Source organism: Archocentrus centrarchus, chromosome 3, assembly GCF_007364275.1.
Source record: "Archocentrus centrarchus isolate MPI-CPG fArcCen1 chromosome 3, fArcCen1, whole genome shotgun sequence".
Classification (NCBI taxonomy): Eukaryota; Metazoa; Chordata; class Actinopteri; order Cichliformes; family Cichlidae; genus Archocentrus; species Archocentrus centrarchus.
Window position 1 is genome coordinate 9,193,404 of NC_044348.1, and position 243,793 is coordinate 9,437,196.

The 243,793-nt window shown below is 42.1% G+C and overlaps 9 protein-coding genes across 15 annotated transcripts; 6 read left to right on the top strand and 3 right to left on the bottom strand.

Annotated features, from left to right (window-relative positions):
• Positions 1-8,645: 8,645 nt before the first annotated feature.
• Positions 8,646-12,709, top strand: mnx2b (motor neuron and pancreas homeobox 2b). Its single transcript, XM_030726312.1, has 3 exons — positions 8,646-9,471; positions 10,643-10,803; positions 11,886-12,709. The coding sequence occupies exons 1-3, from the start codon at positions 9,039-9,041 to the stop codon at positions 12,300-12,302; spliced, it is 1,011 nt and encodes a 336-aa protein (XP_030582172.1). The 5' UTR covers positions 8,646-9,038; the 3' UTR covers positions 12,303-12,709.
• A 7,389-nt stretch (positions 12,710-20,098) lies between these two features.
• Positions 20,099-27,096, top strand: atic (5-aminoimidazole-4-carboxamide ribonucleotide formyltransferase/IMP cyclohydrolase). The gene is made up of 15 exons (XM_030723548.1): positions 20,099-20,284; positions 20,484-20,610; positions 20,723-20,866; positions 21,891-21,979; positions 22,133-22,284; positions 23,430-23,586; positions 24,030-24,155; positions 24,264-24,371; positions 24,444-24,529; positions 24,620-24,709; positions 25,474-25,599; positions 25,701-25,793; positions 25,871-26,053; positions 26,404-26,559; positions 26,731-27,096. Exons 1-15 carry the CDS (start codon positions 20,266-20,268, stop codon positions 26,848-26,850), a joined length of 1,776 nt encoding a protein of 591 aa, XP_030579408.1. The 5' UTR covers positions 20,099-20,265; the 3' UTR covers positions 26,851-27,096.
• A 1,942-nt stretch (positions 27,097-29,038) lies between these two features.
• Positions 29,039-47,601, bottom strand: fn1b (fibronectin 1b). 4 transcript variants are annotated; one of them, XM_030718248.1, is made up of 46 exons: positions 47,290-47,601; positions 46,952-47,074; positions 46,618-46,749; positions 46,244-46,375; positions 45,594-45,731; positions 45,364-45,510; positions 45,075-45,254; positions 44,652-44,834; positions 44,299-44,475; positions 43,717-43,872; positions 43,470-43,598; positions 43,192-43,335; positions 41,924-42,045; positions 40,940-41,108; positions 40,673-40,849; positions 40,433-40,561; positions 40,247-40,336; positions 39,951-40,145; positions 38,865-39,143; positions 38,509-38,772; positions 38,318-38,412; positions 37,740-37,908; positions 37,404-37,490; positions 37,059-37,250; positions 35,751-36,029; positions 35,351-35,542; positions 35,163-35,252; positions 34,675-34,941; positions 34,452-34,568; positions 34,202-34,363; positions 33,956-34,111; positions 33,728-33,844; positions 33,285-33,554; positions 33,003-33,190; positions 32,830-32,917; positions 32,558-32,737; positions 32,383-32,472; positions 32,018-32,206; positions 31,795-31,884; positions 30,978-31,417; positions 30,749-30,887; positions 30,486-30,647; positions 30,273-30,398; positions 30,070-30,176; positions 29,878-29,970; positions 29,039-29,725 (listed from the first exon to the last, which is right to left on the bottom strand). In XM_030718248.1, exons 1-46 carry the CDS (start codon positions 47,429-47,431, stop codon positions 29,648-29,650), a joined length of 7,371 nt encoding a protein of 2,456 aa, XP_030574108.1. In that variant the 5' UTR covers positions 47,432-47,601; the 3' UTR covers positions 29,039-29,647. The 4 variants fall into 4 exon arrangements, with proteins under 4 accessions (XP_030574108.1, XP_030574116.1, XP_030574123.1 ...); XM_030718256.1 differs by lacking the exon at positions 46,952-47,074; XM_030718263.1 differs by lacking the exon at positions 35,751-36,029 and having other exon boundaries at positions 47,290-47,600.
• A 58,861-nt stretch (positions 47,602-106,462) lies between these two features.
• psmd14 (proteasome 26S subunit, non-ATPase 14) lies at positions 106,463-110,215 on the bottom strand. Its single transcript, XM_030723394.1, has 11 exons — positions 110,087-110,215; positions 109,321-109,383; positions 109,038-109,109; positions 108,825-108,944; positions 108,582-108,652; positions 108,214-108,364; positions 107,943-108,050; positions 107,322-107,396; positions 107,107-107,232; positions 106,922-106,984; positions 106,463-106,639 (listed from the first exon to the last, which is right to left on the bottom strand). The coding sequence occupies exons 2-11, from the start codon at positions 109,366-109,368 to the stop codon at positions 106,541-106,543; spliced, it is 933 nt and encodes a 310-aa protein (XP_030579254.1). The 5' UTR covers positions 109,369-109,383; positions 110,087-110,215; the 3' UTR covers positions 106,463-106,540.
• A 7,059-nt stretch (positions 110,216-117,274) lies between these two features.
• On the top strand, positions 117,275-133,784 carry rbms1a (RNA binding motif, single stranded interacting protein 1a). Its single transcript, XM_030726444.1, has 14 exons — positions 117,275-117,325; positions 119,312-119,451; positions 121,963-122,021; positions 123,072-123,163; positions 124,189-124,346; positions 125,056-125,135; positions 125,280-125,380; positions 125,680-125,729; positions 125,826-125,916; positions 127,463-127,513; positions 128,306-128,407; positions 128,885-128,953; positions 129,214-129,288; positions 131,791-133,784. Exons 1-13 carry the CDS (start codon positions 117,275-117,277, stop codon positions 129,280-129,282), a joined length of 1,113 nt encoding a protein of 370 aa, XP_030582304.1. The 3' UTR covers positions 129,283-129,288; positions 131,791-133,784.
• A 3,523-nt stretch (positions 133,785-137,307) lies between these two features.
• itgb6 (integrin, beta 6) lies at positions 137,308-152,924 on the top strand. Of its 2 annotated transcripts, none has more exons than XM_030721559.1 (16): positions 137,308-137,469; positions 139,544-139,613; positions 139,950-140,020; positions 140,241-140,439; positions 140,537-140,783; positions 140,921-141,086; positions 141,191-141,352; positions 141,466-141,561; positions 141,852-141,941; positions 143,082-143,216; positions 148,084-148,501; positions 148,586-148,808; positions 149,266-149,360; positions 151,144-151,260; positions 151,339-151,505; positions 152,826-152,924. In XM_030721559.1, exons 2-16 carry the CDS (start codon positions 139,559-139,561, stop codon positions 152,922-152,924), a joined length of 2,340 nt encoding a protein of 779 aa, XP_030577419.1. In that variant the 5' UTR covers positions 137,308-137,469; positions 139,544-139,558. The 2 variants fall into 2 exon arrangements, with proteins under 2 accessions (XP_030577419.1, XP_030577409.1); XM_030721549.1 differs by lacking the exon at positions 137,308-137,469 and adding an exon at positions 139,363-139,459.
• Positions 152,925-155,569: 2,645 nt separating this feature from the next.
• pla2r1 (phospholipase A2 receptor 1) lies at positions 155,570-189,559 on the top strand. The gene is given in 34 exon segments (XM_030726356.1): positions 155,570-155,922; positions 157,402-157,782; positions 157,886-158,059; positions 158,203-158,226; positions 158,229-158,366; positions 159,065-159,178; positions 159,394-159,540; positions 160,015-160,209; positions 160,302-160,465; positions 160,881-160,991; positions 163,868-163,980; positions 164,079-164,248; positions 164,368-164,576; positions 165,971-166,116; positions 167,371-167,455; positions 167,537-167,573; positions 167,576-167,671; positions 167,786-167,821; positions 168,712-168,723; positions 168,726-168,871; positions 169,766-169,830; positions 170,884-170,987; positions 171,066-171,202; positions 176,051-176,168; positions 176,306-176,445; positions 178,968-179,109; positions 179,384-179,619; positions 181,989-182,169; positions 182,292-182,426; positions 185,789-185,911; positions 185,989-186,030; positions 186,033-186,164; positions 187,158-187,193; positions 187,442-189,559. Coding segments are annotated over 34 exon segments (4,452 nt in total). The 5' UTR covers positions 155,570-155,777; the 3' UTR covers positions 187,660-189,559.
• A 579-nt stretch (positions 189,560-190,138) lies between these two features.
• Positions 190,139-222,027, top strand: ly75 (lymphocyte antigen 75). The gene is given in 39 exon segments (XM_030723255.1): positions 190,139-190,351; positions 191,663-192,034; positions 193,372-193,545; positions 194,215-194,376; positions 197,199-197,318; positions 197,999-198,139; positions 199,547-199,738; positions 199,981-200,141; positions 200,238-200,345; positions 200,962-201,050; positions 201,214-201,383; positions 202,931-203,037; positions 203,040-203,132; positions 203,535-203,677; positions 205,293-205,371; positions 205,490-205,561; positions 205,728-205,851; positions 206,070-206,105; positions 206,277-206,294; positions 206,297-206,336; positions 206,338-206,443; positions 207,696-207,766; positions 207,855-207,931; positions 208,910-209,046; positions 209,416-209,524; positions 209,735-209,895; positions 210,147-210,168; positions 210,171-210,275; positions 210,679-210,899; positions 210,986-211,148; positions 211,608-211,772; positions 211,869-211,991; positions 213,211-213,396; positions 213,515-213,738; positions 213,889-214,096; positions 214,339-214,500; positions 214,813-214,929; positions 216,645-216,818; positions 221,470-222,027. Coding segments are annotated over 39 exon segments (5,202 nt in total). The 5' UTR covers positions 190,139-190,254; the 3' UTR covers positions 221,643-222,027.
• A 3,266-nt stretch (positions 222,028-225,293) lies between these two features.
• Positions 225,294-233,659, bottom strand: marchf7 (membrane-associated ring finger (C3HC4) 7). Of its 3 annotated transcripts, XM_030725579.1 has the most exons (11): positions 233,390-233,658; positions 231,391-231,605; positions 229,843-229,986; positions 229,514-229,685; positions 229,103-229,291; positions 227,854-228,997; positions 227,456-227,625; positions 227,257-227,360; positions 226,721-226,825; positions 225,949-225,997; positions 225,294-225,792 (listed from the first exon to the last, which is right to left on the bottom strand). In XM_030725579.1, the coding sequence occupies exons 2-11, from the start codon at positions 231,580-231,582 to the stop codon at positions 225,701-225,703; spliced, it is 2,361 nt and encodes a 786-aa protein (XP_030581439.1). In that variant the 5' UTR covers positions 231,583-231,605; positions 233,390-233,658; the 3' UTR covers positions 225,294-225,700. The 3 variants fall into 3 exon arrangements, with proteins under 3 accessions (XP_030581439.1, XP_030581456.1, XP_030581446.1); XM_030725596.1 differs by lacking the exon at positions 229,103-229,291 and having other exon boundaries at positions 233,390-233,659; XM_030725586.1 differs by lacking the exon at positions 225,949-225,997.
• Positions 233,660-243,793: the final 10,134 nt, after the last annotated feature.

The window sequence follows — 243,793 nt, forward strand, 5'->3', positions numbered from 1 at the left end:
TCATCAAGGTCAACTTTTCTCGGATGTCACTTCATAACCCACTCATAAACACCGAACCGAATCACTGAGGATTGCAACAGTTAGTCCTTTAAAATATCAAGTTATCTAAAATTTAACCAGCAAACGCTGGGAGGAGGAGGCACAAATACAGTTAGGTCCAAAATCTGTTGGCTAAAAACATTATTATTTCTCTCTACACCACTGTAAGTGGATTTTAAATCAAAGTGCAGACATTCATCTTTAATTCAAGGGGTTTTTTTGGGGTTTTTTTTAATGCTTTAACAGTTTTAGGGAAAACAGCCATTTTTATACACAATTCTCTATTTTCAGAGGCTCAGAAGTAATTGGACATTTGACTGACAAGCAGTTTCATGGCCAGGTGAGGCCTGTTCCCTTGTTATTTCATGACAAATGAAGCAGAAGTTAATCCAAAGTGTTAAAATTGTATTTCGTAGCTATTCACTGTCATTTTAAATATAAGCCCCAAAAGAGATAATGGTGCAAGTGAAAAGGCTGAAAAACAAAGCACTAGCAAAAACTTCAGGAGTGGCCACACAACCTAGAATAAAAGAGAAGACAGCTGTGGTGCATTATGAAAGAATTATTTGAATGTTTAAGAAAATACTTTTAACCAAGTAAAGAACACCACAGAGGAGGTAGTTGCATCATTATCAAATTCTACAATCAAACTAAAATACACCGTCATGAATGGAAATGCAGAAGGTTTACAATGAGGTGCAAAATACCACACAAGAACAAAAAAGATTAAATTTTCCAAGAAAATATCTAAAATAGCCAGCACAGATCTGGAAAATACTCTTTGGACAGATGAAACTTGATCTAGAAAGACAGGACGAGAAAAATATGGAGAAGGAGAGAAACAGCTCGTGATCTAAACCACATCATCTGCATGGGTATGTATGGCTACCTGTGGAACCAGGTCACTAGTGTTTACTGATAATAGAAGCAGCAGGATTAATTCTGGAGTATACAAATCTATACCTTCTATACCAGATTCAGCCACTGCTGCAAAAGTGAGTTGCAGTAAAGGCCTAGCAGAGCATCTCAAGGGAGAAAACACAGCATGTGATGGTGTTCGTGGGTTCTAGACTTTCGGCAGCCTTTGACTGCAAAGGATTTCCAGCCAAGTATTAAAAACAGTTCTTACATCTTAAATTATGTTACTTGTCCAGATACTTTTGAGCCTCTGAAAAGAGGGACTATGCATAAAAATGGCTGTAATTCATAAACAGTTAACACAAAACCTTTGTTAAACCCCTTTAAAATCCACTGTGGATGGGTACAGAGACACAACTACAAAAATTGTATCTTTGTCCAACAAATTAATTAGGGACATAAAGTATGTTTATACACCTTTTAACCTTCAACAAGTACTTCTACTGGAGGTTAAAGCTCACCCAGAAAAACAAAAAAAACAATAATAGCTCATGCTAACTCAAGCTAGGTTAGCACTGACTGCAAAACAGCAGTATTAGCCAGTGTCCTGGTGTTGTTAACTAATATCATGAAATTCACAAAGTGGCCCACGTCACATGAATTTTGTTTTGGCGTGGGTTCGAGTCCTGGCCTGTCGCCAATTTGCCCGTGTGTCTTCCCCCATTTCCTGTCTCTCTCCACTGCTAACAAAAGCCGCTGTGGCCAAAAATGCAAAAAAAATAAATAAAAAAATTCCTACATGTTGTCTCAACACAGATTGCCCAGTTATTTGTGACAGGCTGGCTAAAAGTGATTTAGCCTACCTTAAATATTGAGCATGTGTAACTTAGAGGGAGGCGGGTCCACCTGTTCAAACCAATTATCTCACTGACAGATGGGGATGAGTCCTCTGACCTCTCTAACCTTGGGGCTGGAAATACATCAAATATAATGTACAAAGAGTGAAGTAAAGCTGAGTGAATGAGACGCACACAGAGAGATATTTATATCTAAACCACTTTATTTGCACTTTATAAGATTAACTATGAAGGTTTGGTTTGAATGAGAACTTGTATTTGGATTAGACGCTGCTGCTTTGATAGGCAAAAGGTTACTGAAAGTCAAAAACAGCTAAAACTAATGTATATTTCTGATTTCATTGTTAAAGATCTGTCAGCTGGGAATCTGTCAGAGTATTTTGACTGTTTGTCACTTTATCAGACTTGTGTTGCCAGAGGAACTGATCATTCTTTGTCTAATAACAATTTGATCAATTCAGAGCTGTTAAAATACATCCTGACACTGTGATTTACATCTGCCCCTGTTTCAAAGATTGACATATCTCAATAGTGATCCACTGGTCTATTGACAAAGTCAAGTGACTGATCAATTCATTTCAGTTTTTGAAATATTGTCTCCTTGTGATGGGATTAGGAGGTGGCTCTACTAGTATTACTAGACAGAGATTCATTTGCTTAAAAGATTACCCTCATGCAGGATCGGATCTGTTTTCCAGTTTACACAGTGCAATCAAAAACACTGGTCATAAAATAGCAAAAATGTCACCAGTTGAAATCTGACCTCTATCCCCTTCAAGGTCATCTCTGCGTGGACCTCTGCACCACTCATACTTTATTTTGATTGCTCCATGGTACACACCATTCTGACCACTTTCACATTTAAATAAACTACAATCTGCTTATAGGGTGATGCAGTGGTTAGCACTGCTGCCTCACAGCAAGACGGTCCTGGGTTTAAATCCAGCCTGGGGCTTTGCCTTAAGCCTTTTTATGTGGAGTCTGCATGAGCTCTCCATATCTGTGGGGTTCTCTCTAGGTTTTCCAACTTCCTCTCATAATCCAAAGACATGCATGTGGTTAGGTGATTCTAGGTTGAACGTAGGTGGGAATGTGAGTGTGAATCATTGTCTGTCTCTATGTGTTAGCCCTGCAACAGACTGGTGACCTGTCCTTGAGCGTACCTTGCCTCTCGCCCTATGACTGCTTGGATAGACTCCAGCCTTCTTTTGAAACAATCCTCTCATATATATATATAAAACCTCTTTCCACGATGTTTTACTGTCAGGATGGAGTTCTAATGTAATGTCCAGTGGCATCTGATGGAGAACTTTCAATACAATTACTGACACCACCAACACAACTGCTCAGCACCTGAGCTTTTCCTTTCTTTTCTTCTCTTGCTCTGTTTTAGTGAGCATGCAGAGTCTGTGCTGGTGTGTATAGTCCAAACTGTAAATACTTGGCAACCTGGACACTGTATGTCTCTCTGCCTTGCACCAATCAATATGAAATGAATTGATGGGTACTATATTAAAACACCAAATCTCACATATATATATATATATATATATATATATATACCAGTATTGAAACGGCTGTTAGAGACGGTGATGGTACACTTAACAATGGCCAGCCAGTTTTGCCTGTGCAAAGACAAGTCAAGTCAGGACAGCTTAAAAAAGAGATATTATGTTGTACTTCACCAAAACATATAAGAATAAATGAGTAGTTCAGTAAAGCAAAGTAATATTTTCTAGTATTTTTCTAATACATTTTCTGCAAATGAAAGAATCTTCAGCCTTCTTGTATGTTGCTCTCCTATCTTCCACTGCTGCACCATTCTTCTCCCTCAATAACCTTTGGTTACTGTTAACATGTAAATTGGGCAATAAGAAGCTATTACCTGATTGTTAATGGCAACAGGCGGTTTCCTCACAGCGGAAAGAACGGCAGAAGCCTTGCTATTACGAGCAATGAGCTGCATCTCTAAAGCAGCGTTTAGATGTAGATTTATATGTCATTTTAGACAGCAAAGTATGGCGCATGGTGGTAGGAAAGACACTAAATTTATAGCATAGTTGAAAGTGAGTTGATATGTAGAAGCAAAAAACAGAAAGCGCAAACAGCCAACTGGCGGAGATCTTCAAAGCTGAATATCCTCATAAGTGGTCCGATAATGCATGGCAGAGAGGGCCGGTGAGATAGCAGGGTGAAAGTAATGATGTCTTGTTGTGGCTGATAAGGTGACTTTATCTCCTATCTCCCATATCTGTGCACAATGGGGCCCTTGTATGGGTGATAGTAAAACATGGGGCTGTTACATGGAACGACCCATTAAATGGCCATAAAAGTCACACTGGACTGGATAATGTGAAAGGAAGCTTTGTTTTCCATTGTAGAATAATGAAACAGGTGAGCTGGGAAACAGACTGGAATTCCCCAATTCAGACTTTATTCATGAATAAAGGCCCTAAACCTTTCATCTATTATTGTTTTATCAGATATCTCTACATTATTAAGCCATTAATCAGCTAAGATCAAACTGTAAAGATGCAAAGAAGCTCAGGTTATTATCTATTTTTAGATATCTTTATATGACCTGTTTTATACACATTTTGCATAAGTGGCACATGAAACAAACCTTGGCATCCAGTTTTTGATGACCTATCCACCCAACCTAGCCTCCTGCGTATGCAGACTTTGTTGCTCCTTTGCATATTTTACAACTTTGTCTCTTCAGCGTGAGCTAAGCAGCAACCTCTGAGCCTGACAATTTTAAGCCAACGTGAAAGTGCCAGAAACTACAGTTCTGCTAATGGCTAAAACCAGGCCAAGCCCCACTGACTGTGTTAAAATGCACAAATTTACAGTGTAAAGGTTTACAGCTGTAGAATTCCCTGGTATGCATTTTATTAGGGCTTAACATCACCATTTAAACCACTAGTTGTCTGCTATTCCCTCAGCTAATATAAGTCTCTGAACTGTAGCACCAGAACGTGTTTGTGGTGTTGGTACCTTCTGAAGCATTTATAATGTACTTATGAGAATATGGCCGTCTGGTTAATTTTCCTAACATGTAATTCAGGATATCTGGACTCCAGTTTTGACATACTCATACTGCCTATGAATGCACCTTTTTAACAAAGTGTGCTAGAGTTAGCTGATAATGCTACATGATTGCACCACAAAACAGCTAAACCGCTGAGTGCTGTCTATGAAATCTTTTGGGCCACTTTGTGTGATGAGCGATATCGTAGTTTTTCTTGGGTGGATGGTCTCAGTTAGTTTCATTTAGAAAGTTTTAGGTTAGCGTTACACACCTCCAGTTTCATTCCTGGTTTTCTGAGTGCGAATTACTCAACACACACACACACTGCTAGCTTTATAGTCAGCTGAACAAGCCTAATTACATTGCTGTGATATGTGTGTTGTAGTAACTGCTTCAACTTAATTAATTCCATTACTGTTAATATTGGATTTTATTCTAATATGGTGGCTTTGCAGCTTTGTTACCCGTAACCTTTTTTCATTTGGCTGTTTGTACCTGTGTCATAATGATAGCATATGACGTGCACACCAGGTTTTGATATAATCTCAAATGTTTACATTAAAATAAAAATACTTTCACACAGAAACATCCAAAAGTTCAAAGTTTTTTCTTTTCATTGCAATACAATCTGGGTTCAGCAAACACCTACGTTATCTCTCTGCAAGAAGCTCATAAACGTGCTAATGCACGCCTGATGAAAGGGAGAGAGAGGAGCGGGAAGGGGCCAAAGTAGTAAAGACAGACAACAGGAGATTCACATCCAGTGGGCTTGATGTCATATGGCAAAGCTCAATATTGGTTAATAAATGAAGGGGGACGTGATACAGAGACTGGGAGGAGAAGTAAAAGTAATAAATTACTTTTATCTCCTTAATGAGACAACATTAATTTTGGTCTCAAGGTCTGGCAGAAAAGTGAGCTGATTTATCATCTGCCTTTAACGCTGTGGGAATTAGTCTAATTACCAGGGCTTCACAGTAAGCCTATTGTCCACCTTAATCATTTATCACAACTGTGGTCCGGCCGTTGTACTTCAAGCCTGGTGGGAAAGGTGGTGTTGGTCGGCAGCGTCCCTGAAAGTTTTGTGTGTCCCAACATGACTGAATAGAGAGCAGATACAAGAATGTGCACACACAAGTAATACACACACCATCAAAGCAAGAACTGGGATCAATCACCATGTTTGGATATTGTATCAATGACAGCAAATTAAAGAAAATATATCGTTCAGTGTCCAGTGCATTGCTTTGCCATGTTTTCATATGTTCTGTGTTCCACTGACAAGCTGTGGAAGCTCCCGAACTTTCTTCAGTCTGCTCTATCAGCAGCAGGTAGGATCTGATCAATAGCTTAAATCACCAAGAATCAGCAACCCAGTGAGAGTGAATAATGTAATGACTGGGCCAGCATGCAGATAGAACAAGAGCACACCTGAATTGGTTTAAGGACAGGGCAAGCTGTCTCAGAGCTGTGGTAATGATTGAAAAATATGCCTGTAATTGCTGATAAGCTCTTTAATGTTTCAATAAACTCCTGTTAGCCGCTAAGTTTACTGACACATAACTCGTCGATAAACTCTGGCTTTGTAGTCTAGGGCCCGCGGCTTCTTTGAACCAATTGTCCTCTCACAGAGTGAAGGGTGTGCATTTGGAGAGTTCTGCTAAAGGTTCAAGGGGGCATGTGCATGTGAGGACATGTGAGCTAGAGGAAGGAAGAAGGGAAAGGAAATCATGAGAGTTTAGATCAGAAAATATTCAGTATTAAGCTTTTCACCACATTAAAAAAAAACAACAAAAAAACTTTCAGCTACACCTGATAAACTACAACCTGGAGTAACTTTTGCTGTTCTTGACTCCATTTTGAACATCAACAACAGTGTAAATCATACCACTCCTATTGTTTGTCAACTCCTGAACTCTGAGAGTTTTCCCATAATTAATCAAAAGAATAAGAATCAGTCATCAGCTGTGCAAGAAGCTCTACTTCTGCACACTAGGCTAAATGCTAGCATCTGTGTGTTGCTTACCAGTCTTCATTTTAGTTTAAACAGAGGAAGAGTCATGTGGAAAAAGAAAGTTTTCACAGGACTGCAGAGTCCTGTGAAAATCGTGTATGGCTTCCACAGGAGTTAGGAGGTTAAGTGATAATCAAATGCACTTGATTGTTTGACAACATACAACTGTCAAGCATGGTAGTGGAGGGATGATGATTTGGGCTTGTTTTGAACCTACAAGGCCTGGAAACTCTGTAGTCTCTGAGTCAACTCTTATTCTAGAGTATTCTAGAGTAAAAATGTGGGGCCATCTGCCTGACAGCTGAAGCTTGGCTAAAAATGTGTCATGCAGCAAGATGATGATTCCAAACAAAGCTTTTAAACAAATTATAATTTTTTTTTAGATTACCAGGGCTTATGCACATATAGACTACAGCAACATTTGATCTTTTCAAGGGGAAAACAAGACGTTCATCAGGAGAAGGCAGCAGATACTGGAAGCAGGTTCTGACTCAATTTAACTCATGAAGCTCTGCTGGCAGACCCAAGTGACAGATTTAATGTGGCCTGGCTATTTAAATTACTTTCAAATCATAAAGGCAAAGGAAGGAGGCTTTCGTAGAGGGCAGAGGTTGAGAGAAACAGGCAGAAGGCGGCGCTGATTACCCAGGAGGTAATTTGCTCCTATAGAGGTATTTGAGACCGACAGCAATCTGCCTGATAGAGAGAGAGCTGAGGATGAAAGACATAGCAGCAATACTGGTAGAGGAGAAAGAGAGAGTGAGGAGTGGGCGGACCCGCAATTTTCTGGAGGTCAAATACATGCACATACACACGTGCACACACGCTCAATTTACAAATTTGATAAGAGGGTGTCCTCAAAAGAGGTGGTGTTTATTCACATCAGCAGAATGAAACACATAAAGACCCACATATGCTTTTGGGTGGAAAATGTAATATTGTGACATAGAGAAAAAATGGCTGCACCGCTGTTTATTATTGACGGTGTTAGAGCCTGAAAATGATAAGCCAGATGTGTTCACAGAAACCCATAAACTATTAGTATTTCAGATGCTGCAATCATGCTTAAACAAAATACGTGTATATAAATAAAGAACGCTAAGAAATAATATTTGCCGTTATATATATTAAGTTTAATAATTTCCTTGTAATGCCAAAACATGCAAACATCAGTGTCATCAGTGTAAGTCTCAGGTAAGCTTAATTCTGCTTATTTTTTCCTATTATTTTGACAGATCTTTACCTCTATCGACGTTGTCGTGCCATGTCTAAGAGACGGAATGAGACGAATGCACCCCGGCTTTCTCCAACCTTAAAACTACATTAGTTCACATTACGCAGAGGGCCAATTAACTTACAGCCTTTTCTGCCAAGTCATTACACTTTAATACGGTTTCTGTGCAATTCCTGGTCGTAAACTTTAATGGCATTGGTATGGCCTTAGTATAGGAATGAAACAAACCATTAATACTAATGATTTAAATACCGTACACAATGTCTCCAACGTCACACCAATCAGAGGTAACCAATAACATTAGTGTTGAAAACCAGCCAGTATTTGGCTCTAAGGTGTGGAGGATATTAGCAGCACTAATAATTAGTCTGGACAATGAAAGCAGCGTATAATTCTTTGTTTATGGCAGCCAGGTAACCGCAATCTGCGGTGAGTACGATGAGCTGGCAGTAAGATAGATACTGAAAACACAATTGCTCAATCTTCTAATGTACTTCGGCGCTTTGATGCAGTTGAAGGTGTTTGCAGGCGGGACAAGGGTTGGACATTACCTCACTCTGAATGCTTTCTGGGGGGAGAAACGAGCGAGTAATTAGCTGATTAGAGGCCCGTCAGAGCAGCTCAACCTCCAGCCAATCCCAGCTGGCAGCGGCCTTCAGGGGTGGAGAAGGACGGCGGATGTAGAGAGAAGCATACCTCTGTGGGCTACTTTTGTAAGAGACTCGGTGATGCAGACTGACATATAGACATAATTTAAAGAAACCAATGCACGCACGCACATGTAGATGTCAGTCGTTTAGGGTGGCGTAAAGTCAAAACAGGTCAAACGAGAAGAAAATGCTGTTTTGTTTTTGTTTTTTAATGAAGTAAAGATAAGGAGAGCATATGATTTTGTGATTGAAGAGGCTCCGCTTTTTGCGCGCCGACGCACGCACAGGTGTGCACCTGCAAAACGTTTTTTTTTTTCTGTTTTAAGACTCTTCACTCTCTCCTGCTGAAGCCACCATGGAGAAATCGAAAAACTTTAGAATTGACGCCCTTCTCGCCGATGACACCAATCGGGGTGTTCGAGATCTCTCGCCCGGTCTGAGCAGCGACAGCCCAGCGGGCAGCCCGGTCTCCTGCCGCCGCGCGGATACTCCTCCTCCGCGCGCCGCGCAACTTCAGACCGGAATAATCCCCAAGCAGAGTATACTAAATCTCCCTCATCCAGGACTTGCATCGCTGCCTCAGGGAGCGATTCCCGGCATGTATCCTGCACCCATGTACCCATTATCGGCGTTGGGTGGACAGCACCCCACGTTCGCATACACCGGTTTCACGCAGCTATCGCAGACCTACCCAGAACATCTGAAGGCGGCTGCCATGGCTGGATCTCTGCCCCTAGAGCACTGGATCCGCGCTGGGATCATGATGCCACGACTGCCAGACTACAGCTGTAAGTGTGATGAAATAAGCTAAACAGAGGTCCAGAATGGGAAAAATTAAAAATTGCGCTACTAGACAGGGCAAAATTAGTGTTTTTGTTTTTTTTTTTTAATTCGTTTTAAATATCTTAAAAGGTGGCTGTGTTAAGGGAGAGGATTTAAGCAGAATTCCACCGCACAGTTGCTGTAAAATGAAACTAAGTTAATCTAACACGATTTCTCGACTTATTTTTCATTATTATTATTATTATTAAGCAGAATTAATCAATAAACTGTTCTTTTTTTATCGTTTTTGATTTTTTTTGTTTGTTTTGTTTGGGGTTTTTTTTGTTTGTTTTTTGTATTTCTGTGTTATTTTTTTCATGATAATAAATACACAACACTGATTTACCTGACTGGCCAATCTGATAATGATTTTTCTATTTTTCAGAGTTGTATTAAATTTGAAAAAAACAAAAAAACATATTTATGATAATCTGACAATGAAAGAGGCAGTATTTTAGGATTTGTTTATTTATTCTTTCTTTTGTCTCATAAATAAACTCCATCGGTAGCATAATTTATAACCTTATTCAAGGCTTGCTTTGGATGCCTTTTTATCCAAGTAGCTAAATCTTGTATGTTGCGTTAATGACAGTCATACATCGTCCCTCGCGGTACAGTGGCCCCAGTTTTACTGCTTATCTGCCATATTTTAATTTTACCCCATTTATTTCTCTATAAACGCCAACCCGATGAAAACTGTCTTTGTGTGACGAAGAAACAATAAACAAACACCTAAAACGTTCTGTAGTTCATCAATAAAACCCCAAAAGCCTTCATTGAATTTTCATTAAGTTAATGGCATGCCTGTGTTTTTATGGCCTCTACGCCCGCTTCTGCCTTGTCCCCCCGTCAACAATAAACTGGAGTAAAGCTATTATAGTTAATGATGGCCAGAGAGTGCCGGCATATGTGTGCCTGTCCCCACCCACAACATTACAATGAACTTCTTATGTCCTTGATAGCAAGCAGATATTCTTGGATGGGTCCTTAAATAAATCAAAATATTGCAAAATAACTTTATAATATTAATATTCATCCATCCTGTGTTAAACTGAAAACAGTTTTTTTGTTTTGTTTTGTTTTTTTAAATAACAGTCAACCACACAAAAACTGATAACTTAACTGTTCCTCTTCCAGCAGGCCCTCAGTCAGGCCTGTTGGGGAAATGCAGGAGGCCCCGCACTGCCTTCACCAGCCAGCAGCTCCTGGAGCTGGAGAACCAGTTCAAGCTTAACAAATACCTGTCCAGGCCCAAACGCTTCGAAGTGGCCACGTCGCTCATGCTGACTGAAACACAGGTAAGCCAGCCCAGAGATTGCAGGGCTCCTTTTTGCATCTCTAAAACAAGTTTATTTGACCTGATGGACATTATTTCCAACTACAGACCAGCCACAGCATTCGGCTGATACCAGCTCGCTGTGTGTGTGTGTGTGTGTGTGTGTGTGTGTGTGTGTGTGTGTGTGTGTGTGTGTGTGTGTGTGTGTGTGTGTGTGTGTGTGTGTGTGTGGTTACAGTTACAGACTTCATATTACATTTTTATTTCCTTTATTTAACCAAGAAAGCCTTGCGGTGATTAATAAGCATAATTTGGCTAAGTTATAGAGATATGTTTTTTAGATGCTGTAAAAAAGGCACCTAAGAAGCAGCATCAGACAAATAACACCAAATATACCACCGAATCAGAATGAAACAAAATTTGCAAGCAGTCATGCAAAAGATTTAATCTCATTAATTTTTATTGGAACCTTAAATAAGACAAACAGGGAGCTGTCTGTAACCATGAAAACAACCAGCGGCACCCCATTAAATAACCTTAAATGTTACATTAAAGTTTCTTCATTCAGCAATTTTATCTTGTTTCAAATAACAGTCAGCTGATCAACAAACTGTGTCTCATGTCCAAAGGCGCTGGACGTCTTCACATATTCATATATGTGAAACTCAAATGTTTCATGTTTCTGTTTTCATTTATTTGTTGGTGACTGTAGCAGCATTGTCAATTATAATATCTTTGGTAGAAGGAGGGGATATTTATGATAATAAATGGTGATGTTTTTAATGATGTCCACAACAAAAACCCCAAAACAACACTTATTGATTTGACGTGGGTGTGCACTTTTATATTCCCCACCCTGAATCACCTTAAAAATAAATGTGAAACAAAAGAAACATTTATTAAGCAGCATTAATTTAACAAAAATAATAATAATAATAAACTAGGACAAAGGGATGTCTGTTTTATAAAAAGTGACAGAGTTCTTATTAGATTTTCTTTTCTGGAACTGTGACCAAATAAATCTTTGTTTCTGTTCACATAAACTCTGGACTACATTTCCTTTTTCAAACCTGTTTTATTCTTCTTTCTACAAACACTTCGCAGGTCAAGATCTGGTTCCAAAATCGGAGGATGAAGTGGAAGCGCAGCCGGAAGGCAAAGGAGCAGGCCACTGCCTCCACCCAGTCTGAGACAGAGAGACTACGCGGCTCAGGAAAGACAGGCTCCAACAAATCTGATGAGAGCAGACGGGCTGTGAACCCTGACGACCGAAGGCTGGATCTTGAGCTGGAGGATGGGGAAGAGGAAGAAGAGGGAGAAGAAGAGGAGGAAGAAGAAGTGGAGGCTCACCAGCGGGGTTTTCCTCTTTCTGTGGGTAACAGAGTTGGAATGCCACAAACCACGGACTTATTGCAGCGTAGTAATGAAGTTGGCTACAGTTCCCACAGCCCTTTCTCTGATGACGAGCTGGACGGGATGCAAGTAGGTGGAAGTGACAGGAAAACTGGGGCAGGACTGTGAAAACACACCCAAAAAAAAAAAAAAAAAAAACACATGAATACCTGAGTGTTACAAACATGACACCAGGAAACGTGTGTGTTTGTGAGCGAGTACAATTCTAAAGATCTTTGCCTCGTATGCTCTGAGAAAGTTTTTCCAATCAGGACCTTTGTCGGGATCATTCTCACACGCAAACAAATGTTGATGTGATTATGACACATGTATACTATTGAAACTATTTGTGAATAAAATCATCACTATGTAATCTACATTGCTGCAGCATGCTGAAAAAAAAAAGTTCATTTCCTCCCTTAATTTTGCTGTTGTCACCTGCCAGGCATCCTCTGTGGCAGCCTTGTGTTTCCTCCACCCACTGGCAGCAAGTTTTAAAGAACCAGCAAACGCTCCAAAACATCTACTGTTCCAGATGTTTTTCCTCCCATACTTTGCACAACATCCCACGCAGCGCATTTACATTATATTTGCGCATTTAATGTGAATTTTCTTTTTTTTTCTTTTTTTTTTTTGGGTGTCTTGATAATATTTATGAATTGGTTTTTGCCACTTACATGTAAATAAATGAACTTAATTTATTTGAATGATTGCAAGGATAAATCATACATGTATTTATCTCAAACTCGTGTGGTGTAACTGTAAAATAAAGGAAATGGCATCAAAAAGGCTGTGTTAATGTCTCCTTTTATGTAAATTTACACACACAATTTTCACTGGAACATTTTAAAGAAATTGTAGTTAAAGAAAAATGTGGAAGTGAAAGCTGTCTGCTGGCACAAAGTAAGGAAGCCATATATCTGCAGGAGGAGCTGCATTGAGCTTGAGCTCACGCAGGAATGCTGGTGTGTGTTACCTGCAACCCCATTGTAAAATTAACAGCTGAAGTCTGCAAAGCAACATCTGAATAAGCCAGAGTCGTTCTGCTAACAAGTGTTGTGGATGGATAGGGCATACTTTTTTTTTTTTTTCTGATTACATCAAATTTAAATGTAAAATATGCTTTGAGGCAGCAGCATCCAGATTAATATGAACCATATGTTGCACTTTAGTTCACCCAAAAGTGCTTTCCAGCCAAGGCAGATACAGTAAAGCCTCATTTTTTTCACTCAGTGTCATCTTCTTGGTAGTTATCATCCAGCCATCCATTTTCTTCTGCTTACTCAGCTCAGGGGGATGGTGACAGTGGGGCTGGAGCCTACCCCAGCTGTCATAGGGCAAGAGGAGGAGGTGGGCTAACAGAGAGACAGAGGACTAATTATGTTCACACTCACACCTTAGGCTGATTAATCACCAGTTAACAGGTATGTCTGGACTGTGGGAGGAAACTGGAGCACCTGGAGAGAACTCATGGAAGTGTGTGGAGAGCAGGCTCCACGCTTTGTCGCTGTTTATTTATAAATTAGATTTTTATTTCCCCTGAAAAATCATTGAATCATTAACAAAACTACAATTAATCCAGAAAGCAGGAAGAATGTAAATTTTATCTGTTTAATAGCTGTTAAGATGTTTCAATCTGGACCAAAGTAGATCACCAGGCCTTGTGAGAATTACCAGAAAGATCTTAATCTCAGTCTTTAGAAAATGCTCCTTGGCCACATCAGCAATCCCAACTGGAAGACTAAACTTTTCATGTTTACGTCTCTTTCAGCTCCTGCCCATTAGCTCATAGCCCCGCTGTCTCTGGTAGTAAAACAAAGCACAAGTACTTCTCAATTCCCAGTTTTAATTTACTGCAAAGGCTCTCAGATATTAATTACTCGGCGAGGTTTACTGATGGCCAAATAATTAAGCTAATGAATAGGAAGTAAAGCGATCAAAAGCCTGATGGCGAGTGGTCACACAGGCCCACTTTAATTTCCAAGAGCAACAGCATGATGAGTGTGTGCAACTGCAGGGTTGTTTTTTATTTTTTTATTGGGCCCCTGTGTAAGGGCTGTGATTAAGGAGCAGATTGGAGGACATGCAGTGCGGTGTCACTTAGCACCCTCTCAGACCACGGTCACATATTTATATATTGATTAAATGCATTCTTAGCTGGTCAGGAAGAGCTGCACGGTGATCAGCGGTGCCTTTAGCGCACTTATGGGGCTCTTGGCAGCTGGATCTTATATATAAGAAACTGAAGAGGTCCTCAGGTTTATCATGTGTTAAGAATGACATTTCAATATAAAATTCGTGCACATTTTTGTGCAGGATAAATAAAGTCCTGCGGTATGGCAGCTGACAGCAGATGCAATGAATCCCACTAACATTAAACTTGATTTGAACAAATCTAATAACATATTCTTAAAAGTAAATTATGAAGCCTCTGCTGAGGAGGGTTCATAATTAAACGATATGCAAATGTGCATATCGTTTAAATTTCACATTATCAAAATAAAATATTGCGGCTATTTGCAACCCTGAGATTAAAATCAGACTTTTCTTCAATGCAACTCTTGGTGTATTTTATATATCTATTACATCCATACAATGCAAAGTAACTCAACATGTTAGTTTGATTCTCTATAGTCTGAAATTATAGATGCTTAGCCTTTTCAGGGTCGGGTGTCATAGGGCGAGAGGCAGGGTACACTCTGTGCAGGTCGCCAGCCTGTCGCAGGGCTAACACAGAGAGACAGACAACCATTCACACCTATGGGCAATTTAGAATCACCAGTTAACATTTATGCGTCATAATCAAACGCAGAGGCATCAAGTATCTGTTTATACAAGGTAACAATTTAGGATAACCACTGCAGACACGATTTTTTGTGACAGTGGAGGATCGACTTTCTGAAAAAGATCTCCAGAGCTTGTCAGGCGAGGCATGCACTAAACTATGGCAGCAACTTTTCAGCGGCAATACGGCTGAAATTCCTGTTCAGAGAGGGATCACAGAAAGATCATCAACAAAGAAAGAAAGAAAGAAACACAAGGGTACACTAACTTTGATGTCAGCTTTAACAGGTAAACATGTGGTCTCTGTGATAGCAGAGCTTTAACAAACCTAGTTAAGACCTTATGATTCATCTGAAGCAGCGTTAAATCGATTTTTTTTTTTTTTACCTCACCAGTGTTTAACTCCAAAGGAGTTTTCGTTTAACTTTGACTTGATTTAATAGGAGTGAACGTAACACGCCTGCAGAGTGAACCTCTATCAAACTGCAGCTTTTAATTTGGCTGATGAAAAATCTCGCAAATCAATAGCAGCTCATTTAGTTGTGTGACTTGTCAGCTGCATGACAAATGCCATTTGGCCCGTTTTATGACAAAGGCCCCTCTGACACGGTACAAAAATCACAGCTAATTGATAAGGCAGCGGAGGAATATATGGAGGTCATTGATTCTGTTTCTCCTCTAATTTAATCTGAATACGCTGTTCGTGTTGATTAAAAATTCCCCGCGTAAATTACAGTCACCGCTGATAATGCTGTCAGTTTTCTCAACAGTGGCTGGGACAAAAGTGCTGACGGGCCCTGTGCCTCTTTCTGGTTTTAACCAATAATGCACAGAGAGGCTGCGTCTTCCTATAAAAATCTTTCACTGTCTATTGAATCACTCAAGTCAGCCCTGAGATGTCAGAGCGGTTTACCAGAAAGCCCTCATTTTCATAGTTAGACAAATAAATCGGCCTCTTTTTTTTTCTTTTTTCTTTTTTCCTTTGTTGGATTATAAATCAGCGTGCCCTTAAAATATTTACACCCTGTAGTTTAATCAATCAGCAAAATGCCGGGCTCATTACGTAAATATGAACAGATTGTGCGATCTTTTAACGTAATCACACGTATTGCTGCAGGTTTCCCAGGGCCCTGTCCTGTCACTTAACTAATGGACAAGTAAGGCTGCAGTGAGCGACGGGGCCCCGTAAATCCACATCTGTCCGACTTAAAACGCTCTTCTAAAGCACGAAAAAGGCACCTTTTTTTGCCAGTAAAGTTTATTGAATTGTTTTAGGGGTGAATGTATTCATGAGCGTCATTTATTATTGCGGGAAATGTAGGATGAATTAAGGGTGATTGGGACAGTTTTTGAATTTCCGTCTTGTGTAAATGTTCGTGTCATAAATTTAAAAAAAAATCAGCCAAGAGCGTGATGTATTTCTGCAACAATGAAGATGCTGTCCATCTGTTTGAGGAGGAATGAAGGTTATATCACTTTTCAAGGAGACGTGATCTGACCACAGACCCTGTGTGCGTGTGTGTGTGTGTGTGTGTGTGTGTAGGCTCTACGGATGACTGAATTAGACAATTTTATTCATGTACTGTATTTTAATCTCATTTTTCATGCACATTTTTGCTCTCTTGTTCATTACTGTGAATTAAGAATCCAGCCGTCTGCTTATCCGGGCCGGGTCACGGAGGCAGCAGTCTAAGCAGAGGAGCCCTTACCTTTTTCTCCCCAGCCACTTCCTCCAGCTCATCTGGGGGGACACCGAGGCGTTCCCAGGCCAGAGATATAATCTCTCCAGCACCTCCTGGGTCTTCCCCGGGACCTCCTCCTGGTGGGACATACCCAGAACACCACAAGAGGCACCCAGGAGGCATCTTAGTCAGATACCCAAACCACCCCAACTGGCTCCTTTCGATGTGAAGGAGTAGAGGCTCTACTCTGAGCCTCTCCCGAATGAATGCACTCCTCACCCTATGTCTGAGGGAGAAACAGGGTGTTATGTTAATTTCTGTAGTAGTATTAAAGCAAAGTAGTATAAAGTAGTATAAAGCTGCTTTCCCACACTGTCACAAGAGCTCCCTTACCAATGAAAGCTGGACACTTTGATACCAAGGCTGCCAGCCTCTCTGTGCAAGGCAGTCTTCAGAGTGCTCATCTTTTACGAGTGGGTCGTGTCATGATGCAGAATGGGCACTACATTACTTGGAAGAGGTCCAGTATGAACTGTTGAAGCACATCAAGAGTTTAATGGGTCACGTATCTTGTTTGCAAAATTCAGCTGTTCAGTGAATATTTTTGTGGTTGGTTAGTAGTCTGCAGACAAATAAGGCCAGGAGCATCAGAGGTGGATTCAAACTTCTACTATATAAGAAGTGAAATGCAGTGGGGGGGGGGGGGGGGGGGGGGGGGGTAATCTTGCAGAGTTCAGATTTACACTGGGAGTGACCATAATGGACCAGATTAGAAATGATTCCTCACCTATCGTGGGGGTTACGTTCCAGAGACCCCTGCAATAGGTGAAAAGTAGCGACGTTATATTTATTTTATTATTTATATATATTTTAAGGCTTTATAAACCCTTCCCACACTCCTGTAAACCTCACTCTCTTACTACAACTTGAATGATGAAGTTGATGAATGATGTAGCTGTGCAGTACTGATGACGATGAAGGTGGTGCAGCATCTTCCCCCTCGGCCGTTACTTCTATTTCTGCTAAAGGTGTAGGAGTACCTTATCTCTTCGTCCAAGTGATGAACATAGTTATGGGATGTTACACAAATACCTATATACCGCACAATCCCACAATATAGTGAAAACTCCACAAAACAGAATTAGCACTATTTTATTTAAAAATCTGCAATACAGTGAAGCTGCAATAAGTGAACCACGATATAGTGAGGGACAACTGTATGTCAGAGTTGCACCGCTCAGGTTGTGCAGTTTGGAGACAAAGTTAGGCCAAGTTAGAGAAGCAAGACTGAGATGGTTTGGACATGTGCAGAGGAGGGATCCTGGATATACTGGACAAATTGAACAAAGGATGTTGAAGATAGAGGTGCGTGGCAGGAGGAAAAGAGGGAGAGCTCAAACCACAGTTTGGGCTATGCAATTCATGAATGTAGTGAATGATTCAATTCAATTTTATATATATAGTGCCAAATCACAACAAACAGTCAGCTCAAGGCACTTTATATTCTAAGGAAAAGACCCTACAATCATACAGACAACCCCCCTGGGCAAGCACTTGGCAACAGTGGGAAGGAAAAACTCCCTTTTATCAGGAAGAAACCTCTGGAAGAATCAGGCTCAGAGAGGGGCGGTCATCTGCCATAGCCGGTTAGGGGTGGGGGTTGGGGGGCAGGACAAAAGACAAAAGACGGGCCAGAGATTAATAATAACTAATGATTAAATGCAGAGGGATGTATAAGCAGAGTTAAAAAAAGAGGTGAGTGAAAAAGAAACACTCAGTGCATCATAGGAACCCCCCAGCAGCCCAGGCCTATTGCAGCATAAGGGCGGCTGGATTATAGTTACTATAATCCAACTATAATTTAAAGCTTTATCAAAGAGGAACGTTTTAAGCCTTGTCTTAAAAATAGAGAGGGTGTCTGTTTCCTGAATCCAAACTGGGAGCTGGTTCCACAGAAGAGGGGCCTGAAAGCTGAAGGCTCATCCTCCCATTTTAATCTTAAGTAATCTAGACACCACAAGCAAGCCTGCATTCTGAGAGCAAAGTGCTCTATTGGGGTGATACGGTACTGTGAGGTCTTTAATATAAGATGGGCCTGATTATGCAAGACCTTATATATGAGAAGAAGCATTTTAAATTCAATTCTGGATTTAACAGGGAGCCAATGAAGAGAAGCAAATATGAGAGAAATATGCTCTCTCTTTCTAGTCCCTGTCAGAAGGAGGACATGGAGAGGGTTGGTGTGACAGAGGAGGAGGCAGGGACAGGGTGAGATGGAGGCAGATGATCTGCTATGGCGACCCCTAAAAGGAGCAGTCAAAAGAAGAAGATTAGTAGTCTGCACATATGAAGAGCACTAATGTAGAGTATACAGAATACATGTATAGTTTATGTTGCCAGTGGCCTCACATGAAATTCATAACATTCAGCAAAAATATTAAATGGTCATCAAAGAAAAAAACACTGTATTATTATTATTATATTATTATTATGATTATGATGATGATGATGTCACTAGAAAAATTATTTTCAAATCAATGAATCAAAAAAATAATGAGCGTATTAATTAGGAGTAAAGTGTTGGTCAGTGATGGGAAATTTCAGACACATCTGTGCAGATAAATTTCACCTGGTGTATGATGTCAGTGAAGCTTGCTAAGCTTCGGGTTGTAAATCTGTAACGTAAAAACCGGAACATGCTGGATTAAAAAAAAAAGAAAGAAAAAAAAAAGGCATTTACTGACCAAACATGTGGACGGGAAAGGCCCGCGTCTGCCCTCTTGTGGCAAAATCAAGAAAGAAACCTCATCTGGACTTTTTAGGGCTGTAGGTGGACTCTGCAGGTAAACGGACAAGACGAATTTGGACGAATTTGGTCCAAGTAGGACTGCAGCAATCGTGTCCCCTTGTATTCTGGACAGGATTTTCATGTAGCTTTGAGCAGTAGTCAAGTTTGCGTGAAGCCTCCTCGAATGCAGAAATCGCCAAAAGCAAACTTTTTCATTGAATGGACAACAAATTAGTGTAGCTACTGCAGAGGGGGCAGCCGAAAATATGCGATCTGTAATTTTATTGAGTTGTACTTTTGCCAGTAAGTCTCTACGTAGCCGTTTTTTCACAATTCATAAACACACTTTTACAAATCCAGTATGGCACTTTGATGTCATATAAGCAACAGTGATTTTTAAATGTGGTGAATTAAAGGGAGCATAGCCCGTTACTGTTATACTATGGATATGAATTTGAAGGTCACAATTTATGCTGAATTCACCTTTCAAGATATAAACCCAAAGGTAATAATTAGAAACCCAGCTGTCTATCAGTTAATGTTTCTAGTCATTATTAGCAGCAGTAGTATTGTGTGCTTGCTTTGCCTTTTCCTCTGGCATAAATGCGCATTTTCCGCGCCATATCGCTCTTTTAGGTGCGCTTGTGTGTGAGGGGCGGGCCGACTGTAGGAAGGCGGGTGTTCGTAGTTTTAAAGCACATGAAGAAGCCGTGGGAGACTTACGGGTTTGTCGCATCCTCTTTGCATCGTTTACTAATTGTGAAACTGGGAGAACCGTGAGGAGAGAGCAAACTGACGTTCAGACTGACTGCGCACTGTAAACACCGTGACCGTAAACATGGCCTCCTCGGAGCTCGGTGAGAGTTTTTCTGCGCATTATTGTAACTTTCTGAGGCCGCTGCAAAGTTTGGTCATTGCGACATGCAGGCTGCTAGCTGACTGGCTAACATTAGCCAACGTGGTCAGCGTCACCTCACTGAAACACGCAGTTACTCCTCGTTTGCGTTTGTAAAAATGACAGTCATGGCTTAAATCTATGCTCGTCTGTCTTCGCAGCACTTTTGAGTGTGTCTGACAAAACTGGACTGCTGCACTTTGCTAAAAGGCTTGTGGATGTGGGGCTGTCTCTGGTCGCCTCAGGAGGTACAGCCAAAGCCCTGCGGGATGCCGGGCTGGCCGTCAGGTGGGTGCTTAAATAGCCATTAAAGTCAAAGTTAAATCCACGGGCGTCCACGTGTAGGTACCTGCAGTATGTGAGGCCTTCTCTAAAGTCGTCAGTCTCTGCTCTGTGTTAGGGATGTGTCTGAGCTGACTGGACATCCAGAGATGCTGGGTGGCAGAGTGAAGACCCTGCATCCTGCTGTGCATGGAGGGATCTTGGCCAGAAAAACACCCACTGACGCAGCTGACATGGAGAAACTGGGCTACAGCCTGGTCAGGTGAGAGAAAAACAGCAAGCAATAATCTGAAAAAATTCTGTTACATGTAAAATACTGTCAAAAAGCTGAATTAATATCAAACACACAAAAAAAAGCCCTTTTTTTTTTTTCTCTTCTTTTTCTCAAAGAGCATGTGTGACCTGCAACTCGCTCCAGTGTAGGCACGTGCTTTTTAATTAGGAGGCACATCTAGTTGATTTAGCAGCTGGATAATTGGAAAAATGCTGCTCATCTTGTGACTCCCATTCAATTGGAAGAATCTGATTAGATTTCACTGTCCTCAGTGGAAAATTAAACGCCACACGTGGTCGAGGTTGATGGTTGCTTGCTTAACACTTATTGGTTTAAAAAATAAATGGTTTCTGGGTTTCACTGAGCAAAAGTTGCTTTTATTTGGTTGTCAGTTTTGTCTGAATATTAAAAGGTTTGAATGCAGCACCTGATTACTCAAACTGCTGCCAGTTTAAAGGATTAACTGCTTTTACTTATTGACCGTTTACACAGGTAGTCATAAGTAGAGCAAAGTGTGTTTCATTTGCTTTGTTCTTTTGATACATGCGGTGGGTGTTGCGTGGCTGTAGGGTACCTTCAGTTTGTAACACTGTGCTGTTAAACCTGATTTTGATCATTCCAAATTAAAAGTTGGGGTTTTTCAAACAGAAGGTGGTCCTCCTTACTAACATGCCAGGGTTTTTCCTGCAAAGAAAAATGGTTGGTGCCCATCAAGGAGCCACAGGGAAATCACCAGCACTTTGATAAAATGATCTATTTAATCATTTTTAATTGAGTGAGCATTAGTGTGCCTCCAAAGCTGGAACAGGTTAGTGTTGCATCCATTTATGACAGCAGGGGCTTTACATAGTATGCTGATGCAGGATTTCAGCTCTTAATTTGAAGCTGTACCACTACACCTAAACTATATCATTTGAACAGATTCTGCATGTTTTAAAGAAATGCATATATTTTTGTGTGTGTTTTGAAAGCTTTAAGTATGAAATACATTTTGTTGTTTGCCCTCTTCCAGAGTGGTGGTGTGCAACCTCTACCCGTTTGTAAAGACAGTCTCCAACCCAGATGTCACAGTGGAGGGTGCTGTAGAGCAGATCGACATCGGTAAGTCGAGCTGATGATCTGGCATGCAGAGTAAATTTTGGGCATTTTTTAAAAAAAAAAAATTAATACATAAATAATACATAAAAGTACAAGCCTTAATTGTCCAGTTATTTATCTCTGTGTATTAATAAAAAATGTGTTATTTCTCTTCAGGTGGTGTAACTCTGCTCAGAGCAGCAGCCAAGAACCACGCTCGGGTCACCATTGTGTGCGATCCTGCTGACTATTCGCTGGTTGCCAAGGAGATGGAGAATTCAGCGGACAAAGACACGACCCTGGAAACGCGAAGGACTCTGGCCCTCAAAGTGAGTCCGTCTCCCTGCAAGTCTGTGACCTGAATTTTGCAGGAAGGGTTTTTTTTGTTTTTTCCAGATATAAACTCGTGTGGACTTTTTAAGGTGGTAATTTAGATTTAAGGGCTTCTAAGAGTTTAAATGTTCCAATATAACCCCCCCCACACACACACACACACACCCACACACACAATCCCCCACCCCCCCACCCCCAGCTGTCATAGGGTGAGAGACTGGGTCCACTGTGTTTTCTGTTGGTCTGCTTTTTAAATCTCTTTCATACCTCAGGAATCCACTGCTAAAGATGGGCAGCAGCAAAAGGAGATCTAAGCAATTAAAACAAATATCACTTAAGTTTATCTTTTATAAATTGATAGCATTTTTTAGTGATGGCTTCTATTGATGCCTTATAATGTATTGACGAAGCCCTGCGTTACAGGTAGTTGCCTTCAAAATGGCCTTGCTGATACCCGAATATAACAGTGATAACCAGTTTGACGAGGCAAAAACTGTTTCCTGATTTGCTTAGTCATAATCCTGAACGGAGAATTTGGAACGTGCCATTCCAGAGTTAATCACATCTGCCTCAAACATCCATTCACCACATCTGTCACTGTTCAGACTTGTTCCACTTTAATTTCAATGTTGAAAAGAGACTGTTGTGTTTGGAGGGAGAGAGGCAATCATACCTACGGCTGTTTTTTAATAAGGTATGAGCAGTCCCGGCATTATGTTATGGTTGCCAAAATAACTGCTGCTGCCATTAGACTGTCAGAAATGTATGGTTATGAGTGTTTAGTTGTCTTTCCTAGTACTATTTTATGCTGGCTTATGATTAAACCAAAAAAAAAGAAAAAGCTTGAGATTGATCATCAGGGAATTTCTGCTCGTGTGTCCATTTGCTCTGTTTTTGTTTGCTCAGAGGTGAGGGTCAGTGAGTCAAAGTCCGGGCTGTTTATCACAAGTGTTGAAACATGTTTAAGTTACAGAGTTTAACATTTAAGGCGCAGTGAACTCTGCCCTCGCTGTCTGACTGCACTGATTGAGTGAAATCCTGCTGCTTTGCCTGCAGTTCTTATTTCTGATGGTTGCTTTGCTGAACATCAGAAGATGATGTAAGTCTTTCACTGCTTCTGCTCATTCTGCTTCCCGTGCAGGCCTTCACGCACACAGCACAGTATGATGAGGCTATATCGGACTACTTTCGTGGACAGTATGGCCGCGGCGTGTCCCAGCTGCCTCTGCGTTATGGCATGAACCCCCACCAAGCACCCGCCCAAATCTACACCCTGCGCCCAGCTCTGCCGCTCAGAGGTACCCTTAAACCTCGTATAACTGCCTCAACTGATGTAAATGCTTCAGTCTTTTCAAAGATGGCAAAGTTTGAGTGATTTATCTTCAAAATAATAACTCAAACATGTATGCATGTGACAGCTGACAAGGGGACAATCACATTTATTTCCTCCTGGATCCACTATTTTTACTAGCTAACCAGCTCATGACTGAAACCTCATCAATAAGTGCCCTTTTTATTTATTTATTTATTTTGCTTGAACATCCAGTCTGCTCTGCATTTTAAATGATCATCTATCAGACTAATGAATAGCTCTACAACTTAAAAAGGTCAAAGTGCTCTTGTAATAAAGTGTGCGATGAAAGGGGGTATGTGCTAAAAACTTACTAAATGAACTTCATTTTCATACAAATAATCTGTCCTTGAATGTCACTCATCTTCCTTTTAACGGTCCGTCTCTTAGTGGTCAACGGGTCTCCCGGGTTTATCAACCTGTGTGATGCTCTGAATGCTTGGCAGCTGGTCAGAGAGCTAAAAAGCGCCCTCGGCATGGCTGCAGCAACTTCCTTCAAACACGTCAGCCCTGCAGGTAAGGCAGAAAGAGCCATTCAAACACGCTCTTACAGTAAACAGTATCTGTGTGGACTCTGTTGATACCTTGGATTGGAAAATGACAGTTTTTGCTTTGTTTCTGAAGGAGCCGCAGTAGGAGTTCCTCTGACCGAAGAGGAGGCCAAAGTGTGCATGGTGCACGACATGCTGAAGGATCTCACTCCTCTGGCCACCGCCTACGCAAGGGCAAGAGGTTAAAAAGTCACTTGTATAGCCAATGAGCTTTTTTTTTTTTTTTATTATAATTTACTTTTTCTGTCTCCAGGTTCAGACAGGATGTCTTCTTTTGGAGATTTCATTGCTCTGTCAGATGTGTGTGACTTTCCCACTGCTAAGATCATATCACGAGAGGTAAAAAAAAAACCTCTGCAAAATGGGGAATGAGATTTTTGTTTAAATATAATATGATGCTTAAATATGAGTAAATATGATTGTTGTTAGGTCTCAGATGGTATCATTGCTCCTGGTTATGATGAGGAGGCGCTCAAAATCCTTTCCAAAAAGAAGAATGGAAACTACTGTGTGCTTCAGGTGAGAGCTGTGTTGCTCCTGTGTTTATCTAGATTTTTGAAAGCACATCTTTGGATATACTGACAGCTATCACTGAAAGCTGATTAACTTAAAATCCTCATAATTCTCAGACAAATTATGCCGATAAAAGGTGTGTATATATGTGCAGATAATATTGTATTGGGAAATCTGAGGCGATGGTAGTTGTAAGCCATACTGAGTTATTGAGACTAGTTGAAAGTGCTCTGAGTGCTCAAATTGAATAGAAAAGTGCAGTTTAAGTACCAGTCCATTTAGCATTTGATGTGCTGCTCACATGTATTAACAGCTGCCCAAGTGTATTTATCAGCTCATTTTAGCATTTTTGGTTAATGTTCTTACCCGTGACCAGCTGCAGTTTATCACCCGGATTAAGGGCTCACTGGAGAGGCTTTTTAAATTGCTCTGTTGTTTATTTGTACTAAATTAGTACTAAATGAATATTTGCAAAGGAGAATTTTCTGAACTGTTGTTGAGTAATGCATTTAAGAAAGTGTGTACGCATCCTTTTGTAGTGCATTTCTTTTTATATACATGATTCAAGCTTCCAGTTAAAAGAAGTGAGGTTTTATGGGCAAGGTGGATGACTAAGGGTTTAAGGGTATTTAAAAAAAAAAAAAAAAATCGTCACGTCTGAAGCCTGAAACATAATATACAGTTCTAGACCATTTTTATTATACTAGGTGCTTTAAACCCATTTTATTTGCTCAGTAGAAGAACTGCTTTTGTCTGTGCTTGTGTCCCAGATGGATCCCGACTACGAACCTGATGACTCTGAGGTGAGAGTATTGTTTGGTCTCTACCTCAAACAAAAGAGGAACGGAGCACGTATTGATAAGGAATTCTTCAGCAATGTTGTTTCCAAAGGCTCGGTGAGACGCTACAGTGTGTTTACTTTTTAAATGTTTATCTTGTGCTTTTCATTACTGACGCAATCCAAATTTTCACACTCTTTATCGTTTGCATCCACAAGCTCTCTGAGGAAGCTGTGCGTGACCTCACCGTGGCCACCATCGCTGTCAAGTACACTCAGTCTAACTCTGTCTGCTATGCTAAAGACGGGCAGGTAAGAGCAGGCAGATAAATGAGGAGGGAATCCAGCTGAGCCTCAGTCTTTAATGTTCCTTCGCCTGTAATTCACAGGTTATTGGTATTGGTGCAGGGCAGCAGTCTCGTATCCACTGCACTCGGCTGGCGGGTGACAAAGCTGATAACTGGTGGCTCAGGCACCACCCTCGTGTCCTAAACATGAAGTTTCGCAGTGGCCTGAAAAGAGCAGAGATGGCCAACGCAGTCGACCAGTATGTGAGCGACACCATCGGAGAGGTGAGGGAGTGACATTTGGCGCTGTGCACTGTTAAAGCAGTTAGTAGCTCAGCTGTAGTTGGTTGTACTTTTTCTCACTGGCAATTTTTTTTTTTTATTAAAGAATTGAATATTCACATACACATAAATGGAGTCTTGGGAAATGTATACATGTAACCCATTTTGTGAGTCCCAGCTCCCGGCATAGACACAGAACATCAGACGAATACTCATTTTCTAAGATACATGCAGTACTTTGTGAGCCTAGTGAGATGTGTGACGTTCTACATCATGTCTTATCACACCGTATACCAAGTTTGAGACGGTGTGAGTAAATGAGAGGTCCTGTCCTGTTTGTTTTGTGCTGCCAGGGCCCAGACTTGGAAGTTTGGAAGTCGATGTATGAAGAGGTCCCTGAGCGTCTGTCAGAGGCTGAAAAGAAGAACTGGATCAGCTCCCTGCAGGCCGTGGCTGTCAGCTCTGACGCCTTCTTCCCCTTCAGAGATAACATAGATCGGGCCAAAAGGGTAAAAGCCTTGCGCAAATCATCTGTTCATGCTGCACACACTTTGTCGATAAACTGCAGAGGAAGCTAGCCAACAAACAGTTGCTGTAATCTCATGCATGCGGGAATGTCACTGCAGTTTGCAAACTCTGGTCTTTGTCACAACTCACATTTCCTCCCTGTCTGTCCTCAGAGCGGGGTCCAGTACATCGCAGCTCCGGCGGGCTCTGCTGCTGATGAGGTTGTGATCAATGCCTGTAATGAGCAAGGCATTACTCTAGTGCACACCAACCTGCGACTCTTCCACCACTGAGTAAACTAAGTTTTCAGTTTGTTCACAGTTTTGTATCTTTACAAAAGCAAAAATGTTTCTAACATTGCTGATCCTCAAACATTCCTACCCTCATCATGCTGAACTGTAGACAGACGCACAATTTTGTAACACTAAATACATTCCTGACTTGTGATCGTGATGTTCAAGAGCGTGATACTGTAACTGTCAATGTTCCTTTTAGGTCAGTCTCGAAACACTGTGAAATAAACTGTTAGTTTGTCTGTCTGTCTTGTCTCGTCTCTTTGATTGTGCCGACTAGGTGCCAGTGTTGGTCCACAGTTTTAATCCAGTCAGTGCTGAGTTGGGATTGCTGTGAAACCTTTCTATAAAGTTATTCAGCCTCTTTCTTTGTCCTCTAGCACTGCCATGACATTTTTAAAATTTGGTGAAATGACAATATAAAAATGAAGTAATATTTTTAAATTATTACCATCCATTCAGGATGGATTCCATTACATTTAAGTTATTGGTGAATAATTAATTTTTTGGTTTATAATACCAGCAACTAAAACTGTACTTTGTGTTGAACTAATGGTGAGCGTGACAAACATGCAAATGATTGAAAGTATCGTGCTAAAGTGCAGTGTCACAAATCTCTGGTTGTAGACATGATGTACACCAAGGCCCGCAAACAAGGCTTGTACTGAATGATGATGACAGAACGACATATCTCCTCAAACATCCCTGTGAAAAAGGATGCATACTAGGACATCTTGTCTCTAAGTGACTGGAGACTATAGTAAGAGATAATACTTCTTTAAAATATGACCTCAAATTGACTCGCTCTTTAACTTTTCACAGTACCACCTACTGGTACTTTAACTAATTGGGAATATCACAGGTTGAATCCTCATAAGGAGGGAATCCCTCTGTATTTGTGGAGTTGTGAAAAAGTATCCCCCCCCCCCTCCCCCCTTTATTTTTTTGCGTATTTGTCACACTTAGATATTTCAGATCATTAAACAAATTTTAATATTAGACAAAAACCCAAGTAAATTCAAAATGCAGTTTTTAAATGATTTCATTTATTAAGGATAAAAGGTTATCCAAACCTTCCTGCCCTCTGAAAAAGTAATTGCCCCTAAACCTAATAACTGTTTTATTCCACCCTTGGCAGCAAGAACTGCAATCATGTATTTGCGTTAACTAGCAATGAGTCTTTCAGATCGCTGTAGAGGGGTTTTGTTCCACTCTTTGCAGAATTGCTTTAATTCAGCCACATGGGAGGAGTTTTTGAGCATGAACAGACTGAGATGATTTACCTTCAACAAATGGATTTAAATCCGGACTTTGACCAGGCCACTCCAAAACCTTCATTTTGTCTTTTTTTTTTTCTTTTTTCAAGCCATGCAGAGGTGGACCTGCTGACATGTTTTGGATCATAACTCAAGTGTGCTTGAGCTTCAGGGCACAGATTGATATCCGGACATTCTTCTTCAGGAATTTCTGGTTGGGAGCAGAATTCACGGTTCCGTCAATGACAGGAAATTGTCCAGGTCCCAAAGCAGCCCCAGACCATTATACTGCCACCACCATGTTTGACTGTGGGTGTGATGTTTTATGAAATGCTAGGCCGTGTAGTTATATTTCTTGAGAGGTGGACATGAGGTTACGACCTGTGTGTACTGGGGACCCAAGCGTCCAAGATGTGGAGGGTGGCTTGGGCACAACCAAGATTCACACAGGGGTGGGTGGGTGAAAAATCAATGTTTTTCTTTGCTTTACAATTACACTGAATTGAGAGAGCCAACTAGCTTCTTTCAGCTGCCCCTTTCACCATCCGCCTCTACCACACCCTATCCTTTGCATCCTCTTCTGTAGCACCAGCTCTCTGTATATCAATCTTCCGAACACGCTTTCCCCCTCGCCACCTCCTCTTTGGCAAACACCTTCACCTCCACTGGTCAACAATATCAGTGGCATTGTTATTAACCCCAGCCTCAACCAGTCAAGTATGGAAATCTCATTCTTGATGATGGAACCCTTCTCATTTACACAGATTTGGAACTGACACCGGGTGTACACTGGTTTGTTCCTCCCTGTGACCGGTTTAATCTTCATTCGTGATTAATTTATATTTGTGGAGGTTGCTCTGGCCAGTTTTGATTATTTATGGTTGTCAACGTAACCCTCCCCCCAACCCTAATAAAAAACCATAACACTGTGGTAATGTTTGAGGATCTCTCCATCTTTATTCAAATAAGGGACTTCTATTTGTCATAGGTAGAAACAACTTTGGCACAAAGTACAAAAATAGAACAGTTCACATTCTCACATCCTTGTTCAACACATTCACACGATGAGATCAGAGGGATAAATTAGTAAAACTTAAGAATGTGATGTGTCAGTCACACGCAGTGCGACCCCTCAGTAATGGAAGAGGGGCTACAGAAAAAAAAAAGCACATTTTTGAGGATAATTTCAGCTACATTAGTAATAACTACATCACCATTCTTTAAGACAGTGCTTTCTTTCTGACAGTTTCTGGGTTTTGGTTAGAATCTGACTGCAATTTGACTGATATATATATATAAATCTGATTGGACATGCTCTAAAGATGTAAGGGTTTTCTTTTTCCAATACATCACAAATTTAGAGACCCGGCAGTCGACAGTGAATAGACTCAGTGAAGATAAATGATCAGGGAGCAGGGCAGTGTGTCAGCAATGTGATAAGGCAGTTAGTTCATTTCAGTTCATGACAGACAGCGTGGCTTCTACAAGGCGAGACAGTGCAGCAACTGGACGGTGAGGGAGAAAAGCAGATGGCAAGCTCATTATTCCCGAGGATTGTGAGGAACGTGTGCATCTGCCAGCAGGTCTGGTCGAAGGCACTCGATGGGGCAGTGAATGTTCTGGAGGATGAACAATGGTAGAGTTTAAAAGGATATGAACACAATATTACAACAGATTACTATAATTTGTAAAGTGATAAAGAGGCACAGGAGGACATCTGAAACAAGACAAACTATAACATTTCTCGTGATTTTAAATACATTTCCCTCACCTTGCGCAATGTATTGTCTCCATATCTTACAGGCTGCAGCAAACCGGCATCGATATCAGCACCTGGTTTGTGGCAGTTCTCACATCGCCAGCCCTGAAAAGATAAAACAAGCACGCATTTAATCATGCTTCTGTACCTCTGTGTGATCACATATGATACAAAGAGAACACCTTGAAGGCTCATATGTCTTACCTGTTGTCCTCCAAAGCATGTGCAGGTACAGATAGCACCCAGGTACTCCTTTTGCCACTGGTTGCCTACCTGGTAGGTTTTGCCATCATCATAGCACATGGATTCATCTGTACAGGCAGGCGTACATGTTAAAAATGACATGCAGCTCATTCACTTTGTAACACAGTCACAGAACATCTCTTCAGGTATTAAAGAGGCCTTACGTGGTTCACACTTGAACTCTCCTTTGCCATTTCCCAAACAAGTGCAGCTCAATAAGTGTCCGTTCTCTCCGCGACGGTCCCATTTCTCTCCGATGCGGTAGTTATTGCCATTGTCGTGGCACCACTCTAATAACAGATGATACAGAAACCAAGTGAAATTTACTCAAATTCCATATATGTCTATGTATTCTGGAAAAATATCCCAAAACTTACTAGATGAATCACATCTGAAGTGGCCACTGCCCAGGCCCAGACATCTGCACCACAGCTTGAAGCCTGTCTCAGACATCCGTTCCCATTCAGCACCAACATCATGATAGGTGGCAGTAAAGGCATCGTAGCACATGTCTTTAGTGGAGGGAACTCCCTCTGAAACTGAAGGAAGACAGATGGGGGATAAAAATGGACTTGATACAGTTCTCATTAATAATATATTTTTCTCAGTTCTGATACAGCACTTGCTGCTGGAAGCTTACTTGTGTTTCCAGCAGTGACGGTCTGCTCCAGAATCTTGTGTTTGAGGGCCCCCAGCAGTGCCTCCACAATAACATTATAGTCCGCTCCAGGAGTAAGTCCTATCAGGGTAGCAGTAGTGGCTGTGCCTGGTAGGCGGGCCTGGGTAGATAGGAAAAGATTTTGAATGGACACACTTCTTCTAACATAGCTGTTAAATTAGTATAATGGAATAACGGACTGGTCTCTTACCTGGAACATCTTCTCATTTAGCCGTGTGATGGGATGGCAGGACACCAGGTAGGCGTTGCTCTGGCTGTAAGGCTTCCAGGAGATGGTGGTCTGAGTTTGGGCCTCCAGTGGCACATTTGTCTCGTTAAAGAGTATGGGTCCAATAGGCATGTTTAGCTTCACAATGGGATGTCTGCGGCCCTCTGCATCAGGAAGGGGCACAAACACCAGGGGCTCACGAACTTGCCCATAGCGAAACAGTGGATTCTGATTATATCTGTTGTCTCCATAGTTGTTGTACTCTGTGTACTCCACATGCTGGCTCTGATCACCAAACCCATCCTGGCTATTGGGGCCCACTAACTGGACTCTGTTGTCCAGATCAGATTCAGGCACATCCAGCCTGTCACCTCCAGGGCGGTGAGGCTGAGGCAGAGGCAAGGGAAGCAAGGGATCTGGTTCTGCCGGGAAAGACGGGGTTATGGAAGCAAGCAGGTTAGATGACGGGGAGGTAAAGCACAGCCGCTCTAACACATCTCAGCCAGTAGGGATGACAGATATGCAGCAATGCAACTCACTGCAAAGTGTGTCATAATGCAGTATTACAAACACACAAGATATTTTGAATGACATTTGCGAGGACATTCAAAATAAAGAGGGAATATTATCGTTTTAGATTTTGGCAGCACAATTTATCTAAAGCTACATTCAGCTGAGCAGATGGAAGCTGCCACTCCACGCCTTGTGTTTACCAGTAACTGACTTGAACTTTGAGTGTACTGTATCAATTAACTTTCACATTTATCATTGTACAGAGCAAAAGTATAAAAATACTCACGAGTCCTGACCCTGCCCACCAGAGGTGTGCTCCTCTGAGTATTTTGGATAGCGATGATCTTGATAATGTACTCTGTGGCTGGTATCAGGTCTGAGCAGAGGAAACAAAACAGGTTTTTTGTGAAAATAACAGCCTGCACCTGATTGATGTGGCAGGAGAATCCTGTGTGAAGCTCTGAAAGTAAAAATAAAATGCGCAAATGGAACTGCTGAAAAATATATACCATTTATGGTGGCGTAGTTTTGGCCAGCATGGGGTCTTGGGATGAGCTCCTGTGGGTTTTCTCCTGACTCTCCATAGGTGACGTAGTATCCTGTGATGTGTGTGGCAGGTGGCTGCCAGGTGAAGGAGATAGACGTGGGGGTCACAGACGTAAACTGCAGTCTGGTGGGAGCTTGGACCACTGGGGCAGCTATAAGGAGGAATACAGTTGTTACACTGGCTTAATGCTTGTTTTCTCTGCACTGCAAGGCTGTGATTTGTGCAAGGTTGTAGCTGCATTTGTTGTGACTTAAAAAAAAAAATGCAAACTTAAATCCAGCACCAATTATAACATGACAAAATCATATTCCCAGATTTGTGCAGTACCTGTTCGAACTGTGAGAGGATATGGGATGCTCCTTGTGTTGCCATTTAGAGTGTACAGGTTAACAGTGTACATGGTGCTGGGCTGCAAACCTAAAAAGCACACACACATTTTAAAGCAAGACTGAAGCTCCAAAATCACTGTTTGAGAACTTCAAATAGTGAAAGTGTAGCGTACCGGTGAGAGTGTAGGTGAATGCTTCTCCTGAGATGGTTCTGGTGATGGTGGGATATGATCTACTGTTGGGATTGGCTTCAATAAAGTAACCAGTGATAGGTTCAGACTTGGAACGCCAGGACAGTGTGAAAGAAGTATCTGTTACATCTGAGATACGCACACGGCGAGGAGGACTCACAGCTGCATTCGGGGGAAAAAGAAGCAAGCTTAAAAAGATCAGTACACCATAAGTGACGTCTGCAAATGTGCCAGTTCTTGGCGCAGCTGGTTACCTTGCTGTGTGGTGGTTTCTGCCACAGCTGGTCTGCTTGTGACAGAGTTCTTCAGGGCATAAACCTGCACCTGGTATGTGGTTGCTACCTACAGTACACAGACACACAAGCTCATATTTACTCACTGACTTATTATGAATTCATAGAAATATTCACACATGAACTCTGCCTACCATGAGCCCTGGCACGACAACACGGGTGGTGTCCGGAGCAACATTCATTTCTTTGTGGGGGCTGTTGATGTTCTTGGGGCTCACAACCACGCGATAGCCGGTCAGGCGCGCATTTGGAGCTTGCCATGATGCAGTGAAAGAAGTAGGACTGACCTCTGAGATCGCTAGGTTGGTCGGAGCAGGGATTACTGAAGCACAGAGATGCAAGTCACAAGGCCAAAATATTAAAACGTGGATATTAAACGGAGGCAAATGCATTGATGTATTTTTCTTTAGCACTACCTGTGGCTTGAGTTCCCACCAATGGTGAGCTGGGTGTTCGGTCATGCAAGGCAATGACCTTAACAGTGTACTCTGTTCCGGGGCGCAGGTTTCTCAGCACCACACTGTCCTGGTCACCTCTGGGTGCTGGATGCAGCTCTCTCTCACCTTCCTCTGTACTGGTGTACAAGACGCGGTATGATGTTACTGCACCGTCTGGGCCGTCCCAAGAGATGCGCATAGAGGTGGAGTCGATGTCTGAGAAGGTAAGTTCCTTCGGACGGTCCATAGCTGCAGAAAAAGAGGAAGGCAAAGAAACTTCAGCTGTAAGTTGTTCTTTCCCTTTGGCTCAGGAGGAAATTTAACTGAATTTCCTGTAGCAGAACTGTCTTAACTGCCAAGTCTATCTTTAACAAAGTGCAAGTTAATTATGAATAAGTGTAAGTTAATTAAGTGAGACCAACCAGTGATTGCATTCTCCACCACAGGGGAAGATGGCTGTCCATCACTGCCCAGGGCATAAACACTCACAAGATACTCAGCAGTAGGCATCAGACCCGTGAATGTCACCTCGGTCTGATCTGCAACAGAGGAGCAGAAAAGGAGCCAATGAGTAGGTGATACTGTGTTGGAAAAATAAAACCAACATGAAACTTGGGTTCTGAGCAGCTGGCATTTCCAGCATGTCTTACCAGGAGCCAACACCTCAGAGTAGGAGGGTCCCAAGCCATTTTTGGGAGTACTTGTGACTCTGTAGCCTCTGACAGGTCCCCGAGCAGGAGACCAGCGTACTGTGATGGCATTGTCACTTATATCAGTCAGTCTCATGTCAGTGGGGGCCTCGATATCTAAAGAAGCAACAGATAAATGAAAAGTATTAGATTTACCATAAACACCAAACATTATTTCTCAGGAACATCTTTTTTATAGTTCTGTACCAGTCTTGTGTGTTATGTAGATGGGGATACTGGAGGCGGGGTTATCTCCTCGTCCATTAATGGCATAGACTGTGATGGTGTAGTCAGTGCCGGGATTCAGTCCAGTGATGGTGGCAGTGGTCTGAGTGCCTGGCACTGTAAACTCCTGAGGAGTTTCACCACCTAAGAGGAGAGTAAAGAAGGGCCAAGTGTTAAACTTGTGTGGATGAGGTTCAGATGAAACCATGAATTAAGAAATAAATGTACACACTTGTTCCTCCATAGGTGATCCTGTAGTTCCTCACTGAGACAGAGGGAGCATCCCAGCGTATACTGATGCTGGTTGGGGAAGATGATACTACCTCTAGGTCAGTGGGCGCATCAGAGACTAGAAAGCATTAAATAGCCAAGTGGAGAAAATGAAAGAGGATAAATATGGAAAAAAAAAATCTATTAACACCCACTAACAATAAAAAAGGAGATGTGACACTCACTTGTTGCTTGTGTGCCAGTCAGAGGCTGACTTTCCTGATTGTTGCTCACAGCATACACATATACCATGTACTCTGTTTCAGGTGACAATCCAGTCAGAGTGTAGTGGGTTCTGGTTGGGGGAAGCCTCTCATCCTTGGCATGCCCACCGCTTGTCTTCTGATAGCGGATTCGGTAGCCGGTAATTCTTGCCACTGGAGCTAGCCAGTGAATTGTGAAGGAGTCAGTCCGAATGTCGGAGAAGTCCAAGCCAGTTGGAGAATCCAGAGCTGGAAGAAAAGATATTGAAAAAAGTGAGATACATTTTAAGTTACATGCAGAGATGATGGCAATGACATTCTTTATCATCCTTTTTAGGATGGTCAATAGAAAAATGCAGATTGAAGGCAGTTCCACTTTTGCTTCATTTTTCAGACTTAGGGGCTACGTCAGCCTTTTATATGGAGCACCCTTGGTTCTTCCTTGAGGCACCAGCTGCAGAAATACTCACTTGTTTTTTGAGTTCCTGTGGCTGGTTTACTTTCTCGTTCACCATACACACACACCACACTGATTCGGTAGTTGGTGCTGGGTAGGAGGTCTAGGAAAAAGGTGGTATGTACAATTAGTATCACTTGACATGGAGCAGTGTAAATGACAAGTCATTCTGTCTTTTAAAGCCTTTGAGGCCCATCTTACTCTGCAGCAAATAGGTGTTTGTGGCTCCTCCAACATTAACCTCCTTGATGTCATCATCAGTAGCTACAGGGTGGTAACGGATAACAAACCGAGAGATGTCGTTTGGTGTGGCAACTCTGGGGACTGTCCATGTCACCCTGATGTGGTCAGGGCCCACTCCTCCAAACTGTAGGTTGGTGGGAGCTGGAATGGCTGGAAAAATGAGGGGTTATAAGCTACAGCTATCAATGACAAATCGATGAGGTTAAGCAAATAAAGAAGGAGTTACAGTGGCATGAAGAATTTATCACTGAAGATTCAGATATTTACTCCAGTACGATGCAGTTAAAGAAAGGACTATTATGATGCCTCAGATCAAAACCCAACCCCTCCCTAGTGATGGAGTGAAAGATTAAATCACCAGCATGCGTTTGCTTTGTGTGTGTGGCCGGTTCGCTGTCTCCCTCTTCTGTAACAGTGAAGATACTGATGTCATAGTCCACGCCTGGCTCCAAACCACGAATCGTGTAATAACCAGCAGATGCTTCCACCATATCTTGAAAAATTGGCAAGCTCTCGCCTGAAGTTACTACCACTATCCGGTAACCAGTAATGGTAGTATAGTTCAGAGGGATCCAGCGCAGGCCAATGGTGGTGTCAGTAATGTCGACAAAGTCAATGTGACTTGGGGTGGGGATTTCTGAAAGGGTTAGGCATGTTGCAAAGCGCAAGCAAAATTAGACAGATAGAAAAGCCCCAATAATTTCATTGGTTATATCAAGAACATGAATTCAATTCTCAGTAAAGCATTCAGAGAACCGGAGTAAAACAGTAACCATGCGAGACAATTATACATTACTACGTAGATTGAAAAACATTCAGAATTAAAATTATAATTAAAAGTAAATATCAGGCAGTAATACTGTTGGCCATGCTAAAAAAATAATAATAATTTACCCTACTAGGTAATAAACATGATTTCCATGCAAATCGTAGGTTAGCCATTGATCATGCTAGCAGTAGATTATGAAAAAGCTGCACTGGACATTGGTACCTAATGTATAATGAGGACTTGTAGTAATAACATCACAGCAATTCAGGCCCAGCGCTGTGGTTGCACTAAGCTTTAGAACCTGTGTAAATTAATTAATTTTAATCCACAAATGTTTTAGTAGCCTGCTCTGTAGAAAACAGCTTGGAGATATATCATTTCTTCTGCCCCTTCCCACCCATCGCCTCTGGTGTTGTTGGGACATACCATTTAAACATGTGAATAAAGAAACAAATAAAGAAAATAAAAGAAAGAAACTAACAAGAGTAGCTCTATTACAAGCTCCTCTTGGCACAGCAAAGGTATTTGGCACAGAACATGCAACAATAATTTTGCTTGCTTAAGCTGCCGGACTGGTCAGGTTTAGAAAAAAAAAAAAAGACAAAGTTCCATGTCTGCCCCATGTCTGCCAAATGTGCAAGTGGGCAGTTTTCTGCTGACTTATAAGCCACAAAAAGGTAGTACATAATGGCAATATTTTTCTTTCCAATGGGAAAAATTGAACTAATGCAGCTTTAGTTTATTTTAAAATTATGTCAAGCGCTATAGGGGTGGGAACTGAGCTGGTTCCAGTTTCATATAGTGGAAAAAATTATGTCATTTGTTCCTCACTCCGAACCAGACACACTGATCTTTGAGGCCTTTCACCATGTGTAAATTTCTTCCTGTGGCTCCTACCTGTGGTGACAATAGTGGACACAGGAACACTTTCCACTTGGCCCTTGGTAGCAAACACACTTATGTTGTACTCCATACCCAGACTCAAGTGCTCTAGGGTGACTGAGTGCTGAGTAACGGAAACAATCTCTTCAAGAGAGTATCCTCTCTGGCCGTTGGTTGGTACGCTTGTTACTCTGTAGCCTGTAATGCCTGCAAAGAATATAACAATCCACTATGAGAAATGGAAAGGAAATACTGGGAAGACATTTTTGTTCTGTTGAAAAAAAAAATTTGAAAGTCAAAATCTAGACTCTCTGTGATCCGATGGGCTGTCAGTGCGTGGGGAGCAATGTTAATATTTACCTGGTGTTTTGGAGGCTACCCAGTAGGCTGTGAGATCTCCTGTGTTCGGGTTGGACTCAACTCTGAGGTCAGTGGGAGGAGACAGAGCTGCAGCGAGAGAAAATTAGACCATGACACACACACACAAAAAAAACTTGACTTGGTGCAGCAGCAGCAAAAAAAGAAAAAAAAAATGTCCAGCATAAACTCATCCCAAATAATTTAACAGTGCTCTGTCAGCTCAAAGAAGAATTAAATCAACCAAGCAATCAGTAATACAACTGATTTTATAGTTGGTTTCATTTAGCGGTCACCACCATGTCTGTCTTTTTCTCTGTGAAATTAAGAGATACGCACAAGTGACAACATTGCGGGTGATGGGGTTTCCGCGGCTGTGTCCATTGTAGATGGGCTGAACGCTGTAGGTGTACTGGGTTCCTGGAATCAGATTATCAATGTAAACACGTCCAGAGGATGAGGTCTCTTCTCTAGGAGACTCCCCTTCCTCGCTGGGGAGTACGGACAGCTGGGGAAATGAGATGGGCATGAGAAACCTGGAGAAACCATCGCAAAGACCTAAAATCTGCCTACATCTGAGGGTACATATCAGACTCTTTGGCACTTAAATGCTCCACCAGCTAATTTCTAATTTCAGCTGCTGCTTGGAGATAAGCAGGTAGTCAACACAGGATCTACTGGCTGTAGGCAGAGTGAACCATTACAGTGAATACAAAGATCTGAAAAGCATTCAAGCTTTTCCATGATGCTCAGGGGACCCACAGAGGCAAGTTATAATTCTCTGAGGCTTTGTCACTAAGAGTAACCATAAGAGTGATTTTACCTGTTTGATAGTATAAGAATACTAGACTCTTTATTATTTGAGCACAAACGCATCTTTATATGATGAACTGATTCTTTTGATGTAATGCACTAACCTTGTAGCTGAACCTGCGGACAGGTATCCAGGTGACAATGATTGAGGTATCAGTAACTTCAGTGCTGAAAGCAGGAGCATTTCCCATCTGGGGAGCTGTAAGAAGGCAGGAAAGGGGAAACAATATTTTTAAATGACTGCAGCAATTTATTCCACTCTTTGATGGTGCGTTTGGCTTCTCCAAATACCAACCGGTGGTAAAATATGTAGTGACACCCTCGCTGAGCTCGTTGTCAAGCTCAGAGTGCAGGATGGCAGTGTACTCTGTGTCTGGACGTAAATTCCTCAAAGGGTACTGGGTGACCCTACTTGGGATCCTCTTCTCAATGGGGCTCGAGCCTTCGATGCTCAGGAAAAGGCGGAAGCCACTGACAACAGCACGGGGAGCCTCCCAGATTACAACTGCGCTCTCAGGACCGATGTCAGTAAAGCGCACATTGGTGGGCGCATCAGGTTCTAGAGGAGGCAGAAAACATAACACATGTAAGACAAAAAAACAAAACAAAAAAAAAAAGACGTATTATGTTTGTGTCCAAAGTGGCACTTACTGGTAGCTTTTTCTCCCGTAAGTGGCTCACTCTCCACTTCACCACTGATGGCATAGACGTAGAAGCGGTAGAGTGTGCCTGGCTGTAAGTGGGTGATGTCAGCGTATGCACTGGTTGAGACAGGCAGCGCCAGGAGCCTCAGGTCAGAACCATCCGAGCCAACTGGGGAGAAGGCGACTCTGTATCCTGACACCTCGTTGGGTGGACCAGTCCAGGTGATTGTGACCTTCGTATCTGAAACCTCATAGAACTGCAGTTCTGTGGGGGCTTTGACCTCCTCTGTGGACATGAGAGTGCACGAATGACTAAAAAGTGTCACAGCCAGACCTTGAGATTCCCTTAGGACTTTTTGACTATGAGTATTGTTGTCATAGGTTTTGTTTAGAGATAGAAAAGTGCACTTAACATTTATTTTCCATTTATTAGCCTTCAGAGTTAAAACATAACCTTTTACAAAAACAAACACTGTATTTAACTTAGCTGTTGAAGAACCACACAAAGCTAAATATGCAAATTATTATATGCAAATATTACTTTTGGCTGCATTTTTAAAAAATCTTTAATTTAATTGTGCTATAAAAACAGTTTGCAGTTTGTTTTTCAAGCATTAAGGAACTGTGAATTTGCCACCTGCAAAAGAATTGAGTCAGAAATGGAAATCCATTTAAAATATTTATGAATGATTCGTGAATGCATTTGTGTTTTTAACTATGTTTAAAGAGGTGAGTGTTTCACAGCCAACTATGATTTCAGAGGTCATTCAAGAAGACAAGAAGACAAAAATATTACAATGGTGTGGCTTTATCCATAAAAGCACATTTTGGCAAAGTCATGTTTTGACAAGTTCTCTAAGCAGTAAAAAGCCATTTCTAGAGCCCTATAAGGAATCTCCGGCTGCAAGTATAAAGATAATTGCTCAGCTTTCACGGACAGCTCAAAGGCAAAGAAAAAGAATACTCTAGCATCTAAGGAACAGAATATACTGTGAATGTTTCACTAAAAGAAAACTTAAGTTTTGAAGCACTAATTAATGAAGCAGTTTTATTTTATTCTAGCATTGCTATTAAAAAGACAATCTATGTGTACCTTGCTGAGGAGATCCAGCAGTGTTAACCTGTATAAAAACAGGCTCACTCTCCTGGTCCTCCTCCACTGCGTAGATGCTGATGTTGTAAAGCAGACCGGGGCGAAGGTCAACCAGGGTCACTGACGTATCTGACTCAGGCAGGGTCAGCTCTGTGCTGCTGCCTTCCACTGATGGTGTGTAGACCACACGGTAGCCTGTAGGCACAAGCATACAGTTATACACACAGCCAGGATAATGACAAGGATTCATATCTCATACAAAAATATAAAATAAATGGGGCTTTTTTATTTTTTACCAGTAATAGGAGCCTGAGGTCTTGACCAGCTGATTTGGATGGAGGTTTCTCCCACTTCACTGACAGCATGTCTAGTAGGTGCATCAGGAGCTGGAAAAGTATGAGAGTATGAGAAGTATTCTTTAAAAATATTGCATGATTATGAGTGTAAAGTCATGACAAAGTGGAGAAGGGCACTCCTCCTACCTGTAGTCTGTGAGGTAGTGAGGATGATGTTTGGCTGCCCCTCATTTGAGACTTCAAAGACACTGACGTTGTATCTGCGTCCTGGCAGGAGATTACTGATGGTGACAGAGGTGGATGTGCGAGGAACATCTGGAGAAGCACACAAAAGGTCAGTCAAAACTCAATATAATAAAAGCAGAATTGATCCACAGGCACTATGGAGGCATTATGGAGATTTCAACAGTGGTCAAAGGCTCTCACCCAGAACTTTTGGCTTGGACCCTTCCTCACTGAGTTCATACTCCACCCTGAAGCCAGAGATGGTTGTAGAAGCTGATGTCCAGGACACAACAAAGCTGTTTGAGGTGATTTCTGTCACAGACTCAGAGGTGTCCACCACAGGAGGAGGTGCGGTTGTCTCTCCCTCATATGTTTCCACTTTTGAAATAAATGGATATTCTTCTGAATATTTCTTTAATTTTGCCACCTTGATGCAGCTTTATTGTTGTATAGCTGTGGCTTACTCACAGGAGCCAAGGTTAGTAGTGAAATCGAAGCGCGTGACCTCGCGGTGTCCGTAGTTCTGAATGCTGATGAGCTGACCCTCATAGGTGATGCCTGGACGCAGTCCACTAATGGTATAGGAGCTGATGTGGCCGGGGATGGTGACCTCCTTCCAGGGAGCACGAGAATTTTTCTGCAGATTAATGATGACGAAAGGTTAATGGGTTTAAACATTTCATAAGTGAAGATTAACAAGAGTTGTTCAACAAGAACTTTTTTAAGTGCTCAGAAAAAAAATGGAAATTTAAACATCTATATTTACTTTATGAGACAAAATCCACCTGTGGTCAAACACCATGTTATGGCTGAATGCTTCACACAAACTGCTGAATGGAAATTGATGAAAAGCACGAATCTAAAGATTTTTAGATTTTGTTATATAAATTTTATTCATGTCTTTATAAAAGGGTGCACAGCTCTGGAAAATAAGCCTGTGCTCTGTATATATTGGACACTGGGCACCCCTTTACTGTCACCTCTTCCATTACGTGTACGTCAACTGGCTTTGAACTGTTGGAAAAATATCAACTTTTCAAGCAGAATTTGGGCTTTGAGTGTCTTTGCTATCCAAAACACACAGTCCAAACCCCTTAAGCGGAAGCAAATTCGACTTCAGTTGAAGTTCATTAACATCTCAACCAGCCTCAAGACCTCTTTGAGGAGAAAAAAATATCACAGCAAGGTTGGATGTTTACCTTGGAATCTGCTAAAAAGAAAACCTGTGTCTGTGTGTACAGACTGTAAAGGCAAGTACATTTACCCTCTAATCACTTTGTTTGTTCAAATTTCAGACTTCACCAGCGGCACTTGCCATCAATCAGAAATGCATCCGCCTTTACTAAATGCTAGCATTCAGCAAAATTAAAGCCCAATTTTGAGGAAAGAAATACAACCTGCTTGCATTTTTGGAAGCAGTTTGTAACCAAAAGAACCAAAAGTGAGACTCACAACTCTCCATTTGAGGATGTACTGGGTGATGTGAACAGATGATGGGGCGTTCCACTGAATAGGGCGAGAGTTTGGTTGTTTTCCAGCCTCTGTGATGATCACCTGGAGAGGCCTGTGGCCATCTGAGCAGCAGACCATGAAAAAAAGATTTAGGAGAAGACATCAGGTGAGAAGAAGAGCACAGCAGTGAGAAGGCATTTTTTTTAAACGTAATATAACAGCGTTGTGCGTAGGGAGTGTGGGTGAAAACTGGCTACTTTTTTCATCATTTGAGGACAAAACCAAACCACCAGACGATGCTAAACCAGCTCAAACACCCACTGACATTTTACAGTCTGATATAACACCCAAGTGCTATATTCATCACAGTTTATCTAGCCTCTATTCCCTAGAGAACATACACACACACACACACACAGCTTCACACTCAGGGCCCTTCACACAAATAAATGTTGCAACTTTTTAGGTCAGTGTTTGATTCAAGGCTCACAATGCAGTTTAAAGTCCCCCCAGTAAACAACCAAACAAAGGCAGGAAGTGACTGCCTCCCTAGCCCCTCACTCAGCAGTTCACCTTTTTCCACCTTAGCAGCTCAACAAAACATCATTCAACAGGAGACAGATGGGGGTGATGATATTAGCCAAGATTTCAATATTTGCCACACTTCAAAGTAAAGAAAGAAAAAACCCAAATCCCTGCTGCTTCCTTCCAACAATTTGGAAAGGTTAGAAGTGGGATGTAGTCAGTAATGAAGGGGAGTTGGTTTAGTACAGCAAACGTGAACTGAGCACCGAGATCCATCATGCTCAGTGGAAAAGCTAAAGGACAGGACTATTGGAGAGAACTTAACAAAATTTAGAATACACCTATGATGGCTGACCAGCAAGCACATGTTACCTCAGACAAATGGTTACAGATAAACAAAGCTTAGGTTTAGGGGTTTTTGTTGTTGTTGTTGGTGGTGGTGGTGGTGGTTTTTTAACCACAGAAGTCACTTTTATTATGAAGAAACAATCCACATTTTGAATATATTATACTGACTTGTTCGATGTTGGTCACACTAATCTAAAAGTGGCAGCCTCTGGATCTGAATATGACCATGTTTGCTTTCAAAAACCAAGATGGTGCAGCCAAAATACCCAAACTGAGTATTCAAAATGGTAGTCCAAAAACCAACGGGCAATGTGACAGTGGACTACACCTGTCTTTCATATGCTGTCTATGATTCAGGACATGTGGACTACAAAAACCGATCTGTACTTGTTTACCTTGGGAAGTCTGCTGAGGCTCACATCTCATTTCTCCAATCCCATTGCCGTAACAATAACAGCGGTAGCGGATGCCATGGATGGCTTTGTCCCATGTCTCTCCAATCTGATAGAAGGTCCTGGTTTGTGGTTCTTGACACTGATCTATTGCAGAAAACACAAGGAAACAAAAGAGTCAAGCAGATGGGACAGAGGACATCTGCGTTGTCTTTCTCAGCAGCAGCAGCGCCGAGAATTGAACCCCCAAACAGCCAATCAGTAATGAGCCATCAACGTACCGATAGCGTCACACTTCCAGTATCCACGTCCATGTCCGAAGCAGGTGCAGTTCATCATGTAGCCTTGATCGTGGCGCTTGGAGAATTCCTGGTTTACTTCATAGGTCACACCATCAACGATACACTGATCTGAACATGCAGGAGAGGAAGAAGAATACACCTTTTATGCTCTAATGTCACATTATATAACTTCCGAGATTATTTCAAGACATCTTCTAAAAATATTTATTAGATTTAGCTCTCTGACCTCGCAGCCGTGAGTAAGCAATACAGTTCCACTCCCCACGGCCATTTCCCTGGCATGTGCACTGCATCATGTGACCCAAAACATCATGGCGTTTGTCCCACTTGTCACCTACACGGTGCATCACTCCATCATTGGTGGTACATACCTCTTCATGAGCTAATTAAAGAAAGAAATGGGCAAAAGCTATTAGTACTTTTTTTCTGTGTGCTTCCAGTGTGTGTGTGTGTTGGTACATCTGTACATTCACACACTACTGTGTATATCCACAAATGAAGATTTTCTTGGTCCACTTCAGCCAAGCCCTTATATGTTACTATTATGTAACAGCCTTTATAGTCATTATTCTCCTATGACCACTTTAAGCACCAATTATTTATTCCCCAACCAAAAGGTCATTGCAATCTGTGAGAGACAACTCAATGAGAAAAAGACAAAAAGCATTTTGTGCAATGGTGTATGAAAATGGAAAGCTCAAGTTAGGATCATTTTAAACCACCATTTGTTGTCATCTCTTCACACAGCTGGGCATCAAAATAACAGCCTTCACCAAGAAAAACAGCACACACACACACACCCACTCACCAGCCATGGGGCAAAAGCCAAAACGTTGTTCTGAATCATAGTCGTAGGTGGTACCACACCACCTCATGCCATCACGGCGCCCATCAGTGGTGCAGTCGGTGTAGTTACGACCACTGTAGAGGAAGGGGAAGTGACACAGGGCGCCGTTGGAGTTCCCACCCCGTGTTGCCACAATTGCTGGATTCAGCATAGACACATAATAGTTAATGCACAGCTCTTATCTGACCCTAACCACGCAATCGTTTGTACAGTTATTATTTTATGAGTGGAAAAACTAAAATGGCTGGACCATGGTAACTGCACATCAGTTTTTTAGCAAAGTCCTAGTTTACACCCATGTTCCTGAGTCTCACCATTCTTTTCAGTACAGAAAGAGTACTGCTGGTCTCTTTGATAGTCTGAGGATGTAGAGCACCACAGCTGCCCATCTGTACGTCCATCTGAGGTGCAAGAATAGTAGGTCTTCCCCATGAAGACAAAAGGGAATGCACAGGGCTGGCCGTCAGAGTTACCACCGTACACCTGGTTCCTGGCCTCTGCAAAAACATGGGAGAGAGAGAAGAATGACTACAGTATACCAAGCAAGGGGTAACGTCCAGAGCTGAAACTAAAGCCAACGGGGCCAACAGAGAAATGCCAAAAACTGCAGTTCCTCTGGGATTGACTCCAGGAGCCACTTGAGCCAGCCTCAAGTGGCCCCTGGTGTCAATACCCATAGAGTCCCACATTAAAATACCCAATTTTATTTGATTTTTCTCCCTCCCTCCGGTCCTCACCCCATTCCTGACAGCTGACGCCATTGCCCAAACAGGTACAGAGCATCTGTTTGCTGCCCTGGTTTCTGATCCAGCGTTGTCCATCGTAGTAAAAAGCTCCAGAATCTGTGCGACAGGTTCTCTCAGCAGGGAGCTCATCAGGGAGTTCAAGCTCCCGGACTGGGGTCAAAACAACTCTAGCTGTAAACACATTAAAAGAACAACCACAGCCAGGTCTGTTAAGAACAAAAAGATCAGAGTAAAATCTTTGAGAGCTTGTTGAGTGCTGGTTTAGATTTTTAAGTCTCACTTCTTCCTGAGCTGTGTCTTTCACACTTTGATTCACCACGGCCGTTTCCTAAGCACACACACTGCAGGATATGTCCACTTGTGTCAGTCCTTGTCCACGTATCTCCGATACGGTAGGACCTCCTAGTGTCCTTGTCGTTGCAGCGGTCTGGTTGGTGTACAACAGTGGTTAGTAGCTGCCCCTAGAGAAATGTTTAAGTTTGTGCTTCTGAATGTTTATATTCTGCCTACTTCTTGAGCTGCACATGATGCGTCCATTCCCCTGTCCCATACAGGTGCAGTCCAGCATCATCCAGCCTTGGTATGGCTTCTCCCAGGTGTCTCCCACAGCATACGCTGCAGCTGCGCCACTGTCATAACAATGTTCACCTGCAGAAAAAAGCACAGCAGAATCTTGATTTACTGACTCCGCAGTTTCTTACTAATGTGGTAAGATGAGACATAAAATCACAGAATCTGAATCACAATGGCCAATTTTCCAGTAGATGTTAACCAAATGAAAATCAATAGCTGGAGTGAAAGATGGACAAATCAAAGAGGACATGCTGTCTCACTCTCTTATCTTGTTTGTCTGGACTAACGTCAAATATTTGTAGTGGTATCAAATGGTCACGCTTCTGGGAACTGACCCTGTCCCTGTGTGGGCAGGGTCAGTTCCTAGAAGAATTCGACCCTTTACAGTACCAGTCAAAAGTTTAGACATGGTGAGTGTGTCCAAAAGTTTGACTGGTACGCTACATCCATCATGCACACAAATATGTGTATGATGGATATATAAGCTCGATTTTTTTTTTTTTCAATATTTCACATTTGTCTGCTTTTCAGAGTTCATATGTGAAGTGTGGACATCTTTGCTGACCTGCAGGTGTAATTACACTCACCCAAAGGTTTGCATGTCCACTCTCCTTTACCATTTCCAAGACACACACACTCCAGCATGTAGGCACCAGTGTCATGAGGCCTCTGCCAAGTGTCCCCGATTTTATAAGACCTCCCACCATCATGGCATCGATCTGCGAATGACAAAATGTGGAGCTGTTGGTTTAAAAGAATTATTTTCTATGCAACATGGGACACAAGTGAAAATTTAGGTTTAATTATTAAAATGTAATTTAAAAAATTTATTAAAACATGAAAAGGTACTGCCATGTGTTTCCTGTGCTTTAAATAAACAAAGGTTGCCATGCTAATAGATAGCACTCGAGCAAATAATGCTATTTTACCACGGTTAGTATTTCTTAGTCTAGTAACTCACGTGCTATTGTGCAGCTGATCTTGCCGGAACTAATGCAGGTGCAGTCCCAAATCATTCTCTCGTGTAATTTCTCATAGGTTTCCCCGACCTCATAGGTCCGGTCATTGTGCTTGTCATGACAGGCCTCCTCCACTGCGGGAAAAGTAGAAAAAAACAGCAAAAGGTTAAAGAGGCTGTTACTGAGGAGGAGTTGTGGATTTTTCTCTTGCTGCGTAAAAACGCACTACTGACTGAACATTTGTGGCATTTTTTTTTCCCCTGTGTATTCGTTTGTTTTCACTTGTTGAGATTAACACATGAAACAAGTGATAGTGCACTATAAAGGAGCGCTGACCTTCAGGCTTAGTTTTACACTTCACGTCTCCTCCCGTGCAGGTGCACACCAATGTGCTACCGCGGTAAGGTTTCTCCCACTGTTCGTTCGGTCTGTAAGAGCGACCGTTTTCCTCACAGCCGACTACAAATAATACATTATTAAACATTTTAATAGTAGAATGTACATCAAAGGTTTTTTTTTTATTATTTGGTTCACATCGAAAGAAATATAACTAAATTAAAATTTTAGGTAAGACCTGAATTAACATTAACACAAAACGCACTAGAAATCTCTTTCTCGTGCGTGAAGTTAAATAATTAGGGCCACAGAATTTAAGAATGAGTCGTTGTACCGACCTGGATTAATAGCCGCTGTGTCATGAAGCTCAGGATACACCTGATACTGGCCAGTTTGTCTTTTGGTCTTCTTTGGCAAGCCGTGAACTACGCTGCTTACGCACAGCGCAAGCAGTAACCCTGCGAGTGGGCTACCCTTCATTTTGCGCAACGGAGATTTCAGTGTAAAAGTAGAAAGTAATTAGTTAACAAAAAAAAAGTAATAACAAGAAATAAAAGAACTAAGTGCAGGGCTAAAAGGCTTGGAGAGATCTGGTCCCTGCCCCTTATTCTCTGCTCCCGTGGCTGCTTCTTCCCGGCGGTTAACTGTGCCGCCTCGCAGCTGGTGCACCAGACCTAAGAAAGGGCAGTGCGCTGGTTTTATACTTGGACCACTGCAGCTGCCTGTTCAAGGGGAGGGATTTAACTGGATACTTGATGACCCGCCCGCCAAAGAGTGGGCAATACTTTGATTCCTCATTTCACTTTTGAGAAATGAAAGAAAAAACAAACAATTTTTTTAAATGAGCTAATGTAATCTGTTCATCTGAGAAATAAAAAAAAAAGAAGAAGAAGGAGCTCAGGATACTCGCCTCTGTTGGATTGGGAAGTCATGCTGAGGTCCAATAAATCAGTGCAAATCTTATATAACAGCAGAAAAAGTAATATAATTGTTGCTTATGTAGTTAAAGACCTAACAGACAAATAACAGCTCCAAAATATTCTGATTTCAGAATCATAGAGAAATGACTGCATGCTATAGCCTCCCAACTTCCAGACTATTCTCCTTTCTCAGGACTGGATTTGTGCCGCTATTGGGAACTTTGGATCAGGGAGAATATCTACACATTTTACATTAAATTATAATAATAATTAAAAAAAAAAACTATAGTGTCTGAATTTTGCTGAGCCCAGCTCAGCACAGAGCCAGAAAAAGCGGAACTAAGGACAATGTCAATAGTTCATAGACGTATATTTTTGTCCATGCTGAAAAGTCTGGTACAGTCATCATTTCTCTTTAAGTGCCTGTTGCATTAATAAGGAAATATTTTGATACCGTGGTGATATGCGATTTTCAGGCAAAGGTCTAAGTGTAACTTTACCTACAGTACGTCCCCTTCTCCTGCCACACATTTAGCATGACTTCTTTTTGTTACCTGTCCGGTTTCTGTATTCACCTTCTGTCCGCATAACTTTTTACGTGACTTTTAACTGTAATCTTCTGTGAGAAAGTACCACTAAAATATATTCAATTTGAAAACTGATGCTTCTTTTCCAAAACACTGTAAGGATGGAATAAATACTAATTAAAAAAATGTTTCCATAAATATTAAGGGGCAGATTTATCTTTAGAATACATCCGGTGTTTTATAACCACATTTTGCTACCTAATGAAATCATTTTAACCCAAAAGCTTCCAAATGTTGTGTGACCGTGAACACAGAGGAATCTAAACCCACTTATATCTGTGCATACTGTTTAATTAAAAAAAAAAAAAAGTATTACACAACTTTCTTTCTTTCTTTCTTGCTTTCTTTCTTTGGTGGTAATTTCTCTGCCTGGAAATGCAGTGTTTTCAGGGAGGGCGTAATCCAGACCACAGCGTGCTGTTTTGGTCGTGTCATGGTGCAGGAGCTGCTGCTGGTTCGGCTAAACTTACTCATTGTTCTTGTCAGGAGAGCAGCTACTGAGTGCGCGATTGCGGTCCATAATAATTCCTGTCTCAGGTTCAAGGAACAAATTGTGCCAGAGGACTGAAAAATAAAGCAGAAAGCAGACGTTTTTTGGGAAACAGAGGGGGGGGGGGGGGGGGGGGGGGGGTGACAGCAAAAACATCGCATGTGCCTTCAGTGTGTGTGTAAACTGAGTCACCAATCTCCCCCGTTTGGAAAAAGCTTCCAAATTCTTTCCACATGTGAAACAGCGCCAAGGTGTGGAGGTTCAAAACACAGGAGAGTTTCAAGCCGCAAGCCTTGAAGTGTTAACTTAACTGTAACTTCCATATTCACTGCTGTGTAGCAGGTTTCCTGAATGTGCACTCATGCATTTTCAGGAGGGTGATACTGGTGTAAAAGAACGCATAAATATTTGAACGAAAGAGACATTCAGTTCCTAGAACGGTGCATTTTGAGTATGACTTAATTTCCTGGGTTGTTAAGGTCTCTCTGATTTATGAGCTGTCTCTGTCAAAGCCCCTGGAAGGCTGCCTGGCTTATATCATCTCTTCTTTGCTCCCTGTCTCTGTTTTCCATACATAAGATCCATATTTCAGCAAAGATTTATCTCTCACTCTGTTTGGTTTCACAGTGATTTCTTTGTTGGCCAGAATGACTTGTATTTGAAAGCTCATTGGATACCTCATAATCTCTGAAAGCTGGAACTGGAGGGACTGCAGAGCATTAAAGTATGATGGATTTAATTTAGTCACTTTTTAGTCTGTCACCATTTTCCACTGATATTAAAACAACATTTAGTATAAAAAGGTAAATAGTTGCAAGCTAAACTGATTGATACGGAACATCTTCAGTGCTTTTAAAGTAACAAAACTTTATTTGACAAAATACAATTCTGCAGATTTAGATCAACAAGCAACTAGTATGTGCACCCCCCCCCCCCCCCCCCCCCCCCAATGCAACATATGAAATACTGAGATTTCATGTGCAGTGTTTGCAGTTTTATTTTTATTGCCAAGAGTTTCACTCCAGGAGACAATCCCTGTTGGAATGATATTTTTCATTCATACAGCCATATTTACAGACAGTTAATTAATATGTAGAATCTTTGGGATTACAATACTTTTCAGCTTTAGTCAAGTCAAGTCAACATTTCTTCACTATGAGTCTGAGGTCTCTTTTTTTCATCAGTGAATGTTTCCTCCAGCTAACTGGACTTTGCCAGTTCCTTTCTAACATTACATTCTATTGATTTATTAACTTACACATATACAACATGAATGTACTACTAAATATAATTTTAATGCATGCATATGTTTTCCTTGTCAAAGCCTGGCACCTACATTCACTGTCCGCTTGTTGGGTATCTATTCAACAAGGTGCTGGAAATATTCATCAGAGATTTTGATCCGTATTGACATGATAGCGTCACACAGCTGCTGCAGATTTCTCCACTGCACATCCATGATGTGAATCTCCCATTCAGCCACATCCCTAAGGTGCTCTGTTGGACTGAGATCTGGTAACTGTGGAGGCCATTTGAGTGCAGTGAACTCATTGTCATGTTCTGGAAACCAGCTTGAGATTATCTGAGCTTTGTGACATAGAGTGTTTTATTGCTGGAAGTAAACATCAGAAGATGGATAGACTGTGCCCACAAGGGGATGGACTTGGTCAACAATACTCAGGTAGGCTGTGGTGCTTACACAATGCTCAGTTGGTACTAAGGGGCCAAAAGTGCACCAAGAAGATATCTCCCACACCATTTCACCACCACCCTGAACCACTGATACAAGGTGGGACAGTTCAGTATTTCATCTTTATGCCAAATTCTGACTCTGCCATCTGAATGTTGCAGCAGAAATCAAGATTCATCAGACTAGGCAACGTCTTCTTTTGTCCATTTTTGATGAGCCCATGTGTATTGTAGCCTCAATTTCCTGCTCGTAGCTGACAGGAGTGGCACTCGATGGGGTCTTCTGCTTTTGCAGCCCATCTGTTTTGAAATGTTGTGCATTCAAAGGCACTTCTCTTCTGCATATCTTGATAGTAAAGAGCGGGTATTTGAGTTACAGTAGAAGTCAAGAGAGTGCAGTAGAAATCAAGATTCATCAGACCAGGCAATGTTTTTCCAATTTTCTGTTGTTCAATTGTGGTGAGCCCAATTTAATTGTAATTGCAGTTTCCTGCTCTTAGCTGACAGGAGTGGCACCAAGTGTGATCTTCTGCTGCTGTAGACCATCTGCTTCAAGGTTCGACATGTTGTACATTCCAAAATGCTCTTCTGCATACCTCAGCTGTAACAAGGTATGTTGTAAAGACAACTATTTCCCAGCCAAAGTGGCAATCCATTGTTGAAACTCCCCAACTTTGTGTGCAACAAACACAGAATATCAAATATTTACTGCAGCTGTAGCCTGATGATGCAGGCACACTTTCCAACCCTGTTAGGGGAAATGTCACTAACTGTGTACCTTTCCTTAAGTATCACCATTAGTCACTCTCCTGTCTAGACAGCATGGACATGCCAGCTCACCTGGGGCCATATGAGAACGAGTGGGCTTACCTGCTTCCTTCATGATATAACATGCAGCACCATGGCTCAGGTGATAGCATTAACACCTCACAGCAACATGAGGGTTGGAAGTCTAACCAGGGGAAGCCATATCTGTTTGGAGTTTGCATGCTTTCTCCTTGCAGGTCTAAGTACACTTGACCATTACAGTGAAACTGCAAATGGCTTCATCAGTTATGGTTGTGTACTATTTGTTGCAAAGCCAGCTAGTTAGTTGCTCTGTAGTCTTATATTAAATAGACAAAGGTGATATTAATTTTCTCATCTAATCTTTGGTGAACTGCCCAAACTAAAAGCAATAAAACATGAAAGTACAGCTGTTTCGTGTGGAGTTTCCATTCCAAATCTGGAAAAAAAAAAAGTGTGTACGATGTGCGAATCTGTAACACATGTACAGCCTTGGAGTGCTTGTTTTTAATGTGTGGTTCTCCACCCTGGCTTCACCAAATTATGGATGGGCAGTTTGGAGAAAGAGAGCCAGATGGTCACAGCTGGATGGAAAAACTGGAGAAAGGAAATAAATGACTGGGTGTGTGTGAAGTGATAGAGGGATAGAAAAGAAAGTGGAGAGCATCTGAAGAGCTCAAGCTGGAGGGTAATGTGTCTGGCTTATAGACTGGAAGAATGAAGGGGGAGATGAGCAGCAACCATGACTGACTGTCTGCTACACCCACTTATGGCTGTTGTCCCATTGTTTGCCTTCAGCTCTCTGCCTGGAGTAGACATGTGATGAAAATCTGAGCAGGAAAAAAAAAAGGCACAGCTTTTGCAGAGGAATAAAACAAGACATATAAAAAAATGTAGTTATGCAGAAGTTCACGCTGTAGCCAGTGGATCAAAACAGTTGAGCAACATAATTTAAGGTTGTCAGCATTCTCACTGGTCCCCGTCATTGCTCACGTCTGAATCAGTCAGAATTCTCTGCACAGGATGTGAAGAGCTGCTGCTCTGCTGGGAACAAATGTTAAGAGGTCAGTGAGGAGGGATGGCGCTTATGAATACGAACTCTGACGAAGCACTTACCAAAGATTCCACAACACAGTGCTACAAAGCACAGTTACTGTGGAAACCAGATTGGGTTGGGTCATTTAAAGAGTGGCAGTGAGGGGTTGATTTGACAAGTGAGGGGTACTAATGACTGTGCTTCATCGACTGAATTATATGTTGAGTCACACAAGACAGTCACACACTCATGAGATGAGCTAATCTCAGTGTCAGGAGTCCAGAGGAGCAAAGGGACCAGGCAAAATGTTTCACAGGCAAATCATGCAAAGCAACTGAGTTTTTAAGCAAATGACATCTTAAATGCAATTGTGTTAGGCCTCTGGATGCTAAAATGACATGATATTTTCTCATGTTTGCGTCTGTGCTAATAGAATCTTTAAAAGCAGTCATTTCACCGGCTGACAAATGCCAACATGCTAGAAACTAGTTTCTAAACTGGTCCTTTGAGACTCGCTCCAAAAGTGAGTCAACCCCACAGACTGTCATGTTAAAGTGCCCAACTTTACAGCAGGAAAAAATAATTAAAGCCGCAAGCGGCGATAATAGGCCCTCGCCGGCCGCCGCCCAGGTGCTGGTGCCGATTTGAACCCAGCTTTTCCAGCCGTGCCTATTTTAGCCGGGGTTTTTTTGCTGTCACATATGAAAAACTGCAATGGATGTATTGACTTTTTCAAAGAAAAAGATGCCATATTCTGGGCATCGCCATGGCAACGCCTTACACATTACAGTATTTTCACCTGTAGGTTTTATGTTCAGGGAGATGTGGACAATGCGTGTACCAAATTTCAGGCATTTGTATGCATTTTTGAGAAAGCAAGGGTCATTTTTCCATCGCAGAAATTTCACATTTTTTCCCATAGGGATAAAATGGGGCAGTTTTGGCATCGTCATGGGAACAGCGTCCAAAATATGACATAGGTGTGATTGACTTTTTTGATCAGGCTGACATCAGAAATCTGTGTACCAAATTTCATGTATTTCGGGCAAAGTAAGCAGAAACTTTAGTATGGGGGATTTTTCGCTTTTTCCCATTAGAATAAAATGGGGCATTTCGGGCTCCGCCATGGCAACGTGTTAGAAAATAGAGCATGGGTGTGATTAGCTTTTTTGATCAGGATGACGTCAAGAATGTTGACACAAATTTTCATGCATTTCAGTGAAACTAAAATTCTGGACCTCCATACAAACATTTGTTTGCTTCTGTAGGGGGCGCTATTGCACCTAGAAACTTGATTCCCTAATTGTGGGTTCAGGCTGGTTCAGTAAACAAGTTATTAAATTTTGAGGCTGATCGGCCAAAGATTGTGCGAACGAATGCACAAAAAAATTTGCGGCGAGAGACAAAAACGAAGGCCAAATTTATGGGGTTGCCATGGTAACACCGTTGAATATTCTATAAAACCCCGAATAACTTTTGATGCCCCACTTCTCTAGGTGATCCCGAGTGATTTTGGTGTCGGTTGGTTAAACGCCTTAGGACAAGTTGATTCAAATACGAGGTGTGCAAAAATGGTGACTCGGCAAGGGTCAAAGTTCAATCCACAATGGCCGACTTCCTGTTTGTCAGGCGGCAACTTCATAATGTAATTTTTTGTCAGTCTTCATATGGTCTTTTTCTGGCCAGAATTTGGTGGTTCTGTGGGTAACTTTTTTTTCGGCCCTCCCATAGGAATGCAAAATTTCAAAATTCTAGGGGGCGCTGTTTCGCCACTTTTTTGAGTTTTTTAATGGCGCCAAAAAAAACCAAAATGTTTCACCAGACCTGGCTTGCATGGAAAAATTGGTGACTTTTCGTATATGTTCAGGGGGTCAAATTAGCGATCGTTTACTCAGAAAGAATAAGAATAATAATTAAAGCTGCAAGCAGCGATAATAGGCCCTCGCCGGCCGCCGCCCAAGCGCTGGTGCCGATTTGAACCGTGCTTTTCCAGCCGTGCCAGTTTTAGCCGTTTTTTTGGCTGCTACATGTGAAATTTTGAAATGGATGAATTGGCTAACTGAAGGAAAAAGATGCCATATTCTGGGCATCGCCATGGCAACGCCTTACACATTACAGTAATTTGACCTGTAGGTTTTATGTTCAGGGAGATGTGGAGAATGCGTGTACCAAATTTCAGGCATTTGTATGCATTTTTGAGAAAGCAAGGGTCATTTTTCCATCGCAGAAATTTCACATTTTTTCCCATAGGGATAAAATAGGGCAGTTTTGGCATCGTCATGGGACCAGCGTCCAAAATATGACATAGGTGTGATTGACTTTTTTGATCAGGCTGACATCAGAAATCTGTGTACCAAATTTCATGTATTTCGGGCAAACTAAGCAGAAACTTTAGTATGGGGGATTTTTCGCTTTTTCCCATTAGAATAAAATGGGGCATTTCGGGCTCCGCCATGGCAACGTGTTAGAAAATAGACCATGGGTGTGATTGGCTTTTTGATCAGGATGACGTCAAGAATGTTGACACAAATTTTCATGCGTTTCAGACAAACGAAAATTCTGGACCTCCATACAAATTTTTGTTTGCTTCTGTAGGGGGCGCTATTGCACCTAGAAACTTGATTCCCTAATTGTGGGTTCAGGCTGGTTCAGTAAACAAGTTATTAAATTTTGAGGCTGATCGGCCAAAGATTGTGCGAACGAATGCACAAAAAAATTTGCGGCGAGAGACAAAAACGAAGGCCAAATTTATGGGGTTGCCGTGGTAACACCGTTGAATATTCTATAAAACCCCGAATAACTTTTGATGCCCCACTTCTCTAGGTGATCCCGAGTGATTTTGGTGTCGGTTGGTTAAACGCCTTAGGACAAGTTGATTCAAATACGAGGTGTGCAAAAATGGTGACTCGGCAAGGGTCAAAGTTCAATCCACAATGGCCGACTTCCTGTTTGTCAGGCGGCAACTTCATAATGTAATTTTTTGTCAGTCTTCATATGGTCTTTTTCTGGCCAGAATTTGGTGGTTCTGTGGGTAACTTTTTTTTCGGCCCTCCCGTAGGAATGCAAAATTTCAAAATTCAAGGGTACGCTGTTTCGCCACTTTTTTGAGTTTTTTAATGGCGCCAAAAAAAAACAAAATGTTTCACCAGACCTGGCTTGCATGGAAAAATTGGTGACTTTTCGTATATGTTCAGGGGGTCAAATTAGCGATCGTTTACTCAGAAAGAATAAGAATAATAATAATGAACAATTCTAACGATTCCAATAATGCGCCAACCCAGTCACCTTCATATATACGTTTTCGGAAACGTCTCGACGCGACCCACGTTTTCGTGAGGTCCATTGTCAATGACGAGCGCGTTGCGCTCGTCATTGACCCAATTTCGTCGCGCAAGCTAGCTGATGACGCTAACAATTTCAATTATGGGCTGCTCCATTCACCCCCATATATACGTTTTCGAGAAGCGTTCGACCTGACCTACCTTGTTTGAGGGTCCGCTGTCAAAGCCGAGCGCAAAGCGCTCACTGGGGGTGAGGTCACTGAGGTAGTTAAACAACTCCTTGGTGGCAGAGCCCCTGGGGTGGACGAGATTCGCCCTGAGTTCCTGAAGGCTCTGGATGTTGTAGGACTGTCTTGGTTGACACGCCTCTGCAACATCGCGTGGAGATCTGGGGCAGTGCCATTGGATTGGCAGACCGGGGTGGTGGTCCCCATCTTTAAGAAGGGAGACCGGAGGGTGTGCTCCAACTTTCGGGGTTTCACACTCCTCAGCCTCCCCGGTAAGGTCTATGCCAGGGTGCTGGAAAGGAGGGTGCGTCCGTTAGTCGAACCTCGGATTCAGGAGGAACAATGCGGTTTTCGTCCTGGTCGTGGAACGCTGGACCAGCTCTTTATCCTCTCAAGGATATTCGAGTGTGCGTGGGAGTTTGCCCAACCAGTCTACATGTGCTTTGTGGACTTGGAGAAGGCATTCGACCGTGTTCCTCGGGGTGTTCTTTGGGAGGTTCTGCGGGAGTATGGGGTGTCTGGCCCATTGTTGCGGGCCATTCAGTCCTTGTACAACCACAGTGAGAGCTTGGTCCGTATAGCCGGTAATAAGTCGGATTTGTTTCCTGTGGGTGTTGGACTCCGTCAGGGCTGCCCTTTGTCACCGATTCTGTTCATAATTTTTATGGACAGAATTTCTAGGCGTAGCCAGGTGGCGGAAGGCTTCTTCCTTGGTGGCCTCAGAGTCTCATCTCTGCTTTTTGCAGATGATGCGGTTCTGTTGGCTTCATCAGGGGGGGGCCTCCAGCTCGCAGTGGAACGGTTCGCAGCCGAGTGTGAAGCGGCTGGCATGAGAATCAGCACCTCTAAGTCTGAGGCCATGGTCCTCAGCCGGAAAAGGGTGGAGTGCCATCTCCGGCTCAGGAACGAGTTCTTGCCTCAAGTGGAGGAGTTTAAGTATCTCGGGGTCTTGTTCACGAGTGATGGGAGAAGGGAACGGGAGATCGACAGGCGGATCGGGGCTGCTTCTACAGTGATGCGGACGCTGCACCGGTCCGTCGTGGTGAAGAGGGAGCTTAGCGTAAAAGCGAAGCTCTCGATTTACCGGTCGATCTACGTTCCTACCCTCACCTATGGTCACGAGCTTTGGGTAGTGACCGAAAGAATAAGATCGCGAATACAAGCGGCAGAAATGAGTTTCCTTCGAAGGGTGGCTGGCCTTTCCCTTAGAGATAAGGTGAGGAGTGCGGCCATCCGGGAGGGGCTCAGAGTAGAGCCGCTGCTCCTCCACATCGAAAGGAGCCAGTTGAGGTGGCTCGGGCATCTGATTAGGATGCCTCCTGGCCGCCTCCTGGGTGAGGTGTTCCGGGCATGTCCCACCGAGAAGAGGCCCCTTGGTAGACCCAGGACATGCTGGAGAGATTATGTATCTCGGCTGGCCTGGGAACGCCTTGGGGTCCCTCCGGATGAGCTGGAGGAGGTGGCTGGGGAGAGGGAAGCCTGGGCTTCTCTGCTTAGGCTTCTGCCCCCGCGACCCGGCCCCGGATAAGCGGAAGAAAATGGATGGATGGATGGATGTACGTTTTCGAGAAGCGTTCGACCTGACCTACCCTGTTTGAGGGTCCCTTTTTCGTTTTTCGCGCGAGCGAATACAATAGGCTCCTCGCCGATCACTTCGTGAGGCTCGGGCCTAAAAAATGAATGAAGTGTAACCAGGAGGCTTCAGACTAACCCAAGAATGTGAAACAGATGTACATTCAGCAGTATTATGGGATAAGACGGGATAAGATTAGACCCTGCAAAATCAGGAGTTGCAACAAACTTCTATTGAACTCCCTCTGGGGTTGCTTCAGCATGAGGTCCAACATGCCAACTTGTGAGTTAATCACAGACCCTACACTTTCCACACAGATCATGTTTATTTTGCAGTAAGTCAGTTTTGTTTCATCTCTGACGATGTCGCTATGGTACAGTGTCATTACGCTGATGGCAGAGCAGCACGTGTGCATCTCTGAGACCATTACACGCGATAAAGAGGTTTCATGTGAAGAACGATACTAATGTGAAAAGAGTGCAAGTGGCGTACAATAAAACATGTTCAGTGGTTACACCACATTACCGTATGGATATTAAACTAGATTTGTGCTTTGATAGTGGCTTACAGCATCCGTGTTCTATGGTTGTTAGTGGACCAAGCAATTGGGGAAAGACTTTTTGTCAAGTGTTATTGAAAACGCAGCCAAAGTTATCACACAAAATTGACAATATTCCTTACATCTACAGTATGATCCTACACTTCCTGATGACAATGAAGAGGATGAGCATGACAGCATGGATGAGGAGGATTTTGATGAGGCTGATTTAATGGAAATTGATAGGTGTGATGGTGAACAATCACATGAGCAGATGGGAGATGATCCAGAGCCAGCAGATGAATCGTCTAATCGTGGTTTTGCACTCGAGTCCTGTTTGCAGCCCCCTGGTGTGTCTGAGAAGATGTGTTTCAATTCAATTCAATTCAATTTTATTTATATAGCGCCAAATCACAACAAACAGTCGCCTCAAGGCGCTTTGTATTGTGGGTAAAGACCCTACAATAATACAGAGAAAACCCAACAGTCAAAACGACCCCCTATGAGCAAGCACTTGGCAATGGTGGGGAAAGAAAAACTCCCTTTTAACAGGAAGAAACCTCCAGCAGAACCAGGTTCAGGGAGGGGCAGTCATCTGCCGCGACCGGTTGGGCTGAGGGGAGAGAAAAGACATGCTGTGGAAGAGAGCCAGAGATAAATAACAATTAATGATTAAATGCAGAGTGGAGTATAAACAAAGTAAATAAGGTGAATGAGAAGAAACAGTGCATTATGGGAACCCCCCCAGCAGACTAGGCCTATAGCAGCATAACTAAGGAGTGGTTCAGGGTCACCTGATCCAGCCCTAACTATAAGCTTGATCAAAAAGGAAAGTTTTAAGCCTAATCTTAAAAATAGAGAGGGTGTCTGTCTCCCGAATCCAAGCTGGAAGCTGGTTCCACAGAAGAGGGGCCTGAAAGCTGAAGGCTGTGCCTCCCATTCTACTCTTAAGTATCCTAGCAACCACAAGTAAGCCAGCAGTCTGAGAGCGAAGTGCTCTATTGGAGTGATATAGGACTATAAGGTCTTTGAGATAAGATGGGCCTGATTATTCAAGACCTTGTAGGTGAGGAGAAGGATTTTAAATTCTATTCTAGATTTAACAGGGAGCCAATGAAGAGAAGCCAATATGGGAGAAATATGCTCTCTCTTTCTAGTCCCTGTCAGTACTCTAGCTGCAGCATTTTGGATCAGCTGAAGACTTTTCAGGGAGCTTTTAGGACAGCCTGATAATAATGAATTAAAATAGTTCACCCTAGAAGTAATAAATGCATGAATTAGCTTTTCAGCATCACTCTGAGAAAGGATGTTTCTAATTTTAGAAATATTGCGCAAATACAAAAAAGCGGTCCTACATATTTGTTTAATATGTGCATTGAAGGACATATCCTGGTCAAAAATGACTCCAAGATTTCTCACAGTGTTACTGGAGGCCAAAGTTATGCCATCCAGAGTAAGTATCTGGTTTGACACCATGTTTCTAAGATTTGTGGGGCCGAGTTTCAGTTTTATCTGCATTTAGAAGCAGGAAATTGGAGCTCATCCAGGCTTTTATGTCTTTAAGACATTCCTGCAGTTTAACTAATTGATGTGCGTCATCTGGCAGTGAAGGAATCTACTCTGTTGCACCAGCTGAAAGAAACAGTCCAATAAGCTTTTTCAAAACACCTAAACTGCATTCCCTGTGCAGTCTCCTACAGGCCAAAACACACTGGATGAACAGAGGCTGATTAACCTGTTAACTGGCAGCAGCCCGCCTGCGGGCCTTTTGCAGTGCTTTCCAAATTTGAAGCCTCATAGCGTCACAGTAACGCTGCAGTCCGCTTATACGATGCTTTTATATGACAGACTAGACCCTCAGAATTGGATTGACACCTCATTTGGCCAATCACGTTATGAAATGGATTTTCCAGAGCCAATAATAAGCAGACAGCATCATGTGACTTCTCTGGACCTGCCCCAAAGGTTCTCCAGTCATTCTGATTGGTCAACTCTGACCCAAAATCCAAAACCACAGATGTATAGCCAATAAAATTCCTGACACATTGGTATATGGCACTATGGGGTGTGTTTTCAAATGAACATAAACTTCCTGCGTAGTCAGTGCGTAGTCAGTGCGTCCTCCGTGCGTGAAACTGAGCAGGAAGTAAGAGTGTGTGCGCCGTCGTGCATAAACAGTGTTTACAATACTTTTTCTGACCAACGGATTGTCAGAATGCATCAAAAACAGGCTACATTTCTTCAACAAAGAGTGGATTATTTATTAGAGGATTTCATTGCTGATTTGACCGGTTTTATTGCAGAATCCCACAAACGAACAGCTGTTACTCTGAAGGCGATTCATGATAACGTGTAACTTTTTATTCTCAGCTCATCCTCATATTATATGCAGTTTAGATGTAAATATGTATGTAATGGTGAGCTTGACATGCACCATTACACAGAAAATATCACCATATGCTATTGTTACGCCACTTATATTGTGTGTGTGTGTGTGCTTTACATATGGAAATTTACAAGAGCAGTGTTGGGGGAGGGAAGGTTGTTATAGGTCTCAATAAGGCTTTCATGGGGTTTTATTACGACAGGATGAGGACAATGGCTCAGTGCTTTTTTTGACCAGTAAGTGTCTAAAGTTTTACAAAAAGCTTTATGCTTTGTGTAAGTTGTTTTGTTTGTGGGGGTGGGGGTATTTGTTTGGGAGGGGGTTGAAAGTTGTGTATCAGAGAAGGACTATTGGGAGGATTGTGATTTTTTTATTTTACGTGAATATGTAGTGTTTACATTTAGTGTAACTTTTGATGAATATACAAATTATTTATTTTGGGTGTGTGAAGGAATCACTGAACATAGACTGGGTTTTTTTGTGAATGAAGGCCTAACATTTTCCTTCTTTTACAAATTAGGGCAACCTCTGATTTATATGTCTATAATTATAATTAATTCACACTATCAATAAATTTGTGTATAGCAGAGGATTCCTCAGGGTTCTATCTTTGATTAGAGCCCTCATTGATGACTGTACTGTTGAAGCATTGACGAATTACAGCCATTTGAAGTTTGTATATCAAAGGCTGGCTCACGTGCCATTTGGTACCTCCAAGTGGCACATGTGAGACTACGCCTGGAGATCAACACACAAAAACCTTTACAAAACAGTAGGTTTTTGTGCCATCTTGATAAAATTTGAAATACATGTAGACAAGACTTCATTCTACAGCATCATTATATTTTCCAGTCCATATCTTCTACACTCAGTGTATAATTACATAAAAAACAGACAAGAAAAATCTAGGAGAGGCAAAAATTGTCTAATTTTTTTGTGTTCAAAACTTAATAGCTACATACTCATTACGATTACAATTTTGTTGCAGCAGAGAACTGCGGCTAATCCAGGAGCCCCCCAGCACCCAAACAGCAAAAGCTGGACTTCTGTACAAAACCAGTAAGTGGGGGAGAGCTTAGGAAGTTGGTTGGACAGTATGTAGTAGAGGAAACGCTGCCCTTAAACACGATTGAATCGCCCTCGTTTCCTGGTTGTCATTTTTATGTTGAGGCGGCAGGGGGTGCTACCAGTGTTGTGCCAAAAAGTGATCCGTATTTGACAGAAAGTGATTATCTGTATTTAAATGGCTGTTGTTATGGAAATTTATTTATCAAATGAGAGAGACAAGATTCCTTTACATGGTTTATTACTCGTACGAGGAGAAGTCACCCAAACACTAAGAAGTAAGTGAGTTCTGAATCTTACACAGAAACACAATGTACTTATACTCTTTTACACCCCCCCTTTTCTCTCCCTCCTTAACCCAACCATAGAGAAGAGGAGATCCTCCCCCAGTTACATGTTCCTGCATAAAGAGAGTGTCATGATCACTGCCACTTGGTGTTGGCTCTCACTGCGGTATTGTATCACTTCCTGTTCCTGTTCCGGAGCACAGTCGTGTTTTGCTGTTTGTTAGCTGTTAAATCTGTATAGCTCGATCTATCTGGATAACAATATATTTTAGTGTAATCTTCACCTACTTTATCTAGAGCACACTCTTTACTGAATCATCTGTGTTCACATTATTGACTTTATTTGTTTTTAGAAATTCGCTAGCTTAGCGCAGCTAGTAGCTTAGCTCTTAGCCGACTCACTATCAGCATGGCTTCTTCTCCTGTCTCTCCTGCACTTTCCTGCTCTGGGTGTCACATGTTTAGTTACTCCTCAGCCTCCTTTAGCAGTAACGGTACTTGTAATAAATGTAGTCTGTTTGTAGCTCTGGAGGCCAGGCTTTCTGAATTGGAGACTCGGCTCCGCACCCTGGAAAATCCTGTATCTAGCCAGGCCCCTGTAGTGGGTGCAGACCATGGTAGCTTAGCCGCCATTAGCTCCCCCCCAGCAGATCCCGAGCAGCAGGGAAAACAGGCCGGCTGGGTGACTGTGAGGAGGAAGCGTAGTCCTAAGCAGAAGCCCCGGGTACACTACCAAACTTCTCATGTCTCTAACCGTTTTTCTCCACTCTGCGACACACCCGCCGAGGAACAAACTCTGGTTATTGGTGACTCTGTTTTGAGAAACGTGAAGCTAGAGACACCAGCGACCATAGTCAAATGTCTTCCAGGGGCCAGAGCAGGCGACATTCATGGAAATTTGAAACTGCTGGCTAAGGCTAATCGTAGATTTGGTAAGATCGTTATTCTCGTTGGCAGTAATGACACCCGGTTACGCCAATCGGAGGTCACTAAAATTAATATTGACTCGGTGCGTAACTTTGCAAAAACAATGTCGGACTCTGTAGTTTTCTCTGGGCCCCTCCCCAATCAGACCAGGAGCGACATGTTTAGCCGCATGTTCTCCTTGAATCGCTGGCTGTCTGAGTGGTGTCCAAAAAACGACGTGGGCTTCACAGATAATTGGCAAAGTTTCTGGGGAAAACCTGGTCTTGTTAGGAGAGACGGCATCCATCCCACTTTGGATGGAGCAGCTCTCATTTCTAGAAATCTGGCCAAATTTATGAACCCTAAAACCTGACTACCCAGGGTTGAGACCAGGAAGCAGAGTTGCAGTCTTACACGCCTCTCTGCAGCTTCTCTCCTCCTGCCATCCCCCCAAAACCCCATCCCCACAGAGTCGGTGCCTGCTCCCAGACCACCAAAAAACAAAGCTAAAAATCAGCAAAAAGCTATTTAAGCATAAAAATTCAAAAACAATAAATAATACAGCTTCATCAACTGCACCAAAGAATAAAACAATTAAATGTGGATTGTTAAACATTAGGTCTCTCTCTTCCAAGTCCCTTTTAGTAAATGATTTAATAATTGATCAACATATTGATTTATTCTGCCTTACAGAAACCTGGTTACAGCAGGATGAATATGTTAGTTTAAATGAATCAGCACCTCCGAGTCACAGTAACTGTCAGAATGCTCTAAGCACAGGTCGAGGAGGAGGATTAGCCGCAATCTTCAATTCCAGTTTACTAATTAATCAAAGACCCAGACAAAGTTTTAATTCTTTTGAAAGCCTGACTCTTAGTCTTGTCCATCCTAATTGGGAAACTCAAAAACCTGTTTTATTTGTTATTATCTATTGTCCACCTGGTCCCTACTCAGAGTTTCTGTCTGATTTCTCAGACTTTTTATCTGATTTAGTGCTCAGTTCAGATAAAATCATTATAGTGGGTGATTTTAACATCCATGCAGATGCTGAAAATGACAGCCTCAACACTGCATTTAACCTATTGTTAGATTCAATTGGCTTCTCTCAAAATGTAAAGGAGCCCACCCACCACTTTAATCATACTCTGGATCTTGTCCTGACATATGGCATAGAAACTGAAGACTTAACAGTATTCCCTGAAAGCCCCTCCTGTCTGATCATTTCTTAGTAACATTTACATTTACTTTAATGAATTACACAGCAGTAGGGACTAAGTTTTATTACAGTAGAAGTCTTTCTGAAAGTGCTGTAACTAAGTTTAAGGATCTAATTCCTTCATTATTATGCTCTTCAGTGCCATGTGCCAACACAGTGCAGAGCAGCTACCTAAACTCGGCTCCTAGTGAGGTCGATTATCTCGTCAATAGTTTTACATCCTCACTGCATACGACTTTGGATACTGTGGCTCCTCTGAAAAGGAAAGCCTCAAATCAGAAGTGCCTGACTCCGTGGTATAATTCGCAAACGCACAGCTTAAAGCAGATAACCCAAAAGCTGGAGAGGGAATGGCATCTCTCTAAATTAGAAGATGCTCATTTAGCCTGGAAAAAGTTTGTTGCTCTATAAAAAAGCCCTCTGTAGAGCTAGGACATCTTACTACTCATCCTTAATTGAAGAAAATAAGAACAACCCCAGGTTTCATTTTAGCACTGTAGCCAGGCTGACAAAGAGTCAGAGCTACGTAGAGCCAAGTATTCCTTTCACTTTGACTAGTAGTGACTTCATGGATTTCTTTACAAATAAAATTTTAGACATTAGAGAAAAAATTATTCATAAACATCTCAAAGATTTATCTTCATGTTCGGCTGCTTTCAGCACTGCTGGTATTTGTTTAGACTCTTTCGCTCCAGTTGATCTTTCGGAGTTAACTTCAATAGTTACTTCCTCCAAACCAGCAACATGTTTATTAGATCCCATTCCTACTAGACTGTTCAAAGAAACCTTTCCAATTATTGATGCTTCAATCTTAAAAATTATCAATCTGTCTTTATTAGTTGGCTATGTACCACAGGCCTTCAAGGTGGCTGTAATTAAACCTCTACTTAAAAAGCCATCACTTGACCCAGCTGTCTTAGCTAATTATAGGCCAATCTCCAACCTTCCTTTTCTCTCAAAGATTCTTGAAAGAGTAGTTGTAAAACAGCTAACTGATCATCTGCAGAGGAACGGTTTTTTAGTTTCAGTCAGGTTTCAGAATTCATCACAGTACAGAAACAGCATTAGTGAAGGTTACAAATGATCTTCTTAGAGCCTCTGACAGTGGACTCATCTCTGTGCTTGTCCTGTTGGACCTCAGTGCAGCTTTTGATACTGTTGACCATAACATTTTATTACAGAGATTAGAGCATACTATAGGTATTAAAGGTACTGCACTGCAGTGGTTTGAATCATATGTATCTAATAGATTCCAATTTGTTTGTGTAAATGGGGAGTCTTCTTCACACACTAAGGTTAATTATGGAGTTCCACAGGGTTCTGTGCTAGGACCAATTTTATTTACATTATACATGCTTCCCTTAGGCAGTATTATTAGAAAGCATTCATCAATTTTCATTGTTATGCAGATGATACTCAGCTTTACCTATCAATGAAGCCAGATGACGCACATCAATTAATTAAACTGCAAGAATGTCTTAAAGACATTAAGGCCTGGATGACCTCTAATTTCCTGCTTCTAAATGCAGATAAAACTGAAATTCTTGTACTTGGCCCCACAAATCTTAGAAACATGGTGTCTAACCAGATACTTACTCTGGATGGCATTACTTTGGCCTCCAGTAACACTGTGAGAAATCTTGGAGTCATTTTTGACCAGGATATGTCCTTCAATGCACATATTAAACAAATATGTAGGACCGCTTTTTTGCATTTGCGCAATATTTCTAAAATTAGAAACATCCTTTCTCAGTGATGCTGAAAAGCTAATCCATGCATTTATTACTTCTAGGGTGGACTATTGTAATTCGTTATTATCAGGCTGTCCTAAACGCTCCCTGAAAAGCCTTGAGCTGATCCAAAATGCTGCAGCTAGAGTACTGACAGGGACTAGAAAGAGAGAGCATATTTCTCCCATATTGGCTTCTCTTCATTGGCTTCCTGTTAAATCTAGAATAGAATTTAAAATCCTTCTCCTCACATACAAGGTCTTGAATAATCAAGCCCCATCTTATCTCAAAGACCTCATAGTACCATATCACCCCAACAGAGCACTTCGCTCTCAGACTGCTGGCTTACTTGTGGTTCCTAGGATACTTAAGAGTAGAATGGGAGGCAGAGCCTTCAGCTTTCAGGCCCCTCTTCTGTGGAACCAGCTCCCAGCTTGGATTCGGGAGACAGACACCCTCTCTGTTTTTAAGATTAGGCTTAAAACGTTCCTTTTTGATCAAGCTTATAGTTAGGGCTGGATCAGGTGACCCTGAACCACCCCTTAGTTATGCTGCTATAGGCCTAGTCTGCTGGGGGGGTTCCCATAATGCACTGTTTCTTTTCATTCACCTTATTTACTTTGTTTATACTCCACTCTGCATTTAATCATTAATTGTTATTAATCTCTGGCTCTCTTCCACAGCATGTCTTTTCTCTCCCCTCAGCCCAACCGGTCGCGGCAGATGACTGCCCCTCCCTGAGCCTGCTTCTGCTGGAGGTTTCTTCCTGTTAAAAGGGAGTTTTCCTTCCCACTGTTGCCAAGTGCTTGCTCATAGGGGGTGGTTTTTGACTGTTGGGTTTTCTCTGTATTATTGTAGGGTCTTTACCCGCAATACAAAGCGCCTTGAGGCAACTGTTTGTTGTGATTTGGCGCTATATAAATAAAATTGAATTGAACTGAATTGAATCCTGGGCTGTGTGCCCAGTATTTTGTGTTTAGTTCTTTTGGTTTCTGTTTTTATTGAGTCCTTGTTATGTTTTCCAGTTTGTATTGGGTTTTGTTCATTCATGTAGTTCCTGTCTTATTTTGGTACTGTCTGATTTCTAGTGTAGTGTGTTTAGCTTTCCTTCCTGTGTCTCCCTCCCAGGTATTCCTTATCCCCTCGTTACCTAGTGTGTTTATATGGTCTGTGTTTCAGGCAGTCCCTGTCGCGTCATTGTCGTCAGTGTTTGTCTTTTGTGCTTGTCCTGCGGTCTTCAGTCAGTTTTAGTTTGCTTCCTTGTGTGTCCGCATCCCTGTCTGGAGTGGTGGCCTAGGGGAGAAGAAGAGGGTTCGTCACTGAGAGGACCCTGGTTCAAATCCTCGGGCTGGCATCACTGTGGGTCCCTGAGCAAGCCCACCCCCCCAGGTTGCTCCCCGGGCGCCCTTTGGCTGCCCCCTGCTCCATGCTGTGCTGTGTGTACTACATACTCCATGTGTGTGATGGGTTAAATGCAGAGAATGAATTTCACTGCATGTAAATGTATGTGACAAATAAAGCTCTTTCTTCTTCTTCTGTCTCCAGCATTAAAGCTGTGTTTTTGAGTTTATTCCCGTGTCTTTGGTGTCTGCTTTGAGGTCCTCACTCCTGCCAGCCACAGCAGATCATGACAGAAAGACTAATCAAAAGGACAATAAAATTAAAGAATGTGACCCCATTAACACAGAGGGTAAAGTAAAATTTTCCATCACAGTTCCACCCTTTTGATTTACTAATCACACTACAGTATATAAAAATTTTACCTTTTAAACACATTTCATAAGCACATTAGACAAACTGTAACAAACTGTACACTCAACTAATTATTGTAGAACATGAACACTTGCACATCACATAACCTAATGAACTGTTCAGTGTAAAAACCCATGAAACAAAAAGCTTATCAGTACTTACAAACTGAAAACTTTACAAAAATGTATGAATAGTTTATGCATATCCCCAAAATGAATACTAAAAAACCATTACCAAGTGTTAGATCCCACAGGTTCAGTTGTGACAGTTTCTCCATTTAACAGGGTCCTGGCTACACTTTCAGTGGAGTATTACCCCAAATGATTCAATGTAGCACTACTTAAAGCTGTGGCGGGGTAACTCGCCTGGCTTCTTACCACCGTTAATCCTGACATCTGCCCTGCTCCCTCTGATTCTTCGGAATGACCAGTCAAGGAGGCGTCCTGCAGCTGGACCCGAAGTTCAGTCCACTTGTTATGTGCCGGGTTAAAATTTAAAGGCTAGGCAGAAAGCCCTAAGGACATATATTAGTTTTAAGTGGATTTGTAGACTAGTGTGATCAAATAGTCTCATGATAGTAAAACTCTAGGTAAGTTAGCTTTAACATCTAGCTCTGAGTGTACCAGTAAGGAGAGAAATAACTATCAAAAGAGCTCTTCTGACTTTTTAGAGTCAAATTTTATTATGCAGGTTCAGCTCAAGCAATTAGCAATAAATCAAAATCAATTCTTAATCCTTAAAATCCAGTAATTAACTCAAAATTCATAATTCAAAATCAATTTAAACCAATCATGGTTAATCTTAAAACAATTAAATTTCAATCAGAAAAGAATTACTTATGAGCTGTGTTGCTGAAGAAAGGGGGATGGAAATGTCCAATTTTGTTCAATAATCCTTTTAGGAAAGGAAAGGCTTCGAGTGAGCCGCTCGGCCGAAGCGACCACACCCAAATCCAGTCTGTTGAAAGCTGCCTCCGTGAAGTGGGGAAAAAGGAGAAGTCCAAAAGGAAGACGTTTCTGTCCTTCTGTCAACTGTCCTTTTTATAATCCTCACGCTGCAATCCAGAAATCTTCTCTGACTCAGTATAAAGTCCAAAAGATAGAAATCCAACAGCAAGGTCACATCCAACTTCAACTGAGAAGCAGGGAGAATACCGGCAGATCTGTCCTAAGTCAAATTAGAATCCACAGAGGGTTTGGCTCGGTCCTCTCTAAAGCGCAGTTCTTGTCCGGGGAAGAAACTCCTGCAATTCTCATTTGATGCTTCTGCACATCACCTTTTATAGTCTACATCTAAGACACATCCTAGCTTCCATACATCACCATGACAGACCATCACCCCATCGCCTTTATCCAACTGGGGTGTCACACTTAATCATCACTCCATTTCTATTTAACATATGGGTCTTTCAGGCTCTTTACCATTTTAGGACATGTCTCTACATGTTTTTAACTTTGCTCTTGTTCGTCTCTCAGCAACAGTTTCGAGTTCCTCATTTTACCCTTAGCTCTGATTTCACAATTTCCTCAATACATTTCTTTAACTGTCATTTCTGTGTTACACATACACTCATTATTTGATCCTAAATCATACAATTCATTTCTAACAATTCTATAAATCTGAATTATGATTGTCCACGCAATACCAGGCTGAGGCTATTGGGCAATCAAGATCTCAACTCACTTGACAGAAGATTAGATTACCATTTCCAAACTCAGAGTGCTCTCAAGCAATTACTGACGGTAAACTGAAGTACCTGCTAAGCTTACAAACATCTGTAGAAACAAACATGACACAGAATAACTATTTATGCCTTTACAATGTGGTTTCATGTGTAAACGTCTAATCCATTTCTTGGTTAATTAAACAAAAATGCAAAAGATGCACAATTCAAATGAGGCAACTACTGTTGTTAAATAGTACCCAATAAGAAAATGACATGAACCCATAAAATAACTTTTCCATAAACCTAAACACCCAAAGTAGAAAGAGCCTCACAAAAAGTTGACAAATTCACTTTACTGTCCATATGTAGTAATATCACAGTATTACTCCCCTTCCAGCTCCGTTTCAGTCTCCACTGTACAATAGCTGAACCATCTCTCACTATCTGGAGAAGTGTGCTCTAGGTGGTGTATGTGTCTCTCTTTCCTGATGTGGAATACTTCAGCATGGGTCTCCCGCAAGAGACCACCACAAGGCAATGGCCAAGGAAACAAAGGTGATGGTGAAGATAGTGCAAGTGAAGTGTTTCTCAGCACAGTGATAAGCCATTGTCGTCCTCAACGATGTTCTGAGTTGTTCCCTTCTCATTTGGGGGCTGTCCAAAGAAGGGTTTGCAGTGGCTGGCATGAACCCACATTGCTCTTTCAGCGACCTTCACTGCAGTGTATATAGTCAATGAGACCAAGAACAGGCCTTGCCACCTCAGAGCTCTCCAGCACTTCCTTCTGTGTTCTCCTGGTTCTGAAAAACAGCTTTTGACAAAGTTTGACAGTATGTTAACATATCATGCTCATACAACTCTGTAGTAAGATTTTGATTGTGGATGGGCTTCCCCCCATCCACGGCAGTCTCCCAAAAGGAGACTCGTAAGGAGAAAGATTTGTTCTTGCTCTTCTTCGGATGTACATGAGTACTAGTGACAAAGCTTTGACCCAGGAAAGTCCCATCTCTTCACATTTGGCCAGTTTGTTTTTCAAGGTACCATTCATAGCATTCCCCCTTTGGAGACATGACCTGACCCATGGCTCCATTTTACAAACCAAGGAAAGTTCTTCTGGTTCTAGTGCTGGTTCTTCTTCTGGTTCTTCTGGTTCTAGTGCTGGTTCTTCTTCTGGTTCTTCTGGTTCTGTTCTTCTGGTTCTGGTGCTGGTTCTTGTTCTGGTGCCTGTTCTTCTGGTTCTGGTGCTGGTTCTTGTTCTGGTGCCGGTTCTTCTGGTGCCAGTCCTTCTGGTTCTGGTGCTGGTTCTTGTACTGGTGCCAGTCCTTCTGGTTCTGGTGCTGGTTCTTGTTCTGGTGCCGGTTCTTCTAATGCCAGTCCTTCTGGTTCTGGTGCTGGTTCTTCTTCTGGTTCCAGTCCTTCTGGTTCTGGTGCCGGTTCCCCTTCTGGTTCCTCTGGTGCCGGTTCCTCTTCTGGTGCCGGTTCTTCTTCTGGTTCCAGTCCTTCTGGTTCTGGTGCCGGTTCCCCTTCTGGTTCCTCTTCTTCTGGTGCTGGTTCCTCTGGTGCCGGTTCCCCCTCTGGTTCCTCTGGTGCCAGTTCCCCCTCTGGTTCCTCTGGTGCCGGTTCCCCCTCTGGTGCCGGTTCCCCCTTTGGTGCCGGTTCCCCCTTTGGTTCTTCTGGTGCCGGTTCTTCTTCTGGTGCCGGTTCTTCTTCTGGTTCCAGTCCTTCTGGTTCTGGTGCCGGTTCCCCTTCTGGTTCCTCTTCTTCTGGTGCCGGTTCCCCTTCTGGTTCCTCTGGTGCCGGTTCCCCTTCTGTTGCCGGTTCTTCTTCTGGTTCCTCTTCTTCTGGTGCCGGTTCCCCTTCTGGTTCCTCTGGTGCCGGTTCCCCCTCTGGTTCCTCTGGTGCCGGTTCCCCCTCTGGTGCCAGTTCCCCCTCTGGTGCCGGTTCTTCTTCTGGTGCCGGTTCCCCCTCTGGTTCCTCTTCTTCTTGTGCCGGTTCCCCCTCTGGTTCCTCTTCTTCTGGTGCCGGTTCCCCTTCTGGTTCCTCTTCTTCTGGTGCCGGTTCCCCCTCTGGTTCCTCTGGTGCCGGTTCCCCCTCTGGTTCCCCCTCTGGTGCCGGTTCCCCCTCTGGTTCCTCTTGTGCCGGTTCCCCTTCTGGTTCCTCTGGTGCCGGTTCCCCCTCTGGTGCCGGTTCCCCCTCTGGTGCCGGTTCCCCTTCTGTTGCCAGTTCTTCTTCTGGTGCCGGTTCCCCTTCTGGTTCCTCTTCTTCTGGTGCCGGTTCCCCTTCTGGTTCCTCTGGTGCCGGTTCCCCCTCTGGTTCCTCTGGTGCCGGTTCTCCCCCTCTGGTTCCTCTTCTTCTTGTGCCGGTTCCCCCTCTGGTTCCTCTTCTTCTGGTGCCGGTTCCTCTTCTGGTTCCTCTTCTTCTAGTGCCGGTTCCCCCTCTGGTTCCTCTGGTGCCGGTTCCCCCTCTGGTGCCGGTTCCCCCTCTGGTTCCCCGTCTGGTGCCGGTTCCCCCTCTGGTGCCGGTTCCCCCTCTGGTTCCCCCTCTGGTGCCGGTTCCCCCTCTGGTTCCTCTTGTGCCGGTTCCCCTCTGGTTCCTCTTGTGCCGGTTCCCCCTCTGGTGCCGGTTCCCCCTCTGGTTCCCCGTCTGGTGCCGGTTCCCCCTCTGGTTCCCCTTCTGGTTCCCCCCTCTGGTGCCGGTTCTCCCTCTGGTTCCCCTCTGGTTCCCCGTCTGGTGCCGGTTCCCCCTCTGGTTCCTCCTCTGGTGCCGGTTCCCCCTCTGGTTCCCCTTCTGGTTCCTCTTCTTCTGGTGCCGGTTCCCCCTTTGGTTCCTCTGGTGCCGGTTCCCCTTCTGGTTCCCCCTCTGGTGCCGGTTCCCCCTCTGGTTCCTCTTCTTCTGGTGCCGGTTCCCCTTCTGGTTCCTCTTCTTCTGGTGCCGGTTCCCCCTCTGGTTCCCCCTCTGGTGCCGGTTCCCCCTCTGGTGCCGGTTCCCCCTCTGGTGCCGGTTCTCCCTCTGGTTCCCCCTCTGGTGCCGGTTCCCCCTCTGGTTCCTCTTGTGCCGGTTCCCCCTCTGGTTCCTCTTCTTCTGGTGCCGGTTCCCCCTCTGGTTCCTCTTCTTCTGGTGCCGGTTCCCCCTCTGGTTCCTCTTGTGCCGGTTCCCCTCTGGTTCCTCTTGTGCCGGTTCCCCTTCTGGTTCCTCTGGTGCCGGTTCCCCCTCTGGTTCCCCCTCTGGTGCCGGTTCCCCCTCTGGTTCCCCTTCTGGTTCCTCTTCTTCTGGTGCCGGTTCCCCCTGTGGTTCCTCTCATGCCGGTTCCCCCTCTGCTTCCCCGTCTGGTGCCGGTTCCCCCTCTGGTTCCCCGTCTGGTGCCGGTTCCCCCTCTGGTTCCCCGTCTGGTGCCGGTTCCCCCTCTGGTGCCGGTTCTCCCTCTGGTTCCCCGTCTGGTGCCGGTTCCCCCTCTGGTTCCCCGTCTGGTGCCGGTTCCCCCTCTGGTTCCTCTTCTTCTGGTGCCGGTTCCCCCTCTGGTTCCTTATCTGGTGCCGGTTCCCCCTCTGGTTCCCCGTCTGGTGCCGGTTCCCCCTCTGGTGCCGGTTCTCCCTCTGGTTCCCCGTCTGGTGCCGGTTCCCCCTCTGGTTCCCCCTCTGGTGCCGGTTCCCCCTCTGGTTCCTCTTCTTCTGGTGCCGGTTCCCCCTCTGGTTCCCCCTCTGGTGCCGGTTCCCCATCTGGTTCCTCTTCTTCTGGTGCCGGTTCCCCCTCTGGTTCCCCCTCTGGTGCTGGTTCCCCCTCTGGTTCCTCTGGTGCCGGTTCCCCCTCTGGTGCCGGTTCCCCCTCTGGTTCCTCTGGTGCCGGTTCTTCTTCTGGTGCCGGTTCCCCTTCTGGTTCCTCTGGTGCCGGTTCCCCCTCTGGTGCCGGTTCCCCCTCTGGTTCCTCTGGTGCCGGTTCTTCTTCTGGTGCCGGTTCCCCCTCTGGTTCCTCTTGTGCCGGTTCCCCTCTGGTTCCTCTTGTGCCGGTTCCCCCTCTGGTTCCTCTGGTGCCGGTTCCCCCTCTGGTGCCGGTTCCCCCTCTGGTTCCCCGTCTGGTGCCGGTTCCCCCTCTGGTGCCGGTTCTCCCTCTGGTTCCCCGTCTGGTGCCGGTTCCCCCTCTGGTGCCGGTTCCCCCTCTGGTTCCCCTTCTGGTTCCTCTTCTTCTGGTGCCGGTTCCCCCTCTGGTTCCCCTTCTGGTTCCTCTTCTTCTGGTGCCGGTTCCCACTTTGGTTCCTCTCGTGCCGGTTCCCCCTCTGGTTCCCCGTCTGGTGCCGGTTCCCCCTCTGGTTCCTTATCTGGTGCCGGTTCCCCCTCTGGTTCCCCGTCTGGTGCCGGTTCCCCCTCTGGTTCCCCCTCTGGTTCCTTGTCTGGTGCCGGTTCCCCCTCTGGTTCCCCGTCTGGTGCCGGTTCCCCCTCTGGTGCCGGTTCCCCCTTTGGTTCCCCTTCTGGTTCCTCTTTTTCTGGTGCCGGTTCCCCCTTTGGTTCCTCTGGTGCCGGTTCCCCCTCTGGTGCCGGTTCTCCCTCTGGTTCCCCCTCTGGTTCCCCGTCTGGTGCCGGTTCCCCCTCTGGTTCCTCTTCCTCTGGTGCCGGTTCCCCTTCTGGTTCCTCTTCTTCTGGTGCCGGTTCCCCTTCTGGTTCCTCTTCTTCTGGTGCCGGTTCCCCTTCTGGTTCCTCTGGTGCCGGTTCCCCCTCTGGTTCCTCTGGTGCCGGTTCCCCCTCTGGTTCCCCCTCTTGTGCCGGTTCCCCTCTGGTTCCTCTTGTGCCGGTTCCCCCTCTGGTGCCGGTTCCCCCTCTGGTTCCCCGTCTGGTGCCGGTTCCCCCTCTGGTGCCGGTTCCCCCTCTGGTTCCTTGTCTGGTGCCGGTTCCCCCTCTGGTTCCCCTTCTGGTTCCCCCCTCTGGTGCCGGTTCTCCCTCTGGTTCCCCTCTGGTTCCCCTCTGGTTCCCCGTCTGGTGCCGGTTCCCCCTCTGGTTCCCCTTCTGGTTCCTCTTCTTCTGGTGCCGGTTCCCCCTTTGGTTCCTCTGGTGCCGGTTCCCCCTCTGGTTCCCCCTCTGGTGCCGGATCCCCCTCTGGTTCCTCTTCTTCTGGTGCCGGTTCCCCTCTGGTTCCTCTTGTGCCGGTTCCCCCTCTGGTGCCGGTTCCCCCTCTGGTTCCCCGTCTGGTCCCGGTTCCCCCTCTGGTGCCGGTTCCCCCTCTGGTTCCTTGTCTGGTGCCGGTTCCCCCTCTGGTTCCTCTTCTTCTGGTGCCGGTTCCCCTTCTGGTTCCCCCTCTGGTTCCCCGTCTGGTGCCGGTTCCCCCTCTGGTTCCTTGTCTGGTGCCGGTTCCCCCTCTGGTTCCCCGTCTGGTGCCGGTTCCCCCTCTGGTTCCCCTTCTGGTTCCTCTTCTTCTGGTGCCGGTTCCCCCTCTGGTTCCTTATCTGGTGCCGGTTCCCCCTCTGGTTCCCCGTCTGGTGCCGGTTCCCCCTCTGGTTCCTTGTCTGGTGCCGGTTCCCCCTCTGGTTCCCCGTCTGGTGCCGGTTCCCCCTCTGGTTCCCCTTCTGGTTCCTCTTCTTCTGGTGCCGGTTCCCCCTTTGGTTCCTCTGGTGCCGGTTCCCCCTCTGGTTCCCCCTCTGGTGCCGGTTCCCCCTCTGGTTCCCCTTCTGGTTCCTCTTCTTCTGGTGCCGGTTCCCCCTTTGGTTCCTCTGGTGCCGGTTCCCCCTCTGGTTCCGGATCCCCCTCTGGTTCCCCCTCTGGTTCCCCGTCTGGTGCCGGTTCCCCCTCTGGTTCCTTGTCTGGTGCCGGTTCCCCCTCTGGTTCCCCGTCTGGTGCCGGTTCCCCCTCTGGTTCCTTATCTGGTGCCGGTTCCCCCTCTGGTTCCTCTTCTTCTGGTGCCGGTTCCCCCTCTGGTTCCCCGTCTGGCGCCGGTTCCCCCTCTGGTTCCCCCTCTGGTTCCTTGTCTGGTGCCGGTTCCCCCTCTGGTTCCTCTTCTTCTGGTGCCGGTTCCCCCTATGGTTCCTCTGGTGCCAGTTCCCCCTCTGGTGCCGGTTCTCCCTCTGGTTCCCCCTCTGGTTCCCCGTCTGGTGCCGGTTCCCCCTCTGGTTCCCCCTCTGGTGCCGGTTCCCCCTCTGGTTCCCCTTCTGGTTCCTCTTCTTCTGGTGCCGGTTCCCCCTCTGGTTCCGGATCCCCCTCTGGTTCCCCGTCTGGTGCCGGTTCCCCCTCTGGTTTCCCCTCTGGTTCCCCGTCTGGTGCCGGTTCCCCCTCTGGTTCCTTGTCTGGTGCCGGTTCCCCCTCTGGTTCCCCGTCTGGTGCCGGTTCCCCCTCTGGTTCCCCCTCTGGTTCCTTGTCTGGTGCCGGTTCCCCCTCTGGTTCCCCGTCTGGTGCCGGTTCCCCCTCTGGTTCCTCTTCTTCTGGTGCCGGTTCCCCCTCTGGTTCCTCTGGTGCCGGTTCCCCCTCTGGTGCCGGTTCCCCCTTTGGTTCCTCTGGTGCCGGTTCCCCCTCTGGTTCCCCCTCTGGTGCCGGTTCCCCCTCTGGTTCCTCTTCTTCTGGTGCCGGTTCCCCTTCTGGTTCCTCTTCTTCTGGTGCCGGTTCCCCCTCTGGTTCCTCTGGTGCCGGTTCCCCCTATGGTTCCCCCTCTGGTGCCGGTTCCCTCTCTGGTTCCTCTTCTTCTGGTGCCGGTTCCCCCTCTGGTTCCCCCTCTGGTGCTGGTTCCCCCTCTGGTTCCTCTTGTGCCGGTTCCCCTTCTGGTTCCTCTGGTGCCGGTTCCCCCTCTGGTTCCTCTGGTGCCGGTTCCCCTTCTGTTGCCGGTTCTTCTTCTGGTGCCGGTTCCCCTTCTGGTTCCTCTTCTTCTTGTGCCGGTTCCCCCTCTGGTTCCTCTGGTGCCAGTTCTTCTTCTGGTGCCGGTTCCCCCTCTGGTTCCTCTTCTTCTTGTGCCGGTTCCCCCTCTGGTGCCGGTTCCCCCTCTGGTGCCGGTTCCCCCTCTGGTTCCTTGTCTGGTGCCGGTTCCCCCTCTGGTTCCCCTTCTGGTTCCCCCCTCTGGTGCCGGTTCTCCCTCTGGTTCCCCTCTGGTTCCCCGTCTGGTGCCGGTTCCCCCTCTGGTTCCCCTTCTGGTTCCTCTTCTTCTGGTGCCGGTTCCCCCTTTGGTTCCTCTGGTGCCGGTTCCCCCTCTGGTTCCCCCTCTGGTGCCGGTTCCCCTTCTGGTTCCTCTTCTTCTGGTGCCGGTTCCCCCTCTGGTTCCTCTGGTGCCGGTTCCCCCTCTGGTTCCCCCTCTGGTGCCGGTTCCCCCTCTGGTTCCTCTTCTTCTGGTGCCGGTTCCCCCTCTGGTTCCTCTTGTGCCGGTTCCCCTTCTGGTTCCTCTGGTGCCGGTTCCCCCTCTGGTTCCTCTGGTGCCGGTTCCCCTTCTGTTGCCGGTTCTTCTTCTGGTGCCGGTTCCCCTTCTGGTTCCCCCTCTGGTGCCGGTTCCCCCTCTGGTTCCTCTTCTTCTGGTGCCGGTTCCCCCTCTGGTTCCCCCTCTGGTGCCGGTTCCCCCTCTGGTTCCTCTTGTGCCGGTTCCCCTTCTGGTTCCTCTGGTGCCAGTTCCCCCTCTGGTTCCTCTGGTGCCGGTTCCCCTTCTGTTGCCGGTTCTTCTTCTGGTGCCGGTTCCCCTTCTGGTTCCTCTTCTTCTTGTGCCGGTTCCCCCTCTGGTTCCTCTGGTGCCGGTTCTTCTTCTGGTGCCGGTTCCCCCTCTGGTTCCTCTTCTTCTTGTGCCGGTTCCCCCTCTGGTGCCGGTTCCCCCTCTGGTTCCCCTTCTGGTTCCTCTTCTTCTGGTGCCGGTTCCCCCTTTGGTTCCTCTTGTGCCGGTTCCCCCTCTGGTTCCCCGTCTGGTGCCGGTTCCCCCTCTGGTTTCCCCTCTGGTTCCCCGTCTGGTGCCGGTTCCCCCTCTGGTTCCTTATCTGGTGCCGGTTCCCCCTCTGGTTCCCCGTCTGGTGCCGGTTCCCCCTCTGGTTCCCCCTCTGGTTCCTTGTCTGGTGCCGGTTCCCCCTCTGGTTCCGGTTCCCCCTCTGGTTCCCCTTCTGGTTCCTCTTCTTCTGGTGCCGGTTCCCCCTTTGGTTCCTCTGGTGCCGGTTCCCCCTCTGGTTCCGGATCCCCCTCTGGTTCCCCCTCTGGTTCCCCGTCTGGTTCCTCTTCTTCTGGTGCCGGTTCCCCTTTTGGTTCCTCTGGTGCCGGTTCCCCCTCTGGTTCCGGATCCCCCTCTGGTTCCCCCTCTGGTTCCCCGTCTGGTTCCTCTTCTTCTGGTGCCGGTTCCCCTTTTGGTTCCTCTTGTGCCGGTTCCCCTCTGGTTCCTCTTGTGCCGGTTCCCCCTCTGGTGCCGGTTCCCCCTCTGGTTCCCCGTCTGGTGCCGGTTCCCCCTCTGGTTCCCCCTCTGGTGCCGGTTCCCCCTCTGGTTCCCCTTCTGGTTCCTCTTCTTCTGGTGCCGGTTCCCCCTGTGGTTCCTCTGGTGCCGGTTCCCCCTCTGGTTCCGGATCCCCCTCTGGTTCCCCCTCTGGTTCCCCGTCTGGTGCCGGTTCCCCCTCTGGTTCCTTGTCTGGTGCCGGTTCCCCCTCTGGTTCCCCGTCTGGTGCCGGTTCCCCCTCTGGTTCCCCTTCTGGTTCCTCTTCTTCTGGTGCCGGTTCCCCCTCTGGTTCCTTATCTGGTGCCGGTTCCCCCTCTGGTTCCCCGTCTGGTGCCGGTTCCCCCTCTGGTTCCTTGTCTGGTGCCGGTTCCCCTCTGGTTCCCCGTCTGGTGCCGGTTCCCCCTCTGGTTCCTCTTCTGGTTCCTCTTCTTCTGGTGCCGGTTCCCCCTTTGGTTCCTCTGGTGCCGGTTCCCCCTCTGGTTCCCCCTCTGGTGCCGGTTCCCCCTCTGGTTCCCCTTCTGGTTCCTCTTCTTCTGGTGCCGGTTCCCCCTTTGGTTCCTCTGGTGCCGGTTCCCCCTCTGGTTCCGGATCCCCCTCTGGTTCCCCCTCTGGTTCCCCGTCTGGTGCCGGTTCCCCCTCTGGTTCCTTGTCTGGTGCCGGTTCCCCCTCTGGTTCCCCGTCTGGTGCCGGTTCCCCCTCTGGTTCCTTATCTGGTGCCGGTTCCCCCTCTGGTTCCTCTTCTTCTGGTGCCGGTTCCCCCTCTGGTTCCCCGTCTGGTGCCGGTTCCCCCTCTGGTTCCCCCTCTGGTTCCTTGTCTGGTGCCGGTTCCCCCTCTGGTTCCTCTTCTTCTGGTGCCGGTTCCCCCTCTGGTTCCTCTGGTGCCTGTTCCCCCTCTGGTGCCGGTTCTCCCTCTGGTTCCCCCTCTGGTTCCCCGTCTGGTGCCGGTTCCCCCTCTGGTTCCCCCTCTGGTGCCGGTTCCCCCTCTGGTTCCCCTTCTGGTTCCTCTTCTTCTGGTGCCGGTTCCCCCTCTGGTTCCGGATCCCCCTCTGGTTCCCCGTCTGGTGCCGGTTCCCCCTCTGGTTCCTTGTCTGGTGCCGGTTCCCCCTCTGGTTCCCCGTCTGGTGCCGGTTCCCCCTCTGGTTCCTTGTCTGGTGCCGGTTCCCCCTCTGGTTCCCCGTCTGGTGCCGGTTCCCCCTCTGGTTCCCCTTCTGGTTCCTTGTCTGGTGCCGGTTCCCCCTCTGGTTCCCCGTCTGGTGCCGGTTCCCCCTCTGGTTCCTCTTCTTCTGGTGCCGGTTCCCCCTCTGGTTCCTCTGGTGCCGGTTCCCCCTCTGGTGCCGGTTCCCCCTTTGGTTCCTCTGGTGCCGGTTCCCCCTCTGGTTCCTCTGGTGCCGGTTCCCCCTCTGGTTCCGGTTTCCCCTCTGGTTCCCCCTCTGGTTCCCCGTCTGGTGCCGGTTCCCCCTCTGGTTCCCCCTCTGGTGCCGGTTCCCCCTCTGGTGCCGGTTCCCCCTCTGGTTCCTCTGGTGCCGGTTCCTCCTCCTCCTCCTGCTCAGTTCAGTGTGATGGCTGTCACACTTCAGGCCTCTGCTTGCAGCGGCCTATCTGGTCTGTCCTCCTACAGGGGAGAGCAATGTTGAAGTCTCTTCTGAGGTGGAGCTGTCTCAGCCGCTGCTGCAGCACAACCCGCAGACAAGCAATGAAGAGGTGGAGGTGGTGGGTGCAAAAAGGCATAGAGAGATGGAGGTATCACAAATAACATATGGAGGTGGGCCCAAAACCGCCACTCCATTAATTAGGGCATCAGCTGTTCTGCCACTTAAAACTCCGCTGAGAACTCGCTCTCCGCCAAGTTCTTTAACTATTTATTTTTTACTCCTACATTCCCATCTCCATTTTTCCAAACACTCAAACATTTAATTTATCTTTCATATTCAACCATTTTACACATTTTCACTTTTTTCCTGTGCATACTCTTTAACCCACATTACACATTCCAATTATAAAGAAGAAATATGGATCCGAATATCATTTGCATATGGCACTGTAGGAAGGAGGATTGACATTCTTACCTCCCTGGGATCCCATTTTTTCCTAGTGAGATGTCTCTCACAGGTTTTCTTCTTGCTACGTTTAAGGAAACAGAAATTGGGGTAAAAGATAAATTTGACAAAAAAGGTAAATTAAAATTGTATCTGTCACTGTCGGGGTTGAATAGACATTGGGGGACTGCCTAAAAGGGTAACACCTGTCGGCGAGCAGGTGGCACGCAGGCTGGCTGCGTGTAAAAGAGGTTAAAAACAAATTGTGTTATTTAACCTAAAGTGATTAGGCCTCCTCGAATGTGTTCTTTTTCTCCATTTTAATTATGTGGAATCTTTCTCACGCGATGTGTTACGGCCGTGCCTCTAAGGCAGGGTCGTTGAATCGAAGCAGCTGTCCAACGAAGGAGTGGAGAGTCGAGTTCGTCTATAATTTGCAAATGCAGGAGGACTGAAGCGTTTTTTTCCCCCCTTCAGCTTGATCAAAGACTCGTCACTCAGTTCCTTCGTGAAAAAGCTCACTGGATCCTGCCGACAATCGCCAAAATTGTTGTTATGGAAAATTTATTTATCAAATGAGAGACAAGATTCCTTTACCTGGTTTATTACTTGTACGAGGAGAAGTCACCCACACACTGAGAAGTATGTAAGTGAGTTCTGAATCTTACACAGAAACACAATGTACTTATACCCTTTTACGCGCCCCTGTTCTCCCCCTCCTTAACCCAACCATAAAGAAGAGGAGATCCTCACCCAGTTACATGTTCCTGCATAAAGAGAGACTAACCAAAAGGACAATAAAACTAAAGAATGTGACTCCATTAACACAGAGGGTCCTGAGAGAGGAAGGGTGTGTGTAGGTTACAGATAAGGCATCTGGTTTTTACAACCTACCGGTCACTCTATGGTCACACACTCCATAGCTGAACAACATAGAAGTTATAGTAAAATTTTCCATCACACTGTAAATTACTTGTTGACCTGTAATCAGTGAAACATCATTCATGCAAGATATGTTTGACATATATCAGGTCATTGTGAGTGAGAAACAGCATTTCTATCACAAGGTAGAAGCTGCAATCAGTTTTTGGCAAAGTGACTTCTATATCCAAGTTTTTTAAATCAAGGTAAACACTGTCATTGACATTAAAAATGTCTTTAAAACAGAAATCTGGCTTAGAAGGCTGCAGAAATTGCAACAAACCTCACAGTTCTACACAGACATTTTAAGTGGCCAAAAGGACTGGAGAGATTATAATGTAACACAGACTCCTAAAGATTCTAGCAAAACAAGGTATGTCTTCAATTTATATATAAGCCCTTCATAAATCATGTTGACTGCACTTCATTTACCAATATAAGCAAAGACATACATAAAAGCCCATAGCAACATTGGAATCACTTTATGGGAGACGATCACTTTTTGGCACAACACCAGCAACTGTTGAAAGTAACTAATAAAGTTACTTGTAATCTAACTTAGTTTACTTATTTCTAAAATTAAGGAATCAGTAAACTAAGCTACCTTTTTAAAGGAGTAATCAGATTACTTTTTCAAGGTACCATCGCCATAGTATTACGGTCATTATCCTCAAACATGATTTATGACTTTCACACCGAGGTGTGAAAACAGTAGCGCGTGCATGTGGGTCCTCATGTGTGGGTCCGTGCGTGATCTATGATTTATGATTATGGCATGTAGGTGTGAAAAAAGCAATGCGTGTGCATGTACGTCCACGTACGCCTACATGTGTGAACGTGCACGTTCTAACAATCGGCCCCCACTCTCTCCCCCTTCCTCTCCTTACAATGGGTTTTATCCACAGTATTCCTGACTTCGCGCCACTACCCATAATTCATAGCGGAAACCGGTTGTTTACTTCCGTTTGCGCTGTTGTTCACGGTTGCAGGCTTACACACTTGCCGTTCAGTTTAACATTTTAACACTGCAGTTTTTTTACCTGGCCTAAATGGTACCACATCGGAGGTGGAGACATTGTAAGGATGTTTTAAAAAGCAGCGAGGTAACAGTGCCTCACCCATCACTTGTGTAAATGACATGAAATTATGGCCTGAAGTCAGCTACATCCACATCAGTTACCTTGTTTTTTCCGAAGATGTTGATGGCGGGGAAAATTGCGTAATTATAAGAGCACCAGATTACCTTCAAAGCAATAAAATCAATAAAGTAATGCTTAACAAACAAGGCAACATTGTTTTCCTTAAAGCAGCTGTAGAGCCGAGCCAGCGCATCGGCCAAGCTAAGTGCTTAGCATGGGTCATGCAAAGGGAAAGAGGAGTGGTGGAGACAGTCAGCTGTTCCTGTATCGCGATTAGGGAAATCATGCAGTGATGCTGCAGCTATTCTGTGGAAGGTATATCACTGAAACAAACACTGCCCTGGCTGAAGGCTGTGATCGGGGAGACACGCAGCTGTCATCTTGCTAACTGCTACGTGTTTACATGAAGGCAGGCATTGTTTAAGCTTTATGTAGGCTGTATACTGTAGTGTCACACTATAAATAAAATAACGTAAAAAAATAAGAGGCTGTACATTAAAGGAAAACTTAAAACATAAGGAAAAAATACAGTAATAGGATGTGCAACTGGGTAGTATAATTTGGGGGAAAAAAACAAAAACAAAAAAAACAAAACAAAAACAAATTTACAGAATAAAATAATTTGAAAAAATGTACAGACTGATGTAGTGACAACTAACAGCACAAGTTGAATCCGAGCTCATGTTCCAACTAATAAAGCCGCCTGTTACAGCACAAAGTAACCGAATTTTGTCATTACCTCTGGCTCTAACTTTGGGTAACCAGAAGTATAAAATCGAACAGTGGAAGTAGCAGTCTGTCATGGCAGCCTACGTACGCTCTTCCAGAAACCCGTGGATAGGAGAATATAAATATTTAAGACGAATAATACAGCATTAAAAGCGGTTTTCCAGTGACACCTTCACCAAAACAGTGATCCGCCGAACACTCATTTACCGGTCTATTTTTAATTTGATCTCATTTGCATGCCCCTGATTTTATCAGGGAAATCACCGCTTTTTGACCGTAGAGTATCTGAGCCCACAATCACTGCATTTTGCCAAACTGACATTAACACACAGGCATATTAAAGTTTTTCCCAGACTTCATCAAAGCAGCTCAATCTCCCCAACACGTTTGAATAAATACAATGTTAAATTAAAGCCGCAAGCAGCGATAATAGGCCCTCGCCGGCCGCCGCCCAAGCGCTGGTGCCGATTGGAACCGTGCTTTTCCAGCCGTGCCAGTTTTAGCGGTTTTTTTGGCTGCTACATGTGAAATTTTGAAATGGATGAATTGGCTAACTCAAGGAAAAAGATGCCATTTTCCGGACTTTGCCATGGCAACGTCTTACATATTACATCTATTTCACCGGTAGGTTTTTTGTCCAGGGAGATGTGAAGAATGCGTGTACCAAATTTCAGGCATTTGTATGCATTTTTGAGAAAGCAAGGGTCATTTTTCCATCGCAGAAATTTCACATTTTTTCCCATAGGGATAAAATGGGACAGTTTTGTCATCGTCATGGCAACAGCGTCCAAAATATGACATAGGTGTGACTGACTTTTTTGATCAGGCTGACATCGTGAATCGGTGAGCCAAATTTCATGTATTTTGGGCAAAGTAAGCTGAAATTTTAGTATTGGAGAAATTTCACTTTTTCCAATAGGGATAAAATGGGGCATTTCTGGCTTCGCCATGGCAACGTGGTAGAAAATAGAGTATGGGTGTGATTGGCTTTTTTGATCAGGATGATATCATGAATGTTGACACAAATTTTCATGCGTTTCAGACAAAGTAAAATTCTGGACCTCCATACAAATTTTCATTTTCTTCTGTAGGGGGCGCTATTGCACCTATAAACTTGATTCCCTAATTGTTGGTTCAGGCCGGTTCAGTAAACAAGTTATTAAATTTTGAGGCTGATCGGCCAAAGATTGTGCGAACGAATGGCGAAACAATATTGCGGCGAGAGACAAAAACGAAGACCAAATTCACGCGGTTGCCATGGCAACACCGTTGAATATTCTATAAAACCTCGCACATCTTTTGATGCCCAACTTGTGAAGATGTTCCTGAGCGATTTTGGTGCCAGTCAGTTTAATGCCCTAGGACAAGTTAATTCAAGTACGAGGTGTGCAAAAATGCTGAATCGGCAAAGGTCAAAGTTCAGTCCAAGATGGCCGACTTCCTGTTTGTCAGGCGGCAACTCCATAATGTAATTTTTTGTCGGTCTTCATATGGTCTTTTTGTGACGCGAATTTCGTCGTTCTACGACCAACTTTTTTTTGCCCCTCCCATAGGAATGCAAAATTTGAAAATTCTAGGGGGCGCTGTTTCGCCACTTTTTTGAGGTTTTTAATGGCGCCAATAAAAAACAAAATGTTTCACCAGACCTGGCTTGCATGGAAAAATTGGTGACTTTTCGTATATGTTCAGGGGGTCAAATTAGCGATCGTTTACTCAGAAAGAATAATAAGAATAATAAGAATTAAAGCTGCAAGCAGCGATAATAGGCCCTCGCCGGCCGCCGCCCAAGTGCTGGTGCCGATTTGAACCGTGCTTTTCCGGCCGTGCCAGTTTTAGCCGTTTTTTTGGCTGCTACATGTGAAATTTTGAAATGGATGAATTGGCTAACTGAAGGAAAAAGATGCCATATTCTGGGCATCGCCATGGCAACGCCTTACACATTACAGTAATTTCACCTGTAGGTTTTATGTTCAGGGAGATGTGGACAATGCGTGTACCAAATTTCAGGCATTTGTATGCATTTTTGAGAAAGCAAGGGTCATTTTTCCATCGCAGAAATTTCACATTTTTTCCCATAGGGATAAAATAGGGCAGTTTTGGCATCGTCATGGGACCAGCGTCCAAAATATGACATAGGTGTGATTGACTTTTTTGATCAGGCTGACATCAGAAATCTGTGTACCAAATTTCATGTATTTCGGGCAAACTAAGCAGAAACTTTAGTATGGGGGATTTTTCGCTTTTTCCCATTAGAATAAAATGGGGCATTTCGGGCTCCGCCATGGCAACGTGTTAGAAAATAGAGTATGGGTGTGATTGGCTTTTTTGATCAGGATGACGTCAAGAATGTTGACACAAATTTTCATGCGTTTCAGACAAACTAAAATTCTGGACCTCCATACAAATTTTTGTTTGCTTCTGTAGGGGGCGCTATTGCACCTAGAAACTTGATTCCCTAATTGTGGGTTCAGGCTGGTTCAGTAAACAAGTTATTAAATTTTGAGGCTGATCGGCCAAAGATTGTGCGAACGAATGCACAAAAAAATTTGCGGCGAGAGACAAAAACGAAGGCCAAATTTATGGGGTTGCCATGGTAACACCGTTGAATATTCTATAAAACCCCGAATAACTTTTGATGCCCCACTTCTCTAGGTGATCCCGAGTGATTTTGGTGTCGGTTGGTTAAACGCCTTAGGACAAGTTGATTCAAATACGAGGTGTGCAAAAATGGTGACTCGGCAAGGGTCAAAGTTCAATCCACAATGGCCGACTTCCTGTTTGTCAGGCGGCAACTTCATAATGTAATTTTTTGTCAGTCTTCATATGGTCTTTTTCTGGCCAGAATTTGGTGGTTCTGTGGGCAACTTTTTTTTCGGCCCTCCCATAGGAATGCAAAATTTCAAAATTCTAGGGGGCGCTGTTTCGCCACTTTTTTGAGTTTTTTAATGGCGCCAAAAAAAAACAAAATGTTTCACCAGACCTGGCTTGCATGGAAAAATTGGTGACTTTTTGTATATGTTCAGGGGGTTCAGGGGGTCACTTCGTGATCGCCGATCACTTCGTGAGGCTCGGGCCTAATAATAATAATGGAGAACGCCAACGATTCCAATAATGCGCCATTCCAGTCACCTTCATATATACGTTTTCGGAAACGTCTCAACACGACCCACGTTGTCGTGAGGTCCATGGTCAATGACGAGCGCAACGCGCTCGTCATTGACCCAATTTCATCGCGCAAGCTAGCTCATGACGCTAACGATTTCAATTATGGGCTGCTCCATTCACCCCCATATATACGTTTTCGAGAAGCGTTCGACCTGACTTACCTTGTTTGAGGGTCGCGCTCGACTTTGACCTTTTTTCGTTTTTCGCGCGAGCGAATACAATAGGCTCCTCGCCGATCACTTCGTGAGGCTCGGGCCTAATAATAATAAAACATGTATAAGCAGCTGTAGCTGACTGCTCTTTGCTGTGCTTCACTTCAGCTGGTTGGAGTCACTGAATTGGAGCACTCGTCTGTGTTGATGGTGGCTGGCTGTGCGGTTAATGGCACTAACAGCTCATCTTGGAGAGGAATAATTCTTGTATCTTATTGGTCTGTTAGTTGTCACTAACTAGTGTCTGTGTCAGTGTGGTGCACCTATGGAGTCTATGGATGCACATTGCTAAGTTAACAAGCATGCTAGCATGAATGATAAGCCTCAACCAAAACCAAATACGCTGCTTAAAGCAAAACAGAACCAAAACATTGTGCTCAAAGATACTAAAAGAGATGGAGGTGGTGGCTTGGAAGAGGAGGGTCTGGGCCTATTTGCTTAGACTGGTACCCCCCGTGACCTGGGCCTGGACAAGCTGTGGAAAATGGATAGATGACTGAATGCTAAAATAGAGGAAGCTCCCAAACTGACACCATTTAAGTACAAGCAAACATGTCAGCCATTGTTAATATAGAAACACAGTTTGTTTCTGCTTTAGGATTGACGTCAAGCGATGAAGATAAGTCTTAACCTCAAAGTGAACTGCTGCAGTATGAGGAAATCTCACCCCTTACACCTCTCTGACCTTTTTTAGGGTCCATTTTGACCCAAGAGCAGCACTCTGCTAATCTCACAGAAGGCTGGATTACAAACTCCCCCTCTCCAGGACAGCTGTGTTTCCTCAGGTCAGTCACAGTTTATACCTCTACAACTCTGACTTAATGCTATCTGTGCTGCCATTTGCAGGGCAGCAGTCTTTTCCTGACACTTCTCTCTCTGTCAGGAACGTGGAAACCTTGTCTGTGTTTTTACACCATGACATCAGGTGTACATAAGCCCAAGGTTAGCAGGATAACACATGCATATTTCCATTTCTGCAGTGAGTTGGTGTCTGTGTGTGTGAGGCAGTAGAGACAAATTGGACTTGATCAAGCGGAGCTGTGGTCTTGGTGTAAGAGTACGATGTGTGCTTCTTTAACCTGTGGTCTCGCACACACCATCCACAGCCTGGTCAGTGTGAATCACTCCACGTAGAAAGGAGAAGCTGACTTCCTGTGGGGTTAATTCTCCCAGACTGGACCCATGATTTTAATAAGGCTTATGGGAAAAGTGGAGGGGACAAGTCTGCATCTTGTTTACTGACTAGGGTGAAAAAATAGCCACTTTGTTACGGTTGCAAAAATGAACTTCGCAGACATGCACAGAATTTGTGACCCATGCGAAAGTGTCTGTCCCTTTTCCTGTTATCCCACCAGCTAAGACTGATTGATTTATAGAACAGAGGCTACAGTTCATTATACTAATGAACTCCTGATTCTGCCACTACTGAAAAGGTGATGATCTTCACATGGGCAGGGCATATTTCCAAAAGGACTTACAGGAAGCCCCAAAACCAGCGAGGTAGAGAATCATTCAAGTCTGACCAGTTACTCACACTGTTTGGTGTGTGTCTGCGATGTGCGTTTGTGACCTGCTCGCCGCAGCCTCCCTGCTTCGTCATCGCTCACGGAGAAGGTTGTCTTCAAAAGATCCCGGAGGAAGCAGACAAAGAAGTGCTTTGAGTGGTCAGGACTTTTGCTGACCTCCTGGAAAACTGTCTAAACAGACCAAAGAAGATTCAAATGTGCTGCTCAGACAAGAACACACAAACAAAAACACAAAGATAGTATTGTTGCTAATGAGTAAATATAGTAATTCCATTCTGCAATAAAAGCTCATTATGCCCAAATGGTGAGAAAATTTCAGTCTTTGCCCTGATTGTTTTACTTTTAAAGCATTGCGCCCCCCTCCCCCCATTTTTTCAGTTTAACAAAGTGTTTTATTTGTCATGGGTTGTTTCCTCTAAATCAGAGTAGGCCGAATGGTGCATACATAACATTCAGCAGCTCAGAGATCCAGCATTCCTACCTGCATCCTAAAGCTTTCTGGCAACATCAATCACGTAAAGCTTTTTCCCAGTATCGACCCAACAGGGAAGCCAAAGAAAGGTTTACAGTACCCTTATAAGTTTTTTAAAAAGTATTTCAATCTCATCTGGTGTCATCTCTTTCTGCTGTGTGTTTTTCTCACTGTCTGCTCTCTGCCTGTGTTCATTTTATGGCATAAAGACAACTATTTCCCAGCCAAAGCAGCAATCCATTGTTGAAACTCCACCAACTTTGTGTGCAACAAACACAGAATATCAAGTATTTTCTGCAGCTGTACCCTGAAGATGCAGGCACACTTTCCAACTCTGTTAGGGGAAATGTCGTTAACTGTGTACCTTTTCTTAAGCGTCCCCATTAGTCACTCTCCTGTCTAGACAACATGGACATGCCAGTTCACCTGGGGCCATATGAGAACGAGTGGGCCTACCTGCTTCCTGCTTCATCCCAGGTGAAGTCAGCCTGTGTTGGAAAATGTATGACACACCTCATGATATAACATGCAGCGCCGTGGCTCAGGGGTTAGCGTTATCACCTCACAGCAACATAAGGGTTGGAAGTACGACCAGGGGAGGGAATGTTTGGAGTTTGCATGCTCTCACCTTGCCTGCTCTGGATTCCATCAAAAGCATAGCAGGTAAATTTTCTTGTCAAGTGGCCCTGACCAAGGCATGTGATCAGTGGTGGAGATGTTCCCCAGGCACTGCAGGATGGCTGACCACTGTTCCAAAGACTTAGACTGGCTTAATGATACAGTTGTGGTCATAAGTTTTCATACACTCACCATGGGATTCTGGCTGGATATTTGACCACTCTGCTTAACAGAATTTGTAACATTCATTGGTTGGTTTCTGGGCGCAAACCTGGCTTTTAAGCATAGTCCACCAATTTTCAATAGGGTTGCTATTGGTGCTTTGGGAAAGGCATTCCAGATGCTTAGTGTTAGCCGGGTTTATTCATTACAAAACCAGGATTGATGTGTGTTTGGGTTCACTGTCCTGTTGGAACATCCAACTGTGTCCAAGTTTCAACCACCTAGCTGTTGATTTGAGGTGAAGTTGAACAATTTGGAGGTAGTCCTCCTTCAAATTTCCATCCACTTGAGGAAATTTACCAGAACCACTGGCAGCAAAACAGCCCCAGAGCATGATGCTATCATCACCATGCTTGACAGTTGGTCCAGTGCTCTAAGGTTTGAAAGCCTCACCTTTACTCCTCCAAACATACCTCTTGTCATTTTGGCTAAATAGCTCCATCTTTGTCTTATCTGACTTTTCTCCAGAAGGCATTTGGCTCTTCCATGTGGGCAGTTGTAAGTTTTAGTCGAACTTGAAGGTGTCAGTTTTGGAGCAGAGGCTTCCTTCTTGGTCGGCAACCTTTCAGTCCATGGTGATAAAAAACTCACTTCACTGTGGACAGTGATGCTGGTGTTCCAGCAGTTTCCAGTTCATTAAGGCTTCATAAATTATGTTTGCTTCTGGTGACATAGGTATTTCAGGGGTGACCTGGCAGGCAGGGAATTTTTTTTTCTTACATAGATAAGCATTTGTGGCTGCTGCAACACAAGGTTACTTATTTTTGCCAATAAAAAATTATAACAGGGAGGTCTGAAACTCACCCAGCTCTGTCAACAGAAGCTGAGCTTTTTATTTTATGTCCCTGCATGCACCAAAAAACAATTAACGGTATAGTTAAAATCTTGAACATATGGGGAAAGATATAAAAGAAACAGTAACACAAAAAATCACTGTTTGGTCATTTAAAGTCCACAAAGCCCAGTGGTGTCAGTTTTTGAACATAGATGGATCATATACATCGACTCCCATATGCCAAGAACCTTCATTGTTTTTTAATGTGAAAGCATTTCTTTAGTATTTTTTGTGACGAAGACCATCCTGTATGTCATAAAATATCACACAGCTAATATACTATTAATACGTCTTTTCATTTTATGACCACCCAGCAAAAATGGCATAAAAAAGATGTTTCAATTACAAACAACCAGGCCTTTTGGGATGGAGAAATGGGTCTAAGAATTTGCTGGATGTGTATATAATAGCTCATCTGATTAGTCACTCTAGTAACTCAGCTTTCAATGTTATTTCTATGACATATAACATATAAAAGTAGAATATTAGTCAAAAACCCCTTTGGCCATAGAGGAATGCCCTTTACAGTTCAAAGAAATCATTAAAAGCCCAATATTACCATGACATTCATGCCCAGGATGAGTGCATGTAAACATCTGATCACAACTGTAGAAAATGGGCATGAATAAATGTTAAGATTACACTGTGGGATGTGGTGGGATTTAATGTTCAACACAAACTGTTCATGTACACACCTCCACAGTCCCTTCAAAAAAAAAAAGAAAAAAAAAAGACAGACACTTCCACAAATATACACATGCACACAAATACACACTGCAGACACTTCAGCAAACACAGTGCGCACAGATGTTTGTCCTCTGCCAGATATGTATGTTACATGTGGTTAACCAGGGTTCAAAAACTGAACTACTTTAGAGTGAACCCCACAGCAGTAAGATCTTACTCCAGTGTCTCAGACTTTGCAGACACACTTCTGTTTGCATTCTGTTTTGACACCACTATTTGAAATAATTCACCAGCTTCCACATCTGCGGTGCCAGCGTGGGCACAGCAGGACTGGAGATGCTTGATTCAGAGCTGTTAAAAGGTGTGGGGGGGTGGGGTGGGGTGAGAGCGAAGTGTGGATGAGCAGTCTGCTGTAGTTGCTGAGTGAAGCTTGGGTCACAGTTCACACCCAGACAGTGAATCTACCAGTGGCTAACAAGGGAGATATAATGGCATTTCTTCAGCATTCGTAGGGTTATGATGATGTTGGGACTGTAAAGTATTGTCTCTCATGCAAAGAGTATCACAGTCCAGACCAATCTAGGCAGTTAAAACACTTTGCTATAGAGAGAACGCCTACTGCATTTCTTTATACCTTCTTTTAATTTGAATTGCCTTCAGTAAGTAGAGTCAAAACTGATTGCAGAAACATTTGGGGGGAAACCTTCCATACAGAACTATTAAAACAGACGGTAAGACTGTTAACATTTCCCTGAAGTGGTTCAAGTCCCATTTATTGGGCAGAAACTAATTTGTCTCGTGAAGCAGTTACACATTCAAAAGGAACATGACATAAAGCATTCTTCCAGGCTTTTGCTCATGTAATTAAATTATGTCAAATGGTGCAAAGCACACTCTCGTATTCTCAGTGTTTCAGGTAAAGTTTTGGTGGTGAGCACATAATTTAATTTCATAATGTAGTGTATGTTTATGTACTTTGTTATATTTTCTTCAATTATTGTTGTGTGCAGTTTGTTTAATTTTTGGAAACTGTCTGACTGGCAAAAAAGAATAAATCACTGAAAACGACAAATATGTCACATCCTCCATTTACGGCGTCCCTTTTGACATTAAAGCATTGCAAGAACCCTGGGTATTGTGTCCTGTGTGGCAACTAATTTCCAAAGCCACAGCAATGATAACTGTAATGATACAGCAATCTGGAAGTTGATTCTGGCTTTATATCTGGAGGTCAAAGAAAACTGGATATACTGAATATATTTCAATAAGAAGAGATCATTTGGAAGAATTCAACATGATTCCCTGAGATACAGAATTCAATTAAGCTATTTGGCAATTATACTCTGGGAGTGTAAGGCAGAATGACAAAAGAGAAGTGAGATTTAAAGTACACAGAGTGGAGGCTGATTGGCTCAGAGAAGGTGGGCGAGAAGATGATTGGACTAGAGCAATGATGTCAGCATTGAATTTGAAGGCATATGAAAAGTGGAAGTGATCACAAACTTCTATACAGTAACATTTATTTTTCAATCAAAGGAGTTGCCCTCTGCTGGCATTTAGACATCCATCCATTTTCTTCAGCTTATCCAGTTCAGGGTCGTGGAGGAGCTGTCATAGGGTCAGGGGCGGGGTCACCCTGGGCAGGTTGCCAGTCTGTCGCGGGCTAACAGAGAGAGACAGACAACTTTTCACATTCACATTTTCACATTCACAATTTAGAGTCACTGGTTAACCTAACATGCATGTCTTTGGACTCTGTGAGGAAACCAAAGTACCCAGAGAGAGCCCACGCAGGCACAAGGCTGGAAAAGCTTTCAACCTACATGGTCCTTCAAGTAATGCTTCAAACAGCATTAAAGCAAAGGGAAAGTGGATGCAGTTACAACTGACAGGCTGAAGCCTATCCCCGCTTTCATGGGGCAAGAGACGGGCGACACCCTGGACAGGTCACCAGCCTATTGCAGGGCTGTCACAGACAGACATTCACACCTATGGGCAATTTAGAATCACCAATTAACCTAACACCACTAACTGCATGTTTTTGGACTCTGGAAGTACCCAGAGAAAATCCATGCAGCCACGGGGAGAACATGCAAACTCCACGCAGAAAGGCCCCGCCTAAAAGGTGGATTCAAACCCAGGAACTTTTTGCTGTGAGGCAGCAGTGCTAACCACCATTCCACCGTGCTGCTACAGCTGCACCATCAGAGAATAATTTCATGTGGGTGAGGATACCATTTCACCTTTTCATGTGTTATCCCTGCTTCTTTTTTTTTTTTTGCCAATTTCAACATCCCCCACTCTCCTCTTTCCTCTTCACTACCTTTTTTGGTCTCAGTCTGAGTACTTCTCTCCATCTGGCTCCACTGACTGCATCCCTCCTCAGACCATTTGCCATAGTTTGCTGTTTTCTGAGGGAAATGCCAGAACATTTTACTGACTGTGGCATGGAGAGCCAAACAATTTAACCACAGCACATTGAGCTCACAGAATGTTTTATTCTTGAATGTGACTATTATTTGGTTTACTTGAGCACATTTTTTATGTCTCCGGCAAATAACATGAACGTACTGTAATAGCAAACTTTCATTTGGCTATGGCTTGAACAATAGGCTACAGTCGGTTTGCTGTTACTCACGTGTATGGCAATGCAGCATGACAAAATCATTGCCAAGCTGCAAGAGAATGACTCACAGTCTGTTGATGGGCACACTTATAGCCCTTATTCCACTATTTCCCAGCAGAATAATTCTGTACATGGAGAAAACATTAAGAATAAAATGAAAGGAGTTTCCCAAAACTTTCCCTGTTTGGCACACCATTACCCTTCACCACAGCAGAGTGGAGTTACAAGCCCATTAAAACCCCCCTCATGCTCTTGGAAAGGAAATTCTTTCATAACAAGCAAAAAGACACTGAAGCTGCAAAAATCACAAAAGAGTTGAGGACCAAAACTCGATCAGACCTTCATAACAACATCTGACCCCTGCCTCACATCCACCCTGCATTACTTTGCAATTATTTTTCAGACACAATACAAACTCACAATCTGTCTCACCCCCCAGTTTTGAAGACCATTAAATAGATGATGATAGGAGCTCGGAAAAAGCATGACATTATCTCACTGTGTATGTGCATGCATTTGTGTGTTTGTATGGTTTGACGTCTCCATTTCTTACATCCTATAATTACAGCTCTTTCTCCCTTGAAGGAAACCAGCAGATGTTAACATCATCTGACCATGAGCCTTTTACGTAGTTCACGGTGAGGAGTTGGAACACCTTCATTTATTCACACATTAGACTGGAAACTGTGACACCACCAGAGGTGTGAAGCGTACATCCAGATAATAAGTCATATATGAGTGATCAAGCATATCTCTACACACATTTATCTTCGTACAATAACATTTTTTTCCCCATGTAGACACAGTTTATCAGGTTGAACTACAGCTGACCAAACAGAAGTGCAATCTAAGCATTACATATGCCATTGCACATGTCACAATGAAACAGTGAGGCATTGTGAAAGTCTGAGTTTGTTGTGGAGATGCTTTGGTCAGTGATGAGTGTCTTGCAGCCAGAGAGGAAGTCTGCAGTTTTCTGAGGCAAGGTCACTGAGAAGTTTTATTATTTAATGCTTCTGTAAAAATAAGCTTATACAAAAAGTACAAGTTGGTCTTCCCTTTTATGTATTTATTAAAGGATTTCAAAAGAAGAAAAAGTCTGAATTTGCAGTTCTGTGAAAAAATGCGTTGGCCCTGCGACAAGCTGACGACATGTACAGGGTGCACCTCGCCTCTCGCCCTATCTCAGCTGGGATAGGCTCCAGCCCCCCTGCAACCCTGAAGAGGATAAGCAGAAGAGAATGGATGGATGGATGGATGGATGAAAAAATGCAATATTTTTTACATAGTTTAAAGAGTGTGAGAGAAACTTGAGGTTTTCCAGATCTCTTTCTTTTCTTCATTGAATCTATCCATGTCTTTCCTATTTTTAACATAGGTTAATCATCTGCACTCCCCGCAAAACTAAACAGCATATCAAGCACGGTGGTGGAGGGGCGATGATTTGGGCTTGTTTTGAAGCCACAGGATTTGGACACATGACACATGACAGTCATTCAGTGAATCATGAACTTCTCTGTATACCAAAGAATACAAATGTCAAATGTGAGGACATCTGTCTGACAATTGAAGCTTGGCTTAAACTGAATCCTGCAACAGGACACTGATCCTAGCAAATCTACAACAGAACAGCTGAAAAAGAAAAGAAGATGTTGCAAAGACCCCGATCAAAGTCCGCACTCGACTGAAATGCTGCGGCAGGACCTCATGAGAATTATGTATAAAAAAATGCCTGCAAACCTCAATGGACTGAAGCGGTGTTGCAAAGACTGATGGAAATGGTTACTTAAAGTGATTGGTGCTAAAGGTGGTTCCACAAACAACTGAATCACAGGATGTACTTAGTTTGTCACACACTGTGTTTTGGCTTCGTTTTTGTTAAATAAATAATGACATGATGTAATATGTCATATGTTTTTGTTCATCTCAGGTGGTATTTAAAAAAATTACATTTGGTAAGGACCAGATTGCTTCCTGACAGATAAAACCTTACCCTGGCAGAGGGTAAACTTTCCTTTGATCGTGACTTTAAAAGATGAACGTAACCTTTAGATCTGAAAAATGAAGCCAGAGTAGAAGTGCCCACAGGGTGTGACTGTTTGGTTGCAAAAAGAAGTCTTATTGTCTAGAAGTCCACAGCCCTGATCACTCTAGGTATGACCCGAGAAGAATGTATTTTCTTCATGACTTTATAGTTTTAATTGCTAGTTTTAGGCCTTATTTAATATAACATGAAGTCCATTCTGCATAGCTATTTTAGTGGGTTTGGATAAAACTAGATGAAGCGAGGTGTGGTTTAGCGCGTAGCTAATTTGTGAGTGACAAGTCACACAAATGCTAAAGTTCATGGTCACATCATTAGTTTCCCATTCCTATTTGTTCATTAACTAAAATTGTGGGAATAGTTTTTTGTTTTGTTTTGTTTTAACAGAAACATGTTAGTGCAGCTGACAGAGAGTCCTCTAGCCTAGGGGGAGTTTAAATTTTGAACCTCAGCAGTGCTTACGGGGAAAATCAAGAGGTTGTTTCTGAAAGAAGGTAAACACCTAAAGGTCAGGCTTTGTTGTTTTATCCCAATTAGACAAAAGGTGTTTAGATTTTCTAACTACTGTTTTTTTTTTTCCTCTTCCTGAAATTCTCCATCCAAAAGACTCTATCCCAATGTGCAGAAATCTTACTTAAAAATGTACAACCCAGCAATTCAAATGCCCCAACATCATTATCTATAGCAGAAATACTCCTGCCCTGACCTTTTAGATCCACTTGCCCTTGGTAACAGAAAACTTCTTCCTAACATCTTTAACCTTCCCCAAAATTATATTAATCTGTCAAGCAGTCCAGCTAAATAAAAAATGTTTCATGCATATCACTCAGAATTAGATTTCTTTATTTGGCTTTTCTTTTCTTCTCCTGATAAGTTAAAGGAGAAACTTGTGTGCGTGCATGTACACATGCACACAAATACAGGAATATGTCAGGAGTTCATTGTTGACTTAAATAACACCAGCTCAGACGGTGAGTCCCCGAGGGCGAGCCCAATGAAAAACACCACCTCTGTTTTGTGTTTCTGTTCAGCAGACCCTCTTCTCTGTGCAAACGCAGCTGCTTTGACTGCATGTATAAAACACACACACACCCACTCGATTCCCCTCCACAGGCCCTGTGCTGTGGTGGAAACTCTGTGGACAGTGACATCATCATCATCATTCAGACCACTGAGTAACATTACAGACAGAGATTGGAACGCTAGTCCCGGGCATCGACATTACACCACGGTGTTACTGTCAGTGTTATACCACAAAGGCGGAAGCAGAGACTGCGTGATGCACCAATCACGGAAACCCACCCGAGGATCAACAAACACAAACAAAGTGCAGAAATGCAGCAAATAATGACTCTGGGGAGACAACTTTGAGCTCTCTAGAGTCCACACTGCTTTCCAAAGATCTTGCTTCATGATAAAACCATCAAGGAATGAATCATTGCTGCTGCTTTAATTACACGTTCTGGACAGCTCCGGATGGCTTTTGTGTACTTGTTCACTATTATATCCCTCCCTAACAATCATTTGTCCATCCAGTATCTCAAGAGGCACCTTTAAACAAACACTCTGGTGGGGGTGAGCTATTCCCTAATGTGTTTATCTGCCTTGAAAGATAACCGTTTCTGGTAAATTCCTGAACTTATCTGCGCTCTCCTGTGGATTGGAAGCATATGGTTTCATTGCATAACACTGACAAAGAAGGTAATCATGTGGAGAAATGACTTCACATTATTAGAAGAAGTGGTAGGTGTGCAGACCTGATCTATTTTGCACATGTCTGAAAACAAATGAAGTCTTAGTCAGTGTTTCCGTTTCCAGATAATTGGCAGTTCTAACTTAGCCCAGAGGACAAAGCATTCCCCATCGAAGTATAACAAAAAACAAATCAGGACAGCAACAAAAGGTTTAAGCCAAAAAATAGCAGCTAAATGTGATGCACTTCTAACACAGACCGAAACACAGTAATTACCATGTTTGCCTTTTGGGCACTTTTGGCCAGTGGATTCTCAGCTGTTAGACAACTTTACTAAATACAGAATATGCATATAAAAATGAACAAAAGCAAACAATACAGTGTTTAAAACATTTGATGCATTTTTTAAAATTATTTTATATTTTTAAACCTCTAAACTTTCATATCCAGTGAGCAGCAGCAGGGAGAAAATTCCTTGTTGATGCCAGACATCAGAGGAGAATGGTCAGACTGCGTCAAGCTGATAAGAAGGCAGCAATAACTCAAATAACCACTTGTAACAACCAAGGCATGCTGAAGAACATCTCTGAATCCACAACACATCAAACCTCGAAGCAAATGGGCAACAGCAGCAGAAGACCACACCAGGTGACACTCCTGTCAGTTAAGAACAGGAAATTGAGGATACAAATCACAGAAGCTCACCAAAATTGGACGACGGCAGATTGGGAAAACATCGGCTGATCTGATGAGTCTTGATTTCTGCAGCAGCATTCAGATGGTAGGGTCAGAATTTGGAAAAAAATGATGTAAAACTATTTTAGGTTTCTGGCTGCATTTTTTGCCACAATTTGGGCCTCTTAGCACAAACTGAGCATTGTTCAGCACAACGGCCTACCTGAGTATTGTTGCTGACCATGTCCATGTCACAAACTGGTTTCCTGAACATGACAATAAGTTCACTGTATTCAGATGGCCTTCATAGTCACCAGATCTCAATCCAGAAGAGCACCTTTGGGATGTGGTGGAACAGGAGATTCTCATCATGGATGTGCAGCTGACAAATCTGCAGCAACAGTGTGATGCTGTCATGTCAATATGGACCAAAATCTGAGGACTGTTTCCAACACCTTGTTGAATCCATGTCATGAAGACTTAAAGTTCTGAAGAAAAAAGGGGCTCCAACCTGCCATCTGGTTATTTATGTATAAATAAATAAATCATGGATGGATGGATGGATCCCTAGAGGCAGAATAACTATTTGCTTCCATGCCTGCGATTCGTTTGTTCTCTCTTTTGCGTTTTGTTGAAAGTGGCTGAAAGGCAGGCGATAACTGATAGTTTAAACTACAATAATGAAGTTTTCTGTCTGACTCTGATTAATTAAAAGCTTAAGAAGAAGACTCAATTTTAATAAATAAATAAGGTTAAAATTTTACAGAAATCACTGATGTGTGTACTTTTTCCGAATATCGAATGAAGCCAGGTTCAAACTTCTGCTTCTTTTCACTGACGTATTAGAGTCAAAGGTTTTATTTATTTATTTGCCTTTTGTGTCACATTGTTGCTTATATTCCATGCAGTATGGTCCAGATGTGATACCCTGTTTTACCACTGGCAGGTGACATCTGTCACATGTTGTATACGTTTGAGAGCGAGAACACTGCAGGTACAAACCAGCTGACCTGAACTAAACAGGAGGATTTAAGAGTGAAGCTCTGTTTATTTCTCGGCTGAACAGACATGCTGAGAAAGTAAAGACCTGACTGGAAGGGCAGAGTGCACAAGAACAGACACCAAGCTGATCTAACACAGCTGTCTGATAGAGTACATTACAGCAAAATGCCCAAACGGTTCACATTAACTCTGCTCGGAGGCATTTAAAAGGTGGTGAAGAAAACTGAAATGCAGTTGGGATTGCTCTTTGGAGGCGGTGTAAAATCAGACCTGAGTTCATGGGTGGGTCCTTATCCCCCCAAAGAGATGCTTCACCAGATGTGCGGACCACAAGCCAAAATTCACAGCCTCGTGCAATAACGAACAAGCAGAAGTATTCAGCTTCTCACACCCTCAGCACATTATGGAGATCTCCAGCACATTTCAGGAGGGATGACACAGCTACAACTCTAACAGGCTGATTTTGCAACTTAGCATGTCCGCATGTGATAAGCAGCACAAAACACAAGACATAGCTGAGGCCATGATGGGAATTAGCTTTGTAAACTCACATGTATACAATGTATATGGGTTATTGATATGGCGTGCATGTTTTTGTATCTGAATTTCTGTTTCAAACAATTTGTTCAATTCATGGCTTGTAGGAGTTTATTCCATAAAACCTCCTTAGGTTGATTACATTTTCAGTACATTCAAATTATTTATTATTTTGTATTTTGCTATCTAAAACTCCAAAACATGAGGTGGCACAACGTGGCCATTTAAATGAACAGAAGACTTTTAAAAATGGTGTTTCTGGCATGATGTTTTTATTGTTAAAATAGTTCTAAATATGTTGAGATATCTCAAACAATGTTATCCAGCACTTTGAGTGTTCTTAAATGTCATCTAATGGCAACAAAGTTGGTGAGATATTTTACTAGAAATTCATCACAGTAAAGAATTTCTGATTTATTGTCTGGAAATGAAATATGTCGATATCACAGTTTGTGCGCATCCATCAAGATGATCTTTTCTATTTTTCCAGAATCAGAAAAACCTTTGAGCTGATATTGGCTGGATGGAAAGTCTCATTGTCGGCAGATGGTTTGTACAGCTTTGTGGCAAACCATCAAATATGTGTTGAAATATTTCTGATCGGACCAAAAGTGGTGAACTAACTGAACAACAATCTTAAGAGCCACTTACGAGCATGTCTGGAAAAAAAAAAAAAAAAACCACACTGGCGAGGATCATGTGAGATGATCAAAAGATCCAGAACTGCTAATAAAAAGAAAAGTTATGAGATCTGATTTATTTATTTATTTATCTGTCAACAGCTGTTTTGGTGAAGACAGATCATTTTGTACTTGAACTGCACTTACTTTGAAACACTGTGACTCTACAGCAGAGAATTTAAAGCACTTCACAAAAACTGGCTCTTTTTTTTTTTAACGCCACAATTTAAATTGTCCATCTGGGAGGCGTGCACACTTAAAAAAATCCTCATCCTCTGGCTCCCGTCCACTAAGGTGGAGCAGAGTGTTGTGAACTTGGCCATGGCCCCATGGGAGTAATCTGTCCTCTTGAAACACACCAAACCGCTCCAGCATGTATTAAAGCCCTGGCCTTGTTTACCGCCTCCCTCTTTAGCTCATGTGTTTGGAAGTGCTTTGCCACGAGAGAAAAACACTTCTTTTTTTTCTTTAATGAGAGATACTTAGAGCTGGTCTCTTTTGAGTCTCCATGCAATGAGGAGGAGAAGATGTTGGTAGATTTGAGGAGGCGGAGGAGATGATGTCTGACCACAGGACCAGCTGCGTGTACACTCAGCCACAGAGCGGCTGCAAACCTCCCCAATCATCTAAGAAAAAGAAAGCCGACTCTGCTTATCTCATCCCCAGAAAGAGTCCAATAACAATTATAGCCAGGTCAGACATGTGCTACATCGAGGTTTTCTGGAGGGTGAAGATAACATTGTGTTGTTGTTATTGCTGCTGCTCCACGTGGCTTCGGTGCACAACTGGATTCAGGCTGTAATCTTAGTGAGACATCTGACATTTACAAAAGAATATGTCTGAAAATGCCTCCAGTATAAGTTGGCAGTAATTAAAATACTGTATCATGATTCAGGGTTTGAAATATGCAGTGAAAATGACACACACTATGTACACAACTGTGCAGACTAGCTGCATGTAATGTGGCCTCTCAGTGCTGCCTAATTTTTAGAGGTAAATATTCATTACTGCATGGTCAGGGAAGTGTCAGCTAATAAAATACGCCATATTTGGTAGGCCTGTATTCTGTTTTCTAAAGGTAAGTCACAGTGTTTGTTTCCTACACTGCAAATATAACATGGTAGAAAAATTTAATTTGGAACAATCCCTCATATCAAATATCTTTATCTGGTGTAGAAACATAATATTTTCTATGATGGTCTCTGTAGTTCTAATAGCTGTTTAAAGATGTGAATCAATGTGAACCTCGCAGTGGGACTAAAGTAAAAGGTAGTTGTTGAGAGCTTTAGTAAAAAAGACTTTTTCTAAAGCTTTTTGGCCTGCTGGTGACGTCACAGGGAACTCTTGTCAGTAATGTCAGTAATTAGGATTCCTGCTTCTAGCACTAAGGAAGTATGTTCGGAAAACTGTCATCCAAAAGCTGTCAAGATGTTTGATTGAATTCCAAAAATGGTGCACTACATGAAAGCGCGTGGGTCAAACACATATACTCACTAGTCACTTTGTAAGGTACACACCTTGCTCATACTTGGTTGGACCCCCTTTTCAGCAAGGTGCTGGAAACATTCCTCAGAGATTTTGTTCCATGTTGACATGATATCTTCACACAGTTGCTGCAGATTTGTCGGTTGCACCTTTGGGGTGCTCTATCCTGTGGGAAGCAGCCATCAGTATGAGCCATCTGTGTTCATAAAGTGATGGAAATGGGCAGCAGCAATACTCATGCAGGCTGTGGTGTTAAAATGATGCTCAGTTGGTACAAAGGGGGCCAAAGTGTGTCCACCACATCATTACACCACCACCACCACCACCCATGTAAACTATATCCTCGATTTCCTGTTTTTAGCTGACAGAAATGGTCTTCTGCTTCTGGTTATTTGAGTTATTATTGTTTTCCTACCAACTCAACGCAGTCTGGCCATTCTCTTCTGACCTCTGGCATCAACGTCCACTCACTGGACATTTTCTCTTTTTCAGTGTATTCTCTGTAAAGCCTAGAGCTGGTTGTGTAGAGAAATCACAGTAGATCAGGAGTTTCTGAATTGCGCAGAGCACCTAACTGCACTGAGTTGCTGTCATGTGATTCTCACAGAAACTGACTGTAATCTTATACATTTACAAATGTTATTGAGACTTCAAAGTGTTTGCAAAGCTACCGAAGCTTGAGTTGTTGTCATTATGAATGTCAGGCTTCTACTGATTTTTTAGTGATTTTTTTTTTCAGTGTTTTTTATTAATTATTTCCATTAATTATTTCCACAGCTTCATCAAGGATAAAGCCAGCTGCAGGTTGCAGAGAGGTCGGGGTTTGGTCTGGAGCAAAAATGACGTAACCTGAAATAACTTAATGCTAACAGAATGGTGACCATGGAGACCATGTTTATCCTAACTATGTGTCTAGTTTATATATACAAGATGAAGAGGACTGAGACCATGTGCTCCATGTTCTTTGCCATCATTGTAGATGATGTGATATACATGTATGTTGTTTGTCTGGCTGAGATCCTCTGAACCCATGATGGAGGCTTTTAATTTTTACTTTTCAAACTCTAATGAACAAAGAGCAGGATTGGCTGTTAGACTCAGCTATCACTGTTAGAACATTAGTTCACTCACAAGCAAACACTCCTTTGCATGAGCTGATAACCTGCACATGCCCCTTTGGGTCCTGATATCATATATCTTATCATATATCTTTCTAAAACAGGGAAGCATCATTATTACTCATATTTTTCCTGAAAACTGACTGTGTGCTAACATTTCTTTCTTTGGTCAAGAAAACCCTTCACAGCATCTGGCTAGTTTTCATTGTTAAAATCTAAAATTCAGAGATCTGTTCATGAATGTAAATACAGATGGTTTGCAACAAGGTGCAAACCCCTGGTTACAGTCAAGAACAAAAAAGTTAGATTAGACTTTGCCAGAAAACATCTAACACAGTTCTGCAAAAATTATTTTAACACATGAAACCAAGATTAACTTGTACTTGGGCAGAAAACAGGAGAAGAAGAGAAACAGATCATGACCCAAAGCATACCACATTACCAAACATCTGTAAGTCTTAAGACATGGACGTGCATGGCTGCCAGTCAAACTGGTTCAGTAGTGTTTATTGATTATGTGACTGCTGATAGAAGTAGCAGGATGAATTGTGAAGCGTACAAGGCTACACTCTCTGCTCACATTCAGCCAAATGCTGCAAAACTGATTGGACTGAGATTCAAAAGGATGATGACGCAAAGCAAACTAATTCAAAACTTTTGTTAAACCACTTTGATTAAAGCTGAAAGTCTGCACTTCACAACTTATTTATTTCTACAAGTACAGTACAGAAGAAAACAAGGCAAACAAGTAACTGGTTGGTGTGTGTGTGTGTAAGAGGATATACATGTATATGCCCCCCCGAGTTAGAATTATTCAAGTGTGTGTTTTTGGGTGTGTAGGTTAGTAAGTATTATGGTGGTGGTGATTTAAGACTTGCACTTGTTAAATCAGTCATGGTTCTGGTCACCAGGAGAATCCAGAGGCAGTGCAGCAGGGTGAGGCTGGCCAGCATTTTTTTAGTTTTCCATCTTTCATCATTCTTTCCCACCTCTCCTCCTCCTTTGTAATCAGATAGATGGTGTTTGATTAGGACCGGTGTGCAATTTGGGTCATCCAGGTCATGATAGTCTCAGTTCTAAAAACAAATGGTGGAGAGTCCCAGGTGTTTAATCCCTGGTCGGAGGTGGTCCTGAGGGTCATTGACCCACCACTGATCATGTGAGCTGTCACATGAGCCAAGGTATCAAAAAAAAAACATGGGTCATTACCATCACTAGGGTGAAGGGTGAAACCTCTAAGAGACCTTGCCCCACCCCCTCAGGTGACCTACTGAGGTCACCTGAGGCAAGGTGTGAGTGAGGGTTGAAGCCCTTGGTAGGCATCTCAGGACTGCACTGAAGGTGGCTGACAGCTGGTGTCCTAAGCCAGCACCTCTGTTCAATGATGGTCATTCACAGTGGCCAAAGATGGCTTCCTTTGCTCCTCTTACAAATCATCCATTTTTTCAGTCCATATTGTGAATATTGGCATGCTCAAAATAGTGACCCTTGTCCATTAACGTTCCACCATTTGTTTTTAGAACTGAAGAAGCCTCTTGAGTGAAAGGAAAAATGTCTTCATATCATATTACAAATATCAAGAAGTCAGTTTGTTTTCTTTTTTCAAGCTCTTAAGACTTAACATAGAGGAATGGCCCAGTCAGAGCCGGCCCAAGGCATAGGCGACATATGCAGCTGCATAGGGCCACTTGACCACTAGGGGGCCCCCAAGCTCACCTACATTTGTGATGAAACTTTGTTCTCTTTTTAACATGCCAGTGTCTTAAAAGAAAGAAAAAACGATTCCATCTCTTCATATTTGTACAATTGTAACAACACTAATTTAATGAGTAAGCCTCTTGCTGTCTGACTGCATGTGTCAGCGTGAATTCAGGCAGTTTGGGCAGGCTGCGCATCAGCAGTGCTCCAGGTGACCTGATGATCCGTTAGTTTGGGTCATTTGTGGATGAAGCTACGAAACAGAAATGTGACAGAAAGGATCTGTCCCTCTGAGGCGGGGGGGATTAGAGGACAAAAGAAGACAAAGGTATGTTTCCATGGGCAATTACAACACGTTTAGTTTGTAAATAAGTATAGTATTTATCATGTCTGCGTGCGTCTCTGTCAAAAACAACCTGTCAGCCTGTGTCACCGTCCTCAGTGTGTTACTAGTTAATATACATTTTGTTTGGATCTTATCATTATGGTCATGGGTTTTTGACCCAGAGTTTAATTTTTTGGTCTTTCATTTTTCAATTTATATTGTTAATGTTACTGTTTGATTCCTGGTTTATTGTGTTTTTGCAGTTTTGAATTTTTGTCTTTTTCTGCTAATTCGTGGTTCGTTTCACTGTTTATATCCCCAGGCTTCTTAGTTTTCTGAGTGCTGTTCTTGGCTGTTGTTCAGTTTCTATTTAATCATGTTTCAGTTCTTAGGCTTCCCATGTTCCCGGTTCTGTTTGGTGTTTCATTGTTTCTGGTTTGTTCTCCTGTTAGGTGGATTTTAGTCCTGGTCTCTGTTCCTTGCGCTATCGTTAAGTCCTCCTCTTGTGTCTAGTTATGATGTTCCAAAAGCAGGTCAAACACCCTATATCACATATTTCCTAAAAAATCTAGATTGGATATGGAATGCATTCAACTATGTCCTGGACATAGTTTTAAAATGTGAATCATATTGAAATACATTGTTTTTCAATGGGCTGAGACTGAAACAGTGATGCATCCCAAAAAAATAATATTCAACTTCAACCTTTCAGCATGCATTAATAATGGTTAGGCTCAGGGGGCAATGAAGCCATGGGGGCCCCCAAATCAAATTTTGCTTAGGGCCCCTTCAAGGCTTGGTCCGGCCCTGTATGGATTCCACAGACGTGGAAGTTAGGCTAACAACTCCGTAGGCGAGTTGAAGGTCCAGCATGTAATCAGTCATCTAACCTTTCAGCATTAATAACAGTTAGCCTCAGGGGACAATGAAGTGGTATGTGGGGTCCCCCAAATAAAATTTTACTTAGGGCCCGTTCAGTCCCTTCAAAAGAAACAAGTCCCCAGACCCTGAGGATGGAGCCTTTTTCTTACCAGGTAAGCAGTCAACTGATTTGTACTTTAATTGCTGAAGGTGGGGATATTGGCCTTTTCACCCTCTCCCTATGCTACCCACTTTCTTTATCGTTTGATTTAAAATCCACTGGGGTGGGCAAAACTACAAGAAATGTGTCATTATGCAAATTTTTATGGTGTATGTCCTGGCAACTATTAAACTCCATGAATTCTTCTATTATTACATTTTTAAAAAAAAATTATCTGTTGAACTGTCACTGAGATTACTTTATAAACGTAAGTGGCAACACCTTCAACTGAAACCAGGAAAAAACTTTGATTAACTGACGTAACCCTATCTCCATCTAGTGGTTATGACAGATTTTACATCAGCATACCAAGAGGCTCTGCTCTATCCGCTCATCTCTTGTAGCATTACAAGTTTTGACATGCGTTATATTCATGTTTCTGTTTTTCTTGAACAGAACATTGTTCTTCCCCCTTGATAAATTTGGTTAAATAGAATCCAATAAATTTAAAAGTACCAAAATGAAACCGTTTTCATATAAAAACTTGAAAAATGTAAAGATAAAATGTATCTAAAAATAGATACAAAAATTCTGTTGAGAAGAAAAGGACTACATCCATTAACTGAGGTCAGCTGTAATTTTATGGCAGTTCCTTTATTTGTTTTTGTTGTAAGCTAATGAAACCACTACTGAAAAAAAAAATGTTGGTTTAAAATAAACATTCAGCTGTTAATACTTTGTTTTCAACTTGTAAAAACTACACTTGAATATTAGGAGTAAGGAAGCCGTATGTATAGTTTTGGCAGTGCTAACAGACTGCACTGTTTGGTGCTAAACCTCACCTGGACTCCAGCTTCTGACTGATGGACATTACATCAGCTACATAAGAGTGTTCCAAAAAACATGTCAGCTGCTCAAAGGCTGGTCAGAAAGTATATTCATGTATATGACAGTGATTAAGTGTTAAGCTTAACAGTTAATATTTACCAGCTGATTTTGACAGTAAATAATTATTGTTCATTGGGTACTGCATAGAACTGTCTATATTTATCCATGAAGTTCATTTCATTCAATATTGATAAAGATATCTGACAGGAAATACAGAGATGAGACTGCTGAGAGACAAATAAATGAAAGATTGATGGCAGTGATTAAACCAGTATAAGAGGAGGTAGGGTTATGGTTCTTGTGCTATTCAATAAATATCTATTCTACAAGTTTGAAGTCAATATGTTGCACAGTTACTGAGATACTGAAAGCATGGTGGACAGATGGGTGACAGAAAAAGTGATCCCCAAGTGTCTCCCTGCCTCTTGGCAGCCTTTTTTGCTCATTTACAAGTTGGCAGGTTACTTTTGATTAAACTATTTGTCTCCCGGAGGTGGATTTGCAGTGGTTCATCTTCTGGTTTGAAGTAACTGTTAACCTGAAAAGTTACGCCTTCAAAGAAGCTTTTAAAACACTGGAAATATTCAAAGAAAAATAAAGAGGCTTCTGGAAAAAAAATCATCAAAGCTCTCCCAAGTCAGTCCAGACACAAGCACAAGGATTAATCCCATACATACATTTATTTTATATAAAAGAAAACAAGGGTTGCAATATTAACAGTTATACACACACATGCCCATTACTGGAAAACTACTGTATCCAACATGGCAGCTAGGCACTGAACAATGTTGGATGTCATTAAAACATCTACGTGCTCCTCCAAGTGCCTCTTGGGATCCTGTAAATTAATTTAAAAAAGAAAAAAAAAAAGGGGGGGGGGGGGTGTCAGTTTGTTTTTTCAGAATTCTCTAGTTTAAACAAACATTAGTTATAGAAATATTAATACCAAAGTAATCTAACCTGTCAAGTCTCTGCTTGCACCAACATGTCTTTTTGTACTCCCTGACTCTAATATTTTGCACCACTTTCATTTATCTCTCTAACTCTATCAACACCAATCACATCCAAAACACAAAATTTCATCTAAAAAATTGTGATTGCAAAAAAAAAAAAAAAGTACCTGTTTTCCAACATTTTTGATTGCCAGCTGCTCGGGAGTCATTTTGTCCTCTTCTTCAACAGCCTGAGATGGAAACAAGACAGCGTCTCAGTATTGTGGTTGAACATGGTTAAAAAATTAATTAAAAAAAACAACACTGTACTCTATACCTGCATGCTGAACTGCACTATTTTTAAGTCATGTACCTTGTTGTAGTTCTTGGCCAGCTCCAGCATTTCTTTGACAATGGTCTCATTGAGCTTGCAGTGTTCACTGTAGTCCTGCAGGGTCAAACCCTCCATCCAGCTCTTCTTATGCAAGTTCAACAGCATCTGAATAAGAAAAATCATGTTTAATATGTTCTGCGCCCCATTAAAAAAAAAAAAAAAAAAATCCTCTTTCTAAGGTGTGAGACTCAAACCTTCTGCTCCAGCTCATTTTTCCTGTAATTGATGGTGATGGAGTAGTAGTGTCTGTTAAGTCCGTGAATCAGAGCCTGAAAACATTAGAAACCTCAAGTTTAGCACGCGGTCCTGTTTAGAGAATGTCAACAAACATGTTGGAAAAACCTTCACCCAGCATTAGACTTTGTTGTAAATTAATCCTCTTTGGATCTTTAGTAGTGATTGAGTTTCTTTACAATGGCTAGAAATTGAGTGTAGTGATTGTTGGTGAACAGCTGTTTCTGTTTTTCCTGACTTCCTGAATGCAACCTTACTAATGCAAACTGCCTCAGGATATGCTATCATTTGAATAAAATAAAAGTTATAAATAAAAGTTAAATTAACTGTGTTTGCCCTTGTTATAACAATTTGGTCGTTGATCTGAACTGACCACTAATGTCTAAGAAAACATCGCAAGATGATAATTATCTGCAAACAGTCAAACAAAAATCTGAATATAATTTTATGGAGAAACATGAGGGACTATTACTGTGCATATATGGCTCAGAAATTAAAGATACTCTATACCACTTTGCTACCCTCCATTAGGTGATTTTTAAGAAAGAAAATTCATATTAAATGGAGAAACAGCATGTTACCTGGATTGAGGGCTTGTTCAGATGACCCAGGTTGGATGTGGTTTGTCTTGGTTCATGACCCAAAACCATCATGTTGGCATTGATCAATCTAAAGGCATCAATAACAACCTGAAGATGACAGTGGAAGGAAATTAATCTTGTTTACTTAAACAGTAGTAAAATAGTCATTACTAATTCAATATGAATTCAAACTTAAAGCTGATCTTCTGCACTGCACTTGAAATGACAGACTAATTCACAAGGTTTCTCTGCAGCGCCCACACATCCCTACCTTCCCTTTGACACTCTGTATTGGATCGACGACGACTGCGACGGCTCGTTCTGACAGGGCCTCAAAACTCTGCTGCGTGTTGATGTCCACACCAGACAGCCAACAGCCAAAACCAGGGTGGCTGTGGTACCATCCCACCACCATCTCTGGTCTGGTAAAGAGCACAGGAAAAGGACAGCAAATGTATTTGAATACCATTTTTAAAGACATTTAATCTAATTCTAAAATTTTTCATTTTCTCTTCTTAGCCTTCAGGTTATGCATCAGTTAGTAGTTAAGAAGGTATTTGATCAAACTGTCCTTTTGGAAATGAGGTTTTATTCTTTTTCTTCTCATCATATATAAAGTCTGAAGTGTTAGTGTGTTACCTGCCGGTCTGCTTCAGCATGTCTAACATCTTGGCCTGAAACACAGGATCCACTGCTTCGACACTCACACCCTGTGAGGCACAAAAAATCATGATTGTGTGATAAAGAGTGAAGTCAAGATTCAGCATCACAAACTTTCTGTCAAAACTGTTCATATCAACATACAAACAAGGTGTTTATTATCCAACAGACGATGATATAAAAGGTCGATCTAGAGTGGAAGATTAGGACAAATGTACTTACTGTTCCTGACTGGGGCATGGCAAACACATCAATCACTCGCACTGTGTAGTCATCAACAAATTCTCCCAGCATCAATCCCATGACCTCCATTGGTACACCAGCACGGCCATGTTTCAACATCTAAGGAGGAGCAAATGCCATGAAAGATCACAGAGGCACCTTTTTTTCGTTTTTTTTTTTTTTTACATCATGCATTTAGTACTGATGTGTTACCTTGAGCAGGGCAAGAGAAGAGATGTACACCTGCTCTGCTGTATCCACAGCAGGTGCATCTGTTGGGGGGCCCTGAGGAGGCAGAGCAGAGTTTGCTTATCAGTTTGGGCTTTTCAAAAACAGCAGCAGCTCACACTAATCACCATCATCCAACCACTGAGCATGCAATGATTTTCTAGTAATAGCTTATTATAAAGGTAGTAACCCTCTGTTAAACCTGTAACACAGAGACACTTCCCTTTGGCTTATATATTTTCTATTTAAGGAAGAAAGACTTTGTTACCTGGCCAAGACCTGGCATTCCACCTCCGAGCCTCAGCAGCCGGTCCATACTGAGATCTGTTAACTGAAAAACACAAATAAAAACCCTGGCATATCTCCTAAAGTTCACATTTAATCAAAACAGACCGATTTTGCTCAGTATGGGTAATCTGCAAATCACAGACGTCACTTAAATATAGTCATATAGAATGATATTTTCCCTGGTAACGTTAAAATAAATGTACTTTATGTGTGCTTTATTTAGATTTTAACTGTATTGTGGTTTTATTTGAATATATCGTGTTATGTAAGCCTAACTAGGAAACGGGAGTTGAAAATTAAGAGTACTTACAAGCGCTCTGTATCGCACATGAGCTAAACTGCATTCTCAATAACAAGTAAACCTTACATCAAAAACAAAAATACATCCAAATTCCGGGGGAAAAAAGCTAACGTCAGTTAGCTTCAGTGTGCTAATTTAGCCACAGTCGTCAAAAGTAATACAGTACTTAGTATAAGCCAGATAAAAAAATATCGGCTCATATGTTTTAATGAATGTGCCAGTACACGCCGGTGGGTGATGGAAACATTTTAAGTGTGTTTATTGATTTTAAACAGCTACGGTTCCCTGGCACACTTAACGTGACGCTATCGCTAGCCTCTCCATGCTAATTTAGCCTGCACTCGTACAAAAAAAAAAAAAAAAACAAGAGCAACAAACTATTCACACTAATCCAATTTCATCGGATTTAATTACTTCTGCGGGCTGTAGCTCTGCCTCCACTTACCTGCTGTCAGACCTGTGCGGTGTTCAGAGGACTTTGTTTTTCTGTCCGTAGCTGAAACAAACCAGACTGCTACAATGAATCAGCCAGAATCGCTTCTTTTTTCCCCTAGAGAAACTGTCGCACTGATGACGTATATTGCTGGAGCCCGACTGGCATTTGCAAAATCAAGACACTAGAGGGCGATATCTTAATGCCATTTAAGACATCAGTTGCATTACATACAGGATTCTACAACAGTAATAATAATAATAATAACCAAATTTATACCAAATACCTTTTTCAGACCTTTTTTTAATATTTACTAGATGAATAATATTTAATAAGATCTACTTAGCTTAATTTATTGTTCTATCACTGACTAGGAGTGGTGCTTATCTCTTCTTATTTATTAATATATTTATTCAGTATGGTCAGAAAGATAAGCACTGTTGACTGTAGAAATAAGTTCACTGGAAGCTGTTTTTAAAACAATTTTGAGGATTACAACTTTAACGTCAATAAATGGCTGTACTTTTCATAGATAAGATATGGTTTATTTGTCACATGCACAATTATACACAGTACAATGCACAGTGAAATGTATTTTGTACCTGCAGCAGATGGTAAGTGGTAAAACTATATAAACAAGAATTAAAAAAAAGGAATTCACACATTGCAGAAATATATAAATAAGAATAAAATATGTAATTTGCATGCCTCTAGTCAGGGTACACAAGATAAAAACATAAATAACTAGGGTAAAAATATTAAATTCTAGTCACTGGTATTTACATGAGGGTATGTTATTACAGCTGTGTCAGTAAGTGCATGGTATAGTGCAAGTCAAACAGAACAGAATATTTTACATAATGCATAACAGTCCAGTTTAGAGTTGAGCAGATGGATTGCTTGTGGATAAAACTCTTCTTCAACTTTCCAGTCAGGTGGACTGGAAAGGTGTGGCAAGGGGTTCGGCATATTTTGAACTACAAACCCAGCCTGTTAGTTGATCAGCGTAACATCAATCTGGCAGAGGAGCTGAACAGCTTCTTTGCACGCTTTGAGGTACAGCAACCAGAGACAGCCATCCAACATCCATCAGCAGGCAGCAGCAGCATCCTCAGGCTGCAAGAGCAAGAGGTGAGGCGTATGCTGGAAACTGTGAACCCCAGGAAAGCTGTGGGGCCCGATGGTGTCTCTGGACGGATACTGAAGGTCTGTGCGGCTCAGCTGGCTGGTATTTTTACCAGCATTTTTAACCAGTCCCTGAGCCAGGCTGCTGTCCCTTCCTGCCTGAAGTCCTCCATTATCGTCCCCATCCCCAAGAAGAACACTATCAGAGGTTTGAATGACTACAGGCCAGTAGCACTCACACCAATTGTTATGAAGTGCTTTGAAAAGCTTGTCCGGGCTCACGTCATCTCCAGTCTCTCCCCCAGACTAGACCCCCACCAGTTTGCCTACAGAGCCAACCGGTCCACAGAGGACGCCATTGCCACGGCCCTCCACTCTGCCTTCTCTCACCTGGAGCAGGGGGGGAACTACGCTCGGCTGCTCTTTGTGGACTTCAGCTCGGCGTTTAACACCATCCTTCCTGGCAGACTGGTGACTAAACTGTCAGATCTGGGGATACCACGCTCCACCTGTCTTTGGATCAAGGACTTCCTGACAGACCGTTCCCAGAGGGTAAGAGTAGGTCCCCACCTCTCTTCAGCCATCAGCCTCAGCACCGGCTCTCCACAGGGCTGTGTGCTGAGTCCCCTACTCTTCACCCTCTACACACATGACTGCACCTCCATACATGCCAGTAACTGCATCATTAAGTTTGCGGATGACACCACTGTGGTGGGGCTCATATCAGGCGGGGATGAGTCAGCATACCGGGACGAGGTGCAGCGGCTGTCAAGGTGGTGCAGTGAGAATAACTTGATCCTGAACACCACTAAGACAAAGGAGATGGTAGTAGACTTTAGGAGGACAACACATGTCATTCAACCTCTGTTCATCGAGGGGGATGAAATGGAGCTGGTTTCAGATTTTAGGTTCCTGGGAGTACATCTGCAGGATGATTTGACCTGGAGTATCAATACGACCAGCATTGTCAGGAAGGCCCAACAGAGACTGCATTTCCTGAGGGTTCTTAGGAGCAACCATCTGACCCAGAATCTGGTGGTGTCCTTCTACCGTTGCTCTGTAGAGAGCATCCTGACCTACTGTCTGTGCGTGTGGTTCAACAGCTGCACAGCAGCAGACAGGAAAACACTCCAGCGAATCATCAACACGGCTCAAAAGATCATAGGCTGTCCCCTGCCCTCCCTCCAGGAACTGTTCAATGCCCGCTGCCAGAGGAGGGCACAGAACATCCTCCAGGACCCCTCACACCCTGGACACTCCTTGTTTCAGCTACTGCCATCAGGCAGACGTTTCAGGACAATGAAGGCCAGAACAAACAGACTGAGGAACAGCTTTTATGCCAGGGCTATCATTGAACTGAACTCTGTGTGGTTTGGACAGTGATGTGGGGTGGTAGTGCTGACTGTGTGCGTGCGTTGGTGTGTATTGGGGCTAGATTCGTCTGTTAATTTACTATTGTGCACTGTATTTTAGTAATCATTTTTATCACTCATATTTTTATTATTTTATTATTTATTGTCTGAGGCACCTAGAAAGGAATGCATTTTAAATTTCGTTGTGCAACTTCTGTGTACAATGACAATAAAGATTCTGATTCTGATTCTGATTCTGATTCTTAGTCCTCAGGCAGCAGTGACACCGGCCTGATGGGAACAGGGAGGAGAGAGAGTGTCCAGGGGGCTGGGCTGTTCAAGGATCTTCTTAGCCCTTAACCTGCACTGCTTGGCGTAAATGTCCTGCAGTTCGGGGAGGGTGGTTCTGTTGGTCCGTTCAGCTGAAGGGCCATGAAGCCCTGTTTGGTGGAGTTTCCCATCCAGGTGGTGATGCTCCCACACAAGCTGCTGTTGGTGGTGCAGGTGTAAAGTTCCTGAGCACCTGGAGAGGGAGCTTGAAGTCTCTCAAACGCCCAAGGAGGTAGCAATGCTGTCTGGACTTCTTCACAGTGATGTTAATGTGATGAGTCCAGGACAGGTTCCATGAGATGGTCACTCCCAGGCATTTGAAAATGTCCACTGTTTCCACCTCAGCACCACTGATGAGAAGTGGATGGTAGTCCCTCTGCTGCTTCTTGCTGAAGTCCACTATCAGTTCCTTTGTTTTGATGACATTAAGCAGTTCTCCGGCACCAGTCCTCCAGGCAGAAGACCTCTGTTCTGTAGGCTATCAGTGTCTGTCAGTGTTCTGACAACATTTAACGTATTAATTATGATTTTGTTATTTTAAAAAATCTTTCCTTTCCCCACCTTTTTTGTTACCAACTGATGGCTATCTACTTATATTAGTTGAAAAACTTGGAGGTAGCACTCCTTCTTCATTATTCCATCCACTTTGTGCAATGTACCGGTCCCCCTGGCAGCAAAACAGCCCCAGAGCATGATGCTACCACTACCATGCTTGACATCTGGTACAGTGTTCTTAGGTTTGAAAGTCTGACCTTTAATCCTCCAAGCATACCTCTTGCCGTTGTGGCCAGATAGTTCAATCTTTGTCTCGTGTGACTATAAAACTTTTCTCCAGAAGGGATTTGACTTGTTCATGTGGGCAGCTGCAAATTTCAGTCAAGCATTAAGGTGTGGATTTTGGAGCAGGGGCTTCTTGGTTGGCACCCTCGCAGCGCACGGCGTTGTGAAACTGGCTTCACTGTCGGCAGTGATGGTGGTGTTCCAGCATTTTCCATTTCATGGCAGGCTTGATCCTTGATGGTTCCTGGATTGTACCTGAACATCCTAACCAACTTCCTCTCAACTGAGGGTGACAGTTTGGGTTTTCTTCCAGACTTTGGCAAAGCGATGACACATCCGAATAACTTGTAGTCATTTACAGTTGTTTGAACTGATGATCTCAGAATCTGCAGTTGTTTAGAAATGACTCCAAGAGACCTTCCCAGCTTGTGTAAATCTACATCTCTCCTTCTTAAATCTTCACTGAGTTCTGAGTATCAGTCGATCCAATGAGTGCTGTCACAAATCTTTTTCATTTATTTTTGAATTCAATGAATACAACCAGTTACTACCTGTATCCCTCATTTCAGTGTCATCTTGACTGAAAACAGTGGTGTCTAAATAGCATTTTTGATATAAATACTAATAAGACTGAAGACTGCCGTGATGTTTGCATGGTTTCTCCTATTTCAGCAATCAAGCATTTCATTACTCCCCAAGGAGCCGCAAACACTGAGCCAAACCACGCCATTACTGGAGCTGTGAAAAAGCTTCTCTGTTTGTTTCCTGTATTTGAGCCAGAAAGGAGCCAGTTCTGCAGAACAACTTGTATGAGCTCACCCAGCACTGTTACTAGTCTCACTGCGACACTAGATGGGTCAGCTGACACACTGAAGGCGCCAAGGGGTATTTCAAATTCCCTAATTCTTTGGTGGAAGTGGAAAGAGCAGATAATCATCTACATTCCTCAGTCTGTCCCTCTTCAAACCCTCAGGACCCCCTGCTAAATCAACACAGTTCAATACACTCAGCTGCCTTAACCAGGTTGTACTTCCTTATGATGGGTTTTTTTGACCTTTGGGATCCAGAGCTAAATTAGTAGGACATATATTATTAATGTTGCCTCAAAAGTCAGTTGTTTCAGGGCTTTCTGGCGGCTTATTGCTCATTACTGTAGTTTGAATCCCATCTCAAACAGTGATTATTCTACCTAAGACAGACTGATCATTATTGTATGAGAGATTCAAAACACATAGAGAAGTCAGGCCTAAAATATGTGGAGGAATTATTCAGACAAACTAAAAAGAAAGTCTACAGAGTAATTGACCTACTGGGTATGTTAATGCAAACAGATGCTACATACACAGATTTGATTCATCTAAGTTTACATCTTATGTGAAAACCTCATCCAGCACATTTGATGCATTGGATTTATCAGTCAAGCATGGCCCAACTTCATGAAAACAAGTACAGGAACACATTTATGAAAACAAATGGTGCAGTTGACTGTTCAGATAGGAATGATTGGACTTTTCAAGTCACATCAGAAGTGGCTTGTAACTCAAAACCAGCATGAAACCTTAATCCTGCCAGCAGAGGAAATAAGGAAGAGAAATTTGATGCTTTAAGAGCTTCCCTGCACCCTGATGGGATTTGGATTTAGCGCTGCTTTATAAATCTCCAGCAGGACTTGCAGCAGGATGACTGCTAGAGGCGAGCACTGCTTTGAGATTTTACATGTTTGTATGTGAATATAAAATGAGTGCAATTAGATAAAAGTAAGAAAAAAAAAGCAAAGTGTGCACCTTGACAGTTAGATCCAACGCTTCAAGCGCCACACGTGTCTGTGTAGTTTCCCTTTTACAACTTTGACACCCTGTCCCCTTGTATCTGTGTGAAGAAACATAAAAGAAACTGTGGATAATGGTTAGGATGTACACCACATACTGAGATGCAAAGTCTGTCCTTCAGCTCTTGCTTGTACTCCATTACTTTCCTATTATTGCTTCAGGCACAAATGCTGGGAAAATAGCAATTATACTCACATGTTTTTAGCACACAAGCTAAAAAAAAAAAAGCTATGCAGTGACACATTTTACTATTATATATTTCTACTAACATTTTTTCCCCCTCTTGAGCAGCTTTAAAGTTTGAAAAATCCTTTTATTCCACAGCCTCTTCAGCTATCAGCTTGTTTCAGTTCTACACTGAAGTGAAGCTGAAGCTCTGAGATGTTTGCACCGGTGAAACGCTCAAACTCAAGACCTGGAAATATTCTGATGACCTGTGCACGGTTGTAGACTCTTTTCCCTACACAATATAAAGGTAATGCATGTTGTAAATGTGGTCAAGTTTTTATGCCCAGTAGAGAAAAATTTTTTATTCAAAATTAACCTGAACTGCATACAATCAGAGACTAAATGCAGGGTGTTTTTTTTTTTTTTTTTTTTGGTTTTGTTTTTGTTTTTTAGCATGATTTAGTGCTTATATTTTCAGTAAAATGCAGGCTTCGAATGCTTTCTAAAATTCCTGTTCTTGGCGCAAGGAGATTTATTTTTTAATCACAGGTTTATTATTATAATGTTATTTAAACCACTTAATCTTTAAATGAAATCTTCAATGCACTGAAGCAACACTAGAAAGGTGTAGTTCCTGTTTTTCCATCATTCAGTGAAGAGACTTGCGTTAGAATGCACTTTTACAAACGGTTCATGAACTCATCAATCTTATAAAGGCGTTCAGGGATGACAATATGAAAAAGGAGCCAATATTTTTCTTTCTACATTACAATTATGTGACATTATCGACGTAAAGTACATGGAGCCGTGCAGGCCGCATGTCAGAAAACTGTAGTATTTTTTTATTTTTTGTATTTCTTCTTTGTGCTTGTCTCTCTCCCACATTTTTTTTTTTTGGCTTACAGGGAGACTGTGACCTCCTGTCCAGGGCCAGTGGCGGGTGCTTATATTTCATTGCATCCTGACTCTGTGACATGTACGAGCCTATGTTGGACGGGGGGGAAGGGTACAAAGAGGAAGAGGGTGTGTGTGCGCATCTGTGTGTGTGGTTGGAGGAGGTGGGGGTGAAGAATGCTTGGTATGTGCGGACGACAACAACATGAAAGGCGGCGAGGGTTCAGCCCAACTGATTGTGCGCCTCCAAATCAAACCCAAAAGCACTTTGTATCTGAATTTAAACCGAGCCACAGACACCAGACGTCCCTTTATCGCAATAAGCAAACCGCCGGTGCGAGCTTTTAGGAGGCGGTCACGCAGTTTATTTGATCTCAAACACCCTGCAGAGGCGGAGATGGTTTAGTCTATAGTAGGTGGGACTGCCGAGCGGTCTGCAGCAGGACGTCGTAGATCAATGAACTGGACCGGAGGGTTGGTCCGTCGCCTGGAGTGCATCTGACTGTATAGATGTACCAGAGTACCTATGCGGGACTGAGGCTTATTTTTAAACTGTTAAGAAGCCCGTTCATTATGCGGATGTTATAAAGCGACTGGCTGTTTGATACGCTCCTGATCCCCGCTCGGATTTCGTCTCTGTAGTGGACAAGCCTCGTCGATTTTTTTTTTTTTTTTTTTTGGGAGGGGGGGAGCAGAAGTAAAATCCATCTGTAACCTCCAGGATGATCTTTGCAAACACGGGCAACCCGCCGAAGACAGCCAATCGTAAGCAGGTAGGCCAAAACACACACACACACACACACACACACACACACACATATGCACACATCGGGTTTTTTCTATGTTCCTACTTTTTTATATGTAACACTTGGAAAGAAGAAAACGAAAGAAAAAAAAAATAGCACATGACATTGGAAAGCCATTCCAGGATTTCCCATGGAATATATCCCTTCGTACCACATCTTGGTAATCATAGTTAAACCCCATTTGGAAAGCAGATCCTCTGTTCTCAGCACTTGTCAGAGGGGAATTTCTGATAAGCTGGAGAATTTTTTTTTTTTTTAAATCGGCTGCTACCGATCTGATCTATAGCTGTACAATCGGTTTAATTATTACGTCCGTATAACCTTGCTAGGCAACTCTGGTCAATGTGCATGACGGTTGTAGTCCATTTTATAGGTTAATGCATTCTGGTTGGATCCGGAGAGAGAGAGCGAGAGCTGGGATGAATGTCAGTGTGCTAGAGTGAACTATGCAGCCTGCCTGCATTCTTCATTTTGACCTCTCAGGTGAAGAGGAGAGCTGGTCTGAATGAAGGCCGTGCCCCTGTGATTTTCCAATCACTCCGTCTGATTCAGATGGAAGATGGAATGAGAGAGGCAGCGGGTATTTTAACCTCTGCTGCCGACGGAAACCTGAATCCTGCCTCAGATAAGGTGGAGCGAGGGTTCAGTTTTCTGTAATATATATTCATCAGAAGGTACTGTTCGTTACTTTGAGGACGGGAATCTGAAACCGGTCCCCTATGAATCCCTTCAGGGAAGAATGAGTAGTAGGGGTTTAATCAGCTATAAGAGGCCTCTCCGTGTAAAATATACCATAGCTGCCCTCTAATGGAGATGAGAAGCTTTGATGGGCTTTTTTAAAAAAAAAAGTTAAGCTTGGTAATTGCATGCCAACAAAAATGTAAGGCCTCTACTTGAACACATGAGAGACTTAACAGATGTTCCTGCCACAGCAATCAGGTCTTCATCTGTAAAAGAAAAATACCTGCTATGAACATTTAGCTCTGGTTGGCTCTGTTGGGTCCTTATGCACAGTTTTGGCTCCTAAAATGTGGATTGTCCTTCGGTTATGGACAGATGGTGTTATTTTGCCAGGCTTTGTCTTTGATCTGATCTGGATAGGGTTTGGGGTGACTGTTTAAGGGGGAGTGGGGGGGGGGGGGGGGGGGGTGATTTTAATGAATGAGTAAAAGGAAGGAAATGCTTTGCAGGGAAGTATGGTGTGGTTTGGTGCATGAGTAAGAAAACAATCTAAGTTTCTTTCTGATGAGTACTACAGCAGGATGCAAGATGTGGAGGCTCACCTTCGGGAATGCAAAAGAATGGGTAAAAATTTTTTACAACTAGAGGATTAAAGGGCAAACCTTTTACTCAGTGTAAGAATATGAAATGTTCCCCTGAAACACGAGGTCAGATAAGAAATTTAAGAACATGGATGCACGGATGGAAGTTAGTAAAAGTACAAAATTATTATAAAAATGTATTCATGATGCAGGAATGCTCCATTCCAGAGTGCTGTCACTGCATATAATTACTGTAATCCGTCACTGTCATTGGTTTAGGTACCTGTATGCACGACTGGATAATTAATTAGTAACATAGAATATCACTCAACAAATGCTTAGGATGTTGTTTTCTTTAAAATGAATGTGAGCGGCATACGAATGTACCGGCAGATAACCTAATAGTAGCTCAAAGCTGCACTTCAGTCCAATACTTGAGTTCTTCTTCTACTACCAGCGGACCCTGTCGTGGTGTCAGGCATGTCACACTGTAGAAAACCGATTGAAACGCAGATCTTTGATGAGTAGTTCCTGTTATTGTTAGAGGAGTACAGCATGGAATAGTGTAGCCAGCCTTTTCCCTGTCTGTTTTTCACACAGATGAAATGTTCTTGCGATCACTCTTGAACTGGGTTTAAATTACATTATCCAGCTGCCATACACTTCTTAACAGTGTGTTTCCTGTGTGCAGTCCTACCCCATGACTCCGTCCAGTCCCAGCAGCAACAGCAGCAGCAGCACAGGCCTGGAGCAGCTCAGCAAAACTAACCTTTACATCCGTGGGCTGCCTCCTGCCACTACAGACCTGGACCTGATCAAACTCTGTCACCAGTGGGTACACGCACACATACAGTATGAACACTTGTGACTGTGCAAAGTAGGGTTTTGTCACTTAATGTACTTGTTTGCTAATAAACAGGGGTCAATAATAGCCCTGGAAAAAAAAAAAAAATCACATAGCAGCCTAACATCAGTCTGCAGCTCAACAGTTTATAAAATTAAATTTTCATTGAGACAACATTAAAAAAAAAAGTCCAGAAAAATGAAAATATAAATAGTTTATGGCAGTTTTGAAGTAATTTACAAAATTGAAAATTAAAAGTTATTTATTTCTTGTAAGTGATTCCCAATGTGTGGGCTGCGTGAAGTCCTGCCATCGGGCCTTGAGCTGAGCGTTTTCACCATGATGGTGTTTTAAGTTACAACATGAATTCAATCTTTCATTCAGTATGACCTGAAGGTAATGATTGATCCCACAGCCACATCAGGAAAGCGTTACTGAGGTCCCAGTCTGAGGGCCTCATTTCCATAGACTTCTATACAGATAGAAGTGGTTTTGCAACCACAGGAGTTGCCCCTGCTTACTATTAAAATGAATACAAGGTTTTCTTAAGTTCACTTTTCAGGCCTGGAAGCTAGCTCCATTGCTTAAGAGTTGTCTCTCATACTGGACGCCACAAGGGAAAAATCTGTATTCCCAAATTGGTTAGCAAGTGGTTGCTAGTGGTTGCTGGCTGTCAGTAGGTGAAATCGGTCACAAAGAAGGTGCTGAAAGTTCACCTCAGCACTGCAGCCAACACATTTCAAAAGGTGCAATCTTTCTATTTCCAGTTTGTGTCACACTTTTCACAGTTTCACAACCATCCCGAGAGTAGCTAGCAAGTGTTTGTAGACAAGTCAGCGTATACAATATATACAATATATGTACAATATACATGCAATATACAGGTGACGTGATTTTTCCCGGGCAACGAATTGTTGTCAGATAGTTGCAGACCAGTCTCTAGGCCTATCTGGGGTCTTATTCACTTAAGCTTTCATTGTCACCATGATTGTCACATGTTCAAAATGGTGGACAAGTTAGCATCTCGCAACTGCAAAATCTCTATAGTCACGTGATGGTCAGCGTGTCTTAGCACAAAAAACAGAAAAAAAATTGAAGCACAGCATGAAATTGTTGTATTTAAGCTTTTAAAGCTATTTAGTGAGATTTAAAGGGCTGACATGAGGCATATTGTGTTCCCTTGGGTAGGAACATTTCCCTGTTTTTATTCTTTGCGCTATAGAAAGCTAAGCAGACGAACTGATGGATGTAAACATTGTAACACCACCCCTTGATTTGTGGACTCCTGTTTTTGATATTATGGCTCTTAGTTTTTTTTTAAGCCAGAAGTGACTATATTTGGGCAAGAGGGTTGGGTGATAAATTATAGTGTGGTTAGCAAGCTACATCCATAGATACAGATAGCATTTTTGCTCATTAGTGCTTGGTAACTTAGAAATAAAAAAAAATAAATAAAAAAATTCACTCACCATAATTTCAGTACACTTGCTCCAAAAGGCACCAACACTACATACACAGTCACAAGGTCCAGTTCTTTGGATCTGAATTAGCTTAAGTGAAGCCTATCAGCCTAGCGGTCAGAACTGTAGTTTTTGGCTTGGTGCAGCTATGAGAGCGGTTAAAAAATAAAAAACTATTTCAACTATTTGTGAATAAATGGCATTTAAATGATTTAATAGTTATGAAGAAATGTTACCCTGCTCTTTAAGTACAAAGTACATCAATGCTGACACTCAAAACTCATGCTGGTTTAACCACAGTGTCCGCATAAAAGGTGCAAACCACCATACCCCTAAACAGACACACACACAGATAATAGCTCAACTTTGGTATGTGAGGCAGATTGTGAAACACTCGTGTAGCTCAACAAGTGGGAATGCTTGATACATGCTGATAGCACAGACTTCACTCAGAGAGGTCATTGTGGTTGTTGCCATAATTAGTGCAGTTTTGTCTCGTCTCTTTCCTTCTGATTCACAAGCGTATGGAAAAGGGCGTCCACTCGTGCAACCAGCAGCAGCAGCAACAGCAGCTGATTGTGTCATGTTTGCTTGTGTTTTGTTCATGTTCCCAGTGGTGTTTGGCAGCACAAAGCAGAAATGAAAGTGCTTTTCATAGCAACAAGGTCTGAATGGTGATGTAAGCTAGGCATTGAATGCAGATGGCATGCGGGTAGAGAAGCTTACAGTTTGTGTCACAGTTCAACTTAATTTTAAAGTCAGAGATACAGCAAAGCCCGAAGCATATAAACTGAAACCAGGTACACGTGTTAGTACCTCCAAAATTAGTTGTCTCCATTTTTGTTAGTGCTGTCAACTGTTTTTTTTTTTTTTTCTGCTTGTGCTTTTTTAATCTCACTGCAAAGATGAATGAAGGCTGTAAGTGTAAAGATTTCTCTAAATAATACATAAAGAGAAGTCCAAGGCAATAATATCACCAGTCTCACTTGTTGATTTATTGTTACCTTTGACAGTAGTCTACATTTTTTGTGCACGCAGGTATGGAAAGATTCAGTCTGCAAAGGCAATCCTGGACAAGACAACCAACAAATGTAAAGGTCAGTAAGATCATTAAGTGCAAGCTGCCAAAATATACTAAGGTATATTTAAGAATTTAACTTTAAATTAAGTATAGAGAATAACCTAATACATTAACAGTTTTGATTATATGATGACACTTTCTAAAAACACCACTTTTGAACTTCCATACTTCCCAGGCCCCTATCATTGCCACAGTGTGTGTGAATAATTTATACTTTAATGTGTCTGGTTTATAATTTTGTCAAACACGTGTTGTTGTGTGACATCGCAGGTGAAAATGTAGAACACTCACTGTAAAAAAAAAAAAAAAAAAAAAAAACTGTAAAAAAAACAGAAACTACTGTTTTTGTTTTTGTTTTTTTTTAGGAAGTTTCTGTAAATGATAAATAGTTAAAAATAATAATATGGGAAATTACTTAATTTTGAAAGAATACACTGTACTGTATTTTTACAAATGTTTTTTAACAGTGCTAGTATGCTCTAGAAAGTGGTGAAGAGGCATGCATAGAATGTGGGTGAGACAGATACTGGTTTAAAGGAACAGTTCAGCATTTTCACTTAAATCTTAAGGAAGGGCAGCTAAAACCTTGCACAGAATAATTATATATAATATGTTAATGGGTGAGGTACTGATAAACTGGTTTATCATCTGGTTTATCTTTCAACAAACCCAAGTGCAGTTTTCAGTGCTTATTGTCAGCTGAGCTTACTCACTCACCGATCTTAGTGTTATCAATCTTTTGGTCTAACACTGAGAAAGGAAATGACTAAGCAGATTTCTCCAAATTGTTCCTTTAAAATATTTCCCATACATCTCAAGTACAAGATTTTAACCCTTTAACCCTAGAACACTAACAGGTGATTTTCACCTACAGGACTGTGAAAGTGTTTCAAAACTCACATTTCTCGGGTTAAAAATCAACATATAAAATATCTTGTTATATTCACAGGAATAAGCAATATTTTTTAATATATATCTCCCATCTTGACAAATCTTGACAAAAATATGGATGCATGTGGTTATTACTTAAAGGCTGCTCATATAAATACCGTTCTGCAAACTCCAGGTTACGGCTTTGTGGACTTTGACAGCCCAGCAGCTGCTTTAAAAGCAGTGCATGCTCTGAAAACCAGCGGCATACAGGCCCAGATGGCCAAGGTGAGTTTGGTACATGCATGTGTGCGTGTCTGTGCGTATTTGTTATGCTTGCAAACATCTCTTTGGGGTTGGGCTCTTTTAAAGTGTGCATGCTCGTGTCCAGTGTGTGTTGCAGAATGACATTAGACCAGTCACATGACCTCAGCTGACAAGCTGCTGTTCCCCCATTTACTTTCACTGTAGAAACCAGATGTCACATCTCTCTGTGCCAAATAACCTGTCAGCCACTGCAATACATTACGCACGGGTCTAGCAGCTCATACGCTAACACACCATCCTTTATATACTGTACAGACTTTTACCAGGATCATTACTGTTATTGGGTATTTAGCAGCTGCTGTTCATACATACTGAAATCTGCAGCACAGCTCTATGACAGCAGCACTTTTGCTCTGAAGCATTCTCAGTCCTCTGTGGCTAATTGAAAGGAAAGCACGCAAGGATATTTCTTCATAACAGCTGTGATTTTTCTCATAGTGGGCACCATCAAATGTCTTTCAGTCCTTTTTCCCTTTCACATGCATGCTGGGTGTGATTGAATTCATGGGTGAGAGTTCCCTGGCGAGCGGAGGCTCACTGGAGACCTGCATGTAGCTGCTTTGTTTGGAGCAAACATGGCTGAACACAGTTTGTGTGTTGTGGTAGCTAGGCTACGCTGCTCTCCTGCTGTTTCTAGGGAAGACTGTGGAGGCGCTGAGCTGCTGCACAGTACAGATGAAGTGTGTTTCACTGCGTGTGCGTGTGTGTGTGTGTGTGTGTGTGTGTGTGTGTGTGTGTGTGTGTGTGTGTGTACGCGCAGGGGAGCTTGTTTAACCAAATGTTCCTCTGGCCATTAACCACACTGATCTGCACAAGCAAGTTTCATGCAGAGAAAATCATTTTTTTGCCTTGCATTCATTTGTCAGTGGTGAAATAGCACAACACTGCCTTTGTGGGTGTTTATTTTATTTGACTGTGGCATCATACTAAAGGATGAGTGGCGTTTAGTGCACTTCTTCTTTTCTGTCTCCTTTTTATGCGAGCAGCAGCAGGAACAGGACCCCACAAATCTGTACATTTCCAACCTGCCTCTCTCTGTGGATGAGAAGGAGTTGGAGAACATTCTGCAGCCCTTCGGTCAGGTCGTCTCCACGCGGATCCTACGGGACTACAGCGGCAACAGCCGAGGTGTGGGCTTTGCCAGGTCTGTCACAGGGGATTCACAGAAAGAGCTTCCTCTCTCTTTTTCTTTTTTTTTTTCTGTCTGATCACTATTCAAGCAGCTGCAGAATAAACCCTCAGCAAACCTGTGATGATAAATTGCGTTATAAAATGGCAGCAGCACTGCGCAGCCTCTGTCCAAGCAGAATAATCTGCCTTTCTTTATTAAACATAAAATTAGCAGCAAATTACTGCTTTTGACGTTATGTGACACGATAGCTCACTCGAGTTTCGGCTTTATTGCAGCGTAGAGCAAACAAGCCTGCGTTCTACCCTCAGAATTATTAAATTGAGTCAATATGGCCTGTTGTCTGAATAAGACATGCTTTTGCATTAACACTGCTATCAGTATCTCTGTCATAGTAAATGTAAAGTATGTAGGCAGCATTTGTGTGGTCTTTTTTTTTTTTTTTTTTTTTTTTTTTTTTCCTTTAGTCCACCCATGATCTTCCAAACATGTTCCTCCAGAAACTGGTGTTACAGACTCGCCGCTGATAACCTGAGATAGCCTATACTGGCTCCTGTTTCACTTCATATACGCACAGCCCCAGCGCAGTGGTTGTTGTCACAAAAATGAGAATCAGAGTAATTCCAGTCATGCCTAACACCACGGCTGCGTTAAAGAAGATCTCGCTGTAGCTGGTCGCTTGATGATGAGTCACTGTGGTTTTTTTTATCCTCTCTGCCGTCAGGATGGACACAACAGAGCAGTGCAATGCAGTCATCTCCCATTTCAATGGGAAGTTTATCAAGACAGCTTCTGGAGCTCTGGGTAGGAAAGAGTTTCACCTTTCTGTACACTTTCCCTCAGATGAAAACCGTGGAGGCGGTGATGAATAATAGTTGAGATTGTTGAGTAATTCTTAACATGTTTTTTTTTTTTTTTTTTTTTTTTTTTGTATCCTGTCCCCCTCAGCACCCTCTCAGCCCTTGCTGTGTAAGTTTGCAGACAGTCAAAGGAAGAAACACGCTCAAGGCGGATTTGTTCCCAATGGACAGGCAGCGGATCTAAGACTAGTACGTATTATCATCTATCTCGCGTGCATGTAACCTCGTGGCCAATCGTGCTGTTTCTATTAAGATGAGTTTTTATTATTTAGAATCCAATCTTCAAGTCTTTAAATAGTTGTTTTAATAATTGTGGGTCTGTTGTGCCTTGCAGTTAAAAAGAAAATGAAAGGGTAATATTTCAAACACAAGATTATTCACCTCTAAAACAATGATTATTATTTCATATCATTTTCAGCTGTTATGATAGAGCACTGAGAAGAGTTCGATTATAGAATCCTACCTTATTGTGTGTTTCCTTTACTTAGGGGGCAATGACTCTCACTTATGACCCCTCCTCAGCAGCTATACAGAATGGGTAAGTTGTTTTCTGGTTGTAGCAAGTCATGCCCTAATTTTACATTTTACTAGCATCATAATTCCTGAGCTTTGTGGAATACTGTCTGTTTCCTAGGTACTACGCTTCTCCTTATCCAGTAACCAACAGGATAATGACTGTGCAGCCCACAATGCCTCCGTACATGTCTCCGGTCTCTGCTTACCAGGTACTGCCCTTTAATGGGCCATGAAAAACATTTCCAAGAACAAAATTTCTCTCTCACTGCTTGTCTCCTCCCCTGTATTTTACATCAGAGGTTATGGTGTGTGGGTTAGTGGATATTTTTGGTTGTGTGTGCAACTTACACTGGCAACCTATTCACCGCGTACCCCGCCTCTTGGCCAATGTTAGCCAGGATAAGCTCCAGCTCTCCAACCCCCGCAACTCTGAATCAGTTAAGAAAATGAAAATGGATGGATTGATGTGTGGGCTGTGCAGGTGCTATCCGTGTAAGAATAGTGTTAAAGCTTCCCTGGGCTGCTGGCAGCTCCATGTGGTTTTACATTTTTAGTGTGTGAACAGCTTGGTCAACCAGGGATCGTGTTATCTGACAGTAAGCTCAGTAGTTGGTAGGAATAAACTCATCATTTGAGCAGGCACAGCCATCATCTCTGAGTCATGGTTTCTCTGAATTCTAAATTCTTCCTTACTGTTGCTCATGCTACTTTCTGTGCTGTGGAAACACTGTAAACCACTGAAAGGATGTGTCACTTGAAATTCACTTGCACACAGGAGGAATAAATCAGGTTTTTTTTTTTTTGTTTCGTTTTTTAAGCGGGGTTGATTAGTCCTCTGCCAGATGGTTGCAGATAAATTCACAAGATGTTTAGGATTTTAAGACCCACTTAGTCACCTACCTACTCTGATCATATGAGGAGCTAAGTATGAACTCCAACAGTTTCCTCAAGTGTGTCCAAGAAAAATACCTTTACTTTTGCAACAGTTGCAGACTTGATCATTGACCTGACACTTAAGTAGTATGATCTGAGTTTTTCTGTATAATTTTTTATACCAAATTCAAGTGATAATCATCTAACGGGCTAACTTTTCCAGTTAGACAAGAAAGGCAGTTGATTCCAATAATCCGCACAACAACAACAAAACACCGTAGGCTCATAAAAGATGACAACAACAAATCTTTTTCAAATTTCCTGGGGCTTTCCGGAGAACCACGGAGCAGCTCAACAGAAGGAGGCAGATTGTTAGTAACATAAAAAAATGAGCTGGGGATAATGTTGGGAGGTGAAAGAGGGTTCCTGAAATCCTTAACAGAGATGCTTAACCTCAGTACAAAAGGTACAACTGGAGTTATGAAGCCATTGAGGTGCTTAGTGCCATATCAAGAGAAGCAAACCAGACGTTTCTAATAACGAGGCCAGTATATGTACAAGTAATCCCTGTGAGCCAAAAGCTCAGACTTCAGACAGTATTTTCTATTCTTGGATCTTTGTGATGTCATTGAGAGGAGATATCCTTCATATGGTCATTTTGGGCACGCAGCTCTGGCAGTGGGTGCAAAGCCCCGCTCACCTGCTGTTCTGTTTGTGAGGGACAGCCAGTCAGTAGAAAGTGGCTGCAGCAAGGCGACATGTGAGATAAATATGGATCATTTTTGAACTGTGAATCATGCAAAGAGTCCACAAATTTGTTTCATTCTTTCTTTGCATCTGTCTCTCATTCTGCCTCTCCCTCTCTGTCTCACTCTTCATTAGGTCCAGAGTCATTCTTGGGTTGCGCATCAACCGTACATCATGCAACACCCGGTAAGTCAGCCGCTGCAGCAGCTTTATACGCCGCATTGTATTCTGTCTACAGGAAATGGGTGTGTGGTGCCACTGCAGCTAAACCTCTGAGCTTATAGCCGCTTGCAGTGTCCCTTTATTCCTCCTGTTCTGCTGACACAGTCAGTCCAGCAACAAAACTTCCCCAAATACATGAGAAGGACCAAGCTGAGACAAGTTCTGGGAAATAGCTGCTGCGTATTTTAAGTGTGTATATGTGTGTTGGACTGTGTATGAAAGAGAAATGGAACAACTAAAGAGGCTTCCAGCCACTGCCCCCCCCTTTCTGGATCCAGCAGGAAATGCCTGAAGCAGAGACAGTCTTGTGACTCTTTGACTCTTCCAACAGATGGTTTCCAGTGGAACAAGTGTCTCTGCTGATCTGCCCCCTCCCCCATTTTTTTGTTAGGAAATGGTCTATTCCCTGAAGGCATCATGTTTAAAGCAAAGCTCCATCTGAAAACTAGCTAGAGCTGGCAACGCCACACTTTTTGCATAATGTGGGAGCATAGAAGACAGTATTCAGAATATACACTACTTTATTTTTTACCTTAAACCGCTACATTTTCACAGTTACTGCTACATTTTGAAAAAAGGCTCGCTTTTTCCCCAGCTAAGCTTTCTGGTCCGTGCTGACCCACATACACACACACGTTAGAGTAATACTTGTTGTTTTTATACCAGTCACTGCTGGCCTGTGTGGAGCTTGTGTTTTTATTAGAATGACTTAACTCATGTGATGTGAGGAACAAACTGAGCCGCCTTGTATTACAGGCCGCTGTGATGTCTCCCTCTGTGGATCCCTCCATGTCACTGCACCCAACAGCCATGATCACTCAGCAGATGGGCCAGCTGTCACTGGGAAACACTGGACCGGTGAGTGGAATTCTGGGAGATCCTCCATCTCTCTCTCTCTTTCTCTCTCTCACTCACACACACACACACACACACACACACACACACACACACACAGCACCATCAAAACGAAATCTGTGGCATCATTAAACAGATATTATATCTGTGATCATGACACTTTGCACATATCTGTGAATTGGTGGGAAAATCTTTATTTTTGGTCATTACGGGCTGCTGCAGTACAGCTGGTATTTCCACACTGTGAGTCTGTGTGTGTGCTCGTGTGTGTTTGTGTCATCATTGCAAATAAGGTTCTGTTAATAAAACCAGCCAGTGGGATATTTTATTTGTTGCTCTTTGAGGTCATGTTCAGGAAGTTACATTTATATCTTCGTTCATATTTGCACACCACACGACAAGCAACACGAACTACTAAATGCTATGCTTTCTGTATGTAATATACCATTCAGTTATTTATTTATTTATTTTATCTTTCAGTATATCACGGCCAGCCCCGGTGTCCAGGGAGCTTACATGCCTCAGTATCCTCCCATGCAGGCAGCAGCGGTAGGTTGTCTTATTCAGCTTTTCGTTTAAAATGTTCAGCTTCTACCTTCTAAGTGTGATGTGTCTTAATACAAAAAAGAAATAATAATACAACAGCCAGTCCAGTCATCTTTCATTCGTGAGGGCCTGAGTCGGTTTTTTTTTTTTTTTTGGTTTTTTTTTATGTGCTTGTCCTCTAAAACTATCAATTATCTCAGTGCACTCACGGTGAGGATAGTTATTATCAGATTCTAAATGTGGGATTCTGTTTTGCTTTTCAGGAAAATAGCACGCCGCAGCAAGTGGATTCCTCCAACAACTCGTCTCCTTACAGTCAACTCAGCAAGTAGATGCAGGTATGCTTTGGTTTCTGAGTGAAATCCCTCGTACATAAATCCCAGCAACTTTAGTGTTTCCTTCAGCAACTTTACTGACACATAACAGTCAAGTTAAGTTGACATTCTAATAAAACACCTGGATGAATTTCTGTAGTAATACAGAATTTTTGTGCAGAGCTGTTCTTTGTGAATACAGCTGAATACTCTAAATGCTTATATGAGCTACTATATAATCTTCTGGTCTGTTACAGTAGTTTCTTTTATTAAGCGAAGAGTTGGGCCTTACGCGGCCGCGTAAGTGCACATATAACTCATCTGAGCAAAGGCATGTTGAATCAGGTCCCATCGACTCATTTAGCACACGGTCAAAAAGTACTGAAAGCATAGGTGAAAATATAGCATTGACCTGAGATTGACTTGGATTAAAGACTTGTGGGAATGTATATGTTTGAGTTGTGTTGCATTTAGCCTTTGATAGTTGTTTGTGTGATGCTATGGTTTATCTCGCAATGGGACACCATGACCAAGACTTCTCTAGCAATTAATTGCATCCAGGCAGCGTTCAGGATTGTTGTTAAAATCTGTAAGTGCTGTGCAAGTGGTGGAGAAGATTGAGATCTGGTGCCTGTGGAGGTCATTTGAGTACAGTGAACTCGTTGTCAGGTTCAAGAAATCAGATTAAGATGATTTGAGCTTTGTGACATGGGGTGTTGTCCCGCTGGAAGCAGCTATCAGAAGATGGGTACACTGTGGTTATAAAGAGACGTGGTCAGCAACAATACTCAGGTAGGCTGTGGCATTTACATGGTGTTCTACTAAGGTACTAAGTGTGCCAAGAAAATATTCCCCACACCATTACACCACCTGCAGCAAACTGAACTGTTGATATCAGGCAGGATGGAGCCATTCTTTCATGTTGTTTATGCCAAATTCTGACCCTACTGTCTGACTATCACAATAGAAATCTGAGATTCATCAAACCAGTGTCATTTTATTTATATATATATATATATATATATATATATATATATATATATATATATATATATATATAAAATCTAAATTTTTTTTTTTTTAATAAAAACCTTACTGACTTTGGAAGTAGTGCTGCAATAATGTGGCCTAATGTAGAATCAAAAGTGTTACTGTTTTTCTTGATCAATTGACGCAATTCTCACAGCAGAGAAGTCATCCTCGCTACTCTTAATTCAGTTCTCAAATCAGTAACGCATTTCGTCACCCACATCAGCCTTTCTCATTGTTTTTGTACACGCTGCTGTTGTTTCTACACATGCTTCACTACTAAAGATATTTGTTACTGTGTCGATGCATTTCTCACTTGAATCTCACAACTCATCAGAACAGTTTGTACTTTTGTCAGTTACAACTCTAGATCGCTCACTTTCCTGAGTAGTGCTCAGCATTGCATTAGTGTTTTCAATCAAATTACTTTGAACTTTTTATCAAATCTGTATGACAGCTGGGATTGGCTCCCCGTGACCCTGAATTGGATAAGTGGAAGGATAGACAGACAGATAGACAGACAGACAGACCACACCCAGTGTGGTCTTCTGCTGATGTAGCCTATCTGCTTCAAGGTCTGATGGGTTGAGCTTTCACAGATGCTCTTCTGCATACCTTATTTGGAATGAGTGGTTGATTGAGTTACTATTACCTTCCTATCAGCAGAAAGGAGTCTGGCCATTCTCTGCTGACGTCTGATGTCAACAAGGCATTTTCACCCAGAAAACTGCTGCGCACTGAATATTTTCTCTATTTCGATCCATTCTCTGTAAACCCTAGAGATCGTTGTGTGGGAAAATCCCAGTAGGTCAGCAGTTTCTGAAACAGTCAGACCAACAACCATGTCACTTTCGCTAACCTTACTTCCTGATGCTCAGTCTGAACTTCAGCAGGCTGTCTTAACCATGTCTACATGCCTAAATGCTTTGAATTACTGACCTGTAATTGACTGATTAGATAATTGCGTAATGATCAGTTGATCTGGTGTACCTAATAAAATGGCTGCTGAATGTATGTAGCATGACTTCACTGGACTATACTTTAGTCAGTGCTGTGTTCTCAGATTGTATATATATTTTCTTTGTCTGTTTTCTGATGCATATAGTTTCACAAGTATCATTTTGCATTTCTCCATTTCAGCAATTTTGTTTGTTCTGTCTGTGTGTCTAATGCACTACATTGCTGCCATGTGATTGGTTGATTAGATATTTGCATTACCAGGCTGTTGAACAGGCTGAACACATAAGTGAGTGCAGATTTACAATAATGAACTCTTTATGGAGTTTGCAGCAGGAGCACTAAAATAAGAATGCGATGGCAACCAAACAGCTGACAGTATTACACTGTGAAGGACATTTTTGAGTGGAGGAAAGCTTTATACAAGTCCAATAAAAACCTGATATCAATAATTAATTAGATTTCCATGGCCTAGTGCCATTATTAAGTAAAAACAAGTTTTATACATATATCACTGTTTCTGCTTTCTGTGTCTTTCAGGCCACATTCCTGCTTTGTGAGCCAGTTGGCAGGTGGGAAGTTGCTGATGACATCACAGGGAAAACAGTCTCCGTCTGCTCTGATTGGACCAGAAACATGAACTTTTTTTGCACAGCCCCAACATTTGTAGTTTAAAATGAGGACAGTGTAAACGGACTCAAGCAGTTGACGAGTCACAGGAAAAAAAAAAAAAGAAAAGAAAATTTATTTTGATTAAAAAAAATGCTGTTCTTTTTTTCCTCTTTTTCAAGGATTCTCAAACACTTGCCAGATGACTCTTCCCACCCCACCCCCATTCCCACCTTTGCCCCTTCACCCTGCCTTCCCCATTCAAGTATGATGTAATAATAAATGCATGAGATGGAGATATTGACCACCACCCCCCCTCCCCTTCAAGGTTTATATGATTTTATAGTTACTTTATTTGTGGTATATGGACAAAACCTTGCAGACCTCGTTTGCACTGAACTTTAATGTGTTTTTTTTTTTTTTTTTTTAAAGTTGCCACAGCTCAAAAAACTGCACTTGACAGCTGATACAAGTGACCATTTCATTAGGAATTTGCTATTGGAAAAGGTGCCTTCCTTATGTGATATCAAACATTCTCCCACCTTGTTTCATCAAACTTGATCAGGTGTCACATTTCTTATTGGATTGATCAAACGTGTGTGTGGAATCATGAGGATTTCCATTGAGTGTTGCGCTATCTAGTCGTCTGGTAGCAATAAAGAAAACGAGAGTCCCGTGGCAATACTGAGAAATGAGAACAGTGACAAACTCAGAGCAAGGTAAATCCTTATATTCCTCTTTCCTTTTTTTTTTTTTTTTTTTTGTTTTAAATTCATGACATGATATGAAAGAGAGCTGTACTTTTATGAAATTTCATGTATCTCACCCAATGGGCATCATTTAGGAGGGTTTTTGTTTCTCTTGTGGTCACTCTGACCTGTAATCTACCTCATGGTTCTGCTAGCGTCCGCTGATGTGCAGTGGGGTTTGCAGGTAAAGCCCCATTTTCACCAGCGTGGACAAAGGGGAACAGAAGCCACGCTCAGGAGCTGGCTGAACAGGACTTCTAGCGTTTTTCTCCCACATGCAGCATTACTCTCCCTGATCTTCAAAGAGAAACATTGTGCTTTATTTTTTATTTTCTATCCGTATTTGTCGCTGCTTCTGTTCTGACTTTACTTTTTCTAAACATTATGAGTGTTGTTCAGTTGCGATGCCCCTTTTAAAAGTAAGACAAATACTGGCTTCTCTGTAAATTAGATGGCTTACTGTGTGCTCGAAGCAAATGAAATGCACGCTACATGCATTTGGTGTATTCCTCTGCCTTTGACAGATCTTACCCGACTCACGTTTCTGTTTTCCTCTCCAAATTGAACATTACAATTATTTGGTTAGTTTCAGTTTAACAGTGTACATGCCAAGCTATTTGGATGAGTGGAAAAAAGAACCCAAATCTTGCCTTGCCTTGTGCAAAAATATATGCAACAATCATGTGTGAAAAACGAGAAAAAAAGTGGTATTTCATGAATATTTGATGGAACTTGAAATCACATGGCTGATGGTATGTGTTTCTTAAGAATACAACTTGTAAATTATATACATTCAGGGCCAAAAGTGAAAAGTTTTATTGTTTGCTTAGCTTTTCTTCTGAACATTTACGATGTATTACCTCGACACTACTCTGAGACAAGAGAAATGGTAAAAGATGTATGGTCACCGTTCATCTCCCCAGTCAGTAGTACTGAACCATTAAATGCTCAACATAGAAAAATACAGCCAGGCCTTACCTGAGTGTACTTTCCCTTACTGAACTGGTTGCTAGGAAAAAAAAAAAAAAAAAACCTGTACAAAAAATGAAAGAAAGAAAAAAGGAAAAAAAAATCATTGCTTCCACCTACCACCTTCTACCAATTCTCAATTTTCCCCTTGCTCTCTCCTTGAAACAAAACCAGTGCTGAATAAAATGCTCTTTTCTTTTTCAGAAATGAGTCCAGTCTCTTTAATTGACTAATAAACCTCATGCATTATTTCATGTCTCATGTCTAATCATTAATTATTATTATTATTATCTGGCTCTCTTCCACAGCATTCCTTTTTGTCCTCTCTCTCCCCCCTCAGCCCCAACCGGTCGCAGCAGATGGCTGCTCCTCCCCGAGCCTGGTTCTGCTGGAGGCTTCTTACTGTTTAAAAGGCAGTTTTTCCTTCCTACTGTCAAGTGTTGGCTCATAGGGGGTCATTTTTTGTGACTGTTGGGTTTTCTCTGTAATTGTTGTAATGTCTTTACCTTAGAATTGAATAGCCCAAAGCCAACCAGGCTATAGACAGGATAGACAACAATTTTTTTTTTAGATGTTTTACTCTCACAAGTTATCAATGCTGACTAGTCCTGTGCTCGATAAGTAAATAGATCATCATAAATAAAATAAATTGATATAACTGTAGACATACCTTGAGTGGAGGCTGTGCTGATTAGCTGTCAGCAGAGGGTGCTGAGAGCCAAAGCAGTCTAGCATATTTGAAGCCAGAGCTAATTTTTCACACTTGGACTTCCTCTTGGATGACTATAAGTCACAGCACTTATCCATCCATCTTATGCTGTATCAGATTAGCAACAAGTGCTACATGTATGCTCATGCCCAAGCCCTTTTCCTGTACTATTTCAGGCACACAGGCTTTGAAGTTTCACTCATGTGCTGGATCTCCCTTCTTAAGCTCTGACTTAACACAGCTGATCCCAGAGACATAAAGGCACCATGCCCGCATCTCTTACCAGTCAAACGGATCAAACACACTTCACTGCAAGATTAGCCATCATCCCCACACACACCCTCAACACCAGGAATATACATACATGTTCTGTGTAGCTCATGCACACTCTCATGTCAATCAAATGGCCGTTGTAAGGGCATCAGACCTTTGAACGTAACATATGAGACAAATCTCTCCCTCTCGTTCCGGTCCTCCACTCTTTCTGTCTTTGAATTCCCCACAGCTGAGGGGACACATGGCACTGATCCCTTGAGAAAGACCAAGGTCAAAGTTGGGGCATAGATGCAGAGAGTGGAGGATTCCTACAGTATTTGGTATCATGCATTTAGTGAGATGCACACATGTATCCAAAAGACGTGTGACTTGTTACTGTTTGTATCTAATGTGTTGTCAGATATTTAAAAAGAAGAAAACCAAAAGGGGTGAGAACATAGAACATCCACAGCATAAGAGTATAATTCATCCACCTCTTAGGTTTTCTTTAAGTGTCAGATGATGTCCTCAGTTTTGACTAATCAACAGTCCAAAAAAAAATCCATTTTAAAGTCACATCAGAAAAACAAAAAGAAACTCATTCCATGGCTGAGAAGCTAGCAACAGTGACTACAGCCAGAACAAACAATATCAACAACAAAATTTAAAAAATGATAACTGTTAAGTTTATACAATAGGTTTGAAAGAACAAACAAACCTTTGTGGGCTCTGGGTAATCATCATGGTGTTATCATTAGTTTCAGTACTTATGAAATGATTTAAGAAGCATTAATAAGAAGTGGCTCCACCCTGACCAGGTAAAACACTCAATTGCTGCTTAACACAAAATTTTGCGCTGCAAGCTCATCCTCTGCTTTTACGGCACTGGATAAACACTATTCTGGTTATGAATAGTTAAAATATGAACAAATAATAATAATGATAATCAAAAGTAGCAGTCATTGTCTTGAAAATAAAGCCTTTATTGTTTCACAGCTGAAACCAAACCTGAAATAGAAAATTATGACCTATTATGAATTATTGGTTTCCAAATGCAGTTAACAACACTTAAGCAGAAGCATCACAAAGGTTCTATTATTAAACAAAACAATGAAGAGAGCATTTGTTGTCACTTCCCACTCTGAGTTCCTGTTATATCAACCATGTTCATGAAGGTCTGGATAGCTTTTTTTCGCCTTAATAAATAAAACCATCATTTAAAAACTGCATTTTGTATTTATTCAGGTTATCCTTGTCTAATATTAAAATGTGTTTAATGATCTGAAACATGTAAGTGTGAAATAATAATAATACTGCAATGCAAATGCTAATTATGATCACATTTTTGGACAGTTTCACGTAAAGATGAAATTATTATGGGCTGCCACATACGGCCCAGTTTGATCTCAAGCGGATGGGACCAGTAAAACCACCGCTTATTAATCCCTCCAAAATTTTCCTTTGTAAAGTTAAAGGAGTACAAATGCAGTCTAAGGACATTCACATTTCATGTAACATCCAGTTACATATCTGATGAATAATTTCCATATTATGTTTCAGCTTTTCCACATTTAGTCAGACAACTGTCACTGGAGAGAATCACTACTGATGTACTGAAACATGTCAGCACAGATCTTTGGCTTGACCATCCCAAAAACATTTTGTATGGCAGGCCATGGATACAGCTTTCTCAATAAGCAGACTACAAGACAAAGAGTGTTTTAGACTTTTGTAACGGCTCAAATTAGCAATAACCACACCCATGACCCGACACCGTAACCCTTCTTAATCCCAAGGCAAATCACTTTGATCAAGATTTAAATATCTCTATAACATTAGGAAGGATTCCTTTGTTTGTAGACATTCAGGCTCTATTGAAATATTATTGCTATAGATTTTGTTGAACACCTGACTTTTCCTCTATAGCACCACTGTAGACTTTTAGGCATCCTGTGAAATTTACTAATATATTGATCTGAGCATTCAGCTCAAGTAGATTTTTGCAGATTGTTTAGATCAGAACTGAGGCTCAAAGAAAAGAGTGCTTTATAGTTGTATTATTAGTAATAGCCTAGGGGAAATGATTTTGATTTGGTAGGCTATGTAGTTTTATTTGTTTTATAGTGTAAGCCTTTGAGTTACTATTTTTCTCACTCACATATCCATGTACACCTGCATTCCTGCCATTCCTCTGTAAGAAGGAGGCTGCAATACACACTGACTCTCCTTCTCTTAGCTTCCTCCTCCTCACTGCAGGGAGTAATTGAACTTGAGCAAATACGTGCATGCACGCACGCACGCACACACACACACACACACACGCACACGCACACACACACACACACACACACACACACATCCTGACTAATCACAAGGTCTTTGAGTCAGAAGCGTTGTGGTGCACTTCATAAAGGGTTTAGCCTCTAGAGTGCAACACTAGCACATCAGTCAGGTCGACTCTTAATAAAGAAGCTGGATCTGGAGGTCTCACAGCCAGCAGTTGTTACTGTCACTCATTATCATTACTGCCTCCCCCTACACACACACACACACACACACACACACACACACACACACACACACACACACACACACACACACAAAGACAAGCTGGAGCTTGTACAAACACCCACACACAACCCTAGAATGCATGCATGCACACATACTCACCAACTTCCAGATACACACATACACACACGCATGTGCGCGTACGTATGAGCCAAGGAGCATGGGCAGCAGGGTCATCCTAGCGCCATGCTTCATAAAGGGCGCCGTTACAATAGGTTTACTGTTACTCTGCCAATTGCTGGGATACAATAGGACTGAATGTGCTGGCCTGATGCTTCTCCACTTCTCTCCATTTTTCACTTGATGACAAGGAAGAAAGACTGAGACGGGACAGCATGTTATCAGAGGACAGCCCTGAAGGTGAGTCGGCTCACTGCAGTATTTACACTTGTGTATAATGTCGAGAGAGCGATAGAGGAACGAGCTTTCTACATTTTTGAATATCAATCAGCGTGACGCTTGTTAAAAATGCCACTGTATGGTTTAAAGAGTACTGCCGGGTTTAGAAAACCCTAATGTCTCTGGAACTCAACTGAAGGGCAGCAGGTTTTAAAGTCAGGTTGAAATGTGAGACAGTAGTACACTACAGCAAGGCATATTCTCACACAGGACAATCAGCAGGAAATGAAAGGCTACAAAATGGTGTTGGACTGGATTATGTTGACAAATGAGGAGAGGAGAGGAGACTCTAACCCTAACCCTTAACCCATAAAGTGGCAGAAAAGAAATGGGAAAACTTAAGCTGAAGGAGGCATAAATGAAAGACTAGTGGAAAATATGGATCACAATACAACGTGTGAGAAGAGTGTGAATGAAAGACAAAGCATTAAGGGGTGAGAGGGTTTGGTGTAAGAGGAGAGGAGGTGGGGTTTAATTCGGGGTGACAGATGGGCCTCAGAAATTCACAGGGGTGTGGTGCTGAACTGTGAGATTCCTCTGACTTGGGACAAGCAGGGATTTCTGCACTGCAGCTGTCAATAGTTCAACACCTACTCAGCCACACCCCTCATCCCCATGTATTACACACACACACACACACATACATACACTCCGGATCATATTTCATATCTTGCGATAGGCCTTCACCTTTGTTTTTGTCTTGAGTTAATCGTCAAGCTGGAAAATTCTCATGAGACAATGACGCTGACTCATGTTCTCCGAGTCTCTGTGTTAAATATTAACATAACTTCTGTGATGGAGTCTGCGTAGTGGAGCTTAGAAGGATATATTTGCTCATGGTGTGTCCTGTCTGCACTTTATTATTTCTCTCCAGTCACAAGTTCATGATTAGATTTGAGTGTAGCTTAATTCTAGCTTGTTACATTGTAGCAGCAACGTAATGAAGGTATAACAACCTCATATTGCAATTCCAGAGTGACAAGGTGCGCTAACAGAGCCTCGCATAGAACAACCAGAACAGGGACTTCAGGTGGCCAAACAGAGAAAAAGAGAATAAATTCGAAAACAACAAAAACTTGTCAGTCATTCACAACAAGGTATCATATCAGTGACAGAAGTGCTCAAATTTAACTCAAGAAAAAGCCACATTTGATACTTCATTACAACAAAATGTCACACTTCCACTTCAGCTTTAATTTTATAAGTGACCCAACCTTAACAGACCGTCACTTACGCTTGTGTTACAATACAGGACAGTGAACGCAGCATGAGCTTAAAGTTAGAAAAGGCCATTCAGACACTGCAGCTGCTTCGAAACGGAGCTACTTTTTTACCTGCTTTGTATACAGCGGGGTTTAGGCCACTGGTTTCCAACCTAAATATTGGGTATCTCCCAAAGGTCACTATGTAAAATTGAAGAGTCATGAGATGATAATAAGTCCAGCTGCACATGTGTGACATTTGAATCTGTGATATATCAGAAAGTTTCACCTCCTAGCATTAAAGGGGAAATACCCATTCAATTGGAAAGGCTAGCCTAAAGATTTCGAGAAAATGTAAGCCTTTCTCTTATTTATTTATTTATCTTTGCTCTGCCGTTTATTTTTGGCTTGAGGCTTCTTTGCGTACGAATTCCTTTCTACCATCTTATTCTTTAATAATGTACAGATTGTGGAAACCTGATTCATTATCGGATAATTAAGGGGAGTGGTGGTGGTGGGGGGGTGCACATCAGCTAGCGGTCACCATTGTTAACCAAAACGGGTTTGTTTTCTCCTCGCGCCCGCCTCGCTTTCTCACCTGGACGGAAGTTGACTTAAAAGGCAGGGCAGGTAGAGGCAGGACAGGTAGAGGCAGCCACACACCTCCTCCTCCGCCTCCTCTATCCAGGTAGTGCGAGAGGACAGCGCTCTGTTCTCTTCTCTAGCCTGCTTTCGGTTGAAGACAGGAGGTATGACGCTGGATAGGTTTCACTCCTGTAAATAAACTATGATAAGCAACTTGAAATATTCACCTTCTGTTTCTTCTCAACCAGTAACCTCACGGACTAATGGGGCTTATACTGCTGAGCCTGATTCTCCGGTACTGGATCAGCGCCGTGGAGGGTAAGGTTTTTAAAAGATCAGGGGCAGCACGTTTGAAAGGTGCAAACAAGAAGTAGCAGTCACTCAAGAGCAAGTCAACAATGCTGCCTTGGCACTGATGACTGGTTGGCATGCTTTATTGTGCAAAGATGTTAAAGCTTTATTTATTTTATTTTTTAAATCAAGAATAGTATTGTATTTATTGCACTGAAAATGATTTGAATAATTCCACATGTTAAAATAATGATATCATATAGGTAAAAAACAATTCACATAAAAAAAATTACAAACTGCTTCTTGTGTCGGACTCTGGTCTGTGCTGACAAGTTCACTCTGACCTGTTTATGTGCTGTGCAGGACGGTGTTCAGCCGTGACTTGTGACGACTGTCTGCAGCTCAGTCCTCAGTGCGCCTGGTGCACACAGGAGGTGAGCAGCTGCATGTATGAGAACTCAGCAGCAAGCACATGGCCCTGTCACACTTAAACTGAAATGATTTTTAGGCGCAGATTTGCAGAATGTATTCTCATGTTTGGTTCAAATGATGGTGATAAAGTAATAATCTTTATGGCGTGCTATAAAACAAGTCTGCAAACTGTAAACGGCATAAAGTGTGACTTCTTGTCACATGTTCTCTCTCATGCCTCAGAATTTCACAGACTGGTTTTCAGTCACTGAAAGATGTGACACGCTGGACGGCTTATTAGAAAAGGGCTGTGCCAGGGACCAGCTGGAGTTCCCCATTTCCAGAAGTCAGGTCCTCCAGGATCAGCCACTTGGGAGAAAGAAAGGCAACGCTAACAGCACACAGATCTTCCCTCAAAAAATGGCCCTCAACCTTCGATCTGGTATGCAGTCCGAAGTGATGATTTGCCTCCTGAAGCAATTCCTCATGTTCAGAGAGGAAAACACGGGCTGATTTTGTTTTTTGTGTTTTTTGCACAGGAAGTGAGGTGACCTTCCAGGTTAAGGTTCAACACACAGAGGACTATCCTGTGGACATGTACTACTTAATGGACCTGTCGGCATCCATGAACAATGATCTGGAGATGATCAAATACTTGGGCTCTAATTTGACCAAAGAAATGGGCAAACTCACGAGTAAATTTCGAATGGGCTTTGGCTCTTTTGTGGAGAAACCTGTCCTGCCCTTCATCAAGATCACAGAAGAAGAACTGGCCAACCCCTGCAGGTTTACAATAAAAATCAAAACATGACCAGAACTAAAAAAAACAAACAAAAACAACAACACAGATCTCATAAATTTGACCATCATCTCAGAGAACCCTACTCTTCTAATGCTTGGTTTTGATCTCTTGTGTATTACAGCAGTGCAGCCATAACCTGCGTGCCGACATTTGGCTATAAACACGTCTTGTCCCTGACGAGCAACACCACCAAGTTCAATGAGATAATTGCAGCGCAGCATGTATCTGCAAACGTCGATGACACAGAGTGCGGTTTTGATGCTGTCATGCAAGTAGCCGTTTGCGGGGTAAGATTTTTCAAATTTCTAAAGATGCTCGCCGTTAGTTTGTGACTCCGTGTCACCAACTGTTTCATTTGATCAGTCAGTGCACGCTGTGTGTCTCCTGATAGGACAAGATCGGCTGGAGGAACGACTCCATGCGTTTGCTGGTGTTTGTCAGCGATGGTGACTCCCACTTTGGGATGGACAGCAGGCTGGCTGGCATAGTGATTCCCAATGACGGTCAGTGTCACCTGGACGTCAATAATGAATACTCCAAGTCTACAGTACAGGTAAAACCTGATTTGAATCAAGTAGGATTATTTTTGCTTCCTCCTTTAACCCCATGGTAACCTCAGCTGTTAGAAAGTTCAGGATTTCATTTGGGATTTTCCTTTTTTTCCAGGAATATCCAACTCTCGGTCAGCTGATTGATAAGGTGGTGGAGAACAACATCTTGCTGATATTTGCAGTGACAGAAAAACAGAAACAAAACTACATGGTAACAGCTCCTTCCTAAGAAGATTTTTTGTTTGTTTGTTTTCCTGGTAGAAGAGGTTCAAACTAGAAGGCTGAATAATGCAGATGTTATTGAGAGCCCTATTTTTATCGAGGTTAGAATATTTATCTACTGAGTTGTATTCAACTTGTTACAACTGGCCCGTTTCTCTTCCACACTCCTTTTCATACTTTTCTTTTTGGGATGTAGTGATGAGCTTCCCGTATTTGTAACAATGACTTTGCTGTTTATCTGTTTTGTTTTGTTTTTTTGTTTTGTTTTCTGTCTCTTAGAACTATGCAAATCTCATACCTGGCGCCACGGTTGGAGTTGTGGCGGAAGATTCAGAGAACATCCTGGAACTGATTGTAACAGCATACAAAGTAAATAAACAGTCCCGGAGAGCTGGATCTGCTGGTAGAGTGCATGTGTGTCTATGAGTGCATGTGTGTGTGTGTGTGTGTGGAGGTAAAACAAACACCTGCCATTATAATTAATTTTTTTTAAAATCAAGAAATGTTTAGTGTTACAGATACAAAAAGCGTATATGACCACAAACTCGCGCATTGCTGTTTTCATTTGTCTTTTCTTCCACTCCTTGATATTATTTCTTTTCCTCTTTCATTCTTTCCTATATTAACATTTTCCCCTCTACCACCCAGCGCTCTGCATCAGCATGTTTGGCAGCATGTTTCTGCTTGTCCCGACCGTTTGATCTCCTCGCCCCTCCAATTCTGACTTACTCTTTATTTCCCTTCCTTCTCTCTCTCTCTCTCTCGCGCTCTCAGTCGTTTTCTGTCTGCCTATCTCTTCCACCGTGTGTCGTTTTGTAAATCCCCCTTGGCGGCGATGACTGGTGGGTGTGCAGTCCTCTAATTACTTCATCAGTTGCGTCATTTAAACCCGCATTTAGTCGCTGCTGCACCAACACAGTGATTGTAGATGTGGTGCTTAACAGGAATGAAGTGCAAACAGGGGAGTATTTAGTGATGCTATAAAGGTGATGAATACTTATACTTACCTGTAATTCTGCTGAGTAACTGAAGTTTTTTTAGATGTGCTTTATCTGCTTAATCCACGCTCAGTTGGGTGTATCCCATAAATGCTCCAGCTTACTCCTCCTTGCCAACACCAAAGCCAGGAAGCACACAATATACCCTCTGTTAGCACTCAGACAGGCCGTCACAGAGTTCATTAGTCAGTCAAGCATAGTATTTTCTCCAGCTGAGGTTAGCTGTCACTCTTTCTTCAGGTGCTTTGTACAGCACAGCACACCTGGGATGATGACTCACCCAGAAAGACAGAATTAGATATGAGGTGTCAGGTCAGTGCAGGGTGAAAAGTGTAATACATCTTACGGCCCCGGAAATCCCACTTGACATAAAAAGAAAATTTGATTTGATTTTAGGTCTTTGTTAGTTTTACTCTTTGTTTGTTTGTTTGTTTGTTTGAAAGGGAAGCCTGAAGCTGTGCTGCCCATTGTGTTTCCATGCCGCTCATAATATAAATAAACTGTTTTCCAGGAGCTTCGCTCAGAGATTGAACTAGAGGTCCTTGGAAACACAGAGGAGCTGCAGATGTCCTTCACAACTGTTTGCCCTAATGGAACCATCTTCCCTGATCTAAAACGCTGCTCCAACATCAAACCAGGAGAGACAGTGAGTTGCTGTTGTTAGAAATTGCTTTATTTTTGTATTTTGAGAGCACCTTTCATACAAACTCTTGGGACAGGAACATTAACAATTGAACTCAAACACCAAAAATAACAACAACAACAAAAAAATGTAGATTTGTAAGGAACTATGAAATCATTTGTTTTTTGAGAGTGTCTTACAGAGTAGGCCTAGTTAGCTGACGCATTTTAAATTATGTTTATCAAATCAAAACAATGAAAGTGATGCTCAAAAAAGAAAAGACTGCAAGAATGAGTATACCACCAGGACCTTGATCTGAGCAGTGTTGTCAATGACTTTGCTGAGTTCAAGGCCTGAATGATGAAGTTCTGATTGGCGAGTAGTTTGTTTTTGTACAGGACTGAAATATTGCTACAACTTGTGCAGAAAATATGTGCTCACGCTGTCTATATGTGTGTGTGTGTGTGATATATCTGGAAGCTGGTCCACTGGAAATGATTGTTGAATGAGGAGTTCTATAAATGAACGCGCTTGTTTGGTGCGGTGACCCTGAGCAGTCAGTGTGTGAAGACGTGGTTAATGGGCTTCTCTTTTGTTCCATGCTTGCAGACACTGCAGCTGTCTTTATGTTACTTCAGCGAGGCTAAGCCTGTTTTGGGCGTGTGGCAGTCTAGTTGAAGAAGATGGTGTGAGGTTATAGTATAAGCTTAGATAAATGTGCCTGTTCCCCAGACTTCTGACTGCAGTTGTTTTCCATGGTACTGATCAAAAACTGGAATGGCGCTATTAATATTATTGATTATTGCTATATGCTATTATTTTTACACTGACAATGTGTGTGTGTGTGTGAGTGAGAGCAAGAGCGAGCAAGAGAGAGAGAATGTGATGCTGTGTTTGCCCCGATGCAACATAGCAGTAAGGAACCAGATAATATCTGCCCTGGGGCCCGTCACAGACTCGTTATACCTGTGAATCTAAATAGAGGAAGAGACAGAGGACTTCCAACAGCTCAAAGCATATTAGCTGAAAAGGAATGTGACTTGCACTTCAGCAACAGACGTTTCATTCCAGGGTATGAAGAGAACCTGTCATAACCTGCAGCACTTTATAACCCTGCAAAAGAATTTAAAAATCAATATTCAGACCGACGGGGCAAAAACTGATGTAATGTGCACTCTGCCTCATCAACACTTGAGCAGCTGGCTTACGGCTCCGTTGTACCTGACTCAAGATTTGTTTGGCTCAGATCAGTGTGTTACACTGGAGAAACCTGGCAGATTTTCAGTTGTTTTTCAGTGAATAACAATTATGATTGGAGCATGACTTGGTGAATACAATTCTGTGGCCTCAGCGCTTGTAAATGATAGCTCGGTCAATATTTTTGAGATGTTGAGATGATGCCAAAACATTTAACATACATAAAACACACTCAAGACAAAAAAAAAAAAAAAAATGAAGCAACTGTCAATGACACATTAAAAATTCAATAAAACTCAAAGTAGTTTTTGCAATTTCTCATTTAAATTTCATTCACACAAGTTAAAAAGCATGATGACAGATGGTATGAGTGAATTTGCCAACTAAAATTCATCTTGTTAAGGACCGTTCTTGCTGGTCATCATGCATCTGGCTTTGCAGATGCATGATGTTGCTCAAAGCTGGTTCTGAGCTTTACACTTTACACTTTTCACAGTGATCTGTTCCACACACTACACACTTAAACTGTGTAGAACCAGCAAGTGAAAAAATGGCAGTGGAGATGAACTAATTTTATTACTCTGCTACATGGACATTAAAGTTCCATTTATTATCAATAATTGTCCCCAAATACTTGTGTCTACTGTATCAATTTTCTGATCTTTAATGATAGTTTGCAGATAAGGGCAAATTGCACCTTTCTCTAAACCAGTGACCATCTCCTTGGTCTTGAAGGTGTTTAAACTCAAATAATGAGCATAACACCACTTGCAATAATCATGTATGATAGCCAGCCATGATTCTGTTTGGCATTCTGGTGTACAGTGCCTTACGAAAGTATTCGGCCCCCTTGAACTTTTCAACCTTTTGCCACATTTCAGGCTTCAAACATAAAGATATAAAATTTTAATTTTTTGTGAAGAATCAACAACAAGTGGGACACAATCGTGAAGTGGAATGAAATTTATTGGATGTGTCAAACTTTTTTAACAAATAAAAAACTGAAAAGTGGGGCGTGCAATATTATTTGGCCCCTTTACTTTCAGTGCAGCAAACTCACTCCAGAAGTTCAGTGAGGATCTCTGAATGATCCAATTGTCCCAAATGACTGATGATGATAAATAGAATCCACCTGTGTGTAATCAAGTCTCCGTATAAATGCACCTGCTCTGTGATAGTCTCAGGGTTCTGTCCAAAGTGCAGAGAGCATCATGAAGACCAAGAAACACACCAGGCAGGTCCGAGATACTGTTGTGGAGAAGTTCAAAGCCGGATTTGGATACAAAAAGATTTCCCAAGCTTTAAACATCTCAAGGAGCACTGTGCATATTGAAATGGAAGGAGTATCAGACCACTGCAAATCTACCAAATCCCTCTAAACTTTCATCTCAAACAAGGAGAAGACTGATCAGAGATGCAGCCAAGAGGCCCATGATCACTCTGGATGAACTGCAGAGATCTACAGCTGAGGTGGGAGAGTCTGTCCATAGGACAACAATCAGTCGTACACTACACAAATCTGGCCTTTATGGAAGAGTGCCAAGAAGAAAGCCATTTCTCAAAGATATCCATAAAAAGTCTCGTTTAAAGTTTGCCACAAGCCACCTGGGAGACACACCAAACATGTGGAAGAAGGTGCTCTGGTCAGATGAAACCAAAATCGAACTGTTTGGCCACAATGCAAAACGATATGTTTGGCGTAAAAGCAACACAGCTCATCACCCTGAACACACCATCCCCACTGTCAAACATGGTGGTGGCAGCATCATGGTTTGGGCCTGCTTTTCATCAGCAGGGACAGGGAAGATGATCAAAATTGATGGGAAGATGGATGGGGCCAAATACAGGACCATTCTGGAAGAAAACCTGTTGGAGTCTGCAAGAGACCTGAGATTGGGACGGAGATTTATCTTCCAACAAGACAATGATCCAAAACATAAAGCCAAATCTACAATGGAATGGTTCACAAATAAACGTATCCAGGTGTTGGAATGGCCAAGTCAAAGTCCAGACCTGAATCCAATCAAGAATCTGTGGAAAGAGCTGAAGACCGCTGTTCACAAACACTCTCCATCCAACCTCACTGAGCTCAAGCTGTTTTGCAAGGAAGAATGGGCAAGAATTTCAGTCTCTCGATGTGCAAAACTGATAGAGACATACCCCAAGTGACTTGCAGCTGTAATTGCAGCAAAAGGTGGCGCTACAAAGTATTAACGCAAGGGGGCCGAATAATATTGCACGCCCCACTTTTCAGTTTTTTATTTGTTAAAAAAGTTTGACATATCCAATAAATTTCATTCCACTTCACGATTGTGTCCCACTTGTTGTTGATTCTTCACAAAAAATTAAAATTTTATATCTTTATGTTTGAAGCCTGAAATGTGGCAAAAGGTTGAAAAGTTCAAGGGGGCCGAATACTTTCGCAAGGCACTGTAAACACGGGACATCTCCATACTCTAAGATATGCCTGTTTCAGTACTGCCTTATGCAAACATTAGGATACAAAATGAAAAGCAGTAGAGACAAAATGCAGCCCTGAGGAGAACTGGCCAAACAGAAGGGAGTATTCAAAAAAAAAAAAAAATCCAGAGAACATTAAATGGTAAATGGACTAATTATTATAAAGTCCTTTTCTACTGTACTTGAGCACTCAATGGACTTTATGCAGCATGCCTCATTCAGGTACATTCACAGGCATTTGGAGGCAGCAAGAGAGAAAGAAAGGAATGGGTTTGGAGATGAGAGCAGGGACTCTAAATGTAGGGACTATGACTGGTACAACATTGTGATCTGTAGTGAAAGTAGGGAGCAGGTGGAAAAGAGCCTGGAGAGATGGAGGTATGTTCTGGAGTGAAGAGGAAAGTCAGTAGAAACAAGACAGAATATATGTGTGTGAATGAGAAGGAGACAAGTGGAAAGGTGAAGCTGTAAGGAGCAGAGGTAGAGAAGGTGGAAGAGTTTAAATACCTGGAGTCAGCCATTCAAAGCAACAGACAGTGCACAAGAGAGGTGAAGAAGAGAACACAGGCAGGGTGGAGTGGGTGGAGAAGAGTGTCGGGGGTGATTTTTGACAGAAGACAGGAGGCTGAGCTGGTGGTGGCAGAGTTGAAGATGTTCAGATTTTTATTGGGAATTACCAGAATGGTAATTAAAAATTAGTACATCAATGAGACAGCTCAGATTGAGCACTATGGAGACAAAGTTAGAGAGACAACACAGAGATGGTTTGGACATGCGCAGAGGAAGGATAGTAGATATATTGAACAAAGGAACATGGAGCTTAAAGAGGAAGGAAGGAAAAGAGGAAGACCACAGAGAGGATTCATGGATGTAGTGAAGGAGGACAATGCAGAGGGCTGGTGTGACAGAGGAGCTAGGGATGCTAGGGATAGGGTGAGATGGAGGCAGATGATCTACCATGGTGACCTCTAAAGGGAGCAGCCAAAAGAAGAACAGAGGAGCTAATTTACTCACTTTCAACAACATTGGGGCTTAATGGGCATCAGTTTAGCTCACAAGCCAAGTAGATGACAATATGCTGCAAGGCTAAATGCAGTAGCCTGGTTCAATTTTGACCTGAGGCCCTTTGTTGTGTGTCTTCTCTCTCTGCTTTCCTGTCTCTCTTCATTGAAGATGAAAAAGATGATGTTCTTAGTTTGGTCTTAATTTAAGAGGCCCCTTCTGTGTTCCTCAGGTTGTGTTCAACGTATCTGTGGTGCTTCCGGGATGCCTGTCAGGAGTTCGTCACTTCTCCCTCAAACCTGTGGGCCTACAGGACAGTTTGGAGATAGAAGTGGAGTCTCTTTGCTCCTGTGACTGCCAGCAGCCTCCTACAGCAAACACCACCCAGTGCACTGAGGGTCAAGGGGCTTTCCAGTGTGGAGTGTGTGTGTGTCAGCCGGGGTTCCTGGGAGCACAGTGCGAATGCAATGAGGAGAGCACTTTGTTGAGCAACTGCCTCGCAAACAATGAGTCTGAAATATGCAGTGGTCAGGGGCAGTGCTACTGTGGACAGTGTGTGTGTCATGCATCCAGCTTTGGCCGCATCTACGGACCTTACTGCGAGTGTGACAATTACTCCTGTGTTCGTTTCCATGGGGAGCTCTGCGGAGGTGAGTAATTACATGTGAATGATGTGACTTATTCATCTGTTTTTGTGGAAAACCTTTTTTTTTAGAAAGAGTTCTTGTTTGCAGGCCATGGAGTGTGTGACTGCGGAGAGTGCATCTGTGAAAGCGGCTGGAAAGGGGAACACTGTAACTGCAGCACCAGCACGGAGGCGTGTGTGTCAGAAGATGGCTCGCTCTGCAGCAGCAGGGGGAAATGTGAGTGTGGACACTGTGTCTGTACTATACCCGGAGCATCTGGGGACAAGTGTGAGAAGTGCCCAACATGTGGAAACTCCTGTACATCTGCAAGGTGAGAACACAGTCACTCCGTCACTTCTTTCAGCTGAACAAGGGTGTAAAGACAAGTATTTTTGTCAGCATCACCTCGGTGATTGGTATTTCTTTACCTCAAAGATACAAGATATCACCTCCTTATGCCTGTTCTTTTGAGCTCAGGCATATCAGGTTCTGGCCCTGTTGTTCACATGTGTCTACAGCTTCCATGTAACATCAAAAGACACTAATGTCCCCAACGCAGCATTGAGAGATTTCCTTTCCCCATTGTAAAGCAGCTGTCAGGGCTAGGACCATTTGATACCACTGTTACAGGAGAGACTCGTGATAGAGAGTGAGTGAAGCCTTGGGAAAAAGCTGATAAGTGGGCACGACTGTGATTTCTCCTTTCGCCCGGTGTCAGTGAGTGAAGCCTCATTAAATGCTTACTGTATCATCTTAACGTTTTGTTTTTTTGCTTGTTTCAACACTAGGACCTGTGTAGAGTGTCATCTTCAAGATAAGGATGATACTGAGTTGTGTGATCAAAGGTGCAGCATTCCTAAGATTTACATCAACACAACAGGAGGTAAAGGACTCCCTAACTTACCTGTTTTTACTTGACTTTCATTCAGCTTCTTCCTCTAACCCACTCCTTTTCTATCCCTAACCTAAACTTATGCTAAAAATTAAATGACTTACCTAATGGGGATTTGCAGTTTGTCCCCATAAGGAGGACATAATGTAAGATCTCCATAAGGTGAATAATGCCCGAATTATATACAAACCTTCCCATTTGTCTCACCAAGTTGCAATCAACAAGCTTTCTAATTCTGCCTATAACAGTCTATAAATTTGGTCCTTCCTCATTCAAGGATGTCTTTTGAGAAAGCCCCTCAAGGCAGTGACTCAGTGTTTTTTGTTGGTGTGGCTAAAAAAAAGCTGCTGCTTTTTCAGTGTGTTACAGCAGAAAGTATAACCTGGTAGTCATGTCTTACATGTGTCCCTGGTGCAGCTGAAATCATACACAGAAGTCTGCTTTGCAGTTTAGATAACACAAAACATTCATTGCATTTGTCTCACAAGTTTAAATCCACTGGACTCTCTGGTTTGATAGTCCCACAAGACACGGTATGAAAACTGAGAGTGGTTTAAATCAGGTCTGACTTTAGGTTTCTATGGCTGGAGTTTGGGAACTTTTTGATCACACCTTTTACAGTCCAGGCCTCATAAGAAATAAAGAAAAAAAAAAGCAAGAAGCCTCCAGATCTGGAAAGGCTGAAAAGGGGCTTCCAAACAGCGACATTTACAATGCAGTGAAAACTATTGCTTATTCATTTCTATTTGGTTACTTCTTGCCATTCAAGTTAATACACTAGCAGAGGGGTGAAAGGCATTTTGACATCTAAACTTGTATGTCAGACTCTTTTGGAAGCGGTTCACAAGGAAGAATGTGCAAAACAGGCTCTGCTTCCAACTGCCACCACGAGACAGTGATATGACACCGACAGCATAATAAGACACACTTTCTTACTGTGGGATCACCAAGCAGGATCTTAAGCAGGTTTCAAGCTGGTGCAGGTTAACTTTCCTTAGTCACTGGTATTCATTGAAATCCATGAAAGGAAAATGCACTCAAAAAAAAAAAAAAAAAAAAATATATATATATATATATATATATATATAAATATATATATAAAAATATATATAAAAAAATATATATATATATATATATATATATATATATATGTGAAAGCTAAAACACATAAAAAATTTGTATTCATAGAAATAACATATAAAGTGACCATAAGTCAAAGCATGGGTTTTTGCACCATCACCTGCCTGTCCTGTAAAGGCTCTGGTGTTTTTGATGGTGGTATCAACACAGAACCCTGCTAAGTTTCAGCGAGGGTCGCTGGTTTGGAGGAATGCTGACCTCCATCGACTCAGGTGTTTCTCTGAAGTCTACACCCCCCTCCTCTCTAACGCAACACCATCCATGTCCTTTTGGGCAGCGTGGCACAATGGGGAACATATTATTTACCTTGTTGTACAGGCAAAGCTATTATAGTGCCTGTGAATAGCCAAAGAGCTCGGTCTTCCTTTGTAGAGGAGTTGATTTTAAAGCCGCTGTACTTGTGCAAGCTGAGAGGTATATCTGATTATCGCAGAGGATTTTCAAGCTTCAGAAGTGAAATACAATGGTTCGGTCCACACACACTCATGAACACACACCAGATTGTAGTCTTAGATAATGAAGTCACACTGACAGCACAACAGAGGAGAGTATATCATCTGACATTCTCAGCACAATGTCCAAAGGGAAGATGATAGCCTTTCTTATGGATATGTATGTTCACATTTCCTCCCAGATTATGACAAGAGCCCCTCTATGCCATGCACGCTTATGATGGAGAATGAGTGCTGGGCATCGTTTAAAGTGGTGCAAGGGGAGATGGGCACCACTGCATATGACCTCCAGATGTACGGTAAGCTCAACACCAGCATGGACGATTAAAATGGTACTCCTGATGCAAATCTCAACTCATCCTTGTGTCCTACCTCAGGATGTCCAGAGCCTCCCAACATCCCCGTGATTCTTCTCGGGGTCTCTCTTTCTGTCGTGTGTATCGGCCTGATCCTGCTGGGCGTGTGGAAGGTGCTGGTGTCGGTCCATGACCGTAAGGAGGTGGCAAAGTTTGAGGCTGAGAGGGCAAAGGCAAAATGGCAGACAGTAAGACCTTGAAATGATTTTGCTTTATATTCTTTCTATGTTTTGTTTTTTGTTGTTGTTGTTGAGCTTAGATTAATAATTATAGAGCCAGAGAATGTATTAGGCATTCATCAGTTTGTAGAAATGTTAGCACAGTAGCTTCTGGAACGGCCTTAGGCAGCAATGACTTGAGGAAAGAATTTCTGTGGAACTTAATCGGCCTATCAGATCATTATCAAGGAATTTTGGCCCATTCTTCTTTACAACTGTGCTTCGGTTTGTAAGGATTTGTTTATGCACAGCTCTCTTAATGTCCCATCACAGCATTTCAATCAGGTTGAGGTCTGAACTTTGACCGGGCCATTTGAACACCTTGATTCTTTTCTTTTTCAGCCTTTCTGTTATAGATTTGCTGATCTACTTTGGATCATTGTGTTGTTGCATGAACCACATTAGGCCATGCTTTAGCTGTCAGACAGACGGCCTTGCATTTGACTCAAGAATTCTTTGGTATACACACTGCTGATGCCCGGGTCTTGCAGCTGCAAAACAAGCCCAGATCATCACCCCCTCCACCGCACTGTTTGACAGTTGGTACGAGGTGTTTGTGCTGATATGCTGTGTTTGTTGATTTCCAAATGTGGTGCTGTGCATTGTGGCCAAACATCTCCACTTTGGTCTCATCTGTCCAAAGGACATTGTTCCAGAAGTCTTGTGGTTTGTTCAGATGCAACTTTGCAAACCAAAGCTGTGCCACTGTGCTCTTTTTAGAGAAAAGAGGTTTTCTCCTGCAACCCTTCCAAACACGCCAAACTTGTTCTATTTGTACTGTCATGACCTTTAACGTGCTAACTGAGGTTTGTAGATCTGAGATTTAGTGCTTTTATTTATTTTTATTTTTTTTTCAATTTCTCTGAGCATTGCACGGTCTGACCTTGGGGGGGGGGATTTGCTGCAATGGCCACTCCTGGAAAGACTGAGGCATTGTGTTAAGACACACCCAAATGCTCCAGACCTGCAAACTGTAAAGACTTAAGTTTTTATAGAGACGCTCACACTTCCCAATGATCAATTAATGAAGTGCATTTAATCAGCAGCACCTGCCTGCTACTGACCCTCTTAAGTTTTCCTGTGAAAACTTTCTTTTTCACAGGACTGTATGAAACCTTTTCTAAAAGGCATTTGCAAGCTTCTTGATTTGGGCAAAATGGGCTTGGGGCAGAGAACCACAGCTGGGAAGGTTTACAGGACTGACACATTTTTGTTTTCAATATTTTCATGGCATTTGTAACAACAATAAAAAACTACAACTCATTGTGTTCTTTCTTTGTTTCCTTTCAGGGGACCAACCCTCTGTTCAAGAGCTCGACATCTACATACAGAAACGTAACTTATTATAATGCACAGAGAGAAAAGACTATCACTATGAATCACTACTGATGAGGAACTGGATGCATCTGAGTGCACTTAAATGTGTGTATGTGTGTTGGTGTGTGTGTGTGTGTGTGTGTGTGTGTGTGTGTGTGTGTGTGTGTGTGTGTGTGTGTGTGTGTGTGTGTGTGTGTGTGTGTGTGTGTGTGTGTGTGAGACAGAGATATTTGTATTGAATAGTTTTTGTATGAATCTCTGTGTTAATTCAGAGATGTCCTAGTGCAGTAGACGACACTGTGAACAGACAAACACTACGAGGTGAATTTGCTGCTGTAGAAGTGCACTGTACTGCTAAACACTGGACGCTTCTGTTGCATGGCCTTACACTTGTGCTTGTGTACTGTACCTTGCAGCTTGGAAAGGAGGAGTCTACACTACAAGTGGTCTACTACTGAATGAAAATGTGTAAATATACAGGTGTAAGAGGTTGTTTTGTTGTTGTTAATAATCTGTCTGTTATTTTATTGTAAAACAAGGCTGAGCCTTCATTTTTAATAACTGTTTTTAGCTTTTTCTTAATGGTATGTGGCACATAATTAAAGTTTGGATTTGACATTTCATGAAATGGCTCTTCTGTCATTCAGGTTTTAACTGCCGGTTGCAGCACAGTTCTCACAAACAGTGGGTAGACTGATCTGATTTTGCTTACGGTGCGATCACTCAGCACTCTGTTCTCTGAGTTTTCATTTTCTAAAAAGGCAACCTGCCCTGGGTACTGAGGCCGTGTTCACTGTGTATCAGTTTTATTACTTTGATTACAATAAGATAGGACACTTTATTTGTCCCCAAAGATGGGAAATTCCTTTCACATTTAACTGAGTATAAAGGAGTAGGGTTCATAGGGCTGAGGAGAAGGGGAGCAGGGCTGCAACAGAGGAGGATCCAGTTCAAACGACCAGTGATGTTGATGGAGAGCAGTGATGTATTCAGATTAGAGTAAGGCCTTAGTGAGTAACTAACGCGTTTCTCTAATCTAATCTACTTTTTTCGGTAACAAGTAATCTAACGCGTTACTATTTGCAATCCAGTCATCAGATTAAAGTTACTTATCCAAATCTCTGTGCGTTACTGTTCTTGTCATTTTCCTTAGTAAAAAGATATATTTTTGCTTTCTTCTTGCGTCTCGGAGAGTGACGTATGCGGATGCGACAATAATAGCACACAGAGACGCAGGGAGGAGAGAGATGCGCGTTTTCTAGGTGGAACTACAGGCACTATTTTGAGTTTGTGTCAGCTAAAGATGACAATATCAAGGTTAGCTGTGCACTCTGTGCTGGTGACAAAATGTCTATCTAGCTTCAGAAACACTACGTCAGATTTGAAGAAACTTTTGGAGTCGCAGGACGGCATTCAGTGTTGTGCCAAAAAGTGATCGTCTGTCATAAAGTGATTCCGATTTTTCTATGTGCTTTTATGTGTAATGTCTTTGCTTATATTGATAAATAGAGTGCAGTCAACATGATTTATGAAGGGCTTATATATAAAATGAAGAAATAACCTGTTTTGAAAGAATCTTTAGGAGTCTGTGTTATTGTACCTACATCATAATCAACCCAGTGCTTTTTGGCTGCTTAAAATATCTTTATAGAACTGTGATGTCATATTTGTTGCAATTTCTGCAGCCTTATTAGACAGCTTTGTGTTTAAAAAGACATTTGTAATGTCAATGACAGTTTTTACCTTGATAAAAAATGAAAATATAAAAGTCACTTTGCCAAAAACTGATAAAAATGCTGTTTCTTGCTCAAAATGACTGATATCATTCTTGAGAAATATGTTTGACATATGTTTGACAGATTATAGGTCAACAAGTCATTTACAGACGTTTAAATACAGGCAATCATTTTTTGGCAAATACTGAAAATCGCTGTTTGGCAGACAATCACTTTCTGGCACAACATCGGCTGTTGTTGAATGTAACTAATAAAGTAACTTGTAATCTAATTTAGTTACTTCTAAAATTAAGTAATCAGTAAAGTAACTAAGTTACTTTTTAAAAGGAGCAATCAGTAATCAGATTACTTTTTCAAGCTAACTATGCCATCACTGATGGAGAGGGACTCAAGGTCTCACAGTCCACAGGCTCTGGCTCTCAGATAGGATAGGGAGACCTGGGTAGAGACAGAAGAGACGGACTCAAAGGATAAGGGGAATTTGAAGGTGAAAGCAGGAATATTCAAGGGGACAATGCAGCAGAGAAACCTCCTCTAAGTTCAATAAAATAAATAAAAGGTTAACAAAAAAAAGGTTAAAAACATTGCACAAAAGAATAGAATTTAATAAGTGAAAATCTAAAAATACAAGATAAAAAGTAAAAACATAAATAAAACGCTATGTAAAAAGTGGAGTTTAATATAAATAAATGGTTCAGTAAATTACCTCAATAATTTACTGAACCAATAATTTACGCAAACTACAGCCTAGACGTTGGTACAGCTGACGTCTAGGCTGTAGTTTGCGGTGTGTAGTGTACCTGAGATCAGCCTATTCGTAGTCATATGTTTCATACAGCCTGGCTTTTCTATCTGCCCCCTGTCTGTTTTTTTTCCCTGAAGTTCTTTGGTTGAGTCTAAATACAGACTTGTGGGCTCTGCCCCAGCGAAAACAGTCCGGAGCGGCAGGAATGCAACTTTCAGCCCGGACAGCAGCGGCTCCTCCGTCAGACGTGACGTCGCTGCTTCCCCGCTGAAAGACCAAAAACGACCGAGGAAGTTTTCTCCGAGGGGAGGAAAAAAAAAAAAAAAAGAGAGAGAGAGAGAGAGAAAGAAACAGAAAACAGCGAGTCCCCCAAAATACTCGGTGCGCCCCGGAGCTCCGGAATGTGCGGACACTGGCTCTCCAACACTGCATCCCGCTGTCGAAATGTTCATCCAGTTGTGCCGTTGCATCGACCCCGCGCCTGTTGTGGCGATTATTTGCGTAACTGTGTTGTTGGCGAAAAGCTGTGTGTGTGTCACTGAGGAGGACGATGAGATCCTGGAGAAAAAACAGCTCATGGAGTTTTACAGTAAGTCAACAGCGTGGCTGTAGCGGGTCCCTTTCTGAGTTTAATGACCTACATAATAATAAGTCCACACTTTTTTTTCTTTTTTTTTTTTTTTTTTAGGAGGATGTTGTTTCTCGCTTTAAAAATAACGGGGGTTGTATATCTGTGCATGAAGGGGTTGAAGAGGAGTCTTAGTCTCATGTGCTGAGCTCTTTTTTTAATACAAAGACTCAGTGAAACTCTCCCGGGTCTCATGTAGCGGTCTGTGGACCACAATTTGAGCCTCACAGCTGCACCAGGCTCACATTTCTTCCTGTTTTTTCTTTTTTTTTCCCTTTTTCCTGTGTGTGTGTGTGTGTGTGTGTGTGTGTGTGTGTGTGTGTGTGTGTGTGTGTGTGTGTGTGTGTGTAATAAAACGCAGCTCAAGTGCAACATAAAGTGTAACTTTTCCTTTTCCCTGCCTGTTAATTTTAGATTAGAACACGTGCTTTTTTTTTTCTTTTTTTTTTTGAACATATTACACATGTTGTGAATAAGGAACAATGTGTCTTTTCTGCAGTTAGCATACAGAATTAAAAGCAGCCTGTTTATTATGAGTGCAATAGATGAGCCAGTCATCTGAGTGAGAAGCATTTGGGTTTTCCTGGAAAAATGTCAAACAATCATCTTTGCATAACTGAGAATGTGCTGATTTTCTTCAGTTTACATTATTGCTTGTTATAGAGTTGGGAAAATATAGAAAAGCATCATATTGGCAGGTTTCAGCTTCTCAAATGTGAAAATCTGGGCAAGTTTAAACAATGAATTAGTCAAAAAATATCTGCAACTCACTGAACTGTAAAGGAAATCATTAGCTGCAGCCCCAGTTTGCTCATTTTGCTCACTCAGTTTGGATCAGATCAGCCCACCTTCTCCTCCAAAATGCAAATAAATGCTGTGTGTGCATCTTAATATTATGGTATAGGTCCTGCTATCAAAAACACAGAGGAAGGATACACAAATGCCCATTTTGTGATGGATGTGCACACCAACCCCATTTTCCCAAACAATCTTTTCCAGGCGTATAAATTCTAAACAATCAGTGTGAGTATTTATTTTAGATCCGGTAACGCATACTGCTTTTTTCTTTGTCCGTATGACATAGAGAGAGATGAAGGAAGAGATCATCCCTCCAGCTCTTTTTTTTTCACTGCTGTTTGAAAACATCCTCTCTCTTTTGTTTGAGTATCCAGTTACACAAAGACCTTGATTTGTTTCTAAAGACAAAGACTCCATGCAAGCTTTCCTCAAGCTCAAATATTGCTCCATCTTTATTACTTTCAGAACTGGTTTTATCTCTAAAACTTTGCATTGTACTAAGCGGGTTATGCAGTATATCTAATCTATACCTTGTTGTGCAGATTATGCAAATGCTCCATTGTTTATGGGACACATTCACATCAATTGCCCCACATTGTCCTCATTTCATCTGCTTCTTGTCTGTCAATCGCTTCCTTCCAGAGAAGGGTCTGTTCATCCTGGAGAGCGAGCCGCTGAAGCGGTGCATCTCAGTGGATCGCTCTAACCTAGTGCTGGAGGATTGTGAGCGTCCAATGCGCCGCATGCTGTGGAAGTGGGTCTCCCGGCATCGTCTCTTTAATCTGGGCACCAGCACGTGCCTGGGTCTCAACATTTCCGACGCGACGCAGCCTCTCGGGATGTTCGAGTGTGACACGGCCCTCCCCATGCTGTGGTGGCGCTGCAGTGGAAACATGTTGTATGGGGCATCCCAGTGGAGGGTGACTGCAGCTGGACGTTTGGTGGTGGTAAAGAGAAACATTTATCATGGGTGGAAAAGGCATAACACTCCCAGAGAGGGTCCCTGCTCATATCCATATGAAGGTAACCCCCTTCAGACATTCAGTGCACCTTCATAATCATCCTACAGCTTGTCTGGACAAAGTATTTGTTACTTCAGGTCATACTCGGCATGTTTTATTTACAGATATCCACACTCTGTTGGGGAACGCACATGGAATGCCATGTGCTTTTCCCTTTAAATACAATAACAAATGGTACTCTGAGTGTACTACTGAGGGGCGTGAGGACCAACTTCTGTGGTGCTCTACCACCACTCGCTATGATAAAGCTGAAAGATGGGGCTTCTGTCCAGTGCAAGGTAAAGTGGGCACGCAGACACACCAGTGTAGGAAAGGAATGCAGGTCATCGCAGGTCATTGTTGCTGTGTGCTCACGTTGACATGTTCATACTGACCCACTTTACCTTTGTTTTTCATCAGTTTTCTTCTGCCTTTTTCACAGATTCCAGTTGTGAGCACTTCTGGGAGTCAACCACGAGTTGCGTGCATGTTACCAGTTCAACCTGTACACCATCCTAACCTGGAGTCAGGCGCTGTCTACCTGCCAGGCCCAAGGTGGAAACTTGCTCAGCATCACCAGCGTGGCAGAGCACAAGTATATCAGAGGTAGGCGTCTGTTAGAAAACGCATGCAGGAACCACAGAGCAGCTGAAAGAAACATCCACAATGTACTGCACATGTAAAAACGCTACACCAGAACTAAAATAGAACTAGAATCTCCTGTTCCACCACCACATCCTAGAGGTTCTCTATTGGGTTGAGATCTGGTGACTGTGGAGGCCATTTGAGTACAGTGAACTCACTGTCATGTTCAAGGAACCAGTTTGAGATGATTTGAACTTTGTGATATGGTGTGTTATCCTGATGAGGTGAGAAGATGAGTAAACTATGGTCATAACAAGATGCCTAGCAACAATACTCAGACATGCTGGTACTAAGGGGCCTCGCACCATTACTCCACCAAGACATTTTCACCCACAGAACTGCTGCTCTAGATATTTTCTCTTTTTCAGACCATTCTCTGTGAACCCTAGAGATGCTGGTATGCTGACAGTTGAAATAGTCAGCATCGACCTTGCCACATTTGCCACTTAAATCATCTTTCTTCTCCATTGTAACGGTCATCTTGGCCATGTTTAGATGCCTAAATGCACTGAGTTGCTGCCACTTGATTGGCTGATTAGATTTTTGCATTAAAAAGCAGTTAAACACATGTACCTTAAATAAGTGTCCGATCAGTGTATGTTCAGTGAAGTTTTTTGAAGACTCATACAACATGGTTTTGCATTTGCATCTTGTGGTAGATCGAATGGCAAGTGCTGGGGCAATGGTGTGGACAGGGCTGAACCACATTAAGGATGGGCATGGATGGCAGTGGTCTGACGGAGCCCCTCTGTCACTGGTGAATTTCACCACAGGTACTGACTACTGGTTTATATCAGGACCAAGTGAGAGGGAAATTTACTCTGTGTATATGGTTATATTAGTGATAAGCCAAAATGCTGTTGGGAGAGTTACTATAACAAGTAATGAGAATATTATAAATGTCTCTCCAGCAAAGGCAGAAAAAGGAGCTTGTGTAAATGATGAAGAAATAAAGCCAAAAAAATTTGTTTCTATTTGTGCCCATCAGGTCTCCCAGCCAGTCCACTGCAGGACAATAAGCAGTGTGGGGTGTACTCAGGATTTGAGGGTCACTGGCAGAGTCTTTCCTGTGAATCTGCTCTGCCTTACATCTGCAAGAAGACACCTAACAACAGCCGCAGAGCTGAACCTCTCGGTGAGAACATGTTAACGCACAGGAGACACAAACACACTGGAGACTGCTTCCCTGCATCTTCAGAGGTATTTTAACTCACACTAGTCAATCCGTACTGCACCCAAACACATCTGACCCCCCCCCAAAATCCAGTTAGTTTTACTTATGTGATCAATGCGTGCTTGAAAAGGTGAGCCCAGTTATTTATGTAGTGTGGCTCTGTCCATGTCCCAACATAGATCTGCAATGTTTCCTCAGCCATAGCTGCCTCTGTAAATATTGCTTTGTTAAGTAATTAACAAATTATTAAGGGGAATGAGTGTGCTAGGCAGTGGAGGAATGTAGATGCGGGACAGTCGTGCCCAAGCTCGGTTCAAAGCAACTTTTCTAGTGTGAGTATCCCTCTTAGAATGTGACTCAACAGCTGCACTACACCTGGGGAGTCAACTTTTGACCTTCCTCTCTGTTGCACTGTTGGCTCCTCTCCTCTCGCAGAGAACTGGCAATATATCCATACCGAGTGTGCGAATGGCTGGTGGCCTCACAACGGTTTCTGCTACTGGGTGCTGCCAGAAGCAGAAGCAGGAAGCTGGGAGGAGTCTTCTCAGGCATGTGGTTCTCACGGTGCAAATCTCACCAGCCTCCACTCGTTGTCTGAGGTGGAAATGCTGCTCAACCTCCTGGCTAACTGTAAGGGGCATTATGCAGTTCAGATATTTAGTGCTGCGTTGTTGTGCACTGTAAACACTAAATGCTATGGTATATGTTCTCATATTTCACAGATTCCGGGGGGAGTGTGGAGGTGTGGATTGGACTTTGGAAGCAGGCATCATTGTCAGCTGTAGAGTGGTCTGATGGCTCACCAGTAACTCTCACTCTGTGGCACCAGTATCACCCTCTGCATAATCTAACCGATGCAACTCTGTGTACTAAAGTGGACAGGAAGGTGGGAAACCCTGTGTTGATGCAAAAACTTTGTCGTATTTACATTTCTGATTAATTTGCTCCTTTTTCTGATGATTTAATTAATAGAAATTTTAAATATGCCCACTTTTACCCTTTTATCCTTTTATTATTACCAATAAAAAAGATATTTCCCTCTAATCTATGACCAGAATAGCACTCTATCTCATATTTCAGTAGCTGAATATATTTCCATCAGACTCTTTTGAATTAGGCTTTTATGGAGTCATGATTAATAAGCTGCAGAAATAGCTGCCAATTAATTTTTTTGTCAATCAACTAATAAATCAGCCATCTAATTGTGTCAGGGTTAATGACTTTATAATGTTTGTACACATTCACCATGTGCTGTGCCTGTGAGAGTGAAAAGCAGAATCTTTTGAAAATATCTTTCACAGAGTGGCAACTGGCTGCTAGCATCATGTGACGAGCGACTGCCTGGGGTGTGCAGAAGAGAGAGCCAGAATGACGTTCACCACCATGGAACCTGGGATGAGGGCTGTCCCGAGGTAGGAACACAGAGGACAAGTGTACACACAAACACACACGTCCATGTGTGCATGTACTCAAACTCAAGTCTCTGAGCAGATAAGATAAGTCATCTACTCAGAATAGGGCAAGGGTCAGGGTTAGGATTGATCCATTAGTGTATTTATCTTTATTTGTATTATTTTGGAAGGGAGTTTTTCCCAGCAAGATTTGCTTATACCATCTCTGCATAAACAAGAGTTTCCCTCTGGGATTGATAAAGTATTCTGATTCTGATTGATTATTTTTTATTTTACAATAAAAGCAACTTATTTCTAAGTTTGTCAGGCATATTGTGTGCTGTTCAGTATTACCATACCACATTGATCAGGACATGAGCTTAGAGAGGGCCACAATTCTGCTGCCCTTCAGCTTCGGAGTGTTCTGCTCCTTCAAAGGCACAATGAGCTGACTCATTTGGCCTCTGACGTGTTGTCTGGCATTCGTGTTGCTCCTTGACTGTGTTTACAGGAATATCAGAATCCTGAGTCATCAGGCTGCTTCATGCCCTGAAATAGGAGGCCAAAATTACCTGGATAACACCGAATTAGTGGACATGCTCAAGCAGTCTGAATTTTTCTTACATCGTTTTAGGAATCAAAGCACACAGGAGTCTGGAGTGAATGTAGAGGTTTTCTCACCTCTTGTCAAAACACCCTCACCCCACCACATACACACATGCACACACGCACATGTGTGTGTATACACCCGCTGATCTGCTTATTATTACGATATTTCATTGTTAGTGCAAATATAACAGAAGAGTTTAGTATGCCAAAAGGCTATTTTATTTAAAAGAACAACCTGTGAGGGATTTATGGATAACGACATAGGTCTGACACTTTTTTCAGTTGACCATCCAAGTGTTAGACATGAAAGTCTAAACACAAGAATTAAACATTTTTAAAAAGTGGGTTTTTAAAAAAATGTAAACCATAAATTCTGATCAAAGAACGCCTTAAAAAAGAAATCTTTAAAGACATCTTGAACTAGGGTGCCCGAGTGGCTTAGTGGTGAAGCCAGCGACCACATACATATGTCGTGTTGCGGTGTGGGTGGTGCAGGTTCGAGACGCGGCCTGTCACTAGTTTGCCCACGTGTCTTGCCCTGTGTCTTTCCCCCATTTCCTGTCTCTCTACTGTGGATAAAAGCTGCTGTGGCCAGAAATGGGAGAAAAAAAAATCTTGAACTAGAGCCAACCCATATATCGGACAATGTTAATTATTTGCCGATATATTGGTATCAGCAGTTTTATTTGCTGATAAATTGTCATTTAAAAGGTAAAGCAGACATGAGAGAAATAGCCTTCAACATAGTTATGAGTGTTGATGTTGCATAGTTTGCCCACTAGAGCGCACTCTGCAACTTCCCTGTTGACAACAACTAGCTGACTTGAACAGAGTCAAGGAGTGTGTAAACAACAAATCCACTTCTTGTAACAATAAAACAAGATTATTTTATAACTGCATTGTCATATTATCATATAAGTACTCGTAAATATCTACACATAACAAATGGTTAGGAAATCTGATTATGTTTCCTGTGTCTGAAAGAAAAAAATATTGGCCCATATATTGTCTTTTTAAATCACCAAATATTGGCATCACTATCGGTCTAAAATCAGTTGGGCTCTATCTTGAATTGCTCTGAGTGATCAGTACCACCTTTCATTCTTCTAAGGCTACAGACACATTTTGGTTGGTACCTAGAACTGCCCACTGCCCTCAGTTTCCTGTTCTTAGCTAACAGAGTGGCATCGGGTGTGGTCTTCTGCTGCTGTAGCCCATCTGCTTCAAGGTTGTACAATATGTTGTACATTCAGAGATGCTCTTCCACGTACCTTAGTTGTAATGAGTGGTTATTTGAGTTACTTTTGCTTTCCCACCATCTTGAAGTAGTCTGGGAATTATATTCTGACCTCTAACATCAACAAAGCATTTTCTTCCAGTAAAACTGCAGCTCACTGGATATTTTCTCTATTTTGGACCATTCTCTGTAAACCATGGAAATGGTTGTGTGGGAAAATCCCAGTAGATCAGCATTTCTGAATTACTCAGACCAGCCCATCTGCACCAACAACTATGCAGCATTCAAACTCACAAAATCACCTTTCTTTTGCATTTTGGATTGGGTTGCATGTAGGTGTTTGCATTAACAAGCAGTTGAATAGATTTGCCTAATAAAGTGGCCAGGAGTGTATTTGATTGAGTAAATTTATCATACTTTTACTTACATTAGTATTACAATAAATCTCATGGCTGAATTATGTGAACTATGAACCTGTGCAGAAATGCATAGAAAGCTTTATACTGTGAGATCCTGACCACTTTTGTCTGCATGTCAGGGATAATTAATCACTATAAATAAATAATAGCTGTTGTGCCATGTGCTTAAATATACCTTTCAGCTCTCTCACTTTGGAGATACTCTGAAAATCCCATTGCTTTATAAAAGCTGCCTCTATTTAATAAACTGAGGGGAAAAGCCTCCTACAAACAGCTGTAAGCAACAAAACAAAATGTCAGCTCTTGTTAAGCTTCTGGCAAAATCTGGATTAGAATCAGTGGCACGAGGAGACTATTGTTCAGCCTCATTAATCTAACCTATTACAGTGTCAGTAACATTTCAGTCTGTAATAGATGGGAAATTGTAGAGCAAAGCAAATGAGGCAGAACTCAACATATGGGGAATAAAAGCACCATTTGGGGAAGTCTGCATGTATACCTCTGTTGTTGCTCTTTAGATTGTTTACTAAGCAGTAGTGCTGAAATGTGAAACAAAGATGATGAAGCTTTGTCTTATTTGGAGTCAAGCAGGGAGAGAGAGCCTGATATCGGTTGTCTTTGTGGGGTTTTAGGGCTGGAAGAGGCACGGCCATTCCTGTTACATGGTAACAAGTCATGAGCAGAGCTACGAAGATGCCCTGATGGGGTATTACTGCAAGGCTCCTCTTCTTACTGTGGAAAACAGGTAGTTTATCAAGTCATTTTTTAATTTGTACTTTTAAGTCTGTGCTAGCATTTGCCACAATTTCCTCACCGCTCCTCTCTCGCTCCACCTGCTGGCAGGTTTGAGCAAGCATTTGTCAACAGTTTGCTGAGTGAAAGTGGGGCCAACAGTAGCGTTTATTACTGGATTGGTCTCATGGACCAGGGGAAGAAGGGAGAGTACAGTTGGCTTCCTCACAACGGCTCCTCTCTGCCTCTCACCTTCACAAACTGGAACAAACATCAGCCAGGTAACCCTTTATTTTGGAAATGTTTGATTTAATTGGTGATTTGTATTAAAAGCTAACTCTTAAATGTTTTCATTCTTCTTTTTTTTTTTTTGAACTCCCACATCTTCTCCTTTCACTAGTCAGCACTAGTGGCTGTGTTGCTATGTCAGGCGGACCTGCTTTGGGTCGCTGGGAGGTGAAAGACTGCAAGGTTCACAAGGCCTTGTCAGTGTGTAAGCAGAGTATCAGCATCTACCACGATGTTCAGCTGCCAGAGCACCACATTGATGCCTATGCCCCCTGTCCCCCTGGGTGGGAATCAAACTCTGGGCTGCTCCCCTGCTTTAAGGTTAGATCATCCTCATCCAGTCACCCGGACAATATCCTACCCCATCACGCACTGAGCAACAGGCAGGGTATCCAAGGTCTAAGGCTAAGACAACTTATTATTACGCCACTGTCAGCAAGTCTCAGGTTGTGTTTGTTAGAGGTTGGTGATACACTCTCAATAATTTGAAAAGAGAAAAAGTTAGAAAGAAAAATGGACATTAGTTTTACTGAAAACGCATCCACTGGAGGGATATGCTTTCACTGCAGCATGCCTCCCGACATACATCTCCTTTTAGCTGCTCCCTTGTGCATGAGGGGGTCACTGCAGAAGACAGCTCAACATATTTGATTTGGCAGATGTTTACACCACGTGCCCTTCTGAAGCAACCCCCAGGAGGATTTCTGTCTCCCACTGGTCTCAAACAGGGATATTTTGCAAGTTAGGCAAATGTGTAAATCACCACACTGTGGAGTGGCTTGTCTACCCTTGTGTACATAATAATTGATAATGGATTTGACATTTTGATATGTTACCCCTCATTTGTGTTTACAAAGGTGTGAAATAGCTGAAAAAAAGAAAAATGCAGCACATCTGACTACATGAAATCTCTGTTTGTTTACCCGTGCTCTCCTCCTGCACGATGAGGAGTTGAGCAACCAAAATTGGCACACAAATAGTGATACCTTGCAGCCACCTATGAACAGGCTAAAATTGCTCATTTATAGCATTTATGCACCAATAGCACATACAGCAAAACAAAGCTTTCATTATGCATGATATATTATGATTTCAACAGCACAAAATGCTAGGATAAATAAATATTCCGCTTTGATAGATTCCTACATATCAAACAGAAAACAGTCAGCTTCCATGATTTGATGAGTGATGTTTGTGGCGCGTCACCCTCTGTTACCCACATCTGCAAATCTCCGTACAGGGAAGGAAGCGACCCTGTTCATTCTCTGAGATCAACAGGAGACTCTCCAGTTTGAGAGTTAATAAAGCTGTGAAAATGACCCACCCGTGAAACGTGCTCTACGGCATCATGAACCGCGGGCTCTAATGATGCACTGAATGACAGTCGGATTAGGGTTAATCTTTCTTACACAGGAGTTCGTCTACTCCTCTCCATCAGCCGGTCACAGCAGCTGCACCACCACCACACATCACAGACTCCAGCCTGGTGCATGGCTGCAGTTCAACAGGATGAAAGAAAAAAACTACAAAACTCACCTTTGAAGGGATGCTGCCGAACAACCGCCTAACAGTGGACCAAAAATCACAGGCCAAACCATACTGTAGCATGGGCATGCCCTAGTTAAAGTAATACAGAACCTGCACAAAATGATGGGATGAGTTTCTGCACATTTAACCTGCAAACCCCCAGCTGACTCTAAGTGTTGCTCTTCCAGGTGTTCCACAGTGAGAAAGTCCTGATGAAACGCTCCTGGGTGGAAGCAGACTTCTTCTGTCAGGCCCTCGGGGCTCAGCTGGCCAGTTTCCAACACTATGAGGAGCAGGTGTTTGTTAAGAAGCTCCTCAGTACCATGTTTGAAGGGTTGGTACTCATCAGTACAGGAATGTCATGGGAAGAGTGAGATGATTTTATTCTGTGTCTGTAGAGCAGTGAATACAGAGTTTAATTATTTGGTTTTGAAGAGCAGATGTGTTTTCTCCTGTCTGCTTTTTCATGGAAAAGCACATCTTGTCAAGTATGAATGAGAAATATGTAGTTTAAGCTTGCAACCAGTAAGCAGGGTGAATCCAGTATTACAGTGTTGGATTTAAAGAATTGTCATAATGTTTGGTTTTTTGGCTTTTTTCAAAAACAGATATTTAAAGGGGTATTAAAGCACTCAATTAAATCAAGACAGAAACCACTGAACTGTACAAAGGTGTCAGGATTATGAGCGTGTCGTCAGGTGACTCAGACAGACACTCAGATGCTTTAGATGTCAACAATCATTTATTGCAGCAATATTGAACAAGGTGACCGTGTGTTCTGAAGTTACAACAGGGCGTCTTCAGTCAGTCTGTTCCAGATAAGGCTGATCTAACTCTCTGACCCATTTTCTCAGATTCACATAATAAAGACGTCACTCAAATTCATCTCAGACGTCTTTGGGGTCAGTTTGACCTTTTTGGTCCAATGCTTGCTTAAAAAATATATTTTATATTAAGCTTATAAAATAAGTGGGCATGACCTCTAAAAAGGGATTTTTTTTTTAAGAGTTCCTCGTATAGATCAGAGCAGTCTAGGACTTAGAAGCCCTCATGTCAAAGTCACACATTTATCTATTTTTACATGTAAATGGAAGAACAGTCATCAGGTTTGTTTTGTTGAAGTGACTCTGAATTATAAATATAAAACAAATAGTTAGCCACTACAGTGTTGCTAAGGATTTAGGACTATGACTTCATTTCCAGGTCTTAGGAAAAAAAAAAAAATCAGGTTTTATTTTGTAGCGGATGATAGTCATGGGTAACTTCTGCAGCTTTAAGACTGGTTGAAAATTAAGTTCTGTTGTATCATGTTTGCAGTGTGTGATATACTACACGCTGCAAACGTGACACAAATAAGATCAAAATGATTTTAAACCAATTTAACTTCATATTAGTGGCCTGTTTTGAACACACGCTACAACTAAATCAGAAATATAAAAGAAACAAAACGAGACACACTTTCACAGGGTGATGGGCGGGAAAATCAGTGATGAATGCCAGAGTCCTAAAAGGTTAAAAGACTCACTTATCTGTAGCTGTGATGCAGTATGTTTGCATTGTGTGTCTCTTTTTCTTTTTCTTTATTTAGAATAGAGGGTCGTCGGTTCTGGATAGGTTTAAATAAGAGAGACCCTGAACATGCTGGAGCTTGGGAGTGGTCCGATGGTTCTCCCGTGAGTACACAGAGATGTTCACTAAGTGTCCTGGTAGCTCATCTACACTCTGTGGAGCATTAGAGATTTGTCTTTGTGCAGGTGGTGACTTCGTTTATTGATGATAAGAACGAGGAGGATACAGGAGGGACTGTGCCGTGTACAGTGACCTAACCAACACTGTCGTGCCGCAGCCTTGTGACACCCAACACGAGTGGATCTGTAAGCTGTCCCGAGGTAAACATGCCTCCACTGTTCACACACACACACACACACACACACACACACACATGCATACTGCATACACACATATCAGGACTACATCATTTACCAACTCTGTTTATGCTGCAGGTGATAAACTGAACAAACCCTACTGGTACACTGAGCGTAAGTAAAATTTGCCTTTAAATCCAACATTTGGAAGCTTTATAGATGGTTGCACTTTGGATATAATAATGTGTTTACAGTATGCTGCTGGATACAACAATGTTTTCATGTGACCTGCCAGCTGAAAAAAAAAATCATTTGGCAGAAAATGCTGACTGACCATTTAATGCACATAAACTCAAAGCATTTTCCAAAAGATTATACCTAATTTGAGCTTTGCATAATGCTATACTTACATTTTATTTTGATCTGGAGGCACCTTGCCCTACCTGTCTGATCCCGAGGACTGAGGATGCTGTACATAGTACAACGTTTAACTAGTTTATGGTTCAGGATTTGATAATAAGCTTTAGCCTGCTGCCAGTATTTTGATCTCACTGAAAAATCTTCCAGGACTCCACATTTCTGTGTTTGTGTCACAGCCAGGAGTTTGTCTGCAGCAACATTGTTTCAGTCATTAAAATGTGTTTAACTCAACAGTCAGTCAGCAAAATATGTAAATACAGCTATATAAACTTAGCACAAAAGTAAGGAAATTTGTGTTCGGTCAATAATTTCTTTGTTTTAACAAAGTAACAAATCTTATACTGTTGGAGAGCCTGTTATTTCCTCTTAAATGGTGCCACATTTGTAAGGAAAATGCATTTGTGGGTTGAGCAGCAGAGTTGAGGTTGAGGTCAGGACTACAGGCATTTTTGATTGCCTGCAATGATGACAAGCCTGACTGTCAGCACCTGGGGTACCAGAAGCTCAAACAAGAGTTTGGCAAGTTTTCATGGGAACAAACCACATACTCAACTCTGCTGCTTAACCCACAAATGCATTTTCCTTTTCCTTCTGTATATAGACCCATTTTAATACTTGAAATTGTGTCCTGTTTCTCGCCACAGAGAGCGAGCCCTGGTGTTTTACCATGGAGCTGAGTACCTGCTGGCCAAGCAGCCCTTTGACTGGCACGCTGTCTCTCTGGCCTGTCAGATGATGGGAGCCTACCTGCTGTCCATTCACTCCAAAGAGGAGCTTCACTTTGTGAAGGAACGCTTGCGACGGGTCTGTTGCTTTTGATTCAGCTTTAAATTCACAATCTGTGAAATTCCACTTGTTACACAGAGATAAAATAAGATTTTAGAATCACTTTGAGGTGGTAACATGATTTATTTCCAGAATATCAGTTGAAATATTGTTTAAAATGTTATTTATAATATTATAAATAATATTTTAAAACAATATTTCACAATATTTGACAACAATATTTGACCTGTTCTGTGAAAGATTAATTTAAGACTAATGTAAGAAAACTTAAGACAGACCAAATTAAGAAAACACAAATGAATGAAACTCAAAACAAACGAGTTTGTATTTCTTTAAGATTAAGTAATTTCTAGTGTTAAACACTATTATTCCAAGGATTAGTGGTCCAGCTGAATAATCCTGCCACCTAATTGCAGCAATTTCAGTGAATTCAGGACCTTTTGAGGCTTTTTTGTTTTCAGACATCCAGACAAGCCAAAGGAATGTACTTAATCACAGAGGTTTGTGTCCATTCAGTAGCCCACTAGATCCATTCTTTAAACACTTCACGAACACAGTGGCCGACAAGTGTGCACACAATGGACTTACAAACTCAAGTGTATACAGACCCACACAGAAAAGTTAAAATGCACCTCATGTGTGGACACTTTAATGCTTGAGTGCCCCCAAAATGGCTGCTTTTTTTTTGGTAGCAGCCTTTGGATCGGACTAAAGAAGTCTCTTGTGGTGTCAAGGCTTGTGAGAGAATAATGGGAACAAAACAGGCGATGAAAGGGGCAAAGCACGGGCCAAGGAGGGTGCCTGGAAGGCTGCTCATGTCAGAAGCTCTGAAAAGCTGATCTTCCGGGCCTCGTGAGGGATGGCTTGCAAGTTTTCTTTGTCATCTATTTTCTGTTTACCGTGTCTCTTCAGCTCTCGCTGGGCCCGACTGACTGGTGGATTGGCCTGTCCATTGGACAGCCTGGAGAGGAGGTCAGGTGTGTGTGTGTTTTGGAGCTTGTTTTCTGTTTCTGTTACTAATATTATTGCGAGTGAAGAAGTGCTAATGGTGTTTGTAAAATGACTGTCAAACATGACACAAATTTCATGTAAATTTGTGTCTTGCAGGTCTATCGAGCACGTGTGCATGCTTTGAAGGTGTGGTGGTTTGTTTCAGTTAATGAAACTTGTGTGCAAAAGGAAATGATCTCATTTTGCAAACTGTTGCACGCTTGGTGAAATGGGCCTAAGGTGCTGAGGGAACAGCAGTATAAACAACTGATGTTTAAAGTGGGATAAACATAATATGAGTGAAAGATTTAAAACTCAAACCCTACCTACACTTCTACACAAACAAATAAAACTTAAGCAGAAATTAGAAAAGTCACAATATGGCAAAATATTTGAAAAGTGAATAAAAAGAATTGTGGACAAGTGCAGTAGACAGAAATAAAGTAAATCTATAAAGTAGATTTAAAACACACAGCACACAGTGCATCATTTAAGCCTCCAATAAAGAGACGAGAGCTGTGAAATCATCTGTGTGGTTTCACAAGGAGACGGTAACTTTTCCCAGATTTCCATCGGCACCAGCATCATCTCTTTAAGTTGTTGTCTCAATGTGGTAAAATTCTAGTATTCATATAGCAGTACTGCATTTTCTTTTTTTTTACAGTTTTAGTGGTGTTTGGGTTAAAATTTGTGCATTATTTAGCTGGAACTTGACTAATATGAAGGCTCACAGTTGCAACTACAGGAGTTTGAGGTGTGGTGGTTCAGTACAGTTTGTCATGGGCTAATCTAATATAATCTAATCCACTTATATAATCATGATTGTGTTTACTCATTGGCTGTAACAGTTGTTACTGTTAAACTTGCAGCCAACGGGTTAAGTATGAAAACACCAGCAGTGAACCCTCTCAGTCACAGGTATTGAGGTGAAGGTTAGAGCCAGTGAGAGATGGTGTCATTAATGCAAGAACGCTCTTGGCTGTACAATTCTCATTAAAAAACAAAAATTTTTAAAACTTTTTTTTTTTTTAATGTTGCAGGTGGAGCGACAAGTCTACAGTAGACTTTCAGAACTTTGCTGAAGGGACATTTGGTAGCAGTCTTAGGAAAAATGGGTTGTGTGTCACCATGTCTTCTACATCAGGTAAACTCGTGCACATGGAAGCGCTCACACTCATTTGTTCGCTCGTGCCAGCGTTGAGATCTGCTTGATACGTTGCAGGGAAGTGGTCGACGAGCAAATGCAGTGATCTGCATGGATACGTGTGCAAGAGAAGGACTGTGTCTGTGGTGGAGACCCCCAGGGAACCGCACTACATTGGAGGATGCCCAGAGAAATGGCTATACTTTGGACACAAGGTTCAGATAAACACTTTTTTACCCATATGCACACATGCACTCAAATACAAATAACACCACTGAAAGTCTCGTTATCTGGTGAAGTTTTGATTGGAGAATGTTTGCACCTTTTTAGAGCTTGTTAAGTTGACGTAGCTTTAATAGCAGCAGTTTATAATGTGTGTGCATGTAACTGTGTATTGATGTGGTTGTCAGCAACTATAATTTACTCTCTATATAAGAATTTTGTGCTATATTGTACCAAAAAATATGGTGTAATCCCACCAAAGGTCTAATGAGCTCACATCATGGCAAGGCGTCCATCCACTACTCCTCCTATGGTATTGGTCAGAATTTAACCAAACTTCCACACAATAATTGCCTAATGAACGTTACAAAGTTGCCTCACTTCACTCCATTTGGTCACAATTTCCAGTCAAAAGCAAACGAGAAGTGAGAAAAGTCTTTCCCCTTTTCACAGAGGGGAGAGGGTGAATACTTTCAAACAAAGACAGCTTCCCAGAGACCTGCAGCTGTGCTCTGGTCACTTCTCAACCAATGCATTTGATGCATTTAGTTGACTAAACGAGCTCACAGATGCTGCTGGTTATAAGGGGTGAATAAAACCAAATGTTTACAGGTTTTTCCCACAAATAGCATAAACACCCTCGAATCGCAAGTAAAAGCTGCTTCAAGGAACGTGAAAGACAGGAAGCAGTAGAAGCTCACCACAGTAAATCATCTGCTTTGGCAGTTACCGCCTCTGAAAGCACACCAGCTGTCACCACCCTAATCACAGAGGAACCAGGCAATCTGCCAGTACAGTCACCTCAGCGATCCGTAACTGTACAGTGTTTTCCAAGTTTAACGTACAGTATATAGAACAGTATTTCTTGGCAATAAACTGGGTTAGTGTGTTGGAAAGTAAAAAGTTGGCATCTGTTGACAATCTATGCATCATATGTTATTGCACACTGTTACTGCATTATTATTATGTAGTACAAATGTTCAAAAAGTGATTCATTTTACTCTGTGTGCTTCCTCTAAATTCCCAGCTGCCTTTGAGGTTAAAGAAGGATGTTTGTGTTTCCATTCACTGTTTCTGGGCGGTTATGTTGTCAACTTTGGAACAGCCTCCCCGCTGGCAGCACTCAAGCTGCATTAACATCACATAAACCAGCTGTTTCTGGTTCACATGAAGCAGTGTCATCTGATCGATCTAAATTACTTTTAAAAAAGTGATTGGATTTAAATGATGTTGATTGTTGGCAGCATTAAAACCATATTTGGAAATAAAAGAACCTTAGATGATCATCTGCTCTTCACTGAAGCCTCATCAGAAATGGTGTCAGTGGAAGGGTGACTGTCAAGAAGCCATTCTTAAGGAAGGGAAACTCAGAAAAAAGGCTGAGGTATGCCAAATTACACAAGAACTGACTGAAAATCAGTGGCACCAGAGCCTATGGAGTGGTGAATCTAGATATAAAATTTTTTGTTTAAAATGTCATAAATATCTATGGAGGTGTCATGTTTCAACTGTGTACCACACAAAGTTGGACCCAAATGCAGGATGGTGGAGACAGGAATCAAACTCAAATAGCTCTTTAATGTAGGGAAAGCTCAGAAGATACAAAACCAAAGAGCAAGCTGGGAAATACTGAACCAGTTAGGCCTGGAAACACTGGGAATGCAGAGGCTAGAAACATACAGCTAATGTAGAATACAGGGAGACAGAGACAATAAATACAGACTTGATAATGAGGGGAGAGGTAAGGGGTGGGGTGTACAGCATAAACTGTGAGCATAATGAGGCGGGGGGAAGTAAACTTGAACACAGAACACACATGACAAAGGTTACTAAAAACTAGAAGCACTCAGAGAGCGCAAACCTCCGCCAAGGTCACTGACGCTGTAATACGTGTATCTAAATACTGTGAAATAATCTTTCATCTTTCCCAAACAACAATGACCCCCTATCCCGCAATAGTGAAGAATCCTTAAAAAAATTCCTGGATCCAGATCGTGATCCGGATCACCGCCAAAATTTAATCACTTCTTCCTCTTGTCATTTCCAACCACTCCACAAAATCTTATAGAAATCCGTCATAACTTTTGGAGTAACCTGCTGACATACAAACAAACAAACAGACAGACAAACAGACAAACCAACCAACTCGACCGAAAACATAAACCTCCTTGGCAGAGGTAATAAACATGAAATAACTAAAGAGGGGAACACAGGAAGGCAGAGAGCTATAACTAAGGACAGCTAAAAACTAAACTAAGAGTACAAACAGGAACAGCTGTAACAGGGAATAAATGTGAAGGAAATCCACAAAGTTGGCAAATGAACAGCAAACAAAACTAGATAACACTGCTCAAAAAAATAAGGGAACACTAAACACACATATAACTCCAAGTAAATCAAACTTCTGTGAAATCAAACTGTCCACTTAGGAAGCAACACTGATTGGCAATCAATTTCACATGCTGTTGTGCAAATGGAATAGACACAACAGGTGGAATTATGGCTATTAGCAAGACACACTCAATAAAGGAGTGGTTCTGCAGGTGGGGACCACAGACCACTTCTCAGTACCTATGCTTTCTGGCTGATGTTTTGGTCACTTTTGAATGTTGGTGGTGCTTTCACACTCGTGGTAGCATGAGACGGACTCTACAACCCACACAAGTGGCTCAGGTTGTGCAGCTTATCCAGGATGGCACATCAATGCGAGCTGTGGCAAGAAGGTTGCTGTGTCTGTCACCATAGTGTCCAGAGGCTGGAGGCGCTACCAGGAGACAGAGTCTGGGGATGCCGTGGAGAGCGATCTGCTGCCTGCAAACATCCTTCAGCATGACCGGTTTGGCAGTGGGTCAGTAATGGTGTGGGGTGGCATTTCTTTGGAGGGCCGCACAGCCCTCCATGTGCTCGCCAGAAGTAGCATGAGGTACTGAGATGAGATCCTCAGACCCCTTGTGAGACCATATGCTGGTGTGGTTGGCCCTGGGTTCCTCCTAATGCAGGACAATGCTAGACCTCATGTGGCTGGAGTGTGGCAGCAGTTCCTGCAAGATGAAGGCATTGAAGCTATGGACTGGCCCACCAATTCCCCAGACCTGAATCTGATTGAGCACATCTGGGACATCATATCTCGCTCCATCCACCAGCGTCACATTTCACCACAGACTGTCCAGGAGTTGGCGGATGTTTTAATCCAGGTCTGGGAGGAGATCCCTCAGGAGACCATCCGCCACCTCATCAGGAGCAGGAGCATGCCCAGGCGTTGTAGGGAGGTCATACAGGCACGTGGAGGCCACACAGAATACTGAGCCTCATTTTGACTTGTTTTAAGGACATTACATCAAAGTTGGATCAGCCTGTAGTGTGTTTTTCCACTTTAATTTTGTGTGTGATTCCAAATCCAGGCCTCCATTGTTAATAAATTTGATTTCCATTGATGATTTTTGTGTGATTTTGTTGTCAGCACATTCAACTTTGTACAGAACAAAGTATTCAATGAGAATATTTTATTCATTCAGATCTAGGATGTGTTATTTGAGTGTTCCCTTTATTTTTTTGAGCAGTGTATAAACAATGATAATCAGAACTCAGCAGTCAAAGAAACGCTGGGTCCTAGACCCAGGACCATGACAGGAAGAGGAAAGGAGGGCAGTACAACAGTGGGTGTCTATAACCATCTGTAAAACACAGTGGAGGCTCTGTCAGGGTTTTGGGGCTGCATTTCAGCCAGTGGTGTTGGAGATCTTGTCAAATTTGATGGAATTTTACATACATACATACATTAGGGATTATGAACACAGAAAAGTACCATCAGATTTTGATCCACCATGTAATGCCATCTAGAACGAGTGTGATTAGCAACGGCTTCATTTTTCAGCATGACAATGATCCGAACACACTGCCACTGCATGAAAAACATAGTTGAACAGAAAAACACACAATGGAACACTATCAGTCATGGATTGGCCTCCCCAGAACCCAGACCTCAACATTACAGAAGCAGTGTGGGATCATCTTGACAGAGAACAGAACAAAAGGCAGCCAGCAGCCAAAGAAGAGCTTTGTCCTTCAAGAAGCCTGGAGAACTATTCCTCAAGACTACTTAAAGAAATGAGAAGAAAGCTGCCTCAGAGAGTTCAGGCTGCATCGAAGAATAAAGGTGGTCACACCAAATATTGACTTTCAAGCTTGTTAGCTTTGTACAAACTCTGTTTTTGCCTTATATTCTTTGTTTATATTTGCGCATGTTTTAACAAAATGCTGCACCTATTTCCCATTATTGTGGAAAATATTTTTAAAAATTATAGTGGCTCAAGACTTCTGCAGAGTACTGTAGACTTTTGGCAGAAAATAAAGGGAGGAAAACATAAGAATAACAATTAGACTCAACTTCTTTGTTCATAGTTAATGGTCCTTAAACTTCTTGATCACTAGGAAACACCGTACTGGTTTTAAATACATTGTGTAAGTTTTCAAGCTCTGTGACAGAGACGCTGTCGTTTCCCTGTGTAACATGACCATATTTCTCTCAAATTTTATCAAAAGCAGAGCTCTTGTTGCTGAAACTTTACCTTTTGGTAACCAGTTAGATTCTGGTTACAGTACCTCCTCCTCCTCCTCCTCCTCCTACATGCTTTGACTTCTGTATCTTGAATCCTGAACATTCAAAACAAGAGTTCTGTTGGTGATCTGGGAATACTGATTTACATTTCACAATGTGATATTCATGTTTTGTGTGGGATGTGTGTGTGTGTCTGTGTGTGTGTGTGTGTGTGTGTGTGTGTGTGTGTGTGTGTGTGTGTGTGTGTGTGTGTGTGTGTGTGTGTGTGTGTGTATGTTGGCAGTGTCTCCTGCTGCACCTCCCTGGCAGTCCAAAGGAGGGAAAGAGTTGGAAAGACGCCCAGTCCATCTGCTCTTCTTTTCAAGGTTCGCTAGTCGCTATAGAAGATGAGATTGAACAAGGTAGAGTCTAAATGAATTGTACAACCATGTGATGATGATTCACTTCACAATCACTGCCTGACAAGACAAACGGCTTTATTCTAACCCCCCCCCACCCCCCCCCCCCCCCCCCTTCTGTCATATCATTATTTCTGTAGCCTTCATCACCATGTTTCTCCAGGGAAGCTCTGTAGGTGTGTGGATTGGCCTGCGGGATGAGGACACCATGAAATGGACCAATGGGAGACGAGTCAGCTACACCAACTGGTCTCCAGTAGAACCAAAGAACTCTTTCAATGTAAGCATTAATAAATATTTGTCGATTCACTTACTAACTGCTAGAACTGCTAGCCTATTCGTCTTATGTACTACTGAGTGACGGGTGAAGACACTGTGCTGAGATGGTGGAAGAAAATACTTTGACATGCTGATTAATGAGAAATAGTGGATGATGGATGATGACAGTAAATCAGGAAGTGAGAGCAGTTATGAAGTGAATGAAGAGTGGAAAGGCACTTGGTCCAGAAAACATACACTATATTTCCCAAAAGTTTTCATTTAACCATCAAATAATTGAATCCAGGTTTTCCAGTCCCTTCCATGGTCACAGGTGTATAAACCAAGCACCTAGGCATGCAGACTGCTTCTCTACAAATATTAGTGAAAGAATGGGTCACTCTCAGGAACTCAGCGAATTCCAGCGTTGTACTGTGATTAGGATGCCACCTGTGCAACAAGTCCAGTTGTGAAATTTTCTTCCTAATAAATATTCCACAGTCAACTGTTAGTGGTATTATAACAAAGTGGAAGCAACTGGGAATGACAGCAACTCAGTCGTGAAGTGGTAGGCCATGTAAAATCACAGAGCGAGGTCAGTGGATGCTGAGGCCCATAGGGCACAGAACCAACTTTCTGCAAAGTCAATCACTACAGACCTCCAAACTTCATGTGGCCTTCAAATTAGCTCAAGAACAGTGTGTAGAGAGCTTCATGGAATAGGTCACGGCAAGCAGGTGCATCCAAGCCTTACATCACCAAGTGCAATGCAAAGCGGTGGATTCAGTGGTGTTAAGCACGTCACCACTGGACTTTAGAGCAGTGGAGACGTGTTCTCTGGAGTGATGAATCATGCTTCTCCATCTGGCAATGTGATGGACAAGTCTGGGTTGGTGGTTGTCAGGAGAACGGTACTTGTTCTGACTGCACTGTGCCAAGTGTGAAGTTTGGTGGAGGGGGGGGTTATTGGTGTGGGGTTGTTTTTCAGGAGTTGGGGCTCGGCCCCTTAGTTCCAGTGAAAAGAACTCTTAATGCTTCAGCATACCAAGACATTTTGGACAATTTCATGCTCCCAACTTTGTGGGAACAGTTGGGGATGGCCCCTTCCTGTTCCAACATGACTGCACACAGCGCACAATGTAGGACCATAAAGACATGGATGAGTGAATTTGGTGTGGAAGAACTTGACTGGCCTCAACCTGATAGAACACCTTGGGATGAATGAGAGCGGTAACTGTGAGCCAGACCTTCTCGTCCAACATCAGTGTCTCCACCTCACAAATGCGCTTCTGGAAGAATGTTCAAAAATTCCCATAAATACCCTCCAAACCTTGAGTAAAACTTCTCAGAAGAGTTGAAGCTGTTATAGCTGCGAAGGTGGGCAGCATCATATTAAATCCATGGATCAAGAATGGGATGTGACTCAAGTTCATATGTGTGAAGGAAGATGAGCAAATATTTGGGGCAATATAGTGTACCTGTGGAGGTATGGAGATGTATAGGAGAAAGGTCAGGTGCCTGAGGACTGAGAAGTATACTAGGACCAATTTTTCAAGAACAAGGATGATGTTCAGAGCTATAGCAACTACAGAGGGATAATGTTGCTGAGCCATACCATGAAGATATTTGAAAAGAGTTGTTGAAGCTAGGCTAAGAAGAGAGGTGATGATCAGTGAGCAGCAGTATGGCTTTATGCTTAGAAAACGAGCCACTACAGATGTGATGTTTGCTTCGAGAGTGTTGATGGAGAAGTATAGAGGTCAGAAGGAGTTGCACTTATCTTTGTGGATCTTGAGAAAGTATATGCTTGGAGAGGGGGAGGTACGCTCTGAGATAATAGGAATGAAGTCAGTAGAAGCCTGACAAAAACGTATGTGAATGAGATGGAGACAGGTGTAACAACGAAGCTGTAAGGTGGTGAGATGAATGAGTTTAAAGATATGGGGTCAACCATCCAAAACAACAGCCAGTGCATGAGAGAGGTGAAGAAGAGTGAGTGCAGGCAGAATGGAGTGAGTGGAGACAAGTGTCGAGGGTGATTTATGACATAAAGATTGCGGCAAGGAGGGTTTCCAATAATAGTGGGACCTGCTATGGTGTATGGTTTGAAAGACAGTGGCACTGACAAAAAGATACAAGGTGGAGCTGGAGGGTGGCAGAGCTGAAGTTGTTTAAGAATTCTGTGGGAGTGACCCGGATGGAACAGGTTTAGAAATGAGTAACATCAGAGGGACAGCTTCAGGTTTAGAGAAGCAGAGATGTGCAGAAGAGGATAGTGGAATTGCACTGGACAAGGATGTTGATTATAAGCGCCAGGCAGGAAGTTAAAAAACATAGAAAGATTCAGGATGTAGTGAAGGAGGACATGCAGAAGGTTGGTGTGACAGAGATGGATGCTAGGGATAGGTGGAGATGGAGGCAGATGATCCACTGTGTTTACCCCCTAAATGGAGCAACCAGAAAAAGAACAACAAAATGGCTAATATGTTGTTGTCAGAGGTTTGTGTGTATTTGTGAGCACTTATGTTCTTTATTAATTCTCAGGAAGACACGTGGCTCCATGGATATAATGATGAGCCTCAATGTACTGTTCTGTCCAACAACCACAACTCCCACCTGACAGGGAAGTGGTACGATGAGAAGTGCAGCGAGAGCGGGTATGGCTTTGTATGTCAAAAACCTCAAGGTAAGACTCCCTCAGGTTCTTTATCTTAGTTTTTTGTTTTTACAGTGTCCTCCATTGCTTCTCTGAATTGACAGCTATAGAAAAAGACAGATGTGCTGAAAAACCCTCACTCTTAGATATTAAATGGTATTTTATGCAGTCATGATGTAGTCTGTGTGGACATCAAAAGAAAATTTGCCTTCTTCAGGCATTATTTCTGAGAACCTCAGAGATCATTTTTCCAACACTCAGTGCACCCTATGTTCTCCCCACACTCCCTGCTTTTTTGTTACAGATCCATCCAAACCCCCCCCCCACTCATATCACCACCCTCTCCCTGAAAATATTGAGGACAGGAGCCGCAGCTACAAGGTTGTGTCTGGCAACATGAGTTGGTACGACGCGATGAATAAGTGCATAGACCATGATTCTGACCTAGTGAGCGTTACAGATGCCTACCACCAGGCTTTCCTTACTTTCCTTGTCAATAGATTGGGAACCCCACACTGGATTGGACTATACAGTCTAGATGTATGTACCTTCTATCTTCTCATGCATTATGTGCCATATACCTCTGCAGTGTGTTTGTGTACTGTATGTTTGTGTCAGAGAGATGTTTTTGTGAGTTGTGTGTGTATCTTTAAACAAATACTCTTTGGACATATGCAGACTGGTACCATTACCAAAGTACCTCTCTTGATTACTGTGGGTGGGGTGGCTGTAGCTCAGGAGCTAGCGCAGGTCACCTACCATTCGGAAGGTTGGCGGTTCAGTTCCTGGCTGCTCCAGGCTGCATGCCAAAGTATCCTTGGGCAAGATACTGAACCCCAAGTTGCTCTCCGATGCAAGTGTTGGAGTATGAGTGTGTGTGAATGTTAGACAATAAAAGCACTTAGCTTAGTTACACGTGGAAGTGCTTGTATGAATGAGTGAATGTAAACGTGTTGTATAAGTGCTTTGAGTGCTCAGATAGAGTAGAAAAGTGCTATGTAAGAACTAGTCCATTATATGCAGGTGGTTAGCATGAAGACGAAAAACCAAAGACTGTATGTAGAATGTGGATGTAGCCACCATGATATCACCCATTGGCACTGTCTTTGTCAGTGCTGTCATCTTCATACAGGATCATGCTGCCCTTAGACATACATTTTTTATACTGCTGTTTTTCATGTTTTCATGTTATTTGCTAGCCGAGTGGTAGTAACACTTGAAAAAGTGTGAGACAGACTGAAAATGGAGAAGCTTTGCCTTCAAATAAAAGCTGTGCCTCAGCACTGCAGCCAACCTGAAGGCAAATGGTCCCTGTTTCTGGTTTGTGTTACACTTTTCACAGCTTCACTACAGCTCAGAGAGTAGCTGGTCAGTGTTTCTTGACAAGCCCGTCTCTTCCATTCAAACTACAACCGCAGCAATATGCTAGCAACCAAAGCAATGGCAAGGAGGTTTCTGCCAAGCGAATACCTTTTTTCCCCTAGTGACCAGTGGTTGTCAGCGCATCACTGAACAGGCTTGTAGATCTTTAGCAATCATTTTCCCAGCAACTGCCATCAACGTCCAGCAACCACTTGCAACTAGTTGGGGAATACTCATATTTCCCTCACGTCCTTTGGATGGCAGATTGTTGCAGACCAATGCCTAGGCCTGTGTGACACACATCAAGTTAATGTCATGTGCTTTGTGGTCACTTACCTGCAAAACCTCAATATGAAAAGTTCAGACACAACAACTGCCTGATATCCTCCGATATTCATGTTTAGTAAGTTCCCTTTATGTTATTAGTCATTTCCTTTTTTTCAGAAATCTAACTTAAGTCAGTTCATTGTTTTCATTACACAATAACCCAAACATACTGTGCTCAAAATTAAGATAATTTTAATATAAAAATGATAAAAACTCAACAACCAAACATAATTAACTATAAAAAGAGTGTACTGTTGAACTGTGGACACAGTGGCTTTTTCTGACAAAGGGAAGTGGCATTTAGAAGTTTCTACCAAAAAAAAAAAAGGTTTGGCTCCATGTGGGATGTAAAGGCATTTGAAGCCGATTTGATTTGATTATTGTATACTACTTTATTTTTCACTGACACTGTTCATCTCAACTATATAATCTAGGCCAGAAACATTGGCTGTTTAATCTTTTTATTTTTTTGCAGTTTTTTTTTTTCTTCTCTCACCACTTGGCGAGATTTAACGATCAGATTTAAAAAGGAAAATGTGAAGATTTTTAATTATTTGTTAAGTGCATTAAGTTCCAAAAATATTCTTTAAATAGACTCCTAATCACCTAATGTGTTTCTTTTGTTAGTTTCACTTGTCTCTTAGGGGATTTCTGTTGGACTTTTGCCCATGTAGAGATCTTGTGGGTGCGTGCTTCCCTGTCAGTCAGAGATTTAAGTCGCGCTAAAGACTGTGAAATATCCTGGCTATTGCGACAGATGAACATAGGAAGTGTGGGGAGCTGATTTTTTTTTTTTTCTCTGCCTCTCTTTTATGTATTTTGTTACATTTTTAAAATTTCTATATCATAACCAGCTACTCTGTTCTGTAATTTCAGTCAGTAAAAAATAACCACTCAAACCTTCCGGTAGTTAAATTACCCCTCAGAAACATGCATCTCCTTAACTTAAGTTTATTGGTACTTATATACTGTATAATATATGGGAGACTTTTTTTTAATACAGCAAAATATACAGTAAAATACTGTGTGAAGAAATACATAGTTCACACAGTGGTTGAAACCCAGGACTACTGATAGTTTATCCATGTGAATGCCAGCACTGGATTCAGGAATAGTAGCTTACTATTTAAATGTATTTATTAAACTGTTTTGTATGCAAAAAATTGACATCCACAAATGTAGCTTCATGACTGTCACATTGTGACTGTGCTTCCTGACAGAGTGGCATCAATTATCAGTGGTCAGATGGCAGCGACACAGTGTACACACACTGGGACGCCTCCGATGATGATGACGACTTGGAGCTCGGCGAGTGTGTGTACATGGATGTGAATGGAGGCTGGCGGAGAGCTGACTGTGAAACTCTGCTACCGGGCGCCCTGTGTCATGTTCCCCCGCCAAGTCGGTGCTACTTCAGTGAAAATCTGTGCACCCGGCATTGCATCTTTTCAGCTTTTGGTTTCTGTTATTCACAGCAAAATGTGTGAAAACACCCATTTTCCGCCTTCTCCTGCTGTCCCTAGGCAATAAACCATTTACCGCATATGTGACGGCATGTCCCTCCACATGGGTGAAATTTGGACATGGTTGTTACAGCTTTGAGCCTGTGGTGGAGAAACTTACTTTTGAGAAGTCAAGAGAGCACTGCAGGAGTCAAGGTAAGATATTCATCAGATGTGATTTTTATTCATTACCTGTGCAGCTGTTATCTTTTAATTTTCTAAATTATGCATCTCTTTAATATGTAAATAATGATGCCAATTTTAAACAAAAATTTTATGTTAAATAAATATTTAATGCATGCTGCATCACAGCTGGAATAACATCTAGAAGGCCTGGGTTCTCCACCTTGGCTCGGGCCCCTCGCTGTATGGAGTTTGCATGTTCTACCCATGTCTGCATGGGTTTCCTCCCACAGTCCAAAGACATGCAGTTACTGGGGTTAGGTTAATTGGTCACTCTAAATTGCCCATAGGTGTTAATGTGAGTATGAATGGTTGTCTGTCTCTGTGCTGGTGAACTGTACAGGGTGTACCTGCCCTATAATAGCTGGGATAGGCTCCAGTCCCCCCGTGACCTGAACAGGATAAGCAGAAGAGAATGGATGGATGAACTATTTAATGCAAATGGCTTCTCGTGGCCCACCTGCATTACCTCCGCAATCTACCAGGGGACCTCAACCCACCCTTTGGGAGTCACTGCTCTAGCTTGGGTATTTTTGTATCCCCTCGGCTTGCTGCCTGTACACTGCAGTTTTCACCAATGGCTGAGAAGGTGGTTTTCCTGAGTCTTTGGGCCAGGGAATGGGTCCTGAATGACCATGTACCGAATGACAGTTCATGGTAACCAGCCTTCTTAGAGTTGCTGGGTGGAGTGCTCGGGGGTGCTCCATCCGGTGAATCTGTCGTCCTACTGCAAGACTTCAACACTCACATGGGCCATGACAGTGAGACCTGGAGGGGTGTGATTGGGAGGAACAGCCTGCCTGATCTGAACCCAAGTGTTCTGTTATTGAACTTCTGTACAAACCACAGTTTGTCTATGATGAACACCATGTTTAAACATAAGGATGTCCATAAGTGTGTGTGGCACCAAGACACCCAGGGTCACAGGTCAATGATCGATTTTGTAATCATATCATTAGATCTGCCGCCATATGTTCTGGACACTCAGGAGACAAGAGGAGCTGAGCTGTCTTCTGATCATCACTGGTGGTGAATTGGATAAGGTGGTGGGGATGCTGGACAAACCTGCCAGACCTAAACATTTAGTGAGGGTGGGAACACCTAGAAGAGGCCCCAGTTTGTGAGATCTTCAACTCCCACCTCCTGCTGAACTTCGACAGTATTCCGAGGGAGACTGGGGACATTGACTCCAAATGGATCATGTTCCGCACCTCCATTGTTGAGGCTGCAAAGAGCTTCTTGGCTGCAAGGTGGTTGGTGCCTGTTGTGGTGGTAATCCCTGAATTAGATAGTGGACACCAGAGGTGAAGGGAGCCTCTGTAGTCCCACAGGCTAACCAAGCCCGATAGGACTCTTTCTTCATCTTGATGTGTACCAACAGGCCAAGCAAAAAGTGGCTTGGGTGTTGGCTGAAACAAAAATTTGGATCTGGGAAGAACTCATTAAGGCCATGGAAAAAGACTTTTGGACTCAATGGCTCGTAACACCAGTTAAGATTCTTGCAAACTGTCAGGTGACTCAGGAGGAGAAAGCAGTGCTCTACTGACACGATGTATAGTGCAGGTGTATAGCACGGTGGAAGGAATACTTCAAGGACCTCCTTAATCCCACTGACATACGTTCTGAAGGAAGCAGAGTCACCCCCATCAGTGGGGGTGATGTCATTGAGGTAGTTAAACAACTCCTTGGTGGCAGGACCCCTGGGGTGGATGAGATTTGCCCAGAGTTTCTGAAGGCTCTGGATGTTGTAGTGCTGTCTTGGTTGACATGTCTCTGCAATGTTGCTTGGAGATCTGGGGCAGTGCAACTGGATTGGCAGACTGGGGTGGCAGTTCCCATCTTCAAGAAGGGGGACCAGAGGGTGGGCTCCAACTATCAGGGGATCACACTTCTCAGTCTCCTCTGGAACGTTTATGCCATGGTGCTTCAAATGAGAGTTTGTCCATTAGTCGAAACGCTGGACCAGCTCTTTCGAGTGTGCGTGGGAGATTGCCCATCCAGTCGCATGTGTTTGGTGGGCCTGGAGAAGGCATTTGACTGCTTCCCTTAGGGTAGGTGGGAGGATAGGGTGTTAGGACCCATTTAGTCTCTGTACAACTGTCACAAAGCTTGGTTCACCCACATTCCAGTGGGTGTTGGACTCAGCCAGGGCTGCCCTTTGTCATTGAATCTGTTCATAATTTTTCTAGTAGCGGAAGACTTCCGCCTTGGTGCCTTTGCAACCGGCCCTGGATAAGTGGAAGAAGGTGGAATGGATGGATGGATGGATGGATGGAGGATGGATGGTGGATGGTCTTGGGGCTTGTCAAGATGTTTTTTTGGCAAATGTGAGACAGTCCTTTGTGTTTTTTTGATCAGCAGTGGTTTTCTCCTTGGAACGCTCCCATGGATGCCATTTTTACCCAGTTTCTTCCTTATTGTTGAATCATGAACACTGACCTTAACCGAGGCAAGTGGGGCAAATAAATGCCAGTGTTGCCAACTCCTCAGTAAGGAAAATAGCTATTGGCTCTCCTAAAAGTCTCTAGAATTCGCTATATGATGTAATTTGTAGTTGTAATCAAGATGCAGCAGAAAGGAATAAGCAGTGGCCTAGTCAGAAATGAGGTTAGCTAGGTTAATTGGAGGCTGGAAGCCTCCAATTAACTAGATTTGTCACTAGTCACTTTTTTTGAAAAAGTCATTAGAGGGGTCTGAAAACTCACTAAATATAGTGACAAAGTGGCTAAGTTGGCAACACTGATGAAAGCATCATGTAAGTGTGACAGAATGCAAGAAAAAAAAAAAAAAAAAGAAGGAAGGGGAAAAGAAAGAAAAGAAAAAAAAAAAAAAAAAAAAAAAAAAAAGGAAAAAAATACTTTTTCACAGCACTGTAGGGTCACATGCAGCACCCAGATTAAGCTTAGCTGAACTTGGTAAGAAGTTGCGAAAGAGGGTGAAACAGCTAATCTGGCTCTTTGCAAAGATAACATCCACCTACAGCAACAAAAGTGAAGTGAGTTAAGGTTAAGGTGTGATGTTTTGGGAGTTATGTGTCTGAAATTTCTTTGACTTGCATGATTATTTCCTAAAGACTCGGCTTCTTAGCTGCCAACTTCACAGGCATTACAGGACAGAGCGAGGTTGCTGTTTCACCCTACTACTTCCTAACTCTTTGCTAAGTCAGGCTAGCATTCTCCTGATTGTCCATTCATATTAAGCAAATAGCAAAAAAAAAGTTTAAATAAAAATGTCTGTCTTTCAGTAAGAAAGCAAATAAACATTGCTGTCTCATTTTTCTCATCCCTTTGCATTAGTAATTATTGTGAGTTTGTTTTGTTTCTGTCACCCTCTAGTCAACACCTCCGATGTCCTGACCATTGAGAATGAGACAGAGAACCGTTTCATCCTGGAGCAGCTCTGGTCATTAGGGTTCCTTCACCAGACCTTGTGGTTGGGGATGCACTTCAACATTGACAGTAAGAATCTATCACTTTTGTGTACCCATCAGATAATCCTAATGCCATTTCATTAAATTGTGGAAATCTGCTTTTAGCTGACTCCATGTCCTGGGTGGATGGTTCACCAATGGAGTACACCAATGGCCCAACAAAGGCCCAAACCCCAAGCTGCTGACTGCAGATTCCTGTGTTACTACCAGGGTAGTTGATGGTGCTTGGCGCTTTTCACCATGCACAGAGCAGTTTGGCTTCATCTGCAAAACTATCTCAGGTAACGTGACTTAATGGCTGCAGCCTGTAGCTTTCTGAAACAGGAATATTGTGTGTCTTTCTCTAATGCCAGGACTTCCAAAATCTGTACCTAAGACACAGAGAAAATAAAAGAACAGAGAAGTAAGTAATAAACAAAATCAGATATGAGACACAAAAGTAAACCTTGTTTTTTTTCACTTCTTTTTGGAGAAGATTTAAATCAAACTTGGTATTGCAACATCTGTCACTACGACTTTCTTCCTCGTTGGTCCACCACTACTATGTCCAGTTGGTTAGCCATCGCAAGTTTGTCCATCTGTATCTGCAATTCCCACAGGATCTTAGCTTTGTCATTCTCAACCACCAGTGGGGGTGTATTCCATTTTGACCTCGGGATTTCCAGGTCATACTCGGCACAGATGTTCCTGCATACTATGCCAGCCACTTGGTTGTGGCATTCCATGTATGCCTTGCCTGTTAGCATCTTGCACCCTGCTGTTATGTGCTGGGTTGTCTCAGGGGCATCTCTGCACAGCCTGCACCTGGGGGTCTTGCCTGGTGCCTCTATCGATCTTGTGCTCAGAGCTTGTTCCTGTTCTGCCATGATTAGTGCCTGTGTGCTGTTTTCAGTCCAGGTTTGTCCAGCCATTGGTAGGATTTTTCTGTATCAGCCACTTCTTCTATCTGCCAGGGGTACATGCTCTGCAGGGGCCTGTCCTTCCATGATGGTTCCTGTTCTTGCTCCTCTTCGTTCTCGGGTTTCTGTTGCTTGAAGTTCTCACTGAACACCTGATCATTTGTGGCCATCTTCCTCGTGTATTCATTCATCTAGGAGAGTGGTTCTGACACTCACTAGTCCTCAGCCTAACTAAAATCAGATTTTCATATTGGGCCATTATTGAGCACCATAAAATTTGATAGCATAAACCTTTCCTGTCCTAATTTTAGCTGAACTGCATGTACCTACACTGATACATGATAAGTTATTAATCATTGTACATTTCTTTTACAGATGGAAATACTGAGGTGGAAGTGAAACCCCTGAACGGTAAAGTACACAACTGAAAACTTTAAAACATTTATTGTTTTCCTGTAGGTGTGATATGTGTGAGCACGCTGTTTCATGTTATGAGACTGTGCTTAGCTAGAAGTTTAAAGAGGACACAGATGTGCTTAAACTTACTGACAGTGGCTCGTGCTGTTTGTGCCCTTTGCATGCCGTTTAATACGAGGTTCAACTCACTACACTTTAAATATAGAGCATGGCTACATAAGAGCTGTTGTTGTGTCTTTCAGGTTTGCATCACGGTGTCATCCCTGCTGCTGTGCTGGTGGCTTTACTGATCTTTACCCTGCTGGCAGGGGTAATGTGGTTTCTCTATAAGAGGAACTCTGGACGTTTTCGGCGGCTCCCTACACTCGGCAGTGCTTATTACAGGCAAACAGACTCGCAGGCTACAGAGTCGGATGGAAATGTTCTCATCACAGACCTGGAGGCTTCCTCGGGGGAATAGCAGTGAATTGTTTCCTCCTTAAAGTCTCTGCTGTTCTCCCGTGCTTTGTCACCTTTTCACCGTCAGGTATGGATGCCGTGCGGCACTGCAAAGCTGTAATGCTGACTCCTCAGGACAGTGGTGAGATGATGACGGCAAGCGGTTTTGAACGTGTCTCTAGTTTTCATTTACTCACACCATTTAGGTCACCAAACACTTATAAAGACAGATGAAGGGTGCAGACTAAAAGTTCACATAAATCAGGAAGGAATGTTAGAAAGGTTTTGACTTGTTTAAAGAGGTACTGACCACATAATGTTTGTAGTCATGTGGGAGTGTGAGGATTTATTCTGTTATAATTTGTAAACAGTATTAAGAAGAAGAATTTGAATAATTTAAGGCAGTTTGTTCTTGGTCTTCTTTTCAGGGTAAAAAAAAAATCAGTTATTGTCAAATATGAGTAAAATTCATGATGAAATATACTTTACAATGATGCATTGTTCATTCAGACTTCAGGAGCTGTTGGGTCTGTACACATGGTACAGTATTTTTGTCAGTATTACTTTCTGTATTTTTGATTCTCTCATGTATACATGCTGTGTATTGTTCAAAACGAAACGAGTACCATAACTGAAGGGATTTGCTTGGTTCTGCCAGCTGATGCAAAGAACAGCGAGGGATATATTTTGCACAGTTTTAGTTGTGTTTTAATAAATCGAGTTTGGTTGAATAATTCCAGTTTCATCTCTTGAGTGTCACTGTGGAACAAAAAAGGACAGTGCTGGGATCTGGTTAGTTTCATATTATTTATTTATGTTTAGCGTGATATTAATTTCTTTGCATTGTGACCACAATCCCCATACTTCCTCTTAGGTGGGGAACTTAAAATGTCCCAGCAAAATCCACAGCAAGCTTACTCAAAAATTAAATGCAGTCATCCATCCTCTGTCTATTGTGCATAAGCTCATGTTTTGCAGTTGTTAAATCATTTTCCTTCAATTCTGGATGCTTTTTTGGAATAAATGTCCTTTTTTTCCATTGAGATTTTTTTTTCAAAATCTAATGAAGTGACAAACATGCATTGATGTGAGGTACAGCTAAACAGGCTTTAACAAGACTAGTTGTAGTGGCTCTTTTTAAAGTTAATAGATCCAGTGCTTGTGGAGTTAACAGACCAGAGTCCTTGTAAACTTTAGGAGGATATTATTGATATAGTACTGATGTAGGGCCATAAAGCTCATTCTCCTTTTCATTATCAATTACCATTCTTGCCTATCGGTTTCCCTTGAATGTTATCAGTTATGTTTTATTATCTCACCCTGAAATAATATCTTGATAACTTACTTCACTGCACAAACACTTTTTTTCCTGACAGTCTAGCCTGTAAGTAACAATTTAATAATCCCCCAGTGTTTTGCTGATCTCTTTAAATCACACTCCAAGCCTTTAGATTGCCTATATAAAGGTCTCAGTGTAGTGCAGCTATTGCCATTTCTCCGGCAATATCTGAGAGGATATATTAGTTAATTATTCATAACATCTGTGTTGTATAGCTGTAAAAAAAAAAAAAAAAAAAAAGACATAAGCTCTGTTGTGTGTACAAATAAAAGGGAGGGTCAGCTGCTGTTAGTTGTACTTCCTCATCAGATGAAAAACACCTAAATCCCTGCCTGTTCACGGAAACTACCGAGAGGGCTTGAAGTAAACTGGAGAAAATATCCGCCCAGGCAGGGTAACGAGAAGGGAGGACACCAAGAATGAAGTTAACGGTAGTAGAGGGCGAAACCGGAAAAACAACGTCGCCTTCCAAATAAAAGTCTGTCCTGTTGACTACGTTCGTTTCATAATTTAAAAATGTCAGATTTTGACAGTATTTCAATTTGCATCATGATTTTAGATGTATGTGTAAAAAATTTCACTGCCTGTTATTTTTGTTTCTAATAAATTAAAACATTTTTATTCATGCTTTGATATGTTTTTAAATTTCAATCTGTTGTAGTATTGTATTTTTTATTTTAGAAGACAAATATTTTTAATGTGGTGTTTTATAATTTTAGATTTGTTTGTGATAGTACTGACCTTGTTTAAATCAATTTTGACTTGTTTCAATTTATACTGGATTTAGATAGATTAGAGATAGATTAAACTTTATTAATCCCTTTGGTAGGGTTCCGTCTGGGAAATTAAACTAAAATTTAGTGTCATTTTGCCTTATAACTTTAGACATATATTGTAATTTATTTATTTATTATTGTAAAAATCTGACAAACTAACACTGCTTTGACGTATTAAGCTTACTGATTTTATGGACTTTTTATTTATATATAACAAGTGGTTTTTATAATTCGGACTTACATCAAAGTCCTTCTACGTGGCTCTATGTTTGCTAGTATGTTCCACCATGTATGGCAGCTGTTTACTTCATAACTTTCCCTCAGGGAAGTTTCTCGTCGTTTTACGCGTGAAGCGGAAGTTTGTTGCTAGATTGACTGTCGCTCAGTGGGTGACTGGGAGAACTGGGCCGCGTCGGTTCTCTCGTCACTTTCGCTTTGGAGCGCAGTTACCGAGCGGACTAAATTCAGTGCGCCAGGGACAGAGAAAGACTCAGTCGTGACCATGCTGAGTCTATCCAGAGCGCCTCTTTGTTTTTGTTTGTTGGTACTGTTGGAGGCAGCTGTTCACCGGGGAACATGTTCACCGGCTCAAGGTTTCGGTGAGTAGCTCCGACACTTTGCTTTCATTTCTGCGTCACTTGTCATAGTTTCAAATTAGTCTGGTCCGCTTTCCGACGCAGCTCAGTAAAAACTTCTCCCAGAGGAGCGCGAAATTCATTCGAAGAAAATTAATCTGTTTAACTGACAAAATGTTGCACGCCTATCTATTTGGTTACTGGTTTAATGTTTTTAACTATCTCCCATTTAGTTTTTATTTCACACCGTATTCTGACAGGGCAAACAAACTGCCTACTCATCCCTCCCTCCGAGCAGCTCTGCGTCTCCTTACAACTGACATATCGGCTGCTGTTCCCAGCATTAGTACAGAACACAATGTAATGTGATATTTTTCATGGTTTTCTTTTTAAAAGGCATGCGTGACTTAAGTATTGTGTTCAACTGCTATTTAACTTAAATCGCCCCTAAACATTTACACGGGTCATTACGTCCCCGCCCACCGTCCGCGTTTATTATTCCCTTTTCTCAGCATAAACATGCTGCACTTGATGGAATAAAACTGCGGGGGGAATATTTGGTTATTTACTTATTTATTTAAGTGAGTGGTTTCACACTGACAGTGAGATATTGTTTTGCATTTGCACTACATGCATAATAAAAAAACAAAACAAAACATTGTTATGTCTCTGTCTCAAATCTCTACATGGTGCGTGCTCACACTAAACATGGTAACCCGTTTCAAATAACAAGGTCTGACTGTGTGCAAGTAATATCTGTCATTGGTTTAAAGGCTTGCTTTAAGATAAGACATACTTTATATAGTCCAAAATTGGCTCTTTGTTACAGCAGGTGAAATTTAGTCAAACACAACAAACATGTAACAAATAGCTTCATGCAACGAATGGCATGCACCTCGGTTAAAGCTGCTTTTCGGACCTTTTGTTTACAAGTGGTAGCCAATCAGAAGAATGTTGGCTTAAAGGGAGAATGGTGAAAATGGCTTGTGTCAAACAGATCGTCCGAGAAGAGGCTGCGCCAAGGTGAACGAGCTTTATTTTGTAATGTGAATCACACAAAGCTACTCTAGTACAGAGTTTAAAAATAAAAACAAAAAGGTGCAAGCAAGTCCTCTTTAATTGTATCTCAATGCTGGTGGCAGCATGTGAATGCAGCAGCCATGAGGGGCAACCAATCAGAACAACGCTGCTTTAAAGGGAACTGGAGGGGCACTTGTTTCAGTGAATGAACTGAGGGGCCTATAAATGAGGATTATTCTTGATCTGTGAGTCATGCCAAGCTACGGAGCATAATAGCTCCCCTTTAAACTTGAGTTTTCTATCCTGTCATCACAGATGAAGATGCTTTCCAAATTCAGCACAAGAGCACAGGGAAGTGCCTGGGTGCATGGGGTCAGGGAAACCTGAGCCTCACCACCTGCGACCCAGCCAGCGAGTCCCAGCAGTGGACGTGGGGTGCAGATCACCGTCTCTTTCATGTGGGGACATCGCTCTGCATGGCGATAGACATCCCCTCCAGGATGCTGACTATGTTCGACTGTGGCTCCAACAACCTGCTGTGGTGGCGCTGTTTGGATGGGACTGTTTACACCGTTTATCAGATGCTTCTTACGGTCAGCAAAGGGGAAGTAGCACTCAGACGGGAAAGTAATGATACTTGGGTAAGAAAGGGATCCCAAGACAACATCTGCCAGAGGCCATATCGTGGTAAGTGTGGCTTCCTTTCTCTTATCTAAGCAGTAGAATGCTTACATGGACTGACTTTTTTTTTTTTTTGGTCTAGTGCTTTAGGAAATTATCTGTCCAGTAATTAGTTAGTCAGTCTGTGTTTCTGTTGTATTCACTTCTTGAATTAAATGTGAAGTTAGTCCAGTCTTGTAATGCATCACACCTCTGGCTCTTGTGTCACCTGATCAGACAAATTCTGGTACATTTTAAACACAGCCTGGCAGGTTAAGTGTTTTCAGGCCTCTCAGGTATTGCTTCTTTATGCCTGACAAGAACATAGTGTGTCAGATTACAGCTGTACAACTTCCTCTGTAAACTGAGATTCTTAGCCTTTAAACCCGTCTTTTATATTTGGGGGTATTCCCTTTGCCTTCAGGGTTGTGCATTCATCTGCAGCGTGTCTGCAAGGTGCAGAGCACTGAGAAGCTTTTGCTTTCTTTTCATGAGTGTTGTTGCACTGCCTGCCTGTTTTGATATGCATTTTGTCAAACGCCTCCACAAAGTTAAACAAATACTCAGAATTACCCAACAAGGTAGAGAGTGGATGTCTGGCCACAAATTTTAAAATAATTGTGGTTTATTAAACATTTGTTTAATGATACTGGAGCTTATGTGCAAGAAGAGGAGGTCCTCTAGAAGTGCATGATGCAAGACCAACCAGGCCTGTTCAACAGCCACGTCTGGCCTGTTTATTTGAAACACAAGAAACTGTTGTTTAGTGTCATTTCTTATGTCTACAGTAGCATTTAGATTAAACTCCTTTTCTCTTCTTCAAAATATTCATTATTAATTGTTTAATACATTTCCAGGCAGCTAGTGCAGTAAGCATGAGTTTTAAATTAAATCATGGGGATAATGTAGACTGGGTTGAAGATGCATTTACATGCTATGTTTGGCATTTATCTGCATCAAAACTGCTTTCTTGATATTTTGTTTTTATTTGTCGCTTTCTGTCATTGAAGCAACAAACTCACATTTTTGCATCTTCCTTGATTTGATTTTCTGCACGAGGCTGGTTTTGGTTTGCAGTTCAGATCACTTGTTTTTACCACTGAATACTTCTTGTTCACATTCATTCCATTTATTCATCAGTATACAGGAACTGATGCAAGGCGTAGGATGAGCTGTCTATGCAGAAGCTCACGATTGATGTTGTGTATCTTGAAAAGAAGGAAGTGCTTTGGTGTTTGCAGCAAGACATCAAATTTCATCTCACCCATCACTGCTGTGAGATGAATTAGGAGTCTTAGAAATGGAACGACTACCACAGGCTTGTAACAGGTGTTTGACTTTGTCCACTTCTTATCTCTCTGCAGTCGTCCACACCACCAATGGGAACTCTGCCGGCGCCCCCTGTGAGTTCCCCTTCAAATACAATGACAGCTGGCACCATGGATGCCTCACTGATACAGAATTCCCCGGACTGTCTTGGTGTGCCACCACCTCAGACTATGACCAAGACAAAAAGAAGGGACACTGTCTAAAACCTGGCATGTTATATTTATTTATTATTTAATTTTTCAATACTACCACAGGCATAATATTTTCTTAATTGTTTCTTTATTAACCAACACACTAACATCCAGCAGCCCTATCACAGATATATCACTTCTGGCATGTATATATAGTTATTTATGAGCGAGATTAAGGCAGAAATTTTGTGGTAATTTTGACATGGTGTTATCACACAGTTTGACCAGCAGGGCGGCTCCAACTCCTTTTACAATCTGCACTGTCTGCAGCACATGTAGCAGAGTAGCACAGCAGCTGAGCAGACAGCGGTGTGGAGTTCATGGGTGTCATCATGTTAAACCAATAACTGGTTTGTGAGTGACAGTGCTTAAAAATAAATAAACTAGTCCATAATTTTAACCCTGTTCTTATATTTATCTAATGTAAATAAAGAATATAGTCTGATATATCAACAATATTTTACTCTCTAAAAATCAGCGCCCAAAACGATTTGAGTATATTATTATATTAATAGGCCACATTCATAATATTAATGATCTAAACCATCTCTTAGCATGTAAATGTGTCCAAACTTTAATCCACTTTTTTTTTTTTAATAATGAATGTTATATCTGATCTGGCCTAACCAAAGCAAAATGAAACATACTGTAGATACTGATGCTATTGCTGTGTCTTTAACTTTGCAGAGGAGGGCTGTCAAACTCTGTTTACCGGACCAGACGGGGATTCGTGCTATGAGTTTGTCTCCAATGTTGCAGTGACCTGGCACGAAGCTCTGGATTCGTGCCGCAGTCAGGGAGCTGATCTGCTTAGTTTGTCTGGGCCTGATGATCTCAACTCCACAATCTGTAAGCCTGACTTACTACTGCCACTACTGCTGCTGCTGCTGCGGCTACTTTCATTCAACCAAAAACACAAAAGTTTAAGAAAAGTGTACACAGCCTTAGTACAATCAGATCCTCTTTGTGACAGAAATGCCTCATTTACAGTAAAAAGTGTGATAGTGATAACATGAGCAGTGCTTGAAATTTTGATTTTTAAAGGAAGTGTAAAGAAGTAATGACTAAACATTATTCTTTTTCTAAGTTTATCAACTGGCCTGTGCTCCTCAAAATCTTAAAATATTAGTCGCACTGCCTGTAAATTTTGAAAATGCAGAAAGAAAAGCAGAACTACTTTATTTTAATCACTCAATACAGAAGTGTGCCAAAATCTGTAAATATATTATTTGTCATACATGTTTTTACATCATATTGAACTTTCTTATTAGTCGGTTATGGTCTTGAGAGGAGCATTTTCTCCCTTTTATCAGCCAAAAGCAGCCATTCTAAAAATAATCTTCTTAATGTGAGTAAGTTTTGTACAGGAGCGACTTCTAAATGGTGCCAGATTTTATTTAGGGTTTGCTTCTCCTTCCTTTTGTAAGTGTGCATTTTATTAGCTTATTAGTCTGCTCCTCCTCCTCATTCTTCCCTATGCGATGAGTACAGGAGTGCAGAAGGGAAAAAAAGGGGTTACCCATGAATGACCTGCAAACTTTCAGTCTGAATAAGTCCTGGGTTTTTTGTATTTTGCAATTAGTTCTGAATTCTCCGTGTGTGATGTCATGGAAACCATTTGTTTTTCACTTCCCACATTTGTTACATTTTTCTATCTTTGTTTCTTAATCATTGTACTTTTGCATTTCCAATGCATGATTACAAAAAGATGAACTGTAAAATGTTCAGACGTAGAACCTCAGTTCCAAAAAAGTTGGGATGCTGTGCGAATAAAAGCAGAATGTAAGAATTTGCGAATCTCACAAAATCATATTTTATTACAACAGAACACAGAAACATATCAAATGTTTAAACTGAGACATGAAACATATTAGGTTATTTTGAATTTGGTGGCAGCAACAGATACCAAAAGTTGAAACGGGGGCCACAAAAGGATGAAAAATGTGGTGGTACTAATAAGAAGCAGCTGGAAGAACATTTTGTGAGTAATCGGGTTAATGGAAAAGGTCAATAACATGACTGGTTTAAAAAAAAAAAAAGAAAAATTTTAAAGAGGCAGAGTTTCTCAGAGGTAAAGATGAGCAGAGGTTCACCAATCTGCAAAAATCAATGCCTACAAATTGTGGAATAATGTACCTCAATGTAAAACTGCAAATACTTTGAACATCTCATCATCTACAGTACATAATATCATCAAAGGATTCAGAGAAGCTGGTGCACAAGGGACAAGGCCGGGAATCAATATTGGGCACTCGTGGTCTTCCAGCCCTCAAGCAGCTCTGCATTAAAAACAGGCATTCTGTCATCAAAATCGCTTCATGGCCTCAGGGTCACTTGCAGAAATCTCTGTCTGTGAGCACAGCTCACTGTGGCATCCACAAAGTGGAAAACTGTTCTGTGGGCAGACAAATCAAAATCTGAAAGTCTGGTTGGACAACATGGACATTGTGTCCTCTGGACTAAAGAGGAGAGGGACCATCTGGCTTGTTATCAGCACTCAATTCAAAAGCCTGCATCTCTGATGTATGGGGGTGCAATAGTGCCTGTGGAATTGGCAGCTTGTACATCTGCAAAGGCACCATCAGTGCTGAAAGATATATATGGAGGTCTTAGAGCCCCATACACTCCCATCCAGATGACGCCTTTTTCAGGGAAGGCCTTGCATATTTCAGGAAAAAAAAATATTAAACTCCATACTGAACACTATTATAATATTACTATTACTAGTATTATTATTGAATTCATAGTAGAAGAGTCTGGGTGCTTGAACAGGCCTGCCTTTAGTTCAGGCCTTTCGCATCCCGAAAACATTTGGAGCATCATGACTGCTGAGCAGTTAGAATCCTCTATCAGACAAGAATGGGACCACATTCTCTCCCAAAGTCCAGATACTGGTCTCCTCAGTTCCCAGATATTTGCAGACTGTTGTTAAAAGAAGAGGATACTGCACAGTGGTAATATTGGCCCTGCCCCAATATTTTTGAGATGAATTGCTGCCAATATCTTCAAAACAACCTTTTTTTTTTTTCTTTTTTTTTTAATGGTACATTTTCTCAGTTTAAACATTTGATGTTTTCTCTGTTCTACTGTGAATAAAATATGTGTTTATTAGGTTTGCAAGTCATTTGTATTTACGTTTTACACAGTGTCCCAACTTTTTGGGAACTGGAGTTGAATCTAAAGAGTAAATTCAGAAGATTCAGTTCAGTACTTAATTTCGCCTTGAGTTTTGCAAGTCATCCCCTCCTCTTAGCAACACCTAACAGTAATGCATCATTTAAACAATTGAGATGGGCTCATTTATTATCTAGCATTTATGTTTTCATGATATCAGATGGCTTGCATCCAAAATATTTAATGTTCTCAAGCTAATGCTTTTAGCTGAGTGAGAGATTGTTTTGTGGACATGAAAAGGGTGATGTGATGGGCTGACCGTCTTGTGGATCAGCTGCTGTTGGAAACATCTACAGCCAAGTCCTCTTGATAGATTTTGAATTGGTCTCTAGTTCTTTTAGCTCGCTCCTTCCTGATCATTACCTTTGTGCACATTTTGTGTTTTATGACTTTGTGTTCACAGTTGCTTACCATCTTGGTAACTGATACTGCATTAGACTTATAATCTCCTTTATTAAATTTACTTGTCCTGTGTGCTGTGACGTTGCATCGTGCAGTACTGGATGGCCTTCACAGCATGCCTGAGAAAATGTGGATTGGCCTTCACCAGTTAGATTCTTCTCAAGGATGGCAGTGGTCGGATGGCTCTCCTCTCTCCATGTTGCGCTGGGAACCAGGTAACAGTGAATGTGAATGTATCTTCTGTTACTTTTTCTCTCTGAGCTCTGCTCTGTGTAACATGTAGAAGATCTAAATGTTTGCTGCACATTTTGCACCCTCATTTTTAGGCATTGTTACATTGTACATAACCAGAATAACCCAGTTTCACTTGCCATAAACACCTGCTTCTCTTACCACAATAAAACTTGCATCAACAATATGTTGCTGCTCATCTGTAAAAGCAAGTGTTTGTGTCAGCCAGAGAAACAATGAGGCTACTGTTGTAAAGAAGCTCATCGTGCCACACAGTGTAGCACTGGGACTAGGGTTGCTGAATGACCCATTTATAGTACTGAATAAAGCCTGCTAGCTTTTGCAATATGTATTTCTGTCTTCTTAAAGGGAACGTGCAAGTGTGAATGTCAAGTATACTGCAGCCATCACGCTTTCTACCGACATGAGCTCTTTCTTCTGGTCGCTCTCATTTATAACATGTCATTGTTGCTACTAGCAGCTCGGTGCTGGACCACAAAACCTTATTTATTCATTAACTTATTATTTATTTCATCTTTCTGTAAAGCACAGTTCATATGCTAAGCTTTGAAAGATATCCAAAGATATGTGCCACATCTCTTGCTCTTTTCGCAGTGAGTATGTGATTTTATTAATATTTATTGTGTGGTTATGTATTCGACAGGAATGCCACCCAACTCCACAATCATTGAGTCAGACTGTGGAGTCCTGAACTCTAAAAACAACTATGAAACTCTGGCATGTAACAAGCGGCTGCCATACATCTGCAAGAAGAGACTCAATGCCACTGAGACGGCAACAGCAGGTGGGTTGGATGCTGATGCTCAGCGCTTATATTTATTTTGAATGAAAAAGAAAAAACCCTCACCTGTTTGAGTGGGCAACCAATGTTGCAGCGCTTGATGTGGCAGCCTGGGTCCGCTCTGGGGTCCTTTGCTGTGTGTCTTCCATGTTGAAAACAACTTGTATAGTATAAAGCCATGCTAATGACTCTACTAAGCTGTGCTGATGCACAGTCAGTGTTGCCAGCTTTTCAGCTGGTGGGGGAGGTCCCCTTGGGTGTTGGGTGACCAAAGTGGCATCCGAGGACAAGGAAACCGGTCCACTGTACTTGACACCTGATGCCTGTCTGTGTGGTGACAGAGGAGGATTTCGGCTTTAGTAGCTGTCTCCAAAAGTTGCCAAAATCACTGGAAAAAGTCACTAGATTTGGCGCTAGTCACTTTTTGGAAAATAAAAAGTTGCTGGGGATTCTGTAAGGTCACTAAATCTAGCAACAAAGTCACTAAGTTTGCAACACTGTTCACATTAGTGATATTATATATTGGCATGCTATAAGTTTACAATAACATCCTAATGCAGTATTAACAGGGGTTCAGTTCACATTGTAGTTTTTTAGCTTGTTAAGATCTCAGTAATAGAGGCCTAGAGACCTCTCTGCAACCACTGGCAAAAATATGTATTCCCCAACTGGTTGACAACTGGTTGCTGCAGGTTATTAGCAGTCGCTAGTGTGAAATTACCATAGTTGTAAAGAGATATACAGTGCTGCACTGAAAACCTTGCAATTGCGTTTGTTGCTAGCAGGTTACCGGTACTTTGCATAGAAGGCGCTGATTTATCTGCAGACACTCTCAAACTACTGCACTGACAGGTGCGATCCAAACTGGAAAAGGATGGCAGTCCTCTTCAAAGTAAAAGATGGGCTTTTTCAAATTTGTTGGTTGCAGTGGGAAAAGCGCTCTCTTGCTCAGAGACTAAATTGTGAGGGTCTGCAGACAAGCATCTTCCATGCAAACTGTTGTTGACCAATACAGTGTTGAGTCTTCCCTACCAACCACGGGTTGCAAGGGGGACACTGGCAGTTTTCTAGAATGTGTGGCTGAGGCCTAACTGTAAACAAGCTTTTTAATGCATTTTAACATAAGAGGCTGTAAGGGGTCATTCCCTTTTTTTCTAGCCTCAAATGGCAACTGGATTTTTCAGCTCTGGAGGTTCGTCCTTGGGAAATACAAACTCTTCTGTCACTTTTTTTGTTTGTTTCTCGTTTTTCCTCTCAAAATGTTTTCCTTTTTTTCAAATGAAGGGTTTAAGGTTATGAAAATGCTGTTGTACAGAATATGGAGCCCTTTGAGTCAAACTTATTTTATTTTATTGATCTAAAGCCCCAAAGTCCCCTCAAGGTCTCTGTCCACCATGCATTTCTCTGCAGATTTTGTCTATAACGAAACAGTGTGTCCAGACGGTTGGGTGCCATGGAACGGAGTTTGTTACAAATTAGTGAAGGACAAGCCAAAAAACTTCAACGAAGCCCAGAAGTACTGTAAAGATATAGAAGCAGGAGTTTTAGCCAGTTTCCACTCGATTGACAGCAAAGAGATGCTCAGCACTAATTTCCATCAAGGTAAAACTCACCACATTTCCCTTGTAATAACGGGATGATTTCTGACATGTTTTCTTTTTCTCTTTTTATGTAAAACATACTTTATGGCTGCCTTAAAAAATAAGCACTGAGGTTTCATGATTTACACACTGCTGCCTTATTTGTGGCGAGAAAGATTTCCAGGCCTATGCTTTGACTGCTTGAGTCAAATTTAAACAAAGTCAGAAATTGAAAATGTTCATATGCATGTTATTGTCCGTCAGATGGCAATACTTTGGATGTGTGGATTGGTCTGAGGGGCTTCGGCATGAACCCTACTGTCTTCAGTTGGAGTGACGGGCTACCCGTAACCTTCACTTACTGGAGCCAATCACACCCGGTCCAGCCTACTCAGGATCCTAACTGTGTCTCTTACACTGGAAAGGTGTGTGTGAAACACATCCACTGTACTCAGCCCTTTTGCATTTGTCTTATTTTGTGTATGAGGCTTACAGAATCAAACCTGATCCCTTCCCCACAGTTTCATGCTTGGCGGATTGAGAACTGTGCGCAAATGCTGCCTTTCATGTGTCAGAAGAAAGGAAAGTTCAATGAATCAGCAGTACAGATCGGATGTAACCTGGATGATGTGAGTATTCCCTACATGACTCCATTTTTTTAAAGACAATCTGGCAGTATTTTACATTTACTATTAAATATATAGTCAGTTGGGCACCCAGGTGGCTTAGTGGTGAAGCCGGCAACCACATGCATATGCCGCGTTGCAGTGCTGCCAGCACAGGCTCAAGTCCCGGCCTGTCGCCAGCTTGCCCGCTTGTCTTATCTCGTGTCCTTCCCCCATTTCCTGTCCCTTTCCACTATGGATAAAAGCTGCTAATATAGAGTCAGTTAGGTCCTTCTGTGCCTCCACAGTGGGAACTTAAATTCAAGTTTGTATGTTTGAAGGATGTAGAAGCCATGCACAGGTTTGCTGATGTTCAAACCAGAGCTTACTGTAAAGGTCAGATGATCTTTATGGCACTATGGAGTCATAAAGTGGTTGAAAGGAGATGTGCAACTCTATTTGTGGCCATTGTAAGAGCCAAAGAGTTGTGTAAACGAAAAAACTATAATACTTGATGGTGGGCCAAAAAACATTCATGTGACTGTTGGCAGTACAGTCCTGCAGGATGCATGTCATAACTTGGAGTATAAGAGAAACATAATTATAGCCTAATAAAATCTGACAATTTTCAACTGCCCAGGGTTGGAGGAGACATGGCAACTCCTGTTATCAAGTGAACTCCAAACAAGTGTCCTTCAAAGACCGGTGCAACATCACTATAAGAAACAGGTAGGGACTTTTTTCAGCCGATCAGAAGTACACATGAAGACTTTCTGATATCAGTTCAAAATATGACCTTTATTTCTACGATAATGCCATACGATGTTACCACATTAAGTTTCTGTGGTTTTGCAGTAAAAGAAAGTCACTCACATTTGGCTGTTCTTTCCAGGTTTGAACAGGCTTTTATTAACCATCTGCTTCAAAAGACGACAGGCAAGGAAACTCAGTATTATTGGATAGGGATGCAGGACACCAAGAACACTGGGGAGTACCAGTGGGTGAGCAAAGATGGATCAGTGGATGTGGCAAAATACACCAACTGGGGCTGGTTTGAACCAGGTAAGAAGCCTTAAAGCCATTAAGAACCTAGTGCAGGAAAAGTATGCGTATATAAATTGTCATAATCAACTATAGTGTTGTAATGTACTGTATGTAATTCTGAACCTCTGATATTAGGGTGTTTTTTGTTTTTTTTGTTTTTGTGTGTGTGTGTGTGTGTGTGTGTGTGTGGGCTCAGATTTACTGATTTTTTATTTTTTTTTAACCATTTCATAAAATCCACCTTCTAAGACCCAAGGTTTCATGAATATGAAATCTACCAGACATACTCATATATTAGACCCCTGTATGTTGGTCATTAACAAAGAGCTCACATCGTTGTGGAGGAATTTTGGCCCACTCTTCTTTACACTATTGCTTCAGTTTGTTGAGGTTTGCAGGCATTCATTTATGCACAGCTTTCTGAAGGCCCTGCCACAGCATTAATATCAGGTTGAGGTCTGGACTTTGGACCATTACAGCACCTTGATTCTTTTGTTTTTCAGCCATTCTGTTTGCTGCTGTGCTTGAGATCATTGTCCTTCTGCATGATATAATTTTGGGCCACGCTTTAGCTGGCAGACTGATGGCCTTACATTTGACTCTAGAATATTTTGATATACAGAGGAGTTCATGGTGGGCTCAAGGCACGCAGGTCCAGTAGCTGCAAAGCAAGCCCAAATCATCAGCCCTCCACCACTGTGCTTGATAGTTGCTATGAGGTGTTTTGTGCTGCTATGTTCTTTTTGGGTTTCAACCAAACATGGTGCTGTGCTAATGGCCAAACATCTCCACTTTTGTGGAGATGTTTGGCCAAAGGACAATCATTCCAGAAGGTTTGTTCAGATGCAACTTTGCAAACCTAAGCCATGCTGGGCCATTTTCTTTTAGACAGAAGAAGCTTTCTCCTGGCAGCCCTTCCAACAAGCCATACTTGTTCGTCTTTTTCTAATTGTGTTGTCATTAACTTTAATGTTTAACATGCTGACTGAGTCCTGTAGAGTCAGAGATGTAGCAGCAACTGCTTCTCTAAGATCATTGCTGATGTCTTTCCTCCTTGGCATTGTGTTAATTCACACCTGAATGCACCAGACTAACAAACTGCCAAAATTTCTGCTTTATAGTGGCACGCACACTTGCTGATGATCAATAAATCAAGTACATTTGATTAGCAGCAGCTGGCTTCTGCTTACCTTTCTAATTCCTGTAGACGCAGGAAGCGTGTACTCTTATTTCCCACACACCGCTTCTGCATTTTGGCTTAATTTTGGTTAAATAAATAATGTCACAGTTTAATATGTCATGTAGTGATTTGAGATTGTATTTACCTAATTTTAAAGACCAGATGATTTTTATTATTTCTTGATATGTAAAACTATAGAATTTCTTCCACAACTGTAAAGGTTAAATGTATAAATGCCCATAAGGTGGTTATAGGGGAAAAGTTTTTCTTTGTCCTAGAGCTTAACTTTCTATCACTCCTTTCATATCAGTATTTTATACAGTTGTCTGAGAACATATATAGAGAGCATAAGTGATTACATTTCATTGTTTCATCATCCTTTTAGATCATCACGGAGGGTGTGCTGTTATTTCCACTGCAAAACCTGTGGGCAGGTGGGAGGTGAAGAACTGCACTCTTTTCAAGGCCGGCACTATTTGTAGAAGAGACCTCAGTACACACCTCCCCCCCCAGAACCAGAACCAGACCCTAATGCAACCTGTCCTAATGGCTGGGTGTCCAGGCCAGGCATCAAATACTGCTACAAGGTGTGTGTGTGGGTGTGGGTTTCGGTGTGGATGTGTGTGGATGTGGATCTCTCTCATTAGGTGCAATAGTTCTTTGGTAAAGGTGAAAATGGCTGTAGCAGGTGTGGCAAAGGCACTGCACTGATTTTAAACATCAAAGTCTGTTTGCAGGGCTTCAGGAGCGCTTCTTCTGCAAGGAAGCAATATGTAGTAGTGATGCAAAAGTCAGTCCTTTATTTTTTTCCCAGAATCTCAGCTCTGTATGTGCAGAAGCTGCTTCTGAGGATTGTCTTTTGAGTTTCCTGTTATACCTATGGCACACATAGTCACTTGAGTCTAAATGATGTTCTGTGACAGCTGAATTGACTTTGTTCAAAAGCTGCACAATCTAAGCTGTTTTAAATGGTTGTTTCACCATGTCAGGTGTTTCATAAAGAAAGGCTGAGCAGGAAACGCTCCTGGGAGGAGGCCATGAGATTCTGTCAGGCTCTGGGAGCCAATCTGCCCAGCTTCACAAACTGGGAAGAGATGAAAGCCCTACACATCATTATGAGAGAAACTATCAGGTATGCACACAATCAACACAAGTTGTGTATTTCCTATTAAAGCACTAGCAGTGCTTACTGGTACAGGTAACTGGTTTAACTAGTGACATCATTGTTAGTTGCAGAGAAGTGTGACATCATTTATGGCTGCAAATCAATCAAGAAAACCTACAATGCTATCTGAGGTATAACATAATAGTAAAAACAAAAGTTCTGTTTTTGTCACACTGAAGGGAAAAAAAACCCAGTTTTCATACCAGTACAAACTTCATTTAGTGGTTGCTGGAGGTTGCAAAGATTTTGGGTACTCTGGGAGTGGTCTCTAGACCTGTGTGACTGGTGTTTTACACTCATTAATGGGTTTACTGGTGAAGATGTTAGGATGGCAGGATGAAGTCAGGTGAGAGCTAGCTACCCAGTAAATCCCAGCTTACTCCAGTAAATTAGTGAAAACTTCCCAGTTTAAAGTCATTAATGGAGAGGCAGATATTAGTGATGATCCCCGGCTCTCTATCAAGGTGGCCTTTCAAAAAAAAATGTGTCCTGCACATCATTCTTAGAAACTTTAAAGGAGATTTCTGCAGACTTTGGCATCCAGACGAGTTGCAGGACAAAGGCAAATCTACATAATCAGGCCCCATCATATCTTAAAGACCTCAATACTACACTCTCAGACTCACTTGTGGTTCCTAGAGTTTCTAAAAGTAGCACAGGAGGCAGAGCCTTCAGCTATCGGAAACCTCTCCTGGAGAACCAGTTCCCAGTTTAGATTCAGGAGACAGACACTCTCTCTACTTTTAAGATTGGGCTTACAACTTTCCTTTTTGATAAAGCTTACAGTGCTGGATCAGGTGACCATCCTTTCCTTTTTTTTTTCTTTTTTTTTTTTAAACGCCTTTATTCAAAATTATTTGGCAAACAAACAGCCACATCACAACAAAACTTCCTTGTCCCTCCCATAGTGTGTTTTGTCCTGTCTCTCTGTGCTCTTCATTTTCCCCTCACCCCAAACCGGTCACAGTGGATGGTTCTGCTGGAGGTTTCTTCCTTTTAAAGGGGAGTTTTACCTTCCCACTATTGCCAGTTGCTTGCTTATAGGGTCATTTGATTGTTGGGGGTTTCCCTCTAATACTGTAGGGCATTATGTGTTAAACTAATGTCTGAAAAAACGTGAGTGCGATTATTGGCAGGAGTCTAAGGGACATTCATGCGTGGACAAGTCAACATTCATTATTGTTTTAACCTTTATACACATTTCTAGCAAAAAAGGTGGGGACGGGAGGTGACGACAGTCTTTTCCTTGTCGGTCCGGCACAAATAATCGCTTTAATGAGGAGACGACTTGTAAACATGTTGGTTCATCTTTGTAGGAGTGTACCTCAGAGTCCAAGGTTGTCTCTTTGCTCACATTAACATTCAGAGCGCTCAGCTCAGTCATTAAAATAAACACATACCATCTCCCGTCTCACATTTCACACTTTGCAGTTGAGTCAGTGAAGGGGGAAAAAAAAAAGCTTGCATGAAACATCAAAATATTCTAATGCTTAAGAGGATATTTTAACTATAATTATCTTCTTATTTGAAAGAAGGGTGGTTAAGTAACATGAATGATGGCAGTGTGCTCCCCTTGTTGCAGTGATAATCGGTACTTCTGGGTTGGCCTGAACAGAAGAAACCCAGCAGATCTCTCCTGGCAGTGGAGCGACGGGCGGCCTGTGAGTATCCCGGCTCTAAAACACATGTATATAACCTGGCAGAGACTGCACCTTTACTTATCTGTAGTTTTGACAGTACTTTATCTCATATGCATATTCTACAATGTACCTGCAATAGGTATCTCTGAATGTTTTACATGAAGATTTCCACAAGGATGATGACTACAATCGGGACTGCACTGCATTCAAGGTGGGCTGGGTGTATTTATGCTGCTAAGTGGAGACCACGATTATCAAACTCAGCATTAAGAGTTATTTAATGTTGTCAGACACAACCAGTTATTAGAACTGTGATGCAGATTTTTTTGTTCATTTCATTTTTTGGTGATGTTTGTGCAAACCATCTGTGTCCGCAGACAGTGAAGAACAACTTGAAACACATGTTTTTCTTTCTGCTGCACGACTTACCTCCCACACCTTTCTACCCCACACCCTTTCACTGTGACGCGCAGCTGGAGTGGGTCTGCCAAATACCTCGTGGTGAGCCTAACCATGTAACCAATGCTTTGTAGTGTATTCTTGCACCAAATAAAGACTGGTGCTGGTTTGGGAAGAGTCCAGATCACTCGTTAAACTAATTAACAGGAATTTGGGGGCCACAAAGTGAATGAGACATTTGTACAGTTTTGCATAACACAGCAGAGATTTCCTCCGTGTCATTTAATTTCTGCATCATTCTTTCTTTGATGTTTCAACAGGAGTGACACCAAAAATCCCAGATTGGTACAATCCCGGTAATGCCAACATCTTTTCAGAACCTATGCTTAAAGTTTCTGTTAAGACTGTGATTTGGATCTATCATTAGCCAGACTTTTTTTTTTTGTGATTCAACTCCTCTTTTCTCAGATAATCCTCTAACTAAATGCTGTGTGTATTGTGACTAGAGCTGTTTGTGTTGCTTTCAGATGGGCATCATAATTCATCGTCTTTGTGGATGGAGCAGAGTTTTGGTTGTTGATAAACCGCTGCTCAATTTCACGAGGCGAAGCTCTTTTGCAAATCGCAAAACGGTAAACTGGCAACTCCAGCTACCCCCACTGCTGCTTTCAAAATCCAGGAATCGATACAAAAAGTAAGTGACAGTGTGTAATGCTCAAAAGAGCATCATCAGTCACCTTCGATTACAGCTTTTGATGCTTTTGCCTTGGGTTTGACTAAAGTCTGTTCCCAGTGAATTTTTATTGTATTGAGTTAATTCAGTTTAAGAGTAGAACTACAGTAAGTAAGCTTTTACATATCAAGACATGGAATAATGAGGAATAAAAAAATATATCACCTGTCCTCACTAGGTTCTAAAATGATCTAAACACATCCTCAGATGAATTAAAGCACATGATCGTTTGTTTAGCAAAACCAAGCTGAAAAATACAGAAGCACTGTGAAAGACTATGAATCAGTCTCTCAAATCACTGTGGAGGAATTTTGACCCACTCTTCTTTACAGTGTGGCTTTAGTTCATTGAGGTTTGTGGGCATTCATTTATGCACAGCTCTCTTGAGGTCCCACCACAGCATTTCAGTTAGGTCTGGACTTTGGGCCATTGCAGCACCTTGAGTCTGTCTGTAGATTGCTGCTGTGCTTGACATCATTGTCCTGTTACATGACCGACCTTTGCAAACCTAAACCATGTTGCCATGTTCTGGCTGCTACTCTTAATTCATATAGAGGCAGTTAGGTTAAGGGTAGTTCTTAATTTCTAAAAACAGTTATCTGCATATGAATAAGCAAGTTACGTAGGGCAGGGGAAAAATTTAGGGCTTGAAGTTTCCTGGTTCAAATTCAAAGTTATTTTGGCCAGTCAAGCTTCAGCAGGTTTTGGTTGCACATAAATAGTCTGTGTGGAGAGCTAAAGAAAGATTTTTCATAATGTATCACAATTTGTAAAGATTGACTACAGGACAGAAGATAAAGACTTGGCCTTGGATATCTGCCGGCTACTCCTGGAGTCACAAAATATTGGGCATTGCCTTCAGAGCCTGTGCTTCTTCAGCTAGTAGGGATTTCTTAATTTAAAAAAAAAAATGGCAGCTAATAATGAAGGGGACAAACGCTTAAAAAATGGGAGTCTTGTCACAAGAGAAATTCTTCCCGCTATCTTAAGTTTGGGAGAAGCTGACAGCTCATTGATGACAATGCAGCAAAATAGGAAAAACCAGTAAGGGAGTGCAATATACATTTTGTCTTGAAGCTACTCACAAATAAACAGAAACATCAGTGCCATAAAATTTTAGAAGCACTTAATACACTGTGTAATAAGTTTGATAAAGATATGAAATTTAGGTCACCTCAGATTTTGATAACATCAATTTCAATGTTTTGAACAGTTATCAAATCCTACGGCACAAAGCTGGTGGATTGATATGAGAGACCCTGGAAGCATATTCCCATGATGTAAGCCAGTCACTCTGATCTTTTGAACTTTGAACTTGTATAGATGAGGTAAAATGTGATACTGAAATACACTAAAATTATGTATGTTGTAGGTACAACTCTTTATACCACCGCCATTTATTTTCCATGGAAAGATGCACCTACATCACCCCTAAAAGTTCCTTTCCAGGTAAGTAAACATTAAAGAGTTTGTAAAAGATGAGAATGATTAACGTTTTAAATCCACTGCATCATTTGAACAGAAATACTGAGAGGAATTGAGCGAATGAAACGCCCCTACGGTCAGACTGTTTCGAAGGCAAAGAGCAATCACACCAAATAGTTCCTTGATGACTGAATTCAGTAACTGTTTCATTAAAAACTTTACTTTTACAGTAGTACATTTCAATGGTTTATTTCTTATCAACAACAGTGGAAACCTGGTTCAGCCAAATACAGCAAACCAACTTAAATGGTTTCTGTAGGCAAATGAATGAGAAGTTAATAATATTTCTTTTTCACTGCTTTGAAGTGTGTGAGACTTCCCTTCTCAAATGTGATGATATAAAATCTAAAGATAGATTGCTGTTTGCTTATGTTTTATGGTGGACCTGGCCCAATAATGATAGCTCAGGACCCTTTTTAGCTGAAGGCCTGAGGAGCCTATGCCGTGGTGAAGTATCCAGCCCTCCGCCGTCCATCCATCTACAGTGCATAAGAATTGCTACATCTCGTGCCGCTTCTCAGTGGATTTGAATTCTTATTAGTTTCTACAATAGAGCCAACCAATGACTGGAAAAACCCCTAGCTTTCTGTCTGTTCTTCACACTTTACAGTGACCTGTGAGTTGTGATGGATTGTGAGCCAGATGAGCTACTACATTATTGCCATTCTGGTTCTAGACTATGACCTTGTTTGAGTTTGTGATACAAATCTAATCATCTGGAAATACTTAATGCATAGCTGTTAGGGGCTTTAAATATGAGCTTTACATTGTCTATGAGTGACTTCTCTTACTTATTCTCTCCTCTGAATAAGTGCTATAGTTCACTGTGATGCACATTACTTTGATCTGATTAATGAGAGACAGGCTTACAGTCACTACTACTACTACTACTACTGCTACTACTACTAATATACACATTTACTGTCATATTTAAACTTGCAGAGTCTGATCGCAGCTGCCTTGAGCCTTTTCCATTTGTGTGTGAAAGAAGGAACATCACATCAGTGGAGAAGAACCCTTGGGAGCCTCAGCCTGGAGGACTGCCCTGTGGAAATGAATCTGTCGCCTTCAGAAATAAAGTCTGTCCCTTCCTCACCTTCATTACATGATACTTTATAATTCCTGTTCTTGTGTTTTGTTTTGTTTTTCTTACAAGCCCTAACTGATTCTGCTTGACAAAATTGCCACTAAACCTAAGAGAGGTTAAAGATAAGGAAACAATGATATTTTATACTACAGAAGAAAATTCACAGAAGAAAGTAAAATTAAGAGGTGATTTTAATGGAATGCTTCCTTCTGAGTGTCTGAGTGATAGAGACTTTGACAGTTCGGTTGTTTGGCCAACATTCATGTATATTATACAGATTAGTAACCTTTTGCCTGAGGTACACTGAAGATGAATAAACATGTTCTGCTGGAGTGATTACAATGCTGGCATCCTTTTCCAGTGCTACACACTGATGAGCAGTACAAGTCCTCTCTCCTTCCAAAATGCCAATGATGAATGCCGATCAGTGAAGGGAACCTTGGTCACTATCTCTGATCAGGTGGAACAAGGTGAGAACCCCCTCGCCCTTTTTTTTTCTTTTTTTTCAAATAATTAAGACAGGTTTTGTTAGCACGCCTCTCATGATGATCTTAAATATCTTTGCTTGACAGAGCTTTATACTTTGTGAGATAAGAGAGAGATGTTTCCAAGAGTGTAAATGTGCACTCCATTGTGCAAAAAAAATTATAGATTTTATATCCATAACATACACGTTTCAGACTTCATCAACACCCTCCTGCTGAGCGTGAAAGGCATGAACAGAACATGGATTGGTCTGAAGATCCAGAAGAACGTACCTTCATGGGTTGACGGGTCCTCGGTTAACTACATAAATTTCAACTCTCTGCTTCTGGGCATGCACAAGGTCGTGGAGGTTAAAGTAAGTTCCCCTCAGCTTCACTTTACTTCTGTATAAACAGGGAAAGAAACTGCTTCAGGTCATATCTCTTTCAGGTGGACTACATGTTTGAAAGTGACAGAATTATGTATTTGTAGAGTTGTGAGCCACTACGCTCATTTCCACTGGAGGCAAGGGTTTATGACTGCATTATCATAATACGCCCAAATCTCCAGCTAATTATTTTAATGCAAACTTCAGAGGAATTTGTTGTTTTCTGTCTCTCTTGATAGCCGTGGGATCCGGAGAGTTTTGATTGTGTGCGTTTATGCTCCATAACTCCAAGTCTGATATGCTGGGTACCTGGGACTATACCAGCTGCACACAGCCTCTACAGCTGGCTGTTTGCCAACACTATGCAGGTAAACCTCCACTCACTTCTAGCACTTTATTATCCAAATTTACTGCAAAACATGCGTGTTTATCTTGAGATTTTTCTTTATTAATGTTTAACTCATTTGATGTTTAATATGAAAATATACAGATGAATGGGTGACAAACCCTTCGTAGCAACTCAGGCCTCTTTTTAGAATACTGGCCTAGGGGTTAACATCATTAAATGAACATCCATGGACCAAAAAAACAGCGAGGACCTTCCTTGCATGTCATTTCTCATCACTCTCACCTCTAATTTCCTCTCTTGTCTCTATAGCAATCTCTCCATTAAAAGTAAAGAAGATACATTTCTCTGTAACAAAGGTGCAAAGAGACAGGTCTCTGGCATAGCTGTCATGAGATGATAAGACACATTATTTCTCCTTTCAGATAAACTAGAGGAGCCCCACATCCCCACAGAGACTTTCATTGTCAATAACCACACCCTGCTGCTGCTGGTCAAAAATCTCACCTGGTCGCAGGCTTTAGAGGAGTGCAGAAAAAACGGCATGGACCTGGCAAGCGTGGCCGATAACTACATGCAGTCCATCCTCACTGTGAACGTGAGCCGTGCAAAAACACCCATGTGGATTGGCCTATTTAGCGAAGACGTAAGTGGACTAAAAGGGGTTTCTGTTTTATTTTGTCAGTTGTACAATTATTCTTAAAATGATTTTCTGCCTTTTTTTGCACTCAGGATGGGATCCACTACCACTGGAGTGACCATAGTCACACTGTGTTCAGTCGCTGGCCTTCCGATGTCACTAGTGGCGCTTGCGTTTATGTGGACACCGATGGTTTCTGGAAAGCCACTGAGTGTGAGGACACGCTAGGAGGGGCTATTTGCCACAAATCAAGGAGTAAGTGAGTCTATAGAGTAGAAACAAATAGAAATGTTAGTGTTTAAAATGCTGATGCATGAAACATGTTTCCAGACAGGGAAAACTGGCGCACTGCTCTTTTTGTAGTTCTCTCAGAAATTGTAGTAAAATGAGGTTGAAGATCTTCACGAACAAAGCAAGCTGTTTAAACCCTTTATAAACCTGCAACTATTTTTTAGACAATAATATGAAAATAATTAGTTACTTTTTGTTTTCTTCAGTTCCAAAACATCTTGCAGCTTTAACAGTCTCTAAAAATAATAACTATAGTTTATCATCCTTTGCTTTTTCATCTCGTGGTGTCAAAGCTTTACAGGTTTCTCCTTTATTTTTAACTTGTTTTGTTTATTCTTGGTAGGTATAAAAATGCAAAGCTGATCCTTTTCTAACACATCGAAGCTTTTAGCTAACTAAATACTGTAATCCCATTTTTTACAGATGAGAACCTCCCTACACCAGAGGATCCTTTAGTGAAGTGCCCCCATAAAAAAAATGGTCCAAACTGGATTCCCTGGAAGAATAACTGCTACTCCTTTCAGCTAGTTGGCTCCAGATGGGAGTCATTTGATCAGGGACGCATTGAGGATACCTGCAGAAAAATTCGTAAGAGTATTAGGCACATTAAAATTAGACATTAGGCACATGCTGTTGCCTCCTGGCATGGTGGAAGTTGCTAATGATGGTGTATTGATGTTTCAGATGCAGATGCAGAAATCCTGACTATCCGAAATGCAGAAGAGAATGAGTTTATCAAGAACCAGCTGCTGCCATTTGAATCATTGGTCCAGTTTGTATGGCTGGGATTGTTCAAAGATAACAATGGTGGGTATTTCATTTAAACTTTCACTACAAGTCTCTGTATAATAGATGCTTTATTTTCTGTTGTCTTGTTACAAAAACTTATGAGTCCAGAGGCCCTTTATTATTCTCCAAGACAGATGGCTCAGTCACACTAAAGTAAAAAAATAGCAAAATCCTTGCAGCTTGGAAAAATTGAAGGTTGCCCGCTCATTTCATTTGGCGACTGATTAGAAGTACTAGTGGCAACCAAATGGTTGTCCAGAGTTTGAGCGTGCAACACCCTCAGTCTCTAAGAGACCACTTTTGATCGCAGGGTAATTACGATCACCTAGTGTGAGGCAGCCTGTCTCCAAATAATCGCGGCCCAATTTGGACCAACTGTAGTCATTCTCAGACCGCTTGGTGAAGGTTTCCAAATAATTGTCGTCTAATTCATAAATACAGACAGATTGCCAACATGTTGCAGGCAATCTGAGTCAGTCTACAATGTGTGATGCAACTGGTTGCCAACTGGTTGTATTCTAGTTATTTTCCAGTATAAAAGAAGTATAAAAGTTTCATTTTGCAGTTACATCAGCACCCTTTAGCAATTATAGTATGTGACTACTTGTGGATGAATTTCTGTTTTTGATCTATGAGGTTTTGGCTGGACTCTGAATGGAAGCCGTTAATGTGAATTTCTGTAACATAGATGGGAACAGATTTGTGATTTTCACTGACTTATCACGTTTAATTGCCGTATTATCACAAAGAGATTGCATGCAATTGTCAACTTGACCGCCTTCGATTGCAAACTGATAGCAAAATGTCTTGACACACCAAAGTTGCTTTGAAGACTGGCACTGACTGAATGGTTGCAGACCTAGTCTCTGTCCTTGAAGCAGCTATTTCAAAGGCAATGAGATCACAAGTTCATTGCACACAGCCACAAAATGTTTGGTTGCGCCACGGTCTCTGACCACTGTTTTCCGTAGTGTGAATATAGCACCATGCAGGGGAATGTATTCATTGCTGTGTTTGTTTATAAGCAATTTTTATTTTTGAAAAATTACCTTGCCAAGCCAGAAAAAGTCTGAGATCTGATTGCGTAGTAGTAGCAGCCTAACCTTGCCCAGTGTTTTAGGCTTGTGCCATTAAATGCATACGATACTGACACTGATTTTGTCCTGATTGTGTTTGTGTATGTGTGAATGTGTCAGTTAATGTGCCATGAGTTAATAGTGATTGTCTTCTGCTGCAGATAACCAGACAAGGTGGTATGATGGCACAAATGTCCAATATTCCAACTGGGCGAATGGTCGACCAGATTTTAATGGGCCTTTCTTGGCTGGTCTCACAACTGATGGCACATGGATTCTCATTCAAAGCCAAAGGCTATACTCAGTATTCAAACAGAAGACAATTGTGGGCTGCAAACTGGACTATGGTACATTATTATTATTATTAATTTTATTATTTATTTATTTATTGCCTATTTCTGTTATTGTCTGAACAAAAATTCCTGATGCTAAAAATAACATTGTGTTTAATCCTTCTCTCCTAAGAACCCAAAAAGGAGTACAACAACTCAGCCGTGAATTTTCAGGACTATGGTACCTTAGCTTATAGGGTTGTGACCCGTAAGTTGAATTGGTACCAGGCTCTAGAAGAATGTGGTAAGCTTGGAGGCCACTTGGCAAGTGTCCATGACATGCAGCACAATGTACATCTGGGGCTAATTTCCAAGACAGATGGCTTCTCGCTCTGGATTGGCCTGTCCAACCATGATGTAAGAACTTTGTGCAGCCAGAATCTGAGCAGAAATATAAAATTCATTATAATGAAGCTGTCCATCCAAACTGTATCTCATTTGGATTCCATCCATTTGTTTGTGCCACACTGTCCCCCGACACCCCTAACACCTTCCTTCTCTGTGCAGGTCAATGGTTCAGCCTATGAATGGTCTGATGGAACAAAATTTGACTACAATGCCACCATCTCCAACTCAAGCAGGAGCTCCAGCCCAGTCAAACTAGAGGCTACCTGTGTTTATATAAACACTACGGGAGCCTGGGTAAGGACCAGCTGCGATGCTACGATAGACGGCGCCATCTGCTACACAACTAACGTCACTTCCACTTTCCAAAGTAAGACACTAAGTTGCATAGAAAAAAACAGTTTTTTCCTTCATTAAGCAGGAAAGAGGGATTATCTATAATCCAACAGTACTAAATAGTTTACAATAACGACTCGGTGGTGAAAACACGTAGCTTCAAATCTTTGGATAAAACTATAAATTGTAGAAGCGGAACATCTTCCTGTGATTTTTAGTTTGTTTTGAATAGGCACTCACTATTGTCCATCTTCTTTCTGTGTTGTTTATAATCAGGAGCCAAACTGAAAGATGGCCCAGTAGCTAATAATTGCCCTCAAAGTGATGGTAAGTCCAAGTGGGTTCAACACAAGGATCACTGTTACGCCTTTGACATGAGCTTCTACAACTACACACTCTACAGCATGGAGCAGGCCAGGACTGTCTGTCAGGAAATGGGTGAGTTACTGTTTACGGTGCAAAGATTTTATTAATATTCATCTGTATAAACTATATTATGCACCTGTTTTATATATATTTTATATATTTATTACTTCTGGTCCAATATTTGTGAATACAGTATCTCAGATTTCTTTGAATTTGACACAAATGTTCATTTGGACTCAATGATGAACTGATTCAGTTGTGTGTGTGTGTGTGTGTGGGGGGGGGGGGGCTGTAATGATGTAAACTCGCTAGACTAAACAGCTAGACTGGTTGGCGGAGGCATATAACCACAAGGTGGTAATTGCAGCTTTTCTCTGCTGACAGATTCTCAACTACTGACCATCAAATCCAAAGAGGAGAATGATTTTCTGGCCAAGTACATTACTGAACACCCTCTTATCACCAGTCAAGTGTGGCTCGGCATAGATCTCGATTCTCAAGGTAAGTGCCATAATTTAAAATGGAAGCTAGACAGTAAAGGGTTTAGATAATTTTGGAAACCCTGTTTGCCATTTTAAATGACTTTGTTTATGACTATATTCATAAATGTCATATAGTAGCTGATGAAAAATCTGAGAGAGCTAAGAAGGAGAATTATAGATTTACACAAGTTGAGAAGGTCTCTTGGAGTCATTTCTAAACAACTGCAGGTTCCAAAATTGTCAATTCAAACAATTGTACTTAAGTACAAGTTATTTGGATGTGTCATCACTTTTCCAAAATCTCAAAGAAGACCCAAACTGTCACCGTCAGATGAGAGGAAGTTGGTTAGGATGTTCTGGAGCAACCCAGGAACCACTGAGGCTCAAGCCTGCCATGAACTAGAAACTGTTGGAACACCACCATCACTGTCCACAGTGACGCAAGTTTTACGTCTCCATGGACTGAGAGGGTGCCAACCAAGAAAAAGCCTCTGCTCCAAAATCAACACCTTCAGGCTCAATTGAAATTTGCAGCTGTCCACATGGACGAGCCGAATGGCTTCTCAAGAAAAGTTTTATGGTCAGACAAGACAAAGGTTGAGCTATTTGGCCACAATGGCAAGAGGTATATTTGGAGGAGTAAAGGTGAAGCTTTCAGACCTAAGAACACTAACAACTGTCAAGCATGGTGGTGGTAGCATCATGCTCTGGGGCTGTTTTGCTGTCAGTGATATTGGTACATTGGACAAAGTGGATGGAATAATGAAGGAGGACTACCTCCAAATTCTTCAACAAACACAGATCAGAACTGATTTTGGAGTGGATGAGGCAGGCTAACATTGAGCTTCTGGAATGGCCTCCCTAAAATCCTGATCTGAACCATATTGAAAATTTGTGGGCTACTCTTACTGTGCCAGGAAACCAACCAATTTAAATGAACTCTACCAATTCTAAGAGGAGTGGTCAAATATCCAGCAGGAATTATGCCAGAGGCTTGTTGATGGCTACCAAAAGCTTCTGGTCGAGTTGCAACTTGCTAAGGGATATTTAAACAAATAATAGTGGGGGTGTATGTATATATTTAAATGCATATGTATACTCTTGACCCTGTGTGGATTAGCTAAACTCCAAAATAAATTCAAATTCACACATGATGTATGCTGTGCAATCATTCCACCCTGGAAAAAGAACATTTCCAAGTAAGCATTAAACGCCCAAAACTATCATGACATTCATGCCTATGATGAGTGTAGGTAAACATCTGGACACAAATTTACATCACATGTAAAAAAAGAGAAGACATTTTAACATCAGTATCTAACCTGTTGCAAAATGCAGACAAGAAGACTATTCTTTAGTCAAACTTCTCAAAACAAAAGGTTCAATGTATTCAGTGCTTGCAAGCTATCTGATTTCTGAGTCCTGCTATAAAGCCATACAGGCAATATTTTTGCACACTAATGAGCAAAAACATTATGACTGTCTGTCCAATATGTTGTTGATTCTTCATTTAGCAAAATAAATAAATAAACTACCTGCCCAGCACCAAACAGTTAGAGAACATTAGTGACTGTGTGGCGAATATTTGTGAACATTTATCACATAAAGAGCCGAAAATTTTCCCTCAGATAAAATACAGATATTAGCCCCTTAAATTCACACAGAAAACATTAAATCTGTGTCATTTTTCATTTTCACATTCCTATCACATTATATTTTTGTTTGTCCTCTTAGGTAAGCCTGTATCCTGGGTGGATAGCTCTCCTCTGGAATACTCTAACTGGAATTCCATTACTGGGCAGAAGTCTGAGCCCCAGTGTGCCATCATGACGGCAGACAATGGTGGAACCTGGAATCTGGTCAGCTGCAAGACTAGACACAGCCGTGCTGTTTGCAAAACTAAACCAAGTGAGTATCACAACTGGATTAGAGGAAAGCCTAACACTGTAGGAGAGTTTGTTTTGTTGCTGACAGAAGGAAGAGTGTGTTACTTTATTGTCTGCATGGTAAACAGTCGATTTTAAATTAATGAAATTGCATTTTTCCACACTTTATAGCACACAATGACAAAGTGAAAACATATCTTTAGAGTTTTTTGTTTTTTCTTAATTTCTTAAAGATGAGACTAGATGACATCGCTGTACAGGTCCTGGTCATAAAATTAGAATATCATGAAAAAGTTGATTTATTTCAGTAATTCTATTCAAAAAGTGACACTTGTATATTATATAAGTAAGAAGTAAGTAAGTAAGAATGCCTTTATTAGTCCCACAAATGGGGAACTTGCAGTTAACAGAACATCCATCCAAAACAAGCATAAACATAACACAGACAGGGGGGACAGATGTCTGAGGTCATGCAGCCATTTCTCAACGGCGCTACCTTTAGCAGAAAGACATTCATTACACACAGACTGATATATTTCAAATGTTTGTTTCTTTTAATTTTGATGATTTTAACTGACAACTAATGAAAACTCCAAATTCAGTATCTCAGAAAATTTGAATATTACTTAAGACAATACAAAAAAAGGATTTTTAGAAATGTTGGCCAACTGAAAAGTATGAGCATGTACAGCACTCAGTACTTAGTTGGGGCTCCTTTTGCCTGGATTACTGCAGCAATGCGGCGTGGCATGGAGTCGATCAGTCTGTGGCACTGCTCAGGTGTTATGAGAGCCCAGGTTGCTCTTCTGAATTGTGGCCTTCAGGTCTTCTGAATTGGTCTGGCGTATTACATCTTCCTCTTCACAATAGCCCATAGATTTTCTATGGGGTTAAGGGCAGGTGAGTTTGCTGTCCAATTAAGAACAGGGATACCATCGTCCTTAAAGCAGGAACTGGTAGCTTTGGCACTGTGTGCAGGTGCCAAGTCCTGTTGGAAAATGAAATCTGCATCTCCATAAAGTTGGTCAGCAGCAGGAAGCATGAAGTGCTCTAAAACTTCCTGGTAGACGGCTGCGTTGACCTTGGACCTCAGAAAACACAGTGGACCAAGAGCAGCAGATGACATGGCACCCCAAACCATCACTGACTGTGGAAACTTTACACTGGACTAGGGTTTAATATTTTTCCCGAAAATGACATGAATCAAATCCCGGGAAATGACGAGCCATTTCCCGGGAATCCCGGGAAAAAGTTTATTTATTTTTTTATTTTAATTAGGCCTTCTGTAGCCTGTGTCGGCCTTAACCTATTGTGATATTGTAGAGGTAGCTTTTCCAGCTATGTCCTGTTATGCCCAGTAGGGGGTAACGTCGGCTTGATTAACGCAATAAAACCTACATCTCGACATTCGAGTGCTCGAGCTATGCGGTGTTGTATCGTTCCTCAACACTCCCTTAACAAATATAATTTGAATATTCCTCCATTGTACATGGAATTATACCAAGATATTTTACAACTGCTGGTGCAAAACAATACGGTTCATCTCCACAGCATTGATAAAGGCTCAGCCACGCTGTCGTGGCGACATCTGTTGCGCTATATCTCCACCAGTGGAACGCTGTAATAATAAATAATAATTAACTACCGTACTACACTATAATATGGCATAACACAGGGCCTTGAGTAATGCACTACGACTTGGTCATTGCCATTCTGGCAACAGCAAATTTATAACACCGTGTCTGAGGGTTAAAGTAGGTTCGCTGTGAATCGTCTTTTGAAAAACTGGCCAATCCTTATAGCCTAAAAAATATACATTTTACTCAACTCCATTTTAAAAGCGAAATATGTTAAAGCAATCTATTTCATGATAATTTCTTCACACATTAGGCCCGTATCCTAATTCATGATTGTTAGTAAGCGGCTGCAAACGAGGAAAAGAAACACTCGAAGTTAAACAGATATTTCTTTATTGTTCAGGGCAGGCATATTTTATAGGCTATATAATGCAATATAACAATATATAATAATATAAAATTATATAATACAAAATACCTTAGGGTAAACACATTGCCTACGATTTCAACAAAAAGAGGAAAAAAGCACAACTGTGTAATACCTCTATTAAAACGCTTGAGATGAAGGCTGAAGCCTTAAACGGAGGCTGAACGTGCCTGAAATGAAGCATAATGCTTTTCGCATTAAACGAACCCTTCTCTCAATATTTCCTTAAATTTAACATTCTGAAGCTTTCTTTTCTTTCTGAAAGTCAAATCGACGCGCGCGACTTTTTTCCCGGTTTCCCGTCTAACGTTTCCCGGGAAACGGGAAATGGTTCTGATCGCATTTCCCGGGAATCCCGGATCCCGAGATTAAACCCTACACTGGACCTCAGCCAACGTGGATTCTGTGCCTCTCCTCTCTTCCTCCAGACTCTGGGACCTTGATTTCCAAAGAAAATGCAAGTTTACTTTGATCAGAGAACATAACTTTGGAGCACTCAGCAGCAGTCCAGTCCTTTTTGTCTTTAGCCCAGGCGAGACGCTTCTGATGCTGTCTCTTGTTCAAGAGTGGCTCAACACAAGGACTGCGACAGCTGAAACCCACGTCTGCATACGTCTGTGCGTGGTGGTTCTTGAAGCACTGACTCCAGCTGCAGTCCACTCTTTGGGAATCTCCTCCACATTTTTGAATGGCTTTTGTTCCACAATCCTCTCCAGGGTGCAGTTATCCCTATTGTCGGACACTTTTTTCTACCACATCTTTTCCTTCCCTTCGCCTGTCTGTTAATGTGCTTGGACACAGAGCTCTGTGAACAGCCAGCCTCTTTAGCAATGACCTTTTGTGTCTCACCCTCCTTGTCAATGGTCATCTTTTGGACAACTGTCACGTCAGCAGTCTTCCCCATGATTGTGTAGCCTCCAGAACTAGACAGAGAGACCATTTAAAGGCCTTTGCAGGTGTTTGGAGTTAATTAGCTGATTAGAGTGTGGTACCAGGTGTCTTCAATATTGAACCTTTTCACAATATTCTAATTTTCTGAGATACTGAATTTGGGGTTTTCATTAGTTGTCAGTTATAATCATCAAAATTAAAAGAAACAAACATTTGAAATATATCAGTCTGTGTGTAATGAATAAATATAATATACAAGTTTCACTTTTTGAATGGAATTACTGAAATAAATCAACTTTTTGACGATACTGTGTAAACTAATCAGACTCTTTTCTGTGACTCCAGTTTGTTTTAATTGTCCGTGAATTGTGTTCAGAGCTTCAGTGGACTCCATCTCTTTCTGGACATAGTTTATGAAGGCATGATAATTTATTACTGCATGTCAGGACAAAATCATTTCTCCAGATCCATTTCTTTACATTTTTGTATGTAGCCACTTATCGTGGCCTTAGTGTTCCACATATTTTAAGGTTATACACTCACTGGGCACTTTATTAGGTACAGTTTGCTAGTAGTGGGTTGTCCCCCTTTGCCTTCAGAACTGCCTGAATTCTTCATGGCACAGATTCCACAAGATGCTGGAAACATTCCTCAGAGATTTTGGTCCATAATGACATAATAGCATCACACAGTTGCTGTAGATTTGTCTACTGCACATCCATGATGCAAATGTCCTATTCCACCACATCCCAAAGGTGCTCAGTCAGTACAGAGGGGCCCAACAGGCTGAACTGCTGACACAAAGCAGGATGGATCCATGCTTTCATGGTCTTTCTGCCAAATTCTGACCCTACCATCAGAGTGGTAGAAATCAAGACTATCAGAATAGAATCCAGCCTTCTGTTGTCCTATTTTGGTGAGCCAGTGTGAACTGCAGGCTTAGTTTCCTGTTCTTAGCTGACAGCAGTGGCACCCAGTGTGGTCTTCTGCTGGTGTCTGCTTCAAAGTTTGACTTCTTGTGCATTCTTCAAACATGTTCTTCTGCATACCTTGGTTGTAGCCAGTGGTTATTTGACTTACTGTTGCGTTCCTATCAACTTGAAGCAGTCTGGCCATTTTTCTCTGACATCACCAAGGCTTTTTCTTTCAGAGAACTGCCACTCACTGGATAGTTTCTCTTTTTCAGATCATTCTCTGTAAAGCCTAGGGATGGTTGTGAATGAAAATCCTAGTAGATCAGCAGTTTCTCAAATACTGAGGACCAACAGCTAACCCTTGAACACCCAAGTTTTATACAGTGTGCCTGGATTATTCCATAACTTTTACTGTAGAGTTAAGAAAAAAAAAACCGAATCTCTCAGGAACTGTTAGAATTTTCTCTGTAGCCCAGAATAGTTGTGAAGGTACAGTCATGTGAAGTGCACATGGTGAAAGCTAGAAGGAGCAGATTTTTCTGTCTGTGTTCAGACAGCAGTGTCTTATGGATGCTTTGTGCTGCCATGATAGAGCAAATATCTCTGTAAAGCTCATCTTCTCTTCTTTACAAAACCATAGGAAAATTCTCTCTCTAGCAAAAAAAAAAAAAAAAAATCACCTTTCTTCCCCTTTCTGATGCTCAGTTGCTGCCGTGTGATATATCTTAATTGACGGCTGTGATGGTGTGGCATATTTTGGCTGAAACATTTATTTATTTATTTTTATTAATTTGTGCCAACTTGTCGGCAACAACGCATTACCTCCGAAGCTGGGCTGATCACATGTTGACGTTTGTTCCTCAGAGTCTGCAGGCTCCCCGGTGGCATTGGCCTTCTTCATCATGGTCCTCCTCGCTCTCCTTATAGCCGTCGGCTTTGTTGTCTACAAGAAAAAAAGAACCCTCCTCTCCTCTCCTGTACGCTACGAGAGGGCACTAGATGATATGGACACCACCAGTATAATAGATGGAGAGTGAGCCTGTTTCAAGTTTGCAGCCTCAGGAAGTATTGATATTGCCTGCCTCATGTTTTTTTATTTTTTTAATGTAGCCTTTCCTCCTTTTAAAAAAAAAATTTATGTTGCTCAAGCCAAACTTTTTCTGTTTTAAGTATGTAAATATTGTTTGAGAATTGTGAATATCTGCCAATCAGTTTCTTAATTTGGGTTCTTTAATAAGAGCAGCACATTGTACTTTATTTCAGTGCTTGGGCTAATTTTTCCTGAAAAATATTTTGGGTTTTTTGGAGGGGTTTGACTGCCAAAAATGGGATTTTGAGCTGAAACGTATACAAACTGCAGCCTTAACAGGTAAAATTGCACTGATACATGAGTGACTTCAAACATTTACAAATGTTTGTTTCTTGGCAGGCTTGTTTCTTGTTTCTTAAAACTTCATTCATTCATTCAAAAAAAAAAAAAAAAAAAAAAAAAAAAAAAAATTCAAAGGTAGCGCTGCAAGTCGGCTGCATGACCCGAGGACACATATCCCCCTGGATGGTGTTCTGTAACTGCAATTTCCAATGTGTGAACTTGTTCACCCACATGGCAATAAAACTTCATTCATTTAAATATATCTAATAATAATCCATTAATAATAGTGTTTGATTTACACGTGGTGGAAAATTCAGTATATGAATAATGCTTTTAAAAGCACGGGTCACATGAAAGTCCAGTAATATTTTGTAATTTTGGTTTGTTTTACCCTGACTGAGAATCTGCTGTACTGACCTCAAAGCTGTCTGGACTGCTAGACTAAACTCTGGTCTAAGAAAACACATTTGCATTTGGACTGTGCTCTAAAATAACTGTTGTGGATGAAAATCTGTCTCACTGTGCCTTCTAACATGACCTGGGTTTTGTTTTAAATGTATTAGCTGATTATAAACACATGTTCCTGTGTAACAGTGGTTTTTATTGGTATGCGGGCAAAAGTGAATTTTTTTTTTTCATTTTAATCCTGCTGATAAGCTTTGAAATGTACTGTCTTAACTTCAAATCAGACACCTATAATTTATATGGCTCTAACTTTACTATGCACTTGACTACTGACCAAGAACGCACTTTAGTACGTTGTGGAGAAACAGTTCCCCAAGTCCAAGCACAAGGAGGTTTGGAAAGTTTTTTTGTTTTTTTTTGTTTTTTAAACATGTTTAGATTGTAAATATGTGGTGTGTTTTATAACTGAGAATGAACCAAAGATGCTCCGAGTCATTTTGAATGTCAAAAGCCCGAGTCTTCCTTTCAATTTGAGGACTTGCCTCGACTGTTAACACAACTGTGGCTTGTTAACCTATTTATAATCAAACTGCTGAGCAAATGGTTTTGATTTACTTTCACACCATTCCTACACACACTTATAAGTTCAAATCAGGTACCATATGCTTCCAATAAAATGCACTGTTTTCAATGACTTTTCTATTTCCGTTATTACTGTTGTGGTGTTTACGCGCAGTGTTGGGATAAAAGTGTCAACAACAGCATCAGTTTCCCCCTTCACTACTTGTAGAAATTACTTTTATACAAAATACAGAAAAATACACACTCCCCTCCCATCAAACCCACAGTAGCCATCACTCATAAATGGTGCTGAATGCATTCATCAGGTAGACTAAATATGTGTCCATTGCTACAAAACAATGATCTCTACACACCATGTGGTCTAAGATCCTGCAAATAAATATATATATTTATCACATTCTCTAAAATTATCTAGTCTTCCACATAATCTATTAGAGATCTTTTCAGATGCTGCAGCTCCCATTCGTCCACTTTTGAATAATCTACGACTGAATGGGATATGAATCCCTATAATATGTCATATACAATACTGTGCAAGACTTGAGTCACCTCCCCCATTTTTTTATGAGTACATGAATTTATTGAAATCCATGTGATTTATTTAAACATACATGGAAATACAGTGTATAAGGCAAAAACTGAGTTTGTACAATTCTAACAAGCTTCAGAGTCAATATTTGGCGTGACCACCTTTATTCTTCAACACAGTCTGAACTCTCTGAGGCAGCTTTATTGTCATTTCTTTAAGTAGTCTTCAGGAACAGTTCTCTCGGCTTCTTGAAGGACATCCAAAGCTCTTCATTGGATGTTGGCTGCCTTTTGTTCTGTTCTCTGTCAGGATGATCCCACACTGCTTCAGTAATGTTGAGGTTCGGGCTCTGGTGAGGCCAATCCATCACTGATAGTGTTCCATTGTGTGCTTTCTATTCAGCTATGCTATTACTGCAGTGGCAATTGTGTTTGGGATCCCTAGTTTCTTTCATGTTTAGTTGTCTACATCCATCCTTACATCTTTTTTCTACTTATCCTTTTTCACGGTGGGGGTGGGGGGGGTCTGGAGCCTATTCAAAAAAAGAGTGAAAAATAAAGTTCAGTCTCTTCTGTTCTTGATATATGGTGATGATACATAGCCAGAACAGAAAACTGTCTGGCCAGAACATCATGTCACAGTGCAGATTAGCTCTGACATTTAGTTATGGTCAAAAAAAATTAATCAGCTTGAGTTCAAGTACATGTTTATTTCTAATTGGAAGCAATTCAAGGTTTTTCTGATACTGTGCATTCACAGCAGTGGAGCCTTTACTTCTAGCCACAACTGTCATGGATGTGGAGACACTATCAACCCTGTAATGCCAAGTATATCATATTTGATACATGAGTTTTTGAGACCTCTATGTCAGTGATTTTTTTTTTTTCCCTGAAAAACCTGAATAAGCTGCACATAAATCCTGGATGTAGCCAAAATGATATGAATTAAAATTGATTTTAAAAAACTGATATTTAAAATTAAAAAAAGAACCTATGGGTGGGGCTGCTGTGCAGCACAGGCAAGACCATAAGCTATTCCCCCTATTTATTATCATATGGACACAAAAGTAGTAAAACAAAAAAAAAAAAAAAATGCCTTTGACTAAGTATTTAGAGCAGTCAGGAGCCTGAACCTTTGGTTCTAGGATGAATTTTCTACCCTTGAGTCTTTACTTTTCCAGCCACAGGAGAGTCACGAGCGCCTAGTGCTCTTCCCAAGCCCAGATAAATGAGGCATGTTAAGTCAGGAAGGGCATCCAGCATAAAATCAAATCAAACACGCGGCTCATCCAGAATGATAGTTCCACACCAAATCAGTCAGGGCCCAGATATGCTAGGAACAGGGTGAGATGGGGGTAGATGAACCACTGTGGCAGCCCCTAAAGGGTGCAGCTGAAAGAAGAAAAAAAAAAAAAAAAAAAAAAAGTCTTCACATTTCCATGAAAATACTTGGAATTAAGCTGATTATCAAATCAAGCTGTCATTTATCACATCATTCTTTGTGAGTTGCTCAACAAATCCTAAATATGGAAAACACTCATTTAGAGGTGCTCTCACACAAGCGGTGGCAGCAGCCGTGTACTGCAATTTACCCCCAGCTGTGAGAATTGATGTGAGCACGCCCCATCTAAAATTTCCCTGCACGTCACCTGCAACTTGACTACACAAATGTTACTCAATACTCACAGGTAAAGAGGACTGAACACACGGCAGTTTGCAATCCATCTTTATTCCCAAAATTAAAAGCATTAAATGAAATGTGTACATACACAAAGCAATTATGAAACAAAGTTATCCAGTGTTTTTTTTTTTTTTTTTACATTGTTTTTCCAAAATCACTTGTTACCACTGTCCAATTCAGTTTCTCTCTTTTCATCTAAACATTAAAGCACTTGTGGTATAACAAAAAAAAAAAAAAAACGACTTGCATTTTGATTAAATTATAACTGAATTAAAGTGCTCTCTCAAGGAAACAAATATAGTGGTATTAACCTAAATACTTAACATACTAAATCATTCCAAGTTTGCATATCTGCAAAAGCGGCCTGCAGAAAAGGCGAGACATGTTCTGTGCACTCGGCATCTCACTCACATTTCAGAGGATTTCAGACATCAAAGCATGTGTGAAAACCCGGTGAGCCCCCACACATAATGGAGAGGCCCTGAAACTACAGATCACCTGACCTACTTTTTCCCTTTCCCACATAATTAGTACTCCTCTTCGAGATCGTCATCCAGGTCCGAAAACTCGATAGACGGCCTGTTGTCTCGCGCCTCCTCGTCGCTTTCCCCGTGAGGAACTGCAATCCAGAGACATCGAGTCAAATTACATAGCCACATAATGAAACAAACACGAGTGATCATCAGTTAACACAAAAGCTGTTAGCTTTAGACTACAACAACTGGACAAAAAGCTTGTTTGTGACAAAAGCGAAGAGAAGGATTAGGCAACATACTTTCAAGATTGTCCATGTGTTCATGAAGAATTCTCACCAGGTTGAATAACTGAGTGAGAAAGGGAAGATTTGTCTCCAAGATTTCAAGTCTGCCACAATTCAACATTCTGAAATGGCATCTGCGCAAAACTAAGCACGCTGACTGGAAAAACTACAAGTCCTGCACAACTGCAAGAAAACATTTGTGAACCCTGTGAGATTTCATTGGTAATTCTGGATGTGAAACCATGGCCCTCTAGATCCTAGACTGACCAGTAAGCTGTTTGCCTCGACCTAACATTATGGATATGAAAATGCTATAGATCCTGCTAGACATCCGTTTCAAATTTCATCATAATTACTGTATGAATTAAGTTGCAAGGTCACAGTGACATCTAATCAGCTTCTCTCAGCCTGAGTGAAAGTTTAAGCCAAATCTGAATAATCTCCTGCCTTCAGCTGTGCCGTCACTGCTGCAGGAGCATAAAAACAAGTTTGCAAACTTGTTCTGTATAGAGATGAGATACAAGTTCAACAATGGAGGGCATTTGCTTTGAGTCTGCTGTACTGACTCAGGGACGTGAAATCGTTGTGTATGATTAGTCTGGATCAGTTGGTGTTTGTCTCCAACTGTTACTCAGATGAACGGAGCCTGTTTTCTTCGATTCAGACATTTTCTTGCAGCTGTGCTGTAATGTAATTAGACAACAACTGGCTCTCTGTGTTCAGACTAATAAATTAACACCATGTGAATGTGCTGGTCACGTGCCCGTGGATGTGTGCATTTTCTCACCCCGGCGGCATCGACCGCTCCGAGGACATCAGAGAACCTCTGCTCACAGAAATGCAACAGGACCACCAGGTAGAGGCCGCTACTGATGAACTCATCATATTCAGACTGCGGAGCATGAAAAACACTTATAAGGATGTTTCCCAGTTTCAGCATAGTGAAAGAGGTAAACCCAAAACAGAACCAGCATCCACTGAACAGCTTCAGTGCTGCTTGTCTGTGTTCATTTCAACACGGTGTACAGTTTGGCTCAGATTCCATGGCAGCAAACATCGTGACAGGCGACACACACAATTTTCATTCTCAAACACCAGCGTTCATTCACCATTTTTCTTTAAAAAACCTTGTACATTGGTGTGTTTTTAATCCACCCAAATTAAAAAGGGCACAGCACTCCTCAATTATGTTATTAATAAATTTCCATAATTAATTCAATCAGCCTTCGTGAGTGTGAGCTGCTTCATTTTTTTTTTATTTTAATTAGAGCTTTTGGGTTTGGAAATCCAGATATTTTCTCTAAGCGAGGTGAAATGACTCACTTGCACATGCGTCCGGTACAGCTCTTGAATGTCAAAGTCATCGATGTTCAAATGCAGCTTGTCCTTGCAGAGTTCACAGGTTGTGATGCCTTCGAGGTTTGCACCTGAGCGGGGGGGGGGGGGTTACAGAACAAAGTGCATTAATTAATGAGATAGAGTATTGGTAAAATCTGCAGCCATATGAGAAGCCTGTAACTACCTGAGCTAATTTTGGAGAGAAGCCACCTCTTGATGCATTCCTGGTGGACATATTGCAGACTGCCTGTACAGCGGCAAGGCTGAATCAGGGGGTTGGATGAAGATTCCTCCCCCATCTGGCAGATTCGGCACAGATCCCCTTCTTCCTCATCAGAATCCTCCAGCAGAAGTCTAAAGCAGGAAAACAGGATACTTAGATCTACTCTTGATACAATGCACAACCTCGGTTTTTTCCAGTTTTTATATATGAGTGAATTATATCAGTGAATAATTAACACAGAGCTGCTGATAAACATGAAAACACCCTGAGAAAATACAGAGATGTGCTAAAACTGACCCACACTGATCACTATAAAATGAGTGAGATCAACCAAGCATAAGGAAATCAAAAGCCATTACCTTTCTTTGAGCTTGCGTAGCTTCTCTTGATCCCTACTGGAAATGGTCTTCTCTTTCTGGTCGTCCGGCTGGCTCTCAGCCCCACCCAGAGGACCCACAGAAATGGAAATGTTTTCATACACTCTGACTCTACGGCGTGGTGAAAATTCAACCGAGGCATTTTCGAGGTCAGGTAACGTTTCATCCTCGATTCTGTAAGTACGGCCTCCACCAAAGGCCTCTAAACCAACTGCTCCTTCCTCTTCCTCATCTTCATCCTCATCTTCATCCTCATCCTCATCACCACCACCATCATCCTGGGATGTTTTATGCTCAAGATCATCCCACCTTCTCAATAAATGTCTGTAGCCTTCTTCTGAGCCCACAGAGGACTGTGCACTTTCGTCCCTGGCGTGCCTTCTGAGACGAGAGAGGAGAGGAGGACAGCGGCCACGGAAGGAGGAAGAAAGCCAGGAGGAGCCATTGCCTCCTCCACTGCTGCCAACACCGGGCTCTCTCCACGATGCCATTCGCGGTCGAGGCAGGCCACTGTGATAGTCACCACGGCTGCTTTCCTGGATAGAGCTGAGATCTGCTCTGTTATTCCTGAGGCTGCCTATGGTTGACCTTCCAGTGTCAGGGTCCACACTAGGCATCCTGGCTCCCTCATCGCTGTCCACTGACTCCCCACCGGTTGACGGGCTGTCATCGTCAACTGACCGAACGCTTGAAGATCCGCTTGAAGAGTCCTGGCTGGAGCGCCGTGAAAAGAGACGAGACAAAAGGCGGCGTGTGGAGCGACGGCCCTCTTGTTCAGCACCCACAGGGATCGGCCTTGGGAGTGTGGGCTCTGGTCTGGGCAAAGGAGTGGCGTACCAGGAGGTTTGGGAAGAATGAGCGGAAGAGGTATCTGAGGGCCTTTCTGCTTGTTCCTGAGATGAGGTGAAGGTGGATGATCCATTCAAGAAACGGGTTGCGGTTCTGTTGCTGAAGTTACGCACCTGAGGAGGAGTCCCGTTAGAAGATGTCAGGTGGCGATTTAGGGAGCTTTCTCGAGCAGTGGAGGAGGAGAAAGAGGAAGAAGAGGAGAAGGAGGAGGGAGAGTAGGACGTTTCTTTAGGACGAGCTCCCTGTGCATATGTAGAGGTTACCCTGTCTGTGTGATCTGAAAAAAGCAAGAAAAGAGCAGTTTGTGTAATACTGGCCTCTGTTTGATAGTTTATTATGCAGGTTCACAGTTAAAAAATGTAAAATTTTTTAAAATGCCTACATAAGGAGGAAACCAATCCAGGAGTCCTAACTCTTCTTTCTCCCAAACCTGAGAGACTGGGCTCATTCTTTGTCTCTTGCTCTCTTCGGGACATTAGCGGCTTGGAAGAGGAAGCGGATGATGACGACGACCGTGAGAGTAAACGGCATGAGCTCCACGGTGAATCAAGCGAATCATTTTGTTTTTCCCCTGTACATGTTAAGGAAGAAGGTAGCCACATTTTTCCAAATCAAATCAATACTGATGAGAAATAGAAAGTAATCAGTGCTCCCTGAATGGAACACATATTTAATATAAACTATCATGATTCTCAGTGCCATTTTCTTTTTTGTTATTTCACACAAGCTGTGTTACTTTCAACTGGTAATGAGGCAACAGCACAGTGAACTGATCATCTCTGCTATAATGTACCTCTGCTGCTGCTAAGCCCATTACTGGAGTAGGTGGATCCTGTAACTGAGCTGTTGCCCATTCTTGAGTACAGTCCTCTGTTGGTGCTCGACAGTTTGGCCCTTTTAGAGTCGCCATCATCAACGGCATTCAACATACCAGAGCGCATCCCAAACCTCGCCTCAGAGTCAGTCTGGAAATAATGAAGGCAGACATCAGAGAATAAAATACTTCAATAACATCATTCAGCAACAGTCCTCCACCTTGCAGTGGTTCAGAAAGTACATTTAACCAGGCTGCAATTTTTTTTTTGCCTGCTGTTAACAAATGACACAGAACAGCATCAGTACCAGTTTGCTCCTGCTGCTGAGAGAGGATTCGGCCCACTGGCAATCATATGATCTGCTGGACGTTGTCAGAGAGGGCAACTTCCAGCTACTGGAGCGACTGTCAGAGTTACTGTAGTCTCTCGATGAGCTCAGGAGACGAGAATTCTTTGAGAGGAGACAAAGTAAATAACTCAGCATTAGTTAGGCATTGTTTTGATAAGTGGTTTGCATCTGGTGTTCTAGCAACACAAATGTGCATGTATGGATACACAATCCTGCCAACAGGCTAAGAAACCTAGTGATAAAGATGACTGAAAGCCTAACTATATATGGACAGACTTCCTTTAGAAATCTCATATAGGAAGGACACTGCCTCAAGCTGCTTAAGAGTGTTTGGCCAAAAAAAAAAAATGTGAGAGTATGTATTCATTTCTGTTTTAACACACACACAAAAAAAAAATCCTTGTTCAAGCTAATGCAAGTGTTCAGGTGACTTAGGGTGGAAGAAAAACAAATACAGATTTGAATGGAGTATTCAGAGGGTGGATGAAATAAGTGCTTATCTCACTATACGAGCAATGACATTAACTTATAAAAGGTAGCTTTGTAGAGTCAAAGCACCAAGCTCAGACTCTTCTAGAAAGAAGAAAAAACAAAAACAACAAAAACAAACACCCAGAGTCCAAGCCAACAGTAACACTATCTTCTGAGATGGGCCTTTATGAGCGACAGGACTGAAATACGCACATGATGTGCCAAGGAATCTAGGCTGCCCTATAAAAAGACCTCCAAAGTGTCTCCTGTTGCACTACTGATATACGTACTCTGTATCATGCACCAAAAGGAACCTGTGAGAAAAGAGCTGACTTGAATGCCACGGAATATACTAGAAAGGCAGATGTCTAAAGCACCAGGTAGGGTTGGGAGGCAGATTTTAAGTTCAACTTAACATTAGCTGAAAAGCTAATTCTTATCTACAATTTCAGTGTAAAGAAACAAACCCGAAACCTAAACTAGCATGAATGTCACACAAATCTATAAGTACGACATAGAAAAATCCCAAAACTGATAGTCATTGTCCAGGTCTCTGGAACTCTACTGGAGGGATGAATCCCATTCTTCCAAAGAAAATATTCCCTTCTGTTTCATTTTGATGCTGGTGGACAACAAAAAAGTCCCATAGGTGTTTCAGTTTCAGTTGTGAAAGCAACAGGCTATAACACATCATTTTCAACCATGCAGTGACTGTGGACACTATGAATGGGGTATTGTCATCGTCTAAAGTCCACACTCATCAGGAGAGAAGTGCTTCATGGGATAAACGGTTCTCACTCCCTCTGAGGGAATAAGTGGAGCCAAACCATGAGAGGAAAATGCCACCCACAACATAACAGAGCTACTGAATCCCCCTCACTCTAGGGGTGAGGGGGATTCTAAAAAACACTAAAAATTCAGGTTCTTTCTTTGACTTGTCATTTGGCTGTACACGCTGTAGGAAAAGCTTTGGAGGAGGGTGTGCATGCTTTCTCGCTTTTAGCCATTTTTGTGCTGTGCCATCAGCCTACCTACCTGTTTGTCAAGGTCTGCTTTGTAAGGTGATGATGCCCTTGGGAAGCGGTCATTATTTAGCGCCGGCTCCCTGCTGTATAGCCTACCAGATCCCAGAGATGACGAGGGGACTGTTGAATGTGTGGGGCTGGCTATGTAGGACGACCTTGAGCTGGGCAGACAAAAAGGAAGTCTGCGAGATCTTGAGTCCATCGTGGACTACCTGGAAAATCAAGCTGAGGAAAAAAAGAAAAAAAAGAAATAAAAATAAAGAGATTGTTGCAGTTACACCACAAATGTTAACTTCCTCCTAAATGCATGTTATTGCCCAACTAAAAAAAGACAGGACATGAAGTCCACACCTCTCAGCACAGCCTTTTAAAGGGCCTGCAACTGCAATCTGTTAAGCAACAACGTTCAGCGGGGTGGTGTTGCAACATCTCCGATTTGTTGATGTAACACACGTGACAGTGCGTCTGTAAACACTGAAAACTTGGCACCCTGCTACTTCCTGGACTTGGTATAAAAGTCACAGTGCCTATCTTAGGGAGTATGAACTCTGTTACATGAACATGACACTACCAAGGAGCAAACTCAGCCCTGCGAGCTGAGCCTCTGAGCAAACAAGAAGCTCTGCAACACTTATGAGATACTCATTTATTATTAAACACCATTAGTATAGCAGCACACAGAGCGAGCAGAGTAAACTGTATTATTCTTACATTTTTAAGCAACCTTCAGTACTGGCTCAACCCTAAATGTACCAGTTTGCCTAAAAGAAAGAGGATAAATTTGGCATAAAGTTTTACAGTATGAGCTACTCCCTGGTATTGATACTGAGATCAGCTACAGCACCTGTGGTCAAAGATAGCTCAGCGAGCCAGCAGCCTGTCAGGACTGAAATGAAGGGCAGTCAATCAGGCCAGATGACAAAAACATTTGAACCAAAACATACCAACTAATAGATTAATCTGGAAAATTGTTTATTTTTATTGGACCAAATAATAATGAGGAATAAAAGTAGAGACAAGAACCAAGTTTACAGAGGACGAGAGAGATTTTACAAAAGTGACATGCATCTGTGTGCTAATTTTGCGCGCACACACACACACACACACACACACACACACACAGCAGCTGCAGCCTACTACTACTATTAAAAAAAAAAAAAAAAAAATGCAGTTTTAGCTGGAATTTCCCCTGGTCTTTCTTTAGCATGTTTGCACAAGCATGGCCTTTATTTGGCTAAATTATCTGCAGATTACACTTTTGGAAAAGAAAAAAAAAAAAAAAAAAAAAAAAAAAGGAACAAGTCATGAGAGGATCTGAAACCCTAACACGCGTCGACAAAACCCCATTAGTCACCACAACGCCACCGGAAAATCTGAATAAACGTGTCAGAGCACAGACTTGGTAGCGGCCTGTGCTTTCGAAATGAGCCACGACTAAAAACCTCGACTGCTCCGTCTCGCACTTCACCCTCGGCTTTGTTGAATTTATAAAGGAACGCCCTCCTCGCTACTAAACCCCGATCTCTTATGTAGTTAGCTGTCTGTCAGACAGCCCTTTAGCTTTGGCTGTGCGTTAGACAGTATCGAAACTTTTATGAATTACCATTAACCTGCGCCTGGCGTTTGTTTCCGTTTACGCTCGATGCTCCGCGTCGCTGTTGTTTTCACCAACTTATTCCAATCCGCTGCACTTCCACGAGAAACGCCGTTAGCAATTTAGCGAATACTGTGTTTAAAAAGATGCCACTTTCCAGCTTTACATTAGCAGATCAGCCGTCGCTGGATATTTACCAGCCTTGTGTCTCTCGTGCTGCTGTTTTCCGACGACTCAGCACACAGCCCCGTTAGCTTCAAAGCTAGCTGTTTAGCTTCCCCTAACCGCTGATGTTTCACGCCAGTTACTCAGGCTGAGCTAAACGTCGACCAGCCAACGCGTCGCTCCTTTTTTTTAATTTTATTTTTTATAAGTTTTAAATGTCAAATCACTTGTTAGCATATGCCCTCCTCACCTTTTCGTTTCAAGCTTGCTTTTTAGCACAACAGGAACGATGGCGTCTGTTGCTGCCTGCTGCCGACGCAGAAGGTTAAGCGAGTAACGGTGACCCGGGAGGAGTGGTCTGACTGAAAGATGGGTTTTTAGGTGGCTGCTGAAGCATCCGCCTTCACCCACTTTTCTTTTCTGTGCCAACTTTGAGCCAGCTACATCTTTGCTCCCCTGAAAGAACACGAGAGCATTTATGACACTAATTAAATCAAAACCGGTGCGACTTTGTAACGTCAGAAGGATCCAGGAAGGATCGAACAACACCCCCCTGTGGTTGACAGATCAGCCCCATTTTTCACATCAGAGTTTCAGCACTGAAACTCAGATGTGGCAGATTCTAATTTATACTTAGTGAAACTATCTGCAGCCTGCTTTAAAACTATTTACAGTTGCTTTAAAAATGCAGAGATGTACAAATGAATGAACAAAGGATAAAAGACGCTACACCTTTGTGCTACACCTACACTTTGTCATCAATTAGTAATGTTAAAATGCTGTTAAAGCACTAACATAACTGTAAATATAAATATATATATTCCAGCAAGGAATCATTCTGCAGTTGTGACTGATGAGCACTTTAGCCTTTAATATTTAATGTTGCTGACTTAACTCATGATTGTTCCTCCTTGTAATAAATTGTTTTTGCATTAATTATGTTTCCATCTTTGTTTGGCATCTGAGACAAGGTAGGGTCAAGGAAAAATTAATATTTTAGATTTCCATATCATGCAAGTTTTCAGACTTACCTTAAAACTGACTGAAATATATATATATATATATATATATATATATATATATATATATATATATATATATATATATATATATATATATATATATATATATATATATACACATTTTTACACACAGTACACCACAATGACAAAGCAATTTTCATAAGTATTCAGAACCTACGGTTTTCTGGCATCAAAAGGCAGCCTTAAGTGTTCTGTTGAGCGATCCTACAAGCTCAAGCTCCCATTCTTCTTGGCAGAATTGTTGGAGTTCATTGTGCTAAACTAATCAGCCTCAAAGCAGACAGACAAGGTGGAGGCATGGTTGCAAGCAAAATCTGGTTTATTTTAAAGTGAGAGTGGCAAGGTGGCTGGAGAAATGTTCAGACTGGGGATGAGTTTGTGCAGAGAGCTGGGGCAGATGGGGAGGGGGTAGCCAGGCACAGCAGAGTACAGAGAGCATGAAGTTAAGTTGATCTGGGGAAACACAGCTGGTGTGTTGTGCTTGTTCCAGTGACAGAGGAACTTTGGTATGTCGAGACAAGGAATGGAGAGCAGGGAGCTGGAAATGGAGATGGAGCAAGCAGATTTCCAGGGTAGATGGAGGTCAGCAGGTGATCTAGCAGAGACAGCTATACTATGTGTTGATGCTTTGGTTCCAGCATGCCTACCTCCACTTCTACAACAGGACAGACACACACATGTGCATAATACAACACAAAGAGTGGCAATAGGTAGACTGCAGCCAAAAGTGGATATTGAGGATATTGAGGGAGTGAGAAGGGTTGTCTTCATCAAGACAACCAGAAGCCTGATATCCTGAGTGCTGTGAAAAAGGTTTTCACTTAAAATTGAAATATTTTCCTGCTTTTATTCTGACCAGTCTCCCAGTCCCTGTCTCAGAAAATCAACCTGATGGTGCTACCACTGTTTAACTGTAGGCATATTGATGAGATGATACTCAGTGCCTGGCATCCTCAACATATACAGATAGGAATCATGGTCAAATATGTCAGTTTTTGTGCCTTCAGAGCAGATGCCTTGAGCCAGAAATTTGTATTAGCCAATTTAAGGCTTATTGACTGCTGACTCATGTTTATCTGATGTGTCCCATCAGCTTACAGTCATGTAAAAAAAAACGTTCACATGACTGTGGCCAGTCATTTTCTGTATGGCTTAGTCTCTCACAACACTGTGACAGAAATTGGCTCACTCTTCTGTACAGCATTGCTTCAGTTCATTGAGGTTTGTGGGCATTTGTTATGCACAGCTCTCTTGAGTTCCCACCGCAGCATTTCAGTCGGGTTGAGGTCTGGACTTTGACTGGGTCATTGCAACACCTTGCCTCTTTTCTTGTTCGCCATTCTGTTGTAGATTTGCTGCAGCACTTGGGATCATTGTCACATTGCATACCCCAATTTCAGCCAAGCTTTAGCAGTCAAACAGCCTCAGATTTGACTCTGGAATATTTTGGTATACGGAGGAGTTCATGGTCGATTCAGTGACTGCAAGGTGCCCAGGTCTTTGCACCACCCCTCCACCATTGTGTTTGACAGTTGCTATGAGGTGTTTGGGCTGATATGCTGTGTTTGGTTTTTTGCCAAATATGCATTATGGCCAAACATCTCCACTTTGGTCTCATCTTTCTAAAGGACATTGCTCCAGAACGCTTGTGGTTTGTTCAGATGCAACTTTGTAAACTTAAGCCATGCTGCCATGCTCTTTTAAGAGAGCAAAGAGGCTTTCTCCTGGCAATCGTTTCAAACAAGCCATACTTGTTCAGTCTTTTTCTCATTGTACTGTCATGAACTTTAACATTTAACATGCTAACAGAGACCTGTAGACTCTGAGATGTAGCTATGGGGGTTTTTTGCACTTTCTCTGAGCATTGTACGGTCTGACCTTGGGGTGAATTTGCTGGGACGTCCACTCCTGGGAAGATTGGTAGCTGTCTTATATGTTTTCCAGTTGTAAATAATTTTTCTCAGTCTAGTATGATGTTTTTAAATGGCCTTATAACCCCTTCCCAGAACAATTGTTTCTCTAAGCACGCAGTCTTTCCTGCTTGGCATAATGTTAGCACACACCTGAATACTGCAGACCAGCAAACTGTCAAAACCTCTTCTTTTATAGAGGCACGCACACTCGCTGATGATTAGATAATCAAATGAATTTGATTAGCAGCACCTGTCTGATACTTATGCTCTTAATTCGTATGGGAGCAGTAAGAATGGACTTAGTTTTTCACAGGATTTCATACAGTCAGGTGAAAACTTGATGTTTCACATGTATGTGTGAGATCCAGTTACATGATGGAATCTGAGCTTGACTTCATTGTTTACCTGGAGAAAAAGATGGCGTGGGTAATTACAAAGACTAAAACATCATCATTAGGTACTGGGCAAATTGTTATTTTAGAGATCACTTTTGTCCCAGAATTTCAGGGTCGTTGCTTCCATAAGTGGACTTCAGTCCACTGGTGGAAGCAACTCAAGGACCATGATGGATGGGAGCCAGAACTCAACTGCAAGTGTTAAGTTCTGAAAACTTAGGTGACTCAGATATTTGCCTTTATCAGAATCTGGATCACTTGCAACTGAGGTAACACACACACACACACACACACACACAAGTGTGTTTTGCTATCTTTGTGGGGAATTTCCATTGACTTCCATTCATTTCTACAGCCTAAACCTTACCTTTACCCTTTTCCTAACCCTAACCATCACATACCTAACCCTAACCCTAACCTAAACTCAATTCATACCTTAGCCCTAACTCTGACCCCTGACCCAAAAACAGGGTTTCCCCTTGTGGGGACAAGGTTCCAGTCCCCACAAGGAGCAATTGGTCCCCACAACGTAGTATATGTCAGGAAAATTGTCCCCACAAGGTATTATAAACATACGCACACACACACACACACAAATATACAGTTGTAGTTGTGTTTGTATCACTTCAGAGTTGATCATTTCTTGAAGGTGCACATGCATGATACACACACACACACACACAGAGACGTATCCACTGTACTGTCCTGGACTGACGTCATTATGAAAAGCCACAGGAAGCTAATAACCACTAAGGGGCGCTGTAGCTCACACTTTCTTCCATGGCCTCTTTGAACTGCGCTGTTGTTTGTATGCCATAACTTGGTGTTTGTTTAGTCAGGGAGGCAATTAAAGCCAATTTCAACCGGTTTAATTAGATTGATTTGAATAATTGCTTTGAAAGGCATTGTAGATCCCACCATCACAGTAAATCCAGGATTAGGAGCATTCAAATGATTTACATACTTTTAACTCACATCTAATTTAGTAGACCTCGGGAAGCATTGATGAGAGATAAGCCTTAACACAGACCTTTTTATTCATTTTCTTTTGTACGATTAGGTAATTGTATTTGTTTATTTTTGTATTTGAGTAAGATTCATTTACAGTCACGAGCACAGGATTCATGTTAAGTGTGTGGGGGGTCCGGGAAGGTCAGTGTGGAGCAGAGTGAGAGCATTGTTGCACAGCAAATGCATAATAATGTGAAGGTCAACAAGATGCTCATCATGCCCGGTAAAATGTAGCACTTAAAGGGCCCAGCAATCCATTATTACTTGCATGTATACAACGGTGAACAGTGATCAAACCAAGTGTAAATCTACCCAAGGCCAACAGAACAAGAGGTGAAGGAGAACCAGTGATAAATATAGGCAAAGGGATAAATATAGGAGGGTGGAGCTGCAGATTAATTGCTGACAAAAAGGACGCATGACCTAGACAAACGAGAAAGTGCAAGGTCTGGTGAGTTGGGGAGGAGGCCGCTCAACCCAATTGAGGGTCTCTAGGCCAGCGCCCCCCCCTCCTCCTTCAGACACATGCTTCTGCACACTACTCAGTGAAGGGAGACTTGAAGCTCTTCTTTCCCCAGTGCTCCTGATAGGATGATAATGGAGCATTCCTCGGAGCTGTTTCTCATTCATGGTGGCTGTGACAAGGGAGGAACATGCTTTCTATCCACTGGGGGCAGCTAACGCTTTCAGATCTCATGCATGTAACCTGTGATTTGCCCTCCTCTTGCTTAAATCCTCTTACGTGTGTGCAGTAGATATGAGATGGATGCTTACCTGTCTCTGTGAGCCTTTTTTTTTTTTTTTTACCCGGCTCTACATAATGGTGAAACATCAAAGTTTCATAGTGTAGAGGGGGAAATGCATAATTATTGCAAATTGACAGTGGGTCTCCGCCTCAGGTTTCTTTTGGACTGCATTTGTTGAATTCAGATTGCCCAAAGACGTAACAATGTCTAACAACATCTGCAGGAATATGGAGATGCAGATGTTTACACTCGCCTCATGAGACTGACTTTAACTCGAGGAGTAAGACACAGAATAACTGCAAGAATGTCTGGATTTGTCCAGCACTGTGTAATCACAAAGGAATGTCCTGAGACATTTCTGCTTTTCCTCTACAAGACCCCTCTTTTCCCACGGCTCGTCCAGGTCTTGAGAATCTGTTTCCTCTCTCTCTCCCTTCCTCCCTCTCTCTTGTTCTGTGTCTGTGTTTGTGGATACCACAAAGGCTGGTTTATAGGAGAACTACACAATGCAAGCCCAGTGTCTTCAAGAGCACAAAGAGCAAGAGTCCTCGCCTTCTGAGAAACCTCTTAGAAGGAACATCCAGGCCAAGGTTTCTCGGTTTTTTTTCTGGCCTGAATGAAAAGCAGGATTCACAGAAACAAACAACATGATAAGTACACACTGTAAATTGCTGTCCGGAGGGGGGGGGATCAGAAACTTTACTAAGAAATAATTTTTTAAAGCTTTGAAATTTTTTTGAATGACCAAAAAATTGCGATGCTCTAAGGGTAATCTGGAACATAGGCAAATAGTGTTTAGTTAATCAGAGTTTGTCTCGTTTTTTGAGGATGTTAGGCTATACTGAGAGTGCTTTTAAGCCTGCTTTCACACACACTGCTGGAGATATACGTCTGAAAAGATCAGTAACAATGGGGGGAAAAAAAAGCAAGGCCACATGTGTTAGCACTTTAGGTCACATGTTTTGAGGGGCACCATCTAAAATACTAGCGAGCTATTTGTGGACACTCTTCTCTCTGCGTGCTCCTTCCCAATTAGCGAGAACAGGCGTTTTATTTAAATTCACACACATACATAACATCATAGACTAAAAGGGAAAAAAAAAACTCTTACACCTCATTCATTCAATTTGTGACTTTTAGCAAAGCCTTTTTTTAACCCCACACACACATACAAAAAAAAAAACACTCAGAGGCTTCACCGAGGATTCCAAGAACATTTGTTGTTCTTAATGTTCCCCAGACACAAAGTGACATCTGCCTCGGTCCCTGCATGCCTGCTGCTCTTTGTTCAGAAGAGCACCGAGGGGAGAGCACATTGAAGGCAACGATGATGTCACCATTGTGATCATTACTGTGTTGTGTGGTGCCCTATTTTTGACCAGGCGTCACTGAGGGCAGGCCAGAATGTCTGCCTGCACACTGCCAGGAGGAACAGTGGCCTGCCAGTGTTAATTAACACAGGGCCTGTTTGCATCCGTCTTAAGACCACCCCCACAGGCCCACCTAAGTCTAAGTGCACATGCTCATCAACACATGCATAATTTGAGCTCGCTGATGAAGGTTTGCGTGTGTGTTTTTAACCTCGTGGTCCTTTGTTTTGAGTCATTTTGGCTCCCTTCCTTTCTCTAGGCCTTGCAGTGAATTATTTATTCATTTATTCTTTTTTCTTGTGGTCATATCCTCACTACATGTGCATGTGTTTCCTGCCCATTTGCTTTTCACAACATCAAACTTGAATTCGACATTTATGGCTATTGAGTAACAAATCACTACTCCTGCCCATCTGTGGTAGACTCCACTTAACTATAAACATGTGTGTTGCATAATTCATTTAGCCTGTTGAGGAAAGGAAGCGAGGCTGTTAATTGGTAAAAGAACACAAACACACATGATAACATTAATAGAAACATGTTTATCATTTTCAAACTGGGCAGCAAAGAGGTGTGTGTTCAGTTTTGAAGCTAAACTAACAGCAAGCCCGAAAAGTGAATTTGTGTATAAGATTTGTGATGGGTGGTGTTATTGTATTTATTTGCCCTCCGTGACACCTCCATACTTTAAGGGTTCACTACCCTACTGTGCTCATAATGAAACTTTCAAACATGCAGGTGTGATAAACTGATATAGTACCCACAGTATTCCAGATTTCACATGCATATTATAACCATTCACAATTTTTATAACGTAAGCCTTATTTTGAAGTTCTTTTCTTTCATCTTGCCTTTTATAAAGAGAACAGTTTTCCCATAAAGATCGTTTTATTTATTTACTAACTAATAGCACCTAGAAATTTTTATAATTTCTCCAAGCTTTCTCTTCAGATTTTGAATAATAATAATAAATTAATTAAAAAAAGAAAATCTGTGAGCCGAGGGAAAGTTGGGGATTTGAGTAAGCTGTTGGGCACAATTAGAGGTGTATTTTTAAACACAGAGTCTTAGTCTTTTGGATGAAGTCCTCTAAAACACTGAGCAATCGGGCTTGAAGGCAAATATTAGTGCGTGACACACATGAAGCGAGATTTCGTTTCTCTGAGGCACTGAAGATGTTCTTACGGAGAAACAGCCAAAAATATTTAAACAGCGGCGTAAAATATGCTCGAAATCTGCAGCGAATACAAAAGGCTCTTCTCTCTGTGTGTTATGTGTTTAAAACTTGAGCACACTGTTTTCCGTTTTCTGTGAATTTCTCTCGAATCTGATTTCCACAATATGAATATTTGTCACTCAAGTGATGGCTGATGACTCCTTTTTTTTTTAATACATTTTTTTAAATCATTGATTTTCGTGGAAATAACATAAAAGTATTAAATGTCTTCAGTAAGTTTAGTGGAGATTGTGGTGGGAAAAAATGGCTTCATTCATCTCACATTTCTCATGTTGAGCCACCAAAATTGTGAATAAAAAAGCCACACATTTCTCTTTATGTGAAGACAAACAACAACAAACATGTGACATCACAAGCAACAGGAACTCCTCCAAACACTAAAACCGCAGCCCGCTCTCCTGAACATTTTGTCTTTGTTTATCCATTTGCTGATTAAAAAAGAGTATTGTTGCTTGCCAGCTGTGGGTATGTGGATATTATGTCTAGAAGGGGACCTTTTTTTTTTTTCCCACACATTTTATAACAGCTCTTAAGGGTTTCTATAATTCAAATACACCCCTGGAATGAAAATGAAAGCTCGTTCAGTATCAGGATTTCTGAAGGCCTTGACGCTTACCATTTGAAAATAGCTCATATGATATGCGCAGCCATTATTCCCGTGTTTAAATTAGATGTTGAGGTCTAAAAATAGCCTAAAGGTAGCATTTTAGCACACTGGATTTGTTTTGGTTTTTTTTTCATTTCTATGCAAGAAAGGTGACAGAAGGCTACGGGAAGTAACGCAGAGGACGCACTGAAGCTCAATTCACCTTGTGCACAAATACATTCTCAAAGTTTTCCACATCGAGATCCACAGATCACATGTAGATGCTGAAAGCACTCATGTGTCAGGCCGCTCACGCCACGATTTAGCTATGAGACCTCATACCACGGCAGTCACACCATAAATGTATGAGACATCTTGTTTTTTTTTTTAATATCAAAGCCCTGTATTATCTTGATTTGTTCTGAATATAGAGTAGCTGAAGGGAGTGAATGAGACACATTTATGTATTGTTTTCTTGCCACTGCATGTGAACCAAACTCAGCATGCTGACAAAACAGTAATCCATTTCAGATGAATGCTCGCACTGATCAATTACATTTATGAGATAAACTGAAAGATTAGAGATGTTTTTTCCTCTGGAATTTTTTTTTTTCAGAATAAAAGGAACTGGCCGGTTTCACAATTAAAAAAAAAAAATCTTCAACAGTTGTCAGTTTCAGCATGACTCTTTACAAGGTGTAATTTTCTGTGCAGTACAGGACATGCTACACCTCCAAAGCTGCTATGATTATGCCTTCCTCTTCTTTTTTTATGTCAGAAGCAATTGCATGACATTGCATAATCTCCATTTAATAAAGGTGCTGAATTCTCCCCTGCACAAGTTTTTTGCTTTGTCCCAAAAGTTAGTGTTCACATGAAATAGATTAGATCATATAGCACAAAGCTTAGCTCCTTTCACATTAATTATGAGTTCCACCTTCAGTACAGTGGAGTGTAAATTTAAAAAAAAAAAAAAAAAGTATTCCTTTTCCCTCCTTTGATCTAAAATTTCAGGTAACTCTGCCAAATCAAACTTGTCAAAGTCACTGCCTAAAAGAGAGACAAAACAAAGCATTGTGCCTGCAGAAGCTGAACACTGTTGAATCTCTGATGACAGTGATGTCTGTCAATATGAACCGAGAGCTTCACAGGAATTAACACTTGAGTGGAATCTCATGAAAGGCAGCTTTACCTTTCAGTTACAAATCATTAGGGGGTGATTTAAAAAGTAAGTCTCTATGGAATCACAATAATGTTCCTTTTTTTTAAGAAAAAAAAAAAGAAATCATGCATTATTCAAGTAAGATTTACACATTTATATGGAAGGCTGTGTAAACTTTGTAGTAAGAAAATTTGACATAAGACAAACTGTGTGACACGTGCACCAGAGTAATAATTAATATTGTGCTTTCTATGTAGGTCAGAGAACAGAGAAAAACAGTGAATCCTGAGTTATAATAATGGAACGCCAAATGCACCAGTCAGTTATCTATCAATGTGTGCTCTGCTGTCACAGATATGTCTGCTGTGGACAGAAATCAAAGCTAGTTATATGTAAACTATGATAAAGTAATGCACTGAAGCTTGAAATTCCTTCAACTGTGAAAGTCATTTCCCTTGAAAAATCCCTCCCCTCCGCTTCATCTGTCACAAAATGCAGAAAACAAGAGAAATCGTACAGTCACAGGACGTAGGTAATGCCAGTTTCAGTGTGCACATCTGTTTTTCTTTCTTTTCTTTCTCTGTCATTAGTGGCCCTATGATTGGGGTGGGGGTGCTGTTCCCAGTTTGATGAAATTATAAAACCTAAGCGCACAGTTAACTGCAGTTAGCTGTATTTAACAGCAGGGTTTCTCCAGGGTGATATTCATATGGACTTGAAGGAAAGTACTGGGTTGATTACCTTAGCTAAACCCCTGCACTTAGGCGCAGATTTAGCAAATGGAAAATCTGCTGACATTTTGTGTGGCGTGTGTACACAGTGACGCGGGTAAAGATGTTTTTATTTGATTCAAGGTCATTTGGCTTTGCTCAGGTTGGGGTGACATTTGCTTGTGATCTCATTCTTCATGGAGAGATGCATCACCGTGGGGCTGAGAGTTGTTTCTCCACTTTTCCTGGCACAAATGACTCCTCGTTCCCAGAAAGGGAACATGCTATCTCTCTCTTTCTCTTTCTCTCTCTCTATCGGTCACACACTGACAACATGTGCACACAGACTGCATCTCCTCAGTGAATGACAGTGTGAATGTACCTCATCAACGAATGAGTCACTCTACTACTCTGCTATTATGATGATTTCTCCCTTCTGTGTATTACATCATGCAACAGAGGGTTCTGCTCAGTTACATTC

Coding starts and splice junctions, on each gene's coding strand:
- mnx2b (XM_030726312.1), top strand. CDS start 9,039: ATGGAGAAATCGAAAAACTTTAGAATTGACGCCCTTCTCGCCGATGAC. Junction 9,472..10,642: donor ACGACTGCCAGACTACAGCT/GTAAGTGTGATG, acceptor TTCCTCTTCCAG/CAGGCCCTCAGTCAGGCCTG. Junction 10,804..11,885: donor TCATGCTGACTGAAACACAG/GTAAGCCAGCCC, acceptor AACACTTCGCAG/GTCAAGATCTGGTTCCAAAA.
- atic (XM_030723548.1), top strand. Junction 20,867..21,890: donor CTGGGCTACAGCCTGGTCAG/GTGAGAGAAAAA, acceptor GCCCTCTTCCAG/AGTGGTGGTGTGCAACCTCT. Junction 23,587..24,029: donor CCCAGCTCTGCCGCTCAGAG/GTACCCTTAAAC, acceptor TCCGTCTCTTAG/TGGTCAACGGGTCTCCCGGG.
- fn1b (XM_030718248.1), bottom strand. CDS start 47,431: ATGAAGGGTAGCCCACTCGCAGGGTTACTGCTTGCGCTGTGCGTAAGC. Junction 41,109..41,923: donor ACATCCTCAAATGGAGAGTT/GTGAGTCTCACT, acceptor ATTAATCTGCAG/AAAAATTCTCGTGCTCCCTG. Junction 40,146..40,246: donor ACCTCAGGCTCCTATTACTG/GTAAAAAATAAA, acceptor TTGTGCCTACAG/GCTACCGTGTGGTCTACACA.
- psmd14 (XM_030723394.1), bottom strand. CDS start 109,368: ATGGACCGGCTGCTGAGGCTCGGAGGTGGAATGCCAGGTCTTGGCCAG. Junction 109,110..109,320: donor GAATGCCAGGTCTTGGCCAG/GTAACAAAGTCT, acceptor CTGCCTCCTCAG/GGCCCCCCAACAGATGCACC. Junction 107,397..107,942: donor TGAACAAGCCCTCAATCCAG/GTAACATGCTGT, acceptor TAATGTTTTCAG/GCTCTGATTCACGGACTTAA.
- rbms1a (XM_030726444.1), top strand. CDS start 117,275: ATGATCTTTGCAAACACGGGCAACCCGCCGAAGACAGCCAATCGTAAG. Junction 117,326..119,311: donor AGACAGCCAATCGTAAGCAG/GTAGGCCAAAAC, acceptor TCCTGTGTGCAG/TCCTACCCCATGACTCCGTC. Junction 124,347..125,055: donor CGAGGTGTGGGCTTTGCCAG/GTCTGTCACAGG, acceptor CTCTGCCGTCAG/GATGGACACAACAGAGCAGT.
- itgb6 (XM_030721559.1), top strand. CDS start 139,559: ATGGGGCTTATACTGCTGAGCCTGATTCTCCGGTACTGGATCAGCGCC. Junction 149,361..151,143: donor TTACATCAACACAACAGGAG/GTAAAGGACTCC, acceptor ATTTCCTCCCAG/ATTATGACAAGAGCCCCTCT. Junction 151,261..151,338: donor ATATGACCTCCAGATGTACG/GTAAGCTCAACA, acceptor GTCCTACCTCAG/GATGTCCAGAGCCTCCCAAC.
- marchf7 (XM_030725579.1), bottom strand. CDS start 231,582: ATGGACTCAAGATCTCGCAGACTTCCTTTTTGTCTGCCCAGCTCAAGG. Junction 227,361..227,455: donor TCTCTCCAAAATTAGCTCAG/GTAGTTACAGGC, acceptor CCCCCCGCTCAG/GTGCAAACCTCGAAGGCATC. Junction 225,998..226,720: donor GAGCGGTCGATGCCGCCGGG/GTGAGAAAATGC, acceptor TTTCTCACTCAG/TTATTCAACCTGGTGAGAAT.